The 288,358-nt window shown below is 38.7% G+C and overlaps 2 long non-coding RNA genes across 2 annotated transcripts; one reads left to right on the top strand and one right to left on the bottom strand.

Moving 5' to 3' along the window:
• Window positions 1-48,590: 48,590 nt before the first annotated feature.
• LOC120801113 lies at window positions 48,591-171,100 on the bottom strand. Its single transcript, XR_005709055.1, has 3 exons — window positions 171,042-171,100; window positions 53,302-53,456; window positions 48,591-48,667 (listed from the first exon to the last, which is right to left on the bottom strand). It is a non-coding gene; the product is annotated as an uncharacterized LOC120801113 (long non-coding RNA).
• Window positions 171,101-201,255: 30,155 nt separating this feature from the next.
• On the top strand, window positions 201,256-204,660 carry LOC120801972. The gene is made up of 3 exons (XR_005709155.1): window positions 201,256-201,437; window positions 204,395-204,461; window positions 204,540-204,660. It is a non-coding gene; the product is annotated as an uncharacterized LOC120801972 (long non-coding RNA).
• The last annotated feature ends 83,698 nt before the right edge of the window (window positions 204,661-288,358 follow it).

The following is a 288,358-nucleotide window of genomic DNA, read 5'->3' as shown; positions in this document are numbered from 1 at the left end:
TACTGTATATTAATGTACTAAATTATTCATATGTAATTTCGTTATATAGCTATTTAATTTTTTTCGTATTGCTGCTTTTAAATGTCTTTATGACTTGTACCTGTTTGGAGATACATTTGCTATTGAAATCTTCAAGTGCTCAGAAAAAATGGAAATGTGAAGATCTAAAATTATATGATGACTAGGCCCCACCTGATGATGAAGAAAATTTGATAAAAGCTCCTGAATGGCTACTAAATGGTTCCTGTGAGACTGCTCTCTCAACAACTTCTCTTGTTTATGGTAATAGTGATGATAAAGCTCTCTTGAATATGTCGAGTCTTCTATGTAAATTACATTTCTCTGTTTTCATGAACAGAATATCTTTTTAAAAGTTAAATGATGGGAAAAATGAACCAGGATAAAAAATAACCAATTTAGAGATGTAGCGATGATATTTACTTGATATCAAAAATGCAAGCATACAAACAAATCAAATGCCAATACAAAATCACCTGTGAACTGCATAACCAGTTGAGTAAGCCAAAATCAAAAATCAACAACAGCCAATTAATCAATCAACCGAAGGTAAATTAATCCATCAAAACAAGAAGTAAGAGGCATAGCAACAATCAATTAATACTTCAATTCAAATCAGGATTGAGCAATAATAACTCAATATTTAATGCCACAGTTCCCTCCCTGGTCTGTTAATTTTGCTCTTTCTTCCCTTCTGCCCCATACAGACACAGTCTTACTTCCTCTGGCCCTTGCATTATATGGAACTTTTATCAACGGTCATTCCTCAGCTGTCCACCAGATGCCATCGGACTTCTCCATTCGCTATTAGTCACTGGACCCTCCCCTCCCATTCACACACCTGTTACCAGTTTTCCAATTATCCAGCCTGGGTTCTGGGTTCGAACCCCAGTATGACCAGGGCCTTTCTGTGTGGAGTTTGCATGTTCTCCCCGTACCTATGTGAGTTTCCTCCTGGCTCTCAGGCATCCTCCCCCAGTCCAAAGACATGTAGGTTAGGTTAATTAGCAACTCTAAATTGTCTTTAGATGAGAACGTGAGAGTGAAAGGTTGTTTGTCTCTCTGGGTTAGCCCTTTGATAGACTGGCGACCTGTCCAGGGTGTACCCCACCTTTCGCCCAATGTCAGCTGGGATTGGCAGCCAGCCCCCTCGTGACCTTCAGAGGATAAGTGGTATAGCTAATGGGTTGATGGATGCTCGCTGCCAGATTGTGTGATGCCCCACTCTGAGTCTTGGGTTATGTTTTCTTTGTGTCATTGATTCAGTCATGGTTTCATGTTTTATTTTTGTGGCCCTCACCTCTCCTCTCATTTCGGACATTTCACTAGCTGTCTTCATGTGTTTCCCACCTGTGTTAGTGTCTGCCTTGATTAGTTCCATCCGTGTCTCATCGTCTTCCCCTCACAAGTGTATTTAGTCAGTGTGTTCCCTGCACTCATTGTCAGTTTGTCTTTGTACCTTGTGTTAAGCATTCCAACAATTTTCCTAGTGTTTAGTGTTCCTGGTTTTGATTTATGATTGGTTATCTGAACTACCTGTGTACTGACCCCTTTTGACAAGTACAGGCTATGATTTTTGAACCCAATGACTGTCAGTCGTGTATTTGAGTCTCTACTATGGTTCTCCAGTTTTTACAGACTCTACGATCTGGTCAGACATGGACAGAGCAGACGTGGCCTCCACTAAGGAGAAGCAAAAGGAGGTGACATATGACATAGAGTGCCTCCTAACTTACTGCCAAAAAGCGTAGAACAAAAGGATTATGCTCTGGTATTAGCCATCCACCAGATCACTTAAGAACTTTGGTAGATGAAGGTTCCTGCTGTCTCTGAGTTTGAGGCCTCTGCAACCACAGAGCTTGTCCTCCCACTCCTTTTCATCAAGTTTGCCAGTTTCTTCAGGCAGCTAGCCACCAGCCTGTTTCCCGGTTGGCTAGCATCTGGCCTGCTAGCTTCCAGCCTGCACCCCAGTTGGCTAGTCACCTGCCTGCTTTTGTCGACCAGCCCCCTGCCTGATCCTGTCCCCACCCCAGTTGTCACCTTTCCCAAGGACTTGCCTCGCCATTTTAGGAGGTATCTTGGTGTTGGAGCTCCCAGAAGGCGTGGCTCTCATAGATACATTTCTAATTAGCTGCCAAGCTACCCAGAGCCTCCCGCACCATGGCTGTGGCTCTGCCCAATTTTGAGTCGGCTCCCACTGGACAGTGTCGGCCACAACAGCCAACGTCAGGCCAGCCGCTTCTGCTCCCAAATAGTGAGGCTTGAATCGACTATAATCAATATTGTAATGACAATTTGAATGGGGTCACTCATAGTGATGCACCTGTAGAGAATTATCACTTGAAGCACAACCCCTCAGCTTTAAGGGGCTTCATAGTAAGTTTAAACTAATTGTTTAGCTGTCTGATTTGGTTCAATGTCACTGCTCTCAACAAGCCATTTTCAGCCACAGTAGGCAGCTGTTTTTCAAGAAAACATGCTAAAAACATACTATATGCTACATTCTCAGCAACAAACAGCAGAGAAACACAGGTAGAGAATACTTGTAAACATAGTTGAGCATGTAGTGGCTAAAGAGCCAGATATAACCCTCAGGGTTTGGTGGAGACCAAAAACAGAGCTAAATCAGTGAATATTGGACTGACACTCACCAGTTGGACAAAAAAATGAATGATATATGAATGATAATGTTGCTTTGTAACTGCTGGATGTGTAAATGAGCAACTGTTTGCTGAGAAGTTCATCATATCAAATTAAACGGTGATATGTTTGCAACTTGTTTCTGCTAACCCCGAGTTGCCAAAACAACAAGTTATTGCAGATTTAAGGAAAAAGACTGTTTATTTAACTTTAGGTTTTATTTTCACAGCGCTGGTCATTGGTTCCACTTAACACAATAACATTTCACTAACTAAGGTAATTGTTGAGATCAAGGAATGGGGCCACATTGCTATAAAACAGGAACAAGACATCAGACAAATTCTAAGCAAACATCCAGTTTAATCGAATACAAAATAAAACAAGTTTTAATAACCAGTTTTCAATTAAGACACTCTGCTCATTTCGTGACATTTCAGAAAACAGTGTATCTTTCATTTTGATTTTACAAACTATGGACATATGTTTGTGTTGATACAGCTGACAAACATAACCATGTCCACTAATGTCAGAACTTCAAGGTAATAAAAGTCAAAATCAGGAGCCAGTTATATTTACCTTTTATATAAGCCACTGCAAGCAATAACTGCCAATGGTCATATACATAAAATAATTTTCATTGTCAGTTGACCTTATGATCACCATCTTGGGTATGGTCACCGGAACAAAGCGAGCATGTGAACCACTTAGAAGAAAATATAATCCTGGTTTTGTGCTTATAATATGAAGTGAATGCAGCACATGGGTTTGGAGAGGAGAAAGGCAAAGTGAAGGGGAGGAATGAGTAATGTCTGTCATACCATAAACCCTGCACCATAACTTCTCAGCCACCATTTTACTGCCCCTCATGCTGCCCTGTAAGAGCTTGGCACAGGCACATGGCATTAGCATCTCACGCCGTAACTCCCTGTGCTGTGCTTATAATCATTATGCTGAACGCACACACGTGCATACACATGTGGTCACATTTCCAAGGGGAAGCAAATGCTTTTAGCTATTTAGGTCATTTTTTGGTTGGGTGGGCACAATCGAGCTGTGGGTGCAATATTGTAAGAAATTAGCGTGTTAGGAAAACGCCGCTGGTCGTTGTCAGAGCCTTAATGTTGATCATATAAAATCAAATCTGCAGACCTAATTCCAATAACCCTTGCAGTCCTAATGGATTAGAGTGATAGATCACTATTAACTGCAGCTCAGACTTTTTTTACTGCCTCTCTAAAACACACCACCCTTTTTCCAAAACCAGAACGGCCAAGGTTATACAGCCTTTAAGAATAACAGGAAGACGCTGTAGCTAAGCCCAGCATTGGATTGTAACAGGAAAAAAAAAGAACTGCAATTTTTTCCATATCACACTTTGGAGAGAAACCTGTCAGTGCTGTAATAGCATTTTCTAGAGTGACATTTTTTTTATCCTGAGTTTTGAACATACTGTATATGTCACTTGGATGAGGATCTGTCTTTTAAACCAGATCAAAGCAAAAGCTGCTTTTCCCAAGAGAAAAAGAGCAGAAAATCCACTCTTTGGCCATTGGAGATATTTAGAAGTACAAGACTTGAGGCAGGGATAACTCTACCGTAGAGATAAGCTGAGAGGGTCTGCATTTGCCTTCAGGGATATCTACAACTTTAGTATACCTAACTCTGTCTGTATGTTCAGACAGCTGGTACAAGTGAGTGATATTTTGCCTGCAGCTTGGACTACATGTCACTGTACTATCTCTGTGGTCCAGGCTCTTTTGGGATTTCAATTTTTTCCTGTCATCCTGAGCTGTCATAATGTGATCATCTGGTCTAAGCTTCAGTCGCCCTGGGCACCCTGTACCTGTATTTCTCAAACACTATACAGTATATCTATTGTCTGCTAATTCAATTTTTTATAAATCTCCTTGGGAATATGGTTGTTTTTATGAGCATATCAAAAACAATAATATGTTTAGAATATTTGCAGACAGAGATCTTAAAGGGATACTCCACCAACTTAACACATAACTGCCTGCTTACTGGTTGAGTAATACTAGTCTGTGGAAACAATGTATAATGTCTAACATTGCTCTTGAGGTGCTTTTCAAGTCTGACAAAATAAACATGATGATGTATAGGTAATCAAGGTTATCTTAACTTGTGCCTGGACAGTACAAATTAATGACAGTAAGTCTGCGTTACAAAATGGAGGTGTGGAGTTTAACATTTATCAGGAAGAGAGGGTCTAACGAAGGACACTTTGAGTTGCATTATGGAACACAAATATACCAAGAAAAACATTTTATAAAAATGCATCTAACAGAGCTTATTTGGATCCAGTAAGAGGAATAATGGATGCTTTTGGCATGCTTAGCAATGGCACCACTAATGTGCTCCCCAGTATTTCTTCCCCAAAACTAAAAATTAAAATCCATAGATACACGGATAGATGGATAGATAGATAGATGGATGAGCAGATACAGGTTCAGCTGTGTTTTTTTCACATCTTGAGCAACCTTGATGGTAACCCCCCCCCCAAACTGGAACTGCACCTGAAATTGTACTGTTGCTTCTGCATTGCTTCTGATCCTTTTAGTGCTGTAATCCACTTCAGCAAACAACCTTTTACTGTTCCCTTACCATAAGATGTTATGCTTTGATGGGGTAGATAATGGCTGTAAATTGGAAACTAATCCTACAAGGTTTTTATTTTTCCACTACGTTTTCTTTGCTCTCCCTCTCTTTCACCCCATTTTTCAACCAGCTGACGTTATCAAGCAGACAAAAACAGAATAGGCAGAAGAAAAAGTTTCACACTTACTGTGTGCTCTGTAATCCATGAGAGTAGTCTATACTGCCGGCCTTTACTCTTGGTGACTCTCTTTACAGCTATCTGAGGGCAGCAGGGATCTGTTCCATCTCTTACAGGGGTGATGCACAATAATGCATCGCAGATCGACTGCTTTGGTTTTTTCGCATCAAGCACCAGATCTCTGCAAGATAACCACAGAAACCTCTGTGCTCATGCACATGTAATTTGTCGTTTTCATTAATTATTCTACAATTTCTACCACTAATCAACAGCTGTATTGGGTAATGAAACATTGAAAACAGTCCACATAGTCTCCCTAAAAATCATAGAACAATTAAAACATTTGTCTTTCGCTAATAAGTCCATCCATTCCAGTCAGTCCTCCAAGACTGCACTTGCCACCTACTCTTTAACAAATCTTGCCAGTGTTTCCTAGAGTGCCGCTTTTTTTTTTTCTTTTTGCACGTCCATTAAACTTAAAAATTGAGGATATCATTATTTGTGATGTCTGTTATTGTGAATAAACATTGATATATTTGCTTAGAAATCATAGAAAAAAGACAGAGGAATTTTCAGGTTGTTAAGTGTTCTTCAGTATTGTACTCCAGTGATAATTGTCTGTACATGCATGGGCACACTGCAAACAGGAACTGGTAGCGGCTAATTCAGCAAACATCTGATTGTACCAATTTGCCAAACAAATATAGGCTAAAAATTACAGAGTCAAGTTGTAGCCCATAGCTAACTGTCTTCATGGCAACAACATAGTGTTATAAACATACACTGTTATTGTAGTTCCAAAACTTCAACTCCTGAAAACCCCTGTGATAGATCATTTGTGGTAAAAAAAGTATTGCATATTACATATACAGTATTTCAGACTGCCATCACCACAAAAAATCAGCATCCATTGTTCATTCAAATGCTTAATCCTGACAAGCGACCTCTTGCTGTTGTAAAAGACCGTTGTCTTTCAGAAGCAAAAGCGGAAGTAGGGTGACATTTTTGTAATGCCACATAAAACGTCTTGGGGAATAGGTCATGGTGGGTGGTTGGGAGTACAAAATGACTAGCACTTACAAGGGATACCACAGGTCACGTCTTGCTTCCTACCTATAGTCAGTGTTGGATTCTTTTGAACTGTAACATAATTTGACTCTTTCCCTAATATTAATGAAGTGGTTTGTTTACCATGACCGTGATTGTTCCCTAACCTTAACAAAGTAGTTTTACTTGTCCACACTTAGCCAAACCTTGTCTGTGATGGTGGCAGATCAGAACACTTGTGACCTGATTTTGTAGGTGCCATATGGGTCTGTATGGAAGGCACTGATGAATGACCTATTTAGCCAAATAAAGACTGCAAATGTTCTTAGTCAGTGCCAGTTTTATTCAGTAACACATTACCAAGTACCATGTTACAATAATGTGATTACTTTATTCAGGGTTAGGAATTGTAATTTGAAATTAATTTACATAACACTACAGCTTACTCATCCTCATGCGGCTTCAGAGGAAGAAAATACACCATCACCATAATTCAAAAGTTCTCTCATTTACATGACGTGTCCTCTACAGGTACTAGCTAGCCACTGGTAAGCCTCCATTCATTCTTTTTTACACGGTTGGAGGTTGTATGAGGCTTTACATTGAGATTTGGACTTCTCGAGTACTGCCTGCAGTAACTGAGGCTAAGCTATCTGTTTATAGTAAGTAAATACTTTACTTTAAATCTGCAGGCTGGTTGCATTTACAGTAAGCATAAATGAGGGTTTCGAAAACAAACAAAACGAAACCCCACAGAATCAGAAATTTATAGTATAGTAGTATACATACATATAAAGTATACATACATATTCCTGCTGATAGTCAATGTTAGTTCTTTTGTTTAGATATGACGACTTGAAGATAATCAACATATCAGAAGTCATGCTCATTTTACAAAATTAGACCCCTCATGCAATAATGCTGAGAGTTCCGTTTTTTAATTAACAACTCATGTTTTTAAGACAAATCTGACAAGTCACTAATAAGGAAATTATCTGCCTCAATGTCCTTGCTGCCCAATTTGTCATTCCAATCACTTCATTGGTCTTTCCTCTTATTTTCCTTGTGGAGACATTTGTATGTTTGCAAACATATGCACACCCACAGATGTACACACAAAGGGAACTATACAATCACAACAGACACATACAGTAGAATACACTCATTGGTTCGGTTTTAGCTCATGAAGTAGTTAGTGAGGTGACCAATGTTTCGGATATATGGGTCATTACCCATCCGCTGGATCACCCTAAATCGCTGGACATATTCTTCTGCCAGCATGATTGTTTTAATGGACAACAATAATATACCGGCTGCAGTACAGACCCACCAATTGCGGGTGTATTTTTCTTTGGAAAAGAGAAGACCGCTTGTTTTTTTCTGCCTGCTTTTATTTTCACTCTTGTGTATGTTTATGTTTCGCCATGTCTCTCAGGAGTCACCCAGACTGCATCCCCAACGCAGCAATATCGCATGAGTGGGTGTTTATGTTTATTGATTCACAGATGTAATAGTACATGTTCCCATATGAATTACATATTTCACTCCAAAAACATGTTTAGTCTCCTGAAGCATTGTGTATACTCTGTTTGGTGTGTGTATTTGGCTGTATGTGTTATCATTTACAGTTTAAGGAGATGAGGAGCAGATTGGCGTTAGTTATGTACTTCAAGAAATGTCCATCTCACGCACACATTTACAGAAAAAGCCCAAAAATGATCTTGTACTCTCTTAATCACTGGAGTAGGATCACTGATCACTGACATTTGATGAAGTGACGAATACAGCTGCATTTTCACAGTATTACATAATGTTTAAAACTCACACCAGAAAGATGTTTGGCTATTCATTTTACAAAACTATGCAGATAGTGGCTACAGATAACTGCCAATAACATCTGTGGTTTCATTTTGCCTCTATATTTACAGTGGTTCCCAGGATTGGTGTTTAAGATAACATTAACGTGTCTTCAACCTCAAAGATTATCCACTTACAGTGTCTTGGAGTAGAAATGCTCAAAACAACTGGTAATGGAAATAAGTAATCAGTTTAACCCACTAGTTAACCCTTAATTACTAGTTTAGTAAAGGTTTTGTGCTCGACATGAGATTAAAGCTATTGTCTGTATTTTTTCACATTTTTTCAAAGCCTGATATCTTATTCCCCTCTATTCTAAAAAACGATTGAAAACACATCAATAAGGCACACTCCTGCACTGAGTGACATTTTCATTCATTACCATGAACACACACACGCACTGTAAGTTATTTGACTTAGTCACACACACACACTTTCCTGCTCTTGTAAATACGCAGTTGAGCACCAAATGTGTATTAATCTGCAGATGAAAATAGTCCCCACCAAAAGCACTATTTCCTCCTGTTTGAGAAGACTTTACTGAAAAGTAGACTGCCCAACTGTTTTAGGGAAACACTGTACCTTTTTTTAATCAAGTGAAACTAAGTCTGTGCGAGCTGTTTTTAAAGATTTACATCTTCGGGAGGAACCAGTGTTCTTTGGATTCAGTGCCACAGAAGTCAGATCATATGGAGAGATGGACTAATATGCTGCTGGTTTTGATCTTAAGAAGTAAGAAAAGTATAGGATATCACCAGCCTATAGCAGCAACAAACAGGTAATAAATTAGATTAAACTGAACTAAAACACCTCCCAATCAATATAAATTCTTAAATTTGACTGTATTATACATTATCCTTTTGAGATTATAATTTTTTGCAGTGTGCATCACTGTTTCTTGAAGTCCACACACAACAGATGTATCAAACACTCACGTCACAATCACAGTCAAAGCACCACACCTTACTGCATATACAAGGACACACATTCATATTTGGACACACACACACACACACACACACACACACACACACACACACACACACACACACACACACACACACACACACACACACACACACACACACACACACACACACACACACACACACCACAGATGCAAGCAGAGCCATGGCTTTGACTTTAATTATCACCTTGTCTCAGCATAAATGAGGGTGCAAACCTGAGCTCATCCCCACATGGCCTGTGTGTATGTGAGTGTGTGTGAGAAAGAGAAGGAAAGAGACATAAAAAAAAAATCCCTCATTAAATCACTTCAACGATATGATTTTTTCATCACAACTGATTGCAGGGTGGTCAGATGCAGCTACCATTAGGCACCTGACCAAGAAATACCTGACACAAACTGTAACTGTAAGTTATTTTCTCTACACTAACTGTTACCTTGACAAAACCCTCAGTTTTTTTATTACAGACAAAGGTATGGGTGCTCAGTCAAATACAGACCTATACTGTAAACAAATTCTTATGTCAGAGGAGGGGATGTGAAAGATGAGGTTATAGTGCTGGTTACATTTCCCATCCAAATGAGTGAGAGAATGAAAGAAAGATTGCAGTCCGGGGCACAGTAGATTTGTCATATCCCCTAAAGTGACATTTCAGCACCCTGTGATGTATGATTTGATTAATATCACACATCTCTGACATTTCACTAAGCTGAAAATCAATGGGGCTCAGTGTATCAAACATAAATCATCCCAGCATCTCTTATCTTCTCCTTTATGTGACATTAGATATCAAGAGAGGGAAAGATAGTACTGTTACTGGATATAAAAGACAGAAAAATAGAATGAGTGGATTGTGATAAGGACAACATATGCAGAAAGCAAAGCTGTAAAACAGAGAGAAAGGAGGAAAGGGATGACAAAAGATAAGCATGAACAAAGATTAGCACAACAGAGAGGAAAGGAATTGACATAAAATGATACAAAAGGGCAAGAAAAAATGAACATTAAGTTACTAGGAAGAGATGAGGAGATTAAAATAAAATGATGAAATAAAGAGGAAGATGAGGAGGATAGAGAGATATATATTGGCAAGAAAATGATAGATCGATCACAGATGTGTTGGGGCTCTAACACCTCTGCTTCCTGGGGGGAGAAAGGCCATCTTTAATCCCCTCGCTGGTGTCTGGAGCCTGGCATACATGTATGCACACAAATACACATAAAAAATCACACATATGTTGCAGAGGCAAGCAGCAGGATTCAACACCATGGCATCTGGTATTTAAACCTGGGACTCCACAGTGATGCCAGCCATGCACTTACCAGGCTGCTGGAGGAACTGGGAAAAGATCACTGTGTGGGGAGCATTCAAAATTACAGCCAAATTGAATTTTAAAATGGGTTTAAATGATAGAAATTGCTTACTATAGTGATAATAAAAGAAACAACATCATAAAAGTAACAGAGGTTAATGATGCTGGGGCTAATGGATTTGATATCTTTCTATCAGGTAAACAAAACACTATTTTATAAGACTTAAAGACACCCACACTGGTGTTTTCACTTACGTTCCCTTATAAGACCTCTTCTTTGCACTGTGTGGGCATGTAGAGGCTGTGCTTGATTATCATTTCCTTGACTCTCCCACTATTCCTGTTGCACTTTGCATGAGGTACAGTTAAATCCTTCCTATTTGTTGACAAAGTTTGGTGACGTCATGTCGTTCCCAGAATAACTCCACATACCATCAACCTGAGCAGATGGGCCAAATCAGCCAGAATAAATGAAAACACCTGTTTGTGGGATTGCGGCCATTTAAGCTTGGTGACAGTGACTACTCCCAGGGTAGTGGCTTGACTGCTGTGGTGATAGCATTCCAGCCATAGTTCTGTCACAATTTTCTCTCCACTGTTCTGTGTTAACCATCGCACACCATTTTGTTTGATATTAAGTAATTACAGAAGTTCTCTGAGCAACAAGCTTGCTAACAACCAGTTAGCAAATTTCACCACATTTAATCTCTATGCCAACCATTTACGCTGCTTTTAATGGGAAGCTGCAGCAGTAGGAAATGTTAGATTTCCATTAGCAGTAACACAATACAGTGTTTTTTTCCCGGAATGTCGCCAAAGACATTCGCAAAGGTCGTAATACTGCAAATATATAAACAATACTTACAATACTTTCATCAGTGGGCCATAGGCTAAATCAACATTGTGTTACCTCATTTGGCATTGGATAGTGACTTAACAGACTTAAATGAAAATCTTTGAGACTGCTATTTTAACATCTTGTGGAAAGAGTTTATTTTTTTCATAGACAGCTCAGAGGAGGAACTGCACTTTAAGGTGCTCATTCATTAGCTTTGACATTCAGACATTCAGCATACTAACTACGGAGGATAGTACTGGTGTGAGACTTCTGCTGCACTGGGTCTTAGCTATTGCTGTGCATTTGCATTTTGAACAATACGACCATGGTGACGTAGTGAGGACGACCCCCCTTTTTGAATTCCACAAATAGATAACAGAGGGTTTGAATTTCCCTGCAGGAATTCTCAGGTCTTCTCACCTTTCGCAATAAAAGGGTAAGAATTAACATTGGCCAGACTAGGAAAAACCCTTCTTCAACCAGAAGAGGCCAATGTCTGACATGATAATAAATTTAACAGTAGGATGTGAAACCTCTTTGTGACATCCTGCCTTTGGATCCCAGAAAAAGGACTAGACAAGATAAAACCACTCAAGGAACAGAGACTGATGCTTCACTCAACAAAGTGAAATATATCAGTTTTATATATATCTATATCAGAATTAAACACACGATGAGTTGCCTTACACGAACATAAACTTATGCATACAATGTCGATGCATTCCTGAAGTGACCTAACACTGATACTTCTCCTAGGTTAAGCACTTATCTGAAATAACATGAATTAACTCTCCAACTATTCAGTTGTCCAGTAAATATTAATCCAAATTGGACCAATACTCGTATCTCAGTGACATGAAATGGCCAAGTTACGAAATACAAAATTTAATGCTTTGTTTGCCATGTGACCACACTACCACCTAGTGACGATGGACATTTAGGTGTCTGTAATCTTTGTATTCCTGAGGGTATAGTATTACTTGAGTAAGATTGTATCTTATTATATTGTTAATCAAATTAGTAGTTGTTTAACTCCTGTTCATTTTTTAGCAGTATTGAAGATCATCTTCACAGATAATTAGTTCTGCATATCATCCTGAATAATTCTTTGATGTGCTAAACTATGATTATTGTTTAGACCATATGCTTTCCTTAATATTCTATGTAATACATATTGTATACACAATCAGAAAAGAATCAGAAAGAGAATCAGAAAAGATTTAATGATCCCCGCAGGGAAATTGCTTTGTTACAATAGCACAAAACACAGTTAGGAAAGAAGAAGTAACTAATTCAAACAAGTAAAAACCACTATAAAATAGTAATAATAATAAACACACAGTAAGCAACTAAAAAAATGTATAAATGAAAATGTACAAAAAGTAATGTGTGAGGTTGAATCACCAAGCCTCTTAATATTAGCATATAGAAGGTCCAGGGTCCTGTCTCCGATTCCTCACAAGGATTGTTAGCTTGTCCATCTTATTGTTCATCGTCGCCCATGGTGAGAGAAGGGAGGTACGCTCTTCTCCATCAGTTTTTGTTGTCTGGACCCAGCTCATCATTTTGTTTTTCCAGCATCCTCTCCGTCCTCTTCCTTATTTTTTCTCTGTTATCCGTTATTCTGGTCACCATGCTGGCCAGCCTCAGCACAGTAAGCTGGTCCCTGGTGTAAACTATTCAACAGTGGAGTTGCTGCGATATGGTAGTACAGCTGAATGATAGCATTCAATAAGGTAGCTGAATAAAAGAAGTAAATCCACAGTGAAAAAAATAGACCATAATTATTTCTACTAGCATGTTTAGATGAGATGGTGTAGCTTAAATAAGTTACTAGTAAACAAGTATGACAAAAGAGGAAAGCTAAAAAGTTGGAAAAATAAAATAAAATACAATTCATGTTTAGAATCACTGTTGATTGACCATTGTGATAAGATGAAGTCTGTGATATTTGTGCGTAAAACCTCAATTAAATTAATCTCCCTAGAGTAAGTAAAGTTTCCAGATCAATTCCTTTAAATTTCTTGATACAAAGGAATGCATGTTCATTAGAGGTGAATCAGAATTTGGGTGCAAAAGGCCAGTTCTCTGCCCTTAATGCAATACACGCCTATACCTACCACTTGATGAGAGGATCTGACTGCCTTTGATAATCACTTCTTCTGAGCCTCTTGTGCATTATTTTTAATTATTCATTTATTTATTTTTACTTTTAGCTCTTTTTCTGTGTTATCCTTTCCTTTTTTTTGGTTTTTGTCCTTCAAGATTTTCTTTTAACTGCTCACCAAGCCAGTCATTTTACTTTTTCTAGACTGGAAATACTGCATATCTTTTTCTTCTTTGTCAAGCTGCGCACATTTTTACCAACTTCTGCGTGCTTGCAAGAATCATCATTATCCTTAATTCTGCTCAGTCAACCCTGGAGTGAGGTTGCCTGATCAGCTGAGAAGCCCCACTATCTGACCCTTGTTGCCAGGCAACTGCTGCGTCCCCAGGAGCGTCACCTCGCTGGGAGAGCCACGAGTGAAGTCAGCACCAAAACAACCACTTTGGGTCCAACTGAAAGGGTTTCAGCTCTGAGACAACATCTCTTATCATCAGTCTCTGATAAGATATAATGTTGGATAGTTCTCTGGATTATTATTTTTATGTCCTAGATAAGTAGATTGCCCACCTTAGCATTCTGCTGTTCTTTGGTAACTCTGAAACACATTTCATTTCACTATCACCAAACTAAGTGATCAGTTCATTTTGTCATTCAAAGATCAATTTTATTCATCTGTTTGATTCTGACCTCTTTGCTATGTGTTCATTATTAATGCCACATTTATTCAGTTTCTTATAGACATTCAGCTATAAATTGATCCTCATGTATTACCAAGTTGTGGTCTTGTGTATTCCTTCAAAACAGAGACAGGGATACCTGAATAGAGAGTTTATTACTTCTGATTATGAGACTGATTAATTTGGTTTTCTATTTTCCTTCAATTGAAAGTGGTGTCCAAATTTTCAACAAGTGCCCATTTAAATTTAAAGTGTAATAATTGCTACAGTGACATGCCTAAAAACATAGCAATGTGCAAGCAAAAGCAAAGAAGAAGACTGAAACTTGGCAAACATGGATGTGTACCGTCACACTGATTTTCATTTGGCATTTTTGGTTTCCCAGCTAGAAGAAGGAAGCTCTTACTTAATGTGAATGCATCTGAGGGGAGAATCCAGGTGACAGAGTGTAGAAATATGGATGCATGAGAGCGGTGTGCTGTAAGTGATAGCAGAGAGCATCTTGTTGGTGCGACCCGTGACTGGCAACGAATAATAACCATCAACCCTACAGTCTTTGTGTTTATTTTCTGTCTGTCTCTATTTGTTACCCTAAATGAACTGAAACCAATGGTGAGCTCCGTTAGTGACACAAGATTACCATGCTGCTTGACCATCCAGTCAAGTGAGCAATGAGTGGGGTGGCAGGGAGCCATTCATATTCTTGGTTTCTTATTACAAAGCAGAGAAAAGAAAAGTCACACAGATTCACAAGCTTGTTTATTGGTCCGTGGTACAGCGACCTGTCATGTTATTAGATTAGAGATTTTGATGGCAGTTTTAAGTCAACCTCTATAATGGAAGACTGTGTCTCTTCCCTGTAAATGACATCTATGGTTTTGATAACAGGGATAGATGCACCAAGTCACGTTATTAAGAATTAGCATCAGTCCAGAATGTATTTCTTCTGGTGCCTCTTTAGCTATGTTGGGCTTTTACCAAGAGCTGCTGGCTACCAAATAAAAAAATTGTCTTCTACTGTAAGAACTAGTTTGCTGTAGCTACTTCTAATATTAGATCCCTTCAAATTGTCAGATTCCCACTGTGAGGCACTTCAGCATATATTTTTTGGCATTCAAATGCTGTCGTTCTTAACTTCTGAAGGACACAACAAGGGTAATCACTGCAAACAAGCTTCTTATGAACATACCTTAAAATGGATAGATTCAAGCAGCAAACAAAGTAAGCACAGACCTCAATTTATTCAAAGAATAAATCTCTTGAATTAACTATTTTCATGTTTTTTCCAGTCAGTGACAAACCTTACTGAATTACTAACTGCCACAATACCCAACAACTTAGCTGCCTTACTATTGTTACAGGCAAGGGCTAGCATATTCCTGGCTAGACAGCATGTAACTTGCTAGCTTGCCAGCTGCAGTAGTTTGCCAGCTAGCCCTGCAAGTTGTCAGAATGTCGCTTCCAGCACAGTTTTACAAAGACACATATGGATTTTTGCTGTGCAGCTCTCACGTCTGACCTGGCACTTAGTGATTATTGCAGTACTTATGGTTACATTAACACGGATAGCCAAAAGAAAGTGTGATGTACTGCGAGAAAGAGATGGAGGCAGAACTGTGATATCAGAAAGCCAAGTGTTCTTCCTGCAAATTTTTCTTCAAAAGAATTGCAAATAAAAGTATTATTACTCTTTGCATTTTTTTTTTTTTTTTGCTTAAGTATTACTGCTTACTTACTTACTACTTAAAGTTCCTTATCCTTTGCAAGTAGAGTGATTCATTTTAAAAACACGATTACACTTTTTTTTTACATTTCAAGCACTGACTTTTGATATTTTTTAGGATTGCACATATTTAAGCTTACTTTACCTTTGTGTTCCTGCACTGTATACGTATATGAAATATATAAAGACACCCTTCAAGAAACCTGGTAACCAATTAGAGTGTTTCACATTAATAAGCATGATTCCTGGTTCACTTTGAACCCTGCAAAAAGTACCACAGCTTTGTTGGGTACTGGAACCTCAGTCATTAGTTTCTGTTACTGCCTCAAACATGTAGCTCCATATGTGCAGGACTATGCAGGCTAGAATGTGCCAGCAGGTCACCTTTTTCTTTTATTACTGTAATCCTGTCACATTTAATCCATCACTCCCCTTTCCTAATCAGACAAGATTCTGGTAAAAAGAGTATCATGTGTATAAAATTATGAAAGTGATACATACAGTGTGTCTTCTACGTAATACTATATATGCACCTCAGACTACACAAGACTACAGAAGTGCATTGGAAACAGTAGTGCCATTATTTATTAATCAATTTTTTTAATGCATTTTCTTAACTTATTTTTTTACAATATGTGTGGACAGGAGCAAGGGATTGGATAAGTGGCTAAGTAAGTCTTTTATAATGTTCTTTATATAACTGAAAAAAAACATATGTACAAGCCATTACTGCACACCATATCAGATACAGGATTAGGTTCTCCCACTGCACACAGATGTGTATCAGAGAAACTTGATAGGCATGCAGTACCCCCTGGTATTTGTATGGTTTGCATTTACTCTGAGTCTCACACACACACACACACACACACACACACACATACACACGCACAAATACATACACAATCACAAATAGCTTCTATGTAATAAAGTTAGGACTCCAAGCAGCAGCGTACAGGACATTGTTTAGTTGGATATGAAGTTTCTATATGACAGACTGCAATTTCAAGGGTGGTTCGGCAACGTGCCCAAGGTGGGTCCTACATCCCACCCAATGAATGCTGGGAAACTCCGGGCCTCCTTAACCCTTTACAGGAAAAGTGGTTTAGAGAAATGATGGATGGGTAGATTGATGTTTTTTAACTTCTCATGGTAGACTATAGTCTTAAAATAGTACACTCAACTACACTCTGACGTGACAATATGTATTTCCTCTGTTTGGCCTTCTACTGATGCTGTTCACCACCACCACATTCCATGAATGTGGCACTAAACTCATTCTTAACTGCTGCTTTGCACTTACTCATATATGATTTATACCAAATGTGAGCACAGACAATCCTGGTACAGACATAATAGACAATGATAGAAATATAGTAAAATAGAGAGTACATTACAGAATAAGTCCAAGGAACAACAGGCTGTCACATTCACAGTCTGTCTCTCTTTAACAACCCAGTCAGTCCACTCCATATGAATGCCGGACACATTTTACTCAAAGTACTTTTAGTTTCTATACTGTTCTTGAGAAAACCATGAACAACGCACACATAAAGTGTCTGACTGAGTTTGGGCCACCACGGGCCAGAACAGCTTCAGTGCGCCTTAACATTGAGTCTACAAGTCTAGAGAACTCTACTGGGGGGATAGAACAACATTCTTCCGAAAGATATATACAGTGGCATGAAAAAGTTTGGTCCCCCCTGGTCAAAATTTTTGTTAGTGTGAACAGTTAAGTGAGTAGAAGATGAACTGATCTCCAAAAGGCATACATTTAAAGGTAAAACATTCTATTCAAAAATTTAAGCAAGATAAGTGTATTATTTTTGTTTTGTACAAGTTTACAGTGAAAAACTGAAAGGAGCTACCATAGAAAAGTTGGGGCATCCAAGAAATTTAAGCTCTCAGATAACTTTTACGGAGCTCACAGACCTTAATTAGCTAGTTAGGTCAATGGCTTGTTCACAACCATCGTTAAGAGAGGATAGGTGATACAAATTTCAAAGCTTTATAAATACTGTGACTCCTTAAACCTTGTCCCAACAATCAGCAACCATGGGCTCCTCTAAGCAGCTCCCTAGGATTCTGAAGATCAAAATAATTGATGCCCACAAAGCAGCATAAGAAGATAACAAAGTTTTAAGGTTAATATAATTAAGAAATGGCAGTTAACAGGAACATGGAGGTCAGATTGAGGTCTAGAAGACCAACAAACCAATCCGAAAGAACTGCCGGTAGGATTGCTAGAAAGGCAAATCAAAACCCCTGTCTGACTGCAAAAGACCTCCAGGAAGATTTAGCAGACTCTGGAGGGATGGTGCACTGTTTTACTTTGCAGCAACAAATATGACCTTCATTTAGTGTCAGAAGTTTGCAAAGGAACATCTAAACAAGCCTGATGCATTTCAAAAACAAGTCCTTTGGACTGATGAAGTTAAAATATAACTTTTTGGCCAAAATGAGCATAGGTATGTCTGGAGAGAAAAGGGTGCCGAATTTCATGAAAAGAACAATTCTCCAACTGTGAAGCATGGAGGTGGATCGATTATGCTTTGGGCTTGTGATGCAAGGTACATTTCACTGGCAGAGGGAAGAATGGATTCAATTAAATACCAGTAAATTCTGGGAGCAATCATCACACCATCTGCAAAACTGCTAAAGATTAAAAGAGGATGGCTTGTACAACAGGATAATGAGCCACACCTCAAAATCCACAAAGGACTGCTTTTAGAGGCGCAAGCTGAAGGTTTTACCATGGCCCTCACAATCCCCCGACCTAAACATCATAAAAAATCTGTGGGTAGACCTCAAAAAAGCAGGGCATGCAAGACGACCGAAGTATCTCGCAGAACTAGAAGCCTTTTGAAAGGAAGAATGGGCGGAAATGTCCCAAATACTCTTAGCTGCTACTAAAGTGTTTACAAGCTGTGATACTTGCCAAAGGGGGTATTACTAAGTATTTACCATGCAGGGTGCCCAAACTTTTGTTTCAGGCTCTTTTCCTTTTTTGTTATTTTGAAATATGAGATATTTCAGTTTTTCCATTTTAATGACTTTGCAAACATTTCTAAAATTCTGTTTTTGCTTTCTCATTATGGGGTACTGAGTGTAGATGGATGAGGCGGAAAATTAATTTTAAACAAATTTAGATTAAGGCTGCAACATAACAAAATGTGAAAAAAGTGAAGGGGTCTGAATACTTTATGAATGCACTACATATATCTGTGACCAATTTAAAAAATAAACTGTACATCTTTAGTGGGAACAAATGGGTTTGGGTCTGAAATCCTCAGACAAAGTAGTGTGGATGTCAAGTACTGAGAGACAGACTAAGGCATTGTTGTTTTTTTCATGGGATTTCTTCCCAATTAATCTTTTTTTACAAAAAGTAAAATAAACTAAAGAAAAATTCAGCAGTTAAATAGTAGAGATACATAATGTATTGTAGCAGTGTCCATTTTCTATATTGATATGGCTCAACTCAACACACCATGTCTAATGCCACTACCACTCAGCTAGACTATTTTATATTACATAATTGATGGCTAATTATCAAAGCTGTATGACTGCATGCTTTAAACGTTTATTTGCCATCGGTCTGTGCTGCAGAGACAGTATCATTATCATTAAAAACACACTCAAGGTTGTTGGCATGGTTACCGCTGACTAAACTCTTATCATAGATCTTATGATTAGCCACGTCTTCCACTACCTTTTTTGCACCAACCTCTCCCTCTAAACCACTATTTTCTCTCTGGGCAGGATGTTATGGGCAAGCCTAACTTGATAAGACCTACATGACCCCATGCCTAAAAAAATAAAAAAAAATCCTGTCATGTTATTCATGTCATTTAACATCTGACCCTCTCTGGACCACAACCAATGACCCTCCTCTGCCCTTCCAAGGCCCAGGGATCAAGCTTCTCACTGATCTTGATGAATCACATTGCCCCCCTTCCAACCCTCTGGTCCCTGGAGGTCCTCAATATCCCTGTCGACCCATTCCCATGCCTCCCTCGCTTATCCCCACTTCCCCATACTTACTGTCCCCGTCTTCCTCTTCTCCTCTCCCTCTCATCTACTCTTTTTCCCTTGCTCTACCCCCTCATACCCACCAACTCCCTCATCCTCCTCCTCTCCCCAGGGCTTGGCAGGGCTGGCATCCACCCAGAGTCCCTCCATTTCCTCCATATCTGATATAATCAGGACAGAAAAGAGCTGAGAACATTCTTTTCCCATGATTCTTAAGTGGTACCACAGGCACTCTGGGCAGGGCTGGCTGGCTGGTTGGCCAAGTGGCTGGTTTGATGACTGGGTGACTGGCTGGCCATGAAAAAAGAGAACTGAAGCGCATATCTTAGCTGGATTAGCCAGTGGCCTCTCCCCTATACCTGCATCAAAGCACTTATCTGTGATTAAAGCACAGCACCATTATAAAATGTCAGCTGTATGAAATTATAGCAGAAATGTGCTAAATGTAACACATCTTTATTCTGTGGTTGTAAACTGCATTATTCATAAAAACGATCAATGCCTGCTTTTAATCTCTGTTCTGTTGCTTCAACCATTATTTTTCAAGACATATACTGCAGACTATGTTACGCTGTAGCCTGCAATGATGTTATGATGCTATGTTTGTTTGGAAGCTATCACTGTTAATGCTAACAAGGTAGATGAACCCGGAACCATTTTTCAGAAGAAGTCTGGGAGCTAGTTCAGGTAATCAACTTGGTTCTTCTGCCGCATTTTTTGTTGCATGGATTCTGCCCTACTGCTCACCTGAAAGCTATGTTGCCCTACCTCAACCCCACCCCATGATCCACCTGTAGACGCTGAGTTTACCTTTCCCTAGAGGAAGACGTTATCATCGTCACTCCCCATTCCCTGCTTTGCTGCTCATGTTATTTCATTGCAGGGAGTGACGACTTCAGTGCCACTACAGGGGTAAAAGTCTTAATTACATCTATTTGTAACTGTTGAATATGGCATTCCAAAACCATGGACATTAATGAGCTACTAAAACAGCTCTTCTTCAGGAAAGGCTTTCCACCAGATTTTGGAAACTGGATGCAGGGATTTTCTCCCATTTAGTCACAAGAGCATTAGTGAGGTCGGCAAATGATGTTGGTCAATAAGACCTGGGGCACAGTCGGTGTTCAAGTTCAGTGTTCCAAAGGTGTTGGATGGGGAGGTCACAGCTCTGTGGAGTCCAGTCAGACTGGGAAAACATTTCTTTATGGATATGGCTTTTTGTACATGTCTTGTCATGCTGTAAAAGGAAAGATTCCCCCCCGAACATTTGTAATCACACCATTGTTTGAAATATCGTCATCACTTAGCATTAAGATATTCCTACAAGTGAACTTGGAGACTGCCTGAAACCAAAAGTATTGGGCATGTGTGTAGTAGAATATTTCTCTTTTTGTTTTTTATACTTGAAAAAGCCCTCAGTAAACCTCTCTGTGGTTGTCTTGTACATTTAAGAAAAGCTCTGTACTCTGCTGTGTGCTGTGCTCTCCTACTTGGCATTGGTATGTTCTCATGAGCAGCACTGTGCAGTGAAGTGTGCCAGGCCTGCGGTGGGCAGCACACTGCCGCTATGCTCAACTTTTGCCTCCCTTCCTCTAGTCTGTCTCACAATTTTGTTGTACTCAGGGAGATTGGAGCATTAGATGGAATTGCCAGCTCGCTGTGTTCCCATGACAACAACTTACTGTTAATGTCAGGCGGAATCAGAACCGAGCCTTGGGCCGAGATCTAAAAAAAAACCTGCTACATTGCTCCTTTCCCGCCAACCCCCTTCTGTTTTTCCCCCAAGGAGTTTTCTACTCCCTTTGTCCCTTCTTTCTCTCTCAGCCTGTCTCATCTCCCTGCTGCTGTCAGAACCTGTTCACAAAGAGGAGCTTTTTGGACGTCTCCTTTCACTTTATGAACACACACACACACACACACACACACACACACACACACACACACACACACACACACACACACACAAAACACACATGCACACACACACACTAATGCATATAGGTACACGCAACTTACAGCATACAGTGGTCTGTAACTTTGAAGCCCAATCTTTCAGGCAAAATCCTTGAATGCCCATGCAAAAGAGACAAGGAGACAGTTGAAGAAAAGGAGACACAGGGAATGAAGACCAGGGGATGAAAGAAAAAATGGTTGAGGAGGAAAAGGGAAGAGGAGGGAGGCGAGGCAAGGGCTGGGTTTGGTGTGGAATTGACCCAGGACATCAGCCTCAGTGACAGCAGGGACAGAAGAGGTGCCAGTCTCTGCTCGCAGTAGTGGCTGACGATAAACCCAGATCCTATTGAGAGCTTCATTGGGTAGGGTACAGCAGAAATGTATGCTCACAGGGGGGGGTGCAGTATTTGATTGTGGTTGGATACATATGTGTATACATATGAGCGTCTGGGAGAGTGAGTGATTGACTTTGTGAGCAATCTGATGCAGGGAAACAGGACGAAAGAGGATGCAGAGAGAGCACAATGAGTGGTGAATGCAGTAAAAATGCACGAGTCTGTGTGTGTGTTGGCTTGTTTTACTTAAATGGCTATTTGAGGGTTAAGACTTGGTTTTAAGGTTAGGGCAAGGGGCTAGGGAAAAACATTATGTCAAGGATGGGTCACAACGAATATAGTACAACAAGGATGTGTGTGTGTGTGTGTGTGTGTGTGTGTGTGTGTGTGTGTGTGTGTGTGTGGGTGTGTGTGTAGGGGTGTCTCTAAGGAGGATGGAGATGAGCCACTTCCTGGGCTCCGTGCCAGGACGAAACCATTCAACTATGATGTACACAGAATATACAACAGAGGGGATTAGCACACCCCATGCCTGCAATAGAAGTATAATGGATAATATTTCTGCTTTTTTTTTTTTTTGCAAAGGTATGAGGAGGATTATGCTATTGTCTGAATGATTTTGGCAGGGAACAATATTTGTAGAATATTACTTTGCATTGTCTTGGAAACAAAAGTACCAAGAACGGAAGAAAAATTCATTTTACAATAATTCCCTTTAGCGGAAATTGGCAAATTTATGCATTCACAAAGCCCGGATGCAACTTTCTAATCCCTGTTCTTCCAACAATCAGGAGGAGAGTTTTGATTAAGTGAATTAAGGCTAGACCCAGATCTAGCAGACAGCACAGACATTTTTTCAGTAGGGAGAAAGGGAGCTACCCAGCAAGATCATGAACAACAAAAACAACAACAGTTCTTGTTGCTTCTCTTTGCTATTCTGTTGTTTGACTCAAGATTAAAGGCAGGTTGGTGGTCTGGAAGATTTACATACCTCCCTTCAATTATATCCATCAAATCAGTCAAATACTCACTGCCAAAGTGGTGTGATCATTCATTCAGCATGTTTTCAGCTACCAGACAGCTAGCATGCTGTGAAGACATTTGTGAGCCTTTGCTCAAAGGCCTTGGTAGATGCACCAGCTCCCAGTGCCTGGACCCGGGAGGAGATGTTTGTTATCATTCCTTCAAAGATGCTGCCTTATTAAACGAATAAGTGGCACAACACACTGTACATACTCATACATAAAAAAATGCCGAAATGCTCTGCACCCTCAAACACTCCACTTCTATATTGTGCAAGATGACTATACCTTTGATCAATTAAAAGAAGTGATTTCAAGTCTTGGGGAAGCCAGGTCATGTCTTGAATCATTAGAGACAAATCCAATCAAGTTTCAAGTCATTCAATCAAGACAAGTCAAAGTTAGGTTTTAAGTTATTTGAGAGGAGTCCAAGTGAAGTCTCTAATCCTTCAAGACAAGTCTGAGATAACTTTCAAGTTATTCAAGACAAATCCAAGTTATTCCAAACTTTAGAGAACAAGTCAGGTCTCAAAAACTTGAAGTCTAAGTCAAGTCTCAAAAGCTTTCAAGACAAGTCAAGTCTCAAGTTGTTCGAGATAAGTCTAAGTTAAGTCTCAAGTCATTTGGATCCAAGCCAAGTCTCAAATTGTTTGAGACAAATCTCAAAACCTTTGAAGATCGGTGGTTTAATCCCCTGCTCCTCAAGTCCGCATGTTGAAGTGTCCCTGGGCAAAATACTGAACTCCAAAATTGCCCCGGACATATCACTGGTGTGTGATTGTCCGTGTATTTATAGAAAATTCTGTATATAAGCTCTATATAAGCGCAGTCCATTTACCATTTACAAGTGTTAGTTCACTGAAGTTATGCTATCACGACTGAAAATTCTTGATTCTGATTGGTTGATCATGGCATGTGGATAAACTTTTAGTAACTGCACAGTTTAACCGGACACCATTGACGTAGGTGTTTGATTGCTGTTCTAAATTAATACACCAGTATTAATCTGTAAGTAAAGACAGCAACAGCTGAGCCTCAACTAAAAAGCTTGGAGCTAAGGCTATTTGTTTAACCACCAACAACAATGAAAAAAAGAAAAGATAAATAGCTTCTCATTGAGAACCAGGCAAAAGTAATTTTAAATGTGTATCATATTTGCATAACTTTGTTAGTCCAAGTCACAGGAAATTAGGCCTAAATAGAAGACCTAAATAAAGTTTGCCACAGTGAAGCTGGTAGCCTGAGTAGCCTGTGTAACAATATATGAGAGACAGTGCTATGTGACATTTCTCTCCATTACAGACAGTTTTAATGATATTGTGTAGCAAAACACATTGCTATTCTCTGTTCTTGAGATTGAGAGCAATCAGTTAAATTCAATTTGATTGAATTTGATATAAAACAGGGAAAGAGTTCACTATTTTAAAACTTAAGATTAATGTTATAAATCCTGTTCGAGCTTTGCAAACTCCTTGCAGTTTAACAAGATGTTGCCAACAGTGTAAACAACAGAAATTCTCAGAGAGGAACTCAGGAACTATATTTTATGATGTTTAAAATAGGAAAAGTGGATCAAAATTAGTTGTGTGTATAAGTTGACAACCAATGTTTCTAGTTTGATTAAATATGGCATCTTGTCAGCGGGATAATACTCTCCAAGTTTGTATGTTTATAATTGGAATGGATACAATCACAAAAAAAAAAAAAACTTGTCATGTATTTTCCCTTACATAACTCCACACAGAGTCTCAAGTAATTTGAGAGAATCCATTTCAGGTCTCAGATCCTTCTAGACAAGTCCAAATCAAGTCCAGTACAAGTACAAGTAAAGTTTCAAGTCTGTTGGATTAAATCTCAAGTCTTAGAGAGTAATGGCATGTCACGTTACCATTTTCCTTTTAAGGCTGTGTTACTAGTGCTTTTAGAGAGGTGAGACTTAATTCTTTAGATTTATGGACATATCATTAAAGTATAAAGTTTCAGGATTTGAACAGGCCCAAACTTGGGACAGTTTCTCTTGAATTTTGTTTGATTGAAGAAGTTAAATGTCTAATTTTTCCATAATGCATTTAACAAAAATGTATGATGCAGTCATTACATAATGCCATTTGCTAACACAGCATAATAAATGATTTTCACTTTAGATCAATGTTGTTTACTTTGATATGCTCTATGAAAACATTAAATGAGAATGTAAAGCTATAAATTGAAGACCTATATTTGCACCACAATGGATAACATTTGCCACAGTGGTGACTATAGTAAGATAGTTCTAAACAAGTAATAAAAAGCAGTCTTCTCACCTCATTTCTGGTCCTCTGTCTCAACCATAGAAGTGTGGCAGTAAACACGTCCCCTCTTCAGATCTGGAATAATTCAGCCACATTGTAAAAGATTCAGGCAGCTGAATGCCTGTGACAGAGTTGCAGACAGGGAAACCTTTGATGGGCAGCTCAGATTGCTTGGTAAGCTGGTTGGGTCTGTTTGTGGCAGTTTAGATTTTTAAGTGGACCTCAAAGGAGTTGAAGTGCTGCAGGAGTGATAACAGGTGTTAATATTTTATAGGTGGAATGGTAGCCAGGCAGCGTATGGACACAATGGATGGTGCAGTGTTGAATGCTTTGCAGTGAAGCACTTATGTCAGCCTTTGAGAACTTTTAATGGGGTACAAAGCTTAATTGTTGGGCAGCTGCAAGTTCCTCGTAAAAACAGCTATAAAAATAATAATGGCTTAGGAGAGGATAATTGATAAAAAGAAACTGAAACTGAATAATGAGAGGACAGATTATTCTATTGCTGCTGTCAGGTGGACAATCACATAACTTTAAAATGTTACAGTTTTAAAAGGAAAACAGTTCCTGTGCCCATAAAGCACTGCACAGTCCAGTTCTCATATCCAAGTAAAAAAAAAACATCAAGATCACCAAATCTGAGTTACAATGCTAGCTAGTGAGTGCATTATGGATGCTGTGCTTGATAAGTCTGCATCAATGGACAAAGAGTGGGCCTAAATTGCAGACAAAGGTCAGACAACGCAGTAATAGACATCAACTGCGACATCATATAATAGATGTTCTTGTTAATCCATTGCATTTAAAGTAACTTACAATGAGTGTGAAATTGTTTGGAAAAAAACAAAAACCTTTCAATGTTTTCCACTACTTATCAAGGTCATGGTGGCAGACGTGGCCTGGGGTCTCTCCTCGTTTGGATGTGGCCCTAATACCTCCACAAAGAGGCATCCAGGTCTCTGACATAAACTCTGTGGCAACCATATTGGAGGGCACTTGTTGAGCATGCAGTGTAAAAGGTGAACTGAACTTTATGTTGTCAGTAGAGATGAATACAAACGGTTAATTTTTGTTGTTAATTGGAATGATTCCAGGTCTACATTGTATTTGGACACCAGCTTGATAACCACAGTATATGGTCAAAGTGTTTGTGGAATTAGTTGTAGCTAATATTTTTATTAAAGTTAAACAGCAGTGGTTTAGAATTAGAATTAAAACTCACTTGAACTCATGATGAAATCACACTGTAATTTGCATACACACGGTATACTATATGCCGCAGGCAATACCCTTTCAAAAGAGATGCAGTCCTTTGGAGTAATGATGTCTACTTTATATCAGTTATGTCAATTTGACACTTAATTTGATTGATAGGAAATAGCCGCAAAAAGACTCTAAAAGTCACTTTATCTAGTGACAGTCTATATATGTAGGAATTGATGGTTCTGAAGCACCTGAATATATGAGGCAACATAAAAATCATCATTTTATAATAATGATGAAAAAAAATGATAAAAAAAGTTTTAACTTATGCAGACTTGGTTTTTCCCCTTTTTACTGAATTATGTGCTGCATATGTCAGTCAGGGTTTGTGCCAGGATTTCGACTTTCTTTTTGCCGTTTTATGTATGTATTCATTATCAAAATGTTTACTAGAATGTTTACTAGTCCCCTATACTATTTTCTTTTGCAAGTGAAAACTGTTGAAGTACATTTGCAAAAAGCTGGATGTTTTCTATGTAACCCAGTTCAATCTGGCCAGCTAACTAATTAGCTAATATTGGTTATAGCCCATTTGTGCAATAGGCTATATTTAATATATTTCTTTCTTGAATTAGGTAAATTTTTATCCATTAGAACATTGGACTGTTTTTAATGAAATGAGGCCCCCACTAAAATTGTCTTTCCTATTCGAGTCACACTAGAACCACAATGTAGAGACACAATAAAGCAAATTAGAAAGACCTAATATCAAATATCCACCATATAAACTCTGTGAAACAAAGGAGGATTGATTGTATGATCAAACTGTAAGAAACACACTGCAAGCGTAGTTTCCAAAGAAAAAATCAAAAATGTCAGCCACACCTTTGTGTCCCTCATTTGAGGTGAACAATCCAGATGCAGTGTTAGAACAGCTATTTGTCATTCCCAACACTTATCTCAAGCATACAGAAAATTTGGTGTTAGAAGCCCTCAAAGTCCCAATTATGAAACTCACACAGAAAAGCCAAAGAAATCTTAGGGTAGGTGCAGCTGTCAATTAATTGGTGCGATTACAGTGTTTGCTCATTATCACATTCTAACACTGCTGATGAAAGGGAGAACTGGAGTAAAGCTTTGGTGGGGAAGTTGTTGCATCGCACATGTCTCAAACTGACTGTGATAGAATGTAAGTGGTGTTATGTTTAAAATTGTCTTTATCCTCGTCATCACGTTCAACCATCATATTCAATAATATTTTCAGGGTTTGGGACCCTATCATACTTCATTTACATCGCTACAGAGTAGATATGCTTTGTATTTTTTATTTTTTATTTTTTGGTGCTACTGGTAACTCAGGTTGGTGTCTGAGGTATGTTTGTGTATGTTTGCATGTTCTTGTTGCATATGGTTTCCTTCAATCATGGCACTTACAGATCTCTAGAAATACTAAATATACAAAACAACATACCTATTACTATTGTTTTTACAAAATACAATATTTAGCATTATTGGATACAGAAATATACAAGAGGACCTACCTTTCAAAATACTCCTTATGAAGGACAATAGTTTATTTTAACATATGCATTGGTGAATAGGTTGGAATTCATTTTTTCAAAACCCAGTATATTTAAATTTATTCCATCTCTTAACACTTTAACCCTAATAACCCTAACCAGTTTTGAAGTCAATCTGTGGTTGACCTTAACTCAGCCCTCTTTTGACTATGGTTCATATTGCTCTCAAAAGAATACTTATTTTTAAGGACAAATTATCCGGTGTACGCTACAAAAACGGCTTCAAGTCTAGTTACTCGTACTTAATTCTCGTAAAATGCCTAATTTATGAAATGCCTTGCTTTTTTTAAACTTTAAATTTGTCATTTGTGATCACTCTTTGGCAAAGCCGCAATAAAGTACAATGGCCCCCCATACACACACACACACACCTAAGAGTTAGACTGCTAACCTGTGAAAGCAGGTGTCCATGTCCACGTCATTGTTTCACTTGTCGGCTCCGCTACTGCTGCCGGAGGGTTTTCAGTCACTTTGGCCTCCGGTCTTGCAGCTTTGAAATATCCTGTCAGCTTAGATTTTACTTAATAGCTGACTCCCGCTGCAATTTCTCTCTTTGATTTTGCATTTTTGAGCTCCACTTTTACATTTCTTTTCAGACATTTTTGCAAACGCGCCCATGGCTGAAGTGAATTTCCACTCAAGACAGGAAAAACAGCAAGTCATTCATTGGACAATAGAGACAGACATGTCATACGTGTGATTACCTTACGTGTGATTGACATTGAGTGACATTTAGCCTGCCAATCAAAATGGCTTTTCTCCCTGTGATTTCTTTTTTCTCTTGAGCCTAGTGCAACCCTTATGCCGTTGGGCTTCAGGGCTTGAGCCCTGGTAAGCCTGTGTATTCAGGGGTTAGTGCTTCTTTTTTTTAAATGTCAATAAGAACCCAGAAACAACTGTGCCATTTTGAACCTAATGTGTTAATAATGAAATTATATTAAATGAAAATAATGCAGCCATAATCTTATTCAGCCAATGCAGTGGGTCCTCTGAGCAGCACGCAATCATTAGGTCCAAAGACTTTGCATATGAATGAAAACTCATATCAAAGCCATTCATATCTGAGGTCATCGGCTGCAATAGGGAATGGACTGAAACAATGTAGTGAATTAATATTAATGATCTCAGGTCAGCACCCTTGTAAAAATTACACTTTGCACATTAGACCATACTTTGCCAGTGTTCCCCCTTTAAACCTATTTGCATGCATAATGAGGAATTTGAATAAGTGGTCATCATTTATGAATGCTGTCATTTATATTTATGATCAGTGTGCTTTATAATGTTGGTACGCTGTCAAAGAGCTCAGGATGAGTGTTGCTATCTAGTCAGGACTTCGACAGGCCTGAGTGGGGAAGGGTTGCTCCTCCTTTAGTTAGACAAGAACAAGATCACCAAGATCATCATGCAAATTCATTGGACGATCACCATGCAAATTAATTGGAGAGTGTATAATTCTTGCAGCATGTTGAAGTATTGCTAGTCACATTTGACCAGACTGCCTCAAATTGCAAAATAACGATGAGTTGATTTAGCAATACGTTGTAAGTTGTTAAATATAGAGAATGGTTAAACATTTAGTCCCAATTAATTGTGTCACTGGAGCTTTAAAAATTATCGACTGATAACTGGTAATAAATGTTTGGCACTGTCTGCTGAGGAAACGATGGTGATGTCGATGTAGGTCAGAAGTAGCTGGAAATAATGACATCTGATTTTTCCTGTCTTCTCAGTGCCCGAGGAATTCACTAGTGGGATGAAATATTGGGCAAAGAATTGAGACATAAAACCATCTGCTTTGACTGTATTTCTGTCATGTTCTGTCCTACTTCATTCACCACAAAGACTAGAACTCAGACACCCGAGAGAAATTGGGAAAGGGACAGGGAGAGAGTGCAAGAGATATCACACTGAGTAAAATTTTGTTTATTTATCATGGTCTGTCAGTGTCAAAGAATCTTCTTTCAACTGAGAAGGCTATGGGCACCAAGGCAGCTTTACAGCACTGACTGTTATCAACTCCCCCGGTGATTTTCTCCACTGAATCACGCAGGTGGAGCTTGTGGAAGCTAATTCATTCACATTCTGCTACCAAGCCGTGCCTGATAAAGTTAAAGGTGTCACTTGTGAAAACCTTACAGGTAGAATACACTGGTAAAAAAAGAATACATTTGCCTATTTTATCAAGCTCCAAATTTGACAATATCAGAATTACAAATCATAGTCCAACAGGTGTGACATCAGGGAAGATGGGAAGGTGCAAAATTGGGGGTGTACAAAATCCAGCATACTTGTTGTTTGTACTGAGTCATGACAAAGGTCTTTAGGAAGGCAGCGATTCATTGTGAAATCTGGAACTAAATCCATAAGGTTCAGGAAGCACAGCTGTACCCCAGAGAACTGCTGTATTAGATGCATGCAGATAGGTTTCTTTTGAAAGAATCTCACTCTTCATTTTCCAAAGCCTGCTGGATCTTTGGCATATTTAAAACGTTTCAAAATATCACACAGTAAGTGCTTTGCTTGCTGAACTTTTCTCTCTGAAATCTGGGCAAAGAAAATGTGCTTTTAATACAGACGTGATTTCTTGTCATTATGGTGCTGCCGTCTGCCTGCATGACTTGCAGACAAGAAGAAAGGGCTCATTAACACTGGCTGGAGATGGTGGCTCAGGTTAAACTGGCCCTGTGTCATCTGTGCAAAAAAGAGACGACTTGGTGAGTCTGACCATGTCCAGTTGGGATGCTGTGGAGGGAGAAAGAGGAGAGGAGGAAGGGTAAACATTGGTGTGAGAGAAGAAGAGAGCCTGGAGAGCTTGAGGCTGTTAAGCTGCCGATCAGAGCGTGAGTGGGAGAAGTGTGACATGCTTCCAGCCAACGGCGACGCAGCTTCCCACACTCCTGGCCATCTCTGCTGCTGGTAACAGAGGGCTCGACATGATCTTTTCCTCTGCCATGTCCTCTGCATGGCTCCCTCTCTATTTGATTTTTGCCTGTCTGCAGAACTGCAGCCTTATCACACATACAGCATGTTCTTGGCATTGTCAGCCTCTGGTGGGTTCAGCTTCAAGTCAGTGCCTTTCTTTTGGTGCAGTACTAGCCATGATGGCCATGTATCCTTGACTAAACTGATACTGTATGCCTGATTGCTTCCCTGCTAAGTTGAAGTATGATAAGTTAGCCACGTCATAGATAAGTCGAGGGTATATTCACACAAAGCATTTCAGGATTGGCTTATAAAAACATTTTCATTTACTTTTGAAAAAAACCTTTGAGGTAGATGTGAAGCACTGTGAATTTGACAGGGGTATTTGACAAAGGGTATGTTTGTCTACTGGGGTTGTCGAGGATTCCCAAGATCCCTGTCCATGCAGTGACACCAATGCAGGATGCTGTGGTAATGGAGAAGAGTGTTAACAAGTTGGTAGCACACCAGTTGTCTTTCATTCTCATAAGAGTGTTTGTTTTAAATTCATGTCCAATCTCAGAGTAAAACCATGTTCCCCAATCTTCAGTTAGGGTACAGTTTGTCTTTATCTGGGGTACCCCTCCAATCATCACGAATAACAGTTATCCAGAGACTGTCTGAAAAAAAATCTACATTCTGGATCTTTGACATGTATACCAATCACCCACAAAATTAAAAACCAATTACCGGTTTTAATGTTGTGACTGAATGTTGTACGTATGTGTGTATATACACACACATATATATACAGTATATTGAAGCAGCATGTACAAATGTGTACTAAACTATGACTACAGAAAAATGGGGCACTGTATGTTTGCATTTACTTTTAGCATTGGGACTCTCTCTCCATTTGGTTCAGCTGTCCACATGGAAAATACAGGAAGATATTCTGGAGTCTCAACTCCAAATAATTGTATAAATACTGATGATGCTGATTTAATTATGCCTCCTTAAAAGAAAAAGTCAGCACCTAAAAACCAGGCCGATTTACTGGACCGAAAAACTTGGACTCTGCAGTATGAATGGAATGTGGAGGACTTCAGGGTTTCGGGCTGCTGGTTTCACCAAGGGAATGTGTATCTTTTCAATGACAACAGGTATGAGCTCGATGAAGATCTCCAAAGGCAGATAAGACGGACATAAGACTGCAGGAATGTGTTCATCGGTGGCAGTGTAAGTATTCAGATTCATTACTTATGTTTGACCAATTCTGGAAAAGAACCACTGAACATTTGGACATGTCCAACAAGTCCAACAGCTTATTAACATTCACAATTTAATAACATTAGTTGTACATGTTACAACTTATGTTAATAAGTTAACAACATATTATGACTAGAATGGCTAGAAACCTGCTAATATTTATAAAAGACAGACTTGGATATGAGAAATTAAGTATTAACCGTTTATAAAGCCATTAAATTATAACTTTTAAACCCTCACTAGAAAGTGCAACCAAATTTTGTTTATCAATGCTGGAGCTGCTTGTAATTCATTAGTGTGACCTGAAATTAACCATATAGAACTGATTCAAGTGTTACTAATTTGAACTGGATCAGTATCAATAAAGACATTTTGGCTGTGCTATTATAACTAAATAAGCTGCATTTACACCAACTATGCCAGTCACAACTATATCAGATCCCTATGGTCATAGAATTAGACATGACATTTGCTCATATGTGGAAGTCTGACACCAACGTCAGCTTCATCCACACTATATTTAACATATGGTGGAACTACTGTGCATTAGTGAATGCCTTTAAATATGTTTCCTAGAGTTCCAACCTCCGGGAGAGATGTAGCCTTCTATGAGATCACTGCAACAGATGGGCAAGTCATCCACTTGCTGCAAACTGGGTTATTTATAATGTGTTTGAGAGCACATATTCACACAAAAATACCACCCCTGAGAGAGTGAAGAAATATGGTGTGAAGCAGTAAAAATTGCAAAAACACAAAGATGTGTCGTACTGTAGATGAGAGATATCCTTTCTGTGCAGTGAGAAGAGTATGAGGTTATAATCTCCCAAATAAACTGAGAGAGAAGAAAGCAGCTTTCACATGACCTCAGTGAGAACCAAGCAGATTCGTCGCCATCTGCTTGTAGCTTGACAATGATAGGAGTGGAATTTTTAATATAGCAAAGGAGGCCAGGCAGTGCAGTGACATCCAAATGAGAAGCAGTGTGAACATGTCTGTTCATATTATAGTGAGATGGGAACAGTTTATGTTTGTGAGTGCATGTGTGGAGGCCTTTGTATAGTGCATAAAGGAGCGAGAGTGTGAGAGGAGATGTGTTGAGAATAAGTGTGCGTGCATGTGTGTGTTTGAGGAGACATTCTTGTTCATCAACAGGAGTGTGGGAAGGTAGAAGATGAAAGGCATGGGGAAGCCATCTCCCAGAGTAGATACGACAAACACCCTCTCACTTAGACGTCCCTTCATATCCAGAGCTTCACATTTCATAAGAGTTAACTTCACCAAGACAAACAAGCCACATTTCATGACAGTAAGGTATCTCACAGAGTTAAAGAACAAATAAATTTCCAGACACTCATCTGCATCTTTCCCGTAACATTCTTATGCTTTTTTTATAGTGAAAGTTTTACCTTTTTAGACTCATTGCATAGCAAATGTTAGCATGCTAACATGCTAAAGTAAGATGGTGAGTATGGTAAACATTATCTGCTGAACATGCAAGCAAAATGTTAGCATGATGAGTTAGCGTTTTAGCTCAATGCACCAATGTGCCTGAGTAGCCTAGCCCTACTCATGTTGACCTCTTAACAATGATTGCAGTATAGAGGTTCATATGTGACCTTTAAGAAAAGAATGTGTGACAAAAGAATCTCAGTTCAAAGGTCTTACAAGCTTACAGAGCTTTCAGCTGTACTTCACAGTCTTCATTCAGTGAATGGAGTTGGTTCATCATATGACCTAAATGAGGAACAAGATGGCTCTGGATCATGTTGTAATCTTAGAGAATGCTTAGTAGGGTCTATCTTTAACTTTCCTTTAACACAAATGTCTTGAATACATTAACTTCCTCAAAAAATCATTGTAGTACCCATTTTTGCTCATATTTTAAACCTGCATTGTGTACACCTCTTTTTGCTTTCCATCGATAAAACTGTTCTTGGATGATAAAAGCTGATTTAGCGGGCTAAAAATTCAAACAATTTGCTAAAAGCCGTTGAAAGGCTTTGTAGAGCTGAGGTGAACTGCACAGTTGCGTAATGGTTCTCGTGAGTTAATCTCTATGAGCGACGTCTTTCATGTCACAGATAATTATTTTATCCATTCTAAATATAAAAATATTGATTTTTTTGTTTAATAAACACCATTAGAATTACAATAGCAAGAGGCAGAAACTGTTCAACTCTCATGTTCTTAAGATGTAAAGTGAGCATATGGTCTTGGATGCCGTGGTGAATACTATACAGCATAAACAGCAGCCTGATAAGCATACCAAAGCATCTTTATTATGCCAGGCAGTGGAAGATTAATAAGGTGATGTGTTTCGACTGTAATTGACCCAGTTAATGAGACCCTTGTTTTGTGGTTTCCTCCCCCATAACCAACTGTGAGGGTGCTCAAAACAAGTGCCAAAAACTCTCATCTTTGCCAAATGAAATTGGCTTATTAATTCCAATTATACTGATCATTGAACACTCAAATGAAAAATGAAGATGTTTCAACTTGACTAATTGGCCCCAAGAGTGAGTGTATGTTTGTGTCTGTGTGTGGGTGTGTGTGTGTATGTATGAATGAGATGAAGGCAGAGAGAAAAAAAAAGACTGTAGGACGGAGAAGGAACCTTTCAGTGCTTGGATTGTAGTATAGTATGGTGGGATGCTGATATGGGGGGAAAAAGGGACTGCTTACTCTGGACCTTAGATACAGTGATAAGGATTAGGCCAATTCACTCTCTTTTTCTTTCTGCCTTTCTTTCCCATACATACATCCATCTGTTTAATAAAAAATACCAAGATATGCCATGGAGGTGGTTCAGCCAACAGATCAGACATCCATTAGACTTAGGGTTGGCAGTTCGAGTCCCCAGCCCTGGTTGTCTGCATGTTAAAGTGTGCTTTAGCAAGACACGACCAAAATCTCTGGCCAAAATCAAACCTGCTGGTTATGAAAATTTGAAACACTCTACTGCTGATGGCAAAACTCTGGTGATAATTTTTAATGATCTTTAAACCATCAATTTGCGTTCAGTTGAAAATCTATATTTCTGGCTATTTTGTTCAGGGGGAAGTCCTTGAGGGAAAGTAGTTTCACAGTCAATTCCTCTGTCTAAAGCGGGATACATGCTTCTTGCTGCTGGCTCTTCAAACACCCCCCTGCGCTTGAAAACTTCTGCAATCATGTACTTGAAGCTAGACTGCAAACCTAGCATGTGCGTCTCCAAATTTGAAACATCAAGGATTGCGGCTGCTCCATGTTGATGATTGGTTCCTTGGTCTGTGGGACCCACGACCAAACCAGTTCCTTTTCAGCCTCCTTCCAAGATGGACTGATAATTAGATAACCAACATCTTTATAAAAGACCAGAAGAACAGAAATGAGTAAAACCCAGCACAAGTGCTGTAAAGGACTTTTACATTTGGCTTTCCTACTTTCTTCCTCTACAGCAGCCTTCCTATGTACTTGCTTTAGACTGCTTCGAAGTGCCCATTACAGTTCGGGAGAGCTAAAACAGTGCCATGGGGCTGTGTACAATGCGTATGTACGCATTGATTGTTACGGACAGTGCGGACACCCCTTCAAAGGAAATCGCGTACAGGTTGCTGCATGTTGCATGTTTGAACCCTAAGGGTGTTTTCACACCTGTTTGGTGTCATTTGGCTCTGGTGTTTGGTTCAGTTAAAACAATCTATGGTGTGTTTGCCCACTGAAGAGCAGAGTCTCAGCCTGCCTCTAGTCAGTGTTTGATATGCTTTGTTTATGGTCTGGAAGTAAATGGACCTACCTGTCACGGCTCAGAAAACAGTGGACTCAAATGCACAAAGGTAATGCAGGCTAAGGCAGGTAAGGGCTAGGGTGAAAGGTGAAGTCAGTAGGCAAATGGCTAAGTCAAAAAAAAAAAAAAAAAACATGCAGAAAGCAGAAAAAACTTACAGGGAAGTACAAAAAAAAAAAAGGCTGTAAAGTGACAGATGGAGAGGCACGATAGAGAATCTGGCAGAGTGTAAGCATAAGTGGACTAATATACATACTAGGGAGCTAATTAGGGAGGGACAAGTGAGCAGGTGGGTATGGGGGAATCAGGTGACTGGAAAGGTGGGAAGGGCTAGGGTTACTGCAGGGCAGGTGGGAGTGACTGTGTCTGCAATGATAAGACTGTTAGTGAACATGGCAAAACAGGTTGATAATGAAGGAACAACTGAATGAATCTGAATTGTGACACAACCGCTGAATTTTGTGAATGCAGATACCTGATTTTAGAATGAATTCGAAATGTAAGCTACTATTAAGCCATCTGTTTCCTAAACTGTTTAGGACAATTCCAGATAGGCAAAACATTCAGTCATTCTATTTGTCGCATATCCACTATATCAAAAGCTGCAATCAGATCCATGACCACCAATCCACCATCTTTTCTAGTGTTTTTTCTTCTCAAAAACTGCAAAAACTAGTTACTCTAAATTTTTACCAATTAAATGGTTGGTTAGATACCGATCTAACTGACATCACTTACTGCTGTACCTCCTCTGATCAAAAAGTACAAAACACATTAGAGAGGTGATTAAAAAAAAAGGCCTGTTAAACACTAGCAGGCTGTTGCCACACCTGCCAATCTCAGCATCAAACAGGGTCAGACCTTCCCGTTTGTCATCACTTATTGTAATAAACGTTTCAAAACATCGTAAACCATCAGACCTGAAGGGATGCCAGATGTAGTATAATCTCTGAAATAGTTAGGGTGGCTGCGGCTCAGGAGGAAGAGCGAGTTGTGCGCTAACCAGAAGGTTGGTAGTTTGATACCCGGTTCCTCCAGTCCTCGTGTCAAAGTGTCCTTGGGCAAGATACTGAAACCCATATTGCCTCCGATGTATCATCAGTGTGTTAATGTGTGTGTGTGTATAGAAGAAGCGCTATATGAATGTGTGTGTGAATGGGTGAATGTGGCAGTAGTGTAAACACGCTTTGAGTGGTCAATAAGACTAGAACAGCACTACTGAAGTGCAGTCCATTTTAGTCCATTTATTTTTTTTCTAATTTTAGCACTGAAAGGGGTCTCTGACAATTCAGGTACTGTTTCCTAGTACAGCCTACTAATGTTAAAGTGTTTTCTGGAATTGCATAATAAATTTGCAAACTATCATAACACATCTAATTTTGTTATTCTCCATCTGAAGTTTAGCATTCTCTTTTTTTGGGCAATTCTGACTTAATTGTTAGATCACACTTTATCATGAATGGAGTAAAATTGTCATTAATCTGTAATCAACTTCATTCATTATATTCATTCACCAGGTCATGGCCAGATAAACCTGCTAAAGGGGCTTCAGGGCAAAAATTTGCTTTTGGACCCCAACAGTTCAGTTCAAAACGTTACAAACTTTATATAAGAATATGCAGCATATGATTATGGTATACTACAATAATATAGAAAAATAACTCATCTTGAAACAGAGCCCCTCTACAAGATATGAGCACAAAATTAGCTTATAATGCATAACGCCTTTTAGTTGATATCGTACCTTACTGGTGCACATTCTCTAACAAGTTTGCAATTAATCAATTTGCCAAAACTGAATCTAGCACATTTAGGGCCCATGGGGGACCATTAATCCTGCCTTGTAGCAGGTTGTCACAGGAGAAAAGTATACTTTTTAAGGTTTTATTTCCATGCGCTATGAAATTTGTGGTTACTTTACAGGTAAGAGCTATATTTCTCCACACCTCACCTTACGTCACAGTTTTTTTTCCTCCATCGGTAGTTTACAATTTTTTACAACTGGTAGGCCACGTTTCTTCATACTGAGTTCACCTTTTCAAAACTTCACACAGTTCTCTTTATCAGCATGCTCAGCACAACAGTTGATCTCATATCCAAAATACACTAATGCAACCAAAACAATTCAAAATGTACACATCTCAGGATCAACTATCGACCACAACGCTGACAACATTCTCCCAACAATTGTCAATCATTACAAAATGTTCAAAAAAAGCGTAACAACAGGTAGCATTACAATGTGGATCCCTATTATCAGTGATTTTATTCATTTATTGGGCATAAATCAAGATTCTATTACAACAAAAAGAATGGCACTAACTTATTGGATGGATTGTGCTTCCTTACAGTATAGTTAACAGAAATGATATGCTGTAATATGCTTAAATAGGCCTTTTTCTTATTTATTTATTTGCTGTTTTCACAGAGTAATTCCAAAATGAAATTAAGGTTATCCCAGTAATGCAAAAGAAACTACACGTATTGACTATGCATATGGCACACGCATAGGCTAGCTACAGATACTGAAATACAACAGCGCTAATGAACCCTGTTTTCTGCATTTGGCTACAAGTTCTGATCAACATCACACCTTATGTCCTCTCTTCAATACACGTGGGAAAGAATCTTTGTTCATGCATGGTCAATCCCTAGCAATCTTCTGCAGATATATCCAGACATCCAGCATTCGTTGTTGCCAAGAGGGACATCTGCTCATGTGGCTGGAGGTTATAAACTCTCCACCTCGATGAGGAAGAGAATTCCGCTATGAGATTGAGGAATGGAGAGTAAGGTAGACAACGGTGAAACGCCACATCATTCCTTACATTTACAAAACCACAGTTCTGGATTCCGCCTTACCAGCCCCTTTCCTCTTCTTCCATAAGGTGATTCACTGTGTGAAGTGGTTCGAAAAAGTGAACTCAGTATTGAGAAATGAGTCAGCAATTGTAAAAAACTGTAAAATCCAGTGCACGTGTGAGAGTGGTCATTCCTGTAGTAATTCAGGGTATAATGGCAGCAAAGCCTCACTCACCATTGACAGACCCCACAGCAAGAAACACCACAGAGAAGCTATTCACAGAGACAGAGAGGCAGTCAAAGTGTTGGGGTGTTTATTTAGATTTGGGGTTGGGACACAGAAGAGAGCTGCTCGGAAATGACATACATCCCCATGTGCACATAGGGAAATATACACACGAAGTACATACACATATACAATGCTATTAAATCTCAGCTGTACTATTCTGTGTCTGCACTGAATGGTGAGAAAGAGGTAACTTTTTAAATTTTTTGAATCCTCATGATAAACAAAAGTGGTGTCAGTAAACTGTGCACAACATGTTCATATTTAGTGATAATTTCATATCAAAAGTCAGCAAATTGTGTTTGACAAATGGTAAAAGGTAATCTGTTTTTTTTTTTTAATTATTTTAGCATACTCATAAATTGTGGTATTTTACATATCTGTATTTTCAACAAATCTCATTAAAAGATAAAAACCAATAATGAATTGATCCTACTTACAACTACTGTCTGTGTCCAAAGCCTGATATATCGTATTCATCTGTACCATAGAACTCCATTGTTCAAGTCAAGTCAAGTCATGTTTATTTATAAAGCACATTTAAAAAAGCCAGAGTTGATCACAGTGTTGTACAATAAAATAACGTAAAGAAAAATAAAATAGCATGACATGGTAAGAGCCAAAAAGAAACAACAAAAAACAAACAAGATAACTTAGAGATGGCAATTAAACAAAACTATTCCATAGGCATAAATAAACAATAAAGACTTAAAAATATAAAACATGGAAGGCTACAAAGTGAACATTAAGAGCTGTGCCAAAGCTTTAGGGCAGCTACAGTGAAGGCACAATCACCCATATCCCTTAGCCTTGACCAAGGGGCAGCCAGGACCAACTGGTCTAAGTTTGTGAGATATCTGGTGATATAAAGCATTAAAAACAAATAAAGGAACCTTAACTCAATCCTATACTTGACTGGTAGCCAATGCAGAGATGTAGGTACAGGTGAGATGCTGTCTCTCTTCCTGATTCCAGTTAGCAGTCTAGCAGCAGCATGCTGCACCAGCTGCAAAGGAGACAAGGATGATCTTCAGGTCATTAAAAGAGAAGAAAGTTTTGAGTTTACCTTTATTTCTTAGCTGGAAATAGAAATCTTTCACAACAATGTTAATTTGTTTATCAAGTTTTACAGCTGGATCAAAGGTGACACCAAGATTTTTTGCCTGGGCATGGAGGTGATGCACCATGGATGTATAGCTGAGTTTCATCCGCTTAGCAATGGTAGGAGATATTGGAACGCAAAGATATTGGAGTGCAAAAGCACTATTTTTCAGGTCCAACTCCAGGTCCACTTACTAACTTCTTTCTGGAGCCTTCAACCACATTACACAGTCTTCAGGTCTTGTGCTGAAAGTGCTACGGATGAAATCGTAACCATTACTGAGCTTGCTGGTCAGCAGGTCACGTTGCATCACTCCAGTCATCATCAGTGGATGGAACTTCATCCACTGCACAGGTATTTTCACGAATTGTGGTAAAATTCGTGAAAAAACAAATGGTGGGATTCTGGCTTGCATGTCATCTTGCGAATTACAATTAGTTACTATATGTAAATATATATATATATATATATACATATATATATATATATATATATGTTAGACCATTTTTCCAGCTAAATTTACATAATTCAATGTCTCAGTCTTTGGGGAATAATTAAAGCATAGAACAAATCAACAATTTCAGATTTAAAAAACAAGGAACCATGGAATCTTCTTGTTGATCTAAATTTAATCACAATTTTTGACTCATTCAGCAACAAAAAACACTTGCGTTGTTCTTTCCATAATGGAAATTGAATATTTTTCAGACAATTCGTCCAAAGACTGCATAAGTTATCACAAATGTGTTGCACTTTTAATTTGCTTTGCTTCACCTTCTGTCCCAAACCATTTCCACGGAGTTTAAGTCTGGAGACTGTGCTGGTCTTCCATCATGTGAAGCCACCATCTAGTTGTGTTCTTCTAATGTTTCGGGTCATTATCTTGCTGTAGGATGAATTGCTAACCAACTAGTCCGTCTTCCTTTGTTATTTGCCTTTTTCTCACCATTCTCATAGCATTGTACAGTACTACTACCTGCATCAGAGGGTGTAGTTACAAAGTTTGTTCCAACACTGCCTTTGTACAGACGGAGGGTTTGTATGTAAACGACAAAAGTTGGGGGCACCTGCAGGAACTGTTTGAATTAACTTTCAAGGCTTCATTTACTTCCACTTCTGCAGGAAAGCTATAAGTTAACCAATTTCTTCATCCATGAAAAAGGTCTGTTTTCAAATAATTTTTCAGTTTTTGGTGACCTAAACTTTTTTTTTTTTTTTTAGTTTTTAGGTGGAAAAGTTAAATGTATACTGCTAAAGAGCAAAATACAACACAGGGCAATGGAAACAGACTTAACAAATAAAAATGGCCACATAATTTTTGTTGGTTTGAGGTTTTACTGGCACTCATTGCGCCCTGTTCTTCTTCAGTGCTTTACTGGCACTGGACTGGAGAATTAGCGCCACCAGCTGTTTGTCTAAAAGCACCCTATTTCCATTATTCACATAACAGCAGAAGGATGGAAACACCCATTAATTTACATTTCTTTTTTGCAGATTTTCTGAAAATTCATGTAGAATGTGCTAAATTTGAATGGAAACATGACTATCGTCTGACAAAGAGAGAGTGCCTTATCTGAAACTTTCAAATTAAAAAACATTGATGGCACCTTATTGATTTAAAAATTTTCTCAGACATTTTGCAGCTAGTATAAAACTATATGAGTCATATTGTTGTTCTCCAACTGCAATATGACCGTTTTGAGCCAGATAAATTATAGAAGAAATGGTGTTTTGTTGTAAGAATGCATACTGTAGTTTACCCACTAAGTTTACACTGATGTTGCCATTTACTGCTAATGATATCTTCTGTTCATCTCTATACAGTGAGCTTTCATTATATGTTACCATGATTTGTCTCCATTGTATACTTGTTTACTGTATCTCTGCACTTAGGCATCTGTTGCATCGCATTTATTCCACTCCTAGTCAATGTAGGAAATAATTGGCGAGTTTGATAGACAGAGAGGATTATAAAAATTACTGCAACAATGATGACGCTCTTCCAACACTACCATTAATATGATGATTCTGTTATTCTTGCTGCTTCAGACGTATAATCTTAAAGTCTCATACAGTCTGTGGGTGTGTAGAATATAATTATAGGCTTTCATTATACACATAAATAGAAGAAAGAGAGCAAGTGGGAGAGGAAGAGGAAGAGGACTGCCTTTGCAGAATGCTAAATGTTAGAGAATACAACTAATAGCATTAATGCTTACAAGACATAAAAAAAGAGTAAAAAGAGTGCCAAGAAAGAAAAACAGACATACCTGTGGAAAAAGAGAGAGAGACAAAGAAAAGACAGATAAGTAGGGAAACAGAATAGAGGAGAAAAAATTGCAAAGAGAGCAGTAATCCACTTGTCACATTCAGCGATGTCAACCAAAGTGACTTCCCCACACAGCTAGGGATTAATCCATTTATTCTGGTTATACCTGCTCTTATCAACAACGGACTTACTGTAAGCACAATGTAATTTTCCTAATGCCCAAACAACAACCTATACACTCAGGAGCAGCAGTGAACCTGGCCACCTCCAGTCTTCACTGATGGCACTGGTATCAGACTCAGGGCCGGAAACCAGTATGCTGTTCTTGACGATCTGCTCATTTGTCCTTGTGATAATCTGGTACAGAAACAGACTGACGTATATTGGATAAAAGGTGAACAGATTCTAATTTACTTTCTTTCTATGACATTTGAGAATCCATCACAGAACGTTTTCTCAACTAGTAACACATTTCAGTTCAATATTCTGAGAGCCAAATTGAAACTTGAATATCCAGTTTCTGTCCCAGGAGAAAGAAAACCTAATTCTTAATATTTACATTTGGAAGAACGCAGCCCATTAGAAGAGTGTTGGTGGATATCATGGATAAAACAAGGTTATGATGACATTGATAATATGCACAACTTCATAGCAAAGTTTCATGTAATTCCTATTCTTATATCAGTTCATTCTATCACAAGGGGTTCATAGTCTGATAGCAGTGAGCTATAGAAGCTAGCAGAACAGCAGTTCTTCTGGAGGTGACATCAATCCATGTAAAATTCTGGAAGTTTCTGAAACCCAGGAAATTGGGTAAGCCCGTTTTGGAAAGCTGAGTTTCAACGCACATGCAGAATGTATCCAAAGGAGTCAAACAAAAGCAGAAGTTAGCAATTCAAGGAAGGATTGATGAATATTGTGTTGGGCTGAAAGCATTCTTTGCCACACTTTATTCAATATTCAGTTCAAAGCATGTTACAGAGTGCTTAGTGACTGCAGAGGCTTTCTTTTCATGGAACATTTAATAATTAGTACAACTTCATAAAGCACTGGACTGAAGCATGGCCTTAAGGCTCATCCAAACTGCAACTGTAATTAGGAAGCTGCACAACGAAGCCTGTCGTTTTCTTTCAGCCATTTTTCCAACCAAAACCTAATGTAATAAATCAAGTATATTCTTAGTTAAGGAGCTATCAGAGAATTAAAAGGCTATACCAGTGGACTCGCAACTATTGTTGTTTCAAGTGTCAAAATGAAATGTTCAGGTGAAACACCTACCTTAAAATGTTGTGGTTAGCCTGCCAAAACACCTCTGCATTTAAACTCATTGTAATTATGATTTTGCCTTAAAACAAGCTTTTATCCTCAGACTTTTTTCCATGGCAGAGATATACATTCTTTCTGTGCAGTTCCTTGTTGGATTAGTTAGCAGGATAGATGTCCTACCTATGCATAGCTCTGATTGGACAGACTCTGACTAAAAGCTTCGCTAACACTTGTCACCAGTGTTTTTTTGTCAACAAAAACTATGATGAAAAGACAGGTAAGCTAATCAAAAAAAGAAAATAAAAAAAATGTTTGGAGTTTTCTTTTGGCTTTATTTCTTTTATGATGGAGGGACCCGCAGGTCCTTTTCTTTTGTAGTTTGCCTCATTAATTGTCCTTTGTAAACCTTAAATGATCCTTTAAGCAATACGCTTTACCAGTGTCATCTAATTTATGTTGCTTCCTTTAGCTGGGTTGTAACATCATAGTTTGTTTTGTTGCTGATTCTTGTCTGATTCTCAGTGGATCTGTAGATGAATTTAGTCCATGGCTCTTTACCAAAAACCAGTGCGGACATGTGTTTCACTATGCATAAACTATGCTGAGCAATTTTCACGTCTCTGAGTTGATTTTTATAGCTTACAAAAATAAACTGAAACCAGTAGGCTTCTGGAAGGTAGGAAAAACACATTTAAAGATTACAGCACCACCTGTATGATTTGGGAAACGATTATCAGTAATAAGATGTAGGCACATAGCAATTAATAGGCTGATTATGCAAAAGCAGTGGTATGGTCCTTTAAGTAAAGTAGTATCTTGAACTGTTGCAATTATTCAACTAATACAAAGACCCAGAGTCCCTGTTCATAGCTACAGATTGGGACACTTCGGGGGATTGTAAAAACCTGCATCAGATTGTTTACCAAATATTGACACTTGAAAGATAAATTATTCAATCCTAATTGACTTCATCTTGAATAATTGATGCTACGAGGGAGAGGAGGGTTTGTACAGGCGGAGGTGGGAAGAGTTTTCACAGCTTGACCATGTGAACCAGACTCTGCAAACTAAACTCACAGGCTGCAGAACTTAATATGAGCAGACAGGTGAGTGTATTTGGAAAATACCTCCCGTCGCTCAGCCGTCTGCCTGTCTGTCTCCACACTAAATAAAATAGGTCAGATTATTGAGGATCTGAAATAACAAACTGTCTGGTTCAGACAGCTGACTGACGCTATGTTGGTAGTTACAGCCAGTTTTAAACATTTTTTAGTTTATTCAATGAATCTGGCCATGCAAACAAAACTGCAAAGATCACTGTACACTGCTAGAAGCAGTGTGCTCCAGCTTTTATACTAATCTGTCAAGCCTGGTACCATAAAGACCTACACCTACTTTATGTTCTGTGCCAGGTTTTTAAGACTGAAAATAGTCTTACTCTATTGCTTTCCGCAGAGCCTGTGTCTAACACTTGTTCTGAATGGTCAAACTCTGCAAAATCAGAAGAAGAGATAAGGGGATCTAATAGATCTAATAGGTTCCATTGTAATCTTCCATTGAAATTTCTAGAGTTGCTCCAAGATGCTGTGAATCAGAAACAATATAACAACCACACTGAGTGGCCAAAAGTTTTCAGACTCCCCTGACTTCATACTGTTGGGTACTTTTGTTTTAGGGTTGTTTGTCATAGTTTGGACAGAGTACTTAAGTCCCAACAAAGGAAAATGTTAATACAAAATTATACAAAGACGTTTTGTACAGTTGTGTGCTTGGTTGTTTCAGCATGACAATGCCCCTGTGCAGAAATGTTTTTGCCCGGTTGGTGTGGAAGAACATGACTAGCCTGCCCAGAACCCTGACCTCAACACCCTTCCAACGCTGCTGTAATTACAACTGCTGTTGTACATTATACAAGAGTTATATTTGACAAATCCATTAATAAACACTTATATCTGCTTACAGCTACACTATAACACGTTATAAACCACTTATTGAATATTTCTAGAACATAATACAAACATAAAGTAAAGTGTTTCCACAGAGTTTTGTCATAGTCATATGCATACACTATATTAGCTAGACATGTCAAAAGCCATCATTTGGTATGTTAGTGGTACTGTACATGTTCAAGAACACAGTTGATTAAAAACAATGTGTTACATGATTTTAAATTGCTTGCATTTTGTTAAAGTTGTATGTCTTCCTGCATGTTGTACACACAGAGTAAATAATGAATGTGGATGGATAGAGGAAGGTGTCAGTGTTCCAGCGATAAGAGAACAAAGCTGATGGGGCATCCTGAGCCTTAACACAAAAAAAAGTGAAAAAAGGTATATGAAAACAAAACTAGTCTTGAATGTTGTCAGTCCTATTATTTGTATTTTTATTTTCATTTGTAATGAATATGTTTTACATTTTGGCACTATAGGCCCCACTATGCATTGGCAGATGTAAACAGGGAGTGTATGTTGCTATGGAGTCAGTGAATAAGCTGTGCTTTCCACCTGAGCCCCATTTACTATTTGCATAAAGTTATGGATATTTTGTTAGATCTGCTCCACAAAACGTAATGTAGTATTAACTTCTAACAGTTTCTGTTTACGCTGCCACAATCCATGTCAAGACTATATATATTTATTTTTTATGAGGCAATATCTAAAATATCATGGGATTTCCAAATGGATTTATGAGGACTATTATCCTCAATTGACCTCTGAGAGTCTAAATGATAAAACAGGATAAAAGATTTGATTTTGACACAGAATGCATCAAAAAATTAAAGCTTAATAATATTTTGATGAATTATTATCATACTTACAACTGTTACCACAAACAAACTCATAAAACTTCAAGAGCTCATGGGATTACACTTATTAATGGAAAAACCTACTCCAAACACATTCTCAGGATGAGTCTCAGGAAAGAAAAATAGGGAAAAAGTCACAATTTTAAGCTCTGAAAAGTTTATAGTCAACCAATGGTAACAAGGGTAATTAGCAAACATTACTTTATGCTAAGTCATGTAAAGAATAAAATGTGTTTCTGAAAATATCTGAGAAAAGAAAATATCCCTTCCATCCCTGTTTTTGTCAGGTCATGCATCACTCATCCACACTCCCTCTTCCCTCCCCAGGCTGGCTGGTACAGTGATGTCATTCAAGGCAGAGAAAGATGAGAGGTTCTGCTCTGTCGACCATACGGGAGAGAAGTGCGATACCTAAGCTCGCTCTCTCTCACCAGCCACAATGAAGTTCCCACACACGAGGCATCGGGTTTGCGTCTCAGCCTTGCCTCCTCGCCTTTCACCATTCATCCTGAACCCTGATAAGGAGAGAGAAAGAGACTGAGAGGGGTGCGGGTGGCGAGGAGAGAGAAAAGGAGGCTGAGAGGGAAAAAAAAGTGAGAGGCATTAGGGTGAAAGAGAAGCAAGATGAATGAAAGGAAAAAGAGAGGCACTTGGGGAAGAGAGAAAGACAGACAGAGAAAGAAGGGGAGTGATGAAAGGATGCAGGGAAGAGAAAATGATGAGAGTGAAAGGGAGGGGAGGCTCAGAGAAAACAGTGTAAAGACAAAGAAACGTCGGAGTATGACAGAGGAAAGGATGAAAGACAGAGACAGCAGGAATGTTGGTCAGTAGGTTTGCAGGAGATCTGAGGATTGTGATGCTAGAGAGTTGAACCATGCAATGACTGGGAGTCCTGGGATCATTGAAAAAAGATAATTTATTTGGGTAGTGTTGTCATTCTGGTGATTGCGAGTCTTCCAGTTTATGAGACTGGTAGATTCATCTATCTGTTTGTGTTATCTTCTATTGTTTTGAAATATTGGGTTGAAATTTAGTGCACAAGCTCTGACAGCTTGGGGTCCAACGGCAGGAGGGAGTCCAGACCTGAAAGAACCTGACACACAACAGAAGCATATTCTCTGGCTACTGGAGAGCTTTGAGCATGTCTTGGTCATAGACACACAGGGACACATATTCAGATACATTCACGGAAACAAACAAACAAACATGTTTAACACTAGAACCACCAGGGGTCGCTGTATACCTTAAACTGCAAGCAGGTAAAATTTACCTGCAATTAGAATGCATTGTTTTTCATGGTAAAGGTACAGGTTCATTTGTTTATCATTCTATAATACAGGTGTATAACGGAAGGCTAGGTGTAGTCCCATTAGGCCAATCAGGAAATGACAATATAAAAATTGAATAAAGTGTATTTATACAGCACTTTTCTTAAAAAGGCTACTAGATGTGTCGTAGAAATAGAAAAAAAAAGTAGCAGATAAAATAGCAGAGATAAAAATAACACAGGTAAAGAACAACAGATACCTAAAGAGGAACCAAATAAAATCACAGGGATCATGAAAAACATTGCTCAAACAAACTTTGGGAAAACATTCAGCACCTTGGCTGTATATTTTCTACAAACTACATCTCTGTGCTTCAGGCATTTACAGAATGTTTTGCTCTGTTTGTTCTTCACCTTCACCGTGTGGGTCAATCTCCCTGCACTGTTCTGCATCTGTGAAGGGCACGTCCACGTGCTGTGGCTCTTTTGATGCCATCCACTCAGCGCGCAGCTCCTGGGCCAGCTGAACCTTGAAGAGAGAGACAGAGAGACAGTGCATGTATGCACGGTAGTAGACAAAAGGCATTGCCATAGCAACATAGAATGCTTATCTAAATATAAAATTATCTAGTGCTTATCACAATTAAAAATTTGAAAATGACTGTGTTCACTGTGTTCAGATGTAAAAAAAAAAATGGCAATTTTTTTTTTTTACATCTGGCTTTATCTTGACAATTTTTGACAATAAGTTGTGCTACATAACACACCTTTAGTGAAAGTCAAAGACTGGCCGACTTGAATATTTTATTGAAACACAGTTACATACAATCGAAAAACAGCCATGGGTAAATTTTACTTGTTGGTGGTTCTGATTTTAAAGATATCCTATGGAGGTTTTGACCACTAGCAATGTTTTGGTGACATTTTGCTTTACTAGCACATGCACAAGGGGACACAGGGTCCACCAGGTTAAGAGAAACACAAATATCTGGGAGTTCATGTTTATATGACTCTGGATTGGTGACAGACTCTATGAACTGGTTAGAGATTGTTGATGCTGTTCCAGAAGGTAGAGTCCAGTCTTTCAAAGTTAGTAGGAAGCAATTAAATATTTCCTACCAGAGCCTGGTGGCCAGTGCCCTACTATATCTTTGGGTGACTGCATTACTATCAATGTTAGGAACAAGATTAATACATCTATTAAAAAGGCTGGCTCTGGATCTATAACTGGTTTGACACCCAGTTAATTAAAAAAAAGGTGTTGGAGAAAAGAACTAGATGGTGAGTTTAAACCACACTTCAGTTTGAAGGTAACCCTCTGTGGGTTGTTTTGAGTGGTTTAAAAAATGTGTTGAGTGATAAGGATGCCCAGATGCTCCACAGAATGTTAGAAATGTCTTTTGTGCCCAACTTTCTTTCCAGCGTGAATGAAAAGTCCTCTAACTGGTCAGAATGATGCAAAATTTGAACATCTACGGTTCTATGACAACTACGCAAACTCCATCTGCTGATGAAGACCATGTCAGTGCTGCATGGGCTCACCAAGTTGAATGCAAAAGGCTCTGACTACAGATCAGCTTTAAGCTGCTGTTTATAAGCAAACAGGTTACCAGTATAGCATTTTGCACCATAAATTTAACCAGACAAAACTATAACACCAAACCATTTTTTTTAAATTTTATCTGCCACCCAAAAGTTTTTAAAATACAGTCAGAAAGAGTTATAAGTGGCAAATATGGCTGTCTCATGGAATCTCAGCAGATACTGTACAGCAGGATCATGTATAAGTCATCCATTATTTTACATAATACATTGTTGCTAATACATAGTTAGCATATGATAAATAATCAAGCTGGCTCCAAATCAGCTCCATACCATTTTACTTTAATGGAAATGAAATGGTGGTGCAGTGGTGACTGTTACCTAAAAGCAAAAAGGTCCTGGGTTTGAATTAATTGGATGGCCCGGCCTTGCTGGCCTTACCAAGGACATAACACAGTTAATATCCTAACCCACACACAAACTCACCACAGAATGGCAGTCCTTTTACTGAAGTGGATTAGTTTCCACAATGCTGTGCTTTATTCCCAGTGGAACGTGACTTTTTGGGGAGAGGGGACCACCCCCATCTCACCCCTAACTAAAAACCTTCAACAATTTTCACTTTTTAAAAACAATATCATCAATCAAGGCAGGTGGGCAGCTGTCAGGGGGCCAGGAATGCCCCACTTAGCCATCACATGGTGGTGATTATTGTGCTCATCACAGGGAGAAATTGCGGGTTATGACAGAGTGCTCCAAATAATGTGTCTATTGTCTCTGCAGGCAGTGCAATGCTGCTATTGATTAAGCCATCTACAAACAAGGACCCCAGACAGGTTGTTTTCACCCTTTTATTGGCATTCAAATTAAAACTATATTAACGGTAAACAATGTCTTGGACATACATATGAGTGAAATGGATTTGTGATCAGAAGGTGAGGCAGCTGAAATTAAGATGTACTATTGATTGAAGGAGCTAATTTTAGGGGAAACAATGAATACATTTCTATTACAGAGCTGCGTCTGAAGGATGTTAGATTAAACAGGGAATATTGTTGCTAATGAGCCAGCTTCAACAATGACCAAATTGCTCCTGTCATGAGAACTACATTTTTCTTGTGGTTCTTCAAATGGCTTGGCTAACTGAAATATGAGGAAGAGAAAGTGCTTTGCAATTTGCTTATCACACAGTTTACAACAAATCACCTGCGTACATCAAGCAGGAGACACAGCAGTACTTACTAATACACACCGGTTTACAGCTTTAAAAATGTACTTGGTGGCATCATGGCTCAGCAAAACATACACGACACACCTTTAAAAAAGGATTTAGGTCATGTAAGAAGCAAGTGAAAGGATTTAATCTTGTTTAAGCATTTTTAGCTTCTGCATGCTCCCAGGGTGAGCAGGCTGTACCTGTCCATCACTTTCACTTACTTTGCTTTTTACTCATATACTGTAGTATGAATCACAGACGTAGAGAATAAATAAATCACTAAGTTAATGTGCAGGGTTGGCTGCAGAATATTATTTATTTGTGTGAGTGAATGCCCTGAATTATACATTTAAAAAAAAGTGACAATACTAACCGAGCATAGCTGATGTGCATCTATGACTACTGCACACAATAACGGAGAGGGACTTTAGATATAAAGAACATGCATAGAATACAATGAATGTGGCATATTCAATGAGAGGATAATACAAATCTACTATATGTGTGTTTCACAAAAATATCTGTATTCAGATTTACATGGGTAATGGGTGGGGTCTACATGGAAGTTATTGGAAATAGTATAGAAACATTTTCTATTTTTAAGTAATTTCCACTGCCATTTATACCAAATACGGCGGCATGGTGGTACAGTGTTCAGCACTGTTGACTCACACCAAGAAGGTTCTGGGTTTTAACCTGTCAGCTGGCTGGGACCTTTCTGTGTGGATTTGTAAGTTCTCCCCATGCCTGTGCCGGTTTCTTCCGGGTACTCCAGCTTCCTCCCACAGTCCAAAGACCGGATTAGGTTAACTGGCTACTCTAAATTGCCGACGTAAATGTGAGCGTGAATGGTTGATTGTCTCTATATGTCAGTCCTGTGATACACTGGCGACCTGCCCAGGGTGTATCCAGCCTCTCGCCAAATGTCAGCTGGGATTGGCTCCAGCCTCCGCTGCATCCGTCAAAGTATAAGCAATATAACTAATGGATTAATGGATTGATTTATACTATATATGTAGTAAGAAAAAATAAATAAAAGCTATGGCCTTAGTGCATGGGTTATCTTTAAAAAGTGGAGGTTGTATGTATAATGGGTGGAGGCCCAAATGAAAATAAAGTTTGTTTGAAATGTCTGTAATGAGAAAAAAAAAAGGTAGCTCTTAGCATAGATCTGAAAAGCTTTGGCCATTTAGCATGCTCTTTTAAAAGGGTTACTTCATGTGTAATGATAGCTAATTAGGGCCATATAACATGATTAAATCAAGTAATAACTGTTATAATTCACAATAATAATTATAATATTACAAAAATAATTATTATTATTCACAAAAACTGGAAGTGTCTCTGACAAAAAATATAGCAAAGTGAGAAAGCTACTGACAAAAATCTGAAAATCTCACTTGGACATTTTGCATGTACTTTTAAGATGGTCCCTAATTTCAGCACTTTATTTTATATGCTGTCAAGTTGTATAAGAATTTCATAGTGCTACACTTCAACACCGAATCATGAGACAAAAAAATAAAACCCATGACACATACACCTTCATTCTGCACTCTACAACTGCTTAAAACAATCTAAACTTCATCGTTCTCTTTAGCCCCTATTTGTTTACTTTTGGCGTATCCACACCATAAACAAGTCAAGGTAAATAAGTTGCTAGCCTCATCTGAATCTGATGAGGCAAAATTCAAAGTTATGACCATCATTTATATAGGGACGAAATCAGATTTATGACATTTGACCTGAAACGAACATCAGAGCTCCTACCACCATTGGAGAGTAAGTTCGTCTGATTGTGATTACAGCAGTGGGTATTTGATGTCTTGGCATTCAGTTTTACTGAGTTATGACTCTCAGAAAAAGGGTGCGAGTCAAACGTAGTAGAAAAAAAAAAGAATATTGCTTAATTGCTTAAAAATTAATTTGCATATATTTAAAGTGCATTAACTGTGTACATATGAATAACGTATTCATTGCCGGTTAGTTCAGCAGTATTTAAGCAAAAAGGCTACACACCTGCACAAACACACCAACACATACAGATTCAGTCAACCTAAGCAGTGATAAATGAATGTGTTTGACTGAGTGAATTTCAGAGTGTATATACTGGCTCTGCCTTTTCTTTGTGTGTGTTTGCATGTGTGTGTTTCCCTGCCACCAGCATCCAGCAGTGGGGAATCAGTGGACCAGATGTGTGTGATTTATGGAGTGGCAGAAGCTGCACTGGAGAGGCCTCCAATGTGTTAAACATTATTAGCCACAGATGGAGCCCAACGGCATTCACACACATCAGGACCTTGACGCCCCCTTTCATCCTCACTCACAATGGTATTTTTACATATGTGTGCGAGCAGGACATTTCATGAGGCTTCAAATACCGTCTCACCCTGCTTTGGCCTTACCGTTTTTTCAACAGGATCTTTCAGTGTGGACGGACAGGCGGCTTGGTGCCATATGGCTCTGGAACAAGAACTGGCAGACAGGGCGGTGGATGTAGGGAGGCCATCCATGTTTCACACACACAAAGCACCTCAGAGCGCCTCAGATGGATGATGGACTGAAAAAGATATAATGGCGAGTTCGAGAGAGGGACAGTAAAAAGAAAGGAAAATGGAAAAAAACTTAGTGCCTCATTCATTTATTGTCATGAAGCCCCCTTCTTGCCTTTTCTGAACCCGGAAGTTCTGTGGAGAGGGGCAGGATATATTTACTCAGAAACCATCACCCTTCCTGATTAATGCCTTCTCTCCCTCAGCAGAGCAACCTCTCCAGCTTCTCTGAATCAATCCGTCCAGCTATCTATTCATCCAGCCAGCTAACCATTCCGCAACACAGGGCTCATTTTATTTGCCCTCCCATCCATTCATTCATGTGTCCATTCACTTATCTATCTTGGGAGGCAGGTATCCATTCATAAAGCAAAATACCCAATCCCTCATTGATTTTCCTGCCTGCCAGGCTGCCATCCACCTGTCCATCCATCCTAAATCTTTTATATATGTGGCCTGTATGGCATCATCCCTGGCCCTACTTGAACTTACTTGCTTTAAATATATTTTAACATTGCTTAGCTTTTACTGTGGGGTAACAGCTAACTGTTAGATTTTTGACTATTTATACTGTTACATGTAACTGTTATTAACTTGGTATTAATCTCTTCCATCGTTATCCCCCCTAAATCCCATGCTCAAAACAGACCCCATTCCACAAGGACACTTATGTGGACAACCACCCCTTGAATCTTTGTCTCCCTTGTTGTGTAGTATCATCCTTTTTCCCATGTTTATATGCAAATGCTTGTTGTTGTTCTTTTTGTTGTTATCTCCCCTGTATGACATCTAATGACAGCGTGGGTAAATATAAGACTTATTCTTTACCCTTACTTACTCCCACAAAACAAACATGCACGAGCGTGCACACACACACACACACACACACACACACACACACACACACAAACAAACACACACAAACAAACACACGCAACTCATAGCAAGTACATACCGGGACACAATTTACTAATAACCCTTAATCATTGCTCCCAATCCTTGGGATTGTCTCCCAAGATAAAAAAGGAATTAAATATTTAATCACTTAAATCAATTATATATGTCTATATAATTATATATATATATAATTATATATGTCTACTCCAACAAACCCAAATGTCAAACTCTAACATTCATAGATTAAATTCACCAGAACCCAGTCAAGTTTTCTCTGCCCCCTATTATTCAAGACAAAGAGGTGTGTCCATAATGATTCACAGGAAAATCCTGTTGACTCATTTCTCCACCATTACTGACCCAGATGCCAGATTCATTATCTTCAGTACATCAATCAACAAAACCAAACTGACCATAGCAAATATTTAGGCGCCAAACACAGATGACGCCCCCTTCTTTCATAGATTCTTAACATAATTGTGTAATTTCACAAACTCCAAAATTATCAATGGAGTTGAAAATGGCGATCCACCAAGACAATGAAACAGTATATGGAGGAGTTTGGACGACAGCCGGCAACTAAATAATCCAACAGCAAAGGAATTTTCGTATTTCTCACCACTAGATCATTCATTCGTCCACACAGACTTCTTTGAAGTCTTTGAAGTCCATCATACAAGGTAAAACAGATACCTCAATCCCTTCAACTACAATAACTGATCATGCTCCTATCTCCTTATATCTCCATAGCAAGCAATTCCCCCTAGATTCCGCTTCAGCATCTCATTGCTCAAAGACCCAAACTTTGACAAGTTTCAAAGGTGAGAGTGGGCATCCTTCATGGACATACATGACTCTCCAAATAACAAATCAACATTAATCTGGGAAACCGCAAAAACAGCAATACAGGTGAAAATAACCTCATACTCATCTCACAAGAAGAAACACAGATCATATGAAAAGAACTAAAAATCAGAGAACTAGAAAATACTTATGCAAGAACTCCCACAGGAGAAAATCTCAATAAACTCGCTAAATATGAAATAAAATATGTCTGACATAACAAATACAAAAACACTTTTTAATTCAGCAGCGAGTATTTTGAACATAATCATTCGAGCTATAAAAAACTCAGTGGGGGAGACCTTTATCTCTCCAAAAGACATGAAAAACCCCACTTTTTCATACTGTGAATTATATACATTAGACAATGAAGGAGATATAAATATATTCCTCCATAATGTAGACCTACCCACAATAACAGAGGACTGCACTGAAGCATTAGATGACATTACACCATTGGTCGGTCAGCCGAGTGTTGGAGTTTACCCATTGGCCATTGGTCTTTCAAAGTTAATTGGTGCCAACAGTTTCAATTGCATCATGGGGGGGCGTTTACAAGCAGTGTTGCCAACATAGTGCCTTTGGTGCTAGATTTACTGGCTTTTCACACCCCTTTAGCGACTTTTCGTCACAGAAGCACCTAGGGTCAAATCTAGCAACGTTTTGGAGAAACCCTAGCTACTTTCTGTAAAAGAGAGTCACAAGTATTGCCATGCGAGCACGAGGTCAGGCTTTCCCTCTTCATGCACACCTCTCTATTCAATTAACCACACAGCAGCTGACACAGATGTGAGTGAGCTTCTAGCTTTCTCTCTGAGTGAACATTTTACAAGAAAATATAGCCAAAAACACAGCAAAGCCACATTACAGTAATACTGAAACCAGATAAATATCTTACCCTCCCATCCAGCTGTCACCCTCTATCTCTAATCGACACAGACATAAAAATAATCTGCAAATCATTATCCACTAGAGTTGCAACTGTCACTCCTATAATTCGTTATTGACCAAACAGGTTTTATTAAAGGAAGACATGCATACAATAACACACCTAGACTATTCAACAAAATCCATCAGGTATCTCGGAATAATGAGGAAAAAATAATACCTTCACTAGATGCCGAGAAAGCTTCTGATCGAGTTAGCTGCACATTTTTATTCTCCATTCTACACAAATTTGGATTTGGAAAGTCGTTTATCAACTGGGTCAAAACACTAAAACTCATCAAAGACCATAGTCACAATTAACGGGTTAACATCATCAAGTTTCATACTTCAAAGCGGGATGGGACAAGGATGCCCACTCTCTCCTTCCCGTTTCACCATTTACATTGAACCACTTGCTGCAGCGGCCTGTCGGAAAAGTCGCAACACAGGTGCACAATCCACCACAGTAAACCATAAAATAAGTTTATAGGCAGATGACTTCCTACTCTATTTACAGAATCCACAAATCTCACTGCACAAAACCGGTAACTTATTTAGTAGATTCTCTAACATTTCAAACTACTGAATTAACTGGTCAAAATCAACACCCTTACAACTATCCAAAAAGAGCTGGAATGTGGCAGACCTACCACCACCCATCCCTCCCTCCACAGTCACCATAAGATACCTTGGTATGTTATGGTACCCCAAGCTGTCAGAGCTTGTGCACTAAATTTCAACCCAATATTTCAAAACAATAGAAGATAACACAAACAGATAGATGAATCTACCAGTCTCATAAACTGGAAGACTCACAATCACCAGAATGACAACACTACCCAAAATAAATTATCTTTTTTCAATGATCCCAGGACTCCCAGTCATTGCATGGCTCAACTCTCTAGCATCACAAATAACAAAATTTTACTGTAAAAACAAAACCCTAAAATTAAAATGATTACATTATAAAAGGTCTTGATGCACCAAATGTCTACAACTACTTGACTAAAATAATAACCAAATGGATCCATCCAACTGAGCAATGCTACCCCTGGCTAGATACTGAACAAATACAATTCAAAAAACTTCACATATCAACCCTGCTATTCATCAGCACCTCCATAAAACACCATAATTCTTTCATTAATAATACCATAGCCATGGCTCTGCAGCTTGGTGGAAAGCTCACAAAATAATGCACTAAACACACACCTTGTAAATACACACCACTATGGAATAATTTTCCAGGAGCCAATCCTCACTGCATTACTTCCTGAATGACATACACAGCACAATATTCATCTACACTCCTGATACCCACCCACTATTATTGTCTCTGTGTTTCAATTCTTCTAATTTTCATAATAACTAGTCTCCTCTTTAATATAGACACACACATTATTAGTCTTACTTACTTTTATTAACATTGTTATTATCACTAAAGTTATGATTAATTTTGCTGTTGTAGTCGTTGACGTTCACTATTATCGGTGGCGATGTTGACAACAATAATAACTTCATTGCCAGTATATTGTGCAGGATTTTCTTAAAAAACAAGGGTCCTGCATAATATGCTTTTAATATAATCCCTGTTATCAGGATTTTCTTATTTTTCTTCTTCTTCTTCTTCTTATTATTATTATATGTATATTGTATTATTATTTATTGTATTATTCGCTGCTTGTTACTGCTACTTCTATATTTATTTACGTAATTGCTTATTTATCCGATCTTGCCATACTACCATACCAAATGTCACTACTTCAGCCATTATCAATATGCCTATTCAGGTCTTTCTTCCTTTTTTATATTATTATCCTTATAATTGTTATTATTGTCATAATTATTATTGCCACCACTATTAGTAATATCACTATTCACTACTGCTCTAACTCATGCTACTACTGCTACTGCTACTCTTATCAGTAATATTATCAGATATATGACTTTCTCAGTCTAATTACCTACTTAATAGAGCAATTAGTCAATTAGTTTATCATTTAATCTGTTTATCCTGGTTATAGTTAGATCATTCCGATCTGTATTTCTATCTATCACTCTATCTACTTTTTCTTCATTATTTCTCTTTTCTCATCCTCTCTCCCACATCTAATCCCTTTTAAAACTAGATTAGCAAACCTATTCTTAGTTAGTTTCTTTTACTGTTTCCTTCTAGTAAGATATACTGTTAAACAAATTTTTTTTAACTTATTTTGATCTCTCTGTGGCCACCCTCTCTGCTACTCTCTTTCTTGTTATATTAATATTATTACTATTTTGATTATCATTATTATTGTTATTAGTATTATTGTGCTCAGCAACATCAGTTACATTAAGCTACATACATTATGTAAAATACATACAAACAAATCATATTAAAAACCTTATCCTTCAAGGAAGTGGTGGAGGGCAAGGAAAAGAAAGGAAAACAAAGATATAAAAGGAGAAGAAAAAGAAAGATGGAAAAATCTCTCTCCACAACAAGAACAGGCTTTCTCCCATCGGGTCTGGGGGCTCTTTAAGGTGGGAGAATGGATGATGGAGTGCACCCTCTGCACAGCCTTTCTCCTCCCAAGGGCCTGGGGTCAGCTGCCCTGCACAATACACAAAAATCTAATGCATACATACCTACTTTTTGTTTGTTTGTTTGTTTGTTTGTTTGTTTTGATCCAATGCATGTAATGCCCAATTTTGTTAATCCTGTCATGCCTGTTATGTTCTGTCCAAAAAAAAAAAAAAAAAAAAAAAAACACAGGAAAAGACAGTAGATTTTAGATTTCTGATTAATAATAATTATAGATGGGAGTGGGGATTCACAAAATTACAACCAGAGTAAAAGTTTCTTGTGTTTTGGTAAAAAAAAAAAAAACTAAATAATTAAACAAAAAAAAATCCATACATAAAAACAAACAAACTTACTCTTTTACTATTATAAACTCTTTGTGACTATATTTCACAGTTGTTGTTTCTGCTCCTGTGGTGGAATACTATCCTGTTTTAAGTTTTAATCTGAATCCCTTGGAAATGCTTATTGAATCTGATGAGGTCTAGCTTTAAACACTTGTAAGCAAACTAAAGTTAAAATTAGTTAAAACACAAAGATCCTCAATCACCTTTTGTTTGCTGTGAAGGCCGACACATTGCAGTTTTGAAGGGCAATAAAATTCATGTTCACAACCTGTAGCTACGACCTGAAAAGGACATGAACAGATATGATGATACAGTAAAATAACATCTGTAGCTTGCTGACTTTTATAACTTTTTTTTCACAAGGTAGTGGCTCCAGATACTCGACTGAAGCAGACCTATTATGTTGATAAGCCTAAAGTGAGACACTGTAACTTCTGCTTAACAGCAGCTGTGGGTGCTAAATATGGGATAATGCGTGATGCAAAAAAACTGATGTAATAGTAATACAAGTGGAGAAGAATCATTAGGTCAATACACTGACTCAGTAATATCTGTTAAACAGCAGTATTTGCCTGAAGCTTGCTAACATGGCAAACATTAGCCACTATATACTACTTGTCATACCAGACTATGTAAGTCTGTAATAACGAAACTCCTGAATGTATTGAATTGAGCAAATGTGAATTTAATTGCTTATGAACTAAATTTTCATTTGTATGAGAGAGGATATGTTATTTCCTTTTTCCAAAGTTACATAGTCTCACTTCAAAATGTTGATAATGATATGCATAGAAGTCTACTGAAGTTAAGGTGACACAATCAGCTGGATAATTTCATCAGAGAAGCCTCCTCATTCTGTTGGCCATGTTGAAGTACAACAACACACAGTCTACCTGAAGTCATAGACTGATATTGCAAAGTGATCTTTCTTTTCCCTTGAATGATTCAATTCAATTTAATTTAATTTTATTTTATTTATATAGCACCAAATTATAGACCATAATCTTTGTAGTTATATTTAGAGAGACCCAACATTCCCCCATGAGCAAGAACTTGGCGACAGCGGCCAGGAAAAACAGGTAGAAACCTTGAACAGAACCCAGCTAATGGTGGGCGGACGTCTGCCCCAACCGACTGCGATGAGAGAGAGAGAGGGAGAGAGAGGGAGAAAAGGGCGTGGGTGGATGGGAGGGGCATAGCAACAACATAACAATAATGAGACTAATAATAAAACTAATAATTATAATAATAAGGTGAATAATAGTACTAACAAAGCTAAATATAATAATAGATGATAATCATAATATTTAAAGCAGTGGGTGTTGAGCAGGATCATACGGGTACTAGGTGGTTTGCTTGGTCAGCTTCCAGAGAGCACATTAGCCTGGCAGCAGACTTTTCATTTTAGCCGTCATGGAAATATTTTTAACTAGCTACAACTGATATAATCTGACACTGGTGCTGTTAGTCATTTTAACTGCCAAAAGTGATGGCTAGCACTGGCAAAAAAAAGGGCGAGGCCTGCAACCTAAAAAAAAAGAAGAAAATTCAATAAAGGTTCAATAAGACGTGTGTTAGCAGCAAAGCTTAGAAAATTCAGGGTACAAGGGCACAATGGAACCTGCTATCAAAAATTTACTCAGGAATATGGAACATGTATGCTCAACATCAAATTAAATCATAAAGGTATGAAGACTCGCCCCGGCACAAGACAGGGCCTTCAGACAGAGTAATAATACACTCTGTACACTGTACACTAAATATACTGTGCTTTAGTGGTGCATATTCCCAAATAACTTTTTTGTCAATCAAATTACAACAAATTTCACAGTTGCCTGATTTGCCCTTTGGTGGCAGTGACTCAATGGACCAGGTCGTCCACTAACCGGAAGGTCGGTGGTATGATCCCTGGCCCCTCCAGACCGCATGTCAAAGTGTCCTTGGGCAAGATACTGAACCCGGAAATTCCCCCAATGTATCATCGGTGTATGAGTGTGTGTGTGTGTGTGTGTGTGTGTAGAAAGCGCAGTATGTATAGAAAGAGCGCTGTATGAATGTGTGTGAATGGGTGAATATGGCAGTAGTGTAAAATGCTTTGAGTGGTCAATAAGATTAGAAAAGTGCTGTGTAAGTGCAGTCCATTACCATTCCTTGATGGTAAACTGATGATGAATTAGAAGAGAGAAGCCTGTTCCTCCTGTTCTATGCAAGGGCCAGCCCCAATCGATTCAAACTGCATTCAACTCTTCCTTCCATCCATCCATCCAAACATCCATGCACTGGCCTTCATACTTTTATGTCAGTCAGTGCAAATGACCAGAGTCACCGAGGCCACTTGTTTTTGCTCGGTAGCTGCCACGCAACGCAACTGTCAATATCACTCTGCTGTGTTCCTTCACCCTGTTTGAAATCTGTCGGCAATGAAACTTCTGCATCCTTGATATGTTAGGTAATATAAAATGAAGAGGATTGAAGCAGCAGTGAATACAGAATTTGAGTGGGGTAGAGAATCGAACAGACGGTAATACCGGCTGACACAGAGAGAGGTTACAGATGAGTAAAGAAAGGAAAAGAATGAGCACATAGTCTTGCTGAACAGAAGTAGAGGGTTTAAAGAGGCAGACACACAGAGACAGAGAGAACAACAGATGAGGGCTCAGACTGAGCTGACAGGTGTAATTGGAATCTAAATAGCAGGGACTGACATTGACTGACAGCAGCTTAAACCTTCCCGGTGACACGCCTCCCTCCCCCAGTCTGCCACACTTTCCAAGATACACAGCGCTCTTATTTTATTCCACTGAAAATAGCAAGAAAGAGAGAAAAGACTACACATTACCTTTCAGGCTTTGACCCTTGTACTTCCTTGCTCACTCTGTGACCTGACATTTACATCTCAACCTCCATTATTGACAGAAAGCATGTTTTGTGTTTTGCCAGAATATATCCTAGCTCAGACTAAGTGTGAGTTTAGAGCAGAGAAATTTGCATCATGTTATCCACTTCCCCTGACTATGAAACCTCTGAATAACATGCATTGACATGTTTCCTTCACACATTTTCATCAGATTCTGACAGTTTCAACAGTAAACCTTGAAAGTTATAGCTCTGGTTTAGCAAATCCAGCCTGACAAAAGTAGTAGTAATAGTAAGTAGCACATTAGCCACCCTAACATGAGTGTATAAAAGGTGGCAAGTTGCTAGTGTTCTGTTAGTGGGGTAATAGAGGAAGACAATTGCCATGGCAACAGCATTAACACACATGCAAACCACACACTCAGACACCATTGGATCTAATTAGCCAGAAAGCTGACAAGGAGATGTTAATGCTGGTAATGGCTAGATGCAAGAGGAACAGACGGTTTCGAAATGGCAAAGCTTCATCTTGTTGATCCACCTCCTGTTTTTCCTCTCATCTCTGTCTCTCCCACTTCCTTCTTCATTCACTGTTAGCGTAGGCCCTCCACTGCAGTAAACATGGATGTTATGACAGCCTTTTGAAAAGGCTTAAGAGCCGGAATATCAGTTAAGGGTGTGTACTGATGTGTGCTAGCCCCACAGAGACAGCTATCAAACAGCACACAGGAAGCAGATATAATACATTAGCAGACCTGTAAGGTCCATTAGGCCGTAAAAAAATATAATGCTCTAGAATGAATAGATATTTTGTAACTGTGCTGTTTACCTGTTGAGCATTTGGTTTAATAGTGAAGACAAAAAAATAAGTACAGGCTTGCTTTGTGGTAACATCTATACCATTGATCCACAGCCTAGGAAAAGGTGGAAAGAAATGTGACAAAGTATGACGTTATTTCTTTTTTATGTTTAGTGAGTGGAAAAAAATAAGATAAATGTATTGAGTCTAGACCTTCTTATTGTATTCATTTTCTACAGGGCTATTCCAGAATTGAAGATCTAGTTTTCTAACATGTGGTTGTGGGTAAAATCCACATTTTATACTATAGGAACTCCTTAACACTGTATTAAAGGATTTTTTGGCCATTTGGAGGCAGGGTCCAAACAGAAAATGCAATATCTGACATATTATCACCCTTTATAAAATCGGTATGTCATTGTATATAAAATAACTATAAAGAGTCGGGCCTAGACCTGCTCTACATGAAAAATGCCCTGAGATAACCTCTGTTATGATATGGCATTATATAAATAAAACTGAATTGAATTGAATTGAAATTGTTTTCTGGTGAATTTAAGTCCAATATTCTCCTTTTAGCTCAGGTTTGGGCTTCACAAACTGAAAAAAAAATCTTTTTGATGTTAGCTGCTAAATGTTTCGCTATGTTCACTAGCTACTTGCTTTGTCCATCTGTCATTTAGTGCTGGGCAGGTAGTGTATAGTGGGTTTATCAGATCTTTTTCACCAAAAAGAGCTGCCCACTGCAGCTTGAGGGAAGTTTGTGAAATGGAAAATGAAGCTTGTGGACAGGAACACCAAAACAGTTAGCTTAAAGAGGCTAAAAGTTGCATAGTATTTAACAAGAAAAACAGAGTTGTGTGGTTATCCTCTCTTGGGTCATTTGAGGAGTTAAAACTCTCATCACTTTTAATAATACAAAACAAGTGTTGATAATGATGATGGTGATGATGTAATATCTAGGTACTGTTTTTATGAGTATTTAATATCTATTTCCAGTGAATCTACTCAAAGGTATATTCGCTTATATGACAACAAACAGTTTCCAGGACTCTTACAATGGGCTTTAGTTGTGGCCAATTTTTCGCCACAGCTAATGGTGATTTTCATGTGGTTTTCCCTCTCAGAGCCAAGGGCAGTAAGCTTCTCTGTGGACCCTCCATTTTGCACCAAAACAGTCAAGGGCTGTTTGCAGGACTCAGTACTTCTGCAATCAACGTTCTGTTATGAATTATGTTGTCCAAACTGCCCTACCTCTGACATTTTCTTTCTTTAATCCTTCCAGAGAAAAGTAACATCTCTCATTTTCTTGGAACAGTCTTCATACAGTAATAACCATAATTAACATGCCATTGCTAGTTATTTGGGTTTGATTGCCATGGCAACTGATTCACCTAAACTGGCTGGAGTAGGTAGTTCTCCAGAGCCCTGAACTGCCACACAGTAATCTATGTGAAGGAGAAGGAGAATAAAAGACAAAGAATGTTTGAAGGAAGGATAGCATGTGACAGACAGAAAGGCAGAGAGAGAGAGAGAGAGACAATAGCATGAGAGAGATATATAGGGAGAGAGGGAAAAAAGACCATAGCAATGAGGGAAGACTTAAAAATAAAATCAGGAACAAGAAAAAGTCCTTCACATTTGATACACCGGGATTAAAATAAAGATGTTTGCTGCAGGGTGACCAGATCCTACTACATGATGTACAGCCTTCAACTTAACAACTGAAATGTGTGACATATTTATAAATTAAATTGTAAACAATGGGAATTCACATACATTCACAAAGAGATGCCCACTTTTATAATTTTTTTCTCACCACCTATCACAAAAAATCTTCGTATTTATTACCAGATATCAGCAGAGAAGGTGAAAAAGAAGGAGCTGATAGAAAGAGAAAAGGTGACAGTGGCATCATGCATTTCAATCAATGAGAGCGTCTCTGTTTTGCTGCTGAGGAAAGTTGCATCAGGAGGCAGGAGGTTGGATGAATACTTAGACTTTCCGAACTTGATCTGCCATTTTTGGTGGTCCTGGCACTGGCGTAGTGGGGCCACTCTTTGTAACACTGTATCTACACAGGAGATGTAGCGGGAGCAGCAGATGGGCAGAGCAGCAGCTTCAGTGCTGTGTCTGTATGTCTACACAGCATGCAGTGGTAGTGAGTGTAGTTCATCTGTATTTTCACAGCGCTCAGAGCCCAACACACAATCACTGTAGTTACACAGGTAAAACAGAATGAAATAGACTTGAAGCCTAAAAGTACGCTTTGTGGTGTGTTTACACATTTATAGTGAGCGTGAAATGCAAGCCATCAGGTGGCCTATGTAGACGGCTGGATTTATTAAAATGGAAACATGTCTGTTCTTTCGGCTGCAAGCTGCAATCACGACAATGATGTGGTAGAGACCGTTTGGGTTACATTTTATACATGTTTCCGAAAGCAAGAGTGTTATTTTAAAAATTCTAATTTCTTTGTGGATCATAGCAGGATCACGTTTATGTCGCAATATGAAGATATAGGAAACTACTTATTTACCAGATCGTCAAAAAATGTTTCCATATAATACACCCAAATCTTGACTGAATTAAACATTAAAAATTATTTCAGAAATAAAGATATACAACATAAAAACTTGTCCGCACTTTACATATAGTACTACTATGGTATTTTAAGGCAGACAAGTCATTGTATGAAAGATAAAACAGAGCACTATAGAAAACATGTCCAAAGTGAATTCAAAAGTGAAATCAACTTAAAAGTCCCATCATCTGCTCTTGCCAGTATATTTGAGCTATTATGTTCATATTTTGAAATTCTGTACTTCTCAGACAGCAAAGAGTTTACTCCAAAAAAACCAACACAGGACTCCCGAACAATTTTTGCGTCGTTATGGGGAGAGCCCTGGATATAAAAGGGATGAAAGTACTGACTGTAATTGGCCGAGATTGTCTAAAACTTTTTGCTCCTGGCCAAGAAAATACCAAAATGCACTTGACACACCCAGGGTACACTGGGCAGGGCACATTGCTGCAGGGTTCATGAAAATAGAGCAAATTATGATGTGATAACTCTGCTGTAGGTTGCTGGCTTATGAGCAGTGCATGTATACAGTAGGCCTAGTTTTGGACTGAACAACTTGAACCAGCAACTTGCGACTGAACTGAAAAAAGTCAGAAACAGAACAGTAATAGACTGATGTGCATATTTAAGTGTATTTGAATGGTGATGTGATTTCTAAGCTTAAATAAATGGACCACATACTTTAGTCAGTGACTATGAAACCTTGAACTGAACGAAACAATTTAAATTAGCACAGTGATTTGAAATTTCCACCCTCAAATAATCTATTGAAGTCTGTTAGTCTGACAGCACTGGCTTGGCCTGCTTAGCCCTGCCTTCCTCTTTTCAGTGCAAATTGGATCACCTGGGAGCAATGCTTTTCCTACACACACAAAAGGGTGACACATACTGAACAGCCTTAGCATGACCATAGAAAATGCAGAAATATCACAGGCTGACATATAAATCTTTTTAGACTAAATTATATTGTATTAAAGAGATTTAGTAAGTATTATTATGGATTCATCTAAAACATTGTATGATGAAATTAATTGCAACATTTCAACTGGGACCCACTGAAATGATTCAGCAACCCATACTAATGCACATGAATAAAATATAAGGCTGTTTTATATACTTGTATACTATATATATGCCTAGAATTAAATGCATTGTCATGTTTAGTGTTTTTGTGTCATGTACATAATCATACATCATACTGCTTACTACACTCTGCTTTTTGTATGGGTTGCATGCTCTATTTGGTCTGCAGTATGTTGTATGTGGATCCCTGTTCAGATTTATTTTGGCCAAAGGTTTTCAGCTTTGATGTGTGGTTTTCTACAGGTCTGTTGAACCTGTGGCGCTTGTATTTGCCTACTAGCCAGTTATATCTTGATGCCATCTTAATGCTTTATTGACCCAAGTGGAATCTGTGTGTGTATGTGTGTTTTATCGAGGAAAAAAAACCTGGCAATAATCTCGAGGATGTACGAATAGACAAATTAAGCAATTTATTTTTTTATGCAGTCTTATTCAATGACCTGCACACATCTGTGGAATCACATCTTATACTCCTGGTTCCTAAAACAGTATGTTTAATGTCTAATGTAGTGTTAGCTAATGTTATAAGTTCCTGTAAGGAAAATTGTAACGGATTTATTGGCTCATCTGCATTCCCACTGAAAATTAGAAAAGAAATGGCAACAAAACACCTGCAACAAACCATAAACACAGACAGTACACAAACATGTAGAAAAAAGTAAGCTAATGCTAATATAACATGATCAGTGGCTCTGGAAGTGGAGATCATGTTAACAGTCTTTCAACTTTTGTTTTGTTAGACACACTGTTGAGACTGAAAGCAGGATTACTGTAAACTGTTAATCATCTACATCAAAATGTTATCCATCTTTATCAGATTTTAGCAGCTCGTCTCAAACTAAGAAATTTAGTATTTTAGTGAATAACAGTGAACAGACTGGTCTTGAGTGGTGAGCACAGATAGATGCTTTAAAGCCATGTGAGCAAGAATGACAGAAAAACACTGCCGATCAAATTTTGAAATGACAACTAGATTTACTGAGGAGCATGAGTCTATTATATTACCACAGAGAAAGTGACATGCTGTTCACTGTGTGCGTGAACCATTACAGTCTGGTATAAACAAGTAAAGATGCATTTCCAACTAACCTCGTGATAGATGAGAACAACATGCAACCAATGTAAATTTATATAAAGTGGCAGCACTTAACAGTGTCATACATTTCCGTCACGGGGGTTGCTGCAAGGTTACTGCAGTTAGCACGCAGCATCCCCCAACTCCACATCAACCTCGTAAAATCTAATATGCTGTTGTCTTTTCTGCCACCAAGGATTGCAAAGTTGCTCCCTCATCACTACTCTCTGTGGATGCCGAAATGAGATTCAAAGCAGCTTGTGAATCATCCCACTGTATTTCATATCATACAGGGTCTGTGCCAAATAAATAATCATAACCCATTACACAGGTTTTTACACATTTAGTCAAAGATCTATTAAACATGGTTAACACAGTACCACATGGCACAAAAATATTAAACATGATGTAGTCTACCATTAAGAACACAACTTCTCCTTGATCACTAATTTTAAATGTGCCATATCACACAACTGCTGTCATAAACCTGTATTTATCTTGATTTTGTCAGATAATGCTGTGGTCATAGAAATAGTTTATAGATTTCATCAGCATTAAGCTTGCAATTACAGCTGGTTAACAACAGTATGCTAAGACCAAATCTATTTCAGCATTTTATCAATCCAAACCGATGTCTGAAAAACAAAACATAAATACATGTAAATGATATCCGCAATGAAATCTTAAATCTCTTCCTTGTTCAGTTGTCTGACAACAGACAGATACAGTGGGGTCCAAAAGTCCGAGACCATCATCCCATTCAACTGATTGGGAAAGTGGTCTCAGACTTTTGGAACCTACTGTATGTAAATGAGAACAGTAGTATATAATTTATTCGGCTGCCTTAAAATACAATCTAGAAGACCAGAGAGGGCAGAAGGAAGGAGGGAAGAGCAGAGGTTTAAAGGGGTAACACTTATTAGAGTACCTTTAATTGCCTCTGCAACTTTCTCCTTTTTGTGAGAACAGTCAGGGAGTTTTTAATGTTGTTCTCATCCTGCATTTATAATTAATTTTACCTTTCCCTTGTCAGGTTTAAAAAAAAAAAAAGTAATTAAAAGGAATGATTTTTTTGAACACCACATAAAGGTGTGTCACCTCATCTCTTCAGTTCCCACCTTTTGGATCTTAACAGAAAGAACTACAGTAAAATGTCATATATTAAGTTAGCCTATGAGTTCCGTGTTCACATGTCCATTTTCTCTACTAATGTGTGATTTAAATGAATGATTGTGGCTTTGATCCAAAAGTGATCTGAAACAGGAGGAGCACGGCAGGCTTACGTCCCAAAAAAAAAGACCTGAACTCCCCAAGAAGCCTAAACAACTGATAAATAACCATAAGCATTTCTAACGCTGCAATGATATAAGAAATACTTAATCAAATCCACTGTCCAGTCATTGACAACTTTGTGGTCATATCATCAGATCTGCGGCTGTTTGTCTTGGATACTCAAGTAGAGAGAGGAGCAGAGCTATCAACTGAAAAAAACTCAGTTTTCTGTCATGGCAGCAACCTGAGAACCCACTGCTGGAAACCAGCGAAGAGGGAGGCCGTCAAGCTAAAGAAAGTCGTCTTTTCAGGCATGGTTGGTCCAGGGGTATCCTGAAGCAGCAGATTGGTACCAGAGGGCCCGAAGGGCTGCAGCGGTTTGCTGATGCAAAATCCCGGGTGTGGGAAGAGTTTGGGGAAGGTATGGAGAAGGACTTTCAGTTGGCCTTGACGAAGCTCTAGCAGGGAAAGCAGTTCTTGGCCTAGGATCTGCTTGAGAGAAAAACTGCTGACTCAAACTGGAGATATCGTCGGGCAGTGGAAGGAACACTGCCAAGAACCCCTGAACCCAGCCAACATGTCCTCTGAGGAAGAAGCAGAGTTTGAAGACTCAGAAGAAGCCTCACTCATATCTCTGGAAGAGGTAGCTGAGGTAGTCAAAAAGCTCCTCAGCAACAAGGCACCTGGTGTGGGTGAGATTCACTCTGAGAAGCTGAAAGCTCTGGAAATTGTTGGGTTGTCTTGGCTGTCACACCTCTTTAAATCTGCATGGAGGTTGGGGACAGTGCCTGTGGACTGGCAGACCGCATTGGACCAACTCTTTACTCTTGCAAGGCTACTGGAGGGGTGGTGGGAGTTTGGAGAAGGCTTACGACCGTGTCCCTCTGGGGGTATTGTGCTGGATACTGTAGGAGTATGAAGTACTGGGGCTGTTACAATGACCCATCCTGTCCATATATAATCAGAGTGAGAGTTGTGCTCATAGTCTTGGCAGGGAGTCAAACATGTTGTCCTTGGAAGTTTTACAGCTGCATGTGAAGCGGCTGGGATGAGAGTCACCACCTCCAAGTCTGAGGCCATGGTTCTCTGCTGGGAAAGGGCGGATTTTCTCCCTTCAGGTTGTGAGCAAGTTGTTGCTCAGGTGGAGGGGTTTTAAGTATCTCGGGGTCTTGCTCACCAGAGAGGGTAAAATGGAGCATGAGATTGACAGATGGATTGGTGCAGCATCAGCATGTGGGCATTGTACAGGACCGTTGTGGTGAAGAGAGGTGACATTTTTATAATGATTTTGTCTGACAATATCGGGATTATAAAATAATGATTTACTGTAGCACAGAATCAGGCTTTAATTAACAGAAGTGATTCTTAGATGCCTCTTGAAATCTTTCTGGGCAGAAGTTTTCAATGAGATTTATTTTTTAACTTCACCTATATGTAAAATCTGAAATGCTTAATGTGTTGTGTTGTGTTCCAATTTCAACAATTTCAGGCACCCACACAAGTGTAGGTACCTGTTTTGCAGGAGCCGGGTGTCCCACAGCCTATGAGGGCGGTATTGATGAAACAGTAGTAAAAAGAGAGATGGTAGATGTCTGTTTATGGCTACATTACCAACTTATATATCAGTCAGGGAAAGGAAAAGCTAAACTTGAAGGAAATGAATCAACAACATGGATCCATTATTTCAACTCCAGTTTGCAGTTTTCCACAGAGATTGTTGTGTTCAGTGATTTAGAGACAGCTGTCTCAAAAACCTGGAAATATTTAGCTAACATCTACTTTCAGTGTTTTAATGTCATTGGAGCCATAACGATGAAGTACCTTAATTCCCAGTAGAACTGCCAAAAGCGCAGTATTTACTAATATAACTGTGCTATGTAAGGGAGTTTCATGTAGAAAGAATGTGAGTACAAGTGCTCTACGAGAGGGGTTATCAGTACACAGTATATCTTTGTAAATTACTCTAGTAATTAGCATTAGCAAAAATGCTAGCATTGATAAGAGCAGCTTAATTTCCCTGTAGGCAAAGCAAGAGCTAGTATTGATTTGAGCCTGTTATACGTATCTCTCCCACTTAATGTGTTCTACTGATTTCTGTCAATAAAAATTATGCCTCTGCTGTGTAGAGGCAGCTAACACAGGAAGCAAAATTTAGTGTAATTAATAGAGATGGTTAATCTTTTCATGTGTAAATACGTTGATTTAAACATGAAACAAACAACATGAATAGCATTTCACAAACACAAGGTTGAATAAGGGCACGTTAATTTGCCAGAGCTGAGCAATTAGGTGAAACACAACGCTAATTTCATCTCTCTAGTCCTCTGGGATATGATAATGTACTATGCAGAGAAGCATTACATGGGTAGGCACTACACGTTCATGCTTTCAAGTGACTGTTAATTATTCATTTAATATTTTTTTAACTATGTCCAACTGGGATTGTAGCCAACAGCAAGCTCTACAGCAAAACTGCACTATCTGTGACAGAGATCCAGAGACATGAGAATGAAGCTGCTCCATCACATAGAAACAAATGTACAAACAAATAAATGTGTTGCTTGAGCAGACAGTATCTCAGAGTGTGTGGGTTTTCCAAAACTGTGTATTTATATTTGTGTTTGCGTGGATTCTCAGATGAGTGTGATCCTGACCACCCAAGCTGTCTAAATGAAATATGGACAGACCGGGACTGTCAATCAGAAGTGGCTCAGTACAAAAGAAGCCATGATGGAAAGATGAAAATAGGGGAAGGGCCTATGAACATCACTGGTTAATGTGACATGACCTTGTCCAAAACATAGTTATGATGATAGAGTGTAGTGCAGCCTCCCAGCCAAGAGAATGACTCTGTTCCTGGTCTGCAGAACTGAGGCCCCAGAAAGTCCTCAGGCCCCCTCCAGAATTGCGCTTCTCCTTTTATCTCAGATACCAGGAGGTTTGGAAAAAGGGATGGGGGTGGGGGGAGAGTGGTAGAGAGGGCCTTCTACTGGGAGAGTAATGAGAGGCACTATGAAGCTAATTGTGTGAAATGGAAGGGGGAGGTAAAGCAATCCCGGCTGGGAGGTTCCTCAGGATCAGGACCCAATGGCTGATCCCTTAACCTTTGACCATGCAGATTAGTCCCAGGGGCCCGGGGCTCAACATGGACTCTAAACAGGGGGCCAACCTCCTCTGGAACAACTGAGGCATTTCTAATGGGAAAAAAGACTCAGAATTTTGGAAAGAGCCATGCACCACAAGGTTTATTCAGTAGCTGTTTTGGAGCTTTTGGACATATCAAACATACTTCCTCATTAGATGTTCTTTGCCCATTTGACATAGAATAAACTGGACTGGAATAAACATCCAGCCTATTTATGAAATTGTCTCTCAATGTTATTATTTTAGTCACGTTACATTAGTAGTTGCAATAGTAGTAGAAACAAAGAGAGAAACACACTAGTGTTCTTCCACAGAATGATGACTGTGGATTTTGTGCCTTATCACTTTCACTAGAAGTGTGTTAGAAAAAGGATCTCTCAATGGCCACTATGAACTTATAGAATTATTATAGCAAACAAAACAAGTTTCAATATTGTTTTAGAACTGGTGATGGCAAATTTCAGGGGAAATGTGAGGCTGTTTTTTGCTTGACTTCATCCATTGCTGACTAATAGCTCTCTTTTACACTTGTCACTGCCTAGTTTCCACACATATCATGATCGAAAACTAATGACCAGCACAGTCATAAAGAGAAATATAGGCACTTGTTTGTACATTTAAAAATAACCAAGCTAAACCCAACCAGAGCTTTACACTTTATGCAACAAACCCAAACCTGATGGGTTCCTGGTTGGGTTTGGGTCATAGTGTTCAATAAAGCTTTGGGCTCAGGTTGGGCTTAGTTTTGGTTAATTGGTTGCATGATTCTACACACCACCTGCAGATCGAAAAGCCAGTGCTAGACTGATCACTTTAGATATTGATAACTTGCTCTAGTTTAATTCAGTATCTTGTTGTGGGCTTAACACAGAGTAATAGGGAAAAGAGGCACACAGGCAGACAACATAAAGTTCAAGGCAAGTAGTGTCCATTACACCCTGGTACCAGTCTGTGGCCTCGGGGTTAGGAACCACTGCTTTACTTTTCTGACATCTTGTGCAAACAGAACAAAGAGAATATCTGACAAAGATATACTGAATATAATACAGTTGAAAAATGGCAAAAAACTATAAGCGGCTTAAGGGATGGTAAAGGCTTATGGTTGCACAAATGACTTATGCAGTTCCAATGTTGCCTATGTGCTCTCACTCCCAATCATACATCCATCCATACCATTCTCCTGCATATACATATTCCCTTACTGGAACATCTCCACCTGATTAGGAATTGATCAACAGGAGAAACACAAGGCTCATCAATTAGAGTTCCCTGAGGTGGTGTGTGCAATTTCCTCAGTACTAATATCCTGTTGATGTGCACATGGCTCCCATTGATTTCCCACTCCCAGACAACCATTCCCCCACATGATGCCAGCCTACATCATACAAAGCCCACCCATTTAGCTAGCAAAAGACTGCTACCTTACTAAGCTGTCTGAAACCTGTTGATCACATAGAAACAATATTTTTAGAGTTTATACTGTATTTAGTGGATGGCTAATTCTGAACATACTTCAATATATCTTTCTCTACCTGTCTCTCTATCATTATCACCCCATCCCACCCAGTCTCTCCATCTCCATGAGCAGGCTGCTGGAGAAAAGTGGGAATGATGCCTGACACAAGAGCTTAATTGAAACACCAGCAGGGGGTCAGTGCGAGAGTGAGGGGAATAGAAGTCGGCAGCCCAGGGAACATAACCAGTGAAGTAGATGAAACATGTTTCTGCCCGCATCACTCTAGTCATTGGCAAACGGCATCCTTTCTTCTTTTTTAAAATAGACCTTTTAAAGGTCAGCTTGCACATGGTCAGATGCTGTAAGTAAACTAATGGTAAAGAGGTCTATAAATTACACCATTATCCAGCCTTGTTTGCACAATTCTTCTCCAAAACCTCACAAGGGATTTAGCAAAAGCTGTTTGCTGACTAAAGGCTTCACATTGCAATGTAAATGAAAAGGCAAAGTAAAGTAAACTAGACAGAAAGCAGAATCAAAGCTCAATTATTAGCCTCACTAGTGGTAGGGCTCAAGGAGTGGACATATTGGTTGGTCCACCACTTTGGTCCAGACTTACACATTTCAACACATATTGGATGGACTGTCATGACATTTGGTACAGTTATTCAGCATCCCCAGAGGATACATCCTCATGACTTTAGTGGTCCCCTGACATTTCCTCTGGCACCGAGCTGATGTTGACATTTGTGGTATTGCTTGAAATGTCTCAACATTAATTCGATGTACTGCCATAACATTTGATACAGACATTCAAAGAATGGCTACAACTAACAATTATTTTTTTTATCAATTAATCTGTTGATTTTTTTCAATTAATCTATTAATTATTTAGTCTATGAAATGTCAAAAGAAACTCTAAAAAAAAGTCCATCCCAGTTTCCTAAAGTCTTAGGACACCTTTTCAAATATCTTATTTGTTTAAACGACAAACCATCTAACAGTCCAAAACCACACAAATATACAATTAAAAATATATAAAATACAGAAAAACCATAAATCTTCAATTTTGAGAAGTTGAAACCGGGGAGGTTTACTGTTTTTACCTAATTAAATAATGGAAAGGATTTAATTGAGTATCAAATATGTTGCTGATTAGTTTTGTGTCAATTGACTAATCGATTAATCGACTAATCATTTTAAGCTCTAACTTAAAGTATCCAGAGGAGGAATACTAATGATGTTTTTGTTGAGGTGACTTTTCATTTAGTTCCACTAGCAGGAATCACATTTAAACGTTATTTCCACTTTATACAAAATTAGGTACAGACACATAGTCACCTCAGAAAGTATTCAGACCCCATCACTTTTTGCGCAATTTATTGTTGTAGATTTAATTTTATATGGATAAAATTGTGCTTTTTGCCCATTAATTCACACTCAATAACCCATAATGACATGAAAACATGTTTTTAAAATCTTTTGTCAATTTGGTAAAAATCAAAAACTGAAATTTCATGTAAAGTATTAAGACCCTTAATTCAATACTTTTTGGAAGCCCCTTTGGAAGCATTTACAGCTTCGAGTCTTCTTGGGTAGGTCTCTATATACCTTATATACATAGATGTGTGCTTGTCCAATCAATTCAATTTGCCAGAAGTGGATTCCAATCAAGTTCTAGACACATATTAATGATAGTTAAAGCAAAGAGCTTGCAATTTACCACAATTTTGAGTACCACAGTGAAGGGTCTGAATACTTTACAAATGAGAGAGGTCAGTTTTTGCTTTTTTAATAAATCTTGAAAAAAGGAAATGTTGTGTAGTTTGATCGGCAAAAATGACAATTTTATCCATATAAAATTAAATCTACAACTAAATAAAGTGCGCAAAAAATGAAGGGGGTCTGAATACTTTCTGAAATAACTCTACGTTTCCCTAAGGATGAAGTGTAACATAGCTGGTGATGCTCTGACTTTTCATCTTTCAACATCAATGTCGATTATAAGTGATGATGATTTTATTATATAAGTAGTAGATCATGCATTATTTGCATATTAAAACATAACCTTTCAGAAAAATTGTAATACAAAATAATAACTGTCTAAATGTAAGTAATCAACTGGGGAAGTTTCATGATGATATCTATTAAAATTTGTACCCTATTCTCCTTTAGTGTCTTGCCTTAAATTTTGTTTATTTGGACTTTGCTTTCTTTATTGTTTTCATATTTATTTGGAATTTTGCAATGTGTGGTCTGCCAGAAGATTAGCAACTGGCATGGCAGACGCTAAAATGACTGAATTAGAGTAATAACATTCCCATTAGAATCAGTAGTATTTTGTGTTCAGTGGTCATTAGCAAACTTGCAGATGTAAGATGGCAAACATGGTAAATATTACCTGCTTGTTAACATTGTCATGGTGTGCATGTTAGCATGCTGACATTAGCATAAAGTTAAAAGCCGCCATAGAGCCACTAGTAAGGCTTTCGACTCTTAATCTTGTTCAAAATTGAGCCTGAGTACCTGTTTGAATATCCATAATAAGTCATTGCTTCATCCAAATGCCAGTGATCTCCTTTGTGTGGGGGTCCAGTGATAGCATTTAGATGGTGTGTTTCCTAGAGGTCTGTGTGTGTGTCACTGGAAAGGAGGAGGAAGTGAGAAAGAAAGTAATATCATGCCAGCTTTTTTATATTGCCATTGCTGTTGAAAAAGTATGATAGTGAGGGTTAGAGATAAGGAATTAGGAACAGAAGTGGGCACGAAGGAGACTGACAGACAGGGAGGGGATGACAAATACAGGGCCATTTCATCTATTGTCTGATGTAACCCTTGAAAAAAAAAAAAAAAGGCAGCGAGAGAGCCGTAGCAGGAAATGACAGCTGATAAACAGGCTCGGCTGCTGCCTCCATTAGCCATCATTACACTGCCCATCGTAGGACAGGATACCATTTTCAATGCTGCTGAGATCCGCTGAGTATAAGGAGCCCAAAATTATTACAGACATCTCATAAATAGACATGTCATATCTGTCCAATCAGTGTCTTGAGGGAATTTCTGAATTACCTCTGCTCATTTGCAGGCAAATCTCTTAATGGCTTCTTCATTCAACTATTTTGTTGCTTTGATAAAAAAGGAAACAGTTCCTTTTTATCTTGATTGTGCAATGACAGATTGTGTAGCACATGCCGCAATCTGTATCCATAGAGGTCTTGCATTTACAGGTAAAACACAGGGATACAGTGCATGTCATGTATACAGATGTGAACTTTATTGAAATAACAGATAAAGTGATTTATTTTGCAGCTCTTCTCCTGCGCTACCATTGATCTGGTCCAGATTTCAAAGCCTGATGTCAAGAAGAAATGAATCTCTCAGGTGCTTTTTTAGTCTTCGGAGAGGCCTGAGAGAAGATCTCCCCAAGCGGTAGGGAATCTGACAGGATAAATATAAGTAATATCAACATTTATTTGAACATGGCAGCCTTCAACCATTTGACCTCCATATAAGGCCCAGCAAGTGGGGTGCCTGGTGGAAGGTGGGTGTGTGTGTGTGTGTGTGTGTGTGTGTGTGTGTGTAGTGGGGGGGATGCTCAGGATGGAAATTGCCTCTCATTTTTCACAGTAAGTCTTTGTTTTGCTGAAGCTGTGCTGGGGATATGACTGTGCACTCCTTTATCGTGTCTGAAGAGGAAAAAGAAAAATCACCCCGCAGAAAACAAAATCTGCTGAAAAGTGACAGAGAGAAGGAGGGAGAAAGAGTGAGAGAGAGAGTGTTGAAATGACAGTCCCTGAGATGGATGACAAGAAATTCCATCTCTCAGCTTGCTTTTCCTTTTTCTAGCTTTTTTCTGCATCTGTTAGAAAAAATGACCCAGCTAAGGCATCGCATATGCTCCACTCCTCAGTTTGTTGTTTGTGTAATTGCTTAAGTGCAGTTAATTACCATATGCTCGGGAAAAAAAAAATAGAATACATAAACTCTATGAGAAAAGGACTATAACTGCTTCTTCATTTGGAGGCAAGTCTTGTATACAATAGTGCAATTAAGACCAAATTTGTGCATCAATAAGATGCTATAGTAACCGCTTAAAATCTCTTGTCTGTCTTATACTTGAAATTAAATGCATTTCCAAGCTTTAATTTATTCTGACAAGTGTTGCTTGCATATCATTAAGATTTCACTTTATTCAGTCTTGTGAATCTTCAGAAAAATTTTGTTGATTTTTTGTTTATAATCAATGGAAAGAAAACCGAAATACTTAATTTTAGGAACTCCTCCACTGGCCGTAGCACCTACAGCACCAATATAATGTTAAATAAGATGAACTAGCAAGATTAATATTAATATCTAGGCCTCTACATTAAAAAAAAGCATATGCATTTTATAAAACGTGGATAGGTTTTTGCTGAATCACCAGGTGGAGCTTTGGGAGGAGTAATTGGTTAAAGTAAGAACCTGAAAGATTTACATTTTTCAACATATTCAAACCTTTTTCTAGTTGATGATTCAGTTGTGGTACAGAGGCTTTCTTTGTGTGAATCTGCGCCAAACAGAGCGGTATTTTTTCATAAGCACAAATAGGTAATATACATTAAGGATTATAAAATAAGAACATTCAGAGAATTATGTTGCTCTGTATAAAATTTATCTAACAAGCATAGATCATTAGATCAGTGTATACGACCAAGCAGTAGGGCCAAAGACAACAAGTTTGTAAAGTAGAAAAAGTAATTTTATGTGCAACTGAAAGACGAATTAGCAAAAGTAGCAAATGATTCAAAAGGCAAAAATATGAACATTAGGGAAAACATTAACTGGCCCAACAAATGACACAAAAAGTAGGTTTATATACACATAAGCTAGCCTACACAGACACATAGGGGATAAAAAATATTATCCATGTAAGAGAATAAAAGGTACAACATACATTTCTTAATTAAATCAACAATCATAGAATGAGTGACAACATGTTGAAGAAAAAAATTCATGCACTCAAAATAGCAAACAAACTGTCATAAAATGCAATAACAGTATGTGTGTGTTAGGGCATTACTTGAAGTGTTTGTATGTTAACCAACTGTGCTCAAATAACGAAAACTACTAATACTACTGTTGGTCAGTGGTGTAGTAAAAACAGTATGGTTTTTATCAGGCAAACTGGATGGTAGGTCAAACTGAAAAAAGAAAAGAGGATTTGTTCAATAATATAGAGGATATAATTCATTTTGATTTCTATTGTCCCCTTTACTGGGTATCAAACACTATATTGTTTAGTAAAATAAAAATACATTTTTTTCTTTTCAAAGATAGATGAAGCACAAAAACTAAGGCTGATGGCTTACAAAATATTTACAAGCTATCCAGATACTTAGAGAAAGCCTTGGAGACCATGGAGTATAGCTCTTTTTCAGGATAAACTGTTGGCTTGGAGCATATGTTTTCTTTCCTCTGCAATTCAGAGCACAATTTGATTAAAATATTACATATCATTATATATATACATATTTAATTGTATGACTAATGATTTGTGTTTGGTAGTATAAATGTCACAGGAATATATCTTGTTATATTCTTAATGTGTGACATGCTATAGCCATGTCTTGTCATTCCTTATAGAAAACGCCAAATGACTCAGAAATTAACACTACCCAAAAACTATAATGAGGGTACATATTTATGTGCAACTTCTACAACATCATACTGTTGTTAGAGTATTCTTTCCATTCACTGATAGTCAGTGGCACTAAGTTTCTCTGCTTGTCATAGTTAGAGACACTGACTGTGTATTGCTTTTATTTACTTCACATTTGCTACTCAACAAATCCATTACAGATATTTCCCTCTTTTCTTAGTGTGTTATAAGACAAGGTAATCCTTTTCACCCTCTGTTGTTTCAAAGGAAAAGAGGGAGTATTGTTTAACTAACAGAACCACAGAAGAAACAGATCTAAGCTTTCTGACCTCCACTGTTCTTGTCAAGTTGCTTTCTTGTCGAGTTGCTTAAATGCATGTGGCATCTTTCACAATTCCCCATTAAGTGAAGCTTACCCATATAATACAAAAAAATCTACCAGTCTGTTTCAAAATTCTGTGCTGATCTGTATCAGTAGTCTTTATCCTTAAAATATCAATGAATTAAAGGAATTAGAGGGCTGATCTAGAGGCAGTCCTCTTGTCTTTTGTAACAACTATTTACTGTGATCTTAAAGACAAATACGGAAGTGTTGAAAGCTGCTTTTTTTATGTCCCTTTGCACAATGCAGAATGATCAAATATGAGGAGTGAGGAAAGAAAATGCAAAATTTTCGAGAGAATTTAACCCTTAATGCTACAAATACAGAATAGTATAATTCATTCCTGATGCTGCCATGGTAACCTTAAATCACTTGTCATAAACTAAAAAAATTGTAGTTGTGAGCAATTCATCCCATTATTGTCAGTGTTAAGAGGCTATGGTGGAAACCAGGGAAATCAACTGAACTGCAATAGCAGCGCAGATAGTGTAAATAAAAATCTGCAATACAGACACAGACCACTGGGGTCCACTTAGTTTACAATTACAAAGAATAAATCAGCTTAAATTAATAGGACCTCTTTGTGGATTCTGCTTTACTCTGAAATTGTCATTGACTGTGAGGCTAGACAAACGCCTTGATGCTAGACAAACTGTGAGAACGGGAAAGTGACAGAGCTGAAGATTAAAAATCCATCCACAGAGTGTAGAGCACTGGGAAATATATAGCAAAAGTTTGTTTATAAAAATGTTATGGATAAAATTCTGCTTTGCCAGCCATCATGACAGGCCTCTCCAGTAACTCAGGTGTGGCCTTTCGTAAAGCCTATGAAAAATTGTACACCATAAAAGAGAAACATGGTTTCTTTTGCAGGCTTTGTTTACCCCGTTGCCTTGGTGGCTATAAAGCACAGAGAGTGATGTATCTGTCAATGCTCTGATGGTATGTTGGGGGAGCATGGCAGATAGAGGTGAGGGAAAACACATCACAACAACAAATAGGAAGTGAGACGCATGTGTAGACGAGCGCGTACAAACACCCTTTCGCGCAGATGCTTAGAAACATGCTTCAACTCCCAAAGACACACATTTACTTTCTTGTTCCCTCACACCCACAGAAATACTCAGACCATTTCAAGAGTGCGTGTGGCGTCTGTCAGTGTGGCAAGATGGTGGGCTTAGTGTGCTCCGTGGTGTGTGACCGCGACTACCTGAGCCACTTCACAGTGTGTTTGCATTGCTTATCTGAGTCAGGGGCCAGGTCAGGAGGGGTCACAGCCTGTATTTGCCATGCTGATAGACTGGGTAATGAAAAAGGCTCCAAGCACAGCAGCCACACACGCTAGGAACAAACACTCAGTAGTGTGCTACAATGTGTTTCTCTCTTACTCCATCCTCATTCACATCCCACAAAGACTGGCTACTTCAGATTTTATCAGATGGAAAGCCCAATCTCATATTTCCATCAACTGAATCAAAATGAGAAAAAAGAGGAGGATGTTAAAAGTTATAGTCACACCAGAGGGAATCTGACATATTTTTGGTCTAATCAAGAGATTGAGAAGGAGCAACTGAAAAAGTGCTTTGAAGTCAAATATACTGTTCTTTAAACTTTATGCCTTTGTGTCTGGTAAAGAAAAAACTGAACATTAAGAGTCTATCACCTGTCTAAGATCTCTGATGGAATTTTCTGGTTTGATTTTGAATTTCTGGTTTGAATCAATCTGCCACAAAGTAATCTTGCACAGTTATAGTATCGTTTGTTTACAGGTGGACATACTGATACTTAGCTAACTTCAATTCTCCATGTCAGTGGGATATTTCATGTCTTTTTTAAAGGATTAAGATATCAGTAGTTTTAACTCATTTTTTTGACCATTTGGTGGGAGGAGAAAAACCCTCAAAAACAATATTAACATATCAATGTGTTAGCATACAAGTGCCTAACGCATCCAGCAGACACAGAGCAACATTACTTCTTCTTTTAGAATTGTGTTTCTGGCTGGCCGCCCAACTGTTTTGATCTCCACCAACTCCCGAGAAACATATCTGGCTCTTTAGCTGCTAAATGTTCCAGTATGCCCACCAGCTAGTTGCAAACTTTCTCTGTCTGCCTTTTGGGGCATGGTCAGGTAGCTTGGAGTTGGATTATTACAACTTTCTCACTGAAAAATGACTCACTGACTGGAAATGAGGTTGATGAGAGCAGTCAGACTAAACTAAAACAGTAAAGTTGTGACCCCTGAAACCAAAAGAATAAGCTAGGGGATGCTAAAACACTCCAGGGAACTGAGGGAAAGTGAAGAGTTGGATGATCATTCCTTGTGGGTAACCAATTTCACATTACACTGTGCAAGTGCAATTACAAAAATATTGATTAAAGCACCTATAACAAAGACAAGAAATATAAGTAGACATTGTTTTTTTTTTTATTGATTGTTTTAGGTAACATGAGGAGAGTTAAAAACATGATTAACACATACGATTGGCTGTGTGCTGATGACATGATTAAACCTATCATTGGCTGGCATGAGACTATGGTTACTATAGCATGTGTTACTGCAGCTTCATAGTATAAGGATCATTTGATTTGATCATCGTCTCATGCACTGTAACCACTTGAACTGCTTCCAATCACTCTGCTTCCCGTTCTTTCTTGCTATTGTTTTTTCTCTTTAGTCCAGTGATGTGTGTGATGGGTTTAGAGAATATCCAATCCCATGGCTGATTTGCGCAAACAGCATTCCTTCCATCCCTGTGGTCCACCTCTTGGATATATCTGACCCTCATTGGCCTAATCCAGGGGACTGCCTTTACCTCAGTCTGCATCATACAACACTCCTCTTATCCCCCTCCACGTACCACTGCTTCTCCTCTACTACTGGCCCTCAGACGATTTAGCTGCATCAGGGGTAAAGTCAAACTGTAAAAAATGCGGTCAGTGGTCAAACCTCCACCCCAAGTCTACCACCCATCATTCAACCTTGCCCCTACAACCACACTCATGGAGGGTCAGTGTAAAAAAAACTTATTGTATTGTAGATAAGCTATACCTGACATCAAATTTAAAGCTTCTGAGGAAGTAACTGTTTTGTTCCCTCAAGTGCTCCTCACTACTCCCCTACACACCCTTATTACATCCATTATATTAGCCATAGATAAGTCCATTGTCAATATATCTTTATATGCACTGCATCATTTATAAAGTGATTGAGAACAGTGAGGTTTTAATCTATTTGCTAGCTTCTTTTTTGCTGCTGTAAATCAGTTAGCCATAGTTTTCTCTGAGACATAGTTAAACCTGCTGTAAATAATGTTTTTGGCCACCCGGGGGCAGCAGAAACAAGTTGTGAACACAGCACTGATATATCACATAAATGTATCATATTTAAATAGACATGGGGAACACATCAGCAATTCCTCACTTACACATCCAACAGTAACAGAGCAACATCATCATTCATCTGAAGTTGTATCTACCTTGCTATTGTAAGCCCAATATTTACTCTCTTTTAGTTCTGGTTTTGATGATTGCCTCTTTAGCTGCTAAATGTGCTACTGTTTTCACTAGCAAGTCGCTAGCTTTGCCTGTCTGATTTAGCAACAGCGAGTCAGCGACTTTTTGTCTGAGCAGAGCTGCTTGCTGTTGCGGAAAATAACACTGTGAGAGTGAACCAAAATAGTAAAGTTGTATGCCAGAAAGAAAAACAATAGACAGAAATTCATTAATATTATCTGAGGGGAGCTGTAGATTCAGGTGATAATTCTCTGTACGTTCATCACTACAAGCCACCCCTTTCACATTGTCATTATTTTCACATTGCCAGTTTTTACTTTACATTCTCTACAAAATATCCATTATGTCCGCTTTAAGTTCAGGTTACATTTTACTGAACTGCTCCCAGAAAATATATAACAGAAGAGCATTCTCCCATCATCATCAGGAAAAGTCCCTACAAATATTCCTCACAGGAAACGCTGTGATCTTCATCAAGAACCTTTTTTTTAGGTTTAAGTGAAGTAAGAACTCAAACTGAAATACAAATAGTTGATGATACAAGTTTTAGATGTGTATTTTTTTACCAGTTTCACAATTCCATATGAACTGAGTCGTGATTTTATTTAAATTTCTCAGTACCTGGAAGGAGGAGACAAAGATAATGTGGAACTAATGTGAGATTTCCAAAATGTTTTGTCGTTCAAGAAGCAAAAGACAACTTCATTTTAGTTGCTGTTGTGATATACTTTTGATGCCATCCTAATGGCATTGCAAAGGGTTTCATATACTCAAGAGGTTAAAGCATTTGTTCATGATGAAGAGCATTCAATCCTTCTACTGAAGACAGAAAAGTACCCCTAGATTGGATTTACTAGTGTTTTCATAGCCTGACCTGAACTATTTTTTTGCATTTAGAATTGAATTTTGGGGGATAAAAAAATCCACGGATGTCTGATATGAAAGTGTAACATCTAACCAACCCTCATTCATGGTGTTGTATACTGTCCTATACTATCTTAATGTCATACTTTACATGTGCTTATGTTTTTCCTTCAGGAGTGCTCACTTGAGACTGTAAAGAGAGAAATCCATTTTACATGCAATAAAGTTCACATATATGCAGTATAACCCACTTCACACATACAGTTAGGTCCATAAGTATTGGACAGTGACACAATTTTTCTAATTTTGCCTCTGTATCCCACCGCAATCAATTTTAAACAAAGCCATCAAGATGTGATTGAAGTGTAGACCTTCAGCTTTAATTCAAGGGGTTTAACAAAATGTCACTTTAGCCGTTTAGGAATTACCGCCATTTTCTCACATAGTCCCTAATTTTCAGAGGCTCAAAAGTAGTTGGACAAACCAACATAATTATATCTTGTACCAGAATGATGGAAAAACAAGAGTATGGAGAAGGAAAGAAACAGCTCATGATCCCAAACATACCAAATCATCTGTTAAACATGGTGGAGCCAGTGTTACGCAATGGGCATGTATGGCTGCAAGTGGAACTGGGTCACTGGTGTTTAAGGATGATGTAGCAGGATGGATTCTGAAGTGCATAGGGGTATACTAGCTTCACAGTAAAGACGGCTAATGGCCCAAAACATACTGTGAAAGATGTATGCCTTGCAAAGAAAGGAAATATTCTTCAATGGCTAAGTCAGTCATCTGACCTCAGCCCGACATGCTTTTCACTTCCTGAAGACAAAATTGAGGGCAGAAAGACCAAAAAACAAGCAGCAACTGAAGGCAGCTGTAGTAAGGGCCTGGCAAAGCATCTCAAGGGCAGTAACTCAACATTTGGTGATGTCCAAGGGTTCCAGACTTCAGCCAGTCATTGACTGCAAAGGATTTTCATCCAAGTATTGAAAATAATGAGGGACTATGTATAAAAATGGCTGTAATTCCTAAATGATTAATGCGATACTTTCATTAAACCCCTTGAATTAAAGCTGAAAGTCTACACTTCAATCACATCTTAATGGCTTCATTTCAAATCTATTATGGTGGTGTAAGGAGGCAAAATTACAAAAAAACTGTTGTACAGCACTTTCTATTTCATTCTCCTCTTCCCTGGCCTGTGCTCTTCTCTCTATTTTCCAACCCTCCCTCTTCCTTTGGGGAAATCTCAGCCTCTCTATCCATCACTGCAACTACAGTGTCACCGTCTCCCCTTGTGTAAGAAATAATAGCACCAACAGTGCTAACACTAGCCAACCAAAGCCCAGCTCGTTCAATCACCCCGATATGAATCTGCTTAAAACTCAACTATCGAGCGCTCAGCCAAATCCATCAGTGCAAGCTTAAGATCGGTGGCACACGCAGTGCTGATAAGACATTCTCTGTGGTCAGGGCCTTGTGATGAGGAGCAGAGTAACAGCTGCTGTTGCTACTGCTGCCTGGAAAGCTAACTGGAAAGTTAAACACTTGTAACGGACGGGAACCATTAGAAAAATACTTGCGGTTCTGGCTTTGGTTTGTTTTTGCTGCTGTGGGTGCCAAATTCTGACTTTTATGTAATTTGGGCAGTGGATCATTTTTTATCACAGATCACATATATGATATCTCTCTTAATTTGTTAGAGGACTGAGAGCTAAATTGGATACATGCCCTTGATCGCTGCTGTTGTCTTTGTTTATTCTGTCTTTTACACTTTTAGTACCCTTGACCATATTGGTGCAAAAGATGGAAAGTTGTTGCTTCCCTCTCAGCTGTATATGTATGGACAGCATGCCAACTGTATGGGTGCATGTATGGGGTATATATTCTGTGGATTAGCAATGTCAGCTAAACCCACACTGCTGTATAACTGGAGGGAGCTCAAGGACAGGTAGCTTATAATAGAGGTTTGGGGTTCTGTGAACTCAAGCCTCCACAGATGGTGGGGGTCAGGGGAGCACGGGCCTGCTGGGAATCTAAGCCAGGGGCTTGATTAAACACCAGCCCCACTGCAGGGGATCCCCAGAGGGGTACCATCAAGAAGCCTTGCTTGCTGTGGTTCTGTTACATAGCCTCTTGGCTCCATTTTGAGAGTTTGGTTGAATAGGTTCAGCAAAGGAGAGGAAAAGGGCAGGGCAGGTGAGAAAACCGCTTTTGAGATACTAACTTAACAGAGATGAAGAGGCAAGAATAAGAGGTCAAAGGTCAGATGAAAATTACAATTACAAATTACTGAGAAAGGCCCTTTTCTGTGTTTCTGCAGGCTAACAGTGGACTTATGCAGAGTGGACACAGGTACAGCAGCATGGAGAGAAAACCATTACTCCAAAATGAGATTCATTTTCTCTTCTAACATTCTCAATACTTAGATTCAGGGCATATCTCTTTGCTTCATCTCAACCTGCAGTAGGACTGCCAGAGATCCACTGCCACGTCGAAGATCGTAAATAAACATCCGTTCCTCTCCTGTCCTCTGCCGCATGGCCTCAAAGAATATTAGAAATTATTCAGTCGCTCATCTATCTTTCACTTCCAAAATGAATAAAAGAGGGGGGCTGTTATCTGTGCTCCGTCATTCCCGAGACATCTCCACCCCGTCACATGGTTTTAGTTTTCCTAATCTCATTTCTCCAATTTCTTTATGGCAAACCACTGCTGCTCACATTCTTCTACTTTGATAGGGCAATCTGATTTATTTAATAATTCAAGAGGCGATCTACCTGTGGTGCAGTTTGTGGACAAACATATGCAGCTGAATTGAGGGAATAAATACAAATACAGCTGCACTCATGGGAGGGCAAGAGACATTTTTAGGAAAATAAGATATCTATTTCCATGTGGTATAGCACGTCATTCAGAGGATTATGAGATCAACTGTCCTTTAAGACAGCTAATAAACATTATAGACACAGTTTAACAAAATGGGAAGCCTTTTATCCAAAGTAAACAGTATTTTGAACTAACCAAAAGCAAATAGTTTTGAAGGTGACAGAGTGAGCTTTGCACAATTTCATGCTTTTTACTGACTGCTGTACAGTCGGTAGGGAAGAAAAAGTTGTTTCTTCATTACAATTTAATTAAGTAAGTAAAATTTTGCTTATATAGCACCGTTCAAAACCTAGATTACAAAGTCCATTACAAAAGATTAAAAGGTTAGGAGATCAAAAGACGAGTAAAAAGAACATTACAACAGGAGACATAGCACAGTAAAAAGAAAAAAAACAAAAAACACAAATCATTACAAATCAAAATAGTCTATGTAATAACTCAAGAACAAAAACACTTACAGTAGGTAAGCTCTCTAGCAAAATTATTCAAGGCCTTATAGATGAGCTGGAGGATCTTTAATTGAATCCTAAATTTAATCGGAAGCCAATGTAGGGACATCAGATGCGGGGTAATATGAGAGCAATATTCCTCTCATCTTAGTGAGATATCTTGCTACAGAGTTTTGGACTAAGAGTAACTGGTTTAGGCAGGAATAAAGCACATTTTAGTAGTCTAAGCAGGAAGACACAAAAGCATGGAAAACCATTTCCAACTGCTGGAAAGATAACAGAAGGCGTATTTTTGCAATATTCCTCAGGTGAAAGTAGCAGGACTGAATGACTGTCGTGATGTGTTTATCAAATTTCAGCTGATAATCAAAAATGACGCCTAGGTTTTTGAAAAAGATTTTCTATTAGTAGCTAAGCCGAGGTGTTGAAGCATGTTAGTAGAGACCTGTTCAGGGGTTAAAATCAGAACTTCAGTTTTACTGTGATTTAATTGAAGAAAATTTTTGAGACATCCAGTTACTAATTTCAGCCAGACACTTCTACAGAGTATTAAATTTGAGAGGTCACTGGGCCTAACTGATGAGCAGAGCTGTGTGTTCAGTGTAGCAATGATAAATCACACAACCAAATTGTCAGATCAAGTGCCCTGAGAGCAGCATATGTATATAATGAAAATAAAATGGGTCCAAAAATTTACTGCTGAGGCACCCTACAAGTCAAAGGAGCACAGATGATTTCCTTGTTATCAGTTGAAACAAAAAACTTCCAGTTAGACAAATAAGAGAAAAAAACAGTTTAGTGCTACAACAGTGCTAACTCAAAACCGATTTTTCTAGCCAATTAAGGAGAATAGCTTGATCAATAGGGTCAGAGGTCGCAGAGAAATTTAAAGAACTAAAACGGCAATTTCGATGTGGTCTAACTGTATGAGAATGTCATTCATGACCCTGAGGAGACTTGTCTCAGTGCTGTGTCTGATGAAAGCCTCATTGATATTAATCAAATATGTCCTTTCTGCAACCAATTCCAGAAGTTGCTTGCAGACTAAGTTTTCTATAATCTTACATTTAATAGGTAATTTAGAGATAGGTCTGCAGTTCAATGGTAGGCTAGGATCTAGATTCTGCTTGTTTAGAAGGCGTTGAACTGAGGTGACTTTAAAGGATTCAGGAACATAGCCTGACAAGCGGGACTGGTTCATAATAGCAACTAGAGATGGTCCAATAATGCTAATGGCTTCTTTAAGTAATTTGGGAGGCACAATGTCAAGAGGACACATGGAGGAATGCATGTGGGAAACAGTATAAATCAAATCACTGAAGGAGATGGGAGAAAATTGATCTAGTACGATGGGACAGATGTGGGATGGCTCAGTATGGGGATCTGGGGAGCCGATAATGCTCTTATTCTCCTGATTTTATCTACAAAAAGGATACAATTTTTTTCATAATGCTCCACCAAAGGTGGGGACATGCTGGAGGCTGGGTTATTTAAGATACGATCAATAGATTTAAAAAGAAAACTTGGATCATGTTTAGTTTTGATGATATTATTGAACTAAACAGTTCAAGCATCCTTAATCAGCAAGACCATCATGTCTTTCATTTCTGTGTTGTGGACAAGCAGTCATGTGGTTTTCCAACTATGCTCTGCTTGTCTACATTCTGACCGATGAGGTGGGTTTAAAAACTGATTTGGGCTTAAGAGGGGAAGCAGCTTCTAGTGCAGATGCTCATATATCATTAAAATGGTTAACAATTTCATCAGTATGCTAAGATGATGACCCACCTTGATTCAACACAGAAAAATTAGGAGAAAATTCAGCTACGGGCTGACTGTGTGGTTTAAAAGGGATGGATGTAAGATAGTATTAAACATGATACCTCTGTAATCAGAGAAAAAATCAGCAACCTAGGTCAAGGGTATGGCCATGGTTATGAGTGGGACATTTTACACGTTGTAAAAAATTAAAAGATTAACACTAATAAAACCACTCGCTGGGGCATGTGTTGCATCTTCTACATAGAAATTAAAATCACAAACCATGAATTGGCCCAATTTGTGGTGGAGCCTGGTTCCAGTGTGAGCCCCTGGATCAGCTGGTGGTGTCAGGGTGACTGTTAGTGTTGTTGCAGTGTAGGTACAATGTGGGAGTGGCGGTGCCCGCTACCCCTGCCTCCAGCTCACTCTCCTCAGCTGCTAGACCCTCAGGGCGGACTGGTACAGTACCAGTGTGCATCGAGGCCAGCAGAGGGAGCGTGGCTGCAGAATCCGAGACCATCAGGTAGATCAGAGAGTTAAATACAGACATAAAATGTATGCTCAAAATAATTACTGGCATCTTTTTAATGAGTTTAAGTTAGTTCATCAAACAAAATAAAAAACAAATAAGACTCACCTTCGCTTAATTTTCAGTGTTCACATGACCTGAATTAACCAATGAATGTTGGTTTTAATGCATAAAAAGGGGCTGATTGTTTCCAGATTCTTTTTCACAATGGTGAAGACAAGGGAGACGTCTGAGAGCATCAGAAATGTTATTATTATTATAAGAAGTTTCACAGTTATAAAACTGTTAAGATGCTTCCAGGTCGTGGCACTGAAAGGAAACTCAATGAGAGAAGTCTGTGAAGGTTGATATGGCTTGGGTAAAAAAACACCACACAAGACATCCAAAGAGCTTCCGGGCTGACCTAGAGATTTCTGGAGTGGTGGTTTCAACCTGTACCATACGCAGTACAGTAAACCAAGTAGGAGTCCATGGGCTAAGGCCAAGTAGGACACCACTATTGAAAGAAAGGCACACAAAAGCAAAGACTTTCATAGATAAACCACAGCCTTTCTGGAATTATGTTCTATGGACAGATGAAACAGAAGTAGAACTCTTGGGGAATGCAGCGCTTCAGCTTGTTTATAGGCAACAAAATGAAGCCCATAAGGAAAAGAACACCCTACCTACAGTAAAACATCAAAGGAATGATGAAATCAGAAGATTACCAATACATTTTAGAGCGAAATGTGTTACCCAGTGTCAGAAAACTGGGCTTTAGGCGAAGGTCTTTGGTCTTTCAGCAGGACAACCACCCAAAGCTTACATCCAGCAGTACAAAAGAATGGTTGAAAAGGAAAAGATGGACTGTTTTAAACTGTCCAGCAATGAGTCCTCACCTAAATCCCAATGAAAACCTCTGTTAAGAGCTGAAATCTGCCTTTGCAAAAAGGACTCCTGCAAACTTAAAGGAGCTTGAACGCATAGCAATAGAAGAGTGGCAGGAACTACCGGCAGACAGGTGCAAGAAGCTACTTGATGCCTACACAGAAAATTTAGATGCTGTTATTGTTGCCAGTGTTTCTGCGACCAAATATTAGTGAAAGGTGCCAATAAGTGTGTCTGGAGTACATTTTGTGTTTGTATAATTTCACCATTATGTTAGTTTTTTTTTTTTTTTTCTAAATTCTAAACTTAAAATTCAGGGGTGCCAATAATTTCAACTAGAACTGAACGAACCGTGGGAGCACATAGGAGATAAGATGCATTTCTCCAGTAAAATTTGGTGATTAAACCTTTTATAGTTGCTGTGATGAGTGACTTTGTGACACAAAAATGGCAAGTATTTTAAAGATTTTAAAAGAAGAAATAAATTCTTCTTCTTCTTACAAATAAAAACTTGAATCAATGATCCACATCCATGCTCAACACTCCGGGTTTGCTGCTACAGCAATACTTGATCTGTTGTGATCAGTAGGTAATGGTGGCTACCATTAGCTGAAGTAAGATAGAAGTTTACATAGATTTTTCTACATAACTCACAATACTGAGTCAACTTGCTAATTTGATGTACCTTATCTACCTGTGATATTGGTATGCTACATTTTAGAATTTACTGTGAATTATTGGGAATTACAATTATAATATAATTATATAATTATAATAATATTAATAATTATCACTTATGATGACAGTGGCAAATTTTAAACAAATGTCTGATAGGCAACACTTTAACTTAAATTCACAATCCAACATCAATGTACTCATCATGGTAATTGCTCATAGCTTTTCAAAAAAGTTGTTTAAAGAGTAACTCAACACCAATTAAATATCTTATATTTGCTGACCTCCATTTGTATAACTTTTTACCTTGCTCCAGTGAGTTGTGGTTACAGGTCCATTAGAGCACATTCTGACCACATCGAAGCACACCCAGTATGACCAGTACAACTCAAATACTATGAGACCCATAAAAGACATAAAAAAGACATAAAAAAGAAAAGTTCTTGCTCATGCAGCATCAGCACGACCAGGCACACTGGGCAGGTGCAGATGAAACTACCTGAATATGAAGTAGGGCAGTGCTAAAAAAGGAGCATGCAGGATCAGCAAAAGCCTTCCTTGGAAGACTACAAAAACAAAAAGGCCAAACATTCAAACTCTCTCATCATCTTTACTTCTACTTCACATCTCTTGGCTTCCTCACATTTGCTCTGACTCCTGCTGCGCAAAGCTTGATTGACACATCTCTGACTGTTCTGCAACACGTGACAATCACAGCTTTCAGATGGCTTCATTATTAATTTCAGAATGAGCTGGCCCACTCCCACAGGGCAGCAGAAAGAAGGCAGAGCTCTATAAAAAGATGAGACATTGTGTGCTATCATTGCAACAGACAGGCAGGCAGGATTATGAAGCGTCGGCAGTGCTGCTCAAAACCCTTTGTACAGCAATTTTCTATTCCTTTAATTGTTAACCCAACACCTACTCTACTCCTCCCTTTACAAATTGTTTGTTAATCAGGGAGTAATGTGTGTATGCTTTAATGTGTATGTGTGTGAGAGATTCGGGCAGGGTGAGAGATTAAAATGTTTTATTGTTTTGGAACAAAATTTGAAAAGGAAACAGAAGTAAGATGAAGAAGAGGAGAAAAAGAAGAAGTAGGGAACATGAGTGGCTGTAGGGTGGGGAGGTGTTTATCTGGCCCTCAGTGGAGCAGAAAGTGAAGGTGGGGTGAGGTAGGAGCCTGTGTCTGTGTGTAAGCAGGTGTGTTCATGTGTGTTTGTGTGGATGCGTATTTTAAGTGTGCTTGAGTGAGCATGCTGATATGTTTGAGTGATACTGTGTATTCTTGAATTTTAATAAGACTGTTTGTCTTTCTTATTTTTTTGTGATCTCAGAACTGCACCTGCTGGCACCCAAGGGCGAGGCCTCGCCCTCACAATGGGAATGCAGGGATTTCTATCTCTGTCTCAAACCGCTCAATTAAAATATTTGGAGCTACACAAACACCCCAGAAAATGCAGTACATGTGATCATAATATTGGATTGAAACCTAGCACAGAGGTGAAAGGACAATTTGTAGGAAGACCTCCTCCTACACACACATACACTTTGTAAATTCAACATGTGGCCTTTTACTCTGACACACTCCGGTTTGCAGGGACATGAATATACATTTAGCTGCTACATGAATAACTAGGGTGAGTCAAGTGGAACAGTAATGAAGCCTAGTGCCTACAGCCTGCCTTTTAGTTAAACAGCATTCACCATAACTTATGCGAGTGCCAATCACTTCAAATGAAAAGTGCAAATTAAACTCTCAGACTCAAATGCATAATTAGACCTCTGACTTGGCAGTGGAGCATAAACGATTCAGGGTGGAGAGATGAGTGCCCATGAACCCTTGCAGAGGTACATACGAACACAATCTTATTACGCTGTGCTGGAAAGTGTCACAGGGTAAAAATACAGCCACAATCAGAAAAAATCATGTTGAATTTTTTCAGCTGATACCCAAACTATATATTCCTTCTAACCAAGGACACTTGCAAACCCCTCATTCTTTCCAATCAGTGCTTCACATAAATTATCATATGATGTAACTACATACATGTTACTTGCATTTTAAAGTTGCCATTCTCGCAGTCTCAAACTCATTAAACCTATATAATATTTCAAGGTTCATAGCATTCATGTTCTCTTTGTAAAAAAAAAGAAAAAAAAAAAGAAAAAGCTATTCTAAGGCCTGCAGGCATATTGATCTTATGTGTCCCACTCAATAATTATTCATTATTAGCTTGTTACAAAAAAATAAGCCCACGTGATTGAAAACTGGACTATGTTTAATATTTAAACTAACCAAATGTCTCCACTGTGACTCTGTTTTGGATGAAGACATTGTATTATATGTATAAATTGTATTAGCACATGTTTCAAACACCTACACTCAGAAAACATATTGATATATTATTATAAACACGTAATAAAACACAAATACGAACACTTTCTGACCAAACACCATGGCTATTATAACAGTAAGATGATAAGGTGATCTCGGTGTTGACTACAAAACGTAACACATTCCCAATTCCAATGTGACAAGAAGACACTTCCTTGCTGCATATATCAATAGCTGCATTAATACTGACTGCTGAGGTAAAGAAATGAAAACATTTCAACTATGCTAGAAACACATTTTGCAAAGTACTACACCAAATGGAAAGATTCACTTCAATAAACTTCACAAAGAGTTGTGGATATAATAGCCAGTACTTGACCTGAGTTTGATTCATACATGTTTTCTTCATCCCTTCCAGCATTGTCAATTCTTCATTCTTATGTCTCAGCCTGCCCGCTGACAGGGGCGAATCTGGCATAGAGTGTCAGCAGCAACCCCTAAATGCCTTGCCACCCCAGGTGCCACCCAACAATCTAATTCAAAATATATAAATGAAAAATTGTGGCTGGTCGGAAAATTACGAGAGTGAAATTCCGATGTCTGAGTGCAAGTGAATGCAGCATGAAGTTATGCTCCCCTTATACTCCTAGATTCTACCAAAGTCCTTTTACCCCTCACCAAACAAGACTATACAGTGAAGCGATGAGATAATACTTACTGCTCATCTATGATGAACATCTCCATCCCATCCTCACAGCTGCTGAGGATGGGAGGGAGATGTGGGATAGACAGAAAGTCAAAAACAGATTGAACTCCCTTAAAGTAAGAAAACAAATAAACAGCCTTGCCACAGTGTGATGTCAGGAGCCACGAGAGGACAGAGGGTTGTTAACAGACTGATTTCACTCAGCTGCCGCTAGCCATCCCTGCAGCGGGCAGCAGCTCCCTCCAGTCTCTGCTGGCCTCGGCAGCTTTCTGTGCAGCCTCTCCAGGTCCCAGCTGCACCCAACAAATGCTGACGGCCTTTTTTCCTCTTAAATGTGTATGTAGGGTTGCCAGGTAACACAGAAATACACTACAGCTGCAGATGGTGGCGGTGGGGTTATTTTGTTGAAGCATGTTTTGTTTAGTAATACTAACAAGTGTTTGATTGTGTGAGGGACGGATTAAACCTGACTAAACCCAAATTGCCTGCAGCTACCAACATCTCTGAAACTGCTCACTCTTCAGACAAACATATCCAAATTTCAGATCATTCTTGTGCAACATACAAATGCATATCGTCTTTATATGTAGGAGCCACTATAAACACTTATTATAAACACTTAAATAAAGCCTGAATTGACATAATTAATAAATTACTAATTATATATATAAAAAAAATATATATATATATATATAAATAAGTGGGGTCCAAAAGTCTGAGACCACTTTCCAAGAATGGGACTTTTAATTAATTTTTAAAATAACACATAAAAAAATGCAATTAACGCATGTTATTTAATTATCTGTTCTGGCCACATTTACTAGCACTTCTACACAAGATTTGGAAATAAAAAACTTTTACATATTTCTATTCAATGGTTTACTCATATGCAATAATAATGTAATGTTTTGAGTTAAAATATCTTCATTTGGGGGCTTTTTCAAGCAAATATTTATATATTTGGTTGCTTGTGAGCATTAGCATATATATATATATATCTGCCACCCCTTATAGTCTCCATGCCACCCCTTGCCACCCCATGAATATTCCTCTGGATCTGCCCTGCCTGTTGTGTTCTAGATTTTGGAAAGTCTAGAAAAGCCATAAGATTAAATCATTTTATTCCATTCAAGTGTGTAAGGAGCCAACAGGAAGTCAGCTGGCTTGGACGGTGGCATTCTCAGATGCACATATTCACAAACGGCTTGGCTGGAGAAAGACTTTAATGTGCATGGTCTGTGGACCCAAAAACGCTGAAGCATGAAAAAGCCTGTGGAGACTTTTTTGTCATATGAAGTCAGTTAGGAACTTTCATAGGAATGAATGCAGTATCCAATTCTCTTTCATTATACATCCAAGGGTACAACACCCCAAGATATTAGGAGTTGTCTAATGGAATTCATGTAATGTATCCATGCTAAATTTCATGGCGGTATGGAGAGCAGTTTTTGAGATATTGCCACAATGTACAATATTAGAAATCAATGAAATGCTATTATACACGTCCTTTAATATCATTTAATTCTAAGGGTAGCACTCATCTCTTTGTGTCAAATGGTGTAGAGCTCAAGATTAAAAACATTTCTGTTGTTCTAAAATGGAATCTATATGCATTGAGGAGGAAAAACTTTATTATCTTTGAGAGCATAAAGAACAATTTTAAAAACAAACCCACGCTGTTTCTAGTCGACAAGGACAAAATTATTCTGTCTATTTCTGTAGCAGAGTGAAACTGTTAATAGCACACTGCTGTCTTGGAAACAGAAGCCCTGGAGAGAATTGAGAGCTGATTAGAGAGAGGGAGCTTGTCACCAATCAAACCCAGTGTCTTGTCTGTTTACAGGGAGCATGTCCAGAGAGTTCTCCACACTGACGTGGAGGGGGTTTCAGTGTCTCTGTTTGCAACTTGTACTAAAATCCAAAGTCAGTTAAAATGTGAATGTAGATTCTGTTGGATTCTACACTCAGCCAGTCTTATACAGACCCTGTCTTTGAGATCAAATTGTGCTTGCAACTTATTTTTTACCATTGTTTTAACAGGTTTAGAACATCAGATTAAAATTCCAAATTATGTGAAATTCATGTAATACTGTATGCTTTCCTGTGATTGTCAGCTTAATTGACAGAAGTGTCATGGCCTGAATGACATCAACCAAGTTGTAAAGCAAATAAATAATAATCATGCACACTACACTACAGATTGACAGATTTCTTTCCTCAACATTTGACATTGTAGAAGGATGGTGTATTTGGATCCTTGTGTGGATCCTCTGATGTGGTTAGTAAATTAAATAATGGTCAGTGGTTAAATTAGATAGGATTTAGGAATAAGATAGGAATTAGATATGACTAATGTATGAATACTGTACTGGTGGATCATGTATGCCATGTGAAGCACTATCATTTCATAGCATTGTATCCTGTAAATCCTGTCAAAGGTTCGGAGAAGAACACATCAACCAATACAGATTATATGTATTGAAACAGTGTCTCCTCCTGAAAAATTAGAGTATTGTTAGCTTTTTCACTAACACTTAAAACGACCTTCATGTCTGTATGCTATATGTGAACCTCAGCATGAAGCAGGGGGAAACTCCAGGGAGTCAATGTGTCCACCAAGAAATAGTTACAGCAGGTAAAACCACGGCTTGTTGTTTTTTACATTTCAGCTTTTGTATGGAAACACACTGGATATATTTTGTTTCAATTAGTGAGCTATAGAAGTGCTAGTGTTTAACTGTACAGAGCAGGCTAGATGTTTCCCCATGCTTATAGTCTTTGTTCTAAGGTAAGTTAACTAGCTGCTGCATTTGTGTGGCTTCACGATGTATGTAGTGTACAGACATGAAAATGACATCAGTCTTCTCATCTAATTCCCAGAAAGAAAGCAAATAAGTGTATTTGCCAAAATGTCAAACTCTTCCTTTAACCACAGTGTTTTAAGCGAGGGGGGAGGTCAGACCAGAAAAGGGTTTTTGAGTTGGTTTTGGAACCATTATTATGATAGGCACTTACTTAAGACTCATTGCAACTGCAACTACAGAACCTTTCTTGTCCTTTCTTAATGTCAGCAAATCCCCCAAAAAGACCAAAACCAACAATGAACTGATCTTACAAACAATATTTTCTGTGTAAACCTTAGTATCCTATTCCTCTGTGCCATAGAGCTCAATTGTTATCCAAAAACTATTCTAAACTACGAAATACATGTTGCACTGGGTGACAGGCTCCTTTATTACCACAAACACACACAATGTAATTTATTTTTTATTGAGTCCCACATACACCGTCCTACTGCTCGAAGTAATCCCTAGAGCATCAAATGTCCCCATATAACAGTCCCCAACAAATGCAAAATTTCCTCCTGTTTCAGTAACTTTGCCAAATACTACAGTGCCCAGCTGTCTTAGGAAATTACCGAGCCTTTTTTGAAAATGAAACCTTATATTTGTAACTCACTTTTAAAGATTTACGTTCTCTGTAGAGACCAGTGGGCTTGGGGCTTACAGCCAGACAGGGTTAGGAAATCAGAAAGTACTAAAAGATATACTAACACATTGTTGGTTATGGTCTTTTTATAAGATTTGGTGACAATAAGACAAATATAGAATAACTGCAATTTCACCCTTTAATTGTGGCTTGGCGCCAATCTAGACAGGGTCCAGGTGGACTGATATCTGAAATTAATCAATGTACGCAAACCCATGCAGTGGTCAATACTCTCCCACATAGGGTAAAAATCCACCTACAAACCCAAACAGGAAATACATGCTTACAGTATGTGAGATGTCGAGAGATTAAGATGACCCTGTTAAAAAGTATATGCCAAAGGTGCAACACAAGTCACGGGTTGTACATTAAGAAGTGAACACACACTCACAAAAAAACACACTCTATTACACACAGTCAAGTGTGTACTGGGAAATGCAACCGTAATACAAGTTAATACACACTCACGGTCAAATACACATGCAGGCTTGGCTTTATTTTGGCATGCTGCTCTGCGGTGAGTGGTGTGAGGGTTTAGAGGGATTGGACGGCGCTGACTTTGCCGTGAACCCGCAGAGCCTCCGCACTCTCACAGCTGCCTCACTCATCATTTGTGGAGGGCCTCCAATCACTGTGGAAAATCAGGGCTGGGAAGGACAGAGGATATATCACTCCTCTCCTCCTACCCCATTCTTCTCCTGCCCTCCCTCCAACTCCCGTTATACTGCACTCTCCAAATGTGAGGGGGTTTTTATTACCTCTCATTCAAAGCGGCTGTCATAACTCATATTTCTTTGAGTTTATCTAATATTCCAATTAAACAGCTGCATATTTTTCGACTGCTATTTTGACGAGCACTTCTCAAGGGCACAGTTGTAGCTCAGGTATAAAGCAAGCAGACTATAGCAGTTTGGCTGGCTGTGGTGGTTCTGTCATATCATAGCCTCAGACAGCTATGATATATCAATACTCTGCCATCTCAACAATGGAAAAACTCAAACATTTTCCACCTGAGGTATTTTACAGTAAGAACAGTATTTCAGCTAGTTATGTTGAAACCAGTTAGGCAGGAGTGAAATTTTTGCCCAGCAAAGTTTTGATGTTGAAAAAAATATTTTAACATTGCTCCTAACCATTAATAGGCCTGCAGTGTTTTCTGAACTAAACCTCTTGACTAAATCATATGTAATAGTGCACAAAAACTCCCTCCAAGGTATTGTGCTGAGAGGTGACCAACAGTGCTATCTCAGAGTAGAACTTGAGAATTATTTATGACACTCAGCAGGGATAAGAGCTACTCCTGGAAGAGAGTGTGATGTATCAGCTAGAAAGTAGAAAATACGAATACAGTTTGTTTGTTTTTTCATAGTTGCTGTTTAAAGCTACACCAATCAATATTATTATTATGCCAACAGTAGTTAAAATGACTACGTGACATTTGAAAGGGGTCAAAGTTAGTGATAAACACACAGAGACTTTCAGTCTTGGTTGAAATTATTGGAACCCTCTGAATTTCAAGTACATAATTTAGAATATCTTCCGAAATAAATGGACTAACCAATTTTGTATAGTCAAAATATTTTAGTTAAATAATCAAGGTCAATGAACCAAAACAAACAAACTAACAATAAAAAACAAAACTTGTATAATAGTGAAATAATATAAACAGAAAATGTACCCCAGACACAATTACTGGCACCTTTCACTAATATTTGGTTGCAGAATCTTTGGTTGCAACAATGACAGCCTCTAAACATGTAGCCATCTAGAAGCTTCTTGCTCCTGTCTGCCGGTAGTTCCTGCCACTCTTCTATTGCTATGCGTTCAAGCTCTTTTAAGTTTGCAGGAGTCCTTTTTGCAAAGGCAGATTTCAGCTCTTAACAAAGGATTTCAGTGGGATTTAGGTGAGGACTCATTGCTGGGCAGTTTAAAACAGTCCATCTTTTCCTTTTCAACCATTCTTTTGTGCTGCTGGATGTGTGCTTTGGGTCGTTGTCCTGCTGAAAGACCAAAGACCTTCGCATCAAACCCAGTTTTCTGACACTGGGTAACACATTTCGCTCTAAAATGCCTCAGTAATCTTCCGATTTCATCATTCCTTTGATGTTTTACTGTAGGTAGAGTGTTTTTTTCCTTATGGGCTTCATTTCGAAACAATCAGCCCCTTTTTATGCAGTAAAACCACCATTCATTGGTTAATTCAGGTCATTTGAAAATTGAAAGTTGAGCAAAGGTTTTTATTTTTTTTTGATGAACTAACTTAAGCTCATTAAAAAGGTGCCAGTAATTAATTCGAGCATAAATTTTATGTCTGTATTTTTTATTTCACTATATGAAAGCGTTTTTGTTGTTGTTGTTCAGTAACTTAGGACATTTTATTAAATATTCTGATTGCAGAAAATTGGTTAATTTGCATTTATTTCTGATGATATTCTAAGTTCTGTATTTAATACAGCGGTTCCAGTAATTTCAGCCAGTACACCCAAATCTAATTTTCCCTTCAACTCTGCGCAGCAATCATTTATCTCATTGTTTTGGTTTTATGCTCCACACCTTTACCGTTTTGGTTTGCTCTCACAGCTCTCATCAACCTCATTTCAGCAGCAGCATACAGCTTTTTTCAGTGAAAAAGTTCAGTACTACGCTACAGCCCACTGTAGACAAATTGCCTAGCACCAAACAGACAGTTAAAGTCAGTGATTAGATGTGATTAGCTTGTGCACATAGTATAGCATTAAACAGCTGAAGAGCCAGATATTTTTTCTCAGGAGTTGCTGGACACCAAAGAGCTAAAAGAAGATTGAATATTGGACTTAAGATTCACCAGGTGGACAGAAACAAAGCTTCAAATGAATGCTCTGTGTTTGCAGTTAATAGGCAGTGGTTTGCCAACATAATCAACAAGCTCAAAGTTTTGTTTATGGCTTGTTCTTGTGTAAACTTTATGTGTATAGGCAAATTAATTAATACATAGCTTAAATCTCATGATATAATGCCATTGCTGTTGGTTGCAAGTAAACATTGACAAACCATTTATGTGGTTTAAAAAACAAATATATATACATTTTAAAATATTAAGTAATTTGACTCAGCTGTGTGACAGTATGTCTGCCCTATCCAATCACATCATTTTACAATGTCTGTTATAGTGTCACATCCTGCATATGTTGCACATGCTGCAATAATGATGTAAATTCTCTGTGGGCTGTGTGCAGCTCTCCATGGAGAACATGAAATCTTCTCCACTGTCCAAATCCCCTTTCAACATATGGTGCAGGTTGGTGAAATTATTTGTATAATGCCATGCAGTCTTGGGAAATACACTGTAACAATGGGAAAATACATATTATATAGAAAAAAATAAATAGAATCACAAACGTAATGTTTGATTTTTCCTGTTCACGTAGGAAAACGGGTCATCTGCTTTCACTTTTGTAGATATCTTTAACCACCAATAAGCAGGTTAAATCCAGGTAGAACATGATTGTGTTCAAATACGAGTATTGGTCTGCTGCTACTGGGGATTGGTGAGTCGTGTGCAATATTGGAGGCTGTTGCAAAGGAGTTCCTGCAGAGACAGCATGTAATCTCAACTGCACAAAGTCACTCACAAAAAATACTTTGCTTTTGTCAAACAGGTATCTTTGAAAAGGCTCATTGTCTTCAATTGTTCCGAAAACATCTTTCCTGTTTCTGCCTGACAGCCACAGCGATACTGACACCTCAGTCAGCTCTCCAAAGAATTTGCTAAAATAGGAGTAATTTCCTTTGTTAAGAAAGCTAAAGTAGTTTAGTTAGAGCTAAATTCTTAATCCAAGATGCTTGAAAACAGGCTCCAGAGGGAGAAGACATCCACAGAAGTTGCAACAAAACCAGCTTGTATCTTTTTTCTTTCCCTATTCCGTCAATGTTACTTTTACTTTTGTGTCTTTGTGTTTACCATTGTTCCAATTCAATGAATGGAGAGGCACTGGACTACTTGCAGTGTCGTTGCTTGTCTTGTACGTCTTTTTCAAGTAGTGGCTTTCATCTCTGTCTCTTCCCAGATGTTGGCTCAAGGCTCTCCGTCTGGAGTTGAGAGCTCAGCTGAGGCTGAGTAGTTGAGAAGTGATTAGACAAAGTTAGAAAGCAGACTCACTCATGCACAATGTTTTTGTCTGTGTTGCATCCAAGAGATAATCACAGGGCCTTTTGTGTACATACATAATGCTCAGGGGTTAAAGTGGGATTTGGCAGGTGGGGGGACCCTATGATCTGATGTAGCAGTGCAGCGAGGAAAAATGATTCACCTCAAAATAATTCCCTAATTGATTTACCGTACCGTACTGGTAGCTAGCAAGATGGATAGGCAAGTTGCACATAAAACAACTTGTGTTTTTGGTAATATATGTCAAGCTCCGTAATTGCCTACCACTTCAGAAAAAAACATTTACACTCACTTCACTTCTGTAACTGGCTAGATGTTGACAATAAGTACCTAAAGTTTGTCAACATCCGCACGCATGACGCCGGGTTCAGCAGAGCTGCGAATCTCCGCGATATGTCAATTCTCGTGTGAGCAGTAGCCTGGCTGTTCACACCAGAAGCACATTTCTCCATGCTTGTCAACAGCGATTCTGCTCCTCTGAAGGGGCAGGAAAATTAAAATCATCCACTGAAGGGAAGGGATGAGAGCAGGAAAAGGATGGGTGTTGAGTTTGGGGGTAGGGTTGAGTGAGTATGGCTCAGTGGCATCAGCTGAGAGGAACACCAGGCTGCAACACACGAAAAATGAACTTGCTTGACATTATTATCTGTCAAACTGCCAATCAGATTTATATACTTATGAATCGAAGGTGATGGAACACCGTTCCAGATTGTTCCAGTCCACTTTAACCCGTGAGTATGCTCTTAGACAGATTATGAGACAACGGGCCCCTGGGCACAGATATGTAAAAGGTCCCCCACCCTTCCTGCATTGCTGCAATACACCTCAACTGAAGGAGACACAAAATAACTACAAAGAGACACAGAACAACTACAAAAACACACAAAAGGACTGCAAAGAGACAAACATCTCTTTGAAACTTTATGTAGTTGTAATTGTGTGATGGACTTTTTAAAAATAAACATTAACGGTCACAAAAGGATCTGAATCAGGGTCCCCCGATCCGTTGGTCCCCTCGGCCTGTGCCTGATAGGCCTGTACAGTAATCCATCAATGAGTACTCTAGAGTAATTTGTTCAGTTCCTGAGGGCAGATGGTGTTGATTTGTATCCAAATTTTGACTGCCTATTTTTGTTGAATTATGCACTAAACACTGTGCTCTATGGGGCAGCTGTGGCTCAGGTGGTTGAGCGGGTTGTCTATTAATATCTGAGTTGGCGGTTTGGTCCCTGGCTCCTCCTGTCCACATGTTGTGTTTGTCTTTGGGCAAGATACTGAACCCTAAGTTGCTCCCTTTGTGCAGGCCAGCACCTTGCATGGTAGCTCTGTTGCCATCAGTGTGTGTGTGTGCTGAAGGGGAGCTGAACTGCATGTTAAATCTTTGGTAATAAAGTATGCTGAACTGTTGAGGTATGGCCTGATAAGAACAAAAAATGTCTACAGGCTTTACATGGTTGTAAGCCTGTAATCGAAGAAATAGAGTAACCAACATGGCCCAAGAGCATCCCACCTTTTCGCAAAACTAACCACTAAAGGTATATTTGCTCAAGTCTTTGGCATTGATACATGACCGGGATGACAGTCTACAGTTATTGCCTCTCTAAAGCTCTGTAAACAAGCTTACGTTCACTAAGCAAACGTATACAGCATTTTGCTCATTCAGTGTCTGAAAACCCAGTAGATAGGGAATAGAAAAATTATCTATTTCTCTTAATAATGAAACCCAATGCACAATTCTCATCAATTGTGGTTTTGCCCATATCATTGAAATTCAAGCTCTTCCAGTCATTCCCAGAGAACAGAAAGCACATACCAAAAACCAAGCCGATTTTCAGCAATAGCAGAGAAACTGAAAACAACAGGATACATTACAGAAAAGGAAAAAAAGACTTATTGGTTAATTAACCGATTTATTTTTATATGTGCTGGTGGCCAAAGAAAGGAGACACCCACTTCTATTTTACATTATTTTGCCCCAGATTATAAGAAGCATGACTTGCTGACCTTCTCTGGTAGCCATTGGGTGCAAGAAGAAAATCAATTCTCATACATGGGTAGGAAACATGTCTGTGGTGGATATAGAGTAGTAGAGAGGCTGTTTCTTTGCTGCTGTCATTTACTTTCATCCCGTCAATGTGGTTTATAAGCCACTCAGACCACAGGGCCAATTTCAGGTGCAATTTCCTGGCTGGCAAAAAGCAGCTGTGCTCAGAACCCTTGAGCCAAGCAGTGTAATATAAAAGCAAATGGAGCAAAGCTTGAACTCTTGTCAATCTAGGCTCACATATGCTCACTTTTCATGGGAAAGTAAGTTAATGGAATGTCACAGATTTCTCAGAACATACTATATTTTCTCGATGAAGACTACACACATGTATGGCTGCCACTGAGCCAAAATGCAGCCTTTTGTTTCCCCATCCCCATCAACTTGAAGAGTTTAGACCATTAAAAAGCAAAAAGTCCTGGGACACTTACTACAGTTTATTTTATTTGGCACCTGTACATTTATTTTGCATGACTCTGCTGGATTCTTTCTTGTCCTTATGGTCAATGTCTGTGGTAATATCATGCAAATGATATGCAGGTGGGGTTAACTTGTCTGGACTGGACCTAACTGTTACATCTCACCTTTAATATGGTCTGACACATCAGCCAGTTGAGGCATTTTGTCATCAAAGCCAATAGAATCATTTTCTACGTCATTTCCAAGTCAGGTCTCATGACCAAGGCTGGTCTCGGTTGCTGCCGGCTGGCCAAGGGGGCTGTTTAGCTGACCTACTAATCATCCAGCTATTCCTTAAATAGAAATTAGCCATTCTGGAGTGCTATGTCTGCAGTTCTGTAAGGGGGAGAAATGTCCTAACTCTGCAAATCAAAAAATAGAAACACATTTTTCCAAACCGTGTGATCAAAAAATTGAAGCAGACAAAGCATTTTATATGCCAAATCCCTCCCAATAAACATTCAGCAAAGTCTCCCCAAAAGTAATTGTATTGTGCTTACACATATGGCTATAAAGCAACAAATTAATATGTTACATAGCAAGAATGTTGTAGAGCAACTAGTCAAATGAAAGAAAGAAAATCGAAAATTGAAAGTACAATGATTATTGACACACTTCCTTCCTGGGGCAAAATGAGCTTTTGGCACCTGTTATCACCATCATCACTATGTTTATGTGCATTTTATACAGTCCTAGTTGAAAGTCAGTCTGGTTGTCATTGTTGTCAGATGTTCTGCATTAGTGAAGGGTGCCAATAATTGTGTCTAAGGTACATTTTGTGTTTATGTTATTTCACTGTCATACAAGTTTTGCTTTTTATATTTTCTTTTGTTCAGTAATCTTGCACAGTTTATTAAAATATTTTGATTATACAAAATTAGCTCATTTGAATTAATTTCTGAGGGTTTTCTTAACCCTGTACTTAAAATTCAGGGGTCCCAATACTTTGCAAATGTAAAGTGAAAGTCACTCCTTTTTAGTAGTTTCTACACCCACTTGGACTGAAATGAAGTACGTATTAAATTATTCCTGTTCTGGGGTCAGGTTAGGGGAGTTAATGTAGCCTTTTATCAGCCAACCGACAAGGGGGTATGCAGGGTCACAATTAGATGTTTAACATCTTCTCCCTCAATGTTTCTGACACACTAAAAAGGCAGAACAAGAGTAATTAGGAAAATTATTTTCTAATTCTGAGTGGATGTGCAGGCACAATATTTAGCATCTTGGTTTTGTCAGCATAACTAAAATTAGCATGAATCAGATACTGGAAAATGTGTTAATAGAAAATACAATAAATGTGTGGAATGTCATTGCCAACAATAACCTTGATGTCAGCCGAATGAAGCCTTACCTTTGTCAGCAGGTGAGCCCTTTGGAAGAGGTCATAATGACAAAAAACTTCGGCATCAAGTGCACTTCCTGGCATTGTACAGCTGATGCTCCTGAAACTAGGAACCAACAACATATTTTGTATATGTTTATGTCAAAGGCACTCACAGTTAGAAAAAAAAATTACAGTATATATATTGAGGGTCTTGCACTTTCTGTTGCATTTCTATTCATGCATTTTATTTAACAAGGTAATTTTTACAGTCTATGAAAATTATTGTAAAGGCAGGAACATGTGTATATCTACACTTAGTATAAGTACGTAGGGACCACAAAACACTTCCAGTCTTGGTATCAGAAGACTGGTACCTTGCTCTAGGGTTATGGCATCTGACAGTAGATGTTAAGATGTTACTTATTTCTCCTGACTCAGTTTTCTTGAATGGTCGTGGGAAGAAACTCAATAGTATTTTGCTGACTGTTCTCAACTCAAGGCCATCATTACCTCTCATAGATGTCATGCATTTCTCATTTTTTGGGGTGATTTTACAGATAGGCCTATCAGAATAATACATCATAACCTTATCACATAATTCAGGACCAAACAGACTTTTTTATTTTTTTTTCAGCGTGTTAGCTCACTAGATGCCACTCAGATTCATTAAATGGGCAGAACAAATATTGTAACATCTTGTAGGCTAAAAGAAAAGGTAAATGCTGGCGGCTACATTAAGGTATTGGCAAAGATGTGCAATAGGCTAGACACGTTAAAGAAATGTCTTACCAGCATTTGTCATCCACTACTGTAGGACATAGGAGGGCCAGCCTTTTCTGTTAACAAAATCTTTGTAGCCATCTGATGGAGGAAGGATAGGAATGTTTGTACCGTCTATCAGTCCCATGATTTGCGGAATTAAATGTGCTGCCTCAAATCTCCGAAGGTACTATTTATAATCTAGATGAGCCTGTTGATCACTAATATCAGCCCTAGCTGGGCTCAGTAGGTAGAGTGGGTTATCCACTAATCACAGGGTTGTAGGTCTTGATCCCCAGCTCCTCCTGTACATGTGTCAAAGTGTCCTTGGACAAGACACTGAACCCCAAATTGCTCTTAATGGTCAGGCCTTGTATGTGACCTTTCTCCAACTGTCACTGTGTGTTTGAATGAGAGGCAAATTGTGAAGCACTTTGGATAATATCAATATTTGTATTAGAGCCATAATCGAATATTCTAAATTTGATTATATCATCGAATTGTAAAAAAAATTAAAAAAATACCCTCAATTGTTAAAAAAAAACAGGACTACGACAGTTGTCTGCCTCGCGAGTTCTCGTGTGGGCCTGGGCCACTGCACTGAATGCGCTGCATGATGGACAGGAGTCACACAACATCACTTTCACTGATTAAAAATAAAATGTGGTCAAGCTGAAGCGACTGAATAATCAAACACCAACCATGTGGTAATGACGGCAGAGAGTTCATAAACCAACTCAGCCGCAGAGAGAGTGACTTGCACTCCAAGCAATCTACAAAGCTCAATTGGCAGTTAGGATATTAGTCACTAGACGGCAAAATTGTGGAACCTCGAGATAAAGTTGTGTGCAAACTATGAAAGCCACAGTTGAACTAGTGTTCTCAAAAATATGCACCCAAGTAGTTATGTCTCTCGTTGTATTATTTTGCCCTCATATGGACATAATGCGTAGAAATAGATATTCAAATGGTTTGAACCAATATTTTTTTTTTAGAACGAATAATTCAACATCATTTTTGGCCAATTTTGATACCGATAATATGTATACAGCCTTTTACCAATTTACCTTTTAATATTGCTGCAATATAGCTTTATTTTTTTAAGAACGAGTAGGAGCTCAAAGACAAAATCCGGTTGTTTCAGGGATCCAACCTGACAGTTGGATGGATGTCTCTGTAACATCTTCATTTAGAAACATCTAGAACATCTCGAAACAAAAACACAATATTAAGGAATACAACTAGCTCAGACATGCATGCTACAGTAAGACTGGGCATGCATACATACTGGAACATGGGTCTAAATAATTATTTTTTAATTGGGAATACTACAAGTAGTAGAGTGAGGGAGGGAACTGATATGGCCTGCATTATACAAACACAGCCCTGCCATTTTTTATGCATGGAAAATGAAATGTGCTCCTGCAAGTTGAGTCTTCCAGCAGCCTCACTGGTAGCGCTACATTACTTCTGCTCCTCCACTCATACATTTTCTCAAAGCCATCCGTCTGTTGCTGAATATAAATGGAGAATTTGGATGGTACAGTTGCAGCTTCAACAACTACAACTAAAACTACTGCGAGGTACTTGTGAGGTTAGATTTTCATTCTAAGCATTTCGGTCTGCACTCAGACAGGAATTGTTTATCCTGAGAGTGTAGATATTCTTGTCATTTTCCTGGTTTATATAGAGTAGTTGCCTACAGAGCGGATGCAGTCTATTGTGAATAATGGGGCGTGGTGTGGTGGCCAGAAATGACAATCACCACGGTGACCCTGCTCCATTGTGCCAGCCTTCCTCTCGTTTCCTGTGTCGCCCTCTCTGTAATAACACCCCACCTCTCCCACACTCAGTCTTTATTTCATTTATTAGCATTGCCATTGGTCGCTGCAAGGTAGAAGCTGTTTACCTAATGAGTACTATAATGGGATCCATATCCACAGATACATACTCCTTATCAACCTCCTTGCAGTAAACATGACAACAGCTGAGCCACGTGCTAATCAGTGCCATTGTCTTGTGATTGGCAGGTCCCAAGATCCTCCCTCCACCTCCCCAACACTCACATCCGTTTCTTACTCCCTGTCTCTGCACTGAGTAAACACAGTCTCACAGTTGACATCAAAATAGCAGGAAGTGTGCTGTAAAAGTTGTGGAACACTGGAAGTGAAAAATTGCAGTTTCAAATGGAAAAAAGGAGAAATTCCTCTGTATGGAAGTGAAAAAGAGACTTTTGGTTTCTTGCCAAGTTTAAAGAGAGCAGAGTTCCATGTGGTGCTGTAAAGGGTCAGACCATAAGTGAACCATTGATTCTGAATCATGCTGTTATTATTCGGGTCGCTCAGGTGTCCAGTGAAACCTGATACAATCACATCTGCCTATGTGGAATACTGTGAGAGTGAGGACAAGGCTAGCATTATTGTATATTTTTCTTTTTTATTTAGGATCTTTATCCTGTTGTGCAATCCATCCTCTTTTAATCTTTAGCTGTTTTACTGACTCTGTGATGTTTGCTCCCAGAATTTGCTGGTATTTAATTGAATCCATTCCTCCCTCTACCAGTGAAATGTTCTCCTTGCCCCTGGCTGCAACACAAGCCACAAGCATGATCGATCGACCCCCATGCTTCACAGTTGTAGAGGTGTTCTTTTCATGAAATTCTGAACCCTTTTTTTTCCAAACATACCTTTGCTCATTGCAGCCAAAAAGTTCTATTTTAACTTCATCACACCACAGGAGGTGTTTCCAAGATGCATCCAGCTTGTTTAGACGTTTGTTTGCAAACTTCTGATGCTGAATGTTGTGGTGAGGATGCAGGAAAGGTTTTTTTCTAATGACTCTTCCATGAAGGTCATATTTGTGCAGGTGTTGCTGCACATTAGAACTGTACACCACCACTCCATAGTCTGCTAAATGTTCCTGAGGGTTTTTTGCAGTCAAACGGGGGTCTAGAAATCGTAGGAGCAGTTCTTTCGTAAAGGTTTCTGGGTCTTCCAGGCCTCAACTTGACCTCCACTGTTCCGGTTACCTGCCATTTCCTAATTACATTTCAAACTGCGGAAAAAGCTACCTGAAAACGCTTTGCTTTGTGGGCATCATATATTTTGATCTTCAAAGTGCTAGGCAGCTTCTTAGAGGAGCCCATGGCCACCGATTGTTGGGACAAGGTTTGAGGAGTCTGAGTATTTATAAAGCTTTGAAATTTGCATCACCTGGCCTTTTCTAATGATGATTGTGAATAAGCCATTGACCTAATAAGCTAATTAAGGCCTTGGTAGAAGTTATCTGAGAGTTCAAATGTCTTGGGGTGCCCAAACTTTTGTATGGTGCCCCTTACCTTTTTTCACTTTAAAATTGTACAAAACAAAAATAATACATTAATCTTGCTTAAAATGATGGAAAAAAAAATGTTTCACCTTTAACTTTATGCTTTTTGGATATCAGTTCATCTTCTACTCACTCACAGTAACAGAAATGTTGTGATGGCCAAACTTTTTCATGCCACTAATCTGGCTGAGTAAGTGTTTCATATGTGTCTCACCAGGCAGAGCAGAGTGCAAAAAAGAATCCAAATCAAGCTAGAAGTGAAAATGGCTGACATATATGCCTGGCAGAGCATTACAAGTAAAACGGTATCTAATGTCTGTGGATCATATATTTTGGACTCACTGCAAAGGACTGGCATCCATACTTTAAAGGAACCTCCACCAATTTTACACTTAAAAGTATGTTTACTCATTGTATAATATTTTTTGTTGCTCTGGGGGAGCTTTGTCCATTATGAGACAATAACCCTAATGATGTTACAGTGATGTCATCAGAGTTATCTCAGCTTTAGCTCAGAGACTATAATTATGAAATGGATAGCTGTCAAAAAAAAATTGGAGAAGAGAGCTCAAAAGACGTGGGTGTTTAGCAAGGGAAAGTTTAATGAGCTGATTACAATATATCAGTAGATACTGGAGTAGCCTTTTCATTATAACTTTGAAGAGTTAAGTTTGTGGTAACTTGTTGGGCTATTTTTGGGACCCCTACATACATACATACAACAGTTCCTACCCAATATTTGTGTAATCATCCTCAAATTAAAGCTTAAAGTCATCACCTCATTGTCATTACTTTATTTTAAATTCAACAGATACAAGAAAGAATGCTTCTCTTCCCAAAATCCGTTCTTTTGTGTTTACAGATCTACCCTTGATAATCAAAGCGAATATGTTTACATGCCAATTATAACAGCAGCTTGCCAGCTCAGGCCTTCCAACAACTCCCAACAACTGCTTTTTGATGCCACACATTCAGTGTAACCTCCATACAGACCCAGCCCTTCATTTTTAAAGACTGGTTTGAGGAACGCAGCACCCCAATCAAAGAACACATTCAAATCATAAACCTTTAGGAAAAACCATACCACACCTGACAGCATCAGGCTGGAGACGCAAAGCGTTTAATAGTTTATTGCATAATTATTGCTTTGATGTTGACGGCATGCTCGGAATGAAAGGAGAGCAAACACCTTTGTGGCGTCAGTTAGACGAGCATTTTCAGCTAAGACGTCACAAGACGCGTGAAAAAACACACAAGTGGGGTGTTTACAGAGAACACTGTCATCTTTGTAACCTGAAACTGTTTGTTTGCATTGGTTACTCACAGGAAAGAAGGCTAGACAAGTGTCTCCTGACAGCTCATCCTTGTGTGCTTGGTTCATAGACAAATGTGTTTTGAGACCAAATAAAAAAGTAGTGGAACAAGGCCCTTGTTGTTCTGTTTGGTAGCGCAAGCTGAAACAAACACATTCCCAACTTCATTGGGAAATATTACACTTAAACGAAGATCATTGCTTCTGACGTCTCTTGTTCCTCAGGATCTTCTCTTCCCCCTTTCGCTTTTTGGCCCTATAAACGCGATTGTCTGTTGCTGACTGACTGGCTGACCGAAATTTTCCCATTGATCGTTGCTTTTTCAAAATGAATTGGACCCGACGGTTTCTATTAAATCATCAGGGGACATTTACAGGCAGTGTTGCCAATTTGGTGCCTTTGTCACTAGATTTACCAACTTTTCAGACCTATTCAGCGGCTTTCTTTATTTTTCCAAAAAAAAGCACCTGGTGACAAATCTAGCAACTTTTTGGACAAACCTTAGCTACTTTCAATAGAATAGTCACAAATATTACCCCACAGGTTAAAGGTTGGACTTTCCCTCCACAGGCACACACTCTCTATGTGCCTCTTTCAATTAACCGCACGGCAGCTGACATAGACGTGAACGAGCTTCTAACTTTCTCTCTGAGTGATCATTTCAAGTCAATATAGGCAAAATCACAGCACAGCCGTTGTCCTTGCCTTATCTGCATGATGATTTTGTCTGATGACGTTGCGGTTATAATATCAGGATTTTAGTGGTGCAGAGCAGCAGCTTGGAAATGGCTTGGAAGTAACTGCTGCTTAACATGTAGTCTTAATGGGCCACGTTTCAGTCGATTTCGTGCCTGTTCCGTTGTCTGACAACAGAAAAGGAAAATCATGTAAATGAGAACAGCTTTATCGGGAATTTGGATGTATTAAATTAAAAAGGGCTGAAACTGGCTGAATGAAAATATGGCAAGATAAAATCATGATTATGCTAATTATTATATCATCTAGCGACATTAAGTGACTTTACCAGCAGGCTCTGGCTACTTTCCATTGAAAATAGTGGTTTGCAGCGGTTCCACATCAATTTGCAACTACATCCTCAATTTTGCACACTGACCACACACGCGGCTCAGCCCTATACTAGGTTTTGACCTAGTCTTGTTTTGCACTAGACGTAATAAGCCATGAAACACATATTTGTACAAATACATCATGGAAGTGGCATTAGCCAGATGAGGTGAATGTAATTACTTGAATGGATATTTTCATATAGGCTTGATTACCTAAAGTGTTTTAAATAAAGGCTTGAATGATTGCAAAAAAATAGTTAAACGTATTTTTCAAAAACGGACTAATGTTTCAGAATGGTCCACACATTTTACTTTTTCTACTGGTCTTCCCTTCTTCTCTCTGTACAGTCAAATGTACTTAAAAAATGATCATCCCATTATGTGCCAGTGGCAAGAAAAAGCTTTGTGCATCTTAAAGAAAACAAAAAAACACCTAGTCATTGCTGGAGTGCTATTACTGCTCTGTGTTACATACATTATCTGCATTTTTCAGAAACGGAATTATAAGAATTACGAGGAGTAACACCACTTGGGCAACTCTTTTTTTTCTCCTTATTTTCAAATTGTAAATGAAGCCCAAACACAAATGGGTTACAGATGACAGCTTGTTTTGGAAAATGTAAATATCATATATCAGCCTTGGTGGTAAACCATCCTCAGGGCCCTATCACCTGTAGTTGTTTAAGACCCTACAGATACATACAAAGGCCACCTCAGTGCACAACAAAAAATAACTTTGAATCAATACCTCTCTGAAACTGTTAAATGGACTGCATCTATATAGCGCTTTTCTAGTCTTATCAAACACTCAAAGCGCTTGAAACTGTATGCCCCATTCACCCATTTACTCCCACATTCATACAGTGCTCTTTTCTATACATACTATACTTTCCACACACACACACCGATGATACATCTGGGGCAATTTTGGGTTCAGTATCTTGCCCAAGGACACTTTGATATCCGGACTGGAAAAGCCGGGATTGAACCACCAACCTTCCAGTTAGTGGACGACCCACTCTACCACCTGAGCCACAGCCACCCAATAGCATTGTAAACCTTACAATATTCATCAAGCGAGGATTTATTGCAGGACTACTGTATTAGACTGCAATAGTTTAAGTCAGGTGTACCTAATAAACTAGCAACTGAGTGTTTATTGTAGATTAATAGGTACTTGAAATGTTGTGTGAGCTATAACAAACATCGATGAGCACCCAGAGATACACTTGTGACCTTGTCCCATGTCATCTATGTGTGCAAACTGTTATAGCTGACTAAAGACCAGGTAAGCTCCGCAATAAATTTGATTTTTCCTAAAACTATGATATTAGACAGTGAGGTACATTTATGTAACTTTGTGTACCACTGCTCTAGGTTCTGTTCTTGGATAACTAAGTTAGATTCATTTGTCTGTTGATGATCTACACAAGCCTGAATTTTTAATTTCTTTAAACCTGGTTTAAAATTCATATCTAACTGTTGACAGAGCAACAAATGATTCCTAATACCTTGGAGACACCCACAGAAAAATGGGGATGTAATTAGGATTTTAAGGTGTGACATGTACATTAGAAATAATCCAAATCTAACAAGGCTTTGTTCCCCAGTTTTATAAAGAAATCAGTTATTGTGGCTGAGATTTAAAGAAATCAGGATATTCATGGTAGTTATCAGGCAAAGGCCAGCTAGACTTTCCACAGTCTGCTAAATGATGCATTCTATCATCATCCTTGTCATTTCAGTTGTGCTGTGGTGCGCTCCGAAACCGACCTCGAACAAGTGGTGGCATCACATGGTCCAACCCTCTCTGATGTTGTTGGTGTTGGCCCAAAATGAACAAACGGATCTTTTCTCCTGAGATTTTTGCGAGTTCGATACAATTTGAGTTTAAATTGGTATGTACTGCCTCCAAGAAATAGCCATATACTTTTGCCTTCTCCCACTTACTCGCCTTGTATATGTTACCAAACTAACTGCCAGCCATATACATGAAAGCATAACAACCTTAAATACTGTAAATACTGTTACACGTTCCCCTGATTACTGTGTGACAAAGTTTAGTTTACTTTTAAGCCTTAAGCAGTGCAGGTAGTGACTATTATATGTTTTCCCCTCTGGTTTTAGTGTCTCTGTTCATGCTCACTGCTGAGACCATTCAGTACTACAAACCCGTACCAACCTCTATACTTGACACAACTCGAATGCTGAAGAGACCGCTTGGGAGCTTCAGGGCTTGCCAGATTCTTTCATGTACCAAAGTTAGACACTAGACTCAGTGCTTGATAGCCTGTTAGCCTGTGGATATTATTCCTGATTCCTGCTGCCAGCAGACTTTGGAGAGACTTACTGCTGCAGTTTGGTTAAGGAACACAACTTTTAGTGCGAGTTAGTGTTAATGATCTTTTGTTGGGGTTTCAACAAATGACGACTATCTTAGTCCCTGAGAGTACCTACCAAGACACAGCTGGCCCCTGCAAAGAACTGAGACATAAACAATGCCCGAACTTCACATTCCAAGTTTTTATTGAAAAATTTAAATTAATTATTGTAGAATTTTTATTCAGTGATGGCATAAACAGCCTGACTTAAATCTTCTTTGGAAAGAATGCAGTGATTCACACATTTTATCAAATTTCGGCAAGATGTGAAATGTTAGTATCAAACAACTGTAAACAGAAAGTGAAAAATCCAAGGGACATCGAGTCCTGAATATAATAAAATACCTATTTTTCATTTAAATACAAATTTTCATGTACAGATTGTAATGTATAAAACAACACTGATTAAGTTAGACTTAAGCACTGACTTTTAATTTGAAGAATGATTAAAAGAGTTTATCTATGTAAAGTGCACACATTAAACATATACAGTGGCTCATACTGGTCTCATGAATGCATTAATTTTTCATAAACTGTGGCATTGTTTTGTAGGACTGTTTTGAACAATTCAGTGATGGTGCAAACATGACCCAATTCTGTTTGGAAAAAAAAGCAGCAGTTCATAAAAATAAAGTTAATTTTACTTGTGTTATTGTCCCCCCTTGTGCTATTAATGGAGACTAAATGTCTGCCTTTTAAAAAGTTAAAACTGGGTTATAAATACCTGCTAACTTAAAGAAATTAAATGCTTGTTTTCTTAAAATCATCAGTAATGCTTGCACATTGTATGATTTATGATACAATCAATAACTTGTGATCTGCATCTTGGAGTTGCTATCTAAATTGATACTAAAGCTCCATTAAAAAGGTACTGAACTTTCCACAATTTTCTTGAAAGTAAACATAGGACTGGTAAAGCCCAGATATAGGTAAGCAGGTCTAAAGAAGGGCTGTCTTGTCTTGTTTCACTCATAGTAAACTAAATATTGCCAGCCTTAGCCCTTTATCTGGACATCTTACCATGATGAATCTTGAAGAATCAGGGGAGGACTGCATGTAATCGTTGGTATCGTTGGTAACTTCATAACATAATGGCCTTACCATCAACAACAAAGACAAAATATTGCTTTTAATTATTTTGAAAAAGGTATAGGTCATGACAAAAAACAAGATGGACAACTAATACATTTGTACAGCGGCTGTACATAGACAAACAAACTTCCAATCATCCAAAATGAGGCCTCTGGTTCCCAAGGAAGAAATAAACACTCGATCTAATATTTAATTACGCATTACCACTTTTGTTCTCTGATTGTTTATACCAGATCTTGGCAACAAGAATGTTTTTCCAGGAGAGCTGTCGTTTGTAATAAACAAATACATCTTTCAAATTTATCTTATAGGTATTTTGGGCTGGCCCACGCAAGTCTTACAGTGTTGTGCTGACATAACTGATACCGCAAGAAAATACAAATACAAGTGCTTTTTGACCAAGTACCTGCTCTGAAAGATGTTTTTGGTGTAATATTAAAAGTGACAGTGATACCCATATTAAGAGTTGACTGTCATCAAACTGATCCTGCAGTGGCGCCTCTGTATCGATACTTCGCTCTGGATCTGTGTTGAGTAGTGTCCATTGGAGAAGGCTTCTAAATGGCATATATACCTTCAGAGTGGGAAATAAAATTTACAGAAAATTTTATATTAAATGTAATATTTTAAGAACGGATTGATTAAACAAAATTGAAAAATCTAAATTATGAGACTATGTGGGGGGGTGGAGGGTGCTTGGGGCACTTTTATTCATGACCAAAGTATTACTTGCTAGAGACATGCCCCTGAACACTTGCCAGCCGTCTGCCATGTTTGAAACCATTAATCATATATATTCTCTTGTATGTTTATAAAAGTCAATAATTTCTCTCAAGTGCAGGGCAGCAGTAGCAGTAATTGCCATTTCGATAGTAAAGGTTAAGGCTTAGTGCCTTTCTGACACTTCGGGTTACATCCAAAATTGTCTTTCTCAGAGGTGTAGCTGAGAAAAAAAGTTTTTAATTACACTGTGCATAGCATGGCACGTTTAGTACCCCAAAAATAATTGACAAATAATATCAACCACGTTGAATACATAGTTGCCCCTCAATAATTTCAGTTGTTCCTCCCCTATCAGCCAGAGAATCATCATGACATGAACTGCAGACTGAGAGGAGGAGACTGTTTGGCCTCACGTCTGGCTCTTAATGACACTTCACAGCAGTAATGGTAGTGGGGTTAATGTAAATGTGGAAATTACTCTATATTTGTGTGTATGTGTGTGTGTGTGTGTGTGTGTGTGTGTGTGTGTGTGTGTGTGTGTGTGTGTGTGTGTGTGTGTTTGCGTCTTTCATTCCTAGAGCTGTAGGTCTTTATCAGCCTGAGTCTCTCCCTCTCTTAAAAGGTTTATGGGTCAGAGCCTCCAACCCTGACTCGTTCCACGAGGCTGACACAAGCTTGTGGCATCACCCTCCTTGCTCTTTTCCTTTGTCTTTCCTAAACAGATGCACACACATCTTGATGATAGCCCATAAGCCTGGGCCTGGAAAGAGGAGGTCTGGGCTGCTATCGATCTGCTGTTTGATTGCTTTGGTTTACGAGCTGCTCTAGTTTAATTGAAGCGAACTAAAGGTCCTTAGATTTCACCTTCTCAGCGAGAGCTGATGTGTGATTAGTGTAATGGGTCTGGACAGTTGTTCTTCCATCATACATCAAGTTTGTATCTAAAACGTACTGTAAGACACCCTTCATTTGCTTTTCTTACTATCACAACATGTCAAGATCTAAGGTGTGTTAAGACATGTGCATCGATTTTAAGCTCCAGTATGAAATATTGCTCCCGTAGTGGCAACGCTCAATTTACAGTGATAGTCTGGTATTTTTTACCACATCAAGATAAGATGCAGTCATACACAATTCAGATTCAAACTTAATGGGTAATATATACCTGAGCTTTTCATCTACTGCTATTTTACCCCATCTGCCGTGGACTGAAATCCAATAGCCATCTGGCTCATTCTTTATTTCTCCAAATTGATCTAAGACTAAGCTAACCCTCCCCACACACACTATATATGACTTCCCCCTCATTCTCCAGTTAACCCACAGCAAAGCAGCCATTTAAGTTTGGGAGCTTGGCCAAGGCTATATCTTAGAACCGAAAAATAAAATTTGGGTCTATGACTAAATATAATGGCTCGCACCCAACTTAACAGTCAGGGTTAAGTTAGCTGGAGCAAACAGCTCTAGATGTGCGAGGTTAGAGTTGACATCGTGTATGTGTGTGTTTCCTAGCTTCCTGGTGTTGAGTTTCAGTTTTCATGCTGATGGAAGGAAACGCTGATTTAAATTCAGCCTCCTTTGAGTACCTCTGGGACTCTGATTTACAGCCCTTGATACTTTAAGATAATACACTGTGGCCCACAAATTAGCTATAAGAGCAGGGAGAGTTAACATTAGGATTCATACTGTACCGTAAATACAAGTGAGTCATAAACAGGGCTGAAGCAGATGTGAAAGGTTTAAAACTGAGTCCCAGAAGTTGAAGGTTGAACATATGGCTTATATTTTTAAACTGCAACAAGGCTTCACACCAAAGGAAAATACATTCTGAGCAATTATTTTTAGACAGAATTCTTCTCCCTTAGGTTTGCAAATACATTTTATAAAAGTCTCTAGTTGCACTTTGGTTTAATGCATATGACAGAGAGGAAGACAGACAAATAGGGAAAGAGATGGTTGCCCAACTCTCAACCACACACGCTCATCTCCTTTTTGACCATGGATCTCCGAGATGAGCTCTTGCAGTTTGATGGCCTATAACCATTCTGAGCTATAACAGAAGCTGTCATTATACATATCACGGCAGAGTGGCTCTTCTCATCTGTTCTGTCCCATTGAGTGGGGAGGTGATTTTCAAAGGAGACAGGTCCCCCAGAAAATGAGATGCTAAGGTCATTAACTTTTATCCTTCAACTAGGTTATGGATTTAAGCTGGAACCACAAGACTCTGCTCAAACCATGGGCCTGCACCAGAGACAGAGGACAGCAAAGCTAACAGAGACAAAAAGGGAATTTTGGTGGTTGATTAGTTGGATACTTTGTTTTTTAGAGTGGCACTTTTATTAGTGTGAGAGTAGCATTACTGTGCAAGCTTTGGCCCTTCAGCTATAACTCAGTGATGCGCAATGGATTGTCTTTGGGTTGTCATCTTGTCATCTTGATTGTCATCATAGTGGACTAGCAGCACAACGTGTAAGACCATGTGAACAACGTCTACGGTTCAAAGCCCACTGGGGACCTTTGTTCGCCTATAGTATCAACTATAGGCAAACATTAATAATAAAAAAAGGAATCAAACATTGCATTCGATATGTTACATCAATACATGGTACATTAGTAATCCAATTATCAAACCAATGGTCAGTTTCCAGTGATAACTGTATATCTTGCAAAAATCCAAACAATTTCACATTTCATAAAACTTTCTCATAAAAATAGTCCTTGAATATGTATAATACCACTCAAATGCGCATGCAATAGGTAGCGTAACTTATTCTGAAAAAGGATGGATACAATATTCTGCCTAGCTAAGACATATACTGGCTATACCATAAGCCTGGTATAGCCAGTATATGTATAAATAAAAAAAGTAAAAACTGATTTAAAGTATCAAAATTAGTCATTGACACCTGAACTTAAGTATGTTGTTCACACTGAATATAAAGAGAGGCTGTCTGACATTAGTCCAAAGCTTCCTGCTACAACAGATCCACACTAACATTCCTCTGCACAGATATAATACAAAATATTATAGGAGACATCAAAGAGAGCCCGGGTTATAGGCTATATTTTCTTAAAGCAGGGCTATTCTGCTCTCCTGATTTAAGTTATTTTAGTAATTTTGTTGTATCTTAAAACTTACAGTCAACGATTCTAATCCAATACACTTTTTGTCAAAATCAGCAAATATCTCTACTGCTAGTGTACCCTTAGGGTCCACTAACGGCTAGTGGACCCTAAGGGTACACTAGCAGTAGTCCATTCTGTACCTGCGGTGAATAATAATAAAAATGTGTTGTTCCTACACGGCCCTGTCTCTGTAAATGAAAAACAAACAAAGTGGCTTGGACCGAGCCACACAACACTATTGCAGCCAATCATCAACAGGGGGCGTTCGTGCTCGTTCATATGATAAGGGAAAAAAGAAAGAGAAGAGGATAGATGGGCGAAAGGGGGCAGTTAGAGCAGGAGACAGTAAATCTGGCACATGTAAACTATTAAGGGTGGATAGTGCCAATTTAAGCATTACCATGGGAAAGAGAAGGAGCAGTCTACGATTGGCTGCCAGACCGTGTGGAGTTTTGAATAGGATAGAGTGGGACTGCAGAGAGACCTGCGGCGACATTCCCGGAAGGAACGTCTACTGGCGGCGGCATGTACTCCACTACATAACCGCATTGTCAAGAAGGAGAGATGGCTGAGAAACAGCCTAAGACGGAAGGTCAGAAAAACAAAAATTGAAAAAGAAATGCTATGATCATGCAAGGGCAAAGTGTTGTGCTAACACTGGTAAGGCTTTCCAGCTGAGAGTTTGACAGGTGTGTAAAACATTAGTTTTGCTATGTTTCACAAAGCCAAGAGGTCATTATTGTTTTTCTCTGTTTGCTAATGTTTTTGATAGCTAACCCTAACTGGTTAGTTAGCAAACAGGTACCTTTGCCACATTTGTGTTTCCAGTAACATTAAATTACTTGCCCACAGACATTCAGCTTAATTTCTTATTTGCCAAGATATGGTGTTGGAGTGAGAGTTGAGTATCACTGTCTGCAGCAGGTGTGCTGAGTCTGGGAAACCCCATGTCCTCTCTGCATGTTAGCTTCACAGCAGCAAATGTAGCGGCAGTTTGCTAACCCACAGCCTAGCTAACATTAGTTACATTACTTGCTGACTCGTTTCCTTAAACAAGCAGAGGCTTTTAAAGCCACAAAGTCCTAAGCACACAAGTTTGCTAGCACAGTGGAATTATTTGGATTGATTCATCGTTCAAAATGCTATGTGAGGTAACGTCACCTTCCTTGTTAGCTTAGCTACAATTCTATGGTCCTCTCATCAACTAACTCTAACAAGTTTTCACCCCATTTTGTTTTGGATAGTGTGTATGGTTGTATGTTGTTTGTTTGATGATATTTTATATTATAAGGTTTGTTTTGCTTCACCTATGAGAAAGAGAATCCACTTTCATGCCGTTTAAGACTCTCTGGATTCCACCATATATCTCTTTTGGTCAGCTACCCTAGTTGTTAGTGACTTTGCATTGGCAATGAACGTCCATGAATTTGCGGGGCAGGGCTTCTGAAGGAGCACTGAAGGGAGGGGTGTATTTGTTTTGCTGTTGAGTTAAAATATCAACAGTCTCTCTGTGACTTTACAACAATAAATGTCAGCAGTCAAAACAGAGTTCCTGGACCCCTGGGACTGTGCCCGGTAGGCCCATTCATCCATCCACTCTAGTTCTTTTTAAAATTAGTAGTCACAGTGCTGTTTATTTATAATATGTGAATCATTTGCGGTTATGAATGGCACATCCCCATCACTTTTTACAACTAAAATTAAACTTTTTGTAGTTTTAAGATAAAACTTGGGGTTGTTGATGGTGTTGTCTAATACTGGAACAATATAACCATATTTTATAGTTTGGGTAAGTAACCCAACACTTGATCAAAACAACCAAATGGTATTGGGTATAGTTAAACCAGGCTTACGTTGGTGCTATATTAACCAATGTTTTTTTTTATGTCTAGTAAGAAAGGGAATGCATGTGCAAATAAAATAAGCTGGCCTTTATTTATATTCTCTCAAATTCCAATAGAGTTGGTAAAGGAATAACCAAAAAATAAATTAATGAATACACCAGACCCACACAACTACTTTTGAAGGTATGCCTCAAGCTACAACCATATAACTGGATGTTTGAGCAGCAAACATAACTGAAGCATAATGTGAAAAAAGGGGTTAAACCCACACACTCGAGAACACGAGCCAACATCGAAATCCGGGAAAAAATCAAAGCACAACAGTATCAAAAGCACAACAGCTGTCAGTCAATGTCAGTCAACTCCCGGGACTTTGACGACAAAGTGAATGTTGGGGAATTAAAGACTTAGCTGCACCTCACTTGCCTGTAGGGTAGAGAGAGCAGGAGATGAACACAGCAGGCTTTGCTCTTGGGTTTTTCACTTCATCCCTAGAACGGTGTGGAATGTTTTGATTTCCATAGGCGACAGAGCTGGCAAAGACGCTATGTGTGAATCAGACCCTGGCAGTCCTGCTGCGTGCCTCGGCGTATGTGTTTGTCTCCTTTCTTCACCTGTCACTTCTCCATTTCTTCCCCCTTCTCTCCTGTTATTTTATTTTTGCCGGATTGTTTTTCCTTTCAGTGAATGGAGAGGCAAAAACGCAGCGACCTTGTGAATCCGAGTGTCTCATGGGAGGTGAGCAAGGCCTTTAGTAAAGTTCTTTGGTTAGTCAGTTAAAGGAGACACAATGAAAATGACTACAAAAAGATATCACTACTACATGTCGACAAACTGTGGTAAGTGCGTAAGGTGCCTGTGAGGAATATCAGTTTCTAGGGCAGTTTGTGATCTTCCCAGCTCCTCCCTAAGCTGTGAAGTGAAGATTGCTGTCTGTGCTATAAAGGTTTGGGCTGATGGGATGATGAGTTGGAGTCCACTGAGTGATCTGATCGTTTAATATTTTTTGTTACATAGGTTCAGTGGATTTTGGCATGTTTGTACAGCCATCTGTTGTGATAACTGGTCTCTTTTTCATATGTGTTGAACTCTGTGACTCTAAGCCTGCTGCCTTCACTTCCGGTCAACTCCCACACAGACATTCACAGAGGCAAAGAAGAGAGGAGAGTGTGAATAAAAGAGTGGTAGAGGGAGGGACTTTGAAAAGTGATAGAAAGACAGCATTTCAGTAAAAAATAATGTACAGTAAGGGTTTGTGTGTGTGTGCGTCCACATAAAAGCCAGCAAGCATGCCTGAGTGAGCTTCGGCTAGAGACATAGAGCACAGAGAAGCAGAACAGCAAATTATGACAGTTCAGGGATGAGCCCAGAGCTGTCAGCAAACATGGAAATAAAAAGGGCTGTGAGTGGCCCCACAGCAAGTCAAAGTGACAGCCATGTAAATAATATTGGCGGAATATGCTGCAATTTAGGCATAATTTACCCGACCCCTCCCTAACCTAAAGCAAAAAAACCTGATGATTTGTCTTTTGAAGGTTAAAATGAGCATTTTGGGCCTCCAGGAAGAAAAGGCCTGTGTTAGCTACAGTAAGAGCACTGTGAGTAGAGCCTAAGCAGGCCCATGCACTTCATGCACCACTACCTGGCCCAAGCTCTGAAAACCATTACGGCACCATCTGTCTGTCATGACCTTGGCATATATACACTTCACATTTATGACATTTAAACGGAAAACAGATGCAAAGTGCCTTTAAAGAGAAGTCTGATCCACCTCTCGGGGCTAATGGATCTAAAGTGTGAATGCTGCCTTTGAGGGGCTTAACTTTGCTTGCTGTAATATTGAACTGACATCAAATGAAAATGCTATACAGAGCTGGCAACTATGCCTCATTATTAAGACTGGCAAAAGCAGATTTTTGAGTCCCTGTGTAGTGTGTCTAACTCTGCGTTTTGTTGTATCGTGGATGATGACCCTACTGACTAGTACTGTCTCAGAAAGGTAACAGATACCAGCATAACTGTCCTGCAATCGTAGAGAAACAAAGAAATCATAGGGTCTATAGCAAAAATGTTCTTCATAGGGAAAACAGGAACAAAAAGAACAGAATGCACACTGACATTACAAAAAGATTAATAAAAATCTTGTAAAACAAATAAATAACTGAACTACATTTGTGTTGAAAATGGCCATGCATAAATGTACAGACCTGTCATTGACCAATAGGGCCTGTCAGGCTGTGGATTTCTACTCATGTGACACTCTGCATTTAAAGAGTTTGGAGGGTGGTGTTTCTTTTTTTTTAGTCTTTATATTACTATAAACACACGAACAAAAGTTGATAGGTTACTACTTACAAATGTAACCTAACCTAACATTCCTTCCAAGGCTAAGGGACATTTCATTAGCTTTCAGAAAGTATTCAGACCCCTTCACTTTTTGGACATTTTGTTATGTTCTAGCCTTGTGCTAAAATCACTTGAATTCATTTTTTTCCCCCTCATCAGTCTACACTCAATACCCCATAATGGCAAAAATGTTTGCAAATTTATTAAAAGGAATAACTGAAATATCACATTGACATAAGTTTTCAGACCCTTTGCTATGACACATGAAATTTGAGCGAGAACCTGATGATCACTCTGGCTGAGCTCCAGAGATCTTTTTTGGAGATGGGAGAGCTTCCAGAGATCTGGTGACTGCGAAGGCCATAGCATATGATTCACATTATCAAAACAATCAGTGACCCCTCATGTCCTATGAATGAAGGCGTTGACGTCCTGTCGTTTTTCAGGTTTCCCCTTTTATTTGGGGATCGTACACAAACACACACACACACACACACACACACACACACACACACACACACACATATATATATATGTGTGTGTGTATATACTGCCCATACACAATTCACCAAAACCATAAAACTGGTAACTGGTTTTGTTGCTGCTAACACTGAAAAGGCTGCTGCTCGCGTCCATGAACCTCAAAAATGTCCCCACTCTCCAGCCTGAGGGTTGTGGGAGGTGAGAGTGGAGGAGAAAAAACAGAAGTCCACAAGTTGATATTTCTACTCTTTTACCTCTCCTCTGCTCATTTGGGAAACTATGCTGGCACACACACCACTGTTTGTTTGAGCTGCTTCACAATACTCCCACTCAGTGGGAGAGAACTCCTAAGGGGTGTTGGATTGCACCTTGTGGCTTGCCTTTTCTTTCCCCTCTCTCTCTGTAGGGTTGTGAAACAAGCCGAGTGGGGCAGGGTAGGACAGCAAGCAGGGATGTGTACAGATTAATCAGCTCCTGAGGGCTAGACTGGGCCCAGTGTTGCACATGAAAGCACTGGGAAAATGGACACTGGATCTCTGGTTCCTGGATAAGGTCTGATGACTTAATCTGTCTCTGTGAGGATAAAGGGAGTTCGAAGAGGAGGGAATCTATGGCTGTGGCTCAATGTCAACATCATAGATTTAACCTTTGAACTGTGCATTTGACGGTATATGATATCACACCTGGATCAAAATATATTTGAAAATAGCTCTTTGGGTGGATTACTACAAAATATTCATGAATTCAGCTACTATCAGGTAAAGTTGTTGTTGTCTAGAGGGCCCTCATCAAAGCTCCAATGTCAGTTACATTTACTAACAAACCTTAGCTGTGTCGCAAGTTCACATGCTCTAATTCTGAGTTTGTATTTGTACCGAAAAAGAGACATATTTATATTTCAGTGATGTAAGCATGAAGAACAAATTTGCTGAATTTATTTTATATCTTTTTTCTCCCAGTTTGAAATACCTAATCCCCTACGCACTGGACAATGTTACAGCTGACTCCACTATAGGGCTTTGTTTCTATACTGTACCTCCATGATACCTGGTGTTTTCAGTTGCTTTTTTTCGCCTCTCAGCAAAGAACTTTACAGTTAGGGTGTAACTCACAGGAGGTTACCCCAACAATCAGTTGTGGGAAAGATGACAATATACAGTGGCTTATGAAAGTATTCAGATTTGTATTTTACTTTTTTTACACTTCATTGTGTAAATTTAATTTTAAATGGATAAAGTTGCTATTTTTGCTGCCAAAGGGGCTTTTACAAAGTACTGTATTAAGGATCTGAATACTTTCGTAAATGAGAGATTTAAGTTTTTGATTTTTAATAAATTTGCAAAAATTTCTAAAATTATGTTTTCACTTTGTTATTATGTATATAGTTTATATATTCAGCCCTAAATTATACAGTATAAATATTCAGCCCTGAATATATACAGTATATATACTGATTGGTGTAATTCTTAGCCTGTAAAGGATGTCATTTATATTTTTGTAAATATCCAAGGATGAAAACAGAAACATGCACAAGTCTTGCACCTATCTTCAAACAAACAACACACAAGGACTCTCTCTTGACTATTGTGTCCCAGGAGAAACTCTGTACAGCCTCAGTCATTGAAAGGGGTAAAAAAAGATGAGGGAAAATAAAGTTCCCTGAATATAAACACACACCCTCTGAGATGTGTCTCACAGTGCCACATCACTGTCTGTGCTGTCAGGAATGAAAATGCAGCTCTACATTTATACTTTTAAGATGAAAGTTACCACCAAAAGCCCAAGAGTCTTGCGGGGGAGTTATTGAAAAATTACATATCTCAGTAAAGTGATTGGAAAGTAAATAGAGATGTAATATAAAAAGAAATATTTTCATCAAAAAGCTTTATATGTCTGTTTATGTATGAAGTTGTGTTTATTTATATGTACTATGTATGTGTGCCTGCCAAATTCAATGTTTTTTTTCTCCTATTTTTGCCTCCTTCCCTCTTTGGCTGGGGCTCACAAGGTAGAGCGGATCTTCCACTAACAAGAAGGTCGGTAGTTCGATCCCCGGCTGCTCCAGTTGAAATGTCAAGGGCAAGATACTGAACCCCAAATTGCCCCCGATGTATCATTGGTGTGTGAGTGTGTGTGTGAGTGTGTGTGTGTGTGTGTGTAGAAAGGGCAATATGTATAGAAAAGAGCGCTGTATGAATGTGTGTGTGAATGGGTGAATGCGGCAGTAGTGTCAAGCAATTTGAGTGGTTGATAAGACTAGAAACTATACACTATATAAGTGTAGTCCATTTACCATCTCCTCTCCTTGCATGAAAAGGTTGGACAAAATTTCTGTTACTGTGAATAGTCAAGTGAGTAGAAGATGAACTGATCTCCAAAATAAAGTTAAGTTGAGACCTTCTTTTCAACATTTTAAGCAAGATTAAGTTTTTTTGCTGTTGTTTTTTATTAGTTTAGAGGGAAAAAAAGGAAAGGAGGATGGAGGATTTGAGCCCTCAGATAACTACAAATTTCGAAAAGATTTAGCAGACTCTGGAGTGGTATTGCACAGTTTTACTGTGCAGCGACACCCGCACAAATATGACCTTCATGGGAGAGACATCAGAAGAAAACCTTTCCTGCGTCCTGACCAAAAAATTCAGCATCAGAAGTTTGCAAAGGAACATCTAAACAAGCCTGATGCATTTTGGCAACAAGTCCTGTGGACTGATGAACTTAAATAGAACTTTTTGGCCACAATGAACAAAGGTACTTTGGAAAGGAGATGTTTGGAAAAGAGCACCTTTCCAACTGTTAAGCACAGTTAGTCCTCAAAAGAGGTCTATCCAGAAGATAGAGTTCTGTCCAGAAGCCTGAGAATCTAACTAGAAGCCTTTTGGAAGGAAGAATGAGGGAAAACCTCCCAAACAAGAACTGAAAGACTCTAAGCTGCCACATGAAGTGTTTACAAGCTAATAATTTCCAAAGTTACTGATGACTGACCATGCAGGTTGCCCAGACTTTTCTTTTTTTCTATTATTATTTTGAAACTGTAGACGATGCGGGGGAAAGTAATCTTGCTTAAAATATTAAAGAAATGTGTCATCTTTGACTTAATGCCTTTTGGGAATCAGTTCATCTTTTTCTTGCTTAACTATTCACAGTTACAGAAATTTTGACCAGGGCTGCCCAAATTTTTTCATGCTACTGTATTATTAAGTGGTTTCTGTCCTGGTTTAATTTGGAGGCGACGCATAGCTGGGTTTCTTTAAGCCCTCTAGATTTATGGAGGCCTCGATCTTAGTGGAAGCTGCTGTCATAGAACGAGAGTGCAGGCAGCAGAAAGAGAGGAAAAGAAGTAGAGAGAATTGGAAAGGTAGGTCTGCAGCCAGCCCCCTGCCAGTCACCCCTTATGCTTTTATTGGCTACCATTAAAGCTCTTAAAGTTAGACAGGGTAGGAGAGGCTCTTGAGCTCCACTCACCCTCATCCACTTTCAGACAACCTTTATAGCACTCAGTCAACATCCCGCTTTCTCTTAAATGCTTTCAAAAATCCTCCTCTTTTTCCATGTTGTTCCCCTGGCATGTGCATCTTAATCCTCCCTATCCTGACCTGGGGTAAGTCCTGTTGGGTGTAAACGAATAACAGAAAGAAAAGTGGGTATCCGTCAAATATGAATAAAGTGCTTTCAACAGAATACAAACAAAACTGTTCTCCTCTCTTTATACAAGCATATAAACATGTTGGAACACCTCAGAGGAAATGCACTCACAAACAAAGTCTGATTGATGGCTGATCACATTAGTGAATTGAAAGACTATGAATGACTATCCACACGCTAGTGTTATACCTATGCGTTTGTGCCTGTCATATGTTTGTCTGGCTGGTTGTGCGAGCAAGCCTGACTGGAGGATTCCTGCGATGACAGTCTCAATCAATCACAGCGGCCACTAGAGTGCAGAGTTCAAGAGCTGTTTTGGCAGTGGGCTTCCCTGGGGGCCTGCCAAGGCAAAGAGACTGAACTGGAGTAATGATTGCCATTAGCCATCTTTATGAATATTTATGACAAACATCTGCACTGAAAACATTGCATGAATGCTACATGGGACTGTGAGTTACTGGAGCTATCCCTCATTCAGTCTGACCATGGAATCGTGAGCCAAACAAACAGGAGCTGGACAGCTGATGTCTGACAAGCCTCCAGTGGGGTTAAAGGTCACAGGTGAAGAGGTGTCAGGCACCAGCAGGTAAACCAGGTGTCTGGGGTCATGCTCAGCACCTTATGTCTTCAGGGCCGACTGGACCAAAACCACACTGCTTAACTGGATTTAAATAGATGTTTTTTTTCAGCCCACATTGCCTACAATTAAGGTCACTAAGATGAAACCTTAGTTAGACAGGTGCTCCTATTACCAGTCATTGTAGTTTAATAATTAATTAATGTTAATATCAACATCAATAAATGCATAATACAATAACAAGAAAGAGAGAATGCAAGTTGTTGCAATAAAAACATGCTGTGAGGCAAAAAAATTATCTTCTTTAATGTAAAACTTTAAGAAAAGCAGCCTTGTTTTTTTTTCAAGTGTTGTTGAATTTGTTGCAACTCTTGAAAACCATTAAATCCTTCAAGTGAAAATAAGTAAAACATTCCTTGAAAAAAAAAAGTTAACAAAGTTTAATAATACAAACAGGCCTCAAGTTTTACAGCAGTGTGCTACAGCAGAATGTGCTTGTGGACAGAGCAGCAGCGGCATGAGTGAAGCCAGCTTTGCACATGAGTTTATATCATAAACCTCTCTGTTTCATATAACTTATTTTAAAGCTGCATTAGTTTGTTTTTTTGGCCACTTGAGGACAGTGCTCCACCACAATATGAACATCATAGAAACATTTGAATACGTAACATGTTAGCAAATACAACTGTTAGCAAATTTACATACCCAGAAAGACACAGAGCAAAATTATCACCACCTGGTAAATGTAAGTCAAATCTTTACTCTCCTTTTTAGATCTGTTTTTGTGTCCACCAACTCCTGATATAAATATGTTGTTCTTCGGCTGTCAAATGTTTGCCTTTCTTTCTTTTTAGTCAATAACTTTGTTGGTCTGCCTTTGGGAGCTGAGCAGGCAGTGTAGAGTGGGCTTGTAGAGCTTCTTAACTGAAAACAGCTCGTGCTGCTGCTGAAAACAGGGTGGATGAGATTGATGAGACTGAACCAAAGGAGTACATTTGTAGGCCTAATCAAAATAATGAGTTGAAAGATGCTAAAACCCTCCACAGAGCTGAGGAAAATAGTACATTTGGGTGATCATTCTCTGAGTTGGGCACTATGACCAACCCCATTCACATTACACATAATCATTTGATTCATTGCAGATATAAGAAAACTTAAGCTTTAAGGTCTGTAAAATTTCAGTTCCCTATGTAGATCCATCCAGAAATCAAATCACAGTGAATTAAATATAAGGATAACAATCAATTGACTTATCATCTTCCTAAAAATAAGATGCGTCTCCTTCATGTTGTTTAAGTGGGACATTTAACCAATTCAATTTCTATTTGCATTAAAAATAACAACTAGCCTAATTATTTGTCTGCGTCATAAAAGCAGCAGGAGATGTGTTACTCAACAGGAAAACATTAAAAATGTAAGCAGTATGGCTATCAAGTACTGAGTGAAATTAGTCAAATAAATTCCAGAGATCGAGCTCACTTTTCATTTCAAACCCTGTATAATATTCCTATAAGGACTAACAACATATCTGAAAAGGTTTACTGACTTCAAAGAGAACTTAGCTTTTATTCTTCTTTTTCCCTCTTCTTCTTTATGTAACACCACTTTAAAATTTTCTCTACTTTATACAGTGTTCCTCTGTCATCAGTATTTCCTTTTTAGCTCTTTACATTATCTAACTTTATATTTTATAATATCATATAGTCACCTACATTCCGTTGTACCTTCTCAACAGTAACTTCATGCCATTTTCCCATATGAGCAATATAAAATTACAGGAACACTTGGCACATTCTGTCCAGACTATCTGCAGATTGTGGGTGAGATTTGTCTGTCAATTGTGCTACTACACTAGTCAAAGCTGAGCAGTGTGTGTGAAATATGGATAACACGCACACAACAGGATCGACACACGCAGCTTGGCCACGATAAACAGCATAAATTTTGTTTGGATGAAAGTGACTGAAAGTACATGATTGCGAAATCATCATTACTGTTTAATTTTGAAAAAGCAGAGGACCATTTGTTTCAAATAACCACATCAACATGCAGATTTCATTCTCCTTTTTCAAGTTATTTGCTGTACTAATGAACTTGCAAACAAGTAATTTACTGCAGCAAGGAAATGTGCCTTTGTGATGTTCATGTAGTCCTGAAATGTCGACTCAATGTGCTTCACTCTGTAGAGCCACCATTCCTGGCAACAGATTTGATGGTGTAACTTCATCACTGAGCTGCTTAATATAGCACATTTTTCTAACCCTGCATGAGAGTTAATTACTTCTGCTTCTCGAAAGGGTAGGGCAAAAGACAAATTTGTCCAAATGAAAAGCAGTTAGGAGTTTTTTGCACCTTCGATTGGTGATGTATTACAGGCTCAAGTTATGTGTATCAAGTGGTGGTATATGTTTTATTAACAGAGTTGCAATTAGCTGAAAATGAATGTGTGGTGTTGCACAGAAATAACTTACAGTTTCCACACAAAACTGTTAGATAAAAGTGTTGGGTTTCTTTTAGTTGACAAGTGAAAATCCTCTGCCTTTGATGACTGGCAAACTGAAGCAATTGTTAAAAAATAACTCCTCTCTTCCGTGACGTGATTGGGACAGAATGAAATCCTGCTCAAAAACTATGGGGCTGTGCCTTAGATATTCATCACATACGTATCTTATTACAGTGGCTGGCATTTGACTGTCTGCCACAGCTTATCTCAAGCCAGCTGAGCCTGACATCATACAGTACCACAGTGGATATCCCAGGAGGTCAAACTGGGATGTGACAGGATATCAAGTTAATGAAAACCACCAAGATGGGGGATGTCCCCGCCTACAGAAGGTGATAAAGCCGGGGACGATCGGGAAATTTGTGGTTCGGGTTTTAAGAGAATGCAGTTGCATTGGGATGTATTTTAATTTGTTTGTATGTGAAAGTAAGGAATGAGTTTTGACTGCTGTTGCGAGCTGCTCCTGAAAGCAATTAGCATATGTGCTATCTGTCATATCCTATTTATTTGACCTCATAACTTACTGTCTGACTTAGAAATGCATACGAACAGGAATCCACTATGATCTCTAACAACCAGCCAATTTCAAAATTGTCAATTTTATTTAATTAATTAAAATAAAAAAGTCTACGTGGAAAAAGTCTTCTTCTCGCAACTTCAGATCACAATGTATTTGACAAATTGCAGTCAAGTTTCAGGATGCAGCACAGTACTAAGCCAGTTATTCTGTGTTCAGAAAGACCAGGGGTGAATTCTAGAGGTGGAGCAGCTGTATTCAGATCCTTTCACTTTTTGCAAACTTAATTGTGTTATGGATTTAATTTTAAATTGATGAAACTGTCAATTTACCCATCAATGTACACTCAGTAACTTATAAGTAAAAGTGAATACACTCTTTTATAAATTGCAAATTCATTAAAAATCAGAAACCGAAATCGCTCATTATCTCATTATAACACAAAAGTAATCGTCTCTTTGCTGCGGCACTCCAAATTGTGGTCAGGTGCATCCTGTTTCCTTTAATTTTCCTTGAGATGAGTCTGAAGTTCGATTGGAGTCCATTTGTGGCAAACTGAATTGACTGGACAAAATTTAGAAGGGCACAAACCTGTGTATATAAGGTCCCATAATTCACACTGCAACTCTCTAGACCTCTGTGTAAAAGAATTGTGGCAAGTCATAGACGAGGGAACAAGGGTATACAACCATTTCTAAGGCTTTGAGTGTTCCCAGGAACACAGTGGCCTCAATAATTGTGAAATGGAATAGGTTTGGAACCACAAGGACTCTCTAAATGAAGTAACCAGCAAGAAGGCCCTTGGTCAGGGAGGTGACCAAGAACCCAATGAACACTCTAACAGACCTTTAGAAGTTCTCTGCAGAGCTGGGAGAACCTGCCAGAAAAACGAACATCTCAGCAGCACTCCATCAATCAGGCCTTTATTGTAGAGTGGCTAGACGGAAGCCACTGAGTATAAGTCATATGACATGCCACCTGGAGTTTGCCAAATGGCATTTAAAGGACTCTGAGAGCATGAGGATAAAGAATATCTGGTCTGATGACAAAAACTGAAACTGAAAATTTGGTTCACTTTATGTATGAACACACCTTAAGGGTGACAGAATAACTTACTTTTGTCTTTAGACTGTGAAAGTCCTGCCATGTTAATTTCACTAGACCTCTAATGTAATACGATTGACTACTGCAGATTGTTTATCTGTACAATAGTTAAAAAAATAAATATATTCAGTTGACAATGACACAAAACACAAAAACCAGAAAATCCTCAGAATTGAGAACTGGAACCAGTGAATGCCTGGCATTTTTGTTAGATAAAATGACTCAGATAGTTGCTGATTATTTTACTGTATCGTCTTATCAATTAACTGACAAATTGTTTCAGCTCTAGTTCAAATGTGCCCAAATATTATTCATTGTCACTCCCAGACTGCGGAACAGTTTAGGGTGACTGCCCCTGATTTTCCCCAACTACTGCTACTTGTCAATCCCATCCCACGTAGACCCTTTTTTTTTTTTTTTTTACATTTGCCACTCAATTTTTTATATAACTATAACATAGCTTTAATTTTGTCTTTAATTTTGTCATTTACCTGCTTATTTCACTGCATTGTAAATTGTACAATTGTAAATTATTCTGTAAAGTTCATTGGTTTGGTGGTTGGCTACTTTCTGTTTTTTAAATATGCTCTATAAATAAATTATGACTTGACACATTCACACACATACAAAGATTGTCCTCCCTGGCTCATCTCAGCTCAAGACGGGGTTGTTGTTTTGACAGTGACTGACGCATCGAGTGAGAAGTGTGTTTCAGGTGGTGCCAACAGCAATTCTGTCCTCATCCCTCCATCCACCTTTTGTCTATGAGTGGCGCTCTATGTCACAGGCAGGCATGCTACAAGTCTAACTGACCCCCCCTCACTACCTCTCCCCACTGTTGTTTATGGAGGAAGTGTCATCCAGGCTCGTATTATTCCAGCTGGGCAGGAGCTACCTCTGCAATGCAGCCTGGACCTTAGAGTTTGGCCCAGAACTGTTGTGGAGAGAAAAAGAGAGTTTTAGAGCGGCGCTCATATACACATCCCTGTCTTTTCCTTTCTGTCTAAGCTTAAAGATAACAAACAAGGGGAAGTCATTTTACAAGAGCTCAGTTTCAGAGGGTAGACTTAAAAAAGGTTGGATGACCCTGCTGAGGGTGTTATCCGCTACATGAGCACTCTCCTCTATGTCTGGAGGAGGGTGGACCCACTGAGGTTTCAGAAATGAGGTAATAAGTTACATGCCAGGGAGTTGGAGGGTCAAACAGGGTTGGGCTTGTTTTTCAAAGAGACACTGCCAGCTCCTAGCCTTCCACAAAGTTTGAGGGTCTTGACGCAGAGCCGCTTCCTGCTCTGAGCCCTGTATAGATGATCTGTTCCATTAAGGACTGGCTAGTCAGCAATGTCTCAGGTGACACTGGTGTGGTGCAAATTTAACACGGTAGCTCTCTTATGCTTCAACAGTATTTCATCTAATTGATGGCACCCCAGATAGGATTTAGAAACAGCATTCATGCAGAAAGTTTTGAACTGGCAATAAGTCACATTGGCAGAAATGCTAGCCAAAACACCTCCCTCAACCTTTGCTGTAATCATATACTGTAACGATACCCACATCAACACTGTTTTGTGGCTAGGGCAAACTCTGCGGGTTTGCCTCATTCACCTTGATTACTCCTTTAAATTAAATACAGTTAACTCTTAAACTCAACCATTTTTCAAGTGCAGTTTACCACCTTTTCATTTATTTTTGATCATCCAAAATTCACTGTAATAATGTAATATACTATGCATTATTAAATGTGTGAAACACATATACAACATACACTCAGTGAGCACTTTATTAGGAGCACAATAGTAATACTGGGTAGGGCCTCCCTTTACTTTCAAAACAGCCTCAATTCCTCGTGGTAAGAATTCCACAAGATGGTGGAAACATCCCTTTGAGATTCTGGTCCATGTTAACATGACTGCATCACATCATTTCTGCATATTTGGATTTGTCAGCTGCACCTTCACACTGCAAATCTCTTGTTCCACCACATCCCAAAGGTGTTCTAGTGGATTCAGATCTGGGGACTGGGGATTCATGCTGCTTGACACCAAATTCTGACCCTGCCATTTGTATGCCTCAGCAGAAAACCAGAATCATCAGAGCAGGTTACAACAGTTTTGCCTGTCCGCACTGCAGCATCAGATTTCTTGGCTGACAGAAGTGGAACCCAGTATGGTCTTCTGCTGTTGTAGGGCATCGACCTCAAGATTTAACGTGTTGTGCATTCTGAGATGCCTTTCTGCTTTCCACAGTTGTAAGGAGTGGTTATCTGAGTTACCATAGCCTTTCTGTAAGCTCCAACCAGTCTGACCATTCTCCTCTCACCTCTCATCAACAGGATTCACTGGATTTTTTTTGTGTGACCTTTCTGAGTAAACTCTAGGGACTGTTGTGTTTGAAAATCCCAGGAGATTAGAAGTTTTACGTTTGGCACCAACAATCATGCCAAGGTCAGAGTCACTGAGATCACATTGTTTTCCCCGTTCTGATGTTTGATGTGAACATTAACTGAAGCTCCTGACCCTTATACGCATGATTTTATGCATTGCACTGCTGCCACATGATTGGCTGATTGGATAATTGCATGAATAAGCAGGTATACAGGTGTTTCTAATAAAGTGTATAGAACCCTGTTTCATAACTCTGTATTCATTTGCCCTCATTGTGTGTCCATTAGGAACTGAGAGGAGAACTGAGAGATTTTTTTTTAATGACTCATGTCTCATGATCAGAGAGATTGAAATATGTAGCAGATGTTGTAAACGTCAAATTGAAAAGCAATATGATTCACACAAAAGGAGTAAAAATCCAAATTGTAATTACTGGCATGACCGGATTAACCTGCTAGGGGTTCCACAGGCAAAAATTAGCTGTATTTGATTAGACTCATGCAGTGTATGCATATTATTAACTGAAGGTAATAAAACTACTTTTTGACACATGGCCACTCTACAAGACTCTCTGCAAGACAAGGTAAAAAACACAGAAGCACATTAAAATAAAAACTACAGTTTATTCCAACTCGGAATATGACACTTATTATTTGCACCTTTTTCTATACATCTTTCCAACCTGTCAGACATGGCCTTGTGTTTGATACAGTAGTGGAAAATCTTACCTGTCTAATTCAGCCACTTAATCATGTAATTTAATGCATTGTTAAACACATTAAAAGCCGGCTGCATCACAATACCTCCTGTTAATGTTGCAAATAAAAACAGGGTAAAGGGTAAGCGCAAAATTAGCCACTGACAGAATGATTATCTAAATCCAAATTACCTGTTTTTTTTCCATATTCCTCTGTTGTTCAGCAGCCATTGGTCACTCTTCAGGATGCTGCACAATCTCTTCCCTCACAATGCTCAACAGTTACTACCCCGTACTGATGGAGTAACCTTGCCTGAAGTCCCTTTACAGGTTCCCATTCTGTTTTTCTGCCTCCATCTCTTTAGAGATTGTCTAAAATTAGCACAGGGAGACATAGAGAGAAAAAGTTTTGTTTTTTTTGTTTTTTTTCAAATGAGTGCTTCACTAATTGTGTCACTTTATAATTATTATTTTTTTAGGCTGCATATAAGAAAAGGGTTATTTAGCGGAATAGAAAACAGCTGCTCCATTTATCCCCCTCATTTGTTTTGACTGTCACCACTGGTTCAGGCCTGCTTCAGTTCCTCTCTGTTTTTGTGCTTTTGCCCCATGGTGCTAATGGTGGTGGGTGGTTAGAAAATGTTAAGTACAGGGGACAGAAAGTTTACATTATTATGCCATTGTTGGCTGATACCAAGGATAATGAAAAATAGATTTATCTTTCCACTAGCCTGTAATTTTATCAACTCTCCCACTAACCTGAGCACCTGAAGTCAATGTTCATATGCATGTCTGTGCATACATCTATATATATATATATATATATATATATATATATATATATATGTGTGTGTACAGTATGTATATATATATACACACATATATATATATATATATATATATATATATATATATATATATATATGTGTGTACAGTATGGGTGAGTGTGTACATATGTGAGTGAGTGTCTGTATCCATGTTTACTCATTTAATTCTGTGTATTTGTTCAATTTTCTGTCCAAGTTTGTGTTTGTGTCATTGTCTACAGTGTGTCTGTTGCAGTATGTATATATATAATCCTTCACACCAATGGGTGTTTTAGTATTATAGGCAGAGGTGGTTAATAGGGAGTTACATTTACTCTGTTGAATGTAATTATGTTACTTTTTTGACTAAATTGTACTTTTTGGAATACTTTTAATGTAGAATAGCATTTAGTCTTACTTGAGTAGATTTTAAGAGAAAAATCAATACTTTTACACTGTTACATTTGGATATATTCATCATACTCCTTATCCATCTTCATGCCTTTCAACTCTGAGTTTGAAAGCCTCAATGATGTTAACCCAGCTCTTTTCCCTTGCCTGATCATAGCACTTCTTTTTAGTTTTTGTTCTTCTGACCTTCTCCTCTCTGGCTGTTCCTCGGTCATCTCTCCTTCTTGACAATGAGACTTTTTGTGGAGTATATGTCGCCGTCACGCTACCTTCACCTCGCCGTCACGTGCCTTCACCTTAACGTCGTTGCTGGTCTCTCCTCTGCAGTCCTAGCCAATCCAATTCAAAACTCCACATGGTCTGGCAGCAAAGGGTAGACTGCTCCTTCTCCTTCCCCTGGTAATCCTTAAATTGGCAACTATTTGTTAGCACGTGTCAGATATACCATCTCTTGCTACCACTGCTCCCCTCTTCTCTCCTTCTTTTTCTTGTCCTGTGCACAAGCACAAATGCCCCCTATAGATGATTGGCCAGAATAGTGTTGTGTGGCTTGGTCCGAGCCACTTTCTTTGTTTCCCATGTACAGAGCCAGGGCTGTATACAGACTACAGATTTTTTTTCAGCACACACACAGAATAGACATCTATTGGACCATGAGGAGATTTTCACTAAATTTTACAAAAATTGTATTGGATTAGAATCACTTACTCTCCCTTTAAGAGAGTGAGAGTGACAGAGAGAGAGAGAGCAGAAGGTTAGAGTGAAGAATGTGGAGGTAAAGATTTGTATGTTAATACTGAGATAATAAATACTTTGTAAGTGTCTCAACCATGGCTGGATTGACCTAACCCCTTGAAGCAAATTTGTGATTTCTGATTGGGCTATATAAATAAATTTGACTTGAATTGACTTGACCCACAAGCCAAGCAGTACTCTAGAGATGAAATGGTTAGTTGATTAATTGATTAAATGATTGACAGAGAAGGAATTGAGAACAATTTTGATAACTATTTTTTTATAGCAAAAATGCCAAAAATATACTGGCACCAGCTTATTAAATGTGAATATTTGCTAGTTTTCCCAGTTTTCTGGGACTCAACATCTGTGGGTTTTTGACTGTTGCTCACACAAAACAAGACATTTGAATATTTTAACTTGGGCTTCAGGGAGTAATGATAATCCCTTCACTATTTTCTAACATTTCATAGACTAAACAATCAATCATTTATTTAAAAAATGCCAGATGTATTAAACAGCCTTACAGTACTTCTCATGACTTCTTATTTATAAGTTAGTGTACAATAAACTGAATGTAAGAATGTTTTTAAGCAGTAAGTACATAAGCCATGTTATCGCAGCATTGTAGCTTTACTCCTTTTACACACCACACACACACAGTAAAAGCGTATGACACTTGAAAATAAGGTATTCGTTATGAAATATGAAACTTGATTTAAATCCAAAAAGCTGCTTTTATACCATTATACAAATGATCGACCTTGATGAAGGTGATCATCTGAGCTCATGTAATTAAAAACACTTTCAGAGTGTATGAGCACAGAATATAGTAGTAGCACCAGCGTGAGGAATGGGCACCTAGTCTCTAGTCACTAAAGAATACAAGGAGCAGGACAGTAAAAGACCATCCGTTCATCATCTCGTCCTTGGCTCTATAAAGCTTTGAAATTTCATTTAAAGGCTGAAAAAATTAGGAGACAGAGCAACTGAGGTGAGGGAGATGACAGAGTCAACAACTTTCACTGAGGCCTAAAAAGACAATGGCATTACAGGCTGGTGTTTATGTGACTGTCACAAACTGGGATTGGACACACAATAGTTTGGACTTTTCAGGCTGAATTAGTCACTAATTGCTATCCTGAGATAGCCCTCTACACTTCTGATTTGCTACCAATGTCATTGGCCATGGAAAACAGAATTCACTGCAGTCTAATGTTCATTAACTGTTGACCAACAACAAATTAATATACCCAGTGGCTAATTTCCTCATTAGAGCTCAAATTTAACATATTTTTATCCACATATTAAAGTTTTTGTAAGTGCTGCAGGAATTGATGACCTTTACCAAAAACACCATGATTACCACCTTGAACCTGCCGTGGCTGCTGTTTAAACCTGATTTACAAGTGGTAACTTTATATCATGTCATTACACGCATATTATATACTAACGTCCTTGACCGTAAACAGCATCGGGTTGCTTTCTCTGGTATTCTAGCAATATTTCACTAACTGCAGATCTCACTTCAACCCTAAGGTATTATGGAATTATCTCCTGGAAGAACAGGAAGGAATGGCCTGGGATGTGGCGCTATGTGCAGCCACATGACACACATTTATGGCCATGTGATAAGAAGTTGTGTGATGGATAAACGTACCAAATTGCCATGGGGTATGGATATGATTTGTGGCCCATGTATCTCTGAGGTGTTTTCATTGGCAATGATGAACTTTAAATTATTAATAGTTACATTGTTCATTCCATGTAATAAATAAAGAACTTGAAATATTCTAATACGAATAAATATCAATAAATAGCTGATATTTATTATTCCAAATGCCTATAGCCATGGAAAACGGGCCCCTGGACACCGACATGAATTACGCCCCTCAACCCTCATACATATAAGTCATTTTGTGGCTTTTTTTTGTCTCTCTGTGATTGTTTTGCATCTCTTTGTGACTTTTTGTGGCTGTTTTCTGTCTTTTTGGTGCTGTTTTTTGTCTCTTTGTGGCTGTTGAGTTGAGGTCATTTTGCATTGCCTTGAAGTCATTTGGAGGTAGTTTTACATCTAGTTGTGGCCTTTTTTGCATCTCTGTGGCCCTGTTCATGCCTGGCATCAACATGTATCTAGGGTGATCCGATCATAAGCGGACAGCAGTTCACACCTGGCATTAGAAGGCTTCTTCACCTGTGTCTTGAGTTACAACTTGTGTTGTAACTCAAGACACACTCAATCTCACCTCCCAGCTCTATATGCAAATAAACATGTACTTCATTTTCATTTACAAAGACCAAATGCGTTGGTGTTTTTAACCAGCAGGAGGCATCAATGCCCTTCCCGTGCCTAGTCTGAAATTAAAGGAAGAAGAAGAAATCCAAACAGTACAAAATGGGTCTATTCCTTGGCAAACCAAGGAAACCAAATCGCCCAAAATGTTTTACCACTTGTAATATATCTCTTGGCTTTTTGAAATTTTCAGATGTTGAGTACAAAGCCATCCTATACGATTTGTACGACTTGTATTTGTTTGTGAATGAGTATGTACTTCCGCTTACACAGAGGACGTCAGTTGACTAGGCTGTCCTTCAGTGTAGCCCAGGACACATTGCTAAAAGAATGTGGCCACATACAGCCCAGACCACCTCCAAATGTGGATTTCAATGTGTCCTCAATGCATCTTGGGTGCATTCATCCCTGTACTTACAGCTGTTCACTTGCGATCGGATTAACCAAGACGCATGTTAAATGCCAGGTATGAACAGGGCCTTTGAGAGCGTTTAGAGGTTGTATTGCATCTCTTTGTGATCGTTTTGCCTCTCTCTGAGGTCATTTAGAATCACTTTGTGGTTGTTTTGTATTTTTTTGTGGTCTTTTTTAGTTTCTTTGTAGTTGTTTGATTGACTTTCCAATGACAAATGTTAGCACTTAATCCATAAAGTGGTTATGGTCCAGGACCCTTGGTTTCTCCAATCTGATTTCAGGAGAGATCCTGCCCCTGGTGAAGAGGTGAAGAACATGATAGGAATATGTATAAAAGAATACACAACAGGGTCAAGGCATCGGCAGCTGCATCTTCGGTTTAACTGTGTGTACCTTGACTAAAAGACAATAATCTCACATATAAAAGAGAGAGCAAAGGGTAGAGAAAGATTGAGCCCAACATATTAGAGTTTTAATCGAGCTCTCTGTCATTAGGTATACAGGACATGGACAAACAAGGAAGAGAGTGATTGTGTTTGCATAGGCTAATATGACTTTTTGCTAATAAGATGACACATGGCAACATTTGCATTCATTAGCAGACATAAGCTCCTATAGGAAAGGTCATCTGCTGGAATAGACACAAGTGTAGAGGTTTCCTGTGTGCTGGAGTGGCAGTCAGATAATGCCCAACTAAATGAGGAGAGCTGCATGGTTTATGACAAGGCTCCAGAATCTGTCATACATAATTGAGGCTGCAAGCTTTTCTAGAACTTTTCAGTATTCTGCTGGAAACCTTTCTGGAACTTTATTGTGGTTGTTTTGTTTAAATGTTAAGTTTGGAAATTTCCTTCCACTCTAGGTTTTACCTGATAATAATAATTAAAACCTTTCTGAGTTGGACGTGCTGCATTCAGAAAACAGTGCCCTGTGTCTGTATCAGTATTCATCAGTCATATAAACATACATTTTAGAGAAATCAGAGAGAAAGAGAAGGAAAAAATCCATGGTCAAAATAAAGCAAAGAACCAGAGATGAAAAAAGATTTAGATAGAATAAACAGGGATAACGATAAAGGATAGAGAGACTATGAGTAAAAAAAAAACTGAGCTAATCACCCTATGAGCAATTAGGAAAGAGGCTCTCCACTGAAGCTACATGCCCTAAATCACTTAACAGACAGTCTATTTAAACAGCCCAAACATTGAAATACTGTCGTTTAGTACTTGGCGAAAACAAAAACAGAGCTCTAAGGTCAGTGGATGAATATTGACTTAAGTACATTTGCTGTGTTGATAGAAATGACACCAAATAAATGATGTTATTACTCTGTGCCCAAAAAGCATTAATAAATAAGAAGGGCACAGTAGGCATCACCAACACATCTAAGAGGTATTTCATATCAAGCTAATATATTTTAAGGCATTTCTGTTTTTTTGTTCAAACTTGTATGTGTTGCTATGAATTTCAAGCTAAAAAAATATGTACTCATGTTGTTCCATTAACAGGTGAAAAACAACATTGAGTACATGGGCACATTAACACATTTTGTGTAAAGGAAAGACAGCAATCACCACAGGTTATGCTATTAAATGGACTTCTTTGGTGGTGGGTATGGTTTTATGTTCTAAATAGTTGCTATCATATGTTAATGAATACAGACATTTATTGATTCCTTGTGTTGTTTATGATATGGCGTTTGAAATAATCATATACAGTATAACAAAAAATGTTCTACAATTTAGAATGGAGGTTAAATATAGATGCAAGTGCGGTAATGTGGCTACTTGGATTGAAAAAACCCAGCTTGTGTTCTGAAGCAGTGTGGTCACACTGTAATTGGATTGTTTTTAACTCAGCATTTTTTTGTGTATAAGTGCTATTAAGTGTTAAGCAGCCACTGTTGCATTAAAGCTCAAAATGCACCCATGATGTTTTCCAACCTAAATCAGCATTTCTATGATACACCAGATATTATAAAATGTGTGACATCCTCTAATATGTTGAACATGCTGAACAAAGGTGCTTTTTTTTTTTTTTTTTTTACACTCATGGCTCCCTCTTAGTATGAGGTGGCTCTCTGATTAGTTTGAATGGAACCAGTCCGCCAAGGCCAGTTGTATTTGCCATTACAGAAAATTATGATGAGAATGGTTGACTAAAATGGGGAAATGCACAGAAGTATAGGGCCAAATACTTACAAACTGTTTAGGTTTTGATTTGATAATGCTTGCGAGAGAGAGTACAAACACAAACCCAGACTGCTGTTAGCTCAGTGAAAGGCTGTCTAATAATCAACAATCCAGCCTTTTTTTGGGGTCCTGTTATGGTTATGCATTGATAAATTGTATATAAATTATATTATTTACCCACCTATAATTTAATGTATTTCAGAGTGATGCCAAAGACATTGAGATTGAACCCAATTTACTATCAATTCACAACACTAACTCCCCCAAATTATTTTAGCACACACATCTTTTGAAAGGAAGTGTGAGGACTTTTCAGAAATAGATTTGGCATTCACATTAACTGCTATATGTGCTGCAAAACACAGGTATCACTGCCACAATCAGGCAATCTAAACACATGTATAAATGATTCTTTCATGGCACTGTTGTAGAAGTGCCATGACCAGAGCTGCTCTGAGTCATGACAGAAACAAGGAGCGGTTGCTGGCAGAGTCTTCCCGCCCTTTACATGGACTGTACAACAGAGTTACAGTTGCATTGAAGGTATCAGAAAACCATACACCAAAAAGTATTTCACAATTTTTGCAGAATCCAGAAAAAAAAAAAAAAAATTAAAATCTGATTCCACAGCATTCACATGGCAATATCATTTACCATAGCTCAGACGGTTTTGATTGTTTGCTTGGTTAGTTAATTACAGTGAACTAGACTGTCCGATGGCAGCCAGTGGCTAATGATGAGATTTAATCCATGCATCAATAATCACATGATAAGGCTGGCTAGAAATAAGCCTTAGAGGCACAAAATTACTGCTGATGCATGGTTCATTACAAAGTATTTTTGACTGTACTGTTAGGCCTGAGGAAAGTCATCAGTTCCACAAATAGTCACTCCTCTCAAAAAAAAAACAGCAGCATCAAGTGCAACATACTGAGTCGTGGAGCATTGCATCATTTGATATCCATACCAAAGTCAAGGGACAGAAGCCTAGATGTGCCAATCATTGACTGACACAACTGTTGCTTTTCCGGATAGTTGACTTGCACTGATGCTGGGAAACAGGACAGTGGCACATCCTGAGAGGTTGGCACATGTTATTTATGATGCAGCTGGTGTTTGCGCTGACATAGAGAAGGGTGGAGGATGTTTTGAGTTGTATCATACGGCACTGGTCTATGTTGCCCGTTGGGCATTTGGTCAAATGCCTAAAACAACTTATGTTTATAATTACCTGACTCTGAGCCATGACTAACTGCAACCTTTCGAGCTGTGCCGGGATGGTGCACATGGTTTTCCATAGAACAGCAAAGTAAGGAAGGAGGTGTTGTTTACCTTGATGACATGTTGGAGCTGTGGTGGTTCACACAAGCCACAGACACCTGCAGCGGCCCATCTTACAGCTCAATGTGGCTGTTTTCTCTTCTACTACTACTCTGTGCTATATATTGAACTGATCAGTATCTCAGAATATGTCCATATCCTGTTCTATACACTTATTTTGATTAAATATTAGCCCTATTATACATGCTCTGGCAACAGCACATTGCATTTCCTATAACTGTTTCACAATAAAGTCCTCCCACTGGTTCACCAGTCAAAACTTTCAAACATGAAGCAGCAACAGCAGCAGGAGATATTCAGTTGGCATTACCAAAAATTTAACAGAGCTCTGATTGGGCTGTAAACTAATCAATCAACCATAAAATAAGGCTGTTATTTTAAGTATGAACTGGAGCATAAAGTCCATCTAAACACCAAACCACAGAGATTCAGTCAGAGACTGACGCTCCAGTGATGAAGGTTTTTGGGGCTGTATGTAGCCTGAAAAGAATACCTGTATACACTATTTCGGGCTGATAAAAGGTATTGCACATGTCATTTTTCAGTTAAAAAAAAAAATTAAAAAAAATTGAGCTGTATTTTTGCAGCTAATATGATCCTGAAAATATACTAGAATTGAATATCAGTCAAAAATAAGACAGTTATGCACAGTGCTCTTTTACAGTTTGGAGTAAACGTTATCTTTCTATAATTTTAAGTAGGGTCATATTACAGAGGATCAAGTTACAGATAAATTATATGCATTACATAATTAAATTAATTATTATTTTTTTAATGTCAGTGTATCTCCACTTCTATAACCAAACCTACACCCTTGACCCAAAGTGCATGAATTTGGCCACTGCTATTTCAATTCTTCTTCCTACCATCAGTGTGTGTTGGTTTATCTTATTTTTAACCACAATGTTCCCTGAACCTTAACCAAATAGTTTTTGTGGAAAACCAAACCAAAGCTGTTGAAGATCAGAAAATGGAAATAAGAATAATGTTTGTAGTGGTCATATGTAATGCTTTTGTAATACACTGTCATGTTTCATCCAGGCAATGAGGCCAGAAAACACTCATATGGGTCAATTATGAAGATGATGAAAGACAACACATTTTTTTGTTTTTGGAGAAGCGACACAGATTTTAAGATGACTGTCATTTGGTGTTAACATTTGTCCCGTGTTTCTGGGAAAAGTGCTCTCAATGATATGGCTGTATTTCTGATACCATTCCAACTTTATTCCCTTTGGCCTCCTTCTCCTAATGTTTCTCTCTCTGCATCTCATTTTCTGCTGTCTCCCTTACTCTTTCTGTCTTTCTGTTATGATTGACCTGATGAGTAGAAGTACTGTTTACCATTTTGGCAGGCAGAGTTTTGGAGGCTGGAGTTATCTGCCAGGGGACATAGTTTATCTGACACAACGGTCTGACCTCATTTCTTTTTTGGCCCTCTGACACTAGAACAGGACTTCCTCAGCCAGCCTTATTATCTTGAACCACAACAATGAAATAGACACAGGGGCCATGATCTACTGTTGTCACCAAAGAATGTAATGCCTAAGTGTCTGTATGAAAGATGTAAAGATCAGTTTAGATATCTGAAAATCAGCTTAGTAGAAGCTTAGTTGTGTAACAAATTTAAGAAAAGACATGATCAGTTTCCTGAAAATCCTGTGGAACAGCCTTACGGTACAAAAAAGGTGTATATTAACTTTTTTTTAAATTTTAACCTCTTCATACCTGTTTTTTCAAGGAAAATTCTTTTATAGTTTTTTTATGTCAACTGTTTTTATTACACCTCGAAACCCTCAAAAAACACACTTCCGTCTATGCAGGTATTAGACATACTGACACACTTAATACCCACAGCAGTACAACTAGACCCTATTGGAGACGGGTTAAACTGAGCTGAGGTCCAGGCTGGTGTCTTGGTTACAAGGAACCATGTGCACCTGTAACCCTCGCCATCAAAAGCCTGATATATTTTATTCCTCTGTAGCATAGACCTCGATTGTTGTCCAAAAACTATTAAAAACACATCAGTGAGTCACACTGTTGCAATGAGTACCATATTCCCTCATTACCATGAAGACAAAATACTAACAAGCACATTAAACATATATTAATCTGGGGTTGAATATAGACCCCAACATATACACTATTTACTTCTGTTTGAGTAATACTAAAAACTACAGTATCCAGCTGTTTTAATAAATTACTGAGCCTTTTGTTTTTTTAAATGAAATTATATGCTTGTGGAACAGTTTTAAAATTTGTGTGTAGTGGGAGCCAATGGACTTTGGACTGACAGCCACAGACAGGGTAGTAAAGTTGCGAAGTGACACATTGTAGGTTTCGGTCTTTTCATTGGTCTTTAACAATGCAATAGAATTTTGTCAACCTTATCTTTTGAGTTTTAACTTTCTTGAAACTACTGAGCATATATGTTGGTCATGACTCACTTGACACATAACATCATTAGTCCCAAGTCCACATGGTTTTTATTCTAAGGTGAACTGTTTCAATGTGACAAATGCCTTCCTTTATCCTGGTCTCTACTCCACAACAAGAGTAATCTTGTTACACTTAATGAGCATATTTGCATCGTTACCTAGCTAACTAGCCATCTAGCTAATTTATCAAAGCAGCCAATGTTAATGTTAACATGGGAGCACTGGCCTCTACTAAAAACAAAAATGCATGACTTTGGACAAAAAGTCAAGCATGTGGTTTTGGATTGTAAAACATTTAGGAACACCCAATGGACACAGAAATGACTTCAAGCTTCAGGATTTGATGGCTGGAGCTGTATTATTCTTTGCCTCTTTTGAACAAGCAGTGCTGCTCTGGGCCTGGCTGCTTATCTTCCAGAGGGGAGATAAGAAGGGTAAATAGAGCTGAACTCAGGGTAGAAAAGGATTCCTCTTATTGCTGCTCAGTTGTCTTACTGTTTAAATGTCTCCAGATGGGAGTTAAGGAAGCATCGTTGAATCACTTTTTTCATGCTCTGTGACACAAGAAGGATTGATTATTCTGTGTGTTTAGACATCGAAAGTGTTAAATATGTGCAAGTGTTTATGAACAAGTGGTCAGTCAGTCTGCCTTTAAAATGTATCCCAGTTTGTGAGCCCCTGTAGTTTTCTTGCTATATATAATGATGACACAGTCACAGTGGATTACCTGAGGCTGGGAGTTTTCTAAGGGATCGTGTGTGTGTGTATGGTGTGTGTGTGTGTGTGTGTGTGTGTGTGTGTGTGTGTGTCTTTCATGACGTATCTGGGGCAAACAACTTGTAACAAATACCACATAAATTACTGGTGAGTAATAGTTTTGTTGGAAAATGACACCCCCCAAGAGACTAAAGATACATCTTTTTATGAAGGTCAAGATGAAACACCATGACAAAGTGATGTAGCAAAAGATGAGTTACTGTATGTTTCTCCAACTCCAGCAGAGACATTGGATGGATACAACTTCTCTCCTTGGTTTCCCTCTGAAGTGACTGACGTTTATGGTGATGGATCTACTAAACAGTGCCTCGTGTGATTCTATTAAAGGTACCTTCCTAACGACCTGCAGGAAGCAAAACTGATGACAAGGTAAAATAGATTAATTAAGGTACCTCAGCGTCGAAGCAGCCACTTAATCATAGATCGCGCTTGTCACAGGGATTTAGGATCTGATTGACTTGAACAGATTATGCCTCTCTTCATTTTCTGCCTTTGTGCAATAGAAAATTAATTGTCAGTGACATTTGGTTGTAATCCCCCGCCACTCTCTATCTCTACTTCCTCAATTAATTATTGGCTGTCTTTTATACTCTCGGTCCAAAGAGTTTCTTTTGGAGATGCGTGAGGCAGAATCATTTCCTCAGCTGCTGAGGATAACATCCGCTTTTTGACTGAGTCTAGGCAATCTAATCATCAGCTGTTGCTGAAGCAATATTCTTCTCTCATACTTACACTGCTGTGTCAGTGCTATTACCCACCAGCATGCTGAGACACACACAAACCAGCACACACACACATACACACTGTCTGAGTGACAGCTAAAGAGTGAGAAGTGTGCGGTCCACCTTGACCTGTCAATCATCTTTGGATTTGACAGTTCATATCACTGGACAGGAGACAAAGAGAGGAGGGGAGAGGAATAGGGGAGAGAAAAAGGGATGAAGAAAAGGGAGGATAGGAGAGGAGAGAAATGGAAAGGAGAAATGGAAAGGGGAATTGAGGAAATAATTCGGGAGAGAAGAGGAAAGAAGAAGAGAGGAGGAATGGGGAGAGCAAGTGAAGGAGAGAAGAAGAGATGAAGTGGAAGGGTGGATAAGAAAGAAGGGTGAACAAAGAAAAGAAGAGGAAGGGACAGAGGAGGGTGATGCAGAGAATGGTCTCCGCCAGTATAATACCAGAGGGAAGAGGAGATAGAAAATATTGGGAATAATTGTGGGATACAGGCATTTGACAGAAAGAAAGCATAGTGAGAGAGGAGATAGCATTGTAGCATGATGAAACTCAGGTCATATGTGTGTGCATCTGTGTGTGTGCATCCGTGTGTTTGCGTGTGTGTGTGTGTGTGTGTGTGTGTGTGTGTGTTTGCTTACTGTGTCAAATTAAACCACAGCGGCACAGAGACATTTCATTCCCCAAATATGATTGATTAATAATGTGTGTCCCCAAAAGGTGTCAAATGTTATGTCCTGACTTCACACACACACACATACGTATGTACACACTAGATTACACACTGATTCTGCAATTGTCTAGATAGGAAAAAAGTGAGCCAACTGAAACCCACACAAAATATATACATACAGAGAATTCTCAAACAAAAGCCAATATTGACATAATGGCTGACTTTTAAAAGGCTTGAACAAACTAATAAAGGCTGATAAAGACAGGTAAAAACATTGAGAGAAGAGAGAATGACCTGTAGTATATTATGGTTCCTATTGTAAATTCAACATAATGTGAATTTCTACAGCACTGTTTCCATCAGTATGACAACTGAGTTATTCCACACTCACCATTCTGCTGCTCTGAGTGCCCCTTTTTAACAAATACATTCACTTGTCATCTTTTTGAGTATTGTTAAGCTACAATCAATGACAGTCAACACCTCCTAAATATCTTTCAAATTAAATCGATTAAAATCCTACCGAAATGAAACATGTCGCTCAACTCTTGTCCAACATACCAAGCTTTATTCCCCAAACTTTTTGGGAATTGGAGTGCTAACACCAAATTGGACGTATTAAAAAAAAAAAATTAAATGCATACCTTGTCTTGTGACAATCATTTCTAATGTGAACTGGGACATATATATGAAAATCACATGTGCAACTTGCAATTCACATGTGAGGGAAAAAGAACCAATGGACTCCTGCACTCTCTCTGACTCCGACACCCGAGACCACAAGAGTTTAGCTGGGGCTAAAAGTTTTGACTCACCCCTGGTGGAACAGAAATGTTTTTAGCCTTCTCAGAGAATTAGGCCGATTACAGGAGGATTGTTTGACAAACAGTGGACCGTGCGATTCTGTGTATTTTCTTCTCGGTCTGTGTATATGTGTGTTGCAGTCTAAGGGATTATTGTAAAGCCTGTGCAGGTATTGGCAACACAGGGCATGCTGATAATCTTGATATTTATTCTAGTTCGTGATATACAAAATTGTCCAGCCATATTCATGAGAAAGCAAACAGGGATTGACTCCAGAGGAAATGGTTACGGGGGATCCATCTATTTTAAGCTTCCCTCTGGTCTCTGAGGCCCAAAAAGACAACAAAAGGAAAATGAGGACTAAAACAGAGAATGCATGAGAAACAAGAATCAGAAAAGAAGCCTGGCAAAAAGCTAAAACAGAAATAGAGAAAAGAGAGTTAAAAAAGGAGCACAAGAGTCAAAGGAGAGGGAAAACAGAAATCCATCTAAAGCCTTCCGAGTCTAGGTAATGGTGCTGACATGCTCAGTGCTCTGATGTATCCTCTCAGTGGGGGGCATGGCCTCTGGGAGCTCTGCAGCACTGGTTTAGTATTAGCTCTCACTATCCCCTTCACACCATGAAAGGAAACAACCTCTCACCTCTCTGCTGCCTGGAAGCCTATTGGAAAAGCCATCTGTGTCCATTAATTGGCATTAAAAAGTTGATCTGCAGATTCAAGTTTTCCCAACCAGTCTCTGACCTTCCAGACTCTGCCAGGCTTTGGTATGTATCATCACCATCATCATCATCATCATCATACTACTGTTTTTTTTGTTTGTTGCAGAGCTCTATGCTGCAGTATTTATTATAGGTAACAGATTTTGTCAGTTTAGACTGCTTTCCTGTACATAACAGGCCATCAGGGTGAGATAAGCCTTGCATTGTTTATGTTAATTTCTGGTTGCTAAAGCATAAACCAGACAGCATGCTGATTTTAATGGTCTGAGACTTGACTGGCTGTGCTCACCTCCAAAATGCCCTGCCTGCACAGAACAAGAGAGGGATTGTTCTCCTGAAGAGACTCAAGGATAGTGAAATCAGAAGAGCACAGTGCATGTTAAAGAAAAAAAGGAGTAAAGAATGAAATACTGTGAATGCTTAGGTTTCAATGAAGCCAATGTTTCATCTACTGCAAATTTTACATGCTTGTCTGACTTTGAACAAGTGCTATAGAGCGCTGATCAAAATAAAAATCCACTTTCTTACAAACTGCCTTCAGATGGAATCTTTCACCTCCTAAAATCATTTACTATATAAAGTTCTGTTTTTTTTTCAGTTGGTTGTCAAATCGTCACCTGATTTTGGAAACTCTCAACTGAGAACGAAGGCAAAATGGAGAGTATATAAAATCAACAGCATGTAAAAACAAGAAAGGTTTAGTACTACGATGTAAAAAGTATATTACATCGCATCCAGACTGACAAAATCGGTATGAATATGAGAATTTATATAAAAGATACTACGCTTGCATCATTTGCTTTTCAAAATTAGTCAGATGGTCTATTCGCTAGCTAACAAACTGAAATTAATAAATAAATGTATGGATAATATGACACCAAACTGATCAAAATAACAGTGTGTAAAGTTAAATGTAAATCAACAGCACAAGAACATTTTTCTATTTTTACAGTATGTGCTTGCATGATGCAACTGCAGGGTGCAACTTCCGGTTATTCCCTTCACTGAACCACCATCCACAAGGCTTAGCAGTATGCTACAGGTGTTTTTTTTGGGAAATAAATAATGTGGCCAGTTCACTTTCTCACCAATTCAATTTCAATTTGTGCATAAAAATCTGAAGTGGAAACACCAGAAATTTTTAAAAATGTAAATTTGCAAAAACATTTTTATGCTTGGCTGACGTGGAAAACTTGCTGAATCAATAAAAGCAAAATGTGGACAAAGTGCAATGGAAACAAACTTAATGAATTAATCATGATGTACATTGAAGCATTTGACTTAAACATCCACTGAAGAGACGAAAAATAGAGGCAGACCAGAACAGATCTGTGTGCAGCAGTGAGGAGATTGTAACGTTCCCTCAGATTAATACATGCAACTATCAAAAATGCTACATTTCCATAATGTTTTTTCACCATTTGAAGATTGACTGGCAGTCTTTTAGTTAATTACTTCTTCTTCTTCTTCTACTATGGTTTAATGGCACCCAGCTGGAAAATTAGTGCCACCAGCTGTTTATCGCACTGAACCAACTTGTACTATTCTGATAATGGTAGTTGATGGAAACGTGCATTAATTTGCATTTTCTTTTTCCAATTTTCTCCAAATTCATTTAAAATTTGTGCTTCATTTGGATGGAAACCTACTTACTCTCATGTCCGTACGTTAAATAAGAAGCAACCACTAACAACTGGTTAATTTAGCACAAAGCCTTATAATACCAATTTATTTTTTAATTTGTGTACAGATTAAACAACTGAGATGTAATGAGTTAATTACTGAACTTTAGAAGTGCTAGAAGGTGTATTTTGTTACCTTCTGACAGACAGTTTCCCCCTGTTTTGAGCTTTGTGATAATCTAAATTCGCAGCTGCTGGCAGTGCCTTCATATTTAGTGTATAGATATGAAAGTGGTATTGAGGTGTGTTGAACAGGTAAATGTGATCATACTTCTGCCTTCTCCTACCAAGTGATGGGGGGTGACCTAAATTAAGTTTAGAATTAGTTAACTGATGTGGTGATGGGAGACTTTGAGGCTCTGTCTTGGCTCGATGTCTGCTTTTAGATGTACAAGGTTCTGTTCCACTTCCTTCAATATAACACACTTGACTTTATTACTTTGCAAATACAGATAATCCTCTGAGCTTTTCAGATCATCGCTTTACTGTAAGTAGCAATGGAATCAATAAAATAAATATTACGATGGTGTGCAGATAGACCTACAATTGACCTGCATCGCACAAAAACATCTGCGGATATCATTGGCCATATAAATACAAAACCAATGGGATTAGACCAGAAGGTCTATTTAGAGGTCATTTATTCTATCTGTCTGGTATTTGTGGCTTTTATAAATTTCCAGTTAAAGCAAGAGACAGTGGTTGACATGTTCCTTCAATGCAACAAATGCACTCACTGTAGTTTATTTTGATTCAATCCCACATACACTGTCCTGCTGCTTTAAATACACACTTGAGCAACAGATATTTCAATGGACTGTTTCCCCCTGTTTGAGTAATGTTTTTCTAAATGCCACAGTGCCCAGCTCTTTTAATAAAAAATTGCTTTTAAAATCACGTCAAATCTTAAGTGTATAATTTAAGTGTGTATATGGCTATTGTTACTAGTAGTAGAAAACTGGTAGACAAGACCCCCCCACCTCACACACACAAGAATGTCTGTAGTTGGCTATTAATACAGAGTGAGTGCATTTGTGCATATCCCTGGGCTCTGAAAAAGAACTGACTGACATAATCGAATAATGCATTAGGTTGATTTTGCCCTTTAAGAATATATTTAAAGGATGAAATCCAGTGCCATTTCCCTTAAACCCAGACACTCCTCATCCCCACCCTACAACAGCCCCTCCTAAACAGGTCCTCTGAGGGAAATGGTGAACAGGGCAGGGGGCTGTACAAAGCCAGCACTCAACTTTAATTGGACAGAAGCTCTAAACTCATATTATAAATAACTGGACCCCGGGAACTTGTGTGTTTGTGTATGTGTGTTGTGCTGTGGCTGGATTGGGGTGGGGCTAGGAGGGTTAGCAATCATGCATTCCTGTAGTGAGTTTAAGCACCGCTGAAGCTGAGGGAGGCTGTCAGGGACCTGGTGTAAATATCCTGCAGGCTAACTGATGTGTCTTTGGTCATAAACACGACATAAAGAGCTAATATACAGGTCAGCACCAGTGTAAATTACACCCCGAGGAGGTTTAAACTTCAAAGCATTTCATTTCCCTGCTCTTGACTCATATACGACTTGTCCCTGCAAAGTGGAGTTTTTTATTGAACTTGATCCTCAAAATAGATAAATAAGATTTTTAGATTTGTTTGACGAAATAATTAATTTCTGCCACGAAACCAGAACGAACTTTACACCTTCTTTAAAGGCAACACAGGATAGTTATTAGGTATTTTAAAATTGGCAGACTGTCACTGTAAATGATTTGCTGCTAAACTCCAAAGATTGAAATAGAAAGTCTTTAAGTCTTAATTTGCTTGTGGGCTGGGAATCATAATCAGTCAGACTTAACTGAAGCATCTGACGTCATTCGAGCTGCTCTCAATTCAACTTATAAAACTCAAGGAGAGAGGAGAGGGGCAGGAGGAAGAGAAGATATGCTCTGATAAGACAGTGCACTGATGATAACATCAAAGATAGCCTCTTGAAGAGAAGTTTTGGTTATAAAAATAACTCAGTCCGTTAGGATCAGAGTGTTAATTTGCTTGGACAAAACAAACTTTGAATTATTGGCATTTTGAAGCCTTGTCCGTTACTTTTTTAATGGGATTTTGATAGTATTCCACTTCAATTTTCTGATGGGAACTAGAAGTAGCAAACCACATTGTTAGCTTGGAGGGAAGCTGAGCGAAATGCTGAAACTTTTTTTGTGTGTATGTGTTAATTTGTATTTTAAACCTACCCATCAAAGCAACAAGAATTTTGCATATCATGTCAAATCAAATCAATTTTATGTGCACTTTTCATACACAATGGCAGTTCAAGGTGCTTAACATATGCATAAAAGAAAATTGATAAAATAATTTTAAAACTTGGTTTAAAAAATAAGGAAATACACACACACAACACACACACACACACACACACACACACACACACACACACACACACACACACACACACACACACACACACACACACACGCACACACACACTCAGGCACTCTGGAATGTGTTCCACAAAAGTAACTAAAAGCTCCCTCTGAGGACCTGGATCTTATTGTGGGTACAGTTAGAAGTCAACTACCAGGTGACCAGAGGGGTCTGGTTTGAATATAGTGAGTGAGCAAGTCAGATACAGAGTTAAAAAAGTAATTGAACCCTTTGGAATTACCTTCATTTATGTATGTGTATGTATGTAAAATTTTAAATATGGTGCGAATTTCATCTAAGTCACAGTTATGAACAAGCACAATCTGTTTTAACTCCACAAAACACAAATCATTGCGTTGTTCTTGCCCATATTGAATACTGCATTCAAAGATGCACAGAGTAGGTATGTGAAAAGTATGTGAACTCCTTGGCTAATGGAATCAACAAGCCAGTAAAGCCTTAGCAAACCTGGAGTGTAATCAGTGAAACAAGATTAGAGATGCGGGTTACAGCTAGTTAAACATAAAAAAAAACACTCAAACTCACAAGACTTTGGATCAGGAAATGCTGATTTGCATAAAGCTGTAGGGCTGCAAAGTCATCTCAGACAGTTTAGATATTCATTAGTCCACAGACAGACAAACTGCTGTAAATTGAGTTGATTTAGTTCTGTGGCTACTTTCCCCACAAGTGGGCGCCCAGCTAAGATGACTCCAGAGACACAACGTGTCTTATTTACGTCTTATTTATGTGTCTTATTTACGTGTTTACGTGTCTTATTTATGTCTTATTTATCTCACTGTGAGATAAATAAGAACCCCAGAGTAACCTCTAAAGGCTTAAAAGAATCATTGGAGCTGGCTAACATCTCTGTTCATGAATCTACCATAGCCAAATCAAAGCGCATGGCTGCATGGAGCAGGGTGTCCATGGCAGGACACCACAGAGGAACCTACTGTTCTCTGAAGAAAACATCACTGCCCACCTGAAGTTTGCCAAAGGTCACCCTGACACTCCACAATGCCTCTAGGAAAAATTTTTTGTGGACTCATGAAACTAAGGTTGAATTATTTGGGAAGAACATGCAGTACTACGTATGGTGTAAAAAGGGCACTGCAAGCCAACATGAAAACATCGTACCAAAGGTGAAATATGGTGGAGTGAGCGTCACTATTTTGGACTGCTTTGCAGTAAAAATAAGACTGATACTACTACTACTATTACTACTAATAATAATAATACTAATCAGACTAAAAATAATAATAGTAATAATAATCATAATAATTGAAGCAGTGCTTGTTTAGCAGGATCAAAGGGGCAGTAGGTGGTTTGCAGTCACAGGTCCAGGCCCTGCAACTCCAGAGGCAGAACTACCTGGAGTAAGTGACAGGAGAAGAGAGACAAGAAGACACAAAACTACAGAAGAGAGAAGAGGAGAAGTTAGTAATGAGCATTAATGGGATATGAATGCGTACAGATGGAGAGGGAGAGGAGGAGAGAGGAACTTGGTGTATCATGGGAAGTCCCCCAGCAGTCTAGGCCTATAGCAGCATAACTAGGGGATGGTTCAAGGCAAGCCAGAGCCACCCTTAACTAGAAGCTTTATCAAAAAGGAAGGTTTTAAGCATCCTCTTAAATGTAGAGAGGGTGTCTGCCTCCCAGACCAAAACTGAAGGAGGTCCCACAATAGAGGAACATAATATCTGAAGGCTCTCCCTCCCATTCTACTCTTGGAGACTGTGGGAACCACAAGTAAGCCTGCATTCTGGGATTGCAGTGTGCAAGTTGGGTAATAGGATACTATGAGCTCTTTAAGATGTGATGGTGCCTGACCATTAATGGCTTTGTGGAGGAGGATTTTAAATATTATTTTGGATTTTGCAGGAAGCCAGTGCAGTGATGCTGCATGTCTGATGTGCTGTGGGCCAAGTACAATAACTTCAGTTATGTCTGAGTTTAACAGCAGAAAGTTGCTGGTCATCCAGGTCTTTATGTCCTTAAGGCATGTTTGAAGTTTAGCTAAATGACTGGTTTCACCAGGCTTCACTGACAAATTCAATTGGGTATCATCTGCATAATAATGGACGTTTATGGAGTGTTTCCTAAATTGATTAAAGGAAGCATATATAATGTGAATAGAATTGGTCCAAACACAGAACCTTGTGATAAGTTTTGATGGAGGATTTATCCTTAGTATGCACAAACTGAAATCGATCTGTTAAATAGGACTAAAACCAGCTTAGAGCGTTTCCTTTAATGCCAATTAAATGTTCTAGTCTCTGTAATAGGATGTGATGGTCAATGGTATCAAATGCAGCACTAAGATCTAACAAAACCAATACAGAGACAAGTCTTATGTCTGATGCAATTATCATTTGTAACTTTCACCAGTGCTGTCTCTGTGCTATGATGCTCTATAAATCCTGACTGAAAATCCTCCAATAAACTATTATCATGTAAAAAGTCACACAACTGGTTGGTGACAGTTTTCTCAAAGATCTTAGAGAGAAAGGAAATATTAGAAATGGGTCTATAGTTGGCTAAAACATCTGGATCAAGAGTAGGCTTTTTAAGAAGAAGTTTAAGAAGTTTATAAGGTACATGAGAGGATAATGTCAGGGTGGCTGACCGCCAGCTGAAGCTCAGCAGAAGTTGGGTGATGCAACAGGACAATGATCCTAAACATCAAAGTAAATCCACTAAACTTATTTAAAACAAAGAAAATCTTCCTTTTGTAGTGCCTAAGACAGGACCCAGACCTCACCCCAATAGAGATGCTGTGGAATGACCTCAGAGATCATAGCAGACATCCTAAGAGTATGGCTGAGCTGAAGCAGTTCTATAAGGAAGAAAATTCCAAAAATCCTCCTGACCGTTGTACAGATCTGATCAGCAGCTACTGGAAGCATTTTTTTTGAGGTTATTATGCTGCCAAAGGAGGTTCGACCAGTTATTAAATCCAAGGGTTCGCTTACTTTTTCCACCAGCACTATTAGTGCTCCATTACATTTTTATTATCATAACGAGATTATGAGACATTTTTATTGAACACAGGCATAAGGTTGCAAAATGTGAAATCTGTTCAACATTCACAATGCATTTTTGATCTGTTTACAATACAATATCTGTCTTGCAATACTATATAGGCACTTGTAACAACAAAAGCACGAGTAATGTTATGGTAAGGCACCCATAAGGTAAGGGAAAGATTGTGGTCTTGGTTAAATATTGCGAAAGTCAAGAGTAACTTCAAATTCCAACACTGCAACAGAACATAATTCAGGCAACAGTTACATTTCTTCCAAAAAGTACTTGGTAATATGGATTAGTGCTATATATACAGAATTTCTAGGAGACAGAGTTGAATGGTTATACTGTTAGAATTACTGGAAAAGGCTCTTCTCAATAAAGGAATGCTTAAAGGATTAGTGAAAAATTTTGGGAAATATCTCTTTTCACTTTGTTGCTCAGAGTTAGATGGGAAGGTCAATACCACTTCCATGTCTGCATGCTAAATATGAAGCTATTGCCACTAGCCGGTTAGCATAGTTTAGCAAAAAGACTGGAGACAGGGGGAAAAAGCAAAGTGTAAAAATGACAAATCACTGTTTTACCACAGGTTATGTGCCGGATTATTTCTTAGTCTGGAGTAATTTACTGGAGTCTCCACTGGTTATCAGTGATGGTGGAACATAAATGAAGCATCTGATGCATCTGATCAGTTTGTGCAAAGAAAAATGTCATAGAATTTGTTCAAGTTATTATGCTTTTTAATCAGTCATAATTTGATTAGATTTGTATCTTCTGTGCATTAAATGTATCCTCTCCTCATTTTTAAAAAGGGGTACTGAAAATGTGCATTTTCTTCAAGGTAAATTAGGTATTTACATAGGTAATATTATATTTAAATAGGCAATTTTACATTTCATTACAGGAAAACTCAATGTGCTTTACAGTAAAAAGCTCAAAGCAACAAGTGACATTAGAATATAAAAAATAAAATACTAAAACAAACCACCACCACTTTCCAAAGGACATTCACAAACCACATAACCATCCCACAGACACGAGCCACCGACACACACAATAACTAGAGTCCATATAGTAATCTTGCAATGACTAACACTGATAACATAAAGTAGGCACTGAAAGGGTGAATAATTCTCATGGAATAATGAGTTATCGTTTCCTCTTGTAAGCACTTGACAAACATTAAAACCATGTGTTTCTATGACCTAACGTACATGTTGAATCAAATGCCCCAAATCCTTAAAATTAACCCATTTCTTGTGATTCCTACAAGCCAGACTCATTTATCTTCCTCATGTTTGCCCTTGGAAAACCACAACTTGTCCCTTTGTGCAGGCAAATGTTCAGGACACAATGTGTGGAATGTAAAACTCTATCATCATCAAGCCCTTTTTTTTTCTTTCCCTCCGTACAAACCCTAATTGCCTTTTTCTGCTTGTGTGTGTGTGTGTGTGTGTGCTTCCAACTAGGTGTCCATCTATAACTTGCAGAAGGAAGGACCCCTGTCTGGGCAAGCCATCTGTCACCTGGGCACCTGGAAGGACTATAGTCTTGCACGGCCTAAAAGGGGAAATCATTAAGATGTTAGAATAACAAATGTCTGGCTATGTTTAACTCTCAATCACACAGACCAGGTCTGGGTTCACACCTCTTTCAAGGTGATGAATATTCTCACATCGCTACCTCTTACTTAACTAAATGAGACAGATAAAGACTTTTCTTCTCATCACCTTTGAATGGTCCTGTTCTCTGGCCTGAATCCTGCCACCAGATGTTATTTTTATGTGTCTGTGGAGCTAGCAGGGGCCGCTGTCCTGCTGTGATGCATACACACTCAGCCATGCACACACACAAATTAAAATACCACCCAAGACCATACAACTGACTACATTTAATTACTTCTTTCAAAACTGTCTTTCCCCCATTTTCTCCTTTTCACACACACACACACACACACAGGAAGACCCAGGGTCAGTGGAGGTCTGGGGAGTTGCTGATGAATGGATGTGAAGGGTGTCATCCTGGACAAACAGATCCTGGGCCCACATGCTGCTCCATCCTGAAAAATATGCTGGTTACACCAGCAGCTGAGGGAATTGGAGGTCTCTCACATCCTCTCTATTGCACACTCTGTCTCTCTCTCTCGCTACATGGAATGTACATATTTAGTCTTTCCCTGTGTAGAAAAAATGAAATATAAAACGCTGATACAAATAGGCATGTTACATGTCACAGTGCCATCTGTGACAAAACTGTCTGTTTTGGCTGATATCAGTACTGAAGGCTATTATTTAATACATGACACAATGAACACAAACTTTCTCTTATACAAAATACAATATTTTGAAAAATGGTGGTGCATCAAAGCTCCTGCAACCCACATGCTGCTAAAGCCAAATAAATACGTCTGATGACACCCTGCCTCGCTCCTCCAAGGCTGCGCAGATAAACAGTATACTGTAAATGGCATCTTAAAATATGACATTGCCATGCTTTCAGTGGAGTTACTGGGAGAGAAGGGGAGAAGTGGATGTGGTGGGAGGTGATGGATGGAGCCATGATGGACAAAGACAAGGAAGACAAGGACCAGAGGAAGTCAATTTAAGTCTCACTTTCAAATTCAAGCCTGAACCAAAGTAGTATATAATAATGAAGTCATACATTTGTTTTTTCCCACATAAGAGAAGCCTGGACTGGTTCCAGGAAATGTAATCATGTTAGTCAGATTTAAAATTCATTACTAACTTCAAGAACCAAACAAATATTAATACCATACATCAAGCCATTCAAATCCTAAGAAAATGTCTCAGCAATTAGCAAAACGTCTACCATACAAGTAGCATATTAAAAAATAAAGTTTTTGTTATATCCACAACAATTCAAATGTTTGTTATGCCTACTGAAGGAATAAAGAAATACAGTAAAGAGGGCTTTATGTCCTTTCTCTACCTGGAGGATGCTCTTGTGTTTCCTAATCAAAAAAAGATTCAAAAGGTTGCAACATTCCTTTGCGTTTAGAGAATTCAACCAACTCTCACCATGACTTCCACTTACAGTAGGTTTTTCTAGGCCAGTTCACTGTCAGGAATCGTCTTAATCATGGTAGACTTCCAAACACAGTGCGGTTTTAAATTCCCATGAATGTCTGGCATCTATTATATTTCTAAGTTGGCTGTTAAACAGTGCTGCATTCGTGTACTATTATTACTGGACATTACACCTAGAAGACAAATGCTTAGTAATCATGGAGTTCAAGCATCTTACAGTAATAAACCAATCCAACTACCTTTACTTAAAGTGGACTTGCAGTGTCCAAGTTTTCCTTCTTTTTTTAAAATCTAAATTTCCCATAGGTGGGATCAGGGGAAAAATTAGTTACTGAGTTTACAAACAGACTGTAAAAAAATGAAAACAGTAGACATTATGTGTATCTTGCACTGGGTGGCATGTTCCTTCATGACCATGAACACACACTATATTTTTTGTCTAAATTACAAATACACGATCTTGGTGCCCCAAATACTCAATGTGCATGAATCCAGCTCAAAATAGTCCCCAACCAGTGCACTATTTCCTTGTGTTTGAGTAATGTTTGATAAAACATACTGTGTCCAACTGTTTTAGGAAAGTACTGCACTGTTTAAAACAAAATTACTGAAAAAAATAACTAATGCATTGTTGGTTTTGGTCTTTTCACAACAATAATGTCATTCTTATCCTTTAATTTAGTTGACTGACTTATGTGCTGTGTATTACAATGTTATGAAATATAAAGCTATTTGTAAATAGAACGTACGTCTATAACTGTTATGTTGCAAAAATATTTAATTAAATATTATAGTCAGTTAAGTTCTTAGTGATGATTCAGAGTGAGATTTTACAGTAAAACCACAGTACAAAACATCACCACATCAAAGCTAATGTATTATTTGTTGGGTTTTTTTGTTTGCACAGCAACAACGGAGTTACAGGATTGTCCTCATCATTCATGTCAGAAAGATTCAGAAAGGTAATACAGGAACAATCTTGACTTCCTCTGATCTTGGTCTTAACTCAGCCTGAACTGAAATGATGTGGTCTGAGGGGACCATGATGTTGTTGACTGCTTCTCCTCAAGTGGCTTGAAGAGCCCGGTGGAGACGGAGAGAGACAGACAGAGGAAATACTGGTCATATGTTTTCACCGCAAGGTGGAGGGAGAAGAAGAACACAAAAAAGAAGAAAAAGCAGATGGTGGTGGTTGGGATTGGTGCAGAGGACGAGGGAGGTAGGAAATGAGCAGGAGTGAAAAGAGGAGAGGGGGCGGGCTAAGGGGGGGGGGGATTCAACAGGGTATGTTGGTGGGGGTTATTCCATACAGTGCACAGGGTTGGAGAGATATATGAAGGCTTGTCACATTGCAAAGGTTGAGGTATGGTCTCTATTGGTCCAGACAGTGACCTCCAGCACAGGGCCAAAGCATTTCCAGATGTCTGCCAACAGCATTACTTGAGCTGCTTCCAAGTGCAGCTCATTTTGGGGTGAGGAGGAGGAGACTGGCAAACCCTTCAGCACATTGAAAGGGAGAGGCATGAATTTGGCTTGTAAATCAAATGATGAGTATAGACATAAAAATCTTTACCGAGAGCAGAAGACGGACCAAGCGAGTGCGAGATAAGGCAAAAAAGACGGTGTGTGTGTGTGTGTGTACGCACATGTGTGTGTTCATATCTAGATGTTAGTGAAAAATCAAGACAAAGACATAAAAATGCTTTAGATTTCCTCCCTCTGTGCTTCTGCTGAGAAGGGAATCTCTGGCGTTCATTTATTCTTCTCCCCAGTGTGCCAACTTCATATCTGACATCAATCACATCATTTCATTTTTTATGTTCTTTTTGAATCACCATTTTGCATTTTGGTATGCCATTACTAGTGATAAACAGGAAAATGCATTGTCTGGGCAATGGTTACATTAGGGGTGATACACTAGGGAGTCTATGCAAGTTTGAATTATGAGAGGATTTGAATTGTGTGGGAAATGTTTTTGCTAAAACTGAATTTGTAAGTTGAAGCTCAGGGGAGGACAAACAGCACTTGAACAGGAATTTTCTGCAATGCAGCGTCATATAGGATTAAAAGTAGGTATTAAAGCAGAACAAAATTTCAAACATTATAAGTGTGTTACATGTTTTGCATCACTTGTCAGAAGCAATTCCACTGGTTTCTGTACAGTAAATCTATTTTATTAACTGTACTAAGAACAGAGCGGATGAAATACTTTATCAACATTACCCTCCAGAGCAGAACATCATGAGGGAGATTATTCGTCAAAATTGTACACTGTAGCTGTAATTAGTATCAGTCCACATGAAGGACATTCCCCTTAAATTCCCTGGATACTATCACAGTATCTCTTGTTGCAACTTGGTGTAAAAACAGCAGAAAAAGCACACAGTTAAAATGTTGAATAATTTTAAAGTTGATCCCCTGTTTCCATTCCCTACCGACTCCTGATCTGGGCCTTTAGTGTTTAGGAATGTTGGTGAACCTGAGGCTGTCTCTGTGGGCTCTCAGTTTCCTGTTCCATCTCACTTCCACCTGTTGAATGTACTATCTGCCTGCTACGCCCTCTGAATCTAAAGAGGTTTCCAGGCAAAAGGGAAACTTTTCAGTCAGTCGGACATAAAATCAAAACAGGGACCAGAACATAAATCTGCAGAGATTTTAACAACAGGCTAATGTGGCCTGGCTTGAACTGTCAGGCTACAATGGGTTTTTCTGCTAAAAATCTACACACTCAGGAGAATGAAAGGCGGCTTAGATAAAGGCTTGCACAAAATGGCATATGTAAAAGAGAGGAAGCTTTACTGATCCCCTTGGAGAAATTAGGCTGCAATAGAAGTAATAGGATTCAACACAAATAGAATAGAAAAAAAATACACTCAGCTAGAATCAGCTGTACAAACACATGAAATAATTTAACTTTGTAGGCCATATTTAACTAAACACAAGACATAAAGTATTATTGAAAAATATGTACTATATATTTGGTTATTATTTGATTTCTTTTTGAAACCTGGTGGCAGCACAACAGATTGCAAACAGTTGCATATTAATCCTGCCTCCTAAAAATTAACTTTAATATACTACTAAATGGTTTTGCCACATATGTTTTGGAGGAACTGAAACTGCTGCATAGATTATGTTCAGTCCAGGGAGTGACCACGTAGGAAATCAAAAATGTTTATAATTCCTCTGAACAGCCACGCTGGAAGGTCAAGTGAAAAGCCGACTATCATAGAGGGGGGAGACACAGTATCATTTAAATATGGGAAATATGGTGCAAATTTTCACACACTCTCTCATGGAAGACATTCTTGGTGTCTAATAAATGAAAAAAGAAAGCAAACGAGAGAAATTCAAAGCCTGGCTACTTTCTCAGCTCCGCATACCTGACCATTTACAGCCTAAAGTGGGTGTGAATATCAGACTGTCAGTAAGTCACAGAAATAGTCAGAAACAGCTCTCCCTTATCTGACGTTGGAAAGGTATGGGGAGAGGGGTTTCTCAAAGCTATTCGGCCAGCCAATAAGCGGTTCTGATGGAGGATACTGGTAGCTTAAGTGCATGATTGTCACAGCAGAGACTGGGGTTTTCATCCTGTTTGTGGTCATCTTTAGCCTTCTAAAAACTTAGGTGGAGGTTCCAGTACAGGTACCGTAACATTTTGCAAAGCTGATATATAAAAAAATGGTTTACATCCATGTTAGCTAGCTAGTAGTCAGCTATGTCCTATCCTTTGCTGGCTCATTGGTACGTTTCGAAATGTGAAAGAACATAAAGTCAGTCAGGAACGTTGTGTATCATGTCTTGTGCATGCTCATGTACGTGTATGTTTGTCCTTTCGTGTGTCCAAATCAGGGACCCACTCATAAAAACATTGCTCCACAGTGCTTCTAGTGGACAAAAACTCTACAGTTGCCAAGCAAATTAAACTCATTGTAACTGAACATTGCTAGTGTAAAATAATTTTTGCTAAATATTATGGTACTCTAAATTGGAGTAACAGAAGTAAAACTTCTAAATTGGATCAACTCAGAGCCTAAACTTAAGAGATTAAGTTAAATCAATCACCTCAAGTTTCAGTATAATATATAAAACATGTACATTATTCCCAAGAGTTCCCTAATCTTTCCTAAATGTACTTGATCTATCTGTGTCTTTTTAATCCTCTAGGGTGGGTAATCCGACTGGCAGTATAAAACAGAAATTTCGTCAAACTGCTTCAAAAACTCTGTGTGTTTTGACTCCTATAAACAAGAGCACATGCTTGGATTGTTTTTTACACTGACTGAGGAAGATGGCACACAGATGCTTCTCTGCTGCCTTGGAACAGATGCTGTACGCGAGTGACGATGACTGCTTTCTCCTCGGATGGAAACGGTAAGGACAGTGAGGAAGAGAGTTGCCATTTTGAGCTTCATCTTGATCCCGCTGGGGATGTTTGTGATGAGCAAGTTAATTATTTTACCTCCATCAGCTCTGCACAGGCACAGCACATCATATTGCTTCCTATAGCTAAAACTTCTGTCATAAACAGCAGCAGCTCTAGGATCAGATGTTTGGGAATGTGACTTTCATACAGTGCCGCTCATTTTACTCAGTTCAACAATTGATGCATTAATATTTTTCTATATATATTTTTATTTTTATTTTTTTTACATTATATATATATATATATATATATATATATATATATATATATATATATATATATATATATATATATATACATATAATTAAAAGTAAGAAACATGAGTTTTACAACACAAAATATTTTTAAGAAAATGAAAAATGGAATATGCTTTTTGCCAAAATATTCAACACCTTTCACTTTATTAATCCAGTAATTTAATGTTATTGCACTTTATATTCATCCAGATTTTATCCATTGAATATTTGGGTTTGAACACAGCATTGTCAATAAAATTCAAAAAGGCCTTTATTGTCTCTTCTCTTACAGTTGACACTGACTTTCCAAACCAATGGTTTGGGGGGCAGAGAGGGACACAATTACATTCCAAAGGCCTTTGACCGTGGGGAGGGGCACTATTAACAGTGTGTTGACACCTACTTCGTCAATATTCGTTGTGCATTTGACTTTGAGTCAAACCACATGACATTTACCGAATAATGTAATCACCCATGTGTAGCCAACGCCTATGTTTACAAGGTTCAGAGCTCAAAAGTCATGGCAGGAAATGTTTATAATTTGGGTTTTTTTTGCTGGTTTTTTTTTTTTTTTTTCTTCAATATCTCAGTACCTATGAAAATTGTTTTTTGAAAAGTGTATGTTTACAGTTGATTTAAACAAAATAATAGATTAATGATATTGTTACTGTTCTCAGAATATTGGTGCTGATATTGTGCTTAATATAAGCATAAATAGCACTTTGGGATCAATGTTTTTTTAGGTGAAATATATAAAAATGCCAAGGAATGTCAACCTAAGTGGCTGACAGGCTCTACACTCCAGAGGGTTAAGGTGCAAATAAATATCATATGAATGTGAAATTTTTTGGATATAAGGGTGACATGCTAGCAACTAGTTGCCTATTTACACATTCAGTAGACACTGAGTATCTTAAGTATTTAGTATTTATTTAGAGTTGTGTACACCTCATGAATTCAATTCACTTCAATTCAGTTTTTATTTATATAGCGCCAAATCATAACGTGGGTTATCTAAGGGCACTTTTCATGTAGAGCAGGTCTAGACTAGACTCTTTATAGTTATATTTACAGAGACCCAACATTCCCACATGAGCAAGCAATAGGCAACAGCGTCAAGGAAAAACTTCCGTTTAACAGGTAGAAACCTTGAACAGAACCCGGCTCATGGTGGGGGGGCCGTCTGCCCCCACCGGCTGATTGAGAAAAAAAGACAGAGAGAGGGAGAGAGGGAGAAGGGGGGTGGGGCATAGCACAGCAGATGTATAACATAAAGATGTGTAAGAATAATGAGGCTAATAATAAAACTATTAAGTATAACAATAGGGTGAATAATAATACTAAATATAATAATAGTTGATAATCATAACATTTGAAGCAGTGGGTGTTGAGCAGGATTATGGGGGCAGTAGGTGGTTTGGAATGTAAGTCCAATATTAACTGTCATTTTAGATCTGTTTTTAGCTTTCAATGAAATTCAATGGAATCAATGTTAATGAGAAAAGTGAAACAAAAACAAAAAAACAATACATTTGTGGAACAAAAAAAACCCAAACAGTAAACTGAAAGATGCCAAAACCATAAAGCTGCTTGCCCCGTATAGCTGAAGTGATCTGCAGAGTTTTCTGTGGAACTACAAGGAACACTTTTCACTTTACACACTTGATCCATTGTTTATTTAAGCCTATTGATGAGTGCAGCTTTAAAAAATTGTGCAAAAATATAAGAAATTCAGGAATAAATCAGTAGCATAAAGATGCAATATCATCCTAAAAACAACTTAGGGTTCATGAAAACATGTGGTGTTGATTTAACATAAATGGAGGAAAATAGCTACACAGTGGGCTACAAAGTGTTGCAATGTGAACAAGAAGATGTTCTGTGCTTGTCTCAACCCAGAAAAATCTCATATCTTATATCTGTGGTGTCACCTAAAGTATAACAATACCACTGAAACAAATACTGAAGGATTAATTTCTTCACACTCTGGAATTGGGGTAGAACTCTCACACACAATGGCACGATGTAGCTTCAGCATATGATTTATATGAGTTGCTCAGCCATGGACAGAAACATCTGCCCCAGCCGTCTGTGTCAGAATAAGAGTTAATACAGCCATATGGAGATCCAGCTGAATGCTGGTCTTGCAAACTGCAGAACAGGTTACCAATTTAGTCGAAAATCTTCCCCAGAGACAGAGTTGATCAGGAAATTAAAAATTCAGTGGGAAAAACAAGATAGCTGGTCCACTCCTCCCTCTCGTGCACCTCAGTGCACACATGTGATCATAATAGCTTGGCTGAAATTTGGTTCATTTCCCTTCCACGCCAATCGAATGTTGAGGTTTAATCATAGCGATTAGCCTCGCTGATAAATGCTACAGACACTAAGACCAGGTTAAGCATTTTCTGCCTTATCTTTCTCTGGTTGTCACGCAACGGACCCAGACCCAAATTCCAAGGCTGTGACCTTTCCAATGTTTTTGTTGTGTGTCATACAAAGAAGCAATTTTGTTCACTGTATGACCTAGGTTGCAGCTCTGCATCCTTACCTCTCCTTGTAACACAATTTGCCATAGGTAGCATGAAATGGATTTTTAAAAATAACATGCATACCTGCTATTTTTCGAAGTTTCAAATGAAAAGAAAGGAGCAGTACAAGCACAAAAGACTATGAAAAGACTAAACAATGTTCAGTATGTCAGTAATGTTCACAGTTACAGGGTAAATGGTGTTGATAGAAATAAAGTAGTAGCTCTATATTCAAATAATAATTCACAAATAATTTTCAGTGCTTGTTTTGAAGGTGCTTATTGCACTGTAAAAAGACCAAATTATATACTTTAATAATTAAAAATTACATGCTGTTAGGCCTTAGAAACCCAATAGATCGGCATTTGAAGTAAAAGTTGAAATTCTCAACTAAAATGAGTGAGCCCTTACAACTTTGAATCTTAATCTTTGATTCATTACCAATGGAGACGTTCTGCTAACATGTGTTGTTTAATGGGGGAATGCAGGAAAGCCATTATGTGTCTTTTTTTTGCATGTGTATCACAGTAGTCAGGTGGTCTCCTCTCTGATCAAAAATAAACAATACAAATCATGACTAAGGTAGGTCTGCACTTGAAACACTTTTTATCATGAGGCACTTGAGTCAGAGGGGTCTTATTGAAAAACATTGGTCATGGGTTTATTGTGACTCCTTGCAGTGCAGTAAAAGTAAACTTGAGGGTTAAAAGTTGACATATTAAGTGATACAATTCAACCAAAAAAATACAAGCTCATTTGTAAGCAGGGGATTTCATGTGGGTACAGTACACAGATTTGAGTTACTTTAACTTAGTGTAAACTGACAGAACTAAAAATTCTGAGTTGAGATGATGTAAAAACATTTTATTTTTCACAGTGTAGGTGGGATTAATACCTGTCAATAACAGAAAGATTAATCTCACTTTGAAAGCTGAGAAAGCTCTCATTATTAGCAATAGAAGTTGTCGTGGTGGTTAGCTAAGCACGTTCATTCAGAAGACCAAAAGTTGCATCCCATTACAGAAAATTTTATTGTAATTTGCCTTTTAAAAAGTGTAAAAACCAGAGCTAGGTATTAAAATTTGTGAAACCAAAATGTAACTGTAGCATAGTACTGAAATTTGAAAAAAAAATAGAATTGGCCAATATCAACAGTCTGTCTGATGATAGGGTTGCAGGAAGGAAAATTGGTGGACACTGTGCGTTTTTGCTTTGAAAGCCACTGGATGTGACTGGTTGACTTGAGATATGTTTGTATAGGCTACAACAGCAGAAGACCACATCAGGTTCTACCCCTGTCAGCCAAGAACAGAAATCTGAGGCTGCAGTAGGTGTAGGCTCACCAAAACTAGACAGTTGTAGACTGGAAAAAAGTCACCAGGTCTGATAAATCTGGATTTTTGCTGAGGCACGCAGATGGTAGGGTCAGAATTTGATGTCAACAGCATGAATCCATGAACCCAACCTGCCTTGTGTCAACATTCCAGGCCGGAGGTGGTGGTGTAATTGTGTGGGGAATGTTTTCTTGGCACACTTTGGGCCCTGTAACACCAATCAATCACAGTTTGAATGCCACAGCCTATCTGAGTATTGTTGCTGACCATGTGCATCCCTTTATGGCCACAGTTTACCATTTTGTAATGGCTACTTCCAGCATGATAATGCACCATGTCACAAAGCAAAAGTTGTCTCAAACTGGTTTCATGAACATGACAATGAGTGCAGTGTACTTCAATGGCCTACACAGTCACCAGATCTGAATCCAGTAGAACACCTTTGGGATGTGGTAGAACAGAAGATTAGCAGTATTAATAGTATGTACCATTAGCACGGTGTGACTAATAAAGTGCTTGGTGAGTGTTTGATTATCATAGAGTGCAACAAGTTTAATTTAATCTTGCCCCAACTCCTTAATTTATATTTAAATGTAGTTATTCCTGAAACTTTGTTGTCCTGTAAAACTTCCTGGAGTCACCCATATCCCTTATCAATTAGTGTCCAATGTAGTTCAATGGCTAACAATGGCAGGTTGTCATTGTTAGTGAGAATGTTGATAATCTGAGGTTGCCTCACAGTAGGTTGTCAGGGGTGAATATGATCTTTGGGCTCACTCCTACAGCAGCACCTGTCAGCCAAACGGCTGCTAATGCTGACTGACAGCTGGGCCTTAACACCCAGAGCTGTCCACAAAACCAAGAGGGTGTCAGTGAGACAGGAGCGCCGCTTCTAAAAAAATTCTTGATATGCCTATTTGAAATACCCATCAAACTTCCATTCTGTTGTACCTCTTTTTTTTCCCTGCGCAACTTTTGGAAATCTTCCAAATTGGAAAAACAATTTGCCCAAGGAACACTGACAGTCGGCATGCGGTGATGGCGCTGGTGGTGCCATGATTCTTGGCAAGGACCCTCTGAAGAAGTTCCCTGAACAAGTGGTAGTTATTATAGCTAGTTATTCCTGATTGAAAAAAATTAATGCCTTGGCCAAAAACATTGTTGTGAGGCTATGTTGGACTTTGATTTTGGAAGTGTATGTAATTAAATCTATTGGAGAAATTAAAAGATGAAAGCACAATGAAAAAAGAAAAACCATAAAATCTTACCACATGAGTTTAAAGGTGCTGCAATGAACTGACAGATGTTTGAAATCTGTCCAATATAGAAAACAGCATAAGGATAAATTAATTACTCTATTTCATAAGAGGGATTTAACGCAAACAGAAGGGTCTGCCATCAAACTTAACTATCAGTCAGTCACAGACTTATCGCAGCAACTAGCCTTCTTATTGACCCTGTCTCTTTATTGAGAGGCTGAAGTCTTGCTCTCCAGATTAAATGTAATTGAAGGGCAATTCTCCTTACAAACAGTGAGACAGCTTCCCTTCTTTAAGGGATTAACAATCCATGTCCTCCATGCTGCTCTTTCACTTTCTCCCCTGCCTCCTCCTGCGGCTAGCTTGCTCTGTTGTGATCTCTGTTGATCTAACAAATACTTTATTAGGGGTAATGAAAACAGCTTGTTCAAATAGCTCCACAGAAACCTAACAACAGGTCAATTTGACACACATGTAAATAAACAAATGTGCTTTAAGTGCAGTCAAATAACGCTCTAACAAGATATACCCACATACATTATGTACCATCATTTTTAAGGGGTCCAGCAGACTTGCTGAAACTGTACTTCTGTACATCCTTTGGCTTTTTTTAACAGGCTCAATTGGATTTACTCCCTAATGCTCTGATAGATAAGCACTTCACTCATTAGCATGGATTCAAGGGCTCTGGACGGAATGAAGCAATCAAATGGTAATTCCACAGATAAACACAGCCATACATCACTTGCTCCAACACACTGAGAGACCAGAGTACATGGGCAAGTTGACCGCCCAGTAAATACCAACTCACAACCAGCGAACCAGACGAAACGACCTCTAACAACTTAACATGACTCCCAATGACACACAACTCCCAGTTAGCACTGATGTGTTAAGAGGACGAGAGCAGAGGGTTGACTATAGTTTGGTACTACATGTTGAATGTTTAACAGAATGAAAAACACAAAATAACAAAATAACAAAATAACACAAACAAAAATAAATGGAAAATAGATCTATAAAGCTTAAATAAACTTTACAACACAAAAGAGGCAGTAAAAGGCAAGGCTGAACGGGTACATATTGAGATACCTTTTGAATTGAAAAGGTGGGGGCCTGGCATGTCTTTTAAAAAAAAATCTATTTTCATCATAGTACCAAGATCCATCAGGAAGAAAATGACATGTCTCAAAATGTATATTGTACATCTGACACGGATTGTGAGTAAGATTTCATCAGACCCAACTCACAGTGTGACCCTCAATTAACTTGCAAGATTTCTGTCATCAAACAGCATGTAGCAGTGTAGTTTATGGCATTGTGTGCGATGAATACTACAGATCAACAAGCAGAGCCGAAGAACCATTCCACCCCCACCCCCACCCCCACCCCCACGCCCTGCCTGCCCAAAAAACCACCATCTCAACACTGACAAGACAAATGGACCAGAGTATTACATACCTTTTCAGGACTGTAGTAGCAGCACAACTCTCTTCAGGGCCTGTCCTGTCTCATGATTTTGTGCTGCCTGTCTCTACTGTGCTGAAAGTCTCTCTCCTGCTTCCTGCTACACTCTGCCTTGACATCTTCACCTTCCTGTACTCCTTCCTGGCTGAAGAAGCATTAGGATTACTTCTTTGAACTGACAGTAAACATATCAAATGTTCAGTATAGAGGAAATATATCTAAAAAAATCACTTCAATGGTTATTTTCAAAATAATTACTGTTAACTGAAAATGGCACACTCCATGGATAACGCAGTATCCTGCATTTTCCTGCCTCAATACGCTGTCTCAAACTTCCCCAACTTACTGCAGATCTTGCACAGAGGCCCTACACCTTGATTAACAGAAACGAAAAGTTATTCATATAACTAACAAGCAAAACAGAATTAAAAGGCTTGGGCATTCTGTTACATTGCTAACTGTAAATATATAAATTGAATGAATATGTCCGTGAAAACTTTCCTTGCAAAAGGAGTTATTAAAAGCATCTCCACAATACACCCTAACTCCTTGTCATCAAATATGTTAACCAAGGGGATTCATGTGACAATTTATAGCGATTTGAGATGATAAATCACAGTGTAATTTGCTAGTTTACTTGCTACTTCTCCCTCTTAATACGACTGTTGAAGCAATTTTCTTACGCTCAAGTAAAGTTTTCACACTCATCTGTGCATGTGTATAATAATGCGCGCAATGTCATAAAACTAATCTCAGAACAGTGGCGGCTGAGTCACGGGCAATTTGACAAGCACACTCGTCTGTAGCTAGCTTTAGCTAGTCACAGATCAGAGATCCCAGGATTATCTATAATGCTCATGCGCAAACGTCCAAAAAATGCTGCTCCCCCCTCTGCTAGACAAGCCCCAGCCTTTGTCAATGGGACACGGCCCATGAAAATTATGCAGTTACAGATGCAATGGCTGGTAGTCAACCTAGCTTCCAGAGATAATAGAAGTAAATTATAAGAAGAATGCAAACAGGCAATATCAGATCCTTTATGAGACAGAGTGCTGTTCTGAGATGTAAGGAGAGATATCACTTCCACTGCGGTATTGTTCTAACTGATGTTTATTTTTAGCTAAAATTGGTAAAGCACTGCTTGCTTGCTTTTCCTGACTGCACCACTGAGGCTTAAGGTTATGAGAGGATGTCTTTTGTCCAGAATGAAAGGGTTCATAGAGGTTATTTGGGGTTAGCTGTTATTTGTCCTATAAAACTGTTTTCTGATTAAAGGATTAATCTACCTAAAAGAGACCTTACTGGTGTTTTGCCAATTTACTATAAATCATGCATGGTTTACATAACCATTTATCTTCCCATTAATTTCTGGAAAACACAAGTGGCATTGCTATAATATTTTTGCCATGTCAAATATCAACAATAAACTTCCATCCAAATAAAAGAGCAACGTTTTATATCCAGGGCTGCCTTTTGGCAATGTTATCCAAAAATTACACACAAATAGACCATAATGCAATAACCATAGCTGAAATAAAGTGCTAAGATGCCTGGGGCAAAAATTAGCTACTGGGTCTCAGTTTGTTCCCCCAATTTGCTGTGTGTATAGTTATTTTTTCTGTTAGAATACTAGCCTCTGATTAGCGATGCAGTGATTCCAACACATTCACTAAGGAATATGCAATATATAAAGTTATAACTGTAAGGCAACCTGATTTTGCATGAGATCCGCGTCACTTTCTCTTTTGATATACTTTTACTTTTGCTTTCACAGGTGAAACCCATGACTTAATGCAAGTTTGGATTTCCATTCTGAGAAATGGAAGAACCAGTATCAGTGCCTGTGGGGAAACATGGATAGCATATAAAAATGGAAAGCAACTAAACTAAATCAAGATGAAATTACAGCAATATTAACTTCTACAAAGCTTCCGATACCTCATACTGATGATACCCAACAGTTCAGTGGAGTTTTTGCTAAAGGCTACTGATGTATATGCAGTTCCACTTGTCAACACATTTGTCCTCAGCATGTGTAATCATATGCATACTAGCTATGTGAACAGTTCCACTTCTGCAGTAATGTCCTAGCATTCAAAGAGAGGGCATTAAAATGTGCAATGTACAGCAAGCTGCCACCTGCTGTGAAATGCGAACATAAAAAATGTGACCTCTCCAGATGCCAGTGTAAATCAAGGCAGCATAAATATATTGAATTATTTGACTCTTTTAAAGCTTGATCAAAGGCAGAGTAGGCAGTCATTTCTTGTTCATCTTCCCACAGAATGACACTTTCCTTTTATCTCATGTATCCCTTTGTGTTCTTTTGCCCACAGTTTAGTTTGTAGCAAGGGTACATTGCCTCCACTCTCCTTTCAAATACATATATTTGGATACATATGAAGACACACTGCTTATTATCTAAGGAAGCTACTGATCGAAGCTCAGTGCAGAACCACGGGACATGTAAAAATGAAATGAATGAATATATAAAATTGTTGTAGCTCTGAGCGCTGTAAAATCTCTTTTTTGGCTTCCAGTAAAATGACAGTTTGAGTTTCTTTAGCTTCCGTAATGTGTCATATTTTCAAGTATAACTGCATATGAGCTCATGGTAAAACAACATGAGGAACAAGGGGGGCATGAATACATTAGAGCAAGGTCACTCTCTTTGGGATATGTAAACAAACTTTTTGCCGAATCATATCCTAATACCCACCTCTGATCAGTGATATCACTCTGCTTAAAAAAAAAAAAAAAAAAAAAAAAACTATAAAAAGTAAGTGGGTGAATGTAAACATAACCTCCCAGGTTCAGGATAACCCATCAAAAAATATTTTATCATTTTACAGGAAAAGAGGAATTTTCTGAGAGTCAGAAATGGAGGACGATATAGTAGCCCATTAGCTTGCAACATACACTTATTGAACCCTTCTCTGTTGGAATATAAAACCTCCACAATAGAGGCATGGTTCATAGACAGGAGTTGATAAAACCATCTCTGTACTGCGTGAACTTATTATCCTGTTAGCCACCAAGCTAACAAGCTTGGGAGCTTGGAGGGTTATTAATTGACTAGTGCTAGCATAGACTGGCTAGTATATTAGTGGCTAGCTTGCCAGCTACAGTAGTTTACCAACTTGCACTGCAAGCAGTCAATGGGTCGGCTAAGCATGCCTTTTTCACGAGGATGTGTGAATGAATTTCTCTCAGCGCATTCAGAGAACCAAGGTTAAGCGGATAATAAGAGTTCACATTCATGCAGCAAATCAGTAATCAGATTACCCCCAACCTAATTTTGGAAGCATGGCTTTTTTACTTCAACTTACTTCTGTGGTTGATCCTGATTGATTTTGACTTATAGAAGCTATTTTGTAGGAATTTTCGGTTGAGACATACTTTTGACTAACAAACCACTTTTGCATACACTGTATGGAAAACAAAAACCCATTTAGAAACCTTCTTAACTTAGTAAAAGGCCAAGATATTGGCATTTTTTTAAAGAAATTTGGCTGGGAAAATCAGGTTTCTCCTATTCCCTAAGGGTTTTCTCATTTATGAAATGTTTAAGAAATCAGTTTACTGGAGAAAACTGAAAAAAACAAAAATTCTGACACTTCCTTGTATGACCAGGGCCTTATTAACTATTGAATAGTTAAAATTAAAGTATTCAACTTTTTCCAAACAATGATTTTTAATCTGCATTCTTGCAGAGTGAGCTCCAATATGAGGTGATTTTTAGTTCCATCTTTGTCAGTGGTAATCTTTGCCTCTTCAAAGACTCATCTAACATGTATGCAAAACCCTATATAGACAAACTTCCAAAAAAAATTTAATATGAATCATACCATGTGGAAAGTCAGGAGGAGATGTCTCAGCCCTGTGGGTTAGTTTTCTCTGGAATAGTCCAACTTGTCCTCAGAGCGACTGACAGTGATAGCTGTCTCTATTCAGAGAACAGGAAAGCACTTAGCTTCCCAAGGAGTCTCCTCATTGCTGCTTCTTTTCCCCAAGGAGTGAGAGAAAGTGACATTGGATACCTCAGTGTCAGTCTGTCTGCTTTACAGTGGTAGTGAAATCAGTTCAAAATGCTTTTCTGGGGTAAGGGTTAGGAGAAGTTGCTGGATAGAGAGCCATAGAGGGGGTCAAAGGTAACACTTTGATGCAGGATGCAGGCCATCCACAGGCTGTGGTTTGATGGGGCAGTCCAGGTGTGAGGAAGACAGGTGATGGCAGGTGGGGGGTAGACTTACTTCAACTGCTTGATGTGTGTGATGGCAAGGTAGCATATGGATGCTTATGTATCTATGTGTATCAAGGAGTGGGAGTTACAACCCAGTATACTTTTGATCACTTTACAGGCTGCTTTTTGAGAAAGAGGGACCTGCTGAGAGATTTTAATTACACAGAGAAAGCAAGAGCATACAGTGACCTGACATAGGTAGGCTATGGGAAATAACGTAAAAGGCACAGCAGGTTCAAGACAAAATGAAATTATTCATCTGAGGATGCTTTTTCAAACAGAAGAAACAACACTAAGAGGCATGCTCATAACACAAGAAAGAACATGCCAAACCATCACTCAAGTTCCTCTAAATGCCAAAACCATCTTTCATTTGTTGAGTATGGGATTTTTCCATGACTGAGAACAGATATACTGTAGAGGCAAGGAGAGTGAAAGGGAGTGAGGTTCTGCAAATCATGGAAATAAAGACTGTAGACTCCAATGTTACCCAACTGAATAACCATTGAACAGATCAAAACAGCTGAGTGGATGAGGATTTGGATAAAAAAAGATTGAAAAAGAGGGGAGGAGAGAGAGAGAGGGGTGTGTGGAACAACTGTGTGTTCCTACCTTTCACTGACCTGTTCTGCACTGTCAACCGACAGGAATCCATGTAGGATGAAGTAGCAGGGAGTGGCTGCATTAAAAAAATAAACAGGAAAAACGGTGAGCTGACAGTGACAGGATTGTCTTCAAAGTGATGAAAGATGTTCAATTTGTTTGGCATGGTTGCAACAAAAAATGTTTGTAGGGGTACTTCTGAACTGATTATAACCATGATTCATCATCCTTCCTGCAATGTGGGGAGGGTAAAGATAAGCCTACACATTTCCTGTTTAAACAGAAAACTCAAACCAAAACTATTCTCCTATTTAAGAAGTAACACAGTAGATTACCAGTAAAGACTAGGGTAGCAATATCACATAAAGATTTCACTGGACATTTTTGTCAAAGAAATTAAATAATGGTTAAATCAGCTCCACAGCTCCTCGTTGACACTCTATATCAGCTTTAAACACCAGAAATATTGTAAGGTACTACACCTAACCCGTCTAATGCATGAACACACACTAACTTGTACATAATGATAATGTCATGCAACATACAGGTAGTAGGAACAGTAATGAGTCAAACCACCTAAGGACTCAATTTACCCATGTTATTGACTTGCAATCTGTATGTGGATATCTTATTTGGAAAATGACAAAAAAAAAAAATCTGACACGTCAGTGCACACAGAACACATTGCACTCGGACTGGATCACATCTGAAAGTGGTGTCTTATTGTGATTGGATTACAGCCATGTGTAAATGGTATTGGCTACATTCTTATATATAAAAAAAACACAGCAAACATGTCAAAGGTCACCCAGCTCTTTCTGTTATCTTAAGGTACCTGCCAAAAAAGCTTGACTGAACATTCATATTGATATCCAATCAAAAGAATTGAGAATGTGAGGATGCTTACCCCCTAAAACGGCTTTGCATTAAGTTATCCAGATACAGATTGTAGGTTAATACCAGGTAGAAACAGGAAGCTATTGTGTATGACCATGCAGAGCAGTCATCAGACCTACTGTAATATCTCCCTGTAAACGGCTGTCCATTATGCTCTTCCATGTTTAACTACTGGCGAGTGTAAGTACAAAGAATTTTTTCGCTTTCTCCAAAGCAATTTGGGTGCACATAAGGATTAACAGATCATCAGAAACTACTCTTTTAGCCATGAACTCTCCCACAGAGTCTCTGGTTTTTGCTTATAAATTTTAGCAACTGTCTGTTTAAATGTCAATCCACACCTGTCAGCAAGGTTCAGCCTTTGACTGCAGTGTTCTCTGTGTCAAAATTGAACCTCCCTCTGTCTTTACACAGTTATCTACCCTTTTTTTTATTTTAGGAGTGGCCTTTTTAGTGTTTTCATCTCAGAAGCATCCAGTGATGCGGGCCGGGATACCATTACTAATCATATTGCACAATATTTAACTTGACAAAGACACACCTGAATGAGGATTACAGTGGTGAGAGGAGTAGCTCAAGGCTCTCCATCACTATTAAACTGCAGATCACAGTCTGTAGATTTGATGTGTGCATGTTGATAAATGTTAATTGACCTGGACTATACCATGGCAAATTCTCAAATTCCATGATATTGCCCTTTAAGGAGGTTGCTTTCTCCAGAGAGCAACTTTGGAGCCAGTACTTCATCTCCCCTACACACATGAGCAGCTGCCTCCTTTGCCACTTATTGAGGCTGAATGGTGAACGTGCTTCATTTATTCTGTTTTCTCCCTTTCTTTAATGTGTTCACTCCCCTTCCTCCCCGGTCTCATGAACCTTTACCCTGTGTTTTTCCCCAGTCGTGGCAGCGGTGGTGGTGGACGGGTTTTTGGTAAACAAACGGTGACGTCCAGTTTGATTTATCTTCCCAATAAGTCCTGGCAGGCAGGACTTTTTCCCCTTCCACATCACTGAGCTCCTATAGCAAAAAAGATTAGCTATGGCTGAGTCTCTCTCACTTTCCCTCTCATTTGTTCTTTATTTCTCTGTAGTCTCTTTTACTGCTCTGAAGGCACTTCCCTGAGGACCACTTACAAGACAAACCATAACCACTACGTTCCTTCAAGTGTATGTGTTTGTTACTTTGAGTACTTGCAAACACATACAGTGTTTCCTTGCATCTTTGCATGCCTTTTAGTTCACTTAAATTTGGATAATTCATATGTATTAATAGTGGTCATGTCACTGTGTGTAACTTTTTGTGTGTGTGTGTGTGTCTGTGTGTGTGGGTAGATATATGCCAACTGAACTGTGGGGTCATGAGCAATCATTCAATCACTTCATTTGCATGGTAAACAGCTGCATTGGTTTTCCCAATAGTATTGGCTGATAATGTCTTCTAACTGGCATGCATTGTGGATTTGTATGCTATACATACAGCCTCTGAGTTCATGTTTTGATATACATTTTGCTTTAAAGTAAAAACTTTGTAATTTATGTGTGTTCTTCACATGTATTTCCTTAACAATAACTCAGTGAAGCTTTGCATTGTCATGTGCTGCAGAATCTTATATAGGGTTGTTAAGTTCGACTAAGCTACAGCAGAAGTCTGTTTATGTGAGATGCTCTGTGTACAAGCAAGCAGCATCTGTTACAATGCACTGTTTCTGATGGTGCTGTGGGAAAAATTAAAATGATTGATTGGATGAGATTAAACTAGCTAATTTTTGAAGGGAAACTTTACCACTCTTTGGAAAGGAGGATGGTATTTTATGTCAGTGAACTGCACATAGTATAATGTTTTCCATCCCTGTCGGTAAAGCTCCTATATTCTGTTGTCAACAATGAATTGATCCTACTAACAAGTATTATGTGTGTATGCAATGCCTAATCTACCATAAATTATTCCTTTGTACCATAGCACTCAATTGTTATCCAAAAACTATTAATAACACATCAGTGTTGCACTAGGTGACACTTTCCTTCATTACCATGAAAAAACACACTGTACTTTATTTTGATTCAGAAGCACAGACACTGTCCTGCTGCTGGAAATAAACTCTAGATTACTAAATGTGCATTAATCTGGGGATGAATATAGTCCCCAACAAATGTACTGTTTACTCATGTTTGCTAAAAACTACTGTGCCCACCTTTTTTTGGAAAATATTTAGCCCCTTTTAAAAGTGAAACTTTTTATTTGTGACCTGTTTTAGAAGATTTAGTGGAAATTATGCTACAAACATGATAGGGGAGTAAGAAAGTACTGCGAGAGGGGTAACAGATTAGTTAGTTGTTAGTTTTGGTCTTTTCATGGGATTTGTGGACAAGAAGAAAAATTTTTTCAAATAATGCCAGTGTTATCATTTAATCCAAAGGACACCAAAAGCCTTAAATTTACAGGAGATACAGAAACGATACTGGTGCTATGGAAGACATCCTGCTTGGTACCTGTATCCAAGAAAGCCACCTGATCTGGCCCTAATGACTTCAGACCACTTGCCCTAACCTCACATGTCATGAAGGTACTGGAGAGACTGGTTCTGGCCCACCTTGGACCACAGGAGAAATCTACTCTTAAGCCTTTACAGTTGGCCTACCAGCCTAATGTTGGGAATGCTGTAATCTACGTGCTTGAGTGTGCTCACTCTCACCTGGTTAGTAATGGTGGCACTGTAAGAATCATGTTTTTCTTTTTTTCCAGTGCTTTTAATACCATCCAACCACTTTTGTTGTGTGAGAAGCTGCTCAGGATGGGTGTCAGCAGCTACTGTCTCCAGGATGTCTGACTATCTGTCGGATAGGCTACAGTTTGATCGGCTGGGGAGCTTCTTGTCTGATGTGGTGGTTAATAACACAGAAGTTCCACAGGGGACTGTCTTGTCTCCATTTCTGTTCACTCTGTACACATCAGATTTCCAGTATAACTCTGAATCATGCTACCTGCAGAAGTTCTCTGATGACTCTGGGGTGATGGGGTGTATTAGAGATGGGCAGTTGGAGATGGAGTACAGGGAACTGGTGGCAAACTTTCTGGAGTGGAGCAGCAGGAATCGTCTCCTCCTAAATATGGACAAGACTAAGGAGGTGGTAGTCGACTTTAGGAGGAAGAGAACCGCGACAGAACACATTATCATGATGGGTGAGGAGGTAGGAGTTGTAGAGCACTACAAGTATTTGGGTGTCCACTTGAACAACAGACTGGACTGGAGGACCAACACTACTGTTGTTCACAAGAAGGGGATGACCAGACTCTCCTTTCTGAGGAAGCTAAGATCTTTAAATGTATGCAGCAAGATGCTGGCAATCTTCTACCATTTTGTGGCAGCCAGGGCCATCACTGTGCTGTGGTCTGCTGGGCGAGCAGTATCTGTGCCAAAGATGCCAGCAGGATCAATAAACTCATATTCAAAAGGCTGGGACCATCATTGGTCAGAACCTGGAGACATTTGAGTCAGTGAAGAGCAAGAGGTCGCTGAACAAATCTCTCCATCATGGACAATCCATCCCATCCCCTCCATGACACACAGAGACAGAGACCGCACTTTCTAACGGAATCATTCACCTCGCTGTCACAAAGAACGTTATAGGAAATCATTCTTACCGTTCACCATAACACTATACAACAGCTTACCTCTGAGTGACAGGTGAACACACTACTGCACTAACGCCTGTACAAACTGTCTATACCACACTTACAGTGTATATATAGTATTATAGACTGCCATTTTGCAGAGTTCTTATTGCACTCCAACCTTTCTTTCATTTCATTCACGACTTATTTCTGTTATGTTGTGGCTCTCCATTGACAACTGTGTTTTCTAATTTCTTAGCTTTCTGGGGCCCCTAATAGCCTATGTGCACTTGTTTGTATATACACAATTATTAGGCAAGTGAATATTTTGACCATATCATCACTTTATCCATAATTTCCAACTCCAAGCTGTATAAACTTGAATGCTTATTGGATTTAATGCATATCAGGTGATGTGTATTTGTGTAAGGAGGGAGGGTGTTGCCCTTAGGAGATCAACACCCTATATCAAGGTGTGCATAATTATTAGGCAGATTCTTCTCCTCAGGAAAAATGGGGCAAAAAAGAGATTTAACTGACTCTGAAAAGTCAAAACTTGTAAAAAGAGGGATGCAGCACTCTTGAAATATCTAAGATATGCGTGATCACAGAACCATCAAACGTTTTGTTGCAAATAGTCAACAGGGTTGCAAGAAACGTGTCGAGAAGAAAAGACGCAAATTAACCGCCAAAGATTTGAGAAAAATCAAACATGAAGCTACCAGGAACCCATTATCCTCCAGTGCTGCCATATTCCAAAACTGCAACCTACCTGGAGTGTCAAGAAGTATGAGGTTTTCATTTCTCAGAGACATGGCCAAGGTAAGAAAGGCTAAAACCCAACCACCTCTGAACAAGACACATAAGTTGAAACGTCAAGAATGGGCCAAGAAATATCTGAAGACAGATTTTTCAAGGGTTTTGTGGACTGATGAGATGAGAGTGACTCTTGACGGACCAGATGGATGGGCCCGTGGTTGGATCAGTAACAGCTCCACTTCGACTCAGGCGCCAGCAAGGTGGAGGTGGGGTACTGGTATGGGCAGGTATTATTAAAGATGAGGTAGTTGGACCTTTTCGGGTTGAAAATGGACTCAAAATCAACTCTAAGTCCTACTGCCAATTTTACAATACACTTTCTTCAAGCAGTGGTACAGGAAAAAGTCTGCATCTTTCAAGAAGACTTGGATTTTTATGCAAGACAACACTCCATCACATGCATCAAAGTACTCCACTGCCAGCCACGAAAAAATAATGACATAGCCCCCTTCTTCACCTGACTTAAACCCTATTGAGAAGCTTTGGGCCCTTCTTAAGCAGGAAATTTACAATGAAGGTAAAGAGTACACCTCTCTGAACAGTGTCTGGGAGGCTGTGGTTGCGGCTGCACAAAAAGTTGATTCTGACCAGATCAAGAAACTGACTGACCCCGTGAATGGAAGGCTTGTGACTGTTATCGAAAAGAAGGGTGGCTATATTGGTCACTGAGGTTTTTTTTCTGAAATTTCAGAAATGTTCATTTGTAAATTTTGAGTTTGTTTATTATTCTTACTTTAACAGGTGAAAATACACAAGTGAGATGGGAAAATCTTTGTTTTTCATTTAGTTGCATAATAATTTTGCACACTAATAGTTGCCTAATAATGGTGTACATACAGATATTCTCTTAAGAAAGCCAAAACTTCAATTTTACTACTTAAATGTTCTGGTTTGAGGGTTTGTTTACATTTTGGATTGACCAAGAGCACTGTAGTTGTACAATGACAAAATAAATCCTCAAAAAATACAACCTGCCTAATAATTGTGCACGCAGTATATAATGTTTTCATTTACTGATTTCCAACAACAGGGTTTCAAACTCTGCACTGTTAAGGTCCTTTTTTTACACCTAGGTGACATTTTTGTGAATGAAACTTGCCTACAAATGAGTAAAAACAGTTGCCTTACAGAGAATAGCTGTCGGGGTGGGGTGTTTTGAGATTCGATCATTTGCCAATGATCAAATCACTAGTGTGCAAAGTTTGAAAAGTCCAAAAAAAAAGTGAGTATTTAAATGTTATCAGGAGGAACTGACCATTTAGGCAGCCTTGTTGGTGAGATGCTTTATACTGGCCTAATTCCCTCTATTACAGCATGCAGTAAAACTACCAATGCTGAAGTAAAACAGGATAAATGCCTCAGTACTAAGTTTGTGAATGCAGTATATGGGCTGGCCGGTATTTCCCAGCGGGCAGGTTGGTCAACTTGACCTCTGTTAAAGCTTCCGTTTCTGTCACCAGGAGCCTGACTGAAATAAATTGGCTTTGGTCTCTATGGGGGAGTTTGCTGTTGCTGCAGACCTGCTGCCTTAAAGGTAGAGCAGCAGTCTCGCTAGAGAAGGTCTTTGTGTGTGTGTATGTATGTGCCTATGTGTGTGTGGGTGTGTAACCCTGACCCCAGAAAAAGTTGTACGTATGAATTGCTGTGACCTGAGAGACTGCTGCAGTGTGAGTCCATGTTTGTGTGTAACCCCAACCTCAGTGAAAGGAGAACCTGAGAACCTGAGAAAGACCATGACCTCTATATCTACAGCAGCATGTGTGTGTGTATGGGTGTGTATGTGTTTACTTGACCTCTAAATACTCTGCGTGGGAGTGAAGAGGATTGTATTGTTCAGGAAGCATGACTGGCATTGCTGATAAAAAAATAAAAAAAAATACTCAAAATATTCCGAATGAAGACTAAAATTGCGTCCCAGTTCCAAATGCTAATCTTTATGTTAACCTGTTTTCTTTTTTTTTTTATATTAGAATATGGAAAACTATACTTACTGTAAAGGGGAACACTGATTTTACACATGAAAGTGTCTCTACAGTTCTTGAGGAGTACTGCTGCATTTGTGAGAATATTGTATAAAGCCTTTTTGGTCTCCAGAGGGAGTTGCATGAAATCCAATAAATTGCCTCAAGTCATGTCACTTGAGTGACATAACTTGAGGCATTTTAAAACTAAAACATTTTAAAACTACAAAAAAACCTGGGGTCTGGAGTTGGAAAGAAGTGAGCTTGCCAGACCTGTGTAGTCCGCTTCTCTGCTTGAGGCTAGCAGCTCGAGTCTACATTAGCATAAATGTCGGTCTGAACTGTCGACAGTTGAGTTTGCATTGGTAATGTAGGCGCCAGATTTTGACAAGGAAAAAAATGTGTGGAATTAAATATATATCTCTGGTTGTTCTGCTTCTATTTTGATCTAAAAAAAAAACAAAAAAACTGTCCACTGTGACAATGCCATAGGAGTGCAATGCTAAATTTGTGGAGTATTCTTCCAACCATTTGCATTGCCAATTCAGCTTTAAAGGACAAGTGTGTAGGATTTAGTGGCATCTAGCCGTGAGGTTGCAGATTACAACCAACTGAATACTCCTCCCCTCGCCCCTCCCTTTCCAAGCATGTAGGAGAACCTACAGTGGCATTCAGGTAATGTAAAAACATGAAAGGCCCTCTCTAGAGTCAGTGTTTGATTCTGGTTCTGGGCTACTGTAGAAACATGGTAGTGCAACATGGTCTGCTTGGTGGAAGAGGACCCGCTCCAAATGTAGATATGAAGGGCTCATTCTAAGCTCACGAAAACACAACGATTCTTAACTCTAGGTGGTTAAACATGAAAACATAATAATGAATATTATACTGAATTTCTGCCAATTACATTTTTTATTTTTTTTAATGGAACTTCCTTGAGCTGTCCCACCACTAACCAAAATTTATTTATAATTTTTTTTTTTTTTTTTTTTTTTTTTTTTACATCTGCCAAAGAGTTTATTTTGTCATCCGTGTCTGTTTGTTTGTTTATTTGTCAGCAGGATTACGCAAAAAGTACTGAACCGATTTACACTGAACATGGTGGACAGATGGGGCATTGGCCAGTGAAGTAACCATTAAATTTTGCGGCAGATCCCGATCATTTACTATGAATTTTAATTATTGTCTCTGAAGTCTGGTGGGTGTATGTTGTTTGACGCTGGCTTTGGTGGAGGTCTGCACTCTCAGAGTGCCCTTCTAGTTTTCTTTTTTGTTTTGCAGCTATGAATAGCTTCTCCATTTCGTTTATGTTTTAAATTATGGGACAATCGTGTAGCTCTATAGCACACTCATAAATGTTGATGTTTAGCATTTGTTTGTCTTGTTCACTATCTTAGTTTAGCGTGCTACCATGCCAACATTTACAAACTTGCAAACAATGTATTGGAAAACATTTTGATTGAATAATGGCAGGAGATGAAAAGTCAGAGGGACTACCAAAGTCAGTAGGATTAATCCTCTTGCAACTTTTACCGTCTGTACCAACTTTTGTACCCATCCATGTAATAGATGTTGAGATATTTGAGATATTTTACATGATCAGTGAAGACTTTGACCTGATGGTGGTGCTTAATTAAAAGTCAAGGGATAACACCATCATTCAGATTTATCGTCTGGGTAATATGAATTTCTGTTCATAACTTCTAGGCAATCCATTCAATACTCTTTGAGATATTTCAGTAAATGGTCAAAAGTGGAGGACTGGCCGACTGACTTACAAATAATTGTTTTGAATGGACAATGTTAAGCTCCTTCTTCCAGGATATACCATTTGCAACAGACAACAAATGTTGTAATTGGGCATAGAAACCGTGGCAAAACAAAAGTGCAAGAGGAGAAAAATAAAGATATAACCAATAATGAGTTCCTCCATCTTTACCTGTGGTTAATTTTCTGGGAACCACAAATGACCAAAATGCAATCATTTGGGCAGGAAGTTCTAAAATTCTAAAACCAAGCTAATTAGGGAGATTATTTTTGGAAAAAAAAGTTCAATAAGAAGTCATACTACATTATGCATGGAGAAATGAAAGAGACCCATGAAATCCACAGAGAACTGTACAAAGTGGTACAGGCGGAGAGGTTGCTGATCCTCCTTGTCATTATTCAGCACTTTAAAGTCAGGATGTTGGGGTGCCTTTCAACGGAGACGAGAGGCTGGGAGGTTGAGACATGCCGAATGCCAACTGTAGACTTGTGCCATGTGACTGGAATGTAAATTAGGCAAATGTGATTCACCTCATCTTTACCCCATCTGGCACTAGCTTGGGTATGAGAGACAAAGGCTTGAAAGAAAAAACTGAAAGTCTGTGTGTGTGTGTTTGTGTGTATATGTGTGTGTGTGTGTGTGTGTGTGTGTGCGTGTGTGTGTGTGTGTGTGTGTGTGTGTGCATGCATGCACGCGCGCGCGTGTGTGTGTGTGTGTTCGGTGGTAACAGTTCATAAGAGTGAGAGGAAAGTTTTGAATAATGAGTTGTTCTGTGGGAGCAGCAGCTTGATAATATCTTTTGTCATGCCTCATTACAGTTACCTGTACTTACAGTACATCTGTGTGTGTATCTATTTCGTGTGTGGGTGTATTTGTGTGTGTCTGTTTCCATGGTGTATGCATATTTATCAGAGGGATAGTCATGGGGCAGATGGTGAAACTTTACAGTTCATCTGTCTTTTCATCACATCCTAGACTGTGATGACTAGGCTATATATGTTGCAACACTGTTTTGGGTTAGCTGCTGTTATCAGTATTGATAAACCAACGTAGGTCAAGTGTAAAGCAATTCTTAAGATTTTTGTCACACAAAGGATGTTTGGAGTAATTCAGCCAACACTGTGTTTATTCCTTCAGTTAGTTAGAGTGTACACCAAGCTATCTGAAGAAAATGCAAATTTTATGCATGTAAAAACATCAAATCAGGGGTTTATGAATAGAATACATAGTAAAATGACACAAGCACAACTTATACTCTTGACTGATGTTCATAACAAGCTGTTTCTTGCAGTAATCCTGACTGGTATGAACTCTACAAAAGATACTATAAATACTGTATAAGGTCCATCACATGAATCTAATGTTACAGAAACTGAAATCAAACTTTGAATCAGTTTTACTTTTGTGCCCAAGACATGTATGGTTTCAGGCAAGCAATATGAAAGTGTTGCAGTTAAAGTCACATTATATTACATCAAAGGTTTTATCATCCAAATGTACATGCAATAACACAAATACAGATCCTCATGAGGCAGCAAAATGACCTCGGTCAGTGTTATAATAGGCGTATCACATATTATAATACTGGATTATTATACTTTTGGGTGGTTTGTTTTACTTTATAACAATGCATCATATTTTATATGCCAAAAAGGTTTTGAAATTTTATGCTCTGAAGTAACTATTTACTATATTTTTAAAGGATCAAATAATGGAAATACTCAAGTAAAGTAACTCATAACTGTACTTAATGCTAGTGTAGTACTTGTGTAAATGTACCTAGATGAATTTTACCAGTGCCCAGATTCCTCATTTTTCAAACTGAGAGCAACCTGGGTTGGGATATTGGGCTAGAACAGGAACTAACCATTTCCAAAGCAATAAATTGCTGCTGTAATTTGCTACCTAACTCCTATAAACCTGGTGTGGTGCTCATATATAGCCGATTCCCCCATACGCAGAATTAGGAATGGGAATGTCACCATCATACCTAGTCACCTAGTGTGGATATGGTTAAGGCAACAGTACAGTGATCTTACTGATGACTCTTACACTTGATGTACACAGGATCTGGCTGCATCATGTCCTCGCTCTGTCACGGCTGCTGGAGATGATCAACTGTCAATCTAGCAGTGTATGTGTTCCATGGGGTCTATGTGCATTGTGTCTCATGCCTGGTTCATGTGCTGCACTTTTCCCTGCACCGCTATCTCTCATGCTGGGTCTATTTTGCTTTGTCTTCACATACACAGAAAAACTAGTTTTTAATTGATGCAACAGAGAGGGAGATGAGGAAAGCAAGGCTGGGGGGGGTACAATCTGTTAAACCTCAGTTCAGTCTCCTCCTGCTCTATGTGGTCACCTATAATGTGTTTTAATGCAGCTGATTTCGTCATGTAGTTGTTGTTATTCACATATTTTTCTGTTTTCCTATCTCCTATGGCTTATAAATACTATGTTGACCATTTTAAGGTGTTGAGTTGCAGATAACGTCAATATTTTATGATTATGTCATTATCAGACAAAATAAACAAAAATACAGGTTAATGACAGCTCCTGTGTGATGAGATCTGCTATATTGAATGATAGAGAAGGTTAAAAGCAACAACAAGTCATATTTAAGTACAGCCAAAACCATTTGTTACCACACTTAATTGCGTATTTATGCATGTAAAATTATTATTTTACATGCATAAATTGCATGTAAAATAAATAAATTATTCATGTAAAATAAATAAATTATTCAGTTCAATTAAATTTTATTTATATAGCACCATATCATAGCATAAGTTTTCTCAGGAGACTTTTCATATAGAGCAAGTCTAGACCATACTTTTTATAGTTATATTTACAGAGACCCAACATTCCCCCATGAGCAAAAACTTGGTGACAGCGGCAAAGAAAAACTCCCTTTTAACAGGTAGAAACCTTGAACAGAACCCAGCTCATGGTGGGCGGCTGTCTGCCTTGACCAATTGGGTTGAGAGAGAAAGGGGGGGGACAGGAGAGGATGGGGTGATGGGGTGTGCACAATGCAGGTTCTACATAAAGATGTATAATAATACTAACACTAATAAAAAAAACAATAAATTATATTAGAAATGTGGCTGTTGAAGAAAAGACGCTCCAGTTCTGATATGTTTTTAGTGGATACTGAAACTGCAACATACCTTTGACAGAGCTGGGATGTGATGCAGTCAGATGCTGTGTACATTTGCCACTAAGTAGACATATTTCTTTTATTATTGTAAAAAAAAAAAAAAAATGCTCCAAGCAGTTAATGTAGCTTCCACCACCACCAATTAAAAAAAAACTCTCTTTCCAAATAGAGATCATTTGTAATGATAAGCATTGTGCTTTCATGAAGTTGAACCAAACCCATAAAGCTTTTATAGCTTTAAAAGATTTATGCATTTTCTTTTGTCTCTAGACAGATATGACTAGAGGACATTAATAGATGTACAATATGTGGTTTTATACAACACTTTCTTTGCCAGATGTCAGGGCTTGTCTGTCAGGGCTACCTTTGACCTCTTTTGCCAAAGCAGACACTCAAAGAGCCTTAGGTATAAAAACCTCGGATGATATATTTATTCAATTCAAAAGAATCTGTAACTAAATGTATGTGATAATTAACCCATCATATTGTCATTCATGAAACATTGTCCCTGAGTGTATTCTATGCTATGTTGCTCTGCTGTATCTTGATACTGTTTGCTTGAGTAAGACTAGTAAGAGTTTGCTTGTAAGATAAACTAAAAAGGAAACAGATGGACATGGCAACAGGGTCACAGCAGAAAAACGCTTATCTAGTAATTATTGGACCAGCCAAAGGTTTTACATTCTGACATAAAAAAGAAGATTAAAACTCTACTGTATGTATTTCTAGATAAAGTTGACATAATGATGATCTGATGCATTATGAAAAGGTTTTTAGGTTTCTTTAAATGTCCATCCATCCATCCATCCATCCATCCATCCATCCATCCATCCATCCATCCATCCATTCGTCCTTTTTCTGCCACTTATCCAGGGTTGGGTCACGGTGGCAGCAGGTTAAGCAGGATAGCCCAGATGTCCCTCTCCCCAGCAATGTTTTCCAGCTCCTCCTGGGGGATCCCAAGCAGCGGCTCTACTCCGATCTTCTTCTTGAGGTAAGAGCGCCCTACCTTATCGCCAAGGCCAAGCCCTGACATCCTGTAGAGGATATTATGTATCCATGATCTAATTTTTTCGGTCACTACCCAAAGCTCATGTCCATAGGTGAAGGTCGGATCATAGATTGGCTGGTAAATCAAAAGCTTAGCCTTCCAGCTCAGCTCCCTCTTCACCACAAGGGTCTAGTACAACACCTTCTTTACTGTTGACACTGCAACGATATGCCTGTTGGTCCTCCGCTCCATTTTATCCTCACTTGTGAACAAGACCCCGAGATACTTACACTCCCCCACTTGCTACAGAAACTACACAATTCACCATTTTGCAGCAGAGAACAATGGCCTCACACTTGGAGGTGCTGACTCTCATCCCAGCTGCAATGACCACCCCAGCACATGCTGAAGTTCATGGTCTCATGAAGCCAACAGAACCATATCGTCTGCAAACAGCAGAGAAGCAATTCTGAGGCCACCAAACCAGACACTCTCCTCCCCCTGGGTGCGCCTTGAAATCCTGTTCATGAAAATCACAAAAAAAACAGGATTGTTGACAAGACGCCAGATGTTTTGCCAGAACTTACTTGAGACTTGAGGCCAATCGGAAGTCTGTTTCTGTGGCCTCCCCAAACGGCTCCCACACCTGGATTTTTGCATCCACAACTGCGGGTTTAAACTCAGGTCCTGTCTGGCCTGCTGGTGAGCTTCCTTCTGCTGGTGAGCTTCCAACACCGATGTCCACCAGTGACTTCTCAGGTTGCCACCATGACAGACACTGATGACCTTCCCACACAAACAGCCGCATCCACAATGGAGGCTTTGAACATGGCCCAATCGCATTCTATGTGCACGGATTCCATATTAAATCATTAGTGTGAGTCCACTGTTATCACTCAGGTTTTATAAATAACAGGATACAAGCTTCTTTCAGAGTTGTAATCTATTACACATGGTGGGCACTCAACTCATTATCAACTGCAGACTTGTTACACAGCATGCAAATTATTTTCCTATGCTCAGTGTGGCAGTGCTGTCCTGGACCTTGCGTGCCTCTCAGATTTTGCCCTTGTCACTATACTTAAAGATTTATAAGTTTCAACTTTGACCTTTTTTGCCTATGACCTTTCACTTTACAACTAATGGGTTGACAATGAAAAAGGTTTCATGTAGTCAAACTTCTCTTGGTTATCAGGTTTTTGCCTGTCAGTGCTAAGCTCATGTTTGGTTTTTAGCTATGCTAGTGGCATGACTCTGTGCATGGCATCTTGGTCTGTCTGCTGGTCGGTCGATTAGTTGACTGGTTGGTTAATTAGTTATTTCACCACTTTGAAATATCTCAACAACTATTGCACAGATTTCTGTGAAATTTTGTAAAGACATTAAGTTATCATAACATATATGATTCTCTTCAGGATTTTAGTCTTTTAAATTATGTTTTACCTTTTTTTTTGTTACAGTGTAGCCTGTCCATCCTTGCACCTACTTAGTTGATGCCTTTTTTAACTTTGAGCTAATGGTAGATTCCAGTCTAAGTAAGTCAGAAAAGGTAAAAATGCCAGTCACTGATCTGTAACAGCACAGAATTGGGTGGAAAGTGGTGGATTTAGGAGGTTTTGGAATATTTGAAGGTTTATAATCTTTTAATTGATGTCGTTTAATTTAAGGTTTGAGTGTTGGATTTATTGTTTGCTATCAATGCACTATGTAAAGTCCTTTAAACTGTCTTTGTGTATGAACTGTACTGCACAACTAAACTCGTCTTGCCTGGAATTTTGGTTGTGGGTAGACTTTTGTGTGTATCACAGCCAAATTAGTAGCATGTACAATAAAAAAGGCCAGAAAATCTTAAATTTATTTTCTTCTGTCACACATTATTGACTTAATTTGACCTTTTTTATCAAAGTTAAAGTGACCACTTAAACACACATTTTATGTCACCAAATGCATTAGGCACCAAGTCTGTGTCACATGCAGTCACATGCAGTTTCTGTCTATCTACAATGACACACCTTGTAACTAGGCAGAAACTACAAAGATGTGACTGGATACAGAGTTTTGCCTTTCATTGTAATTTGAAAACATTGCAACTATCACATCAGTGATAGTTGTTTCTGCTGTTGTGCATTGTATGGTTAATCTAATATACTAATTGGTCATTTTATATTCAAAATCCAAACCAAGCCATGCTCACTCCCCATTCTGGTATCTATTACCAACTGCATCATCTCAGTTTCACACCCCCCTTTTCGTTTGCGGCAACATGCTATGTACCACCCACCCTCCTGAACACCTAAATCATCTCTCCAAGGTCAGACCTGAGCTCTCCTCTCATAATTACCACTGAGGGTAATTAGTTTCCACAGCCCAAGGTCTCTGGTGCCCCTCTGCACACCTTTACTCTGTCACCTGGGCCCTGCCAGAAAAAATGAAAGGCTGCCTATGCTGGGTTGAGCGGGCCCTCATGATCTATAATAACGTCCCCTTTGGAGTGTTGCTGGAGAACAAGGAACATTACCATGGAACTTAATGATGTCTTTTTCTTTTCCAAAGACAGTATCACAATGTCAACGGTGGGAGAAAATCATTAGCCTTCATACAGTTAATGAAAGTCAAAGATTAAGTCAGCCATTCTTAAGAGACAGATATTATTCAGCCCACAAACTCTGGGCATCATTAATAAACTTCTCCCATCACTTTCTTTTTTTTCATTCAGAAACATATGGGTTCTTTCAGCATGATGTGATTCCTTCTTCTCCTTCAGCAACTTTGGGGAAGAAAACCCTTTGCACCAACTGCCAGCAAGGCTTTGCTATATACAGACACATGAACACACACACACACACACAATAGTAGTACAGTAACACTTCCCAGTGGTTATGAGCACAAATCTAAACTGTCAGAGTGTGTATTAGTAGACAGAATAACAGCACAGGAGATTTCCTGTACACTCGGCACACTGAGATAGTTGCATAAATAGAATCATGCTGACTCTTGTATAATCCCCACAGTTTCTATCAGTGTTATCCCTGGAGCATAAGCCCCAACCATACGGCAAGTCCTCACTGCTGAAACAGGGCGCAATATACCTGTCACTCCCATCATCTCCACAGAGACTCCTAATGTGTTGACCTCAGGTCTTTTCACTTGTCCTCTCCTCCGCATCATCCCCATCTCTCACCTGTGCTGCTCGGTGTTTCACAGCATGGATTCGGCCCATTTCATATCACCTATATCCCATCTGCCCTGTCCTCACCTCATCACGGAAGAAACAAGGCTGCGCATGACTAGCACATGCCAATACACACACACACACAAACACACACACACACACGCACACAAAAGTCTCTTCACCATCCCTCCTCCCTCTAATGTTGACCACCATCTGTGCCTCCCGCTATCAGCTCTAATGTTGCCTCATAAGAAGCTGGTCATATCCGCACAGGCAGAAGGTAATGTTTACTCTGCCACGTCCTTACTTCTCCTTCTTCCACCCTCCAACCCCGCCTGCACCAGCCCTTCTCCTCTGTCTCCCACCGTTAATTCACTTAACGATGGCAGCACACCTCGTAAAGAGCAAGTGATTAAGGAGAAAAGTCCCCCAGTATAAACAAACTTTGTTTTAGGCATTGACGGAGCTTTGTGAGGTATTGACTGTCCTTCCTCCACAACCCAATGCCAGTTTGATGTTGCTAAGAGTAAGACATTGATTGTGTGTGTCACAGTCTGACTGCGGATCAATGGTGAGGCACAGTGAACATAGTTTTCCAGCGGTCGTGGCCAAATCCTGTGGAAACTTTGAGGTCAGGTCTGGTTCTGCCAATACATGTCAGCATGTCAGTCAGCACTTGCATTAGCAAAGCCTATCTCCTGTGACATGAATGCACTAGTCAAGCAGACACATACAATACACACAACCTATGGAAATGCACGCTTTTACCCCAAAATACACTCTCAAATGGCTGCAAGTCATTAATCTGAGTCCAAGCTTGTCTGAGCGATTCCCTCCAACAGTGCCCCTTAAAAATGCCAATAGCTTCCTAATCAACATCAAGCTATTACACATGTAAATACAGTTAAGTATTGATGTGGAAGAAGAATTTTTTTCTGTGGAAATATCCAGGACATAAGATCAATGTAGCGATTCAAGAGGGCACTCTTGCATTAGAGTGCGTCTCTCTTTAATTATCTCCAGTGCAAATGGCCTTAACCAGGGCAAGGACTATTAATTGAGAGGAGGGGTTGATGAACCTCAGAGACTCTTGGAGGCAGCGTGCCCCGGCTTGCCAAGACCAAATCCTCATCTCTGCAGTGGAAGTCAGTCACTCACCCTGCCAGAGGGGACCACAATCCATGTGTGTCAATAAAGCTTAGTGAGTCAAAGTGAAGTGAAGTAAGGAGGAAACTGCCTTGTGTGTTTTCTCACACCTTTCTTGCTCAGGTACAACGATCACATGCCATATGCCTCTTTTACAAAAGAAATTGTCAATTGCATACATTATAGCTTTCTGTTTAATTGATAGAAATAGTTGTAAATAAGTTTAAATTAAATCTAAATAAAAGCTGCGTAACAGTTAATGGCTTTGGAGGAAACTGAGGGTGGAAATAGAAAACCCAGTACTAGAGACAAGTCAGAATTGAATTTGGCCATATGATTTGTTTTTTAACAAATGTGCATATAATGGAAGGGGGCTCAGATTAATGCAAAGGTAAAGTTTGAACTGTCTATGATAAGACATGAAAAAGCTAAATATGTGCCATGATACCTTCTTAGGCCATATTGCATAATTAAAGCCACTCTCACACCACAAATTGACATTTGCTTGTCCATGAGGAATAGGTTAGGCCAGAAGCTTGGTGAAGTGGTGACTAATGGTTGGCGGACTGCTGTAGCTGTTAAGCTAACTATTAATTTCTCTCTACTGCTCCGTTTACTTCCCCTTGGTATTTTCTTCATCATTGTACAGCATATCCTCCAACAAACCTTTATTGAAGATGGAAAATAAAGTTCTGACAGCTAACAGGTTAATCAACAGTAAGTTAGCAAACTTGTAAGCTCATCAGCTTAGCTTGGTCACAAATGGGAAACTGATTTTTAGGCAGTTTTTTTCAAAGGATGTATTTATACCATTAACTCCTGTGTACTAACTGTGTGTAAACTTTTGCTCTTTTCTGGAACAGTTTTTAATCTGACATAGGAGGTTTAATAAAAGTGAACAGTTTTAATAAACTGGGATAACCTCCTCTATTTTTGGACTCTCTGGCTCTCCTGCCTCTTCACAGGACAGAACAGTCAAGACGGCATGCTACAAATCAACAGCGCAAATTTGCATGTCAAACTTCACCACAAATTGAAAAGCTACGTGGAACATTTGTAGGGATTTATTTTGCCATCCTCGAGCAGATGCACTGATCATGGCGATTATATTGGAATTTTTTTTAATTGGATTTGGGATTGGGATTGGGATGTTGTTTGTATCTGTACAGAGTGTGTTATCTCTTCATACCTTAATAATTTACTTGTATTTGCTTACATCCCTATTGTCTAATGATCATGTAAAGCAATACACTGATCAAATCTGAATCAAGTACCTGAGATAACTGCATCTGATCCTTTAATTTTGTCACTGTATTTTCTCCTTTGAAATTACAAGAAGAAGGTTGTAATTTGTAAACACCTTATCTTTAAGGATGGAGGTATAGCTATAATTGTGGTGTTTCTATCCCTTCCCTGGGTCAAACAAAGTGCAAATTGAAGATATGGAATAAAACACTAGATAACTAAACTGAATTAGTTAAAAATATGTAGTCTACAAAATGACCTTTCAAGTGAAAATGCAATGTCAAAAAACCCACACATTTTGTGCATATTTTGAGATGTGAAAACCATACAATTCCAATTTTTCTGATTTTTTTTTAATGTTTTTACTTTACTCAGGATTGCATCTCTCTCTTTCGGTTAGGAAAATTAACTTTCAGAATGCTAGCAGAAATGATCAAGCTGAAATTAAAGCTTTAGAGATACCTATATTTCAGCTGCTGACATTTGTTTCTAACTGCTAGAGATTCCAGGGTCACAGGGGGACTGAATGCCATTCCAGCATACATGAAGCAGAAGACTGGGAAACATCCTTGACCAGCTGCCAGGCAATCACAGGGTTAGGATTAATATCAACTGATTATTTCATACTGGAAAATTTTCATTAAAATAGCCCATGCTTAATTAGCACCTACTTACTGTTCTTAGCATGAATTTTCACAGAAAAAAAAAATGCTGTGACCAATTAAGCAGTCAATCCCAGGCTGATTTCTCTAATCAAGAGACGTGTGCCACAGAGAACCTTACAGTAATGTATTAAATTATTAATGAAGTGTATTTGGGTAGTAGTTTTGAGGTAGAGCCAAGTAAAATGTGTACTTTTTATTTTGGTTTAAGCATGCAGGAAAATGAAACATGTTTTATTATAGTGATACGCTCTGTCTATATAGAGTATACAGTATCTCTGTATTGGTCAGATTGAAGCCAAAGCATAATAGCATTCTATGAAACTGTGAATAAGAACATAAATGAAATAAAAATAAATCACCACTGAAATCGTGTTTGACTCCGACATATCCAAGGATTTGTCAAGTAATCATTAAATGCTCTAAACAATCAATCAATAATAGGTTTCACTGGCATTCATTACCAATAAAACATGTGACAGTATCTAAGAACATCTTAAAGCTACATTATGCAAGTTCCAGAAATTGTTGTAGTGCTAGTATAAGTCAGAAAAGCAGACCAGTCTGCTCCTCCCAACACTCCCTCTCCCTGCTCTGTTAGGGTCCGCCCAGCCCTCCACCTACATCTACATTATTCACGCTGTCTCAGCTAATGCAGGAATTGGGATCTTGCTAGCGTGTGAATCAACCATGGTAATGTCATCCACGAGCTAATATTAGCTTGAAGAGTCAGGCTTCAGTAACTGGCTCTCCAGTTACTGCACTGACTTGGTAACCTCTTGGCTATCTCTGTCTCAGCAGTCAGCTGGTCAAGACAGTCAGCAAGGCAGCTATGAGAGAGCACCTGCATGTCAAGTGGAAGCTAGCTGGTGAGATAGCAACACTTAGCCTTAACTAATGCTACTAAATCTTTTTTTTCCCCTAACTATTCTTTGTGATTGGAAAAAAATCGCTTCTGATGACTGGACATTCAGTGTGTCATCCCACATAAAACGGCAGTAGCCAATCAGTCACAGTGGAGAAAAAACAAAAGAGCTAAATCAGTCCAAGGTAATATCCTAGCTTAGCAGAGTAGTAGTATCTATCCTCTCAACTTTTTACTTAATTCTTGCAAATTTCTGTGGTTAAGCTACCTTTAAATCATATCTTTAACTGTATTTAAGTGTTAATTAATTTCTCATTTCTCTGACTTAAATATATTAAATGGTAAAGACAGACTCTTTACGTTAAGTCTTACTAACATAAACGCACTATGTGTATTGCTGAGGGCTAATAAAATGTGTTGAAATAATGTCCTTCATCAAAAAACTATTGATTTTTGAATGGCTGATTTTTCTTAAAATTTTGCGACCTGTATTGTTAACATCCATGTTTACTAGCTATGAATTATGAAAGATAGTTCGTGATTTTTCTTGTCTTTTTGAACCATTTTCCAAAAATAGTTCAAGAGGACAAGAAAGCTGAACCAAATTTTGTAGATATGGTATTTTCCCTTTGCATTCCCCAAAGATTGACCAGAAGCGGAGTGCAGTATCTGCCCTTTTTTTTGGTCTTATGCATGGTCACTGCCAGTGCTTTACTGAGGAACTAATCTGTCTAGAAAGGCACAAAATTAACGTACTACAACCTATCTATGCCCAGCCAGCCTGTAAACCTTAAACTTTTTTTCTAATTTTTACTGTCTCTGGTTACTGCTCTCCACCTCTGTTGCGGTTATCAAGAAACTTCAGGTAAAACATTCACTTCCTCTCTGTCAGGTTGAATGTATAATATCAGTCTGTGGTAAGAAACTTTAATTAATTAATTTTTTTTTTTCACGTCACATTCTAGCTTAGTGTTGCACAACCCAAAACTAAAGGCCGTGGCGGACATTTCTTTTTTGCTCATCGTCTTGTTGAGTCCACCAGACACTGTTGTTGTACTTCTGTTGTCAGAGAAAGTGCTGCTCCAGCAGCGTTATGAATAGAAGCAGGAAGCATTAAGACAAGACTCCAGAAGCTGCAATACCTCATATATCGATCAGCAGCTGTTCCCCCCACTCCGTCTTCATTCCATTTTCTTTAGTCCATCTGTTTTAACTTACTGTATATGTTTTCTTTTTTTTGCATCTTTTTCTCTCAGTCCAGTTTTTGCTTTTTTAATCATTCCTTCCATTATTGCAGCCCATATCTTGCGCTAACACTGTCCTGTTAATGCATGTCCCATGGGCCACATTTAAACTCCAAAATTTCTAACTGACTTCATAAAGTGATAATAGTGGAGCATTTATTCATCCTGCCTTTAATTTTAGTTCATTTTAATAAATTATTTTTTACTATTATCCCATCACTTTATTGGGTTTTTTGCAGCCTCACTGTGAAGCAATGGCCTTCCTCATAAAGGGTGAGCCAAGAAATAGTTCACCAAGGTGATAATCACATTGGAGCAAGGGTGCTGATGATTAACTTTTAATGGTATACATCAAGCTTCAGTAATATTTCAGTTTTGGCTTATGGAAAAAACTTCATATTCAAGGAGTTTGCAGTTATTGAAGCATGTTTAAAACTAAAGCTTGAGGCCTTGAAAGCACTTTAGCTGATCGAAAACCCATGAATCCAAAATACATACAGGCTGTAGATGCACTCTGAGGCTTGGCAAACTGATTGAGTTTATGTTTGGCTTGTCCTAATGGTGCAGCATAATTTTTTTTTCTCTCTCAACAATACTTAAGACATGTTCCCCTTTGAAGCCCTTATCTCCTCAGACATCAAAGGTTTCCACTAGACAGAGCAAGCCTTGGTCTACATCTGCAATTCAGTTCAAGGAGTCCTTTGTAGCATTTTGCTAGAAACATACATGACGTCTGTGCTTTGGTCTCTGAGAAAATCAAACTTTGACTTACAGATGTCATAGTCCTTTGGGGATTCATTTAACATCCTAGTAGGTGCGAAAATGTTGTGGGATACCAACAAGCTTCAGGCAGTAATTAAGAATTTTGATAGCTTACTCATTTGTAGCACTGTTGATAATACTGACAAACCTTGAGAAGCTAATTTTGGTGCTCGCATTGAAAGGTAGATTGGACAGATATAAGTGGAAACTCTTCTCATTACCTGGGATGCAACTACACTTGGGAGATACAAGAAACAACATCAGTTACACATACAGTAACTTCAGGGTCTAGACACAGAATGAGTCATAAAAAGTAATTAATATAAAAATTAAAAAGGAACTCTGATGTACTGTATTGCTTTTAGGAATGTATAGGAAATCAAGATTTCTAGAATAAAGAGTGGGGGAAAGCTGGATAAAATATCTGGTTCTCTCTTCCCCCACAGGCATGAGTATATGAGGAGTTTCCTACTTCATTTAGCAAACATTTAGACTGCAATCTGCTGTGCATTAAACAATGCCGGGGGATGCCTTGGTTGGCATATGTTGCTTCATGTAGAGATACCTGGTAAAATCCAGGATGTCCAGTTTGTGTATCAGATCTGTAATTTGAAGGCTTCTCGGATACAGATATACTGCATAATGGTTTACAATAGGGTGACATAGGATTTTACAGTTCTGTAAAGTTATGATGGTGGCAAATACTTTACCTTTCATCACAACGATCACAAGGTAAACAGCAGAAGTACCCAGTTCATGTTACAAAGTAATCTACCAGGAATGTGTGCTTGCATGTACGTGATTGGCCAGTGAAGCACCTTGCTGGATCCAGTCGCATTGCAATGCAGCAAAAGTTGTGCCAGGTTCAACTTTTTTGCTAGCTGATGGGCCATATGTTTTGCCGGAGCCCCCAGTGTAAGCACCCCTACTGTTTGGATGGACTGGCTAACCATTCAAATGAATGAGAGGTGTATTTTGCAAATTTTGAGTATTGATAGGTGTAACATTTGAACCCCAGTGGATTCAAACAGGTTTTTTTTGTCCTTTTCTTTGTTTAGTTGTATTTTTTTTCTATGAGATCAGTTTTTTAACTGACTTGGCCTGAGAAATCACAGGTGTTAGCTGGGGGGCTGACTTGGCTTGCTTGAAGAACCAAGACTGACTGACTAAGTATGCATGGCCTTGTAAATGAGAACATGGTTCTTTTTCTGCTAGTAGTTTAAGTACTATGTATTACTACCTGACCTGCTGGGCTGAGAAATTAATTAGTTCTGCCCATGAGTTGTAAGTAATGAGTTAATTATTACATTTTTCAAGTAACTAATCCTGTCTCTTAGAAATTATGTTTCTATACAACTAAACTACAGCAGCAATATGTTTTATAGGAAATGTAGTTGCAACCAGATTACATTTTCTATTAATTCAATGAGGATATGTTTTTCATTTATGTATTTGGCAAGTCACAAATATATTGATGCTGAATCTATGAGTAAAATGTTCATAGACCTATTTTCTGCCAAAATCTAGTATTGCAATACAACATCCACTTGTACTGACTAGAGCATTATTAAACTTTTTTTATGGTTATGTTTAGACTCTCACAGCACTTGGTTAAGGTTAGGGAACGATTGTGATCCTGTTTAATACAGAAAAAGTTCACAGTGACACATCATGTTTATTTACATTTAACAGAAACAATGATCTTCTCCTAACCTTAACCAAAATGCATTTGTTGCCTAAACCTAACCACAGACAGAAGTTTGGATACAAATCCCAGTCTCTGGTGTGACAGTCATGTGCTTTGTACACCTGCCGTCCGCCCCAAACACCTGTTAGTGACTCCACTGCTGTTGAAAAATGAAACTTCATTCTTTCAATAAGTACGTTGTCTCAGAGCATAATCCATTCAGTGATTATGTTTCCTACAAAACATATATTTGTTGTTGCAGTTCAGTTGTATAGTAACATAATTTCTAGGACACAGGGTTACATGCACACACACTCGAAAGGGCCATCTGTTTTTTCACAGGTACACACACACAAACACTCAGAGACACACACATCTGGCAGCAAAATTCTGTGTCAAACTTCAAAGCATGCACATAAACATCAGCCTTCATACGCATACCAGACTTATTGGCTGTGGAAAAGGCCTGTTTTCAGCTCAGCCAGGGGTATTGTGGCATGGACGCTAAGCTATTAAGAGGTGGCCAAAGGGTTAATATTGGAGGCTGAATGAGGCAATCTGCAGCTTTTACATACCGCTGAGGAGAAGAGAGTGACTTGGCACCATTTCATGGGTCACTTCATCTGCAGAAATTAGATTGGAAGCAGTATTTTGAGCCCTGTAGAATATCAAGGTGTGTGCATCTGTGTGTGTGATTGTGTGTGTATGTGTGTGCATGTCTAAAATCCAACTCAGCAGGGGACAATGTCTCCAAAAAGCAGCAAGAGACTAAGTCTTCAGTAAAAGCACAAGCACTTCAATTTATCTGTTGACATCCGTCAAAATCAGTCCATCCACGCCGTGTAGTCATCAAAGTAAATCAAAGTGCTAGAACTATATACTTAGAAGCCTTTCTCTGCATCTTGTTTGCCTTGTGAATATCACAAATGGAGGTTAATTACATTTATCTTGTAAAGAGTGATGTGTTTCTCTGCTTCTGGACAGATACTGTACATGTATAACTGTTTTAAAGGACACTCAGAACACTTGTTCGCATGCAACAGTGTCCAGGTCCATATTCATCCACTGCACAGTTGATAAAACTTTAGTGAAAGTTATTTGTCCATAATGACTTTTTGTAAATACATGCCTCTTGGCTAGATCACATACATGGTGATCAGTAAGGCTCTACTTAAGCACAGTGTCATGTTGTCCTGCTACCTAGGTCATGTTTTCCTTGTTTCTCATATTTTATAGTTCCTGTTTGATTTTGGTGTCACTCAGGGACAGGAGTGGCTCTTGTATTACCAGTCCACTTCCTACCCTAATGTGTCTCCTGCTGCTATGATTGCCTAACGCCACCCTAATGTGTTGCACCTGTTGCTTGTTGTGCACTCTTCCCTCCGTGCCAGTTTGTCTTCGTTCCTTGTAACAAGCATACTAGCTATTTATTCTTAGTGTTAGAGTTCCTGGTTTCCTGTGATCATATCTTAGTTTTATGACCTCGCCTTTTGCCCAGCACTTTGGATATTGTTTGCCTTCTCTGACTGCCTTCCTGTCTACCAACAAGTGCTAAGTAAAGACTTTACTGCTGTGAAATCTGAATTGTGTTTGAATTGTGCATTTGAGTCCTCTGCATTGTGCTATCAGCCTTTCACACTGGTGCTGTTTTAGCATGGCAACATTTTTTTCATTAGCTAAGGCTGATGGAAATGCCATTAGTTCTGAAGGTGGTTGCTGGTTACAAACCAAAGTATTAAACAAACTGAAATTTTGACCCCACGTTGGCCCTAGATGAAAGTTCAGGGAATCTACCAGTTATTACAATTGGTCAACTGGGGACCTTTTTTAAATGTCTTATTTCAATCTGAAACAAAGTGGTATATTGACAGAATGTCAGTCTGATTGACTGGCGCATATTGCAATCCTGCCGCTAGTGTGGCTAACAATGTATGTAATAATTTACAAATCACTTTTTAAAACTTTAAAAAATAGTGTTATGGTAAGTGGGAAACCTGACATTTTAGTAACACATACTAAAATTGTAGGTGTTGTAGCTAGTTGAGGAACCCCAGTTAATTTCATTACTCACCATGTTGAGAGACCTTCCTTTGGAGAAGTAGTCTCTGATAGCTCAGTGGCTTTCTCACAAATCTGCCTGCATGATCAATTTCTCTCTAGAGCTGAATTTTCTGAGGTTCAAGTTGGTAAATGTGCAATGGTAATTGTGTACCCCCTACAGCAAGCATGGAACACAAGTAAATGAGGTAAAATTACATATAAGTCAGTAACAAAAACATAGGCTTTCATTTCCGGTTATTAAGAGTGGAATCACACATAACCAGACCTCTGACTCATTAACCTCATCGCTCTGGAAAAAGTTTTGTAATAAAAAGGGATTACTACTACTACTACTCATTTAAGTGTGTTTTTGAAAACCTCTGAAAAAGCCAGATTAGTTGGTTTTCTTTTCACATAAAAATAAATTCACCACAGTCTAATTTTACCAGTTTGCAGTGCAGTCTAGTGGTAGCCCGCTTCAGTCCTTGCCCAATCAACTTTTCTTCTTGGATTTGTAGGCACAGTCAATCTGAACTGCATAAGGGGAGCCATAAAGTCTGGAATCGGCCTGCATTGGATTTTAGTAAAGTGCCTTAATAAAGAGTACTAACCACTGGCCCACAGTTCCACCCCGGCAAACTGATCAGCAAAGACACACACTTTTAAGACAAGTCTAATTAGCCAGAACTTCAACTCCTGTGGGTTAGCTTTTTACATTATGAGGGAAAGGACAGTTGTTAGAACTTTTTGATTGTATGTATGTGAAGACCAAAAACTGTGAGCAGTTATTTTTCTTAAAGACCAAAAACCCTTGATCTGATGATTACAGCATCAACATAAGCAGGTCACAGACACAAGCATTAACAACCAAGTACAGCAGAGTGAAGGAGTTTCCAAGTATATATATATATATATATATATATATATATATATATATATATATATACATATATACACACATACACAAGATCTCAGTCTAATAGAAGACCTTTTAGATGTGGTGGAAGGGTACATCAACAGCATGAATGTCCAGCCGACAAATCTGCAGATGCTATGTCAACATGGTCAAGTGTCAGAAAAATGATGACATTTATCAAAGTAATAAAATGCAAAAAAGTATGAAAAGTTTGAATTAATTTCCTAGCTAAATGTATCAAGACTTTGGAAGCATGTAAAATATTAAAAAGGTGAATTCTACTTTAAATACCCTGAATGAGCTTAACATTTTTGAGTTAAGAGAACTGAAGGTATGCAGAAATGGTAAGATGTAAATGTACAAAAGAACAACAAAAAATGTATAGAGTGAAAATAACATGTAACAATCAGATTGGATGACTCTTCCTATAATTTTTGTCCACAAAAAGTGTTAGTTTGTGCTCATTCGTCTCACAAAAGTGTGACAAAGTACATTAGTTCTTTTCAAAGTCTCATCTACACCTAGAAAACTTTTTTTTTCATCACACCAATTATCTCTTTATTTTAAAAGGAAGAATTTTCTTAACTTTCCTGAATTTAATGCAGGGTGGTAGTGGAGTCAGCAGCTTCCATCTGGTTTCTGAAGGCTAATTGGCTAGTGATTCATCACTGGTCGGCCATTTTAGACAGGATGAGAGATACTAATGTTAGCACCACAGAGTGGGTCTATTCAGAAGTATGAAATTAAAATCTGCTGCATACAGGCCACAATATGGGAAAACATCAACACTGACAGATGGGCAGATGATGGATACTGATTGGAAGCTGGGCTGCAAACTATTTGATGACAAGCTTGGTGCCAGTAGCAATGGTCACACCAGCCAAAAGCCTCATCCTTAACAACTATTCAACTTGGTCAATGAAAATATTTCAGAATACTGAAAAATAAAATGAATTTGATACTCTATTTTGTCCAAGCTCATAGCTTGCCTAGAGAACGATTTCAAGAGAGATACCCAGTCTTAAATTTGGTGTATTTCTGGGTCCATTTTGTTATTTGGTGTTTTATTTTTCTTGTTCCCAGGCCAAACATATTACAAAATGTTATAGTGACCCATTTCTAGGACAAGCAAAATTGAGTCTTTATTGGCACAAAATTTTCAGCTATCTAAAAATGTTAAAAAAAAAAAAAAAAAAGATTCCAGTTTGGGGTGTCAGTCCCTCAAATCAAAATGGGAAGACCTTTTCTTAAAGTGATCACAGACAGGGGGTGAAACTGATTGCAGAAGAGCCAGTAAGAATGCCAGTTTTTGTTTTTGGATCGCTCATTTTTTTACTCAACTGCAGAAACTGTCATGGTACCGTCTGTGCTTCTACCACTCCTAATGTTTCTGCTGTTTTTTGCCATTCCCTGCGTTTCTTGTTTGTCCCCAGTTTATCTTTTTCTGTATGTGTGTGTGTTGGTGTGTGTTTGTGTGTATATCTGGGCGTGGCGCTCCTTGCCTCCTGCTGCCAATCCACCTGTGCACCTGTGACCCATTCCCTAATAAACTCCAGCAGTAGATATGCCCCGGCTTCACACTTGCTAGATCATTCAGTGTGCCAATGTGGTGCTAATGCTATGGTCGGTCCCAGTCCCAGTCTGAAATTCTCTCCTGTTTTCTAAACTTTTTTAAAAACTCTGTGTTTACCCCTGCCTCAGGTTAAATATTCTCTGCTGTTCCCGGTCTGCCTGCCTTCCAGCTGACAGGTCAACTTCCACTACCTGCCCTGTTCCATCACCAACTCCGGCCTAGCTTCTCCAAACCATTACCACACCAACTCCTGAATAAATCTGCTTTTGAACTGTTGAAAATCTCTTGTCGGAGTTCTGCTTTTGGTTTGAATTTAAGTTAACCTAATAGCAACTTTAGTTTTCCTGCTCTGACTCAGGTCTATCTCTTGCTATGTTTTCTGCTAATTGCACAAACAACCCACACTAGAATACAACTAGTTGACAGGTGTTTTTAGTTAAGGTAGAGTAAGAGTGTAATGTAGATAAAGAGTTGATTTCAATCAAACTAGCTGTGTGTGTGTGTGTGTGTGTGTGTGTGTGTGTGTGTGTGTGTGTGTGTGTGTGTGTGTGTGTGTGTGTGTGTGTGTGAGAGAATACCATAATGACTCAATTTTTGGCCCAGCATAATACCACAGTGTGAAAATGATGCCAAATCGTGGTATTATTGCAACTCTATTAACACTGAGTGTGTGCCAAAGTTGCTATGAAAGAGTGAAATCAGGGGAAATTGCTTCCTGTTTTGAAGAGGACAGAATTTTCTATGATTCTCCTCATTGCTGTCTTTATTGCAGAATAGCATGTAAATAATGAGAGCCTGCCTCACACAACCACACAGCTGCGGTAAGAAATGTTGCTTAAAATTGTTGCTTCCCCTTTGAATGCTGTTAACACACAAGTACTTATCACCATCTTTTTTACATACAGTATCAGATGGGAATTTGTTGTTGAACATGGCTGCCTTCTTACCGCAAGGTTGTATGTCTTCTCATTGTCGCTCCAGACACAGTTCTTCTAATCTCTCTACTGAACCCTATGCATCACTAATTATGAGAATGTCCTTCTAACCTCAGACTCCATGCAATATTAACATGAAATTTCTTTCCCATTAAGGCATTGTTATCTCATGACTGCACACTCATATGAATCTTCTTTGTGGTAAACATGTCGGGAAGTCAATTGCAATATGAAATACATACAACCACTAGTATCAGCCATGACTGAAACAAGTGGATTTAAGATTATTATCTTACCCTCTGTTTGGTAGTCATTAAAGAAGCCAGTTCATTAAGTCATCCTGCATATATCCCGTGTCAATATGGCAGACAATTATGTTGTGAAAAAAAGCACATATTACAACAAAAGATGATACAAATGATAAACTGACAGAACAAATCTTACAAAAATGGCCTACATCTCAAAAATTATGTCTAACATTGTATTTATTGTAAATTATTTCCATAATATACAGAGCTTCAGGCCAGGAAACAAGCCAATATTGGAGAGAGGGCTTTATTCTAATTCCACCTGTTTTATGATATTAATACACACGTAACACTCCATCCACATTTACCTGCTGTCTTGATAAAGCCAGTGTAATGGACATCACACACTCACTCACTCGCTCGCTAATTCCAGTTCTTTCACCTAGCCGTCTTTTTCATCACAGTTAAGCTACCATCAATGAAACTCAACTTGTTTTACATTCAAATCCTCCTGACACTCAAAGGGCATTTTAACAAGATTTTAACCTGAAATATTTGGGGGAAATGTTGGCTTTATTGACAGCAAAGAAGCACTGGCATTAATTTGTGAATGAGAAACTTTTTCAGTATGAAATTTTTTGAATATCAACTTCAAATTTGAGAAATCATGCCATTGCGACCGGCTGGTTGTACTGTCCGGAAACTGTAGGTTAGTGTATTCAGGCATCTTTGGTGCAAAATATATTTAAAATAGATTTAAGTGGACATTTTACTAACAGAGATGCTCTTTCTCCCTTGCCTTTCCAAGTCACTCTTCATAAAGAGGCTCCTGAGCAATTAAGTGGATGGCTGACTCCAGATCATGAACCCATTTATTATCATCCTCCTTTTTCTCCAATATTTCTTCATCAAACTCAGAGTATCACTGGGGAACTAGACACGCTCTTCAGTGTGTCAGCACTGTACAGGAGTGTACACACTCACGCAAGCATGAACTTTAACCCACAACAGGCATCAGCCTGCTGTTTGTGAGAGGGAGCCGAGATGACAACTTATTTGGGAGTTTTGTGTCAGGGCCAAAAAGGGACACAGAGGACTAAAGGACCATCATGGAAGAAAAACGGAGTCAGCTCAATGGCTGGGCTCAGCATCGAGCTGAATGCTTTCCATTTTTATTTTCCTACTGCCAGTCCCTATCAGCAATATTCTCTATAATGTATTCAAAATTACAATGAGAGATGCATAGTCTAGCTGTCGTTTTCTCCCATGTGCTCATCTTTCTTTTCTCATGCCAACAAGTAAAACTTGTGTCTTTCCGGTAGGTCTTTTCCAATGTCCTGTTTCTACTTTTTTTCCCAATTGTTATAAAGCAACTGATAATTAAAAAAACTTCCTGCATAGGTGTTTACCATTACAACAAGCCTTCAAGTTGCTCGAAGGGCATAGTCCCTCCCTTTCCTGGTAGAATTGTAATGTGAAATATCTGTAGAAAATTTTGAATTTTATTGACAGTCTTAACAATTGCAAAGTAACAGCAAACTAGAAGAGATTGGAAATAATTTGTGAGGGGGAACAGTACTCCTGTTAAGGTGTTAAGGTGGTGCATGGTTCCTGCTGGAAAGGTAATTTTAAGAATCATGTAGTTTACATGTTTGTAAAACTTGGAATGAAAAAATACAGTATTTTTGTTATGCCATGATTTTATAGTGTGGGAATGAGTGCTGTGGAATTTAGATTATGCTAAAGTTATCAGAGGAGACCCCACCATCCGTCTCGACCCTTGTTTTTATTTTGTTTGTTTGTTTGTTTTTTCTTTTTTTTCCGTTTTTGCCTGTTTTAAGCCACTGGCCTTTATTTCTTCATGCTTGAGATTCAGCTGTAGCGCAAAGCTGAAACAGTATATCTGAACTGATGGACAGAATTTTGACGTTTTTACCGACTAGATCTGAAACAAACCACTACATGACCGGATGTCTTTTTCCATAGATTGTTCAAGATCACTTCTGATGACCTTTCAGTCCTGATAAAGGAAAATAAAAAACACTACCAGTCTCCTCCTTATACATTAAAAAGGGTACATAGTGTTGCACTGTCACCAATGCTGCATTTTATCCTCCCAGTACCCAAGACAGCACGCTGTTCATTGTGTAACCTCTGATCAGGACAATACTGTGGGCTCTGCAACCTATAATCAAAATATTCACCCGTGATTGTGCAAAGCGGCGCAATCCCATTTAGTTTCACAATCACCAGGTTGCAGGAATAATCAGACCGAGCGTCTAATCAGCAGTCATTGTGCTGCTCTCTATTGTCCGAGCAGTTTTTGCCAGGGAGGTAAATGACCCCAAAACTGGGGAGGATATTTGCTATTAAGTCACAGAAAAAAAACACAGGTAGGAGTGAAATGCTATCCTTATGTAACATTTGATCGCATTGCTTGAATGTGACTGAATGTTGAAGATGCTAAAGTGAACCTGATTTGTTAATATTTTTTATTTTTATCTTTATAACCCCAGGACTTTTAGGTCAATTTAATTTCCTGCCGCATAGCTGGTCATCAAAAAGTTCTTGATTCACAGGTGAAATCTGAACTTTTGTGTGAGAGTAAGTTATGGTCTGGATGAATTATGAAAATATTAGTCTAAAATCACAAAGGCATTGAAGCCCTTGAAATTCTATCAAGTTGAAAATGAACAAGTCAATGTAGGTTCAACTTTTCCGCATTTATTCCAGTTTTGTTCCTGCTTTTCTCTAAAGGAAAATTTTGGCAAAGTGAGTAATTTTTTTTTTTTTCCTCAAAATGTTCGTACTGGCCCTCTTTTGTTAAATCTTTTGACTTGAAGATACACATACACCAACAGCACTTTAATGAAAATCAGCAATCTTTGGGATCATGCTACAAACAAAATGGCCTAGTCGTGATGCATCATCCTATGATGGCTTTCTGCTGTGAAGGTAATCTTGGCAGCTGCTGGAGGAAGGTACCCAGATGTCTGAAGCAGAAGCATTTATTGATGCATCGAGGAGAAGAGTGATGAGCAATACAAATGCTAATAAGTTTACCATTGTAATGCCACCCAGAATCTGAAAACTGTCCTCCTCGCGGGGCGTATTTAAGGACATTCTTCATGGGCCACAACACCTATCCATACATGTGTGAAGATTCTATTGGGTACCAACTCCTAAACAATGCATTGCATCTACCTAAGTCACATCATAAAAGGAATTTCAAGGGAGGACAGTCTGTCTCTGAGCTAAAAGGCTCCTGTGTATGACTAGACCCCCCCCCCCCAGTCTGGATTCCCAGTCCATGACATCGATGAGACCTTGGTTGCTATAGCAACTGCCATTGGGAGTGTGGGATAGTTTGACTCGGTCAGTGTTTTCACAGTTATCCTTGAGATAGACAGTGAACCTGTTTTTAGGCCCTTCTTGTAAGCCTAAAACTAACTAAAGACCTAAAGGAGGAAAATTCCTTTACATCTTCAACCATCCTTTTTATCCAATCCAAAGATTTACATTTTATTTAAAGTGATACAATGCAAAGCCTACACAGAGCTGCTTTCATTCACATCAATTATTGTTCTTGTATTCATTTCCATAACTCATCAGGAAGTCTTATTCTGTCCTTATACAAGCATTTAAGAAGCCTTTTTAGCTCATATACCTCTTTCCTATTCAACAGTATTCATTTCCTCTCACCATACAGTGGCCTTATGGTCTGATAAAGCCCAGGCATGCCTGTTCCGACAGAGCAGTTAGAGTCAGCGGGACACTACAGTCTCTGGTCTAGCTACAGATGCTCTGTCAGCCTGTGTTTGGTCTTCAAGACCAACGGTTCATGGCTAAGACGCCAAAACCTGTCTTTAACGTAAAGGCGGTGGTTAGCAAGGAGAATGGCTAGCGGGCCTGCTTTGTGTTGTGTCTTGGTGATAACGCGCTCCGACGTGCTAACACAATCCAGCTGCCACCACTACAAGGGAATCCAGGCACTGTCTCTGCTGCTCTATTTTACTTTCTTTTTTTTCTTCCCACTCCTTTTATGTTGAGCCTTCTTTCTTGAAATACAGACAACCTGTTCCATGTAAAGTGAGTGTCAGGGCTGCAAGATTTGCTGTTTATAGCTTCAAAGATAACTTCAAGTTCTCTGTTTCCCCCTGCAAAGATTTACTACACGTGGGATACTCTCTGGCTGCACAGCTGCATGTTTAAATTCAGGCAATGCCATATACTAGTACATTTCATCCAAAGTGAAGTGTGCTGAAACTGCAAAGCGAATTGGAAGCCGCGGGGAGTAAAGCCTACTGTTTGTGTGGACAGCTCTGCTCAACAGTGATACAGTGTGGGACAATGTTATGATCCAGAGAGGAAGAGAGTCTTACTTCAGGAAGTGAATGGGCAGGCGGAACACAAACTGTGGCAGAATGGTGTTTCTTTTTGTGGAGTCTTTGTTCGAGTGTTTCTTTCTACTCTGTCAGTATCTGAGGCCAGCAAGGGTGAGAGCAGCAGCAGACTAATGAGAGCAACTCAGTTCCTCTTAATTATCCAATAAAGTCTGCTTTTTACCTCAGTGCGCCCACCCAGCCAGTTCAAGAGGAATCACACACCCATACTATATATTCTTTCTTATACACACTCCTTATCCCTCCTCCTTATCACCTTTTTCTCCATGTTGCCACCTTCTTCTCTTACTTACATGCACGTATACATACATACCATCTGGAGGTACTGCCTCTGTGCCTGTGAAGTGTAAATGGTGGGTAATGGTGTGTGTCAGACCTATGTAACAGCCCATTAGGCACGTGTAGAGAGTTAATCTGATCTAATGTCTCTCTTCCCTACTTTTAAAAACCCCACCAGACACTCTTGGCTCGGACTTGGAGGAGGCGGGTGGGGGCAGAAGGTACAGGAGGGGTACATCCAAAAAATCCAACTGCAATGCATACCCGCCTTGACACCTTCCTCAGCCCAAACTGCTTCCATATGTCCTGTCTGACTGGTGGAATTACCCTACTCTGTACCACGTTAGTGACTTACATCCTGTGCAGTGTCAGCGTTGCTTCCTTTTCAGTGGAGATGAGGATGGAGTCTGGTCACCATGACGACATCAGTTGCAGCTCGTCAGGATAATTGGAGAGTTTAAAAATGCTGTCTATCCAGGGATGAATCACACATATGCAGCAGTGCCTGTTTGATTCTGATTCCGATGGACCGACACACACACATGCACACGAAGACACAGGACTTACAAGCTACATGCTCACCACACGCTGTATGGATGTATAGGCTGAAAATCAAACAGCAGGCCAAGTCCCAGGCAAACCTTTAAGGGTTAAGTACTTTCAGACAGCTGGATTCAGTTTCATTACAACTGATGTATATTTTCTGAGGGGGCCAAGCTCTGGAAACACTGGTGCAAAGAAATGGAATGTGTTCCTAAAAAATAAAAAGGTGTAATTATCTTTAATTTGAGGGGTTCATTTAGTAGTGGAAAGAGGACAGACGAGGGCTTCTGAAAACAGCGAGGGGAGAGAAGAGAGAGATACACAAACAGAAAATAATGACAAGAGAACTATGTGCTGATTTTAAGTGTCAACTTGAAAAACTTAGAACACTTCATCACATTCACAATAAAACACAATACAGCCAAAAAGCTGTATTCCCATACTCTCCATTATACAACAAAATAGAAAAAAAAAAACATAAGGCATACATGCAGTTCAGATGAAAGGATCATTCTGGTTTACTGCAACTTGAGTCTTATTTTCATAGTCTTGGCCACTGTTTCTCTTGGTTAAGTTAACATTGTACTCAGTACTCAGCAAAATAACTGCTGACATTTTATAATGGTGTCATTGTTACAGCAAAGTCAAACAGGGCAAGAAACAGGAGGTCCGACCACCAGACAAGCTTTGGATGAGCCAGCAGTTTAGTCAGATTATCTAAACCACTCTTTTGGAGGTAAAAACAGAAGTGAGAGCCGGAATGCCAGTAATTACGTCTTTATTGCACAGGAATAATTTAATTTAATGAAGTCACATTTTTAACAAGTGTTGCCAGAAAAGCCATGTCTATTGTTAGTTTAACTCTTACACTCTCATACAGTAGCTGGAGCTCTTTTACAAAAGACACAACTGTGGCAAGTATGATATGTGAAAGTCAAACTGGGATGTCAGTCTTTAAATTTGTGAAGAACGGACAGTTTGAGTAAGAATTTTACTTTTCTTCTTCAAATAAGATTATTATTATTATTATTATTATGCTAAAGTATAAGGCTGGCAATAATCTATATATTCTTTATTGTCAAGAAATCCAGTGTAAAGACGTTGTAAAGACCACTCATTCATTTGGATCAATACACATTTGGGGCTGTAGTGAGTATTTACGCCAGTGCAACGGTGTGGCTCATTGATGCAGTTATAATAGTTTTTTGACTACTGGGCTTTGGATACACATATACCAATTCAGGGCGGCACATTGGTGCAGTGATTAGCGCTGTTGCCTCACAGCAAGAAGGTTCTGGGTTTGAACCCTTGTTTGGCCAGGGCCTACCACAGTCCAAAGACATGCAGGTTATGCCTGTAATGTTAGTGTGAATGTTTTTTTCTTCCTCTCTCTGTCAGCCCTGTGATAAACTGGCGACCCATCCAGAGTGTACCCCACCCCATGTCAGCCGGGATTGGCTCAATGGACAGATCAACTCATTGTTGGTTTTGAATATCACCAGAATAAGCCTGGTAATGTTGTATATTTTTCTTATTTTAATGGATTTGTTGACAATAAAAAAAAAAAAAAAAGCTTGTGAAATTTAAATTCTAAATTTATATCTTTTAACATTAATTGTCTCATATCTTCATTGATGTCACCACTTTCTCAAATCTCCACAATTAACTTTATGGGTACAATGTCATTATCACTGATTTATTACTGAGACATGATGGAATTATGGAAATATCCTTCAAAAACAGGACATTCTTCCTAGCAACCGTATTTATGAGGCCACTTTGAAAATATCATCTAATGCAATTAATTTTATTCAGAGAAATGTGTTTTTATGAGTTAAGTAGATTGAAATAGTCTAAACTTACTTTCAGTCATATTTTTTCTGACAAAAACATCTGAAATGTAATGGAATTTAATGTAAGTTAGTAAAGAAAACTCTGTTCGTTGACTTTAAAGAAAATCCTGATAAATAATTTAATTGATCATTTTTTGAATAAGTGCTTAGCCAGGAAAGCCATGTCACTTGTTATTTTTTACTTTTCATACAATATTTGAAACTCTGACTAGATGTCAGTATTATGAAAGAAATATGCAGGCAGAGATGATTACCGTGTGGGTGTATTCACAGCCAACAAGGTTAATATGATTCTCCCAAGCAGTTTTGTAGGACTCAGTACAATAGGTTTCAGAACAATTTGTGAGTGTATGATAGTGGTTGGTGAATTGTTTCTGGGGCATTGGATGGTGGAATAATTGTTTCCAGAGTTCCCTGTGGACTAATTGCGCTTCCTCCCCCCAAAAGCGGTACGTCCATCTGAGAATCTGCTGACCACCTCTACTTAAGGGATTCTCGGGCCAGAAGGAATGGGCAAATTATTCTCTCCCAGAGAGAGATGTTGAGGAACAGCAGCAGTTTGGGTGGAGTGACAGCTTACATGTGCACACACCAAAGTGTGTTTGATTTCCTATGTACCATATGCTTGTGTGTGTAGATTCTAGCCTGTGTCTTTGTGCGTCCACCTGCGCTGTGCCTATATGTGTGTTTGTGTGTGTGTGTGTGTATTCTCATGGTTAGGATTAATTAGTGAGAAAGAAAACCACTCCGCGTGATTGTGAGAAAATTGCCCTCAGCTGCACATTCAGACATGTTGTCTCCCCAAAATCAGACAGGGCTGAGATCTACATTCTAGACATCCACTTCAGACCACATCCAAACAATCAGAAAATTCTGTGGGAATGGACCTGCAGTCACTCACACGTGTGCACAAAGGTTGAACGTTTTGCTGTGATTTTAAAATGACTACTTCCCAGGAATATATCAGACTTTTCCCTGGAAATTATGGATATATTGCATGTGAGAAGTTTGGTTTTGAACACAGAATGTAAGATAAATAATAATGAAATGGTGTTGATTCTCATTTTCTGATGTTTTCTTTCATATAAAATTATATTAGAACTATGTGCCAATATATTTTAGAACAATTCTCCTTACTATAAAACACTGCCTTTTAAGTGGAAAAAACAATGCCAATCAAAGGATCGTACAGTGTCCTGCATTTCAGCATATCCTTTTGTTTTATTACAGTTTACAGCAGCAGAGAAGGAAAAATTGTTTCATGGAACTCTTTTTCCAAGACAAGCCTACCATAAAACAAGACCCCATAGGTTGTTGCAAGCATCTTATCACAACCCACAGTTACATTTTATTGCGAAGTGACATCTAGCAGTCATGTTAGACAGTGCCAGTCTTATCAGCAAATGCCCCAAATGGCATGGTAACCTTCAGGTGACAAAGCCCTCTAGTGGCTGCAGTAATTACGACAGGAGGAAAGGAGGAAGTCAGGTGACATTGTTTATAGAGAGACCGATTCCAACTAGGGACGAGGCGGGGGTGGATGGATGGGTCGATAAAACATTGGATTTTAAGTTTGTTTCCTGTTTCCAGCCGACAGTCAGTGTTCTTTCTTTTAACCATGACCATTTACTATAGCACTGGCACATCTTAAACATTTAGTTGTTTCTTTTCCAACTTTGACTTTTAACATTTTATCAGTGGCATATCTCTTGCCTCTTATGGGTCGTATCAGAGGGTAAGGACCAAAAACACATATGGTTGCTGAGTTTGGAGGACTTTTCCTCCTGATGTTTGCCTCAATGTCCAATTTCACTGTAAAGAAAAGGCAGATTAAAAAAGACAGAAAAACAGAGGAGAAACTGAAAAATACACCAGTCTCAGATTTTGATTGGCTTTGTCTTTGGCTGTACTAGCTGTTGGGTGAATTAAGAAGAAAGGTCTGAAAGTCATCAGCACTTTTTGGGGGTAGGCCCAAACAATAAATAGAAGAAGGGATTTCACCTAAAAGGCACATCTCTCCCAGTTGGCACTATTTTTTGGGAGGAGTACAGCTCTGATTTTAGTTAGTCAGTTACACTAGTCAGTTGCGGTGAGATTGTACACCCCATCTGACATCTGGTAATTAATTGCATTTCCATTAGTTTAAAGTTGCCATAATTATTTTTTTTTATAATTAACAATAGATCAAATGTCTACAGGTATGTAAAGGGGGTTACTAGTATTGACGAAATCAAGACAATTTTGACCAAGTCAATATAGTGTCCCTCAGCTCTACTGAGCATTTTATTTTCTTTCTGCTCATTGTTTTGACTTTATGGCCTGTACATTTACTCTTTTAGTTCAGTCTCAGCACTCTCATTTTTATTGTTTTCAGGAATAAAGCTCTGATAAAAACATTATACTCTACCTGCTCAGCAGCAAACAGCAGACAAACAAATCTTTGGTGACTAGTTTGTGAACATAGTGGAGCATTTAACAGCTAAGGAGCCAGATATTTCCCTCAAGTGTTGGTGGAGACCAAAACAGAGCTAAACAGGTAGCAAATACCGGACTCTGTATCTGTTTGATGTGTAAATAGGCAACAGTTTGCTAATATTTGACAATATGTCAATATAGTGTTTACAGCTTGAAACACTGGCCCCCAGTGGCCAAGAGAAATAATTATTACAGGTTTACGTTTAAATTGTAATTAATAATAATAATAATAATAATAATAATAATAATAATAATAATAATAATAACTCCAGCTGCGGCATTGTATATTATCATTACATTATGTCAGCCGTGCTTTAGAGATATGTTCGGGAGGGGGAGGGTTGTTCTTCTATGTTTCTATGTATTAGTTTGCCACTCACAATAACTATAATAGTACTGTGAAAATCATACAGCTATTAAGCAAGCTAAAGAACAATTCCCAAAACATTACTGTTAGTAATTATTTTTATTAGAAAATCTTTGATCAACAGACTCCTCATATATACACGCTAACATCAGTTAGAGTAGAAATAGCTGATGAAGTGTACATAATTAAATGCATTAGGCAATGATTAAAAAAATAATGCAAAATTAAAGGGCCTTAAGAAAATCTGGGCAAAGAAGGCAACATTATTTAGCTTCATTTTAGCCCACATGAAAAAAAAAATCCATGTTGTCAATATTAATTAGTCAAGCTGTATGCTTGAAAATTAACGGATGATGTAACATCATGCTAAAAATATTAAAGAAAAATTGGGTAAGAGATTTTAAAGTAGACCTCTGAACAATCTGGGATAGCTCAGTTAAGGTATGAAATATTTGGATATTGCTTATTTTGACAATGGCCATCTGACTGGTCTCATGTTGCAGAAAGTAGACCATCTCTTTACAGTATATCATCATCATCATCACACTGCTCATTACCAACTGCAATCTATTGAACTCCATTCATTATTTTGTATTTTATAAATACAGATAAAGGCAGCGGCATTTTTTTTAAATTAATTGTTAATTTGAACTCTAGCACAACATGACGTGAACTCAAACAGTTACATATTAAACACAATCCTGCAGTGGGGGATTCAGCTGCCACCTCCCCACCTAAGCTGTTGTTCCAACATGCCTGCTGATCCTTGCTAAGCTTTAGCATGAGAGGGCATACAAAATCATTCTGCAAAAAGCAACAGGTACTCTCCTTTGAGTATTAATTTCATTAAAGTACATCCATCTATATCACAGCTACAACTTCATCTTCCTGCAATATGCATGTAACACACTTGCCCATTAAAATGATTTCAATTTAGAAGACAAATGTATCCTTGTTTTTCCTGCTCCTGCAGCAAGCAGGCTTTGAACCCACTGAAGGCCATATAACAAACACAGACTGGCTTTAATAGTTCCTATGCCAAAATTTGTGGTAACCAGGGACCTAATTATCTATCTTGTTTGTATAATTCTCATTTTGTTAATTTTTCTGAGTGTACTTGGTGGATAACCTAAAACAGTATGCACTGGTGAGGATAATAGTGTTGTTTCGCACTACCAACTGTAGATAACATCCTCTGGCTCATTATTGCTACATATGACAATGTTGAATGTCAGTACTTAAATTCCAGGAAGTCGTCAACTGTTCAATAAAGACCCTAATTTTTCTATGAATTTCTCTAAACCATGCAGATGTAAGTAGATTATACCTGCCTTTGAGGGTTCAATTGAGGCTCAGCTCTGGCATTTGACTTTTCAAAGCGTAGCATGTGATTATCAGAAGCACTGATATTTCAATGGGAATAGGAAGAGGTTGTGAAGAAAGAGTGTGTTGGCAATCTTCAGTTCCAGCTGCTAATAGGCAAGTGTGATAATGGACCGTTCCTCTCAGGTATTAGAGTGATAGGTTTCCACTTAATTACATACACTCTCAGTTTGATGTTGCACTATGCGCCATTTCAAAACGACAGTTTAAAAAACAAAGGACAATATCTCAAATGGCTAACGAAGCATTACATTCTTGCAACAGTTGAAAGCCACCTGTAAGCTGTTTAACCTTCATTCAGCTCATTATCCTTGATTTATGTCTATACTGGATGATTCTCTACCTCACCATTTACATCCAATGTCAATGTTCAGTGCCAAGGAAGTAATCTGCTGTTTATTTAGAGCACAAGTTGCTGAGTTGGAAGGGATGTGATGATTCGGGTACTGGTGAGACTAGAAATCTGATGCAGGAAGTCCACATGTGTTACAGATCCAGGAGTTTGAAGGCTTATCAGACACCAAAAACACTGCATAGCAGTTTAGAATTCTATGAGACAGGATTTTACAACTCAGTTCATGTGTGTTATGGCTGGTGGTATGAGCACAGGTGGGGAGGACCCATGCAAAAAAAAAAAAAAAAGAAGGCTGATGCAAGTTATTTTTATTAGAATTAATGAAAAAAAACAGGCGTATAGGCTGGCAGGTAAGGAAATCGACAACAGGCGAAATATTGATACTAATCAAGGTAACAAGTCTACAGTATGAACAGCACAAAGGGAATGCCACTGGGACATGAGCACTGACCTGGCAACAGACTAGGGAAAATGGGCTGGTATTAATATTGGGGAGCAAATGAGGGAAATGAGGAACAGGTGTGTAGGTAGGCAAGGAAGTTCCAGTGATTGGGAATGGGAAACAGGTGAGCAGGTGGATCTGGGAACAGGAAGAACATTTGGAGGGCAGATGAATTACGACAGGAAACAGAAGGCCAACATAAACAGTGCTGAGACAGGAATCATGATAACATGGGTCTAAAGGCAGCCTAAGGATGTGGAGATCTGGGAATTGGACAGGTATGTAAGAATGTATGTCTAAAGTCTACAAGTTTTTTATTAACGGCAACCACGATCTTTCTCTAACCGTACCCGTACCCTATCCATAATCTATTTGCCATAATCACAATCTTTTCCTACCCTTTAGCCTAACATAGTTCTCATGGGCGAATAGTAGAGAGAGCAAAAATCTAATGTAACGTGGGGTTTTGCAGAATATTCCAAAATCAACATTCTTGGCTAGTGATAAGTATGTTTCATTAACTAACTATCCTGAAATAAAAGGGGGATAAAGTTGAATGTAGACAAAAGCCCATAGTTTGCTTTTGAAAAAGGCAATGAGTACATTTACAAGTATGTGACATTCTCCTCTAGGAGAACAGATCATGAAGGGTTTTGGCAATTTAGTCAAAAGCTCCTGCAAAGATGGAAATGTCAGACAGAAAGCTCACAAAAAGAAGTGAATGTGGAAAAAATCGTCATACGTGATCAGATGTTTATGCCTTCCTCTTTTGTGCTGTCAGCAGGTACAAGGTACTATCTTATAATGATCACCTGAATGACAAGACTTTGTCTTACTGAGGAACTTCGGAGAATCTGTTTGTCAACACTTTGCCATTTTCAGCCACAACGCACAGTGTCAAGAGTTGATGTTATGACACTTCCAAATTACCTTTCCTTATGGCGACTAAGATGTAAATGAAATTAACATCATCAGGCCACATCTGTAAAATGACGGCTCATGTGTTTGATGTGTGAGCCATGCTTGCTCGTCATTAAGATAAAAGTAAGTAAACAGAAGTTTGGAGCCAATGAATGCAACTCATTATAAAGCCATACAATTACACTCTTGCTCTTTCCATCCCGCGTTCCACCTCCATCTTTGCTGTGTTAAATGTCTTTCATTATTGCTCTCCGTTATCCAAATTAAGTTATCCCTCCACATTATTATGACAAGAGGGAAATGAGACGTGTTAGCAGAAAGTAAAAATAAATTTCAGCGGGCCTGTGTGCTATGACAGATTAATTGGATTATATTTGCATTTAGCCTAGATTAGGTCCTGTATAGGGACCTGGATGGTGACACAGATGGATTAAGTTAGAGAGTGCAACATTGATGGGAAGAGCTCTTAACTGTGTAGGGTAAACACAGTTACACATGAGTGACATCAAATTCCAACTATTTCCTGCCCCTTGATAGTTCTATTTAGCATTGCTTTCCACTGGCTATTTTTCAAAAGTCATTTGGGTTGAAAGCTATTCTGCCACTAATGTGAATGTGCCCATCACAGATGCTGCATCCACTATTTCACTTTCAGTGGCCATTAAAAGTAATTTTATTGCAAAATAGTACATTTTAGGAGTATAGGAAAAATGTTGCTTTTAAAAATGTTCATTTTGATTTACATGAAAATTTCTGTGAATTTTGCTATTGACTTTTTTAAAATTTAAGTAAAAGGCAAATCATAAAGCTGAGTAACCCTTTTCCCCACATTCGTCAGCAACGGTATAGAGAGATCTACACCATAGTTTAAGGACAATTCATTAAACTAATTACAATGTGAACCTTATTTTGTTAGGTTTTGTCATTGTTCCTATTAGTTATGATAACACAATACTCACCAGATTCATTTCTGAGTTCCGGGAACATGGTGACATCTCTGAAAAGAAACCTGATGGTGCAAGAAATATAAGTGGTCTAAATATTAGACAGGTTTTACGACAAAGGGACAGGTTATAGAAAATATGACTTTATCACCCACCATAGTGGAGATTTGTATCTTACTGCCTCACAGAATATAACATTAAGACATGAAGCATTAGAAACAACAGGATGCTCTCTACCAATCCTATCAAGTGATACAATTACACCCATTTTTTTATTTATTTTTTTTTGCAAACATTATTTTTTGCCAGATCGATCTTAAAATGCATCACACTGGGCAGCAGTTCAACCTGATCATATTGGGTGGTGTGTAGTATCTTTCATAATTTTTTGGGCTTTGTTTTTGCAGGTTTAAGAGTGCCTCACTGATTTACAATTGTAAGACTCATGATGGACAGTAAAAAAACAAAAAAGAAATTTTTGCAATGGAACAAGAAATACTTTTTTTTTTTTTTTTTTTTTTTTTAATTCCACACTCTTCTTTCTTGTCAAAAGCTGTCACCTACATTACATACAATGCAATGCAATTGTCAACAATTCCATCTGAGATTTTGGTGTGTTATGCTAGTAGTGGCTAATGTAGCCTGGAGCCTAAACACAGACGAGGAGCAGGTTACAGAGGTCTGGTAAGCTAACTTCTTTTCAACTCCACACCCACTGATTTTTTTATTTTTCATTTTCTAACTTATAGTCTTCAGACCCAACTGATGCTGACTCAAATGGCATGACTTGAGGCAATCTATCAGGCACAAAAGGCCTTATATAATTTTTTCACATTTGCAGTAGTACTCCCCAACATCTGGAAACACATTTTTGATGTATAAACTTGGTAGAATTCCCCTTTAAAGACAGGGTTCCCTATTTTAACCTTCCAAGTGCAACAATAAGCACGACATGGTTGGTTTTCGGCACAAAGACTTTGTGGGCATCTCCAAGCGCACCTGGTATTTTGGTTCATGTAGGTGCAGCAGCTCAAAGGCTGTGGTGGAATATAAATCAGAGGGTGTGGTGATTATAAGATCACTCTTGGCCAGTCACTTCACAGGTCTCATCACTCTGAAACAGCTGTCACAGTGATACATGACAATTACAGCTCACCAAACCAAAAAAAAAGGCTTCTCTGGAAAATTATATTGTCTGGATGGTGTAGAGCAACCCAATCTGAACACACAGCATCTCAAAACTGCAGCCAGAGGCATATTGTGTGGGTTTTTATTTAACTTATACAATGATGATAGAAATACATGAAAATATGAAAATAAGAAAAAATGAGGCAGTTTATCTGATCATATCAAACCGATGCTATTTCAGTTTTATTTTTACATTATATCATTATAAATGCTCACATCATACCCTAAAATGTAATACAACAGCATTTGAACCATAATGCATTTGAAGAATAACACATGAAATTCTACCTCTGCTAAAAAGAAAGTTGGAAAGGAGGCAATGACACACAAGATGAGCTGCTGTAATCCAACATCTCCCACTTCAACAACAGAATACAGAATCATAACTGACCAGTCTGATGTGTGTAGTATTGTATGGGGTTACTCTGCAGCAGCCGGGTGTCATTTAAAGGTGATTTCATAAAGGTAAACACAGTGGACAGCCGTGCATCACGGCACTGTGCTCTGGAACGGCAATTCTCAAATCACAGGGAGCTGATTTATCAATGTGTTCCCTGCTGCCTTCAGATGGCTGCAGGGATTTAATGAACTGAAGGATAAGCTTTTCACATACTGTTTGAAGAAGCTGTGGTCAACAGATACTGTAAGAATCACTCATACTAATTTATAGATAAATGCAGACTGATTTACTGACGTTCCTGCCTTGAATAAAACAAACTTTTGAGATCAGATTTAAATGCCTCTACTGACTCTGGAGTGATATGTTGAAATTGTAAATTTACATTCTAAGCATTATTACATCATTGCTGCGCATTGCTCAGTTTATTTTGTTTGTTCTTGTTAATAAACACCAAAGCGGCAGCAGTTTGACACGGTGCCAGAAACAGACATGGTTCTGAGATGTCTACTCACAGAACAAAGTCTCAGACCAAAATACCACAAAGATGCAAGTAAATTTCAACTTCAGAAAATTACCAAACTGTTGGAAACTCTCTGAACTGTTGCGCACAAATAGGGCTCATAATGAGTATTGTCACCAAAACATCCAACAAGTTTAATAGGCTGCATAGGGGTAACTGTCCTATCCTATTTGTCTGTGCTGATAAATATTTCTTTGGATTAGCCGATGTTAATACAAAACTAATTTGGAAGAGGAAACAAAGGAAAACTGTATTATCATTAGCCAAACTGAAAACATCCATTGCTACCAATGTCCTGTGCAATGAAGGAGTACTTCCAACACTAGTGGAACACTGTGCTTAGTTTCAGTTTTACTTCCACGTAAAGCTGTTTGGACACTGTAATCTGGCTAAACCGTTGGCTTGTTTACAACCTGTCTCATGATCATCTGAATGACTGAGTTTCTTCTCCCATCTGATTTCATCTTGGCGATGTTGCGATGTTCCCAGAAATCAGCAATGACATTATAAGTAAAGTGTTATCATCACTGATAAAATTATTTCCAAAGCTACAAAGATAAGTAGTAATAGTTGAGCAGAGGGTTGTGAAAGTATGAAAATATAAACAGGATATGAAATGAAGTTTACCCAGTATGCTGGTTCTGAACTGCATATTTAACAGATGTGACCTGACAAACCATGACACACTGATCCCAATTTCTAGATGTACAGCCCATCCACCTACTCCAAATATGCCGGTTTATGTGTGTGTGTCTGTGTACTTTTTTTCTTAATGATCCTAAACCACACAGATGGGATGTATTAATGATTTAATAATTTTGAAATAGATACCAAAGTTAATAGGACTGTATTCTTGCCCTAATGATTATCAATCAACTAAAGATTAACAAAAAAAAAAAAGGAAGTGCCGTGTTATCATCCTCACTCTCAACCTTGATCCATCCTCAAAACCTTTGCTGTGGCCAGCTGTTACCAGGCCTTAACTCTGACCCTGCTGTTGGCTGCCCAACATAACTCAACCCCGGCGGGTCTCTGAAATATGTAATTTCATGGTGTCTACCAGATGTTCACATTAAACCGAAAAAAAGAGTTATCATCCAGTTTGACTGCAGCAAGTCAGTAGTGGCCATAACTCGTGTCCCCCATACAGATGTTTGTCATCTCATCAAAATTTCTATATGGGGTTTAGTGTTAGTGTCAAGGGTGGCTCTGTTCTGTGTGCCCCATAGGGAAACAGAGAGAAGGTCAGAGCAATGAAACACCAAGGTATGTGATAGCAGCACAGCTTGTGGGAACACATGTAAGGGGCTTGCACATATGTTAAGTATTTAACCCATCAAAGAGATTGTAATCCACTGAATTGAGAGGATCACCATTACAAGTGTCCTTTGAAGTAACTTTTAATAAAGATAACACACCATTGTGACCTTTTTTATCAAGCAACCTCATCAAATCCAGATGAGATAAAATGAGAGCACATCGAACCTAAGTTTGTCAAATTACAGTTCATCTTTCTTTCCTTTTTTTCTGTTCCCCCAGTTAATATAATGAGGCTGTGTTGTGGGACTTTGCTCACTGAATTATTAAGGCACTCAATAACAGTAGATTAATTTAATCTCCCTCAAAATCTCGTTTAATGCTATGAAGGTATATCCTCTCAGTGTCCCTGCCAGTGGTTCTGAGGCAAAACACGATTATAATGCCGGGAAATATACCAGGAAGAGCAGAAAGATGACAGTGACTTCTGCCTCCCTTGGCACCATGTTCAGCGCCCCCCCCACACACACACACACACAAAGAAAAAGAAAAAACTTTAAATAATTGAAGGTAGGTCGAGTACTGAAGGGAGACTGAAATAACGAAAGACGCAAGCTGCGGATGAAGACGACAAGCTGCGAGAGCACTGGAGACCATCTGATTTGTACATGACAAATGAGATGGGAATTAAGGCATGGTACACTAGCTGCCACCGTATATAGGGCTGCTGCTATATTCATGTTAGATCAATCTAACTGCAAAGCGCTGCTGCACATGCATGTAAAAGGGAGACTGATGCTGTGAGCTCACACAAAAACACTAGGGCAGTAAGGGAATGGAAATTTGAACTAAGAGGCTTATTGGTTGTAATGCCAGTGTTTGGTGGAAGGTTTTAAAGTAAATGCAGATTATATAAAATAATGTATACATCCACGCGGTGTAAAAGCTGCCATTAAATAAGTTGAAACAACTGTTTCTATAGCAGAGTGCTGTCAAAAATAATGTTCAAAATAATAAAGATCATAATACTTCTGTTATCTAAGAACCTGCTGCATCTCCTGCTGATCTGAATATTCACAAACACACACACACACACACACACACACACACACACACACACACACACACACATGCACAAAGAACACTCCCACTGCACAGTCTTCATGCTTTGGTCGTGACAAACAAGCTAGACTACGAGTCAATAGACTCTTGTCTTCAGTTACCATTCTCTTCTCATATTCCTCATTTATTTGGGTTAAATTATGCAGTCCAAAACTCCTTTTTTAAATAATTTACCAGTGTGCTGCTCAGTGTCTCGGGGGAACACTACATTAGATTCAATTTCAGGCCCACGTCAGGCAAATTTAGGGCAGTCATGCAGACACTTCCTGAACGCACAGGCTGAATGGCTGCCGGACTATGTGCATGCATGCAAGCATGTCCGTCTGTGTCTGCCTGTATGAATCAGTGTGTTGGTGTGTCTGGATACATGACTATTTATAATGGCGAGAAAAAAATATATGAACCCTTTGGTATAATCGGATTTTCTGCATTAATTGGTTATAAAATGTGATCTGATCTTTATATAAGGCAAAGTTATAGACAAACACAAAAAGTTTAAGCTAATAACACAAACTTTACAGATCTGCTTCAGCTCAGCCATATTCTGCTGTGAATACCTCTCATGAACTCATTCCACGGTATTGGGATAGTATGGTTTTAAGGTTTGGGATCTGACCGGGCCACTACAGAAGGTTTGATTTTCTTTGTTTGAAGTCATTCTGCAGCAGATTAATTCAGTGTTTTGGGTCATTGTCATGCTGCATCACCCAACTTCTACTGAGCTTCACCTGGCAGACATCCACCCTGACATTATCATGTAAGATACCTTGATATACTTGTGAATTCATTTCCCCCTTGATGATTGTGAACTGTCCAGAACCAGAGGAAGCAACGCAGCTCCCAATCGTGATGCTCACTCCACCATATTTCAGCTTTGGTATGATGTTTTCATGTTGGTTTGCAGTGCCCTTTTTACACCATACATAGTGGTACGTGTTCTTCAAAAACAATTCAGCCTTTGTTTCATCAGTTCACAAAACATTATCCCACTAGAGTTGTGGAGGATCAAGCTCATCTTTGGCAAACTTTGTGCAGATTTGTTTTTTTCCAAAGTTTCCTTTGAGACGTGTCCTGCCATGGACACCCGGCTCCATGCAGCCATGCACAAGGATTTGCGCATTGTAGGATCATGAACAGAGACTTTATCCATCTCCAATGATTCCTTTAAGCCTTTAGATGTTACTCTGGGATTCTTTTTTACCTCACTGACCACTCTGGCATTGTACATTCAGAGTCATCTTAGCTGGGCGCCCACTTCTAGGGAAAGTAGCCACAGAACTAAATCTCAATTTACAGACAGTTGTCTGTCTGTGGACTGATGACTTTGTAACCCTTTCTAGCTTTATGCGAATCAACTATTCCTTATCTAAAGTCTCTGATGTCAACCATGCCCTGTGTTTTTTATAAGTCTAAGTAGTTTCTTGTTTCATTGATTGGATTCCAGGTTTGCTAACTCATGAATCCATTTGGCTTTTGTTGATTCCATTAGCCAAGGGGTTCACATACTTTTTCCAGCCTACGCTCTAATTGTTTGAATGATGATTCAAAATGGACAAAAATAATACAATGGTTTGTGTTTCATTAGTTAAAATAGATTGTGTTTGTTCACAACTGTAAATTAAATGAAGATCTCATCATATTTTAGGACAAATTTATTTACAAATTCAGGTAATTTCAAAGGGTTCTTTTTCTTGCCACTGCATGTCCCTGCCCAAAGGCCTTAGCGTTCTTGCCTGCTGGATCAGAACTCATCCATGTAATTTTCATTAGGGCAATCTTGCAGCAGATTGTCCAGTGTAATTCAGAATTAATTGTGTGGTTTTATGCTAGTAGTTTCAAACAGGGCTCCCATATGGCGCCATGCACAGTCAAGTGGGCCACTCTGTGTAGGGGCAGATGCAGATGTGTAGACCACAGAATGACAGTGGGCATGCATCGAAAAATGCATGTCCGCCTGCTCTCCTGACTGTCTTGTGAGTATGCTGTCATTTCCCAGGAGATAGGACAAGCAAGAGAGGGTGTGTCAAACCCGTCTGCTAACCTTACACAGAGATGACTTCTGCTCATTGACTCTCAGTCGAGCAGCTGGCGTCCTGGGGCGCCATTACAGATGTTGTTGCGTTAGAACAAAACAGCCAGCAGCTGGAAGAGGAACAGAAAAAATTCAAAAGAACGAGCTCTCCACACTTAATCAATCTCTAACCCGCTACTGTTGCGTTGATCAACACGTGATTGAATTTCGAGGCATCTACCTAGCAGCAGAACAAGGCTGGGTCAGTATTTAGTGATAGCTATTGTATTTGAAAATGTGCTCGAAAATGTTGGAAGTTTTGTTTGTAACTGCAGCTTTTCACTTGGGCACATCGTTGCAGGTTGAGGCACTGATTAGAAATCATCATCTCGGTCAAATAAAACTTAATTAAGTAGACAATAAGAACTGACTGCCTCTCCTTCTCACTGATGCAGTTATGAACACATCAATAGCAGGTAAAGAGTATCTTGGAGACTGATCAGATTTAAATGCTGAAGTGAGAAGTACTTAGCATTGGCATAATGGAGACTATTGCAAATCAAAGAGTGTGATATGTCAGTCTGCTATATGCAGCACAAATGATTATCATATTTGACGTTTGGCCTTATCAATCATGTGATGTGTGCTCCCCCTACAGTTTATATGTAAGCTATAAACTGTGGTGGTTACGCTGTCTAGCCCAAAGTATGTGGACAAACCACCCAAGTAAATAAATGATATATATATTGTAGTATATTGTATCATTTCCTGTTAAAAATAATTAAGTTGAAATTTATTTTTAATATGCTAGTGACAAAAGCAGTATACTAAAACTTGTACACAGTAATGTATACAGTTATTATGTAGTATGGGATTAGGACCTGCTTATATTTTAGTAAAGATGCAAATATTGTTTTTGTATCATAAAATATGAGACCTCTACCAAAGAAAACCAAATCTAAATTTAAGTAGGGTATCAACAATACAACATTTTATATAATATTTGTAATTTTGTTCTATTAGACTACCATTCATTTGGGAAAAAAAGAAAAAAAAACCCAAATAATGAAAAATTATTTGCCACGTTGATATAAATATATAAATGTAGGAAACAGTTTTCTTTGCTCCAGTGTTTTTTAGTTGCAGAATCTAAGGCTTTATGTCCATAGGTTAATCCAGAGCGGGGCAATATCTGTTTATCAGAACCCATTACGGTCTCTTGACAGATGATGAAAACACTTTGTGTCTGACACTCTATCTCCAGTATGTCTTAGTATCAAGAGGAACAAAGACAGATGCAATAGACATAAAAGACCAGAGATCCTATCAGCTGCACGAGAATGTGAAGGTGATATTGTTTATTATGAGGAAGTGTACCCACATGGAGAGTCCACAGGGACACGGCAGAGATCTGACAAGCCACTGTCCTCCTGCTTATTGGACAGGTCAGAGGTTACAGGCACTTTGAAGCAAATGGTATTTATTCCATTAAGTGCCACATAACTCCAGGCTAACCTGGGGGAATGTAGTCCTCTGAGTGGTGAGTCGGCATGATTGATCCAAGAAGTATCTTTCCTCCAATCAAGGTTAAAGGACAGAGGGGAGAGTGAGTGGCCCTCAGGCTAAAATCAAAGCAGGACTTAGCAGCTGACATATTGTTGACATAAGTAAATTTCTTTCATCCTCTTTTTCCACACCTGTTAAACCCTGACAGACTAATATAATTGGCTTCTCCTTAAGGGTATACATTTTAACTAATAGATATCATCATGGAACTTCCAAAGTTCATTACTTACATTAATGTAATTATTTCATGTATTACAACGTTTCTGATATGTTATGTTTAAATATGCAAATAATGCATTATCTAAATAAACATGTGCTAAACATTGGATCTGAAATCAGAAATCTGAACATTGGATAAAGCCAAGTTCAAAATTCTTGTTTCGTTTTGTTAACATATTAGAGTCAAATGTTTTTACAGAGGGGATTATGGATATCTCTTTTAATCACTCCATAAATCAGAAAATACTGTCAACAGCCTTAAAAAATCAATTTTGCCATGTTTTTAGGAATAAAATGTTATATAATATGTATATATAAATGAGGCTATGAATGCTATATTAACAAACCCCTATGTAATAACCTTCAAAATATAGATAGGAATAAAACTGGAAAGTTTGGTGTATGTACTATTACTGCTAAGTGAACATTTCTTGCTTAGTTTATGAGAAAAAAACTCAGTTTGAGAAAATGGCCTTTAAAGATATGTATTGTAATTGAAATCTACAGATGTATATAGACAAAGTGTACTAAAAAAACACATAAATGTGTATTTTGGATGTTTTCTTTCCACTAGTCTGAAAAGAGACATGATATGGAAGCAAACTAGCCCAAAATCTCAAAATAGACCGATCCATGAGAAAAAGGATGTTTTTGCCTGTAGTGTCTTGCCTTAACAGATTTTAGTGTACCTGTTTCTCTCGTTAAAAAAAAAAAAATTTAAAAAAAGAGCACATTTAGTTTAAAGGGGAACAAAACAGGGCCCATATTGTCAAGCACAACAAAGTAGAATATCAGTCATAACTGGTATTAACACCTAACTTGTGCTCAGGCAGAAACTTGTGAGTATATTCCTTTGGAGGAGAGATCATGGACACATTATGAGAACTAGATACGAGAAGATGGCATCAATTAATTTGAATGACGATTACGTCTGTTTTGTTACACTGTCTGCCTGCACCCATAAAAACAGCTTCTCTGGGTGCTGATGAATTCAATTCAGTTCAATTCAGTTTTATTTATATAGTGCCAAATAATAACAGAGGTTATCTCAGGGCACTTTTCATGTAGACCAGGTCTAGCCTGTACTCCTTATAGTTATATTTACAGAGACCCAACATTCCCCCATGGGCAAGCACTTGGGGACAGCAACAAGGAAACACTCCTTTTTGACAGGTAGAAACCTTGAACATGGTGAGCAGCCGTCTGCCCCGACCGGCTGAGTTGAGAGAGAAGGGGGGGGGGGGGGGGGGGGCATAGCACAGTTACAGGTACAACATAAAGAAGTATGGCAATAATGACACTAATAATAAGACTAATCATTTTAATAATAGGGTGAATAATAATACTAATAAAACTAAATATGAAAATACTAATGATAATCAGAATACTTGAAGCGGGGGTGTTCAGCAGGATTAAGGGGGTAGTAGGTTGTTTGCAGTTACAGATCGAGACACCTCAGAAACACATCATTATATAATGTGTTTCTGAGGTGTTGGGGGCCAAGCACAATAACTTCCGTTTATGTTTGAGTTTAACAGCAGAAAGTTGCTGTTAATCCAGCTTTTTATGTCCTTAAGACATGCTTGAGGTTTAGCTAAATGATTGGTTTCACCAAACCTCATTGACAAATACAATTGGGTATCATCTGCATAACAATAGAAGTTTTTGTTTCCTAATAATATTGCCTAAAGGAAGCAGATATATGGTGAATACAACTGGTCCAAGCAAAGAACCTTGTGGAACTCCGTGACTTACTTTTGAGTTTATGGACGATTTATCCTTAATGTGCACAAGCTGAAATCGATCTGATAAATAGGACTTAAACCAGCTTAGAGTAGTTCCTTTAATGCCAATTAAACCATCCAGTCTCTGTAATAGGATATAATGGTCAATGGTATCAAATGAAGCACTAAGATCTAACAAGACAAGTACAGAGTAACTTGTTTTTGCATGGTTTACAAATATAAATGATAATGTTTGTTGAAAAAAATAGTAAACAAGTGACTTTGTTAACTGCTTAGGGTGTCCTGGTGACTGTTTTACAGATGTCTCTTTTATAATGGTGGTCTATGGAGAAAATGCCTTATGATCTTTTGTAGTACTGTGACTGGCCACTGAGGTAAATTGGGTGCTCTGTTAATGCATCTATGAGATATTTATTCATGACAGTAAGATCATTAAAAGAAACAATTTTGGGAAAAGAGATATTGTATATGCAGCCTTGCAACAGAGATGGTTCGGGTCTGTCACAATCAGCAATGCTGGCAGTAATAAATCCAATTTGGTTCATCCATACAGCCCCTCAGATTATGCACAAATACATTAACTTACCCAGCACTTAGTGTGTAGATAGTAGTGTCATGGTGGCACTAGAAGAAAAGTTAAGGGATCACCAAAGTCAATGAGATTCATCCTGGGTTCCATCTGTACAAACCTTTGTGGCATCTATCCAATAGCTGTTAAGATATTTCAGTCAAAATGGTGGGGCAGACAAAAATTGTCTTCCATAGAGTCACTCAACTAGTGTGGGAAAAAAAAAAAATCATTGGAATTTCTACTATGTGGCTCTGAACGTTAAAAACAGTGGCTTCGCACTTTCCCTAGAAGTCATCCTTATCCTTTATGAAAGTATAGGAACAACTCTCAAGTACCTCTCTGAGGTAGTAGTGTTTTTTAGTCCTAAGTAACTTTTAGTGTGATTCCTTGGAGTGATTCTGAGCGACTTAATAAACACAGGGTCAGATTTTCTTTTTAGTTGTTCCATCAAATTCCATTCCACTGGTGATTGGAAGTAAATCCAGAATTAGGATTTTTGCCACTTGCAAGCCACTAATTTCCATGCCAGCTGAATGAGGAACACTGGAATGCTCCAATGCCACAGAGGATCACTTCAGTCCCCCCAGTGGATGAATTGGGGTTGTGGTTGGTGGTGGCAGTGGATGGAGGCAGGATCACCTCTGACGTAGGTTGGCTCTCTGGCTGCTGTTCATCTCCCCAGCCGAACTCATGCTTCAATTCCAACACTCCACTTCCACTGCTACCTTCCCTGCTCTTTTTGCTCTGTGCCCTCCAGCCAGACATCCATCCTCCCCCAGGACCCTGTGTGCCCATCCAACCCCTGCAGCCCTGCTGCAGGCTGGGCAGAATGACAAAACCATAGCAGGGCCTTTGGCTAGAGAGCTGGCAGAATCTATTAGCTCCCAGCTGAAATGTAAAGAAGAGAGAGTAGAAAAAGGAGAGTGGAAACAGGAGGAAATAAGAAAAGAAAGGATAAAAAAAAGATGTAGGTAGTGTATAAAACATCTAAAAGGAAGCAGTTCAGGGCCACCAGGCCATAACCAATCAATTAAGAATGATAGGTATAAGATGGGCCCACCACTGTCAAGCACAGGAACATCCTCCCACTCTGCTCTACCTTGACTATCCTAGTTAGGCTCAGTGGAGAGGAGGCTCCTTAATACTCTTCTCAGCCCCACAAAATTGGAGTCCGCGGGGGTGTGTGTGTCTATCCTTTCTATCCTTAACTTTCCCCCCACATTTATTCCACCTTCTGCTCCTTGCTTTACTTCCCTTACCCTCCCTTTTTATATCTGTTCAATATTCTATAAAATGTATTGCTTTTTTTACTCTGCTCTGGCTTTCTATATTATTTGCATGACTTGCAAAACTACCACAGCTTATCTACATTTTTCAATATGATTTTATTTTCTTATTTCATGACCTTCTGAAACTTACTTTTTAACTTTATTATATCATCCATTGATATACAGTACCTGTATATTTTCTATCTCTCAGACTGTCTCTTCTCCTTCTGCACATCTATTTTTGTTACTATCCCAATTTGTTAAGCAGTATCTCTTCACTTCTATTAATTCTTAACCTCTATTCTGTCTGCCATGCCTTCTCTGGCTGTCCGGCCTGTCCTCTGCCTCTTTTTTTTTTCCATATCACCATTTAACTTCAAAATTATTTTTTTTAAACCCTGCTTTCTATTTCACGTATCACTACCTATTTAGTCAGCTAGCTATTTTATTCTGTTCCCCTTATGTCTGTTTTTCTCTTCTTTTGTGCTTCACTTGTTCTAACTTTGCTTGTTTACCGTCTGATTCTACATTTTGACTAGTCTGCAGAATAAGGAAGATGTTACATGAGGAAACATGATGAAAAACTAAAAAATGAGTATTCAAAAGAAACAGTTTATGAGGAAATAAAAGCAGAGTCAACTGAACTGCAACCATTATCAAAACCGTTTTATCAGATGGTACAGCATGCAGCTCTTTGACTGCATAAGTCTCTTCTTTTCACATCCTGGTGTCTTTTTGATTTCAATTTAATTCCATATCTTATTACATATGTGTAAATCATTGCCCTAAGAAAGCCAATCTTTCAAGTTAATGGAGCAAAACAACATTTTCAGGAAAAACTTCTATTCAACACCCCCATCCTTCATTTCACTTGTGGTCATTTTATATCTCTTTCTTAGACATTATGCAGCCTAAACATAACTGTAAACAGCTACAGCTGAAAACTGCACCTGAACTTAAATATTTTATTCACACTGGGGTTGAACAGAGGCTGTCTAGCTCTTTTGCACAGCTTCCAAAGCCCTGTTAGGAAAGTTCCAAGAAACCATTAATCCAAGGAGAAGAGAGTTCTCATTATTAAAGCCTTTACTCTTATATAAGAAAAACAGTGATACATAAAATCCACATTTTTATAGCATGTCCATCAGTCGAATGCTCACGCTCTCTCCTGTCAGGCTCTTGGAAGCTGTAAGAATAATTTTTTCTGAAAGTTAACACTTTTCAAATCGTCTTTTGAGCTCGTCATCTGTAACATACATGTCTCTGATAGACACACTATGAACAGATTTGAATACAATCCCTGGCCTCGCAACCTTACATTGGTGTATTCAAATCAGTCTCGAAACCCTGTGTTTTGTCGACCCATTAATCCACCCAAACTTCCTCCTAATGCAGAGCTTGTTGCACTATATACTACGTCCCCTATACTAGGTCACCCAATAATAAAACGTAACTACGGATCATAATAAGCTGGTTGCATATACAACCTATAAGGTTGTTTTTTTAGGGGAGGACAGTCTCCAAAATCTACATTTGCCCATATGTAAATTCATCACACACACTCAGATAGTGAGTAATTGCATGAACCTGAAAGCATGATATGATGTGGGTCTTTAACAAGGTACAATTTTTTTTTGTGGCCCCTTAAGGAAGGAACATACTTCTCTGGGCTGCACATAAATGAACATATACAGGGGTAGTTCAATGACAATTGTGTGGCTGTGTCTTTCTTTTTTCTTTTTGCATTTTTTGGATGGCTAACAGCAGAGAGATGACAATAAATACGGGGAGAGAGATGTGGTGAAGAAAGGTGGATGCAAACTGGGGATGAAGAGAAGAATTAGTCAGTCAGCGTTGTTGAAATTTGGGAGAACCAGAAATGTTGATGTATGTCTTTGTAGAACCATAATTCCAGCTTTAATGTCTGCCTGGTTAGCCACCCCAGTGGTTGTCTGATACATGAATAAACTAGAGAACATAAAATGTATGCAGTATTGCCATGGAAACCTGTTTCCATATGGAGGTACAAGACTGATGTTGAGCTATGTATCCCTCCAGGAGGTCAATAACAAGATGTTTGCCTACAGTATGTGATACATTTCCACTGTTGCCAAGCATCAGTGTAACCTTCCTTTCAAGTGGTAATCAAGCTGAAGGTCAGTGACTCTTCAGTTAGTGCTGTACAGTGTGTGTGTGTGTGTGTGTGTGTGTGTGTGTGCCTGTGTGTGTGTGTGTGTGCCTGTGTGTGTGTGTGTGTGTGTGTGTGTGTGTGTGTGTGTGTGTGTGTGTGTGTGTGTGTGTGTGTGTGTTTGTGTGTGACAGAGAGAGAGCATACACTTACTCATTTACAGTATGTACAGCATGTACAAGCTTCAAATCTGGACAGGCAGGGATGAGTATGTGTGTTCTGTATTTGCAAAAGTGCATGTTTGTATGCGTTTACAGTACAGAACTCCATGTATTTTTTTTTTTCTTTATCAAGGGTAGCTACAAAGTGAGTCTAGAGACAGAGATTTTACTATAAAACTCTAATGTCAGTGGACTTTTTGCCAAGCCAGCTCCCAAAAGCTTCACTGCCCTCCAACCTTTTCTTTCACCTTCAGCTCCCTCTGCTAAACTGAAAACTTCAGTTCCAGCCTCATGTAGGGCACAGCTCAGTCTGCCAGTCCGGCCGAATGTAATCATCCAATTTACTTGGACTTTGAAAATGGGGCAAAAACAAACAGCCTGATTAGTCCCAAGCATGAATGGAATGTTTACTCTCTTCCCATAGTCCAGCAAGGCTATGAAATGTGTCCCCTTATGATCAGTGACAGCTGAGTGACAGCTCACTGGAGACTGTACAGTACATATACGCAAACATACACATGTACCCACTCCTTCACAAAGGCATATTCAGTTCTTTTTCAGTGCTCGCACACACAAGCTCTTACAAAGCTTGAGGCAACCTTTAAATACAAGAAATACAATTTTAGGCCCATTTTGCCCCAAAACGAGGACAGATGTGATGTGTAATTTTACCTCATCAGATTTCCGCGCTGGCCTCAACCAATAAGGAGTAATTTGTTACTCTTTAGCCATCACCACAAAGAGGAAATGTCAACTTGGCCCATCAAAACGAATCCCATCAAATCAGATAGACCTCCAGCCAGCCATTTCAAACTCTCCATGTCCTGCCCTAGTACCCTCCCCTCAACATCAACTTGGCAATCACTTGTGTAAACCCGCTTAAGATAATTGAATGTTTTTCTTTGACATTCATTGATGTTATTTCTTAGCTGCAGACAGGAAACGTTCCTCTTCTCTCCATGCACGGACTGGCTTCATTTTGATTAAGAGTGCTGAATATGGTTGTAGTAAAATTACCTCCTGATCTGTCTTGGAATTATGAGGTTGTAGTAATGATTCTATCAGTATTGGTGATCTCAAAACTACCTCGCAGAAGCTGTTAATTCTGAGCAATGTCATCAACTATTTAACGAGAAAAGGAGATTCCACCACAAGCTGGTTTACAGTGTACAGCTCCAAGGTAAGCTTCTGTTAGAGTATAGGCAGGTCAGGTGCCAGTAAAAAATTGCCGAAGAAAACACAATGAAATGACATAATTAAGAGAGTACCAGTGAAACCAGACATGATCAAACATTATGTAGAAAACATGAGAATAGACTAGCAGAAATTTTACTGGCCTCTCTAGCTCCCTTTTTTCAGTTGTTACACAACTACTTGTGGAACTTTTCATGTGAACAACTGAGTGCACTCACTAAGAATGTTTTCCTGGATTGGTTGTCTGTCCAGGAAAACATTGTTTGTCTCTTCTCTATGTTGGCAGGCTTTTCACCACCCTCCACTGTGGCCATTCAGATCAGGCATAAATACTTTTGATTTCCAACATAGTCGGACAGCACGTGTTACAAACTAGTTCTGACAGACCATTAAACGCAAACAGAACCAAGAGAGGTCTAAATTTCTGTTGGAAAACGCAAATGTTTACAAAACAACTATAACAGAAAGCCAAATAGATTGAGCCCTTTTTAAGCCCCTTTCACGTTAATGGAACGAAGGCACATTTAATCTCTGTACACTTTTGCTGCTGCAGACTTTGCATTATTCTGACAGCATTCAATTCAGACTCGTGCTGTGTTGAAAGTGACATGGAACATTACTTCAAAGGGATGCATGTTTGAAAGGGGCTTTAATTTGAATTTGATATGTAAACAATGCCGTTAACATCAATCACAGTTACAGAGCATATGAAATGCTATTGTACTTAAACATTCAGAATTAGTGCATAGTTTTCTGTATTAAACTTCTGGAAGATGCAATCGGTTTGAAATCAATTATAATAGAAGTATGAAGACGATAAAACAATAACAAGTAAGGTTTTTGAGCTATTAAGGACAAGGACTTCAAATGATCACAAGGTAAATTATAAACATGGTATTCATCTTATAAAGTAATGTACCAGGAATGCGCACCTGCACATATTAAATTGGCCAAAGCTGAGCCAGGTTGTACTTTTTTGTGGTACAATGACCTACATAGAGGTCTCATTGAAATGAATGAGATTGCTCTCACAGTCTTCCTCAACAGTCGCACCTCTATTGTGGGAACATTGCAGTCTAAACTTTTAAATTGTAAAAGAGAAGACACTAAGAGCCTGGAATATGGAGAAATCTATCCCTTTAATGCCTTTAACAACACATGTAACACCAAGTGCTACATAAAAGCTGTGATATATTGTTGCGTATTAAATTATTGTAGAAGATGATGAGGTAAACATTGTCTTGATTTCATATGAAAACATTTTCCCACAGCAATCAATGTGGACAAAAAGAACACTCAGTCATAAATCAAAGGACAAAACCACATGGTTGGTGTGTTAGTTTAATTAACCAGGCTACAAATGGATGCTACAGCTATAACGCTTGGGGGGGGACAAGCGGGCAAAAGCACAATTATTTGCCATTCAAGCCACTGAAGTTTCACAGCACGGGTTAAGCACCAGTATTTGACCTGACTCAACAACATTCAGGGGGTTATCAACAAGAGATTGAAGGCAGAAAATGACAAAAAAAAAAACAGCCCTCCATTTTCCTATTTTTGTTATGGAAAACAGACGCTGAATGTGATGTAGTCTGTAGCTGGAGCTCTTCCTTCTTTTAGTTTTTTTTAATTAAGGTGAGAAATTGAGTGCTAAAAGCAATTTGCACTCTGTCTAGTCTGCATGCTGAAATAGTGCTGCATTTGTCGCCCTCCAACTCATTTCCCTCTCTGTCTCAACTACTCAGAATCTTTCCCCACCCCCTCTTGTACTCTTGGGTGTTGGAAAGCTTGCTTGGAAAGTTATTTAAGATATTCAGTGAGGTGTCTCACATTTTAATTAACTCCCCTTCTCCTCTCGGAGGTGGCAAGGAACCAAGTTTACCTGTCTTTGTCTCCCACTAATGAACACAATACGTTCCCTCTCAGACTTTGAACAGAGCCAGGTGAGATTAGTTTGATGGCTATCTGAATAGATAGCACTGCTGAGTGGTAACCATTGATTTAAATTATTTTTGACATAAACTGAATCAATCCAGTTCAAAGGGTTAAAGAGAAACTATTGTTCAAAGATCATGGAAACTCAATATATTGGAGAAACTAGAACCTTGCAATTCTTAGCTCATGAAATGTGTATGATGAAAGATGGTGAGAGGAGGATAAATAAAAAAGGAATGGGTATAGGTGAGAAAAAATGAACTGGAAAAACACTTTTACTGTGAAAGCAATGCTAGCATGAAGAAGAATGTAAGGGCAGGCAATATTGTATGTGCAAAAACAGAACTTGGGTGAGTGGGGGTGCTAGAATTATAACTTTAAAGATTAAAGGTATAAAAAAGTGAGAATGATGCCTCCCTGGAAAAGAGTGTGAAATGTGAAATGGGAGAAGGTGCAACAACACCAACCATCATTCCTGACACGTGTGCCCTGACGCACCTGACCCTGCAGCTCCAGCAGATTGTTGAATAACTGTCATGGACAATATCATCTATTCCTAACGTTTCCCCTGCTTTTTATTCTTACTACACAGCCTACATGTATTAAAGAAGCCATTTTAACAATAATCAGATTATTTATGCATGCGCCAGTCAGTCCAATCATGTTTTCTCCTTGCATGTTATTTTTAATCCATCACTCTAACCAGATTTCCCTCTGTATTTATCTTTTCCTTCTGTGACCAGGGACATCAACATTTTTGTACAGTACACAGTGGAGAAACACAATTCCCTGTCCTCCCTTAACCCATGTAAACACAAAAACTAGGCAGAATATGAGATGTTATCGCTTGTCCCCGGCAGCTAACAACATTCTAATGTTTGTTTGATTGGACTGGGGTTGGGGGATGATGAAAATTATGTGGTTGCCTGGCCCAAATTGTCTGCAGGATAATTCACAACACACAGTAAAAAAATTAACAAGGCTTTTTGTAAGCTGAGGTAACATTCCATGAGTGGTGGTGGTGCTCTGACACCTGGTTATTGGAAGTGTTTATCTGGGTGGGCTAACCAGGGAAATCAGACACCCTAAATTCTTAGTCCCTTACCCTGACCTATCAGTGAAAGCTGAGCTGCTGAGCTGTGCTGTATGCCTGTTTGTCTATTTGGTCTTTGGTAATAGTACCAGCTTAGAGGACAAACAAAATGGCGGATAACGAGCAGATCACCTTGTTCCTGTGGCCATGTGGAAACCGCTGTTGTTTACTCAGCACAAAGTATGTGGTGGCTGTTTGGAAAAACTGTTGGATCTGTGAATTATTCCTGGGTATATCAGGGAGCAGGGTATATGAATCCTGCTCTTTGACATGACGGCATCAGAGCATCTGCGTCTGTATGACATTTCAAAAGATCTGCATAATTAAACAGAGGATATCAAATTCATACCTCAGTTCCTTTAGGGTGAAATCTCCCAATCAGCCAACGGAGCAGGAAGAAGTATTATGTTTTGTCCTGCCTTCAAAAAAATAAACACACACATAACCACTGATTGCAGCTCATTGAGAGTAGGTCCTCTGTTATGTGTTACTTCAAAGCATGGCCATAATGGGGACGGTGAGCCCTGCATCCATGCTGGCACAGTAACAAAGAGAGGTGTCACCTTTGCATGTGGCCAAGGGTGGCTTACATTAGCAATTGTGCTGACCAATTAAGACTGCACATAAAAAACCGTGTTTAGAATGAGTTTCAACAGGGTTTATCCTCATATGGCCATGTGTTCTTGTGTGGTCTTATTAATTACTCCTGATGAAGCCTTTTAGATGTTTTTTTTTTTAATCTGTTTTTATCTCTGTGTTGAAAGGTAATGAGGAAGTGTAGGCTGGTCAATCAGGCCAGCTGTCAGGCTGAAAGTAAAAATAACACAAATGCAAGCAGATGCAATATCTACCATCGTACACAAACACCCGCTGCACTATTTCAAGGGATTTCCCTCATGGTCAGTCTGCCATCAAAGCCTCGGAAGAATGGCTCGGGGAGAGGATAATGTACCTGGTTTAACAGAGTGCTTAAATGTATACGGAATATCTTCCATACATGCTGTGACAACATACCCTATCAACTGAGGAACCTCTAAACCATCAGGAGGTCATTTTTATTTTATCCTGTTTTCCATCTTCGCTGGTTCCCTATTTGTTCCTCTCTCCCAAGTACATGTTCTCATTATTCACATTGCCATGGGGATGTGTATACGTGTCTCCACTATAAAATATAGAAAGAGAGTCCCGGGCAGCCTGCCAAGAATGCATGCAGACAGTGACTTCAGCTAAATGTTTGGGACAAACTTTACGATGGGGGTTAGTTCGTAAAGTGCAGCATCAGCCTGAAGGGTGGGGAAAATGGGTTATGACCAGAGGGTCAGGGGTCTAAATCCATAGAGGAGCTGGGAAAGATATGAGTTAGAGGAAGAAACTACTGAAATTAACTGCCATCAAAGTGCCTTTTAGCATGGCACTAACAGTTGTTATGCAGCTACTCAAAAAGCTGAAGTAGAAGGCAGATTAGGGAGGAGTGGGTCAGGGTTGTCCTTCTAGTCAAGAAAAAAATGGTGTTGAAAGTTTTACAGTGGAATTTAGTTGTGCAAGAACATTTTGCGTCTTTTGATTTTCAGGTGCATTTGAATCCTTTTCAGTAGAAGTTTCCTCAAAAACTATTCCTTTTGATCCGTCCTCATGGCTTAGGAGTTAAGCTGCCACCATGAAATGCGACGTCACCTCTCTTCCTGTCACTTTCTGCAGGTATTTCTGCTCCTGCTGCAAGAGAGTCTGGATCTCTGACTGCAAACCACCTACTGCCCCCACGATCCTGCCCATAGCCATTGCTTCAATTTTTATGATAATATACTATTATTATATTTAGTTTTGTCAGTACTATTATTCACCCTATTATTATAATTATAAGCTTTATTATTAGTCTCATTATTGTTAGACATCTTTAAGTTATATGTCTACTGTGCTACCCCCCCCCTCTCTTCTCTCCCGGCCTGTCTCTCTCTCTCTCTCTCAACCCAGCCGGTCGGGGTAGACGGCCGCCCACCATGAGCTGGGTTCTGTTCAAGGTTTCTACCTGTCAAACGGGAGTTTTTTACAGGTAGATACCAATAATACCACTGTTGCCAAGTGTTTGCTCATGTGGGAATGTTGGGTCTCTGTAAATATAACTATAAAAAGTACGGTCTAGACCTGCTCTACATGAAAAGTGCCCTGAGATAAACTTTGTTATGATTTGTTGCTATATAAATAAAACTGAATTGAATTGAACTGAATTCAAATCCAGCCAAGGACCTTTGTTGCCCATCTCCCCACCCTTTATATTTATGTCATCTCTCTCTACTGTCCCTACCTAATACAAAAGCTTCAGATAATTATTTCCTTACAAAGAAAATATGAGTAGAGTCCATACAGCAGCATCACTTCAGGATACTCTCAAGCAACCGCTATCACATGAAAGACAAGGGTCATGTGACTGATGGAGGTAACTAAGCTAGCACTAGGAATAGCATGATTCTCCACTGGGTCCGACAACGTTCTAACAGTGTAAAGAAGTTTTAGTTAACAAGATTAGTAACCTATGGATGTCTTCGACTTTCTCAGTTTGTCATGTGACTCTGTACTTAGATGACAAAGCGTTTTCTCGAGAATATGCACCATTGTCTCCCTTAGATGACATGCACCATGATAGTCCGCTAGCTCCCTCTACTTAATTTACATATTTAAAACTGATCACAACGTGGGCAAAATCCATATGTGAAAGGCCCATGATCATGTGTCACTATCCAGGTAACAAAGCCATATACAAGTCGAATGCTAATACCAGGTGCTAATGAAGTCTAAAATTAATTTCTCAGAACATAGTCATAATAATTAATGTATTGTATGGACCTAAAAAAAAAACAATATTAAACCTTAGGCCTTCTTGAATTACCATTGCTGGTGACAACAGATGATCAGAGGTGACAGCAGGAAAGCAAAAAAAAAGTTGAAGATTTTTACATACTCATTTTGCCTTTGTGCAACTTTTCCTTCAATTCCAGTTGCAGTTGTTGTCACAAGTCTATGTGCTTTCTCATTCTTGTTGTCAGTCAGATTCTTACGTCACTTGTGTAAAGCATGGACTTTGAGTTTAAAATGAGCACAAACATGTTGTACCCTTCAAGGCAAAATAATGCTGCATGAATGAAAGGTGCTATTGAGAAGATCGAGGAGATCAGGCCAGCAGGAAAGGCCTTGTAAGCAATTCTCAGGTGTCAGGCGTTTCACAGGGTGTGGTTTTTCTTTTGCAATTAGACTGATATTCTAAATCTGTGCACGCGGTGGGTGCTGCAATATCTTTCACTTTATGAGATCAGAGCACATCAGCAAAACTCGTTTCAGCTCAGCTGTTACTATTTAAGAGAGAGTACTTGGCTTTGATTTGCTCCACACAGGGGGCCACTGTCAACTCTTGTCTTGGTCTTTGAAAGTATATTTGTGTGTGTATTTACTGTATGTATCACTCTAAGATAAGCCTACATAATGAAATCATCCTCTATTTGATCTCACCCAAAGTTTTGTGAATTAGACTGACTGATGGTTTAACCTCAGTGATTTCACTTTATAACTCAGGCCAAAGGGACTTCAGTCAGTCAATTTACGTGGAATAGAGTATGTGACTGTAGAATATGTATAGCAATCATATTTGGTGTTCACCACAAACAAGAGGGGATGTAAATTCGTTTGCTGCAAGTTTTCATGGAGAGAGGTGGCTTGCTTCCAAGAGGGTGTAAATAATGTACAGGGCTTCTGAAGTGCTGCAGTCAGTCACCGGGCCTAGCAGATGGTCAGTAAATACTTCCATACCATGGGCTGGCTTTTCTTCATAACACATGTAGTTATCTATTTCTGCACTTTTCAACCTGCAATAACTGAAAAAAAGGTTATACCCACTTTGAATAAAGCAGATCTGATGTGTCGGTGTGAAGGCTTTGAAGTCGTTTCAAAACACCTTTGACAAAGCTGGGTTAAATAAAAGAAAGTAATGTAACAAGTAATACAGTAAAAGTAATTACTTAGTAGATACATTAGCTGTTAGTCACACTGAATACATTTCAAGTAACTTGCCCAACACACACATGATTTTAGTAGTCTCAGGCAGCAGATGTAAGAGCTTCAAATAAGGATTTGTAAATGGGATCAAACATGCAAAAACACCTGAATAGTTCTTCAACATCATTCAAATATGCAAGACCTATGAAGAGGAAACAATTAATTGCTCTGCAACTTAGCACCAACAACAAGTTGCACCTAAATTACTACTAAAGTACTAAATTGCACCTTATTATATCTTAGTACATTGTGTTTCTCTGACCACAATTATGGGTTACTTGTGGTAAGACTGCATTAATACCTGATAAAGGCTCATATTTTTTTTTTATTGGCTGGCTATCCATGGGGGACAAAACCGAAAATGGAAACCTTGTAAATTGTTTTGTATGAAAATAGTCAGATTTTAAGGGTAACTCCCAGGTATGAATGTATCTTGGTAAATGTGAAGCAGTGCCTTGATGCAAAAGATGGTGCATGCTCAGCAAGCCCTTCCCTGCATAAATAAAGTTTGAATGTCTAATATAACCTGAGCTATTATTTCCTGCTGAGGCCAATTCATCTCACGGTGCAGTTTGTCATGTGTGGTTATGGAGCTGATCCTTGATCTGTTCTTAAAGAACAGCGTATTTTATAATTATCAGCTCTGGTGCCGGTCGCTGAGACCATGAGCATACATTATTAATATGACATTACTCTATGTCTAACATGATTACTAACATGATTTCCATGGTCATTTTTAAATAACTGTACTTTTTTCATCAGTTCTGAACACAGCGGCAAAATGTACTGTAGCTGATAGAGTACCTGCAAATCGTTCATTTTGTTATTCACTGACTTCTCTATCTCAAACAATAATCAACTGTACCCAACCTTAAGAAAATAAACAAAATACTTGTGACATGAATCATCATGGTACTGCAAAAGACTCTTAAATCACTGAAGACCCTGACCCTGCAAGTTTATTGTAATCTGTTTCATAGTACTTTATATCCACTGATATAAACCTATCCTGTGTTCATAAAGAGACTGATAGCCAGGATAAAGCAGCTATCAGCTAAAAGAAACACATTCCTGAGTCTAAATTCTGATTTCACATGGAACCTTTCACTAAATTAACATTTTTTTAATGGCATTTTCATTTGAGACTGGCTTACTTTAAAAAAACGAGGTCGAGGTCGTCTGTGCAAGCTGGTTATTACGACCGATAGTTCTACTGTTTGACGACCTCTAGCGGCCATAGTAATAATGATGGGTGCAAAGGAGGAAGTTGGGTGATCCCTGTGTTTATTATTGTAACCAGGACAACAAACCCAAACCATGATCTTTCCCTAAACCTACCCAAGTAGCTTTTGTGCCTAAACCGTTCCGGAACCTTAACTGTGATTATTATTATTTCTGTGATGACAAAGGTCCAGTACACCTGCCGTTGGTATGCTCCTATCTGTGGGCAGGGACAAGCAATCTATATGATTGTTTAAGTTGGAGGACTTGTTTCGTTCTGATATGCCAGTAACTGTGTACTTGTTTGCAATTGCTGTGAAATGGATACCAGAAATAACTGCAGACTGAGTCACACTCACCACAAAGTTATTTGTTTCTGTCCTGGCAGGTTAATGCATTACCTACAGTACATGCCCGAACTTGTTTCCTCCAAGGTCAAAGCAGAAAGGGGTTCTGTGGGCAGAAAAACTTTCATTTAAATTTCATTAGTTGCAGTAGGGACGGTAGACAAGAGCAATATTTTCCATCCAAGTGGCTAAATGAGTGTAACTAATGTGTGTGATGCAACTAAAATGCCGCTCACAGGGTTTAATTGGTTCTAATTACTTTTGTGTGTCATGAGGTCAGTGAGGAAACACGATCTTTTCAGGGGTAAGCAGCTCCCTTTCTAGTAAGTTTTCTATTCAAAGTTTGGTTTAAAATATAAAGTTAAAGGTGCAAGAACTAAAGAACTTGAGAGTAAATTCAATGCGTGTACTTGTACTTTATCTTACTGTTTAGCTACTGTATCTACTTGCCCTGTTTATCTTCTATAGTGTGCCACAAACATGATGGTCTTTACCAATGGGCTGTTATGTGCTAATTTGAAATAGATAAGTAAATAAATAAAATCTACTGTCAGACACTGAGGGTCTCCCAGCCCTGATATAAATATGATGCAGTTTGAATTATTACAAATTTCCTCAATACTGCTCTGATTGTCTACTTTTGGCTGCAGGTGTCCTGAATTAGTTTTTATTTTGTGATTAGATCTTACACAAGTGTACCGGAATACATCATTTGTATTTCTTATCTCATCCATCACAGGTTTCACTCAGAATTTTAGCATGGTGTAAATGCTGCTTTAAAGGGAAACTCCACCAATTTTAGACGTACAGGTCTTGAGGAACACTGCAGTATTTTGACAAAAGAGGGAGCTGTGCGAAATTTGCTAAAAGTGCTCAAGTGATGTCACATGAGTCAGCATTGGTTAGGGTGGAAGACTAAAGTGAATGAAAATGAAAAAATCAGGGGTGTGGAGTCAGGCCAGCCATTAAGAATTATGGACAGTGGGACAAAATTTTCCACATTGGATCCCTCATCCACATCCACTCTAGCACCACCACCAGCCACCCACCCTTAGCTCTATTACCAACACGATCAATTTCATATAAGCGCTTGGCAATTAGCCTTGTAGTGACACAGATGGAGTCTCACATGACCGTATGCAGGGATTTAGAAACACCAAGGTCGAAAAAATTAGGGGCATGCCCTTGCTGAAAAAAGTTTGATTTCCTGGATCCATATACATGTGTGAATTTTAAGATGTTTGGAAGGAAAAAATGCACAATAACATATTCATACAGTTATACTATGTTATGACGCTATAGTTATGCTAGGTTTGTGTTGCTTTTAAATTGAGCCTATAGGTGCCACTGTAATTACCAGAGAACATAGCTCTGTGGTAGTTAGGCTTTCATTTTTTAAATGTGATCAGGTCAGTCAACATTTGTTTGTGTTGAACGGCACATGGAGGTAAAGCTAATCCTACCCTGGGAAAAGTGCTCCTGCTCTTCCTCTCTCATGTCCATTACCTTCTCTTTTTCTTTTTCTCTCAGTCTTCTCATCTTGTTCTACATCTCTTTCCTTCCCAAAACTGAGCTTTGATTGATGCAGTCTTTTTATTTTTGTCTGCGTCAGTGATGAAAGTAAACACAACTGATATTTATATGCAAATGTTACCACCTCTGCTAGGATAAACTTTCAGTGAAAATAAAAATATATAGGTGTACCTCATTTTAACATGCATTTCAACCCTTTACACAAACTAAATTGAAAGAAAAAACATTTCAGTCTGACATTGAATGGATGGAAATAATGTTAGCTAGCTAGCTATTTAATTAATTCTAGCTGGCATCATGATGGACAGCCAGTGTTTAATTTACGCAAATGCACAGGAGCTATTTGTCAGATGATTGACATCGAACTACAAATAGTCCACTAGTAAAATCCTCTAGTTACCTGTATCAAACTTCTGTACATTCAGCTGCCTGTCCGGTTTGTTGACAGAATCAAAGAACCACTGTGTTGAGAAAAGATTTTGTAGATTTTTGTAACGACAAGATCATTCACTCCACCCAACCACACACAAGCAATGACGCTGGTGATGAGAAAGTCGGTTATCTTGGAGCTGTACCTTATCTTTGCAGCACCAAAGCAGAGTTATTTTTAGGCAATTATTTCACAACTTTTATCATATACACTTGGGAAAAAATAATGAGGTCTGGACTCCAGAAATCCCGTATTATAGTCCCATCCAGGCCATGCTGTGATTTGTATATATTTGATTTATATATTGTATACTCAATATGATTATAAAGCACAAAAGTTCGTCAGTTATTTCTAAAAGATTTCCGTCATATTAGACTGTGACAGTTATATTCCACCTTTTATCTTAAAACAAATCAGGAAATTGAGCCCCTGATTGTTGGTCCCTCGGTATTTTGACTTAGCTAGTCAATTCAAAGCATGTATGTTCTTCCCACCTGACTGGCCGAGTATTTTGACCGCACCATTTTCACAATAACAACGAGGGGTGGGGTATCCGATAACAAGTTGAAATGTCTTTTCAACACATATTTATATATAAATACCGACATGCTTATGCTCGAAGCTACATTTGCCGCTACTAGCATACTGTAACAAACCTGAATCTCAGAGCGAACTGTCAGAGGTCAAGTTGCATTGTGGCACATGCAGGTGCCAGGTTTTGACAAGGAAGACAAACACATGGAATACTAAAGACCATCCTGTGATGGGATCACACCAGCCGCAATGCCCGTCAGCATGTTGACGTTCCTCTGTGATAGTTCCCACTTCAGTAGGTGTTTCCGGGACCAGATTTTGCCATGATGACATACACACACACAAATTCATAAGGTGAAAACAATACAAGCCCTGCTGTCACATTTGGTTAAAAAAAAGACAGTATCTCTATCTCTACCCCTGCTGCTAAAAATCACATCATTGGAAAATCTCTGATTAATTAGACTATTTTTTATTAAATGGAAGTGGGAAAACTTAGGTGGGTATCTATGGTCCTGGAAGAAACAACCTGCTCATTTTCTGCATAGACAAGAATCATCAGTATAACAAATGAGCAACTGAATTAGAAAAAATAAGACTTCTGATAAAAAGTAAAACGCACAAGGCTATACACAAAATAAAATGTAAGGAGAGAACTTACCATTATATTATTCTGCAAATGTGCATTTCTATACAAAACATGCAATCAGCAAGCTGGAATTGCATGTGCTGCTAACAACAGCCTGAAGCTAAAGCATCAGCTCTAATTTGAGAGCTGATGGCACATGGAGTTTGTTCAGTTGTTATGGAGATAGTTCAGTTGTCAAAAAATAAATTCACGGCAAAGAGCAAAAAATTTAAAAATTGGGAAAAAAAAGGAATAATTAAAACTGATGGCTTCATCATAATCCTATCATATCATTAAATAATCCAGACTAATTTGCTTAACATTTTCTTTTCCCTTCCTTTTCTGTCCATTTGAAAGAAGAATTACTTATGGGAATTTACGGTTTGGAAAAATAAAGCCCCTTCTACAGTACTTACTGGAACAATCAGTTATTGGCATTGACTTCCAGAACCGGTATTGTGGTTTAGTGTGTACTGTACCTGCAGCTAAGCCACTTCCTACGTGTGGAATGTCCTGTGACAGGAATAGAGCCCCAGTGCACGCTTCTAAAACAGAGAGATCAGTGAGGTTGACTCACGGAACCATACTCAATTTTTCTGTGGTGAGCCTGTGTCCACTTCCTGGGGAACTCCCCGGTGCCAGCACATTACTGCCAGCAATGATGCAGTCAAGTACCTGCTGATGAGCGCTGGGAGAAGACAGGAAACACTAACAAAATTTTAAGACACAATCACCTTTCATGAAAACGACAAGTGTTCCCCTGCACTTTCTGTGTAATCAATCAACTTCTTCTCTCTCTTCCCAGGCCTCTGCTCATCCTCCTACTTAACTTGTCTCTATAACTTACCATTTCTTAGTGAAATATAGAGGGAAAATTTCATGGGTTGGTGTCAGTACTGTGAAAATGTCACTCCATGGGCTATAAATAAAGAAGTATGGGTCTGATTTTGGAAGCCATTTTGCTGTGTCCTGCTGCATTCTTCATTCTTACTTTTTTTTCTGACGTTCACATTTTCGGATTGTACTGTGTCCATAATAATACAGAAATACCTTATATGTATTTTAAAAAGCACAGCTTTCTTATCCACTTTTATGCTTTTACACACAAGCCTGAGAACACACACCTACAACCCAAACACCTCCTGAATACATCAATTTGTCTTTTACTTTCCGAGACTATGTACAGTGCTTTCAATCGTACTGTCAATCAATACAAGTTTTGACACACTAATAAAACAAAACAAGCCACTCTGGCGCCGTTCCTTCCCTCTGAAGCAGGAGATCAAATGTTTAAGTGAGGATTATATATTGCCCTCTCACAGTAGGAGGGAGAGGCTTGTTTGAAAAAAAAGTGTGATTTTTATGTAATCTTATAAAGTCTCGCTTGGACTTGACAAAGGAACCTGATGAGGACATATCCTCTGGAGAGCCTTCATACAAAAGCAATGTCAGAGTTCATGTACTCACCAGATGATAGATTTACTGTAGGTAAACACTCCTTTATGTGTGCATATGTGGCAGAGGCATTTAAAAGAATTTGTTGGTGGCCTAAAGGCATGTCAAGGTAGGATTTAGGCTGTTTGAGGAGCTTTGTACAGATGCTTACAGTGATTTTACAGCATGTTTCAATGTCAGATGTAATCCTGAAACAAACAAAGACACATAGGGTTTAGCTTCAAGAGAGGATAGAGAAAAATTCACACATGCTTCTCACATTTTTCCTGTAAATCAAACAGCTATGAAGAAATTAACCTGAAGTATAACTGAAATGTACCGACACAAATAATTAATCAATCAGTTTTTTTATTTGTCCCCAAAGGGCAGTTGGTTGTGCAGCAGAGAAAAATATGGTAAAAGAAAACAGAGTACATACAGTTCAAACAAGTTATAACATATTATAAATATCAAAATGAAAATATAAAATATGTAATCCTTAAGATATTTACAATTTGCATCATAAATGGGTTTATGTGCTCGAGTCACCTGTTCATCAATCGTTATTTTTGGCTAATGGGACTCAGCATCCAAAATGAAATCGCTGCAAGATACGGGTAAAGTTCAGCAGCAATAAAGACACAGAGCACTCAGTTCATCTTCGAAATTGCATCTCTTATTTTGCTTCTAATACACACTGAAAATATCTTAAAGTGAATAACTGTTTCAGTCCCTGTGTCCTTGAAGTGCAGAAAGGTCCATCTTTTCCCAAAATTATTAAGAAAAAAAAATACATTCACGCTTCGAACATTTCACCATTTTAAGTGTACCTGATACAGTTTCCTACCAGAAGAAACATAAAGGTACACAGTCACCTGTGCAGAAGTGATGTAGGGCTACTGTAACTATATAGTGCAACTTAACAGCAGTACTCAACTGTACTTAAAGCTAGCTACATTTATCTGTCTGAAATTATAGCAGACAACAGCATTCGCTCTGGGTATTGAAATTATGGACATTATACACATATTACTAGAACTCATTCTCAGTATAAAATGCATAAATTCTAAATTTAAAATTTAATTTATTTTCAGTAACATTCCATGTAAACAAGCTTTGTGCTCTCCAAAATGTACTCATACCCAAGGCACTAAAACATGTAAAAAATACTTTTGTTTTACAGAAAAAGAAGATATATATGGATATTGGATATTGATATAAAAACACAAATAGAAACTTAAAAAAATAACACAGATATTTTTTTACTGTCTTTGTGTTTTTCAAAGTTGTCACAGGTTAGAGACTAATTACATAGCTCTCTAGCCTGCAAACTGATGTCAGCAGTGCACCTTTGTTTCCGAATATGGATATTTTATTGGTAACCCCGTTCATTAGGCTCACAAGACTTGGCTTTATTTGTAGATAAGCGGAGAAACTAAAGTGAGCTGTAGATCTAAGTATGTGGCCCTTTTTGTGTTTGTCACAAGTGGATGTCTGGCTGTTAGTCAACATTATCGATTTCTGTCTTTTTAAAACAATGTTTGCCTTCATTAAATAGATGAAAGGGAATGAGGGGAGAGCAGTGAGGGATGAAATGCAACAAAGATCCCCAGACGGACTAAAACCCAGGACTGCAATTACACCAAAACACCAACATTTCTCTATTGTGCAGTTTTTCCCCCAAAGAACCAAACACAGGACATTTAATTTACAGAGCCTTTACTACATGCTGTAGCAGAAAAAAACATGCAATCAATATCAGTTGGACTTCAAATGTGTGGGTTATATAAATCCCTTGCTCTGTCTGAGTGTCAGTCAGTCATTCCATTTCACATTAATCAGCCATGGCAGTAATATCCCACCAGATATGAATCGGAAATTATCACCAACAGATTAGTCCATACCACTTTTTCATGGGTGTTATTCATGCCAATATAAAGAAATTGAATTTCTAAACACCATATCATTATGTTTCACGCACTACCCCTATGCTTAGCTACTTTATCTTGGTTATCAGGCCTCTCCCTTCTGCCTGGTTTTATCCCAGCTGGGACCTAGACACTGACTATACAATTAGCATTGGTGGCATTTCCCCAGAAGTACATTGATGTGCCAGCCAACATTGTTCCAAGGCTGGCCCTCACTACTGTCGGTTGGATTGGACAGGCAATTGGCAGATGCCTTGACTGGCCAGTAACAGGCTAACAGGAAGTCTGGGATGATTATAGTACATCACAACCTAGTTGGTACAGAGTGTATGTGCATGTGTGTGAGTGATTGAGATGTGCTCACATATAGAGAGGCCTGAATCTAGGATTAGTGCAATTTATGAATTATGCAAATACAGTGAACTGAACAGACTGATTCTTGACAGGAATGGAAATGTCAGTATTTTTGTATATAATAATATTAATATAATAGTTAATATTTAATATTTAATAATTAATTAATATTTCAATTTTATATGAATAAGAGGCAAAAATCTGCCAACTATGGAAAAAAATGGTTGTTCAGCAATCCCTCCGTCCTCTTTCTTTCTTCATGCCTGATGTTACATTTACTCCACCTCCAACTATTTTTTTCTTTCATTCTCTCCTGCTATTTGCCATTAGCTGATGTCCACAGTGAGGCCTCTCCCAATGCTTCCAAAATGCATCTGGTTTTATGAGAAGTTCAAAGGGATTACAATCAAATATGCATGGACCAGCTGGCTGTAGGCCCATGCTAATAACCTTTGCCCATAACCTCCAAATGACGGCCCTTAAACTGGACTGTAATCAAATTACATATACATATGCAAAAATAAAAAATACTAGTCAGTGCTTGTGGAGGCTCAAAAGAAAATGCACAAATCAGCGCTTCATCGAGGTCTAACTTGTAAGTATGGGGGGAAAAGTGAGTTGGCCGTCTTGATTTGGATGGACTGTGTAAAGTGTACTGAGAGCTGGTGACAGGGTACAAATCCCATGGTCTAAAAACACTTTCTCAGGGAGTATTCATGGACATATCACCTTTCATGACTGTGTGGGGATACAGATGTCTGGCTGGCAAAAGAACAGGGAGTCTGCAGGGAGGGCAGGTTGGACTAGACTCTTCACCCCTGACTTGTTGCAAGGAATCCAGTCAGTCTTACTAAAACATCCTGAGGATTCAAAAGATCTCATTTTTTTCCCCGCTACTTTCATCTTTTGAAAATGTACAATTTTACTCACTTATTACTCCACGAATTAATATAGAACCAATTCCCAATTTTCTAATCTCGAGTGAATAAACCATACACACAAATAACGCACAAAGGGTACTTTTAGAGAGTAAGCAGTTATCAATGCACATGCCTGCTAATGACCTGTACCATAAGCTATTGACTGCTATCCATACACTGACTTTAATGTCATAATGTAGCTTAATGAGGCAGATTGTAGCTTAAAACAGAGAAAATGGTTTGCAATATGAAACAATTCATTCAATTAACTCAAGTTGCAAACACATAGGTGGGTCTGTATAGAAAGTATAGAATTATATCATCATATATAATATATATATATATAATATTTTTGATTATTATACATTTATTCATATAGCAATAGAAAATTATATAGAAATTATATCAAAAATGGCTGTTACGTTCCCAGCTGTATTTATATAGTGTATTTTGTGTGTTTCATAAATCTGTTATTGGAGTAGAGTGAAAGTTCTCTCTCTCTCTTGAGAGGATCTGTGTCTCCTGTGACATGTTACGGTTCCAGTGCTGATTGGTTGTCCTGAAAACTGAAACTGTGTTCTGAAAACTTTGTGAAAGTAAATCGTTTTTGCGTGTTATGGTTAGTTACGGTTAACACTAATGTTCTCTCGTACTTTATGCCTAAACTGCCTTTCTTTGCATTAGCCTGCTGGGTTAGTGAATGTCTTTTGTGTGTTCTTTTCTTTGTATAGGGTTTAGGCAGAACTCTGGTCGGGAGGCTAGTACAGGTTTTGTTTGTTATTTTGGCCTTTGCCTCACCCTGAAGTCAAGCTTTTGCATCGCAAATCGTTCTTCTTTTCTGGTTCTTATGTTGCACTCTCGCACCATTAGGCCCGAGAGTCACAACTGGTTATGTGCTTTTGTAGTATAACAAAAAAAAAAAGATACCTAGTACTTTACGATAGATCTTGCTCCAATAACATTAGTGATATATTTGTTGAATGCAAATGTACCATTCAGGTAACTCGGACATAAGTAAAACTAGTTCCTGAATTGTTGCCACTGTGTGGTTTGTGTTGTTGTCATGGTCACACAGCAAGCTGCAGTGGCAGGATGAAAAAGTTCAACCTTCACTCACTCAAATGGCAGTGGCATTAAACCTTGGTTGCATATGTCCAGTTTGGTCCTCTCTGAAAACTACATTTGAATGTAATGATATTGCTCAATGCAGTACAAAATAAAAAGTAAAAGTTGTCAGGGCATAGACTACCTAATCTAAATGAGTTTGATTTTGATTTTGGATGATACATGGCTATACTATGGGTTTTGTCTGTTAACACTGTGTTTTCCTTGATGTCCCTTGAACCTACAGTATGTTAAAACAAAAATATTTTTTTAACATAATGTTCTGTTAATTTAAATGTACAAATTATGAAGTCAAGAGCAGTAATTAGAGAAATCATGTACACAAATGTGTATATACTCCTTTCCCCATGATACTTGTAGGGCTCCATAAAAATGTAATAAAAATGTAATTTAAGTGCATATATATTTCACTCTAAAGACCACAATATAACACAGAAAATATTATATTAAACTAAAAAGAACAAAGATGTAAACTGCTGCCAGGAGACAGGGCGCATGACGAACAGACTACAGAAGGAAGAGAAGAAGAAAAGAGAACGTTCATAAATCAAAGTTGATGGGGGTGTGTAAGGAGGGACCCCCTCCGCACTCCCCCACCCACACCGCTTCTGTTCCCTTATATTACTTTAATTGCAGTCGTTTAATAATTATGAAACTATTTTGCCCTGAGCGTGCACTACCCATAAATCCCCACTTCTGTACACACGCTTAAGCTACACTTAACATTCCTCCATGCTACTTAATCTTTCATCTTTTCATCCATCCCTCTCTGCCTCCTGTCTCCCCCCTCACCCTCCGCCCCGTCTCTGTCTGTCTATCCTCCCTTTATCCTTCGAGTCAATCCCCTTTCAATCCATCTCCTTCCCTCCACTCTCTCTCTCTGTTCTCTACCCTGTCTTTTCTGTCTTTTTTTTTCTGTAATTATCAGTTTTATCGGCCTGTATCAGTTTTATCCTATTTGTTTGTCTCCTCAAGTCTTCCTTTCTAAGCTTCTGGTGGAGCACATGCCCAGGAAGGAGTTACTGTATGTTAAGCATTCCTCTTGTTTCTCCCTGAGGCCATTAGTTTTAACCTGAAGGGAGGAAAAGTGCATTTTGCACTCTCACATATTTACCTCCGAGCATGTGTGTGTTCATGCTATTATCCAATCAGCCAATCGTGGCAGCAGTGCAGTGCATAAAATCATGCAGATACAGGCCGGGAGCTTCAGTTAATGTTCACATCAAACATCAGAACGGGGGAAAAATTCTGCTCCTGGGATTTTCACAAACAACATTCTCTAGAGTTTACTCAGAATGGAGCCAAAAACAAAAAACATTCAGTGAGCAACAATTCTGTCGACAGAAACGGCTTGTTGTGGAGAGACGTCAGAGGAGAATGGACAGACTGGTTGGAGTTTACAAAAAGGCTATGGTAACTCAGATAACCACTCCTTACAACTTTGGTGAGCAGAAAAGTATCTCAGAATGCACAACACGTCCAACCTTGTGTCGGATGGGCTTCAAAAGCAGAAGACCAAGATGGGTTCCACTCCTGTCAGCCAAAAACAGTAATCTGAGGCTGCAGTGGTCACAGGCTCACCAAAACTGGACAGCTAAAGAATGAAGAACGTAGCCTGGTCTGATGAATCTAGATTTCTGCTGAGGCATCAGATGGTAGGGTCAGAATTTGGTGTCAATAGCATGAACTCACACAGGCTTCCAAATGTGAACTGAAATCTGTATACTTCTTTACTTGATGGACAGACTGTAAAGACCATTACTATTGTTTGATATGTCTGAATTGTGTTATTACATCAATTTAGTTTTTAACATACAGTATGTATATTAATTATTCTGGTCAAACAAAGTCAATAGAGATCAAGACAGAGTTGCAGGTGGTGACATCCTTTCATAAACATAAACTTGCCAAGTGTGTAACCCTTTGGCATGTATAATAATTTTCCTTTCTTTCTTATACTTATACAAGTTTACATGGTGCATTCTCTTATTGCTATCTCTTTTTAAAACAGAGGGCAAGGCATGTTTGTTTGTATAACACCTTTCAAATACTGAGTCGATTCCAAGTTTTTTGCATAAGGCAAAAAATGTATTACAAAAAACAGCGAAGAGGAAAATAAAATTAATTAAATTAGAGTAAAATATAACAATAGACTAAACATTACTAAAAATTATCTTTAGTACAGTTACAGAAGGGAAACGATGTTGCATCATATACATTATGCCAAAATGTTTTAGAAACATTGTTAAAAATAATCAAGGATTATGGAAAGGAAAGCTGTTAAATGAGGCAATATTATAAAGTTAAAATACCTAAGGTTTAGAAAAGTATTAATATAAAATTTTCACATCAGTAAAACTTCCCAGTGAAATAATACTTGCTTCCGTCCCTGCAATAGCCATGTGTCCTGTCATAGTGTCCTTGAGCCACACCAGGAACCTCTACTTGTTCAATTACTATGGGTGTGTCACTGTATTTTCTCTAATTCCCATGTCACCATCATCCCTGAAAGTGGTCATGGAAAACAGGCCTCACAGCAGATTTACTAACTAGATCCACGTTGTTTTTAATAAGCTGTAGCTTTTCTAAGCAAAAGTCTAGCATAGAGGGTGACATCCTGTGAAGGCTTTAGGGGAGTCAATGACAGCAATGGCCAGATCTTGCAAGATAATTTGGGAATCTGAATGAATACATGGCTCTAGATTAGTATTAAAACGGGAAAACTAAAAAGCAACAAAATACTTTTTTTTAATTTTTTAAACAGAGTTTTAATCTATCTTTTTGCAGTCAGGACATTTAGCAGCTCACAACTGAAATGACATTTTACTATTAGTCACTATTAGTTATCCTTTGTGCCCCTACTGGCCATTTTGAGGAATGGAAATGTATGGGGTATAGGCCTTTTGTATGGAAGACGACTGACATGTCACACTAGGAAAAACACAGGTGTAAATAATGAAAATAATGATGGCTGGATAACATTCAGCTACTTCAGTGTCAGGAACCTGTTATTAGTAACACCCGTGCTAACCCTACCATGACAGGTCAAAATTTCTGCTGTGAAAAAGGCCTGTTAAGTAGGGTAAGGTTAGCTGTTTTATAAGCGTTTGTGTGCACTGTTTGTATGAGATTGTAAAAAATAAATAAAATGAAATCAATAGAAAGGAAAGAAAGAAATGGAGGAAAAAGGGCTGAAGAGTCAGGAAGTCTGTTGGCAGCAAGTTAGGCCCAACAAAGTCAGCTTAGCATTTAATATGTTTTTTTTCCCCCAGTTTCATTGTTTACAAAATTCATATTTCTTTTTACTCATTTGTTTCCCCCCCTTGCCGGTACAAAATAAGTAATTTTGATATCCTTGACATGTAACTTTGGGTGGCCCTAGACTCTCGGGAGGGTGTTAACCCATTGCAGGTTTAGCCACTTCCAGACGTGCCACCAGGCAGGAGATTATTTTTGTACGTTGAAAAGTAAATTAATGGAAGAGGATTGCAGGACGTACTTTCTTTCCATTTGTTGTAACAAGTCTTCCAACTTAAATGAGCATATAGCTCGCTTATCCCTACCCTAGGATACATCCCATAGGAGCCTACTAGCAGCAGGCTCACTGGACCTTTGTCGTCATGGAAACAATAATAAACACTAATTTTAGGTTGAGGAATGGTCATGATTAATCAAGGTTTAGGCACAGAAGCCTCCTCCTTCTCCTAACATGGACTTTACATTTTTTATATACTACGTCACATTACTTCCTCGTGCACCTGTCATAATTACTCCAGCTGCTAGAGGTCACCTATCAACAAAACGTAACAACGGTATGGGTCGTAATAAGCTATTTGCGCAGATGATCTATGGACTTGTTTTTTACAGGACAATCTCATTTTTTTGTCCTGTATTAGTTTGGTCACCCAAGCACCTCCTGGACCGGGCCAGAGGCACAGCCTTCAGAGAATTAGACACAGCCAGTAGGGACTCACGTTCAGAAACATCTTTTCACTCTTCAAATCTGACAACTTTATGGTCCTAAATTCTCACAAGTTACGCTGACAAATAAGCTGTGTCAACACAGAGAAACGATTAATTTGAAACATGAACCCATCTTGGATGGGACCTGAACCTTGTATTTCAAAATGTCAGGATATTTTCAACAATATGCCTTTTTTCTGCTCTTGAAATAAATCAGCACATGGGCTTTGAGGAGGATAATCCACACTGAGCTGAGTGGGAGTCTTGACTCAAATGAGTGGAATTTGAAAGTTCCCATACATATTTATTCATGGCCAGATGGTAATCAGCTGATAATGTAACATGACTTGTTTGTTCAACCTTAGTGAAATGCTATGAGAATATACAGTATGGTATAACAAAAATGCACTTGTCCTCATGCATATATCATTTCCAAAAGCGTTTTACTCTTCCAACAGAACAAATTAGAGTGAAAATACAAGCAAATAATGGCAATCAGGAAACAAACTTTGATACAATGCTGTGTGTGAAACTCTATGTGTGTGTACACCTACGTGTGTGAGGCTGGCTCGTATACTGCTGCTACAGTGACAGCTTCTATACAAGATCTTTACCCGCAAACTGGCTTTACTAACCAAAGCCTTACTTTCTCCTTCTTCAAAAATAGGAATTTTAAATGGAGAAAGTGTCTGCCTTATTCTGGAAAAAAAAAAAAAACTGGGAACCACAGCCATCCTCTCTCCTCCCTGTATAAATGCAACAAGGAAAGAAATAGTTGAGTCAGAAAAAAAGTCTCTGGAAAACTTTACTGAATTTTAAATGAGATGGGTTTTTACATTTTGTCAACCAAGTTCTATTCAAAAATAAAAATAAATACAGTATCACTGAAGAGTGGCTGCAGACTTGAGACCCACCACTTTGGCAAAGAGAGAGGGAGAGAGAGTGAAAAACGAAACAAAAAAAGAAATTTCCTGTGAAATAAGTCTCCGTTGTAGTAGATTATTTTGACTGTCCATCTTGGCTCTAAGAGCCCGGTGTTGCTGACATCTGTTAAAAAAGCTTCACCTTGCCCCTAACTGCGAGGAAAAACACCCAGCCTTGGAGTGCCATTTATTGTAAATGTTGGTGCTTGCATTAGGCCTTCACCTATGGGGAAAAGTGTCAAAAACTGATGAATAAGTCAAGGTACTCTTACTTGAAGCCTTCCTTCTGCCCCTCTGTGTAGAACAGTGCATTTAGTTCACACCTTGAACTAAATACACTCCCACTATTATTCTCTCAAGTAGTAGAGATGAAAATAAAAGAAGAATGGATATGGGAGGAGGATGGTGCTGTGAACCATGGCTCTCTGACTGTGCTGAAGTATTCATCCAAGTGGATGGTGGAGGTAAAATGGTTCCTCCATTCAACACCTGCACCCGAGGTTCTTTATCCTCCATATTTTTCACACTTTTTGCCTTAACAGAAGAATTTGGGTTTTTTTTTTTCTTCAATCCGCAAAAGACCTCAGTTCTTTCTCCTGCTCGAGTCCTATCATTATGTAGTTCTAAATACTGCTCACAATGTGCTTTAGCACTGCTGGATACCAAAGGAAGGGCAGGGCAGCAGTTCTTCTTCATTCATAGAGATATAATTTGTAACCTCTCTATTAAAATCCCACTGATCACTGCAGTAAACTTCCTGCGTACAGTACGCTCTCTCTAATGAATCCTTCATTTACAAAGGGTTTACACATTGTAATTAATGGCTTAATTAATTGTTAATGCATCATTTATGACTGCTTTACACATTAGTTTATAAGGCATTATTAAGAACTACTTTTTGGTTGCCAGATAGTGAAAAATCTCTCTTGCTGCTGAGTCATTAAAAGTCAAGTTATTAACAGTCCTGCAATAAAGCCTACCTTCGTGTTATAAATTTCAGTTATTTTGTATGAAGGAGGTGAAAAAGTAAATAAATTAAAAAAATAACAACAAATGTCTCCAAAGACCAACTGCCAAAAGCAGATGGGATTGTCTCCCACCAAATGAAAAAAGAGAAATCCATTTTCTTATCTTGTAATCTAAATGAACTTTTTAAGTGTTTTCTATTGTATCCTACTCTCTCTGCACCTCAGAGTCTGGGTGTCAGTCAGTGGCCAGTGCAGACAGTACGCGTCAGCAAACCGTTGAGAGCCAGGATCCTGTGTTCACTTGCAACAGATGTGGGAGTAGATAAAAAAGCATTACCCCCCCCCCCATTTGCAAACACACACACACACACACACACACACACACACACACACACACACACACACACACACACACTTTTGTACTTCTGTCTTTGTGAGGACAGAAAGACAGACACAATAAGGTAATGCTTATCCTAACCTTAACTATTACTACTAAGTGCTAACCCCAACCCTTTTTCTAACCCTAAAACCAACAGCCCTTTGGAGGTATGTCAGAAAGTGAGGACCGGCCAAAGTGTCATCACTTTCACAAACACACACACACACACGCACACACACACACACACACACACACGCACACACACACAAAGACCTCTCACATCTTTGCAACCCCCCCCGCCCCAGAATTTATGCATATGGCTGCATGGGAAACAGAACTAGTCATGGTAGGTTTGTGTTTGTGTTTGCTTAGATGTGTAAAAGTTCAAGGTTTTTTCTCAGTGGCATTTCACAATAAATATTAAAGTTGTTTCAGCAGAAGTATTACTCAGAGACATCATGTAATTAATGAATTTCCCGAGTATGAATTCTCATGGGAAAATTGAATTTTGCTTCTAATCCAGAATGAAAATAAATAGTCAGGATTTTACAAATTGTTATCTCCTGATTTAGCAAAGGAAAGCTTTTTGGAGTAAAAGTCCCCCCTCTTCAGTAGAACTACAAATTGGATAAGTAGATCAAGATATAAATAACCAAATGATTGCTCTCATTAGAATAGAGAATAATTACTATTAGCAGGGGCTCTCTTGCTTTTGAAGATATTAGTGAATTGTTTGTTCTGGTTCAGAATCACTAATAATTTCTGCAATTATTACACATTAAAGAAAATCCCATGAAAATATGTGTCAGATGAAAACAAACTGTTATACAAAAGTTAATGCTACATATTTTTGTTTTAGCACTGGGAATATTCGTTGCCAAAGTGATGTACCTTTAAGCAAAGTGTAATTTTTTGGGGCACAAGTGGACTTGGAACTCATGGACTTGTTTACCAAGCAAATGTCTGGAAACTTGCATGTCAATTATTTAAAGTCTAGGTTTGTAACAAGCTCATACCACTCATGCAATAAACATTTACATAAGAGAGAGGGAAGGGGTATGTTCCTCCCTCCGCTTCTCTATCCGTCCATCCCATCTTGTCCTTTTCCCCCACACATCCATCCCTACCGTTCACCCTGGCAGCCTGGGAGCAAAAGGATTGAGAATAGAGTGCATGTGTGTGTGTGTGTGTGTGTGTGTGTGTGTGTGTGTGTGTGTGTGTGTGTGTGTCTGGGGGGGGGGGTCATTTTGTATTCTGTTGTGACCCATAGACAATAGTGCAGTTAAGAGTATATTTTGTGAATTTTTTGAAGAATTAGGAAATTTGTGAAACCTTACAGCAACTGTACCTCTAAACGTTCATAAAATCCAGGTGGATAAAATCACCTATCAGCTTCTGAGTGGCTGAGCAGCCATTGATGCTGGGGAGGATACATAAAACCATTTATTTTGCTAATTTCTAGGGGCAGTCAAACTCTACTGTTCTCCTACTCAACCTAACAGTGAGACTAAACATAACATAAGGTGAAACTTAACTTCCAGGGGATAATCAGGCCACACCCACTCATTTAGGCCAGAGCGAACATATAGTTGAGTAAACAGAGCAGATCAGATCAGGTATCATTAATTATTATGTCATGTATTGGAGTCGATGTTAGTGAATGAACAAATGTAACCATTCACCACTTATAGTCAGGAAGAAAATGGAGACTTCATGAAAAAAAGCCCAAGGTATTTGATAAAATTCTTCCACACTGAATCAGAGGTGCAAAACACCCTCTGAACAGTAAAGAATGGAAGCAGAAAATAATTTTACTTTGTTGTACATCAGTTTAATGTCACAGTTCTCACATGTAAAAAGTTTTTTTTGACATTGCCTCATAAACCCTAAACAAATGGCTCCCCAGTTAAATTCAAATGAACATGAAATCTAAAGGCAAACCAAGACACCTTAATGTTTTTCTTAGAGCTGCACTAATCAAAATTTTATATTAACAGTGGGTCATATGACAGCGTTTACGGTGAATTGGGGTCACTTGGGTTTTGATTAATTCTTGAGGTGACGCAACATGTCACCTCAACCTACACTTACATCAACTCAATACTAGATGTAAGTGTTGTATGGTACTGTGCAAAAGTTTTAGTGCAGACTTACTTTATATATTATGATCAGGCCATGTCTTGCTTTATATTTCCCACAGTAACTCTGTCAACATTCTTTTATGTACTTTGTGATACAAAGTAATGGTGAGATACACACATAAGCTAATAGAACTGGAGTTACGGCCAGGTAGCTTATTTTGTACTTATTTAACATTATTTTGCTGAGTCTCGTTCCTAAATAGGAGACTACCGCTGTCTGGAATAATTATTGTGTACATTCATTTATGTATATATGAGGGTGAGCAGAAGGTTTCCAGTGTGATTACGTTTTTCGTGTTTGTCACTGAAAAGGAGAAGACTGATGGGAGTATTTCTTTAACTTCTTTAATGCTGTCTTCACTCTCAACAAATTCTACTCGCATTAGAAACATATAGGGGAAATTGCAAGCATCCAGTCACTGTCACTTACTTGCAGTCCTAACGTGGTTTCTCCGTTGACGCCAGAGCCCCAGTGTATAGTTACCATTTTGAGGAAGTGCACGTCAACTACGCCATAGCCTGGAGCATAGCCTTGGAGCCTATGCTTGTAGTCCCTTAACACAGAATTATACGTAAATCCAGTTCAACCCTTCCCATCAACCTTGTTTCCAATAGCAGCAGGCAGCTATTTTCAGCAAAATGATCGGATAAAACCACCAGCTACCCAGCACCAAACAGATGACAGATAATCTTAGCCACTAGCTGGTAAATGTGGTGGAGCATTTAGCAGCTAAAGAGACAGATATGTTGCCAGGACTTGGTGGAGATCAAAACAGAGCTAAAAGGAGAGTGAAAATTGTACTGTACTAGATTTGCTAATTGGCCAGAAACGTGTCTCAAAATTAATGCTAGTATCGTGTCTGCTGGATCTGAAAATATGCATCTGTTTGCTCCCAAGCTTACTACAACAACTGGTCCAAAAATATTAATATTGTGTTTGCTGGTTGTTCTGCTGTTCCCAATAAAATGAATGCTGCTTTAGAGGTGGACACACCACACCAGAGCTAAAGGTCAAGCTAGTATTTACATTTGTCAGGTAGCCAGAAAAACAAGAGTAATGTTCATATTATTGTGTCTATGCAGGATGCATATGTAGAAAATCGTTTATACAAAAAAAAACATTACCCACAAGAACAAGGCATGAATACAGTATAATCTTAATATGGCCTTTGATCTTTTTTGGTTCTTTTTCCTTCTGTCAGCTCTCGTTTTTGGTCACAATACAACCCCAAATTAAAACAAATGTATATACAATGCTGGACACAAACATCAATCATTCTCTATTTTGCATAGATAAACTGTAACATAGATGTTTGGAGCCTTGTCCTCAACCATCCAAGTCAGTACTTCATTCTGTGCAGAACCATGTCCAACCTGTTCCCAGACACTGCATCAGTGTGTCATCAAGATTCAAGATATGCTGTCCCTTTATTGATTCCTCCACTGAAGCAGTTCATTTCTTAAGCTTGTTACTGAGCACTTGAGGATGCATAGGATGGTACAGGCAATCACAAAACAAGCACTTTGCATGCAACATCACTTCATCTGCTGATTACTTTCATTACAGGGGAGTAATTAGCACCTTAAGAGGAAAAGGCAGGTTCAGAGATGTGATCCCCAGGTGATTTTAAAGAGTTAGTTTAATCTCACGAGGGTTAGAATAAATTAAAAGAGTTCTCGCAGGGGAGGAAGTTCTTATCAGAGCTAGCACACATGTAAAAGCACAGTCAGAATACAAATATGTCAAAAACAATATGAGGATACGTCTTTACCGCTGCGGTGCTGCTGCGTTGATCAGACAGCAAAATGTACAAGATGTGCTGATTTTTGACAGGGCCAAAAAATACCAAACTGCTGATTCTCATCAGCTAACACCACATTTTAAAACTTAAGTCAAGAGAATATGATGAGGCTTACATTTCCTTGGGTTCACTGTTATTATTGTATCTTTTGTTAGTAAGAACATTTACCAAAGGGCTTTTCATGATGAGACTGTTCTCCCCAGGATGAAAGGTCATTGACTGGCTGATCATCCCAGGAGCTATACTGTGAGCTGCTGAGATAACCAGCCAGTCACATCTGGCAGAAAAAATGTCAAATTATGTCAATTAAATTATCAAATTAATCAAACGCTATCAAAACTTAATAAAGGGTTAGGTTAGGTTTAGTTAGGTTAAGTCAGTGTTGCCAACTCTCATGATTTTGGTGTGAGACAACCTGTCCCTGGCTTTGTCTCCCGCACTCACAATGCCTGAATTATTCTTACGCCAAATCAGAGGAAGCCTCAAAGCCACTTCTTCATGAAAAAATATAATTATACAGGTTAAATACATCAATCAGCCACAACATTAAGACCAGTTACCAGTTTTAATATTGTGGCAGAATGGTGTATGTACAGTATCCTGTATATTTACATTAAAATTAAAACCAGTAAATATGTTATGGGTGATCAGTGTAGGCTTTCTCTGCACACAAGACAAAGTCTGAACATTAGGCATTTTTAACCACTTTCAGCACCAGTATTGTTCCATAAACATTACAGAGAGTACAAATAAAACAGTGTCCACAGACCTCTCCAAAATCTCAAAACACCTTTAGAGTTTTGCCTCACTTTGCTCTATAATTTCACATTTATTACATAATGAAATGTCCATAAAAATACAACTTTTAATGCAAGTAAGACAGAGTCTGTAACAGGTTTGATTAATCAGGCTCACCATTATCGTCCCCTTGTGCCACTGAATGGAATACAGGTTTTGCAAAAACATTAATAGGAACTGAAGTTTTGTGGCACAACAGTGGCTTCAACTTCATTAATTATTCATAACTAACTATCATTGACACAGAGACAGGATGGGTCAGAATCTGACAGATATAACTGACCCCCTGGACTTTACTACTCTTCAGACAGGTGAGTTGTTGCACACAGTCAAAGTTTATAGGCTAAAGTCAAATAATTTGTAAATAGCGGCTGTCCTCAGGTTGAGTCCTGAGTTCCATCAGAGTGGTTGGGAGATTTTAATGTTACTACAACTAAAAGTCAAATCTGTTTACTCTGGAAAGTCCAACATGTTTTTCTGTCCTGTCAAGTTTATTCTTGCAGGGATTTTTCAGTTTTGCTGTTTAAAGTCAAAGTCTGAAGTATTTCCAGTAGTGGCATTATTATGCTCATGGATGCATTACCATAATACAGAATGCAACCTCTCTAATCTTTGAAGTAAATGACAAAATATGGCAACAAGCAGTAACAATGAAAACACATTTAATTTTAATATCATTACACGCATTTAAAACAATTTTGTCATCAAAAGAAATCTAAAGACTTATTTGGGATTTGGGAGGGGTATTGCTGTGTAAAACATGCAAGTATAAGATTCCACGGTATATTGTACAGAGCATTAGGATTAGTACATTCATGTTTATGTGAGTTATTATGGATTAAATCATCTGCCAGAGAGTGTTTAATATGATAAAACCAACTTTCTGCGATAATATGATTATGACACAAGTTAACCAGAGGCCATTTCATAATTCCATGTTTCTTACTCTCATAAGTTAGTGCTACTTTGGGCATATCAGCCTTTGATTGAACACCTGACATGAGTAAAAAAATACGTTGATGGAACAACAGGTCCAAAATTAAAGCTGCAACACTGTTACATCTAAGATTCGTCATGTACTGGAACACAGCTCACAGAGATAAGATAGTGTTTCAACAGAAAAACATGACCACAATTTCCAAAGGTCAAAGCATTGCAGGCAACAGATAGTAGAATACCACATGATGTAGCATCTACTTGTCACTTGATCTAGCCTTTATTTTCCCAGGGTTCAGGTCATAACACAAAAACACAGTGACCATGGGGCATAATATACATTGCCACTTCTGTTTATCAATCCTGGTAGAACAAATATTCACTGCAAATGTAAATGTAAACATAAACAGCAACAGAGTGAGTGAATGTCAGGTTTGTGTACTCTGAACGGGGGCAAGCGAGCCAGAAAAATATGTTAAGCGAGTCAAGTTTCACTTTCAATAAACACTCTGTACAAAAGTAGCACTCACATACAGGTATATGGACACACATGCAGTTTTACAATGTACACTACACTGTGCTCAAACTGGTAAATACACAGCCCGAGCACATATGGGTTAACATGTAACCTACCCCAAGGCATTGTGGGTAGACTGTTTTAAGATCTCACTTAGGGTTTGCGGTGGACATCCTCAACAAGCACAGATGCATGGGCAAAAAAGGGTCTGTGTAGTGCTCACACACTGTGTGTGTGAGCCAGCTGTGGGAGGGACAATGTGACAGATTTGCCTTGTCATCATTCTTTAACAGTCACCTCCAGTATAGAAGTGTGCTGGGAACTGGAGGAGGAGAGGAGGAGAGGAATGTGGAAGTAAAAAACAAAAAGAGAGACAGCTTACTTACAGAGTCACTTAAAAGGTGCAGGGAGGAGGAGTGTATGTTATGTTTCATTCACAGGACAGATTGCAGCTTTATTGAATTTACAATATGGAACATTTCTCAGCGGTTTACCTTAGGGAATGCAAGATGTAGCCCATTCAGAAGCTCTTTCTGCTTCTGAGTGAATAGTGAATTTTGAGAATCACCAATGAAAGAAGCTACAGTGAGAATCTTGATTTTCTCCCCATTAATCCATTCAGCTCTCTGCCACTGGTTACTCTCTGCCAAAGCAGGACGGGAATATTATCTCTCACTGATGTCAACATGGGCCACAATCACATTGCAAGCTTTTGCCGTCATGTCTAAATTGCTGTTTGCATTAGCGTTTTTCAAAAGACTCTTCATATACATTGGCTTCAGAAAGTATTCAGACCCCATCACTTTTTTCACATTGCGTTTCAGATTTAATTAATGGATAAAATGCCATTTTTACCCATCAATCTAGGCTAAATAACACATAATGACAAAGTGAAATGTTTTCAGAATTTTTTTGCAAATTTTTAATAAAAATAAAAAACTGAAATCTGTCATTTACATTAGTATTCAGACCCTTAATTCAGTACTTTGTAGAAGTCTCTCTACAGATGTTCTATGGGCTTTAAGTCTAGGCTTTGCTGAGCCACTTAATGATTAGAGATTTGTCCCAAAGCCACTGCAGCATTTTCGTTGTCGAGTGCACTCTGAAGGATGTTTTATTCAAGGACCTCTGTATTTGGCTGCATTCATCCTTCCCTCAATTTTGACCAGTCTCCCTCTCTGTGCCATTGAGAAGTCCCCTCCATAGCATGATGTTGCCACCACTATGCTTCACTGTAGAGATGGTGTTAGCTAGGTGATGAGCAGTGCCTGGTGTTCACCACACACAGTGTTTGGAGTTGTGCCCAAATGGATCAGTTTTTTTCTGATCAGACCAGAGAATCTTTTTTCCTCATGCTCTCAGAGTCCTTTAGATGCCATTTAGCAGACTCCAACCAGGCCGTCATATACCTTTTACTCAAAGTGGCTTCTGCGTAGCCACTTTACCATAAAGGCCTGATCAATTGTGTGTTGTTGAGACGGTTGTCCTTCCTGCAGGTTCCCCCATCTCTGTTGAGGACTTCTGAAGCTCTGTTAGAGTGACCATTGGGTTTTTGGTCGGGCCTTTCTGCCCAGTTACCCAGTTTGGCCAGAAAACCAACTCTTGGAAGAGTCCTGGTTGTTCCAAATATCTTCCATTTCAAAATTATTGAGGCCACTGTGCTCCTGGGAAGATTTGAAGCTTTAGAAATAGTTTTATAGCCTTGCCCTGATCTATTACTTGCCATAATTTTACCGGAGACATCTACAGAGAGCTTCTTGGACTTTCTTGGACTTTAGCCACTCTGTTTAACCATTTCCATTATCAACATGAACTGACTGATAAAAGTTAAATTAGATAGAAAAGATAAAATTCCACATGCAAGTTCTGTCCTAATCTTGTTCCCACAAGATTGGATAAAGAGGGCAGAGCCGTGGCTTGTTGCTGCTCAGATGCAAGCGGGGTCACCTGGGCGAGGGGATCTGATGTTGAAAGACCTGAAACCCGCTATGACCCCGGGAACATCATTGAGGATGCATCCCAGCGCATCTGAGAGATGTATCTTGCAACCCACTTACACTCATTTGCCAGTTTATCAGGTCCACTCAGCTCACGCTAATGCAGCCTAATACCTTCATGAAAGTCACAATGTTTTTGTGTGCTAGTTTTTTAATTGTTTTTAATTTAGTTTTTTTTTAAATTGTCACAGATAGCCATAGCCACATAGCTGTGGCTGAACGTTGCTGGTTGCAGCCAAGCTGGTATCAGTTGTCCCATGTGAGTGATGCTGAATTGCCTTATTGTCATAACAGTAATGACATTTTATTGCAAGTTGCACGTAGTTGCCATGTATCCAGGTCCAATGTACAATGGTAAATTGCGTGACAAAATGTAATTTCCCCGATACACACATACTGTAGGGGCCACTTTTTTGCACTTTTCCTGCTTCAAGGCTACAGTTTATGAAGTATACCAGGCCTGAAAAACAACACTGAAAAAACGTGTGAATTTTAAGCGTTTTTTTAGTTATTTTATGATAGGATTTTATCATGGTTGCAGAATTGATGTCGGAAAAAAATAATGCCTTTTTTGTTTGTTTTGCAGGACATATGTGACAGGAGTTAGTTCCAGACATGTTAAAGGGCAAATTAACACTGCATTTCAGCGTGAACACACCCATTCACATAGATAAAAAGAGACAGTAAAGCTTATATAGAAGACAAAGAAGGCAAGCACCCCAGGGCACAAAAGCGTCAGGTTCAATACATGTCAATTGGTTTTGGGTAATGTGTTACTACTTTATCTTTGGAGTCATGTTTCTGGCCACATGATGAATACAAGTCTAGTATTCTCTCTCTTTTAGCTCTGTTTTTGGTCTCTACCAACTCCTGAGGGAAATAAATTGCTCTCTTAAATGCTCAACTACATCCACCAGCTAGTCACTAACTGGAGTCTTACTGTTGTTTGGTGTTGAGGTAGTTTCCCACCTTCTGACAGTTGGTTTAGAGCTGGACTTATTTGACCTGTTATCTTATCTTAGTTAGTCTTAAGGTATTTGCCCCAAGAACTGTAAGACTGTTCAACACTAAACTACTAGCTTAATAATGTTACATCTGGTAGTGTAAGTTGAATTCTGTGACAGTAATTTCCTTGAAAGTGAATTTAGTCTTAGAGCTGCAATAATTTTTTTTTTTCTATTAACAATGGGTCACATGACCATGTGTAATATGAAAGGAGTCATTCACAGTGACAAACTTTATGATCACCCATCTTTGCAGTTCCCCTCAGTGCTACAGAGTGTTTTACAGTCTGCAATGATGTTGGGAATGGTAGAAACACCACTCTGAGTTTTTTTTCTGCGTAGGTATGTGGCAGTGTGGGTGAGTGTTTCTCAGAGTGAGCCACAAAGTCACAAAGATAACAGTGGGAAAATAATGATAGAAAATTGCTGATAGTGACTTGGCTCCCAGTTCCTTCCTGTCCCAGGTGATTACCTCAGCCTATTCTGTTTTTCCCTCCATTCATGAATATATTGTCAAACAGCATCATCTCACAATTGCTCCCTCAACCCTGCAGAAACATAGAAAGATTTATGTAAATAACATGTAACACCTTGACATGCTAGAGAGTGATGGACGATGGGAGAAAAAGATAAAAGGACAGACACTTTTGAAAAAAAACCCAGGACTGGAGCACATAATTCACACAGGGAGCTGCAATAGAAAAGAGATTACAGAACAATACGCGTTTGATTTTATTTGGTGTTCTTCCCCCTCTTCCCTTTTTCCAGCCCCATTGTTCTTTGGTGAAGATCAGATGTCTGAATACAGACAGACCACCTATCATTCATCCTGGAGCAGACAATAAACAACACAGGGCCTGTCTGAACGTTCTGACAGCATTCTGGCAACAATGTGAGCCTCTATGAGCAGTAAAAGTGCTGTGTGAACAATCTGGGAGAGCTAAGCTAGCCAGGATGACACTGACATTACCTTGTGTGTGTAAGGAATAAAATTTGTCTGCTGCAAAACCGTACTCTTTCTCCAGCAGAAAGTAAAAACTTGATTGGAAACAGAGGTGCCTATTACAGTGAAAGGTAATAATAGGGTGGAGTGATGACATACATCATAGAACAAAAAAAAGTCATCCTGGCACGCATAGTGGCGTAGCAGGGTGTGTGTGTGTGTGTGAGAGAGAGAGAAAGAGAGAGAGAGGGGAAATGTGTGTGGTGGGAGGGGGTAGTTACTTGTGTTGTTTGGGTGCTTATTTACTGCAGGAGATTGTAGCCAGGCAGGCAAAAAGATGGAGAGGCAAGCCAGCAGAATAACAGACACCCAGGCAGACAGAATAAGTGTCTGATGATAAGTCCATATTCTGTTATCTCCACAACGAGTGCAGTGACACTGCATTTGCTGAGGCAGCACTATCTGAAAGAAAATCTTCATGGTGTTCAAGTGACATGTCATGGGGGATTGTGGAACATGACGCTTGTTGGTTGGTTGGTTGTTGGTTTTAACTGTCCATACAGAGGATCATGATTTGAATTCTTATCTCAGCCCATCTGAGTATTGTTGCTGTCCATGTGCATCCCTATATGGCCACAATTTTCCATCTTCTAATGGCTACTTCCATCAGGCTAATGCACCATATCACAAAACAAAAGTTGCTCAAACTGGTTTCATAAACATCAAAATTAGTTCAGTGTACTTCAGTGGCCTCCCCAGTCACCAGATCTGAATCCAATAAAATACTTTTGGGATGTGGTAGAACGGGGGATTGGCAGTAAGAATGTGCAGCTGACACATCTGCATAAATAATGTGATGAAATCATGTCAACATGGACCAGAATCTCAAAGGGATGTTTCTAACAGCTTGTGGAATTCATGCCATAAAAAACTGAGGCTGTTTTGAGAGCAAAGGCAGGCCCTAGCCAGTCTTAGTAAAGTTCTTAGTGAGTCTGCAGTTTATTAGGAACACTCAGCTAAATCAAATGCATCCTAATACAAGAGTGCTGCAATAAATCCTCCTTTATGACGGTTATAAAGTTCAGTTTTTGTTGAAACTTTACACAGATGTTGATTCAACTGTATGGCCATTTTGTAGGATGTGATCTGTCGTGTTGTTGAACTTTTATTATACAGAGAGGTGTTTCTGTTATTTAGCTTACCATCACTGATATCAATAGCGTGAATAAAACAGTAGAAACAGCACCACAAACTTCAGCCTCCCAAAATGAACTTTTCAGCCTTCATGAATATAATCTTACACTGGGGTGCATTTATTTATAGCACACAATGTATCAGTAATTACATAAACATTATAACATTATCATCAACATATCACCTAGAGTAATGCTATATCTGAATGATTATCCTCAAACATTGAGTTAAACATGAGTTAGATTCATGTGCATATTAAAAAAGACATTAAATTAATTTGATGATTAAAATAATGAAAAAGGAGAAAATAACAAAAAAAAAACAATATATAAAACTAATAGTCAGTAAAATAATGCTTATAATGCATATTATAAGCATATTATATTATTATTATTGCATACTAGCTTCAGTCTTTCACTTTATTTCCGTTTCCACTTCACTATACTGTATGCTTGTGTAAGGCTGGTCTGTGTGAGGTAGTACAGTATGCATTATTTTGTGGATTGCATGTCATTTGTTTAAAACTTTAGCCTTTATTTGGGATTTTAACCACTATCTTTATACTTTCTGCTTAACATCACAGAGTGACCATAAAAGTTGGGTACACACTATTTTATCCAACACAGACTTTAAATAGAGAAGAGTGTCCAATGGACTACCAAGGGACTTTAGACAAACAAGGAGCAGTGGGGCTACTCATCGGCAGGGATTACACACCGTCTCAGTACAAAACACACACACACACACGCACACATATTTCAAGGTTCCTGGGAAACAGATATTAAATTCAGTTTTGTATGGTTTTTTTGGAGGGTGGCGGACAGCCTTTCTTGACAGTGAGCTCTATAACCTTCAAACACTGATGCCATGTGTGTCTACATCACATTATAGAGATGTAAATGTCTGTCGTCTTTTGCTGATATCAGACATCATGCAAAGTTCTATTTTTTGTTGTGACTATTCTGACAAAAACATGTTATATTCAAAGGATAAGTTGCCATTTTATCTTTCTTGCTCATATGCCCATATTTAAAATGGAAAAACTATTGGTCGCTTTTTCTCCTGTCCATGCATTTTAAAGGTTAGCTGAAGCTAATATTAGGCTTCAACAGTCTGAGTCAGTCAGATCATGTAGGTAATTTCTAAATGTTAAGTCTTTTTTGTACAAAATTATGTATTTGTGTTACTATCCCTTTACTGGGGCTCAGAAAGGAAACACTGTCTGTGGGAACACAAAGATGGAATAATGTTCTAAAAAGATAGTAACTTTAGAAGATACATTCTTGATTCTCAGACTGCTGCATCCCATATGGGTTTCAGTATATTAAGATTACATTTTTTACACACAATGAAGAGTGTGGGTATTGACCCCTCTAACCATGGAATCATGTAAGAAATCAATCTCCTAACAGCCTATAGGGAGAGGGGTAGCCGGTATTCAAGGGTCGGCGCAGGTGGCAGCTTATTGTTTTGGGTGTCGGTGAGACAGTAAAAATCCTGAGCCCTAATTCCACACGCACACTTTTTTTTATTTAATTTTCACACTTTTTAAAAAATGTGAATGTGTTTTTCTTTAGTCAAAAAGCATGATGATCAACCTGCTGATTCACTGTATAATCCTACACTGTCAACAGGAAATGTGCTTCCTCTGACTTCAGCACAGTAGCAGTGACAAGCATTTAATGCTAGTGCTACACCACATTTTGTGCCTGTTAAAATATTAGATACAGACACTGGTTGGAACACTGTAAGATGCTTTTTGGTTATGGTCTGTTGAGTCAGCTTTGTCTGCAGTCGCACATTAATAATCAGAGAATGATGATCATGCAAGTAGCCTATCTGCTATGTTTTGCTAATATTGCTCTACTTGCTCTAAGTGCAGTGAGCTGGATGTAATGAGCAAGTTCAATGGTTCAATGTGCTGTGGTCTGTTTGCGTATGTACATCACTTATTCTTGAAATTAGAAACTATGACATACAGTATGACACATGGCTGTGAAATGTCAGGCTGTGTCAGACTAATACAGTATCTTTTAATGCAGGTTGGTATTATCTCTAAGCTCCTGATTCATCTGCTCTAAGACGACTCCCAGACATCTCTGACCTCTGATCTGTTCAGGATGTTTTGTAAACCCTGCAGAATCCATTTATGCACTTCCATCGACCCTGTTATGAGCAACATGTTATCTTGGAAGACAAACCAAATGTGTGAATATTACAATTACACAGGAATGTTATTAATAATCTCAGTGGCAACCCAGATGCTTTGCCATTATTTGTACTGCTTTTGCCTTGTCAAAGCATATTAAAGGAGCATTGTGCTGCACCACAATACACGCTATTGTTCTCTTTTCCGTGCTTTCACACGGGGGCTGTAAACAAAAAGGTTAGGTTTCGATTTAGGCCTACTGTGGTGCTGTTCAGGTAATGCGAGGAGCAGGGAAATGTGGGCACCCTTGTCACTTAAGTCACTGCCCAAGTCTGACTCAGTTACAACAGAGAACAATGGACTGCTAACACACTGAATGGAGGGAAAAGTGTCAGTAACTGCTTAACATTTAGATACACTCTGATTTTAGTAACAGATCTGATTTGAGCATGCTGTGTACAGTAAGCACCCATTTAGAAAGGTGGTTTAGATGCTAGAAGGAAGGAGGTGGGGGAAAATCTACTATACTCTGTTTAGCAGCTACATTCACTATTGGGAGCAGAAGTCCTGATGTCACCTCCAGACTAGCTGCTGTTCAACCAGCCTTTTTTAACTCAGTGCAAGCTCTAATCGAGTTTGTTTTTAATCTTTCTTTTTTTAAAAGTGAATGATTATGGTGTTTACTATCCAGACATTAAGATAGTTCTTGTTAGAGGCAGTTAATTTACTAGTTTATAGAAACTACAGCTTAGATTAAATTTTACCAGTGAGGATGCCAAGAAATATATCATAGTACCAGTTTTTCTCCCTTCATCCATGATATCCACTAACACTCTCTATTGTTGTCATCTTTCCAACTTTTTGACTGCAATGTCTGCTGTTGTCCATGGCATGTCTGGACTGTGCATGGCCACTCAGCCTATTGGATGAGCCAGATGCTTGGCCTTTGGGAAATGGTTTTCATGAAGTGTTACCAAAGCAAAAACATGAAATAAAAACTTAAACTAATTAGACTATTGCTTTCTTAAAACTGCTATTTTTGGTGATGGTGTGGTGATTCTCTCAGCCAAGTTTGTTGCTAGTTTTATAGTTCAGCCTGTCACAGTGGAGCTCAACAGCAATGGCTCAACAAACTCAGGCCATTTTTTGAGCAAAAATGCAAAATATTACTCCTTTCAGCCTCTCAAATATCAATATATGCTGGTTTTCTAAGCCCTCTATGATAGTAAAATAATATCTAAGTTTTAGGGTTGTGGCTGGACAAAACCAGCAATTTGAAGAATCAACTTGGGCTCTGGGAAATTATAAGGGATGTTTTTCACAGACAAAATCTGTTAATTGAATAACTGCAAAACTAAACAGCGGATAAATTGATAATGAAAATGATCCTTAGTTGTAGCCCTAAAATGAAGAAAAGGCTTCTGTAAGATATCACGTTGTTATGAGGGTGCAGATTGGTAGATGATGGCATTTACAGTTGAGTTTATTTAAAAGTCATAGAATTCTGCTAAATCTCTGGTGTGATTGATCGTATCATACTATAATTAATACAGCTGATGCATTTTTCTTGCAATACATCGCAATGCATTTAGGAAGATAATAAAAAATGAATAAAACTGCCACTTTTGCCAGAAAAGTTGTAAAGGAGGAACTGAGGCCTGGTAAGCCCCAGGCAGAATATATTTTGCCTGTTCATATTATATCTCGGGATACTGAGTTATAACAGACCGGTTTGATATGGTTCTGATATGTTTGTGATTACTTTGTAGAAGCCGTTGAGTCCATCATGGTAAACACAGTAAACACGGTAAAAAGTCGTGTGTAATGGTTCAATGATGTTAAACTTTAATTTTTGATGGCAGTATAAATGCATCTATTGGCTGGATAATGCTAGTCATAGGATCCAACTTTAACACTGATGGTCATATTAACATCTAACCAACTCTAAATATTTAACCTCCCTCTTCACTCTCCCTCTGTTTTCCTGCCTCTGTCTACAGTGTCCACAAAATAAAAAAGGCAGAAGCCTTTGGTGTGAACTTGTTGGAAGCAGTACAAATGTAAATCCCCACATTTGCAATTAAGTGAAATATCCTGCATACTTCGGAAATGTCACGCCACAAGGCTTGTCCTTAAGAAGTACAGAGAGAAAGAGCAGAAATCTGTTGAGCATCTGTGATTACTCAGGCCAGTTGAGCTGTCTGCATGGTTGGCTTGCCGGCAGAGGCTGCCTCCTCCAGACACAGGCTGTTATTCACTGCAGCAATCACTATTATCATTATCAAAAACCCTGTTGTGATTATGGGCAGACACCCCACAGACAAGCCATCTGTACTTCAGGTGGAAATCGATGGCGAAACAGGTCCTCTCTGAGTGCTCCATGATGTCTGCAAAGGTCCAAATGCTGTGAGCTTGGAGAGATGGAAAGCAATAAACAGCTGGTGGGAAAGAGAGAGTGAGAGCTAGACAGAGAGAGCAGGGAAGAACGAAGCGCATCTACAAGTCAGACAACCAGTCTTTAACTTAACTCTTATCTGGTAGAGAAAGAATTAGCCGGAGGCTGCTCTTAGAAAGTGCACAAGGAAGACATATAGTTAATCACAAGCTATTGTAAGTAGGATTATTGCATAAGCCTTTTAAGCACTACATATGCCATTTATTCTGCTGTGCATTAATGTAGGCCTCATGTTTGTTTCTGAAGATTGATGGAGTTTTGATATTTTTGTTGAAGCTCCCCTTTGCCCATCATTTAACTTTAAATCACTTGAATCACTTTTATGACATGGTTCAGTTGTTGCCTTTTAGTTCTGATCTATTTTACGTTCACACTGACTCATTAAAAATGCACCAATATGTGTAACATGTTGTCATGTGACCAGACAAGTAACTCATTCCTTCGAAAGTTTTGGTCACTGTCATCCTACATCATCAGTGCTACTTTTGGTGGGTTTCCATCCAAATGTAGCACAAATTTTGACCAAATTTCAAGAAAATCAGCAAAAGAAAATGCAATTTAATCTACGTTTCCATTGGCTTCTGTTTTGCGAATATCAACAAGCTGATGCAATTAAAAGAGTGCAAGTCAAACTTCAAATGGTGAGAAGCAATGTAGAAAAACATGGCATTTCTGTTTGTTTCATGTATTAATTTAAGGAACATAACAGTCTCATTATGGCTCCACACAGATCTGATGTTTTTGTCTGCCACTATTTTCAGTCTCTTCAGTGGAGCAGAAGCTTCAGTGAACATATAGGTCACATGCTTCATGCACAATAATTCATGATTTATCCGTGAAATTTTGCTCTTGTAGTTATAACTTTTACACCTCAGCCAAGTGTAAAAACTTTGTTGTGATATTTCAAGATTTTTTTTTCACTCAGGATTTTTTATTCACAAATTGAAAATACACATAATAAGAGGTGGATGGAAACTCATCTGTCATCATTCATAATGACAGACTGGTAGAAACAGGATGAAAATGGGACATCTTGTGTTGCAGTTCAGTTGAACTCTGGTGCATGTGGTTCACTTAAGCTGGTGTGAAAGCTATCGTTTGAACTCTGATGCAGATTAAACAACAGGACTGAGGCCACGTCAAAGGGTGGGTCTTTGTAGGCTTTCAGCTGGACTCTGGTGTGTTTGTGGAAAACTGGAACAAGAGCAATACTGTGCGACAGTAGATATTTGATTTTAGCATCAATTAGAAACCCAAACTTCTATTAAATCTATCTGTTGGACCTGTCAAGGAAGTGATCTATATAAGTGATTCATATCATTATGCAAGATCATTTGATAACCATGGTAACATGCATGCATGTTACGTATGTTAGGTTTTGTTGCAGGTGTGTTATGTAACCATACAGCAACACCCCACTCCATAATATTACAGTACAAGACTCCTCTTTATCATTCTTATCATTCTTTCTACCGCCGGTCATAGTTGCAATTTTAACTAATAAAGCTCATAATTACTTTTTTCTTAATGACCTCTTTGTGCCACAAAGAGAAGATAAATAAACATGTAAAGAGGCAGTAAAGCAGAGAAGTTCAAATGACTTTGGTTTGTTTTAATAAGTCAGTATGAACATGAAATGGACAAGAAGTTATATTTAAATGCAATGTGCTGAAATTTAAATGTCATTACAGGTTTTGTAGACTGTTTTAATGTAGCTGAGGTCAAAGAGGAACCTCTGGTTTACCCACAGTTTCTGTGTCAACTACCTGAGGACTGGATTTTATAACTGGCTAATATCCACCAGCTACATTGTATAACTAATATAATGGGCAAACAATACTACCATGTGTGCAATCCTTGAACCATGTATCAGCTTTCCAAACGTCAAACACAGCGTGCTCTTCATGCCAAAGTGATTGACATAACAATGGCCTGTTTTTCCACTGACAGAAGTACTGACGGCCATAATTTCCAGGTTCCCACCACTCCTGCTGTCCAGGAGGCAGGAATAGAGCTGCACATGTCATTACATAGTGACACAAGGTGCCCCTCAATAGCTTTATAATGATCATAAAGAGGAATCAGTTTGTTTATCCTCACTGAAACAATGTCAGTCACTCTCTGACTATGACAAACGATGAACACAGCTCCTCATTCCACAACGCAGCATTTCAGCTGGGAATTCAAGTCCTAGGTGGAGCTACGTTTTTTTTTTTTTTTTTTTAAATAATCACATCAGATATTTTAATTCCAGATGTTTTGATTCCAGCTTTCTAAACCTGCATCTGTCTGTGCATTAATGTCATCAAAAGCAGTTGCTGTCTGCCTGTCTGCCTTTTTCTCAAATCTCTTTATTTTCTTTTCTGCCCTTCCTTCCTCCACACGTCAATCCAACAAGGCACTTATCTCAAACTTCAACCTGTCTCCACTTCTTTTTTACTTCTCCCCGATGGCTTGACATTTCTGTCCATCTGACAGATAAAATAACTTCTCCCCCTCCTTTCTCTGCCTCCCTCTCCAGTAGAACTGGTATTATTCTGTTCTCATTGTGCTGTCAGGGGCAGTCTGTGTCATCACTCCTTTGTGACTTTCCCTTATCCTGCCCCCCCCCCAGTTTCAGCTAATGCCATGCTATATGCACACACGCACTGACTCGTTTTTTCCTCCTGAATCCTGGCAGCTGATCATCTTCATGCGATGCCACAACAGTATTGTTCTTCTCGGCCAGAAGAATAACTTAGCCCATCCTGTGGCCCTGCGGCCCACTCTTTTATAACCTTGTTTTTTCTCTCAGGTGAAATATTTTCACACCAGCTCTGAGCCGGGATAGATAGAGACTCATGGGGTGAGAGGTGACGAGCGTTTCCGGCTCTCATGCAGCTCAGGCTAGTGCTGTGCCTCAACACTGCAGATAACAGGCTGCCCCGAGGGAAACAGGTAATCATTTAAATATATATTTGATGGTGTGTGTCTGTGTGCATGTCTGTCTGTGTGTCCAAATCAAAACATCAAATGCCTATAATGTGTGTGTGTATAAGCTTACACAGTATCTGACACAAACAGGGTTGTGGCAGCAATTTGTCTTGCAATAGTTTGCAGTTGGCTGCAAATTGCAGTTTGCAAGGTGTTTCAGCTAAAATGTCGACACATGCCACTCACAAATATCCAGGGGCTGAGGAAAAATATTATTTGTTCAGCTAAAGAACCACACTCGCGAAGTACAAGTTGGTTGAAAGAAACTCTTTAACCAACTTCTTCATTTTATCTTTTTTTTTTTTTTCTTAAACATGGTAGCTTTAGCCAATAATCTTATGGGTTACAGTGGTTCCCAAACCCAGCGTCCAGTACACAGTCAAGCAGACATTTCTTGAAATAAAGATTTGCATTAGACCAGGGATTTTCAATTTCTGACGCTTTAGTACCCTCCTCAGACACAACTGTGCCATGGAGTCAGTGAGTTAGCTGTGGGCTACAACTTGAGTCTGTTTTTTAACCTATATATGTTTACATTTTGACAAATTGACAACATTAAAGATATGCCAAAGTAGTTTTCTAGCAGCCCCTAATCGCTATGTTTAAATTGCTACACAGACAACTATCACTGTTTTAGTTTGATACGGAAGAAAAATTTCTCAGGCAAGTTCTGGAGTTATAAGTAACATCTTTTTAATGATTTCTAAGCACATTTATGGTTGTTTATTTGAGATGGATATTGGAGATATGACATCCCAGGAAAGTGTAAGTCACATTGAATTTAAAAATATGTGTATAATCTCTGTTTGTTAGATATGAGTGGTGACTTATTTATGACTTTGTAATTGCTTCCTTTAGCTGCAGCTCTAACGTCGGAACTTCTTACAATATTCTCCACTTTTCTTTCACCAATCCGGGTTTTTTGCTCACCATCACTTTTTTCAGTTTCACCACCATTTTTTTCTGTTTCGCCGCTGAATTTTTCTGTTTAAACTATTTTATGTGTCACAACCCGGCTCTAATGGCAATGACAAAATGGGAGATACACTGCTTCAATTTATTTGGCAAAAATAACTAAATTCAATACTGACAATGTGTACATCAGTAGGTTTAGTAGTGTAGGGTGTGAAAAACTAACACTGCCACAGTACCGGAAGGTATGCCTGCAGGGAGAGAGAGAGACAATGATTAATGGAGCCTAACAGAAGACACTGAATAACAAACATCATGTCAACCAATTAGTGAGATGAAATGTAAGAACACCGCTGATCAGGCAATAGCAGGCGTCGCCACAACAGCGTTCCTGAGTCAGCTGACGCAAAGCCTGTTCCTGAGTTGGCCAACGTCAACCCTGTTCCTGAATCAACTGATGTCAAGCCTGTTCCTGATCTCCAGTTGGTGGTTTGGCCGACGCCAGCTCCTGATCTCCTGCTGCCTGCATCCTGCCTTGACCTGCAGTTACAGTTATTTTCTCCCCAAAATTGTAATAATTTGTTGTAAAGAAACTCTTCTGTGCAGGCCACCAAGAGGAACTTTTTTTGTTTTTTTTGTTACATCTAACCCTACAAAGCCATCTCAGTGGACAGATGGTTATATTGGGTGCATTTGATAATTCTGATTAATCTTCCCCAGATTCACAGTTAAGCTAATTTCCTACAAACTGCCCCCCAACAGTAAAATCAATGAAAGAGGCACTGCACACCTAAACATGTTTTTTGAACTAACTAAATGATATGACCGTACCGTGATGGAAATCAAATCAATGCTGGTGTTGATATTGACATTTCTTTCCAAAGTTATAAAAATCAGCATCTCATGGGTTGAAAATGGCTCAACATAGCATCTATTGTTTTAAATCATCCTGAACCTTGCAAGGCCAATGCTGACATAGAGTCAACCGTTTGGGACTTCTTTACGTCACAAAATCTATATTAGAAAAAAGAATGTTATCACCCTGGAATCAGAGGTAGCCTTGCAGTCACTGGGCAACTCCTGCCCCCCCCCCCAACACACACACCCACACACACACTACCACCACCCCACCACCACCGCATGTCTCAAACCATTACAATACCATTTCGTCTGCTTATCACATTCATCACACAGACAACTTGTTTAAGTGATGACACACAATTCTTCACAAAGGTGTACTGTCTACCTAACACCTCATTTTGACTACATACCTGAAGGCACGTAATGGTTTTGTCTGCACAGGGAGGGCAGTGTTGACTGTCTTACTCACCGCCCTGCCTTTGAACAACAATCTTTTACCTTTGAATGCTAACCGCAGATGGCAACCAGCGACACTGAAAACATTTCTTCCAACAACAAAGACTAGACAGAGAGATTGGAAGTCCCCTTTTCAGTTAGCATAGCTATCACAAGTTTGAGTCTTGATTGTACTTTAATCTCTATGCCTCCAATGAAAATGGAGGATGTCTGTGTAAGGATATCAAACAATATCAAACAGAACTGTGTAATTCCTGTGATTTGTAAAGTATACTCACATTTTAAGGATTCATAATTCATTTGGACCCATAATTGCTGAGCACTGTTTCAAATTCGTACTGTGGCTCAAACACAAATGCTTGACCAGCATTGTGTTGTTTTTATAATAGCCATTTTTATTCATTTCCTTTTTGTATTTTTGCCTTTTCTGCTTAATTAAAGCTGGAAACCACTGTGACCTCATTAAATTTTCAAGAAAAAAGAAAAAAACAACTACATAAAAATCACTTATGATTACGTATTATTATTTTTCTTATTTGCCAATTTTTTGGCCGTATTATTGGCTGTATTATTCCAGTAGTGCGTAGGAATGACAACTCCTTTGTAGGAGGCTTTTCTTCTTGTTTCTCCCTGATCACTTTCAAGAAAATCACTAGGCACACACTTTGAAATACAACAGGGCAGTGCTGCTTGCCTAACCCGCTCAGATTAAAGGGGAGGAGGGAAGCCTTTCCACACACAATTCAGTTAGCAAAGAACAGAGGAAGAGAGTTTGACATCTAAATTACCCACAAAGCAGTGCAGATTAATCATTCATTCTTGTGCAAGCCCAGACATGCACCTCTTGATACACACAGGCCGACACAGCTCTTCACATACACACACACACACACACACACACACACACACACACACACACACACACACACAGAAACACAAGCATTAACATATTCACTTGTACACAGACACAGAGCATTCATAAAGTGTACGTTAATCCTTTGATTTTATGACTTAATTCAAATCTAGCTGTAACACACTCATATAAAACATATCACTGTAGTTTGTCGTTTGACTTAAAAAGGATGCAGCCCTCTAATCAGAAATAGCTTAATCTCTTGTTAAACTGCTGTTTGTCTTTAACTATGTACATGAAAAACACAGGGATCACTCATGTAGTGGTAGTGATACGGCAGTGCAGCAGTGCTGCAATGTTTTGGTTATCAGCTCGAAGCAAAGCACATAAAGGCAAACACAGGCAGACAAAAAACACACATAAATTTCAATTATCCCTGGATGGACATGGAAATTAGTCATTATTGTTAGAAGTACTTACTCTTCTATTTTTTCATCTCCTGACACATGCACAAACAACGAAGACTTTACCTACCAACCCACCTACTCATTTGGTTTTTCTCTTCCTCGTTTGTCTCTCTCTGACCACCTGTTCCTTTTTTTTGTTACTATACTTAAAAAAATGTAAGAAGTCAGTTGACATCCTGGGTGGACCTGGTATCACACCCTCCAGCTCCTAGCAGGTATAGGAAGTTATGAATTTACCCAGGAGGGGAATGAAAAAAAAAACCAACACACACACACACACACACACACACACACACATAGGAAGTTATGAATTTACCCAGGAGGGGAATGAAAAAAAAAACACACACACACACACACACACACACACATAGGAAAGAGATGAGGTGTTACCTTCAAATGACCAGCTTTCTCCTAAGGATCTTGGGAAAGAAAAAAATTAAAACGAAAACACAACAAGGAATAAATTAAAACGTAGAGGGAAAGTAAAGGCCTTGTCACACCAGAAAGAGGCACAGCGATATTAATCTGTGTGTCTTTGCTAAATATTCTGTTCTAGCTAGGTTGGTGACATAGTGACTGTATTCACAGCTAGCGTGGAACTGCTAAACACTATCTTGCTAGCTGGCCGCGCTAGCGTTAATTAGTCACAATACCTCCCACAGGGTCTCTCCACTTTCTCCCTTTGCATCCAAGTAACGACATTTTCACAGAAAGTCAGTTTCATGAACCTAAAAACACAACACTCAAGCTACATTTGACTAAGATTTAGCTTTTCCCAACATCTATTTCTTCATTGAAAAATTAACCATCAGTTTGCTGAAGCAGAAGCAGCAGGATATCCACCAAGAGTTGCTTAGATGAAAATCATCCTTTCTGTCTGTCCAGCCACAGAGACACTGTCATGGCAACTTAGTTGGTGTGTTCATGGGACCAACGGCTTCCTCAGTTGTTTCAGGCAGAAGCATCCAGGAGTTGGGCTGTGGCTGCTGGATATCAGTGTACTCCTTCACAAGCTCCTTATGCTGAATGCATTTCTATGTTATTAAAATCTGATATGTAATGATGTGATGTGGTAAAAAAAAAAAAAAATAGAAAAAAAGAAAAAAATTTGAATTTGAATGTATGAGTACAGTTTTGACCCTGTGTTTTTCTGACCCTGAAGATAGTTAAATTTGTAACAGCAAAAGTTTACTGAATATATTTTTAAATTTTATGTGTGTTACGTGTCCACATCAACCAAATATGTCATAATCATCCATAATGGCAAGTCTACTGACCTTGTATTACACTGACTTTAATGTTTTCATAGAGGATAGTACTGTACTGTATATTACATTCAAACAATTAGATATAATATGGGGTTAACTTTTGTAGTTAATACTGAAAAACAAAAGAAAGAAATCACACCCACCTCTTGGTCAGGTAACCAGTAAATTTTAGCTCACTCTGTGATGTAAAGAGAAGATAAAACTTAAATGATAATGAGGACATGTAGAGAGTCCACTGTTGACACTAGAAGTGTCCTCATCTTCTGCACTGTACTTTGGGACACACTGCTCTTGTAATCACAACAAAAACAAATCATTGAATGAAAAGCATGTAGATAGCAGTTTGAACTCAGACTGCCCCCCCACACAAATCATTTGACCATCTAGATTTTTGTTTTTTCATCTTAAGTTGCACCTTTTGTAATTATCAATTTCCTAATTTCCTGTGAATATACAAAGAAAAATGAGTAGTATGCTGGTTTCCCTGAAACACTATTCACTAAATACTATACTTCAAACAATGTCAGTTAATTTGAATCAATAGTAGGAATTGAACAGGTCAGTTTGAGAAACGTCACTTTTTCAGTGTTTAGATTTTGTTAACTTTGCACGTTTGAATTAATGGCACTATTAGTTACAAAGTGGTGAAATAGATAATATTAGTGAGGATGCTTGAATTGGACTCAGCACATTAAAGCTGAAGGTAGTTTTAATTCCATTCCACATGTTTTCAGTCACTGGATTAATTTACTTGGTAATACGTACCACGTTATCCTTTTTCTGTTCAAACATGTCTGGAGGAAAGTCAAACGTACTGCTGCTGTCTGCGGTTCAGATGCAGCTCAGTTCTGACAGCCTCTAAAACCCTGTAGCTACTGTGAAAGTCCTGAGACCAGACCACCGTACTAACTCTGACTGAGAGCATATCTTATTTTTGGTAATTTTAATGTTAATTCCCACGCATTTCATTGTGAGTTTTATGGAGCACCCCACTGGCTGATTATTTTAATTTTTATATGAAAATAAGTTTTTGTAAAATACATTTTTGAGTACTGTCTGGCCAACTTAAAAATTAAATTACAAATAAGTAGTGTTTACAAGTTAGTTAAAGTTAGCTTGCTTGCTAACATGAGTTAGCAGACAAAAATTACCAACTAACCCAACGAAATGCAAAGAAGAACCCTCAGAGTTTCTGTAAGGACAGCCAACTGCTGCATCAGGTTGGTTTACGATGCTGGCAGTGAGTCACAAAAAAAACCCCTGAAATTAATAAATGTCTTCTTTCAGAAACTGCTTGGCTCTCCCTGTTCCTCCGGCACATCTGACATAGTTTTGAGATCACCTGTCAATCACAGCTGTACATAATGCCAAGACACACCTCTTTTTATGTTATCAAATAATTTATTGAAAACAAACTTCTCTGAAAGAGATGCATTCGAACATACATCAGAGTGATAAAAACTACCTAAAATGTCAAAAAACACCTTTGGCAAAAATATATTTGACATAAACTTTTAATTTTTAGTTCATGTCCCATCCACTAATATGGAGGAGCTGGGGTTTATCGTCTATACTGCAACCAGCCACCATCGGGTGTTTGAGATATTTTTTCTTCACTTCTGGGGACTCATGTTTTTCATCTCTATATACAGTCCATCACATTCATTCTTTTGTGAAACAGTTTTCCACAAAGACAGAGGTTAAATAAAAGTGAAAGGTACAACAGCAAAGCAAAGCAAAGAAGATCCTAGCCGCCATGAAGAGACACAATGAACTGTCCTATTTTACCACAAAGTTGCACAGCAGGCTAACCAGGCTTTGTCAGGTCTGGCACTGGTCCTTCCAAACCTGTTTCATAATTAAATGTAGATCTGTGCTTTATCACTGTGTCAATTGACATTACTTGTGTCCACAAAGTCTGATCATTCCAATTTTACTGAATACCAGTCAAAATAGAAGAACATGGGTGAATTTAGCATCTGTGATTTCAGCTTGTCAACACTAGTTGTCAAACTGACTTGTTTGTTTGTAAGGCGCATGAGCCAGTGCTTAATACATATGTGAGCTATCAGTCAGCGGCTAGTATTCACTTGTGTGAAACTACAATTGCAGACTGGAGTTTCTGAGTGCTGACAACCAAAGGTAAACCTGTGACACCGTATATTTCACATTTCAAATGCAGTTTCATTGCGCAGTGAGTAGACCTGCTTCATACGACTATGTTCTATATAAAATGTTTATGTCCAATTAAAGTCTAAATGTTGTTGTGGAATACAGTTATTGTCTGATAGGACATACATCCTTAATATTGGCTTCGTGATGTAACCTTTGAACCCAACTTACATTTTAATCAAATCCCTGGCTCTTGTTTTTTTTTTTTTTTAAACTGGGGAAAATTTCAAAAATTTGACCCGTTAATAATTTTAAAGACAGTGGAAGTGTTTACCTTTCTCCATTTTCTTATGTCTTCTTTTACAGTTTCCTTTTAGCTGTCATAATCAAAAGGGTGCAAGGATTTTTAACTAAAATTATTACATAGTAGTTTTGCTGCTGACTGTATGTTATAGAAGTGATTTTAAAATTTTATTGCTAGCTTTTAGAGCAAAGGCTTTTTACCTTGCTAAAATGCATAACTGTTGGCGTATCAGCCACAACATTAACAGTTTTAATGTTGTGGCTGATACACTAACAGAATGGTGTATTTATATGTATATATATATATATACAAATATAGACAGTACAGTACATATACAGTATATAATGTACTGTACTGTATATATATAGGGCATGCTGACATTAGCATTTAGCTCAAAGCACTGTGCCTAAGTACAGCCCCACATAGCCTCTAGCATGGCTGCATTTCAGAATACTATTGTTGTCCGTTTTTCTGCTTTTTATGTTGTTCATGTCTGTGCAACTTTTGTTTGAATAAGGGCTCTATAAATAAAGAGTATTATTGTTAAATGCAGTATTAACATAAAAATTTAACAATGGTGAATATTGGCATCGTAATACATTTTAGGCTATACAAAAATATCACTATTGGAAGTCCCAAAAAGATCTTTGTATATTGTACGGTAAAAAGTCACAGCTGACTGAGACAGGTCGGATGACAGGCTGGTTTATATAGAAACGCTTAACCAGGAACTCACCAGAAATCACTTTGATACCCATAGAGAATAGGTGAATTAATACAATATGTTTCAAATCTATGGAAATATATATTTTCTATAAATAGACTCGTGTATACACATCATATGGCAGCAGGACTAATTAAGCACCCAAATATCTATTGTGGGGAAGAGGCTGGATGATCATAGGTGAGGTTAAATTGTCACTCAGTAACTCATCAGATCTGTGTGATTTCATAGCTATTACTTGTTATGTATCTTCTGATAGACGGGTGAATTAAAACACTAGAGATGGTGGAGGTGGTGCCAACAGCGAGAACAAAACAAACAAATAAATAAAACTGTGTACACTAGGTGTTTGTGGGTGAGGGAGTGAGTGAAAGGAAGGATAAATCAGGAGAGTTTGTAAAACCTTTTAAAGGTGTAATTTTCTTGACTGACATTATTGGGAAAAAAATTCAACTTTGGCATTCAGCTGAAAAGGTTGATTCTTTTTCTAGAAGATTTAAAAAGATAAAAAAAAAGTCGTGTATATAGGTGGTAATTTTTTAATATTTGGATTTTTACAAGTGTCCATTTTTACTATCCATTTAATTAAGCAGTACTCCATTAAATTTTCATCATCCTTTTCATTACACAAAGGACAAGTGTCTTCACAGCCCTGAAGGGTTTTGACAAGCTTCGGGTTGTTTATTAAGCAAAACAGTAGGAGGGAAAGGGGAACTTTTACCCCCTCTTCCTCTGAGACTAAACACCAGAAAACCACCAAGTAGGATCGAGACAAACCAAGCCCTGCTGTCTGAGTTGCTCCCCCTAATTTACACAAACACATACACCCTGTATACTCACATAGACATACACACTGACTTTAGCCTCCCAAGACGTTAACTCTGCCTCAATAGGAGGCATTTTACTTTTATTACCCCCTGCAGCTACTGACATGGGCCTTGCCCACCTAATTTTTGATAACAGTCTTAAGGCCAGATAATGCTTTTATATATTTGTTCAACTTCAGCAGGAGTGTGGAGGATTGCCAACTGCAGGCAGGTGGGGAGTGTGGGTATGTGTGTGTCCCCACATGGGGGGCAAGGGCCAAACTTGTCACAGTGCACAGGTCCACCATCATTATTCACTCATAACAGGTTGGACTCTTTACTGACTGCAAAAACACAGTCATGCACAAATCACCTTGTAAAAGTGTGTGTTTACGGTGTTTGGGGGACAACAGGGCTACTGGAAGCCTGGGAACTGATACTGAATCTGCTTCAAGAAAGGCATGACTCAGAGTGTTTACTCTTGCCAAACTGACAGGGTTAGGAATTACTGGTTAGGACTTGAAGTGTGCTTTGGAGAGGTTGATAAATTTAAAAATTTGTAACATTTACCATCCACAGCTCATAGAGACAGAAAATGTCATTTAGCCAGAGTCAGAATAGTTTACTTTTAATAAAATAATCACATTCCTGTGGACATCAGGCTTTTAAGAACTTGTTTGAATTAACATTATCCCAAAGAATAGAAGGATGAAGTTTATGACACATTTTCCATTACACAGCTCCATTTGCTGTGCTTGGATCAGAATATTTTGGTCAGTGCTCAGCTTGATGAATGCAAATAAAAGCTTGGCAGTGCGACTAAAGGCTAATTTCATTACACAGCTTTAAGTAGATTAGTCACAACACAAATATCACAACTTGTAAAATTTTCCATAAACATTGTGAAGACATTTTCCAGACTTTCTGTGCAGAAACAAATGAATAGAAACAAATTAATTAGATTAAAGGGACACTCCCCTGATTTTACACATGGGGGTTCAGTTTACTCATCATGGGGAGTTCTAGAAAGCCTGTGAAAACAGTTGTTTAATATCCTCCGCAAGCTTTGTCAAGTGTGAGAAAATACCCTGAGAATTTTATAGTGATGTCATCGGGGTTATCTTTGCTGCACTGCAGAAGCCAGATTTTTCAAGCCTCTATTTCAAATTGGAGATGTGGTGTTTGAAAGATGTGGGTGTTTACCAAGCAGGGAGGGTGCAAGGGAGTAAACTGAGCATTCAGTTTTAAATATGTCTCTTCAGATTCCCCCACCTATATGGGAGGGCAATACTGAACCACTAAAGTGTTCTCTTGAAAAATGAATTGAATTAAAATATTTCATTATTGGAGTTAATTTGCAGTTTGTTTAAAAAAAAAAATCAACTTATTCCACACTTTCTGACATTATCATAAATACTCTGTACCAGCTTGTTTAAACTCTACCCTGAAGCTAAATGAGGTTTACATTGAGTAATATATTCAAATGCAGGGTTAGGATTAGGGTCATTAAATTCCTTACTTGTCAGGGCTACACCTTTCCATCAAATGGAAATATACTAGAAACTCTGGGAAATTAAAATAATTTTCTGTGGGTTAGAACAATATTTTGGTGAACAGAATAAGTCTGCAATGACTGGCACACTAGAAAGTTGTGGCTTTTGATGAATTTTAGAAGTTGAATTCAATTTAAAAAATTAAAAAACCCTTAGGAATCTTTGTAACAGAGTCAAACGCAGTATATTTTGATGTGTTAATAAACAGAGTTTTTAGTTATGGTAATGTGGATGTTGACGAGTTTTGATTGGAGACTTGTTTGTCTGCTCAGAAAGCTGGTGTAGCTGGAAGCTGTTCAAAACTAAATTAACTTTGATGGGTATTTTAACGCTTCACAGCATAAATTAACTGATTATTTGGTTATTTGGCTGTGCCTTTTGTAGAAGTTCAGATTGCACAAATTA

The sequence above is a fragment of the Xiphias gladius genome, chromosome 16 (genome assembly GCF_016859285.1).
Source record: "Xiphias gladius isolate SHS-SW01 ecotype Sanya breed wild chromosome 16, ASM1685928v1, whole genome shotgun sequence".
Taxonomy (NCBI): domain Eukaryota; kingdom Metazoa; phylum Chordata; class Actinopteri; order Istiophoriformes; family Xiphiidae; genus Xiphias; species Xiphias gladius.
This window is presented reverse-complemented; position numbering and strand designations above follow the sequence as displayed.